We start from the raw sequence: 230,395 nt of genomic DNA, 5'->3' as shown, positions 1-230,395 counted from the left end.
AACTGTTACCATTCAGCTAATAATCTGCCTTCCTGACTTTGCAACCAAATTGGATAACCTCACATTTATCCACATTATATTGCATTTGCCAAGTACTTGCCCACTCAGCCAGCCTATCCAAGTCACTCTGTAGCCTCTTAGCATCCTCCTCACAGCACACACTGCCAATCAGCTTAGTGCCATCTGTTAATTTGGAGATATTGCGTTCAATTCCTTCATCTAAATCATTAACGTATATTGTAAACAGCTGAGGTCCCAGCACTGAGCCCTGTAGTATCGCACTCACCAATGCCTGTCACTCTGAAAAAGATCCATTTATTCCAACTCCCTGCTTCCTGTCCGCCAACCAGCTCTCTATACATTACCTTCTATACCATGAGCTTTAATTTTCCTTACTAATCTCTTATGGGAGACCTTGTCAAAAGCCTTTTAAAAGTCCAGGTACACAACATCTACTGATTCACAATTGTCTAGTCTACTGGTCACATCCTCAAAAAATTTCAGAAGATTTGTCAAGCATGATTTCCATTCAGTGAATCCATGCTGACTAGGGCCGATTCTGTCACTGCTTCCCAAATGCTCAGTTATTACTTTCTTAATGGTTGACTCCAGCATTTTGCTCACCAACGATGCCTGTCTAAGTGGCCTAGAATTCCCCATTCTCTCTCTCCCACCTTTTTTAAAGAGTGGGGTTACATTAGCTACCCTCCAATCCATTGGAACTCTTCCAGAGTCTACAGAATGCTGGAAAATGATCAGCAATGCATCCGCTATTTCTAGAGCCACTTCCTTAAGTACTCTGGGCTGCTGAGCATCAGGACCTGTGGACTAATAGGTTTTAATCCCATCAATTTCCCCAATACCATTGCCTGACTAACAAAGATTTCCTTCAGTTAATCCTTCATACTCGAGCCTCTGTTCTGTAGTATTTCCTGAAGATTATTTGTGTCCTCCTTAGTGAATGTGGATCCAAAGTATTTGTTCTGCTATTTCTTTGTTGTCCATTATGAAGTCACCCGATTCCAATGCAAGGGAATTACATTTGTCTTCACCAGTCTTTTTCTTTTCACATATCTATAGAAGCTTTTGCAGTCAGTTTTTATGTTTTCCGCAAACTTACTTTCATGTTCTATATTCCCTTTCCGAATTAAACCCTTTGACCTCCTCTGCTGAATCTTAAATTTCTCCCAGTCCTCAGGTTTGCTGCTTTTACTGGCCAATTTATATGCCTCCTCTTTGGCTTTAACACTGTTTCTGATTTTCCCCATTAGCCATGGTTGCACCACCTTGCCTGTTTTACTCTCAGACCAGACAGGGATGTATAATTGTTGAAGCTCATCAATGTGCTCTTTAAATGTCTGCCATTGCCTATCCACTGTCAACCCCTTAAAGTATCCTTGGCCAGTTTGTCCTAGCCAATGCATGCTTCGTACCATCAAAGTTACCTTGCTTTAAGTTCAGGACCTTAGTTTCAGATTTAATTGTATCACTCTCCATCTGAATAAAGAATTCTACCATATTATGGTCACTCTTCCCCAAAGGATCTCACACCACAATGTTGCTAATTAATTCTCTCACATTACACAATACCCAGTCTAGGATGCTCGCTCGTTGGTTCCTTGATATATTGGTGAAGAAAACCATCCCTCATACATTCCAGGAAATCCTACTCCATCATATTGCTACCAGTTTGGTTAGTCCAATCAATATGTAGATTGAAGTCACTCATAATAACTGCTGTACCCTTACTGTATGCATCTCCAATTTCTTGTTTGATCCAGTCCCCAACATAGCAACTACCCTTTGGTGTTCTGTATACAGCTCCCACTAACATCTTTTACGCTTTTGTGTTCCACAGTTCCACAGATTGCACATCGTCCAGGCTAATGTTCTCCCTTACTATTGTGTTAATCTCCTCCTGAACAAGCAACTCTACTCCATCTCCCTTTCCTTTCTGTCTGTCTTTCCTGAAAATTGAATAACCCCGGATGTTGATTTCCCATCCTTGGTCACCCTGGAGCCAGTCTCTATAATCCCAATTACATCATATGAATTAATAACAGCTTGTGCAGTTTATTACCTTTTCAGAATCATTGTGAATTGTGGCCCTTTTTGATTTTAGTCTATGGTTTATCTGCCTTCCACTTTCACTTTTCCCCTTAATCTCCTTTGATTCTGTCACCACTTTATTTCCCTCCGACTTCCTACAATAGTTGCCACCCCCCTGCTATATTAATATAAACCCTCCTCAACAGCACTAGCAGACACTCCCCCTAGGACATAGGTTCCAGTCCTGCCGACAGAGGTGCAGACTGTCCAGTTTGTCCTGGTCCCACTTCCCCCAGAACTAGTTCCAATATCCCAGGAATTTGAATCTCTCCCTCTTGCACCATCCTTCAAGCCACGTATTCATCTTAGCCATCCTGCCATTCCTACTCTGGCTAGCATGAGGCACTGGAGCAACCCCGAGATTACTACATCTGAGGTCCTGCTTTTTAGTTTAGCTCCTACCTCCCTGAATTCAGCTTGTAGGACTTCGTCCTGCTTTTTTTTTACCTATATCGTTGATCCCTAGATGCACACAACAGCTTGTTGTTCACCCTCCTCCTCCAAAATGTCCCGCAGCCACTCTGAGACATCCTTGACCCTTACACCAGGGAGGCAACACACCATCCTGGACTTGTGTTTGCAGCCACAGAAACACTAATCTATTCCCCTTTCAATTGAATCCCCTATCACTATAGCTCTGCCACTCTTTTTCCTGCCTTCCAGTGCAGTACAGCCAGGCACGGTGCCATGTGCCCCAACAGTATCCAAAACGGTTCACCTGTTTTGGAGGGAGATGACCGCAGGGGACCCCTGTACTACCCTCCTACTCCTCCTCTGTCTGTTGGTCACCCAATCCCTTTCATTTTCAGTAATTTTTATCTGCAGTGTGACCAACTTACTGAACGTGCTATCCATGATTACCTCAGTCTCGCAGATACTCCAGAGTGAACCCAGCCACCGCTCCAGAACTGTCAAGTGGTCAGACAGGAGCTGGACACAGCTCCTGCATCTGAAGGAGTTAGGGACGTCGAAATGGTCCCCAAATTCCAAAATTGCACCAGAGGAGCATGACATGGGTCAGGGATCTCCTGCCTTGACTTAACCCTTAAGTTAACAACAGTAGCAAAGCGAAGAGAAAATAAGAGAGAAGAGAAAACTACTCACCAGTCACTCATTTACCTGCTGCCTGTGACTTCACAGTTAAGCTTCACATTTACCCTTGTGTCTTCAGCAGCTGCAGTGATTTGCTCCTCCTCCAACTGAGTTGCTTTGCTGTCTCTCGCCCTCCTTACCAAAGCGTGGTATTCACTTAAGCCTACACGTAAACCTCCAGCAGCAGTTCCACTACAAGTGGAAGCAGCCCGTCTCAAAACAGCCATTCCAGAAATGCACGTATACAGTTGAATTTTACATTCCATTGGCTTTTTATCATATTGGTCGAGCTTCTTGAGTTTCTCAACACACTACTAAGACCTGTATCCATATTTTACCAAACTTGCACATTAACTACTAACCCTGCCCGTATGGAACACCACTGCATGTGCCCGCCACCTTCTTCAGATATTTGCTGAAAGATTAGCATCCCAGGTATCTTTAAAAGGCCACTGTGCAACTGGCCAAGCGTTGGCAGTTGGGCATTCTTTCTCATCAGGAAAACAACGGAGCAGCTGTCTCAAAGCATTGCAACTCACAGCACAATGTAGTCAACACTCTCTCTGACTTACAACTGCATTCGTTCACTAAGTCACTGTTTATTCAGCAGGTCATGCGGTTCACCAGTTTATCAGTATGTTAGTATTGATGGCCTTTAAGCTCAGGCTGGCCTGTAAGCTCAGGCAGAAGCACCAACAGTTAACAAGTATAGTACGGCACGGCACGGCAAGGCATGGATGCTGCAAGTGTGAAGGTATGCACTAAATGAGTGCATGAAAAGAGCAAATGATAGGCCAAAGTTATAGCCTGGTCTAGTCCCTGAGCTGAGTGCATGCCTTGTGTACATGCTATCTTAATAACAGCCTTTCAATGCTTGTTGACGGTGCACCCTTTAATGTAGCTCCCTGCTAATCAACTAGCCCGCTAGTGGGGACACCACCAGAATTGTGAGGGGTTGGCAAATATCAGATACCAGTGTTTATGGAACTCACATGCAGCTGGTGCCCATGTCTCGGTTCCTGAGAAGTTGCTTGATGATGAGTAGCCAGTGACAAGCTGAAGTCACCAGGAATCTGCTGTGCCTTCCATGTCAAAACTTTTGCCATTGAGTTTGCTCATGGCAGGTGGTAGGATGGAAAGTTGCATAAAATGACAGGAGATAAGTAATTAATAAGTTTGTTAGCAAGCAATAATCCCCATTGATTGGCAACTCACTCCCTATTGCAAATCTCACTTCAACACCCAGAATTTACATAAAAGATGCATCTAGTTGCTTAGAATGTCAAAGTAGGCCTTGTCTAATTTTTCAAACAATTCTGCCGTATTTCCTAGAGATCAGGTCCAAAACATTTTACAAAATATTTGTTACCCAGATCTTATTTAAATGAGATCAAGTATGTACACATTTTAAATAAAATGCAATTTACTTGGATGTCATGAATGCCTGAAGGAGTAGGTAAACAAGAACATATCCTCTATTTGTATCTGAGGCAAATTCCCTTCCAGACCCTTGCTTCCATAAACAGAAAAATATGAACATGGCAGCTGTGTCAAAATGATTTACTTTCAGCTAACAACCGGAGGGGAGTGTTCTTACTGTCAGATGAACTTCCACCCAAAAATGCATTGAAGTTTTAAAATGTAGTGGCCTCTGTCTAAGCAGAAAGCTGATTGTGAGTAGGTAGACACAAATTTGGTTATTGTTTTGACTGACATTGTCAGTTTCTATGGACGGCTGGTATTAAAGATAAGTTTCACAGCCCTTTTTGGTTTCCAATCTAATTACTGTAGCACAGTTAAAAGATAGAAGACACAAAATTCATCATTTTACTGTGCAAACTCTCAATGGATTATTTGGTTTGTAAGAATAATTGGAACGGATGTAAAAAAGAGATGATGGATGAAGTTGTAACCTCATCAATAAGCGTCCCACTTTTTTTTCTCTTCGGTGCAATTTCATCCTTTCTCTCCTCTCCACAAGTCTCAATGTTAGTTATGGTGCCATCAGCTACTCATTTGTTTTGAAGAGAAAATATAAGCCCAGGAGATACAGTGAGTAATATAATGTCATTTAAATGGATTAAGCATTCACATCCTAGCATGGTTCACAGCAATGTTTAAACAATAATGAGAATTCAATGTTGAAGTTTCAAATTTTTTCAGCATTCAATGGAAGAAAAACTCAATTTTTATCTATCCTTTCCTTATTCGCCTTCACTCATTCGTCATTATGCCTTTTCCTTCTTTAACTGGAAACCTCAACAAGTACAGGGCATCAACTTCATTGACACACACAGCTCTGTTTTGCATTTTCCTGCTCTTCTCTTTATAACCCCACTCCACCTAAAAATCTTTGGCTGAGATCTGACACCTGATGAAGGACCCTGTAATTCCAGAAATCTGTCTCATATTTAAGAGGTGTGACCATGTAAATAGTGTGATGCACTTTGCTGATCAGCCTTTCCGTCTTGGAGGATAGCATCTGCCTTTGCTGAGGCTCACTGTTTGATGAGATGATTGAGCTGGGATGTGTTAGAAATGTTTGGTGGATACGCAGGCAGACAATATTGCAGAGGTCCTGTTTCAGTGAACTGATCGGACAAAGAGCAGCAGATACAAATTTGAGTTTGAGCAAATGGCACTGGGGAGATGTGAGGAAGAACTTTTTAACCAATTGCTGGTAATCACCTGGAACTCACAGATTAGGACGGTGCTGGAAGCAGAGATGATCAATGATTTCAAAGTGAAATTAGCAAGGCCCAAAGGAAATCAACTTCGAGTCACAGAGCCATTCAGCACGGAAGCAGATCCTTCGGTCCAACTCATCTACGCTGATCCAATTCCCCAAACTAAACTAGTCCCACTTTCCTGCATTTGGCCCATAGTCTTCCAAGCCTTTCCCATTCATGTATCTGTCCAAATATCTTTTAAATGTTGTAACTGTACCAGCATTCACCACTTCCTCTCGCTGTTCATTCCATATATGCAGTACTCTCTGTGTAAAGATGTTGCCCTTTAGGCCCCCTTTTAAATGTTTCTCCTCTCACCTTTAAAATATGCCCCCTAGTTTTGATCTCCCCATTCTACCGAAAAGACCTTTGCTATTCACATTCTCTATGCCCTCATGATTTTATAAGACTCTATAATGTCATCCTTCAAACTCCTACACTTCAGTGAGAAAAGTTCCAACCTATCCAGCCTTTCCCAATAACTCAAATCCTCCAGCGCCCACAACATCCTAATAAATCTTTTCTGAGCCCTCTCCAAATTAATAACATCGTTCGTATAACAGAGCACCAGAACAGTACATCCAAAGATAGTCTCACCAATGTCCTGTACAACTTCAACATATCATCTCAATTCCTATACTCAATGGTCTGAACAATGAAGGCAAGTGTGCTAAATGCCTTCTTAACCACCCTGTCTCCTGTGACATAACTTTCAAAGAACTATGCACCTGAACCCCTACATCTCTCTGTTCAACAACACCACACAGGGACCTAACATTAACTATATAAGTCCTGCCCTTGTTTGCTTTACCAAAATGCAATACCTCACAATTATCCAAATTAAACATCATCTGCCACTCCTCAGTCTATTGGCCCAACTGGTCAAGATCCCTTTGTAATCTTAGATAACTTCTTTACTATTGACTATACAGCAAACTTACTAACCATGCCTCCTAAATTCTCATCCAAATCGTTCATATAAATGACAAGCAACAGTGGACACTGCATCACCGCTGGCTACAGGCCTCCTGTCCAAAAAGAACCCTCCACCATCACCTTCTGACTCTTATGTCAAGCCAATTTTGCATCAAATTAACAAGCGCTCTCTGAATGCCATGTGATCTAACTTAACTCATCAGTCTGCCTTGCAAAACTTTTTCAAAGGCCTTTCTGAAGTCCACGTAGGTGACGTCTACCACTCTGCCCGCATCTATCTTTTTGGTTATAATCTCAAAAAACTCAATCAATTTTATGAGATACTATTTCTCGTGCACAAAGCCACGCTGACTATCCCTAATCAGTCCCCACCTCTCCAAATACATATAAATCTTATCTCCCAGAATCCCCTCCAACAACTTAGCCATCACTGATGTCAGGCTCACTGGTCTATAGTTCCCAGGCTTCTACCTAGAGCCTTTCTTAAGTAAAGGTACAACATTACCACCTTCCAGTTCTCTGGCCCCTCACCTGTGGCTATAGATAATACAAGTATCTCTGCTATGAGCCCACAATTTCTTCCCTAACTTCTCACAGTGTCCTGGGATATGTTTGTAGATCAAGACAAGGAATAAACTGACTGATTGCTCTACTGGGAGCTAACAGGTACTCAATAGCCAAAAGGCCTCCCACTATACTGTAATGATTCTACTACCCTGTACATCTGGTTGTATTCATAAACCAAAGTATAAAGATGAACAGCAGTTCCTGGTTGATATGATTTTTCCATTCTGTGTTAATAGAATCATTAATATTTCAATTTCCAATCTGTTGGCGGCTAACCCTACACTGACTTAGAACATCAGAAAGCCCTGCTCGAACTTTAAAAATTACTGCATTTTAGTGCTTCCCCAATTATGACATTTTTCACTCGTGTGTTTTTCAGAAACTTTGTTGGTTACATTATGACTGGGTTTGAGAACTTGTTCTGAAGTTAATGTCAGATTCAATGAAGTAGATAAGGAGGTGAGACTTGAGATTTTTGTTTCTTACTTCAGTAACATTCCCTTCCCATTGCTGCTGCTGGTGGAGATCTGGGCACAACTGCTCAAGATCCTGTGCATGGTGTCCTGCTTCACTGTTGCCATGTGCTGATGGATGTTCTATTGCCCATTTCCCAGGTTGAAACCTGTAGAAGGTGACTGTTTGCTCAGTGATTGCTCGATCAGCATGCTTAATTGTTCTGTGCTGGTTAGAATGTTCATGTCCACATTAATAGCAGCAATTCTTTTTGCATTACTGATCTGGGAAAATGGTAAGAGTTGGAATGCCAGCGGGCATCAATTGGTGCTTCAGTTTACATTTGCATTAATTTTACCTAATCTGTATTAGATTTGGAATCAAAAGGACACAAATGCAGCAGTTCATTGGCTACCTGTTGTTCTAAGCTTGATGGACATTTGTAAGTAGCTGAGTAGGCTGTTATTTGTAAACACTTCTAACTCTGCACCAATCAGAATGTCTCTGAAATTCTGGGAAATAGCCCGTCTTAAAAAAGCTTGCAATGTGAGTTTCATGCTGGAGTAATTCTCCATATTCCCCTCATTTGGCTTGAGACACCAACTGGTGTATGTAATAACATCTCCTCTCTGCTCTTGAACCTCTGACAGCATTGCTCCCAGGACAAGGAAATTGTCCATTTTCAGTGTCACGGGGAGTTAGAAGCCTAGGTAGCCAAGGACATGGGATGAAACAAGCTTCTGTTTGAAGGTAGAGAAAGGAGTCTTCACGTGCTGGTGTCCAAATCCCTATGAAATTATACCATGTACACCCTTTCTTAAGCACTCCTTTATTATATTGTGAGTTACTCAGCAAGTGGTGGAGTGGGGCAACCAACTGCACAACATTCCATAGCAACATGCTAGACCTAGGAAACCATGCATTTTCTTCTCTTTTTAGATTGAGGCCACTCCCCTATCACTTGGATTTCTCATCATCAGTGATAATGCCTTCCTTGACATCAGGTCAAGATGGGAAGAGAAATTAAGGTTGAACAAGGAAGTATTTAAATGGAATGAATTCAGAGTTGGAAAGTTTCCCATGGCAGGTTGATGGAGAAAGTGAGGTCACATGGGGTCACATTTAGAGTACTGCAAACAGTTCTGGTCGCCACATTACCTAAAGGATGTGGATGCTTTGGAAGAGGGTGTAGATGAGGTTCACTAGGATGTTGCCTGCTATGGAGGGCAGTAGCTATGAAGAAAGGTTGAGTAGATTGGGATTATTTTCATTGGCAAAACAGAGATTGAGGGTGGAACCTAATTGAAGTCTATAAAATCATGAGGGGTACAGACAAGGTGGATAGCAAAAAGCTTCCCCCCGCCCAGAGTGGGGGACTCAATTACTAGGGGCCATGAGTTCAAGTGAGAGGAGGAAAGTTTATGGGAGGTGTGCATGGCAAGTTCTTTACACAGGCGGTGCGGGGTGCCTGGAATGTGTTGCCAGTGGAGGTGGTAAATGCAGACACGATACTGTCTTTTAAGATGTATCTGGACAGCGGCATGAATGGGAAGGGAGCAAAGGGATACAGACCCTTAGAAAATAGATGACAAGTATAGACAGAGTATCTCGATTGGCGCAGGCTTGGAAGACCAAAGGGCCTGTTCCTGTGCTGTAATTTTCCTTATTCTTTGTTCTTCTTTGATTTCAAATGATGGCCAAAGATTGACAAATAAACACATTCCACAATTTTTAAAAATACTTGCACCATAATTTTATTTTAACCACTACAGAAGAATTGTGACTTTCTTGCTCAACCACAAGGATCATTATATAAAGAAATGTGTTGTTTCCTTTTTACACAAGCTATGCTAATCATTCTCCCACAGAATAAAGCAGTCACTGATACTTACCATTCGAGTAAAACAGTCACTGGGCTCAAATCTTCAACTCTACTTTTTCTTCCATCGATGCTATCAGAGTTGAGAACTTCCAACAATTTGTGTCTTTGGTTCTGTCTGTTCTAGTGTTTACTTTAATTTGTTGAGACGGATCCAATATATTGTGATTTCAATCTCAAGCATGTAACCATTATACAATGAGCATTAATTTCATGACACATTTTACATTAAAGCCTGAAAACCTTACAACCAAGTTATTGCAAGGAAGGAGGGAGCATTTCTTCCTTTTTTTAAAAATAAGTTTCAATGACTATGTTGCTGTATTTTCTTTTAATGTGAAGATTTTATCTCTGGTCCTTGAATGATTAACAATATCTGCCATGATGTTCAAAAATGAATAAAATGCTTATTGCATAAATAACTTAATAATTATGATTAATATATTGTTGACAAGTAAAAGTATCATGATGAGAGGTGTATGATTTATATGTTCATTTTTGTTTTAAGAGTCTGGATTTTAAATTAGTGAGAAATAGGTTTGGTATATTTCAGTGCAGAGGTTTAATGATTAACTAGGCCAGTCTTTTTGGAACCATAATTTGAGACCATTATGTATCAGGCAGCTGATGGCTAAAGATTTGCTGAAATGTTAATAGAAGACTTCTAAAAAAATATTTTGGTGTTTTGAACAACCAAGAGAAGTGGGCATGTGTCATCAGAGACCTACGTTCATTGAATTTAAGAGGGGCATAGAGCATAGGAGATAGAAGAGTACAGCACAGGAAAGAACCTTCAGCCCACAATATTGTTCAAAACATGACACCAAAATAAACTAATCCCTTCTGCTTGCCCTTAAACCATATCTTTCCATTCCTTACATATCCATGTGCTTATCTGAAAGTCCCTTAAAGGCCCCTAACGTATGCCTCCAACACCACCCTTGGCAGTGCATTCCAGACTCTTACCATTCTGTGTAAACAAAAATGCCCCTCATATCTTCTTTGAGCTTGTCCCTCTCACCTTAAAATGCATGCCCCCTAGTATTAGACATTTCAACTCCAGGGAAAATATTCTGTCAACCCTATCCTGTGCATTTCATTTTATAGACATCTGTCAAGTCTCCACTCAGCCTCTGCTGCTCCAGAGAATACACCCCAAGTTTTTCTAGCCTCTTCTTATAGCTCAGACTCTCTATTCCAGGCAGCATCCCGGTAAATGTCTTCTGCATGCTCTCCAAAGCCTCCACATCTTTCTTGTAATGTGGTAACCAGAATTGAACACAACACTCGAAGTGTGGCCGAAGCAGTCTTATGAAGCTGTAATATGACATCCTGACCCTTGTTAACAAAGTGTGGGACTGGACGAACAGATTTTCCAGCATCTGCAGTTCCCATTATCTCTTATGCTGACCCTTGTACTCAATTCCCTGACCAATAAAAGCAAGCATGCCATATGCTTTCTTTACCACCCTATCTACTTGTGTGGCCACTTTCAGGGAGTTTTGGCCTAGAACCCCAAGATCCCTCTGTATATCAATGCTGTTCAGGGTCCTAAACTGTACACTTTTCCTTAACATTTGATTTCCAAAAGTGCAGCACCCAAAAATCCTACCTGGATTAAACTCTATCTGCTACATCGCTAAACATATCTGCAACAGATCCATATCCCACGGTATCCTTTTGCTTGTGAACATAAAATGGCTTTATGGCTTTGAATGTTACCAAGAAATTTCTGAGTAGAGGATTTTACAGTTAAGCATGTGAAACCTTTGATTAAGGCTAAACTAAGTGAACTTAGAAATAAATTGAAGGTAGAACTAAAGCAGGATCTCATAAGAAGACACAAAGAGTGATCATTTAGAAGTTAGAGCTAGAGGAAGGGAAACCTAAAATTAAGCGGTCATGGCCAGCATTAGGTAGAGAGCTAAAAATGAATGAGTGAGAGGAAAGATAGGGAGAGAAAAGAATGATATCAGTAGGAAGTAAAATAGAAAGCAAATGAAAAAGAAATACAAAAGGAAAATAGAAAGTGAAAAGAGAAAAATTAAGACTAATGGCAAAGGGAATGGAATGAAGAAAAACCTGAATTCCAAAGAGATAGGGAAATCAAGCAACATGAGAGTTACCCATCAAAAAGCTTAGAAGGAAAGAAGAGGTTAATACTGATGCCAATAAAGGATTTGATTTAATGAAGAATCTATGCTTAGTGCCTAAGTTTACTTTGGTTAGAGTCAAAAGATATTTTACCTCATTTGAAAAGGCTAGATAATGTGGTCAAAAGATGCTTGGGTTTTCTTGCTATTTTGACAATGACTACGACTGCAAGCAAATTGTCAGAAGGACAATATGTAAGTTTATGAAACTGTTAAAGAGGTAAGACTTAATGTGTTAGGAGCTTATGGCTAAAGCTTGTCAATTAAAATGTAAACCTACAAAAAAAATGAAATCAGACATTTGCAGAATTTGCAAAGGTAAAAGAAATGTTGTGCGATCAACTGTGTTTAGTTTCATCTATCTTCAAAGACTAAATCTGAATAAAAATTGAGAATGTAAGCATAATTATGATTATGGAAGAATTCAAAAATAGCATTCCTGCAAACCAAAGAACATATTTAGGTGAGCATCAAGTATCAAAGATCAGAGAAGCAGCAGATCTGACAGGTAACCATGATATTTCATATTGACAATTATAGATGGGGAGACAGTAATGAGAATTCAACTGAAATTGGGGGAATAAATGTGGAGGCGGCACTGGTTTTAGGGTACAAACAGAAGGATAACAATGTAATAAAAGAACAAAAATGTGCTCAAGAAAATAACACATTTTCCCCCTAATAAGACTGGATGTACCAAAGCTAATTACAGCGAGTTAAGTGAAAGACTGACTGCAGCAATAAGAATGTCCAAAGAATCTTCAGAAAAGGGACATTGGGAAAGGAAATAGGTGGTAAAACTACAGCAATAGTGCAAAATGAACATTTCTTTAGAATGCGCAAGAGAAAATGAAAATGAAAATTATTTTTTCAAATGTCAGCACAGAATCAATCTTTTGGAGGTTCTGAATATTTTAACTGAAAATGGGAAGTATTTCCTATGTATCAAATAAACAAGATAAACCAATAAAGATAATGACAGTCATTAGAGCAAGGGGGTTAACAAAGGAATAAATCCTAATTAGTGGTGTAAATGGAGGTTACAAACCAGTCTCATTGTGCAAAGTTGGATTAAAGATTGATTTATTAATTGGAGAAGTTATAGTTGAAGTAGTTCAACAAATTCCTAGAAGCAACTGAAATCTCACAGAAGAGTCTGGATTTTTTTCTTGACTAGATCTCAAGCCCATTTATCAGACAGTAAAAAGAGGAGTCTATGAAACAGGAAGGTGCCTTGGAAATTTAGTTACAGATACAATTATTGAAAACCTAAATTAAAGAAAAGGTGTAAGTTAAGAGTGAATCTGACATGATTAGCCCAACTTTAACTGAACTGCAATAAATGATTATTAATGGGGAGAACTTTCCTAGCCAGCCCATCAGAAAGCGAATCAGAACCATTACCTGAGTGTTATTATTTGAATGCCTAATGAGGGAATGGTGATCAACTCAAAAGTTTGTATTCTAAACTGGCAGCTTGTGGGTTTGTCTGTTTGTTTAAAGGTGTTTAAGAATGACTTAGGTCGTGATAAAATAGTATATGTCAGACAGCAGATGACTGAAGGCCTCCAGAAGTGTTAACATAAATTTTCAAGCTATCTGAAATAAATTATGATGCAAATTTGAGGCTTCGGGAAAAGGACAATGGACTGTTCAGCCTTCAAAAGGAGATAAGTTAGAGGTATTTATGATATAAGGTGGATTAAAAGATTAATCAAGCGACCATTTCAAGTTAAACCACAAACCAGGATATAGAAATTGGATACAAACTAGAAAAAGGAAATTTCAGGAATGATGTTTTGAAATGTTTCCTCCTACGAAGACTAATAAAGGAACAGACTTCTGTTAAGGTTTAAAAAAAAGGAAAAAAATTCTGGACTGTTTAAAGAAATGGTTAAAAATTGAAGGGGCAGATATACAGTTTCTGTAGAAAGAAGAGGTTGTTGCGTTGAGTGCTAATTCTTAATACATTTACCTTTGTAATTACAAAGATCTTTGTAGACCTATTTGGAAACTCCCAAAATTTACTTATGGTCAAATAATACTATAATATCGTCAATCAGATTTAATTCTACAGGATCAGCTATCAGATGACATACATTAAGAAATTTCTTTAACAAACACTTACATCCTCTTTTTCTGAAGTTATCAGATACACCTGTTAATCAAGCATACCACTTCAAGCGAAGATCTCTTTCCTGTTTGTGTGTCAAAATAGCTAGCAATGTCCTCTGCAACTGCAGTAAGACAAAGGTAAGTGTTTATAGAATTTCTCATAATTACAGGGAGGTGGAAAAGACTTTCATCACTGTTGAATAGACAGCCAACAGCAAAGATGTTTGTATTGATTGTTAATGACACTGGTTGATGATAGAATTTTTTTTAATAGAAGCCCCACTGTGGAAATAGGCCATTCTAACCAACAAGTCCACACCAACCCTCCAAAGTGCATCCCACCCAGACCCATCCCCCTATGCTATCCCTGTAACCCTGCATTTCCCACAGCTAATGTACCTAACCTACATATTCCTGGACACTGTGGGTAATTTAGTACGGCCAATCCACCCAACTTGCACATCTTTGGACTGTGGGAGGGAACTGGAGCACCCAGTGGAAATCCCTTGCAGACATCAGGAGAATGTGCAAACTCCACACGGACAGCTACCTAAGGCTGGAGCAAACCTGGGTCCCTGATGCTGAGAGGTAGCAATGCTAACCACTGAACCACCATCCCACCCCCGGCAACATATCAGATAAATTGTTATGTTTGTCCTAGAAACTTTCACCCTGTTAAGACCACTCCAGCAAATTTATGTGATCTGAGTGATACCTTTCATTGAAAAATACTTCATGCGACCTTGGATATTGTATCCTTCAATATAATTTCTAACACTACAAAATGCTAGTTGAAAGTACATTCCCAACAGAAAGTACATTTGAGCAAATCTGAAACAATTGCTTAAATGTAATTACCCAAATTAAAGTTTTGGTGTTCCTTTTTAACATGGAATTCACAGCATAGTTACAGTGCATTCAAACTGAACAATCTTAGCTTTTCTTTATGTTTCATACAGTATAGAACACTTTCCAGTAGTAGAAATGCTGTCAGTTCTGTTTGAACTGATTCCCCACACACACTGATCACTGTTTTGTACTGTTTTGCTGCAAAGTAATTGTATCCACCAACGAACAAGACAGATATCATTAAATAATAAGTACATTCAAGGGATCAACTGTGACAAGTGACAAATAACAGACAAGTTTCACCAGTGCTTGAACATATTCCTCTACAAAATATTGAGATGTTGTCCCATACTAGATGCAACAGTATTGAGCAGCAGAAGGGGTGAATAAAAGATCTGAACAGTATGGTCAGAAAATATTGGAAACACTTAGCAGGTAAGAAGTGAGTGGAGTGAAAACAATGAACATCCACAGCATTTTGCTTTCATCTGAACAATAATTACAAAGGGTACACATACAAAAATGACAAGTAACATCAAATAATGCTCTTCTGACATCGCACCACAGTTTGCAGACTTGGTACTAAGAAATAGAAGAATTGCATTTAAAGCTCAGCTATTATGACCTCAAGATGTTCGAAACAATTTTCCAACTTCCACAAACAGCAATGTGATATAGACTGCAGAATAAACATAGTCTGGTCACCAGGATTAACTAACTTGTTCTTCCAACGTGGAATGAGATCTTTTACGTTCTAATGGCAGACCAGGGCTCAGTATGTTTCATCCCAAAAGATGATACTTTTGACAGTGCAGTACTACCTCAATACCTGGCTGAAATGATGACTCAATGAGTTTAAACTTAAAACCTTCTTACCCAGAGACAAGCATGCTATTAATTCAGTCAAGTTAAATCTGGTATACATGATAAAATTTGAAAATTGCCACAACTGTTTTATAATATACACAGTTAAAGAGTTCAAAAGAGGATCTATAAAGGCTGCCAAGTGCAAAAATCATCAGCTCTAAATCAAGCTTTGAAATGTAAAGCTGCTGTAACGAAATGTTGAAACTAGAAATCTGTTAAAGAAACAGCATGTATTTTTGTTCTGGTTACACCTCCGTGAATCACATTGCTGAAGAGTGCTTAAGGGACTGGGTGATGCCGCTGTGGTCTGCAGATTATAGTAAAGCTCTGCTATTCAAATCTTTGTACAAAACATTATGTACACCATACTATCCACCATTTACTTACCTGCAACTTTGAGAAGGCAAGACTGGGAAAAAATAGTCAAAGAATGAAAATGAGCCTAAGGCACTATAAAGCAAACTGATACAGAAAGTGTGATCAGAGATAATGGGAACTGCAGATGCTGGAGAATCCAAGATAACCAAGTGTGAAGCTGGATGAACACAGCAGGCCAAGCAGCTTCTCAGGAGGACAAAAGCTGACATTTCGGGCCTAGACCCTTCATCAGAGAGCCGTCCATGACATACAGCAGTGTACTTCCTGGACTAGAAAGCATATACGTCATTTGCCATGTTGTTTTAAAAGCATGTATAACATCCAACTCCAATGAGTAAATCTCCTTCACAAGAAAGTGAAAAAAATCAGCACTTTTTAAGTGACAGTTATGAACATGAGCTTGATGTCACAAAACATTCTAGTCAAAAATAAGATGTTTGTTAGAACAAAAAAACACACAAACATACTTCATTTCTCTCATTACCATATATATCACCAAAGGTTTCACATTTACTATGAGGAAGAAAGCAAATCTGGAAGTACATTTATATTCGACATTCTTATGATAGCTATATTTCTCTAAAATTTGTAACAATTTATAAAATCACTGAATTCCTTATCTGTGGATTTAAGCTTATGCTTGAGATGCTATACAAGCATGAAGAATGTCAAGAACTGTGATGTTTATACACCTAAAGATCTTGATCACATCTATTAACTACAGTGTTTGCAAAGGGCACGGCTTACTAATTCAAACATCAGCCAGACTTGTTCAATAATAAAAGCACCAGCATTTTGTTAGAAAAGGGGTCTGCTTAGTTTGAAACAATTTCCATCAATATTACACTAAATTACTGCTGCCCTTAATGTTTTACATTTGTTAAGATGGTTGACAAATACTGCAAATTCACAACAATTAGTCAAATTGCACAGCAATGGTTGCAAAGACACCAGGTTGATTGGGTGCTGTGCTCCATGCATAGCTTTCATGTGGAAACAGTCCTACTTGAGAAGCTTTCATAATTTTCAAAAGTGCATCATTCGACAAAGTGGCTCCCCAGTTAATTGAATTCCAGTCTAAGTACAACTTTCTCTTTTATTTCCCCATAGAAAAAGTCTCATATGTTAACCCCATTCAACATTTACTGCAGTCTTCCAACCTCCAGGAGGTGGAGGATGTAGAGATGGAGGTAACTCATGAACTGCTTGATATCCTGGAGGTAGCCAGTAAACAACAGGTTCATCATCAACCTCTTTTTCCATTTCAGAACCACTGTAGAAAACATAAAAGGAATAAAATTCAATTACATACATACCATGAAATAAAAAAAACTGAAGAACGAACATCATTCATATTCTATCACAACATAAAATTAACACTAAATACAATGGAACAGGTTGCTGGATGGCTTATTTTTAGTCAAACATTATGTCTCCAATTTAAAATTTTCTAACACTGAAACTTGAATAGAACATTAAAATTCACACACAAAAAAAAACAAAAACAAAAACAGCTGGAGGAAGTAAGCAGGTTTGACAGAAAACAGAGTTAATGCTTCAAGTCCAGTGACCCTCTTTAGACATTTAAGGAAACAGATCATAATTTATTTTTGAAGAGTGCAAGTTCTCTCAAAAGCTAAGCAGAAATTGGATCATTGTACGCTTTTAAGCTCGGAGATCAGGCATGTCCCAATTTTGATCCCAGGGCTGAGGTAAATGAATTAATCAACTGGTGTAGAAACAGAATAATATAATTTCATGTTTCCCAAGTAGGAGTATTCAATTTAGTTATGGAACACTGACAATCTCTGCTGACCCAAAGCATTTACCAACCAAATCAAGTATTTTTGAAGTGCAGTCAAATATTAAGCACCATGGGTTAAATGTTGGTTAGACAGAGTCCAGGCATATACTCTTCTAATGGGATTTTATTTCAATATGAAAAAGAGAGAATTCTAGCCCCATGGCAGAGCCAATTATTCCTCACATCATATTCACCTCTTCCCTAGTTCCAGTTCACCTCAGGCATGTGTGCCAGAGTTTTTGACAGTAATAGTCAATGCTGTTATATGTAAGAAAAGCCTAAGTAATTTGTCAAAACAAGTCCCACAAATAGCAGCACTATATCGACTACATAATCCAGTTTTGATGATACTGTTCACCAGGACACCTGGGGAACCCTCCCATCCCTTCAAAAGTGTCCTTAGAATATTTCATGTTGGGCAGAGTGGGAAACAGTAGAGGATAGCTAATGGTGATTAAACTTAGAATGCTTATCCATCCAACCAACTAACTTTTAGCAGGAACCAAAGAGAAGCCTTTAAGGTTACTGCCCCAGGTGGCTTATTTAGCTGTTGGGGGGGCGTGGGACAGTGGCTTGTCAAAAAACATATCCTAATCTATTATTAATTAACAACAAATTGAGGGCCTCATCCTGCCTATGCAATTTTGACTCCAAGCAAGACAAAGAATTGCCTACTCAACTGGTAAACCAGTACAGGCCAGCTGTCTGTTTTTGTTAAAGGTGGCAGAGGAAGAAATTTGCAAGACCATGTTTAAAATAGACATGTGCCAGGGGACGTATGCCAAGAGACACAACTTCCAAGCACCTTTTCTCAATCACCAACCTGTACAAGCTAAACTATCTTTCATCCTGGGAGCCCAGAGGATCCACAAACAGCTACATCCTCTGCACTGGTGCTTCCAAGTTCTGAGGCTGCTTACCTCCGCTTGTTCTGGGACACCAATTCCAGCAGAAAGATAGCCAGCAGCTAATCAGCTACCTAACTGCAAGGAGATGCAGTGACCTTTCTTACCTCAGATGGTCATGTGTTTCCTTCTGGAAACCCTTCCGCTTGTGGACTTAATCTGAAAATGGGAAATTCCCAGTCTCGTAAACACATTAGAAATTCTCACTCTCAGGCACCTGGTTACCAACATTTGAATTTTTTGTGTATTCTAAAAATTTTCTGGAACCCTATATTTGCAGCGGATCCTCTCCCTTTCTCCTTGCATACTTGTAGAAGCTTTCATAATCTATTTTTAATTCCTTGCTATGTTAGTCTCATTTTATATTCTGTGTTTTAGCAATATTTTGGTTCTTAATTTCTCACAATCATCTTGGCAACTTGAAGAACCTCAAATTTAAGATCCTTCATTTCTTTAGTCAGTAACAATGGATCACTTTTCACAGACATTTCACTTAATAGAATGTACATAGAAATTATTTCTTTAAATACTTGCCATTGTTCATCTGTCATACCTTTTAATCCAATTCTTCATTTTACTATAGCAGTTGCCTTTATCATTGGCATTATTTACATTTAATGTTCTAATTTCAGGCTTAAACGTGTCACTCTCAAACAAACGTACAATTCTATCATATGATCTTCACTCTGCCCCAGAGATTCTTTACTACAAGACTATTAATTAATCTTGTCTCACTACAGAAAACAAAATCTAAAATTGCCTCTTTCCTAATTAGTTTCATGATGTATAGTTGCAGGATACTTCTTGAAACCATTCCATAAGTTTGTCCTCTAAACTACTTTTGTTGATTAATTTGCGCAAATCTGTATTGAGATTAAAGCTCCTTGTGATTATTTCAATATTTTGGCAACAAGCTGATGTTATTTTTTGATTAATTCAATAGTTAACAGTGTGATGATCAATATCGGATGATAAATGGCTTCCAACTTTCCCTTTTCTTTCAAAATATCCATCTAAACTAATGATATATCCTGCTCTTCAAGCCTTTCTCAGTCCTGTCAGTATTCTAGTTCACCTTATTTCAAGTTGCCAGTAGTGCAAGTACTGCACGGCTCACAGCAATAAAATTCACTAGTACATAGGAAAAATTCAAAACTCCTTGGAAATGGTTATGTACAGGGAGTACCATGAAGGCTACTCACATGGTTATTTCAAAAAGTCAACTGTCTTCTTGAGTGGTTGCAGTCCACGTGCCTAAGGTTGATCCACACATTGCCCTTAGGGAAGGATTCCAGGATTTTGACGTAGCAACACTAGGAAAATTGATATATTTCCAAGGCAGGATGGCAAGTGGCTTGGTGAAGAACTTGCAGGTGGTGGTGTTCCCATGTATCTACTGCCCTTGTCCTTCAAAATGAAAGTGTTGGTGGGTTTGAAAGGTGCTGTTTAAGGATGTTTGATGAACTTTAGTAGCTCTGTTCTGAATGGTGACCAACCTCTTCAATGTTATTAGAGCTGCACCCATCCAGGCAAGCGGGGAGTCATTCGAGTTACTCCCCATAGTATTCAGAGCTTCTGATCTACTCTTGTAGCCACTGTGTTTGTGTGCAGAGTCCAGTTGAGTTTCTGGTCAATGGTTACCCCCAGGATGTTGGTAGTGGAGGAATTCAGTTATGGTAAAACTTGAACGTTAAGGGGTGGTGGTTAAATTTTCTCTTATTTAGTCTTTAACACTTCCTTGTACTGGTGACAAGATATGTCAGCTGCAAACTGATTTAAACACTCGTTAATTTCTCTTCCAGGTGTTTGCTGGTCTTTTGTTATTTATATATTAAAAGCAATTAAGCTATCAACTATGTAACTTCCGCTGGGTTCATCAAAACAGTGGCATCACTTTTTCAAGAGACAAAATGAATATCTACTGGTTTTAAAACACAGTTCATCCAAATGTTTATGTCAAGACCATCCATAGGCTGCCAGTTTAAAAACTTCCCTTCCTATCAAAGCAATACACTAACAAGCATTAATACAGGGTGACACACAACTAGAATACGATGGTAATAAAATGTGAGGCTGGATGAACACAGCAGGCCAAGCAGCATCGTGTTATCTCTCTAACATATAGACGTGCAACTTCCCAGGTAAAGACTAAAAATATTCAATAAAAAAGTTCTAAAAATATTCACATACTATTGAGTGCTGTGAAATGACCATGGTGCATCATTTGCTTTGGTGAAGCATTCAGTAAGTGTCCACATTTTAAAATCCGAAATGCACTGAGCCAAACCCCACTCCCAGACACTTCACCAGTGTAGTAAGAAAAACACCACAAGGCGACATGATCAGCACCCCCAAGCCTCCTCCAGAAATAATTCTTATATCAGCATAAAACTAATGATAATATCTAGCTGCTTAGGTTTGATATTTTCAATTAAAATTCTAATGATTGTATATTAAGTATACTTGTCTTTAATACAGCTGACATGCCATGCAATTTCTTTTTTTACAACTAAGACCTAACCATGCTTAAACTTAAGCATAATGCATGGTGGTAAATTAATTTACTTTGAAACTGAATGCTGAAATAGATTTGTGTCTGTATTTCCCAACGCATCAAGATGTTTGAATTTAGCTGTCACTTAAAAGTAACAAGCGAAAGCAACTGGAGAAAATAAAGTAAAACTTCATAACTCAAAATTTGACAAATCAAACCAGGTCATTCCTATGGGCCAGACCAGAAAATAACAAAGGGAGAAGCTCGGTAGCTGTATGCTTCTCTTTGGTCTTGGCTGGAGGTAGCATGTGGCAGTTTGGCCTCAGGGAAACTGAAAGCTGCAAATAAATGTAACACAAACAAATCTCTGGTTTTACTTGGAAGGAAAAGTAACAGTCATATATGTTGCTTATGTCCTAAACAGAATTCAGGGGAATTTGCAAGATATTAAAGCAGAGTTGGCACAAAATCCAATTTCTTTTTTGGTTGCAGAGAGTAACAAGTAAAGACAGAGCGATAAACAATGAGGAGGGAGAAATGATGCAGCAATAAAAGGCAGAGTCAGACAACAATGCAGGAAGAACTGCCTTGTGAATCACAGCACAATTGGAGGCAAGAGTAAATCTACATGTAACCGTATCATGATTCTTGAATTTACCAAATATAAGCACTGCACATATGATAACATGCAGATGTTGTCTTTACACATTGCTCAGACCAATTGGTTGATTTGGTGGATGGAGTTTGGTGCCAACTAAGAACATGGAGTACAATCCTTACTGGCAACAGCAGGTGAGGCAGAGTGGAGAACATTAAAAAAAACAAGGTAAAGGGGAGCTCAATAACAAAGTGAGCACAATTCAAGGGGTGGGGTGACAAACAAGGAGTTGGTAAGGTGGAGAATGAATGAGACCGTAACATACAAGGCTTCCAACTATTCACTGTATTTATTAACTGATTAAGTGTCAAGATGGAAAAACATATCCAAATTTGCTGATGACACAATATTAGTTAATATAAGGAGCACAGATGGATGCATAGCAAGGCATGGATGCCATAAGTGAGTGGGCAAAATTATAATGTGTCAATTACAAGTCAAACATAAATCAGGTTTGGGTCAGCTGATGCTATTCTTGCCATTTGGGTTTAAAGATATTAGAAGGGATCTTGTGGTGCAGTGGTGGTATCAATATAGACAAATATCCGGTCATCCACTTTAAACTTAAACAGATAGAACATGACACTTTCTACATGGTGAAAAGATAGAAAACGTGGAGGCCCATGTGCACAAACATTAAGAAGGTAAAGAATAAGTATAGAGAAGATTCAAAAAGGCAAACAAATGCTATTTTAGATCTAGAAGGGAATACAAGGTGATACAAGTCATATTTCAGCAACACAAAGTTCTGGTTAGATCTCACCGGAAGAACTATGAACAGTTCTACACACCATATCTCAAGACAGACGTACTGGCATTAGAGAGCACACAGCATAGGTTCACCAGCAGTGTACTTGGATTGCACCCATAATTTGAGGAGAAATTGTACAAAATAGGGTTCTATTCCCTGGAACCAAGACTAAGGAGAGATTTTATCATTTTTTTAAGGTATTAAAAGGGGTAAAATACGGTAGGTATAGAGAAATTGTTTCTGCCAGTTGGGGAGTCTAAGACTTGACGTCATGGTCTGAAAATTGGAGTCAGACTTTTGAATGATAATAGCAAACACATTTCCACAAGGGTGGACAACATATTCCACACAGAAGCTGCCATTACTTTACTGCAAAAGCAATAACGACATTACGGTGAGTCAAGGTTGGGTCTCTTCCACAAACAGCAATTGATACTAAAATCAATTTAAATTTAAAAATCAGAGATTAAACTACATTGTTAACCAAAAGCTAAAGGAAAATGGGTAAAAACAAGTATGTACAGTTAAGTCACAGATCGACTATAACCTCATCGAATGGCAAAACTGGATCAAGGAGCTGAATGATTTATTCCCCTTCTCATGTTCCAAAACATACTGAAAAGTGATTTTCCTCAGTTAATCCAGTAAATGTTCCTATAAATTATAACGTGTCAATTACAAGTCAAACATAAGCCAGGTTTGGGTCAGCTGATGCTGTTCTTGCCATTTGGGTTCAAAGATATTAGAAGGGATCTTGTGGTGCAGTGGTAGTGTCCCTATCTAATTCCGTCTGTCTTGAGATATGGTGTGTAGAACTGTTCATAGTTCTTCCAGTGAGATCTAACCAGAACTTTGTGTTGCTGAAACATGACTTGCAGTGGTAGTGTCCCTATCTAATTCCACCTGCTCCAGAGACACAATGACATTTCTGAATAGGGTGATTAGAAAACATCAAAACGTATTAGATTTGAGTTCTGTGCTAGCATTCGAGTTCCGACTAATTGGTTGCCATGCTACTGGGCCATCAGAAATCTGGCATTTGACATGGAAGAAAACTGAAGTCCGATTAGCTGGTTTTCATAAATGCCATTGTTATTCAGGAATTAAGGATTTCTTCAACTTCCTAGCTAATATTCCTCCCTCACCCAGTAGAAAAGGTTCAATGGCCATTCCGTTTCATTCATATGTTAATGCCAGTTTGTTGCCTTAACTGACAACTGAAGAGAGTGCACTTCAAGAAAATTTAATGTGTGAAGTTCAATATGAAATTAAAAATGCATTCTTAAATAATGCAAACCAAAGGGGCACACACCATGTGACATTTCAATTTGTACATTTACAAATAAAAATACTTCAAATGAAGGTTATTTTTATCATATTAAAGACATACACATAAAGCTAAGCAAGCAAGATACCCAGGGAATTTGAAGTTTTATTCCCCCCAACATACAAAAGTCAATATCAATTGTGATAGATGGGTTCTGTGAAACTAGAAGCATTACATTCTTCTTGGATAAAAAGAAAAAGCCTCACTCATTTGCAGCATGGTTCCACAAAAATACTGACATGCATCTTAGGAATGCCCTTCACCGAGACAATTCACACACTGCATGTGGTCATCATGGCTGTGAAAAGGACAGGACTGAGTTTATAAAAAGAGCATATATTCTATCTGGCCTATAAATATATTTGGTTAAGGATGAAATAGAGAAAAAAAACCTCTCATTTTTCAGGGCTACAGGTTTTTGTTACTAAACACGTCAATTTCATAACCAAAATTGTTACAGGTACAAACTGTAAATAGCTTTTAAAGGAAGCTCTGTTTCCATAACTTTCCAATGTATAAGTGATAATACTTGTTATTCTTTTACTTTTCTGTGTTTATGTATTACGATTGAACTTGTAGAAAAGTATTCTGACGAGCAGATCATTTACTTATTGTAAACACAAACGCCCCATGCATTCTAAAGAAGTGTGAACAAAAATGAATCTTACAAGAATGTCGTAAAATAAAAATGTGTATAACTTGTGGAGTTGTTTAAAGATAATTTGGAGAACACTCTTTCACGGGGACAGGGTAGGAAAATTTGACATTCAATGTCTTACTCTCCACAGAGGCTGCGAAGTAATTTGCCGGAATGCCTTTCAAGGCTTTAAAATCCAATTACTAGCAAAAATTAATCAGAAGCTAATTGGTGCCGACAGGAATTTGTTCATAAGCAGTTGCTGTAAATCCTGAACACCAGGTTAGAACTAAACAGCAGCAGCTGGCTAGTGTTTTTGCCCCTTTGTAAACGTAAAATTACTTGCATATTGGCAATCACCTACCTGGTGAGCTCCAAATTATGGCTGATCTGTAAACATGCTTTTCAAGCCATTCAACCATATGGTATAACCATAAAACAACACTGACACAATAACTGAATTTCACTTGTAATAAATATAAATTACCTCATGTTTGAATGGCTTTCTTTCCTTTTTGCTCTTTTTGACAACCATTCATTAATATCGGGTGCAGGTCTGTTACCATGTTCTACTTTGTTCTCTTCTGTTAAAAAAAATTACAAATAAAATTTCCAGATACTAATGGGAAACTTTAAAAGTACATATTAAGAATTGCTAATGCACAGTTAGTGCACGAAAATGAACCATTTTCCTCATCCAATGCTTATTTTCAAAAATATAAACAATAATATTGTGCTGATGGGGCAACTAACTGGGTGGCATGAGAGAAATAAGCACAATGTAACATTTTTGTACCTTCACTCAAATATATGCTGACTTTTCTTTACTATATCATAGCTCAATGAACTCCATAAATTAGATTCTCGGATAAATTTTCAAAATACTTCCTTCTTTCTAACTTTACCGCTGCTACTTTATTTTTTGTAATTAGTTCAGAGTTTCTTAGCACCCCACTCATTCTTCACTACCCATGCCAAGTTAGTTAGAATGTAGATGTTGCTCCATTGATCTACAAAGTTTCCAAGACATTCCCAGTAATTCTATGTCACTATCAACATTTTAAGTAGACTGTATACATGGCATGTCCAATAATTGAAAAACAAGCTCTACACACACAACAATGCCATCTGCTGGAGAAATGTAGCTTTTCCTTTAACTCGTTGATTATAAGCCTATTTTCATAATGCAGACATTTCTGTTTTTAAAAAAAAGCTTCTTCTCTTTACTTGCTGTTCTTTAAAATGGTTCAGCTAACATTCCAGCTCATTTTGGAGGATAAGCAGCAACTGACAGCCCAAACTTTACTCTTCTCAATGAAGTCATCACACTTAGAATTTTAAAATAAAACCATGCTTGTTTAAAAATTTAACCTCAAAAAATGCGGCCAAAATAAGAGGCAACTGAATATAAAATGTGCTTACACAGCTGTGTAGGTCAAATTTCATACATGTTTTACAAGCTCACTATGAAATTGCGGAAAGGGTTTTTTGCTTCTCGGGTTGCCTGCCCACAATTCTGAGACCATTAAAGTGAACTGGTAGGAAATTATGGGCTGTGGCGCACAGGAATATATAGTGGGATGTTGACATGGGTTAAGTGCAGTCACAACTATTGAAATAAAAAAAAAACAAAAATCAACTGAAATGTTTGATTCACCTTCACAAAAAGCACACAGTGAGCCTTGCAAGTGTAAAAACACAATTCAGGTTAGATGAACAACACATAAATTGGGATGATACCATCGCCAATGGCATCCAACCATGTACTGTACAATTGTTAATTTTCAAGTTGGATATTGATATCTGTGGGGGGAAAAAAAGCCAAAAAACCAAAGTGGTGAAAAAAAAAAAAAATTTCAGATGAGTAAAACTTCATACAAGCTGAATTGCAGGGGTAAGTAACCTCAAACAGGAATTAAAATAAATGAACTGTTCCACCTTATTTGAATCACCCAGAGACATAAATTTTGTACTGAAAAATCATTCTAACTACACTCCAGGCAACAAACCAAACAAGTTTTCAGGTAGAGTGTTAGGGTTAGGGTTAATCAACCAAAATATCAGTTGTTACAGTAATAACCAATTTTGCTGTTCAGAGAAGGAAAGCAATAAAAACATCCAATTTTTCCTTAGACTCCATGGCATCATTAAAAGAAAAAGTGTTCTAATCAGATAAGACAGATAAATTACTCAAGTCAACGTGGATGAAATCAGATCAGTGGACTGTGGAACTGATATGGCAAAACTGATGCAGTGGTACTTAGTTAGCTGTTGATGAACAGCCCATCAATGCATATAAACAATCACCCTGTAATCCAAGGATTTCCTCCTCATATTTACTGCACCTTTTTTCTGTCATCTGTGAAGTTACTGATCAAACATCCTACATTCAAGTACAGACCATTAAGGAACACTACAAAATAGCCAGCGACCTAAGTGCCAAACCCTGCAGTATTCAACTAGTCACACATTCAGTCACAAAAAAAACACTTCCTCCACCAACAACTTTTGCCTCAGCCAATTTAAGATCCAATTTGTCAAACTGCCCTGGATCCCATGGGCTCTCAACTTCTTGACCAGTCTCCCATGTGAAACCTTGTCAAGAGCCTCAAAGTCCATGTAGACTACAACCGCTGCCGTACCTTCCATACATTCAGTCAACTCCTTGAAAAACCTGTCAAAGAAGATCTCTACCCTGACAAAGCTTTGCTAACTATCCTGGATTAATCCTTGCCTAGAGTATTGGCAAAGATCTGTAGCTCAGGTTGTGGATGTGGTTGTTGACTTGCTCACTGAGCTGGCTTATTTTTGTTCAGATGTTTCGTCACCATGCTAGGTGACATCATCAGCGGATCCTCCGATGAAACAATGTTATTCTAGTCCACTTGGAATTTATACTGTCTGGTCCATTATGGCAAGTACTATCATTTCCCGTTTTGATCTGTATGGGTGGAAATCATGCTTCAATCAACACATATATAGAATTGCACCCCTAAACCCATACAGATCAAAACCGAAAATGACAGCACTCACCATAACAGACCAGACAGTATAAATTCCAAGTGGAGTAGAATAACATTGTTTCAGCAAAGGCTCCACTGATGATGTCACCCAGCATGGTGATGAAACGTCTGAGAACAAGCCAGCTTCGGAACAAGTCAACAACTTTAATCTTTGCCTCTAAATGCAGATTAATTCTGTCCCGCAGGATTTTTTCCGATAGTTAGACTCACTGGTCTATTGTTCCCAGGTTAATCTTTACCATCCTTCTCAAATAACGAAAGAAAGAATGAATGACATTACAAATGCACAACATAAGCTGCCCTCCAGTCCTTTAGCACTTATCCTGGGTCCAGTAAGGATTTGAAAATTAATGGCAGGGCCCTTTCAATTTCCATCTTTGTCTTCCATGGAGCCTAAACTCTGGCCAAGATGCACAACAGCAAGCTCTAGGGATTTAACTTCGAAAAAAGGGAGGGGTGCAATGCTCACTCACTCGCGAGCCAGAGGTTTCATTTGATAAAAGCAAAGTACTGAGGATGCTGGAGGTTTGTAAGAACTGAAAGTACCGCACAAAGTCAGCAAGCATCTGTGGAGGGAAAGAGACAGAATTATGTTTAGAGTCCAATAGAAGTTTTTTTGGAATGAAAGAAGCCATCAGATTGGACTCAAAACATTGGTACTCTTAATGCTGTTGGCCTGCTGAATTGCTCAAACGCTTTCTGTTTAATTAAACAGAAATATTTCAAGTTAGTTTTACTCCCTCCATTGCTGTGAAAGGTATGGCTGCTCCACAAACTAATATTACTTCCTTTACTTCAGCAGATGACAGCAGCACTGAATCTCAGCTTTCTGGATATTCAAGTTAGGCAGTTTGTAAAGAATACCTCTCTTGTTTCTTGTTTCAACAAGTTCACTCACAGGATATGGGCGCCACTGGCTGACACAGCATTTATTGCTCATCCTTAGCTACTTTCTCGAAGTGCTGCAATCCGATTGGCATACATACACCCACAAAGCCATTCGGCAGGGGATTCCAGGATTTTGGATTAGTGACACTGAAAGGACACTAATGTATTCCCAAGTCTGTGTGGCAAGTGGGTTGAAGGAAGACTTGCAAGTGGTAGCTTTTCCATGTATCTGCCACCATTATACATTTAGATAGTAGTGGTCATGGGTTTGGGAGATGCTGTCTAAGCAGCCTTGATGAATTTCTCTAGTGCACCTTGTACATGGTGAACACTGCTGCTACTGAGCGTCAGTACTGGAAGGACTGAATGTTTCTATATTCAGAAACAATCTATTTGTTGCTCCTGAATTGCTTCCAAAACCTTGAATGTTGCTGGAACTGGCCTTATCTATGCAAGAAAAGAACATTCCATCATGATCTTGATGGCAGTCTTGTAGATGGTGGATAGGCTTTGGGGAAATCATAAGGTCTGTTATTTGCTGCAAGGTTCCCAGCCTCTGATTTCCTCTTGTAACCACGGTGCTTGTATGACTCATACAGTTCAGTTTCTGGTAAATGGTAACCCCCAACCCATAATGTTGATAACGGGGTATTCAGTGATGGTAATAGCACGGCATGTCAAGGGAAGGTGATTAGATTCTCTCTCCATGTGCCTCTCTCATAAATAGCAAAGAAATATGTACACAGTCTTAGAAGTATTGTAATTTAGACTAGGGAAATTAACTAAGAGGAAAGACAACCATGTTTTATTAGCTGTTAGGTATAATTTTATGACTGGCTTATACGCAGTGATCTGAAGATAAAATGTCAGTACATGTAGTTTCATAAACAAATGCTTTAATTCACATCTATTACATATCAGATTGACTTGTTTGTACCTTCCACACTTTGTCTCAGCTTCTGAACATCGTCATCGGTCATATGAGAGAATTTGCAATTTACACCAAAATCACACTGACCTACAGGGGAAAAAAAAAGTCATTAAATCATAACAGTAACAAAGGATGTATTCAAAACAAAAAGGTCAAATATAGTATTGATAATATGGTGTCGGAAAGCAACATTGGAGAGAAGCATGAACATGATTCTCAATTTGAGTCACATTCAAAAGGGCGGCGTCCGGTTGATAAATCAGGTGAGATCTTCAGTTGGCTACCCAAAGAATATACATGGAGTTCTGATTGCAGTCTCCTTTCCTCACAACTGAAGGCAGAATTTAAAGACATCGGAATGGAAAACAGCACTTTTCTGTTCTTGATGTTACAATCATGTGAACTTGCCTTTAATTTCAGAATTGTTCAATTCATTGTGGTTTGATACTTATAAGATGATATAATACACTTTTGGGGTTAGTTTTCAAACAACATACCTCAGACAGATGGATGGATGGAAAATAGACCTCTTCCTAAATCTCTGCAACTGACAGCTATTTTCTGCATCAAGAATTCCAGGAGGCTTTAATATCTCACTGCTCCCTGCACTGGGTCACTTCAGACAATTTTAAGTGCACCACAGTGGAAATAGAATGTCTTCACTTAATCCAACCCTTTCGTAAATCCAGAAAATTTACAGAGATCACCCACCATGTCAATTCCATCCAAAAATGCAACATACTGCCTAATCCCACGTTCCAGATCAGGTTCATCTAGGCTACAGAATTTCAAGTGCATATCAAAATTTTGTTTTAAAATGCACGGAGTCATTCTGATTCTCCCACTTTCAAAAGGCATTGAGTTTTAAACCACCTCACACTCTCAGTGAAAACTTTCTCCTCAACAAACACTTAATTCTTTTTCTAATTACCTTAAATCAGGACTTCCCAAAGTGGGCGTCAGGACACAACATAATAAACCCTGGTGAAAGCAGCTCCACAATGAGAAAAAGCCACTTGTATAACTTGTTCTTTAAAAAAGATACTGTCAAATTGACAATACCCTGACAAATGTACAAGGTCAGCTAAGATTAGAGACTCTCTATCGTCCTGCAACTACAGAGAGAAAAAGGGCTTCATGATCAACAGAACTTTTGCCTTTAAAACATAAGTATTACATAACTGCACATAATGGTGTTTAGGTATACATTGTGACTTGCATGGCAAGTTGAATCTGATTGAGGACTGATGAACTTACAGGGAAAGACAGTGCAAGTTAGTATAACAATCCAAAACACTAGTCTTACATGCTGGCAGCAAATTGAAACTTTATCTCATTCTGTAAAGGCTCTCAGTACCCAAAAACTCTCAAAAGTATCTGGCCATTACTTTCCTGATAAAAATAGATTACGCAGTTAGAGGCACAGAACAATTCAAGCACTTCTGACCCAATGCAGCTTGTAGGGAGAAGTAAAATTACAACCGGATAATAGGTTATGGAATGACAGTTTTAATTCAGCATATCAGATCATTCCCTTTACTAACTTAGGCTTACCAAGGACATCCCCCATTGTCATCTCTCTCCCCAAATTACTACTTCAGACAACCAAGTAGTGAACAATAGAACTACAGCCTAGTTTTTACATTTTTCACCAGTTCAGTCAAGGGACATTGGTTTTGCTAGCCAGTATAGCCAGGACAGCCCATCCCTGAAGACAGTGGAGGTAATGGTTGTGAACTACCTTCTTGAATCATTGCAGTCCTTTGGGTTTTATATATATCCCCAGTGCTTTGAATTAAAGGAGTTCCAGGATTTTGACCCGAGGAACAGGGATATAGTTCTAAGTCAGGATGGCACATGACTTGTAGACTTCCAGTGCCGATGTGGACAGGCATCTGCTGCCCTTGTCCTTTTAGATAGGAGGGGTTGAGAGTTTGGAAGTTACTGTCAGAGGTTCCTTAATGAGTTACTGCAGTGTATCTTATAGATGATACACACGGCTGATACGGCGTCTTAGTAATAGGGTGTGAATGCTGGAGGTGGTGGAAAGGGTGCCAATCAAAAGGCATGCTGTGTCCTGGATGGCATCAAACTTTAACTGTCACTGGAACTACACTATCCCAATAATTGGAAAATTGAACAGAGTTTGGGGAGTCACAAGGTGAGTTACTCACTGCAGAATTCCTAGTCTCTGACCCTCACTTGTAACCATACTACATATATGGCTGATCCAGTTCAGTTTCTGGTCAATGTTGATTACAGGAATTCAATGGTAATAACTGCGATGTAAATGTTTAGATTTTGCCTTGTTGGAGATGGCAACCACCACTTGCAAACTTAATATACTTCTACTTACAGAGATGCACACTACAGACGCACACCTCCAAAGTTAATCCACATTGTTTGCCTGATCCTATATTACCCACCTGTTCAAACATATCATGACACTTTGTAGGAGTAGAACTTAAACACAGAGCACTGTCTCAGAGGTAGGGACACTACCATGCTGCCACAAGACTATGTGTGTTTTTTTTTAAAGCACGTGGTTCCTCAAGACAGAAAAGGTACATTTGTACACACGGGACGTGAACCCATACCCAGGCCTTAATGAGCAACAACCACAGCTCGGAGCCTCCTGTGGTCAAAAAGAATCTGCTAACACTGACAGAGGCTCATGTGAATAATGGTTGCTTGGGTCCAGTACCAAAGGGAAATTGGTACTTCAGCAACTTATAAGAGAAGGAAAAAGTTACCACTGTTTTGTTTTCCCATAACTCAGCTGGAGATATTACGTTATAATCATTCACATTCTCTCAACTAATGAAAGCAGAGTCTTTTGGGAATAGGGAGCATTATGCTACTGAGTGCAACCTTCTGCTTTTAGACCTTCATCACTGGCAAGAGGGACAGAATATAATTATATTAGCATGAACGAGATTTAAACACAAGTCCCAGAATTGACATGCTTGACACGTTGTCCTGTTCAGTTCCTGTACTTCCTTCTTTGGACATTTCTGCACTTACCTGATTGTAGAAACTTTCTGCAAGGCTTTTTGGCAAGTTCTTCTGCCAGTATTGTGGCACTATCTGAAATCCAAAAATCAGATTATTTTGTACTTCAATTAAAAAAAACATGCCATTTGTATCACAGTTTTTCCAAAGAAACAAGTTCATTTCAGCTTACTTCATGATAGGTCAGCTCCCATAAGTGATCACAGCACACTAGGCAGAGGAGCAGAAATTCAGTGTTTCTGCTTATTATCGAGTGACCTTTACTGAAAACTAGGAATGAATTTGACTCTGAAGGCTCCATACTACCATAGTCAAGCAGCTGCGGAAACAAGATTCACCAGGAAACAAAACAAATTTGTCTGAAAGGGCAATCAGCATCTACGTGAACATACTGCAGTGAAGAATTAATACTTGCAATGGGAGAAAACAGGTTGATAAAATGACAGAGAACGATAATAAGTTTTCAGAACAACTGAGTTTTCTTTCAAATACTGCTTCTTCCGTTTTCAACCTTCCCCCCACAAATAGAGCATGAAGGTACAATTATACAGTCAGTCAGTGATCACCAAATAATACCTCATCGAAGTTAATGGACACAAATAAAAAGTTCTTAATTAGGGAAGAGATCAATCAACAAGCACTGTTCTTGTTTAATCACACAACTTAAAACAGGAACCATGTTAAGGACAAGAGCGTGGAAAACATTACAGCCATTTCAAAACAGAAAACCAATATAACCCTAAAGGGTTTTAATGTAATTAATCTTGATTCAGTTGTAGCTGCTGGAAAACAGAGTCATTACTAAGATTAAGTCATACTTCAAAAGAGACAGGTGAATCAGAGAGGTAGAACGAACAGTAATAGACAGATCATATTTAGATAAATTGGCTCTTTTTTAAAAATGGGAAACCTTAGCCATATTTGGAAATTAATATGAAACTGCAGGCTCCTTACTAGAATATTGGAACCAAGCAGATAATTAAACTCAATTCCAAGTTATAATTACAAAGAAAGGCTCAAGAAGCTGGCCATTACAGTGGATTAAAGGCTAACGGGGAATCAAAAAGATATTTTCAAAGTAAAAGATTTCAGATGTAGAGCGCGCGCAGTGGTAGTGGTGGTGAGGGGGGGGGGGGGGGGGGGTGAGTGAGGGCACGTGAGAGAGAGCAAGAGCGAGCGATCGTATAATGATATTGTCACAGTATTGATAATCCAGGGACCAAAGCTACAATACTGGAGATAAAGGTTGACATTCAAACATAGCAGCTGATAAATTTTACATCAAATTGATAAAAATCTGGAATTAAAAACTAGCCACCACAACTGAGACCATGAAGCTATCATCAATTGTCATTAAGGCCCAGCCTTATTTCACTGAAGAAATAAATATGCTACATTAGGAGTGAAGCAGAATGTGAACTTGTCATGACTTAAGCTGTATCTATCTGATCAGTTAGGAGGAGATAGTAGGAACTGTTGATGCTGCAGAATCTGAGATAACACGGCGTGAAGCCGGATGAACACAGCAGGCCAAGCAGCAGAGGAGCAGGAAAGGTGGCCAACTTTCCTGCTCCACCGCTCGATCAGATATGATGTTTGTTAGGGAAGGAGAAATCTGTCTTCCTTGCCTGAACTGGCCTACATTTGATTCCAGACCTAAAGTAATGTGGTTGGCTCAGAACTGTTCTATGTGGCTACTCAGTTCAAGGGTAATTAGGGTTTAGCAACAAATGCTGGGCTTGCCTATCATGCCAGCATGGATTAAAGAATTCTTTTTTAAAAGTGATTGTAGGTAAATACATAACTGGAGATGTTTGCTAACATTGACTTTCTGAATATAGTCACTAGGAAAACAAAGAATTGGACAAGTATTTGAGAATTAATGCAAAAGGATAAAAAGGAAAGAGGGTTACAAAAAGATTTTGCATGAAGTATCAGCTTGATGAGCCAAATGACCTCCTCCTCTATTGCAAGTCACATTTTTTTAAAAAAAAAACACGGACTTTGAATAGTGAATACCAATAGCTGGAGAACCTAATGTGCTTCTAGTAACCTACAGCATTGCAGCCAATTGTAGGACCCCAAACAGCCCACCTGATCTAGCTCCGACAAGGATCAACGATTCACTGAAAGTATTTCACATTACGTCACACGATATTGGTGCATCTCTGAAAATGTGAGCATTTTAATCTATCTTGACAGTAATGGAAGAGAATGTTTAATTTCAACTTTATATCTTCCAAACATTTTCTTCTCCAGGGAAATTAGCCCTTCTTACTTAGTTTGTGCTATGCAGTTCACATACTATGTACCTTGGTCAGAAGCAGAAATCACCTGAGTCTACCTCACAAAAAGGAATGTGCCTGGATGTTATCACATTGTTGCTCACAGAAGTGATCAGGGAAGGCAATGGCCAACTGACATTAAACATTGAATGAACTGCAGATGCTGTAAATCAGGAACAAAAACGGAAGTTGCTGGAAAAACTCAGCAGATCTGGGAGCACCTGCGAAGAAAAAAAAAATCAGAGTTAACATTTTGGGTCCGGTGACCCTTCTTGAGAAATGATGCTGCTGCCAGAACTGCTGAGCTTTTCTAGTAACTTCTGCTTTTGGCCAACTGATACTGTTAGGCTATAAATCCAGAAACTCCAAGTTCAAATCCTACCATGTCAGATGGTGGAATTTGAATTCAATAAAAATCTGGAATTAAAAATCAACAAATCTGATGATGGCCATTGTTGATTGTGAGCAAGATAGGACATTGCCAGAAAATCCTATAAAGGAAGAAAACTGCTATCTTTACCTAGTCTGGCCGACATGTGACGCCAGACCACAGCAATGTGGTAGACTCTTAAGTGCCGTCAATTAACAAGCCACTCAATTGTAACAACCATGAGAAAGTTTAAAAAAAAACAAAGAAATTAAACCAGACAGACCATGTAGCATTGACCTACACAACAGAAATGACAACGGCAAAAAAACAGCCTCGTCAGTCCTGTAAAGGCTAGTCCCAAAACTAGTACAGCTATCTCAGAGTAGTCAAGCAACACACTATCGTAGTCATGCTCACAGAATTATACCATCCCTAGATATACCTTGTCCCACCAGCAGGGCAGATCTAGAGGTGGGTGCACATTGGCATACAGTCAAGGCAGCATTACTCGGAGGTGCTCATAATTGACAGCTGATAGCAAGAAGTCTAATGGCACTAGGTCAAACATGGACAAAGATTACCACTGTCCTTCCACAACTAGTGAATCAGAGCTCCTCCAAGTTGAATAATGCTTACAGAAAACACTGAGGACAGCAAGGGCGCAGAATACTCTCTGGTGGGGGACTTCAATGTCCAGCACCAACAGTGGCTCAGCAGCAGCACTACTGATCAAGCTGGTCTGGTCCTAAAGGACATAGCTGCTAGATTGCAGATGTGACAGGTGGTGAGGGAACCAAGAAGGAAAATATACTGGACTTCATCCCCAGCAATCTCCTTGCTGCAGATGCAACTATCATATATTTGGTCAGTGTGACCAGTTTAGAGATGATACCTCACCTCCACATTGTGATGCACTATGTATGGTATTCTCAATCAGTCTGCTTATCAGCACAGACTTTGAACACTTCGAGAAACTGAAAGACACGGAGGCACCTTTTGGGCCACAGACAGAAGAATCAATCATTCTCCAACATAATCTGCACTTTCATGGCATGGCATATTCCCCACTCTACCAATAACATCAATCGGGGGTCAATCCTGATTAAATGAAGAGTACAGAAGGGCATGCCAGGAGCAACACCAGGCCAACCCAAAAATGAGGTGTCATTATGAAGAAGTACAAAAAAGGACCACTTGCATGCCAAACAGAGAAGCAGCATGTGATAGACAGAGCTAAACAATTCCACAATGAATGGCTAAGGATTAAGCTAGGCAGTCTTGCCACCTCAATTTGTCAATAGTGGTAAAGCAAGTTTCATCCTCAATCAAGGGGTAGCCCTGCACATTAGTGTAAAAGATAATGTTGAAGCATTTGCAGCATTTCTGACTGAAGGTTAAGTGGATATGTGAAACAACATGCCTCCTCCAGGAGGTCCTCAGCATCACAGATGCCATTTTGAATCACTCCCTAATATGCCAAGAAAGAGGTACTACAAAGGCCATGACAACTTTATGGCAACTGCACCAAAAGCATCCTCCAGAACCCCTGGCCAACTTGTTCCTGTACAGCTACAACACTGGTGTTTACCTGACAATGAGGGAAGTTACCAGATATGTTCTGTACACCAAAAGCAAAACAAATCTAACCCAGCCAATTACCTCCTCAGTCTACCCAAGTAATGGAAGGCATGAACAATGCCATCAAGCAGCACATGTTTAGCAATAACTCGGTCATTGATACCCAATCTGTATTCTGACAGGACCATTCTGCTCTTAACACCATTACAGCCTTGGTTCAAATTTGAACAAAAAGAGCTTACGTCCCGACCATCTTTAGCATTAACGCTACATTTCACTGAGTAATGCATCAAGGAACCTAATCAAAACTGGATTTAGGGAGAAATCTCTCAGCTAGTTTGGGTTTTACCTGGAACAAAGGAAAACATTTGTGGTTGTTCAAGATCACTTATCTCAGCTCCAGAAGATCTCTGCAGGAGTTCCTCAAGGTTATATCTTTGCTCATCCTGCAGCAGCTTCATCAATAATCTTTCCTCCACCATCGGATCAGAAGTGGAGATATTTGCCAATGACTGTGCAATGTTTAGCACTATTTGCAATGTCTTGGATACTAAAGCAGTCCATGTCCAACTGTAACAAGTCTTGGACTGAAACATGGCAAGTAAAATTCGCAACACACAGAAGTCAAGCAATGATTTGCAACAAGAGACGACTGAAGTATCATCCCTTGACATTCCATGGCATCGGCATCACCAAATCCTTCATCATTAACATTCTGGAATTTCAACCGGCCAGAACCTGAAGGGGACTCACATACAAATACAGTATAAAGCTGGCTGAACAGCAGGCCAAGCAGCATCAGAGGAGCGAGAAAACTGACGTTTCGGGTCGAGACACTTCCTCAGAAAAAAAACATCAAAATACAATGCCTACAACAGCATATAAGGCACACCATCCAGAACAAAGTAGTCTACTTGATCGGAGCTACATCCTCAAACATCCACTCCCCCCGATGCTTGACGTTCAGTTGCAGCAGTGCACATCAACTACATGAGGCATTGTAGAAATTCCCTCTAAGATTCACAGATAGCACCTTCCAAACTCTCAACCACTCCATCTGGAAGAACAGCAAGCAAACGTCACATGGAACACCACTAGCTACAAATTCCCCTCCAAGCCACTCACCAACCAGGGACGGACAATAAATGCTGGTCCAGCCAGTGATATCCATATACAGTGAAAGATTTTCTTAAAAAGATATTGTGGCGCAGACGAAAGCCATTCAGCCCATCAGGGTGCACCGGTGCCCAAATGAGCATAATAAAATAGCGCCATTCTCCTGTTTTTCCACACTACCACGGTGACTGCAATTCTATCGTTGTTAAACTGGTTGTAAAATAGTTTGGGAGACCTGAGATCATGCCATTTAAACGCAAATCTCAACTACTGGTGACAGAAGTAACTAAAAATAAGCTTGCAAACGTCTACCTTCACTTCCCACAATTTTCCCCGATGGAAAAATCACAATGTATTTGAATTCACGGGATTTAAGGGCAGTCTGGTTCGAATCATCCACCCACACTAATCAACCTAGCTGTTCCAGAACTTTCTACGGCCACCCCCCACCACGGTCAAAGGCAGGACTAATTTCTTCCACATTTACCTCGGAAACAATCGAACCAGAATTTCTTGGCTCTCTGGTGCTGAACTCCTTGTAAGTGTTTCTTTCTGTTGTGGAGATTGTCTTGAAACGATCTGCTGCAATAATCGCAGAAGTAGGTTTTCCCCATCGCCGAAAAGACAACGGACGATGGCGAATCTACTGCTGTTGGTGGTGGTGGTCACAATATCACTCCCCTTCCCAGACTGAGGGACCGGCGCTGGTGAATCCCGACCCGAAACGTCGACTTTCCTGCTGCACCGATGCTGCCTGGCCTGCCGTGTTCCTCCAGCTCCACACAGTGTTAAACTGTAACTCCAGCAGCGGCAGGTTACTGCTGCCTCCGATTGAATCCGCGGATGCCTTTACCCAAACGGCGCCGATTAACGCCCATGTGTTAATACGCGGATGATACCGTGAGATAATGGCAGGGCTTGTTTCGCGGCCTTTGTAACGGATACCGCGCGTGAGGGATCGGAGTGGGCGTTTCGGGGAGGGATTTATTTTCCCCACCCCGCCACCGTCATCGCGGAGGAAGGTTACGCGAGGAGTACAGTGGGGAAGATGGCGGCGTTGAGGCACCTTTATAATATGTTGTTCAAGAGGACGTCCACCTTCGCCCTCACCATCGTGGTGGGTGCTGTCTTCTTCGAGAGGGTGTTCGACCAAGCGGGAGACGCTCTGTTTGAACACCTCAATCAAGGGGTGAGTATTCGGGGGTGCGGAGGGCCTCAGGGAATGTGCCCAACATGAGGCCCATGGAGAGGGTTCACCTTCAGCTGTCCTGGAACCGACTTTCTTCTCCAGGGTCGGCTAACCGCACGTTTTTCTTCATGTAAGAAAAGGGACGAATTCAAGCATCACACTGCAGAAACTGGAGCTCCGCAGGACCCGTGTAGAGAAAACAAAGTTAACATTTCGAGGTGATAAAATGTGAGGCTGGATGAACACAGCAGGCCAAGCAGCATCTCAGGAGCACAAAAGCTGACGTTTCGGGCCTAGACCCTTCATCAGAGCATTTCGAGGTGTATCGGTTTTGGGCTGGCGTGGACAAAGTCGAATTCTCAGGCTTTCGGACCACTGTTCCTTCGCCAGGTGAAGCAGTTGGTGTCGTGTGACTTATGACTTTCTTTTTAAAGATTCACAAGATGTATGTGGGCCAGCGTTTATTTGCCGTCCGGAGTTACCCTTGAGTAGATGGTCGTGAGCTGTTTTCTTGAAACGCTGCAGTCCATGTGCTTCAGGTAGACCCATCATGCACTTTAGAAAGGGGATTTCAGGATTTTGTCTGAAGGAAGATAAATTTATTTCTAAGTCAGGATGATGAACTTGCAGGGTAACTTTCAGGTGTTTGCGGTCCTCTATAACTGTTGACTGAGTGGTTGCAGGTTTCAAAGCTGCTGTGGGAGAGAAGCGTGGTGAGTTACTGCGGTATATCTTGTGGATGTACGCGTTGATGCTATCGTGCATCAATAGTGAGGGGAGTGAATGTTGAAAGTTGTAGATCTTTTGCCAATGAAACAGGCTGATTTGTCCTGAATAGTAATGAGCTTTGTGGGGATGCATCTACCCAGGCAAGTGGGGAATATTCCATCACAATCTTGATGTACTTTCACATGGTCGTCAGGCATCGAAGACACTGGCTGTAAGTTACCCAATGCAGAATTCCAAGGACTTGACCTACCCTTGTAGCCACAGCATATTGGATGGCTGGTCCTTTTTCAGTTTCTTGTGAATAGTAACTGCAGTGTTTGGGGAATTAAACTGTGTAATATGATTGAATGCCAATGGTGGTGGAGGGTGTTTTGGATTATCTGTTGGCCCTTGTATGGTGTAAATATTTCTTGCTACTTATTAGCTCAAGTTTGAATGTTGTCCATGTCTCACTGCATTTGAACATGGAGTGCCTTAGTATCTGAGAAGACACCAGTAGTACTGAATGTTATGCAAAACCTGAATGAACGTCCCACTTGTGATGGTGGAAAGTTTGTGGGTGGAGCAACTGAAGATGGTTAGACCTGTGACTCCCTGAGAAACTTCTGCAGTCATGAAGCAGCTGACCTTCAGCCACAAACATCATCGTCATTTGTTGGGTATGATTCCAACCCATGGAGAGATTTCCACTAATTCTCAATTTCAGTTTTGCTAGGGTTTCTTGATGTTACACTAGGTCAAATACTACCTTGATTTCAAGAGCATCTTTAGTAAAGCACTTTTGCCCATGTTTGGACTAAGTGTAATGAAGTCAAGAGGTGAGTGTGCCTGGCAGACTATTGTTGAATGAATGCTGCTTGATAACACTGCCAACCACGCTTTCTGTCACTTTTTTGATAAAGAGTAAACTGCTGTGATTCTAATTGGTAGGGATAGTCCTGCTTTTTGTGGACCAGACATATCTGGACAAATTTCCACATTGCTGATGGAGTAACATGACTAAAATAGCTTGGCTGTGGGGTTTGGCTAGTTCTAGGACATTGTCTTTGTCTTTGGTACTGTTGCACGAATGTTGGTGGCTTTCATAGCCTTTGCAGTATCCACTTTCTGGATTGTTATGTAATTGAATCAATTTGACTGGAGGCTGGCTTCCATGAAATTTGAGCACCTCGGGAAGGTACTGAAATGGGTCATCCGTTCAGCACTTTTAATTAAAGATGCATGCAGTAACTTCAGCCTTGTCTTTTGCTGGGCTCCATCATTGTTGAGGATGGGGATATTTGTGCAGTTGTTTTTCACCAGTGGTGGCAATTGGGTCAACCAGGCCTGTGTTCACTGGCGTTTCAAAGAATAAGAGAGGATCTCATTGAAGCACGCCAACCTCTGACAGAGCTGGACAGACCAGGCTCGGGGATTATGTTTCCCCTGGTTGGATCAGGGGGGCAATTTCTTCCCTCGCGATGGTGCACGCGTGGAATTCTGTATCACACAAAGCTGTAGAGACTAAGTCACTGAATATATTAAGAAAGAAAGAAATATATTTTTAAGGTGTTAAGGATATGGGGAAGAACAGGAGTATGGTATTGAAATGAAGGATTGCCTATGATTGTGTTGAACAGAAGCTCGATGAACCAAATGGCCTACTACTCCTATTTTCTGTTTTTATTTTCCTAAAAATTAACACTCATACTGTTAGACTTCTTTCCTCAAACAAATTTGCACAGCTTGCTCACTTCTTCCATCTCGCCTCATGGAAAAAATAAAGTTTAAAACAGTGAGTGGCATTTTCATGTGGATCAGTAAAGAGCAATTCCTATTTGGTCAAATAATTTCTTGCAAACATTGAAAGTGAACTGAATCGCAAGTGCATCCGTTGAAGTCCCTGGTTTGCTACTTAGCCATTCTTTTAGAATGCTTCAGTCAGAGCGGCAAATGAACGGTCGCTGACCTGAAACATTAACTCTTTCTCCACAGGTATTGTCTGACTTGCTCGGTGTTTCCAGCAATTTCTGTTTTTGCACTTTTCCCACATCTGCAGTTTTGCTGTTGGCTCAGTGATTGAGTTATTTGGAATAGAGTAAATTTAGAGCTATCAGCCAAGGACATGTAATGGTAGTCTTGCCCAGTTTCGATGATCATCTCGTACCGCTTCAAAAAATCTCAAAAATAAGCAAACTAACGGATGAGAAGGTTCTGGCAAAATGAGATTTAGAAATCGTAAGAGAAGTAGCAAGGCATCAAACAATTATAGAGGTGTCATGTCAGTAAAGTCGAGCAGAATGGTGATCAATGGTCGGAATAAACTAGTACAAATGCCTGTAAACATTTTTGGTCCATTTGCCATCACACAGACATGGATACAAAATGATCAAGTGCGGAAAATAAATATTCCAGGGGCACAATATTTGATAAAGACAGAATATCAGAGGAGGAGGAGTGGCCTTGGTGAAGGATGACATAACTACATTAATAAGAACAGATATAGCCTCAAGATCATGACATAGAAGGGATATAGTTGGAAATTAGGAGTAAAGAGTTTGAAAACACTCATGGGGATAGTTACAGGCCCCCAGTAGTAGCTATATTGTTGATAAAGAATTTTTTAAAATTAATGGGCCTTCTAACTAAGGCAAAGTAATAATTGTGGCAAACAAATCAGCAAGGGTTGAATAGAATGAGTTTCTTGCAGTAAATATTATGGAATGGATGAGCAATGAAGTTATGTTGGATCTTATGTAATGAAACAGAATTAATAAATGGGAAATGGTGGTTGTAACACCATTGAATTCCACATTGAATTTGAAATGGATGCACTTAATTGTGTAAGAATCTTAAATTGAAACAAAGCCAGTTGCCTAGGGATGAAAGAAGAATTGGCTAAGATTAGGTGGTATAGTAAGTATGATAATAAACAGTGGGCAACTTCAAAGAAGCAATTCAAAATGTTCAACCAAAATTCTTTCCATTGGGCAAGAAAGACCTGACCATAGTTCAGGAAGTTAACAGTTGAAAGCATCTTAAAATACTGTGTTGCAAAGAAAATACAGTAAATCTGAGAGCTGGAGGTGTTTGAGAAGATGAGTAGACTAGTCAGAAGTACAAAGTTTTAAGAGCTTCTATTAAGTCTGTATAAAGGAAGGTATTGGCAAAAGTAAATATTGGTTTCTTAGCAGCTAAGGGAGATGACATAAAGGGTTAATCAGTCAATGGTTTGAACAAATATTTAGTGTTTTCCTGATAGATTAAATCTAAGTAGGCAAATCGAGTATAATATGGGAAAACGTGAAATTGTTCATGTTGGAATGGAGAACAAAAAATACTACTATTTAAGTAGAGAACAGTTGCAACACAAGTCTTGGGGTACTTGTGCACAAAACGCAGAAAGCTAGCACATGGGTGCAGCAGGTAATTGGGAAGGCTGATGTAATGTTGGCCTCAGTTTCAAGGGAATTGGCGTATGAGTAAGGAAGTCTTACTGCAACCGTCTAAGGTGCTGGTGAGACAACATCTGGAGTACTGTGCACAGTTTTGGTCTCCTTTTTAAGGATATTGTTTCATTGGAGGCAGTTCAGAGAAGGTTCACTGGGATGATTCCTGGTGTGGGGGGAGGGGAGTAGTTGTCTTTTTAAAGAAGCTAAACAGCTTGGGACTCTACCCACGGTGTTTGGAAGAAGGTGTTTTGACAGGTTAATTGTGGGAGGGTTAAGGACCATCGGGCATGGTCTCAAAATAAAGGGGCACCAATTAAAGACTGAGATGAGGAGGAATTTCTTCTGAGTGTCTTTGGAACTCTTTGATACGGAGTTCTTGTGTATTTTAAAGGCTCCTAAGATAGATTATTGATCATTAAGGGAAACAAAGGTTATGGGGAAAGACAGGAAATTGGATGTGAGGACTGTTGGATCAATGATGATCCTCTTGAATGATCGAGTAGGCTCGAGGGACCAAATGGCCTACTCCTGTTCCTATTTCTTACAGCCTTATAAAACGGAGCTAGTAGATGTAAAGCTGGCTTTCCAAATGGCATCAGTAATGTGCCACACAAAACATTATTAGGTGTCATAGTGCTCGTGGAATTGGGGGTGATATATTAACATTCCTAAGTGTTGATAGGTATGCACGTAATATATCACTTATGTGCAGCAAACATTTTTGGATGTGTTGAGTTAATTGCCTCTATCTAATTGCCTGGAGAAAGGGTGGTCAGAATTTGAATTACTGTCGATGGTTGTATGGTGCTCGCACATAGGTTTTCAGAATTATTGTAATCTAATCTGTAGACCAGATGTGTGCAATATTTTTTTCCCCCTCTTCCCACACAGTCTGTTTTTAAGTGTTTTATTTCTGTGCTTTACCCTTCCGGTTTGTTTTGTATATTGTACCTTTTGCCTATTAGAACATAGAACATAGAACAATACAGCGCAGAACAGGCCCTTTGGCCCTTGATGTGCCAACCTGTGAACTAATCTAAGCCCATCCCCCTACACTATCCCATCATTATCCATATGCTTATCCAACGACTGTTTAAATGCCCCTAAGTTAACTACATTGGCAGGCAGGGTGATCGAGTGTGACCTTTTCACACAGGGTGGCTTATATGTAGAATGAACTGCCAGAGGAAGTGGTAGTTACAATATTTCAAAGATGTGTGGACAGGTACATGAATAGGAACGGTTTCGAGGGATCTAAGGCAAGTGAAGCTAGTTTAGTTTGGGAAAACTTGGCCAGCATAGACGACTTGACTCTGACTCATGGGATGTGGGTGTTGCTAGTTAGGCCTGCATTGATTACTTGACGGTGGTGGTGAGTTGTCACCTTTTTTAACTGCTACAGTCCATTTAGTATATGGAGACCCACAATGCTTTGAGGGAGGGAATTTCAGAATCTTTCCCTAGCTTTCCTGAAGATGAGCTACTGCAGTGCCCAACTAGTGAGCACTGCTATCTCAGGGACCAAGGCTTGATCAGTCTTGGTTGACTGTCTGTGTGAAGTTTGCTTGTTCTCCCTATGACCACTTGGATTTCTGCTGGGAACTCTGGTTTCATCCCATGGTCCAAAGATGTGCAGGTTAGGTGGTCATGCTAAAGAAAAATTGCCCTGTAGGGCTCCGCTTGATGCAGTCTAGGTGGATTAGCCATAGTAAAATCAGGTTTACCAGGATAAAGTGGATCTCAATGGGCTGAATGGCCTGTAGTGATTCCGTCTTCAAGAGGGTGGGGTGTGCGCACTGTTCCTGCTCTTTTTGCTGATTTCTGTATTCTTGCCCAGTGTAGCAATATATCTCAAACAGAACATTATTCTGGTGCACTGAATTAACATTGCATTGAGCAAGTACCTAATCTGGTTTAAACTGAGGCTCAATGGGCCTGTTTTGCCTCAAGAGCAGAGTTCTGATAATCTGACTAATACTACTTGCGCTCAATTTAAGGCTACAAAAAGCATTACTCATTTATATTGTGGAATCTTACATTTTGCAAAGTGGCTAACCTGCCTGCTTGTCATGTTATTCATTACACTCCAATGTCAATACATTTCGAAAGCAGCTATTTTTCATAATAAATTTTGTCTGAACCTTCTAAAGTCACTGGAGTAACTTTTTTCCTAAAGCAGCCTTCTGTTAATGCACTGATTAATACGTTGCTGCTGTCTCTCAATGAATGTAAAGTGGCTGGATTCAAGCGGTGTACATCATTAAAGCAAACAACACATACTGCCATTGGTATATCAATGTACTAAGCCACTGTGTTGCAGTTTTGCTATCTGTGACATTAGCTGTTGACTGGGGAAGTTGTGCCTGCCTATCTCTCTTGAAGGTGTTGTGATATTGCTAGACAAATGACCAAGCTGCCTAATCAACCTTTCAATTGATTTTGCTGAATTTGAATAGGGAGAAAAAACCAAAACATTTGCTTGGCCTCAACTGGCACATTATGCAGTTTTGGGCACAACTTCAGAAAATGTGAAAGTATGACTGTGTAGTAGAGATTCATGTGAATGATTCCTGGAATGAGAAACTTCTGTCTCTGAGTTTTACTCAGAGGCGGCTACGGTATTGAAAAGATTGAAGGGTCTGGATATTGATAGACTTCCTAATTAGAAGACAGATCCGGAACAAGAGAGCATTGATTTATAGATAATTGGCAAATGAAAAAAATCACTTTATACAACAAGTGGATGAAGATCTGGAAGGCAGTGTCTGAAAGTGGTGGACACAAATTCAGTTGAGGCATTCAAGAAAATAAACAAACTAGATCCTCAGGGTCGTGTAGAGAGGAAGGAAATGTGCAGTTACAAAAAAGTGAGGAGGAAATGGCAATAGATTGGCTGTTTAATGGAACTGATATAGACAAGGGGAAACTGGCCTCCTCCTGTGCTGTAACAGTTGTGATTTGAATGTACTTGCCAATGTTGCACCTGATTCATGTTTCGAAACTTGTGGTCAAATGAACATTTTAATCATGAAACAATGAAGTGAAGGGGATTTAGTAACATAATATTTTCTCTTTTTAGAAACTTTGGAAACACATCAAGCACAATTATGAAAAGAAAGAGGAAGAATAATTAGAAGTCAGTACTGCAAGGTGTTCTCCAACTGGCATGTTGCTACTATTGAATGGCCCAAAACCACTATACCATCCACCAGGACCATTAACTTTCAGATTGACTTGAAATAGTCAGAAAAATGGATTGATACCGTAATGGAACAAGTGCTGGGCCCACTTGTTGAAAATTACAAAAACGTGTATCTAATGAATTCAACAATCTATCTATCTGCCATTAATCATTTTTCCATCCTGATCACAATAAATACTTTAAGAATGAGGATTTTTTCATTTCAATGTACTATCTAGTTGAAGTTAATTGTCCTTTTTTATCTAGCATTTCAGTTTTAATATTTTTCCCCTGGGATTAGATTAATGTAATATTGTTAGAAACTTGATTTATTAAGGAGGTTATGGAGATTAAAAAAAATCACTAACCTCCCTACTAGACTGAGATATGTGGGTCAACAGATCTCAATTTCAATTGTCCTCCTTGTTTACTCTTTTACTAGGCTTTGTTCCTCACTAATTCCTGAGTTTGAATGTTCAACTATTGATTTTAGCTTCTCAAGCATTCCCACAGTTGCAGCTATCACTGTGGTTTAAAGTATTGGTAAAGATCAGTAGTTCAGGTTGTGGATGAGGTTGTTGACTTGCAAACCCAGCTGGCTTGTTTTTGTTTTGAAACTGTTGCTTAAGTCTCCATAGCTGGAAGTTCCTGCTTTTGTATCTCTTTCCCATTCGGCATTTGGCCTAATATCTTGTTCACTGTCAAATTTTGCTTAATATGTTTAGGCATTTTACTAAGATTAAAAATTGATTTTTAAAGGGAATTGTATTAAATCAAACCCCAGAAAAAACCCAATACTAAAATGCTAGATTTAAAAACTGGACAGGCTGAAAATTTGCATTGAAGATTGTTGCACATATTTATAAATTCATGTTACAGCAAACATACAAATTTAAAATACATGAAAGTAAATGCTGCTGTCTTCAACAATCAAATCATGGGAGGATGTGGTATAGAGCAGTTATTTGTCAGCCAAAACAGCTTAATACAAAGCAAAGGGGGATTTTTTTTAAAAAATCAGGGTCAACCTTGGGCTTCTTCACTAAGCATGTTATATACTCAATGCCTCTGTTCTCTAGCCACAATTTGGAGGAGTTCATTAACTTCTCTCACTGAGGTAGATTGACAAAGCTTAAGTTTTAAATCCTTCAGTTTTCAGACTCACCTTTGTCAGCTTTGTGTGAATACCTCTGACCAGATTACTATGTTCCTGTCCAATATACAGCAATGTTCTTCCAATAATGCATTGAGTGAAACAAAGGCATCTCTTTTCCTAGGGATCGTCTGAAACTGGACTAGATAATTCAGTTCACAATTGTGAATTATGATGATTGATTTTGGTTTGATTAATTGCCTGAGACTGAAATAGATCCTGTTGAACTGTGTTGTAGTTGACCACAATTAAAGGTAGAAGAGCCACATGGTACACCTCAAATGTAAGGCACAGGTTAATGTGCAATTGTGCAGTTATGCCAAGTGAAAATGCTTCAAGTAATATAGCTTTCAATTGTTGGCATAATTTTGCATTAACCTGTGCCATAAAACCACAGCAAAGTTTTACAAAACTAAACTGTTTTGAACTTTGTATGCACAAAGCCTACCTCAACTGGTTCTGAACAGTTGGAGCATTTTTTTTCCTCCAAGTATCAAGTTAGTCATGTTAATTCTTTCAACTAAAGGCTATTGACAGGTTTAGGAGAGATCATTTAGGATAATAGTTAATCACTAGAAGATCACACAACATTGTCTAAAACATATACACAAGTTGCTCTATTGGTACCATCTTAAGAGGGGTAATTATTATAAAAGGGGCAGTTTCAAAGAATGAATCAGGAGAGACAAGGAAGTGATGTCATTGTGACTTTAAAAAAAATTGATTAGGAAGTGAGCATTCACTGTTCAACCAATTTGAGATTGATCGTCATGCTTATGCTTTAACAAACAAGTCAGTGTTCAAACAAAAAGTTACTAGAAAAGAGACAGAGGATAGAGGCTAGGTAGAGTTAATAAATGGTATTTCTTAGTGGTTTGATGCATAATACAGAACTGAAGACAGAAGGGTAACTATAGCCAACAGAAGAGAAAAAGTGACGTGTCAGTATGCCAGAATGTGAGATGATATCCTGAAATGAATCAACTGGAATATCATTTCTTTTGTACTTGGTTTTATAAAGACTTACTGTGCACAACTTTGAAAATACACTGATCTTGTGCTGCACCAATTATCACCTTGTGTATAAACTAATTTTAATTGCTGTGCTAGTGGTAGCCATATCCCAAGCTGTGAAGGCCATAGCACTTTACTCCTTTAAAATGCTTCTCAAACCCTTTTTTTTAAAACCATATTTTGGTCATTTGCCCTAATACCTGTTTATGTAACTGTCAAACTTTACTTGTGCTAGTGAAGCATCTTGGGCTGTTTTACTATCTTAAATTTGTTACCTGATACACATACTAATGTGAGCAAGGTCCAGTTTCTTTTCAACAAACTATTCCTATAACTAATCACCATTGTTTTCCTTCATCATACATCTATTTTGATAAGTGTTTATTTCATAGTTTCTGTATCTCATTCTTTTCTTGTACCCCCTGCAGTATTCTGAATTGGAGAATGTTCCATTAAAGATATGGCAACTGTTTGCTACCATTTCAAGCAGAAGTGGATATATAGAATTGCAATCTGAATAAAAAGCTGATAGAAGCCATTTAAGGCTCAATAGAGGCTTAACCAAGGCCCTCGATTTTCAGGAAATTTAGAGATGGGCAGTAAATATCAGCTTTGCCACCGCTGTAACTGAGAAAGAAAAACTACCACACACGCTGACCAAGGGCTGTCTTTATTTTAAAATTCCTTGTGAACATTTGTCATATTTTAAATTGTACTCTAATAAACTGGTTTTAATAAAAAGAGGGTAGATTATGTAAATATTCCATACTAAAAAAAGGAATCAAGATTGTGCAAAACAAGCAATGTTGCACTACATAACTCAGTGTTTCTGATGCTGCTGTGGCCTCAATGGTAAAGAGTTAAAAATGATGAATTGTGCACATTATCTACAGTCTGCATGCTTGAAGCCATCCTCAAAATTGAGGATAAATCTATTTCAACCCACATTTAAATGATTATAAGTCAGACCGCAATTGTGCTCTGCCATGCATCTCGGGAGAGCAAATCTACATCAATATTTTCTCAAATGAATCATGAAGTAAAGGGTTTACCATGTTTTGAGCAGTCCAGGTCAAATGGGCAAACTCAACACCAGTGAAAGATTCAAGAGCAGGATGTACAGAAACACTTTTGGGACTGTGAAGGTTACAGTAACACCACAAGAAAAATAGTATTCAAAAATTGTCTTTTCTCATTAAAAAATAAAATTTCAATCAATGCAGTTGATAGATTTTTACAGTAGTTTAGCAATAATGTTCAGGGTATTAAATGTATTGCAGATTATGAATTACAGGCAAATTTGAGCACAACTAAATACGCAGAGGCACTGCTGTATTCAGCAACTCTATTTGAGTTAACAGTAAATAAACAAAAGATGACTACTCCAGTCACTCCAAAGCTGATATTCTAACTGTATCACTATATTTCAGTTGTTTTGACTTGTCATTCAAACAAGCCAATAGAAGGTAAATTGGCCAACTGACATGACAAATAATGTGGCAAAATATTTCAAAGATTGAACACCTTCTCTTGAGGAGAAAAATGGAAATACCTTACTGTACATCACATTTGGCTATAATTGCCTGAGAGAAGAAATTGTGGAAAGTTAGGAGCCCAATTTACTAGCTAGAAATGGCCACTGGAGGCAAATAAGTTTGTGATGGAGGCAAAAATGTTTGAAAAATAATTAAAATGGAATCATTCCTTTGTTCCTCTTCCTATCTGCAAGTGATCGCCGATTATGATTAGCTCGAAGGGATTTATTGGCCTCTTTCTTTCTTCTCTCTATTAGTGTTTCTTTCGATTGCCCTTGGCCTCTTACATTCCCCACAGCAGCACTAGAGTCATGCTTGAACCTGTAAAAGTAATATATAAATATATATTTAGAAGCAGTTAATTGAACAAGTTAGACAATTCCTTTTGCTTCTACTAGAGAAATCAACTATAAATGGTCACAACTGGATAATCATGGGAAGGAGGGACAAAAAAATCTAGGTAAGGCAGTGCAGGAATCAGCTGGATTTCTAATGTGCAGTTCTGTACAAATTTATAAACGCTTGTCAATCTAGACTTCCCACCTACAATGTGAATGCAAATAAGACATCTAATAATCCCGAGGGAGATGCAACTATTTCTTTTACAGCAGACTTTTGATAGATGTATATCCCAAAGCAATATCACAAGCTGGATTTTTTTGGTTAAGCTACATGTTACTTTTATAAACATAGTTGCAGGATTTTAATCATTAAAAAGTTAAATGGTCTAGCATTTTTGCATAACTTTGACAGCTGGAAATCGATGTGTCCAATACAAAAGAAGATTGAAATGCAATTCAGTGCCTGCAGGAACTTAGAGCCAATAATGGAAGCCATTATTTATACTGGTCCCCTGGACAATACTTAGTTTGTTACCTTCTTTGAAACTCAGATACTCACTTGTAAAATGGGCTTAGAAACAACCAAGGATAGTTAAAGATACAGTAATCAAAAACCCAGACAGATAAATGAGTTTACAACATCTAGAGACTTTTGTGAACACACTTCTGTTTCAAAATGTTTATAAGATTATTCTTACACCTCGATTCTTACCCTCTTCTGGCATTGAAGGTAGCACGTCTTGCCTCTGCTCTTTCCCTCAGCAATGCTGGGTCCTGTACAAACAGATCCCTCTTTGGAACTTCCTCCTAGAAATCAGAACATCATTACATTTTTCTCTATTTTCCACATTGCAAGAATCTTATTTATATGAACAGAAACAGATCATTGGTTAGCGAGTTTTGAGAAGATTTGTAGCTCAGGTTGAGGTTTTGGATGAGAGTTTGCTTGCTGAGCTGGAAGGTTAGTTTTCAGACGTTTCGTCACCATTCTAGGTAACATCATCAGTGAGCCTCGGACGAAGCGCTGGTGTTATGTCCCGCTTTCTATGTATCTGGTTAGGTTTCCTTGGGTTGGTGATGTCAATTCCGATTCTTTTTCTCAGGGGATGGTAGATTGGTTCCAAATCAATGTGTTTGTTGATGGAGTTCCGGTTGGAATGCCATGCTGCTAGGAATTCTTGTGCGTGTCTCTATTTGGCTTGTCTTAGGATGGATGTGTTGTCCCAATCAAAGTGGTGTCCTTCCTCATCTGTATGTAAGGATACGAGTGATAGTGGCTAGTTTTGTCGTTTTGTGGCTAGTTGATGTTCATGTATCCTGGTGGCTAGCTTTCTGCCAGTTTGTCCAATGTAGTGTTTGTCACAGTTCTTGCAAGGTATTTTGTAGATGACGTTTGTTTTGTTTGTTGTCTGTATAGGGTCTTTTTGACAACAAACAAAACAAACGTCATCTACAAAATACCTTGCAAGAACTGTGACAAACACTACATTGGACAAACTGGCAGAAAGCTAGCCACCAGGAATCATGAACATCAACTAGCCACAAAATGACATGACCCACTATCACTCATATCCTTACATACACATGAGGAAGGACAACACTTTGATTGGGACAACACATCCATCCTAGGACAAGCCAAACAGAGACACACATGAGAATTCCTAGAAGCATGGCATTCCAACCGGAACTCCATCAACAAACACATTGGCTCCAAATCAATCTACCATCCCCTGAGAAAAAGAACCGGAAATGACATCACCAACCCAAGGAAACCTAACCAGATAAATAGAAAGCGGGACATAACACCAGCGCTTCGTCGGAGGCACACTGATGAGGTTACCTAGAATGGGGACGAAATGTCTGAAAACTAACCTTCCACCTCAGCGAGCAAACTCACATCCAGATCTTTGGTTGCTTGCTAGATGACTTTCATAAGCATCATTAGTTTTCAGACATGCTTCATATAGATTAAAATTGAAAATGATAGTTGTCTGATCAATCTGAAGTTACATTCGTCATCAGCACAATGCACACACACAGTCAAATATGCTCATGATTTACGACAGAAGTTTTAAAAATTCAAACCCTGTTTTATAAGTATTTTGGCAGGATACCACAATAAAAAGTTACTGGTCCAATATACAAGTCCCCTACTCCATTAATAAGTATGGGATGGTAATAACAATGACTTATACTAGCAAAAGTGCTAAAGATATTGGGAGATTTTTTAAAAACTTAGAAATAGTAACAGAATATCAGTCACATTTTCCTCTCCACAGATGTTTCCTTCAAAAAAAAGTAAATGGACCCTCCTGAGTGAACTACTAATTTAACAACTTGATAATGAATGATTAAAAATAAATGTAAAAATAGTCAAAAGTTCAAACATCCTTCAAGTATTTTTCACAGAATGGGAGAGATTTAAATTGCATCATATTTTAGCTAAATCAACAAAATTGAAGCATAGATAAATCTTCGCATCAACATGATTGTAAATAAAAAAGTGACTACTTTTGAATAAAAGTAACCCCAGAATTGTGTAATAAGGAACTTTTCTTTTTAATTTGTTGCACAAGAGGAACAAGCTAAATTATAAGAAATTATTTTCAAACATATTTTAAATGAATGTTCAGATTTTCAAAACATGAAAGTAGGTATTGCAAACATGTAATTAGCAATTGGAGTAATGAATGAAATTTATAAAACTCTATGACAGGCTTCCCAAATCACCCATTGAATAGCTTATAGGAACGAAGGAATGATTGTTTCAGGTTGAGAAACAACCATTTCAAATTCATTATCAGTTGAAAGTCTGACCTGTAGCAATCTGAAACGGAATGTCAAAAGCACTGAATAAATTCATTGGATTTTAAAAGGAAATCGCACCTAGAACCACCCTTTAGCAAAACATAAAACATGTTTCTGAAACAAATTGCTGCTATTACTTGCATGTATTGGCTTCCAAAAACAAGCCAATTCCCAATGATTAAGATTACTAATTTGGATTACCTTTGGTGCTTCCTCTTCAGATTCATCATAATTTTCCTCCTCATCATCTTTTTGTCTCAGGATTCGAGGGATTGTAAATGGTCTTGGAAAAACAAAGTGAAATATGGCATGTCTGTAGCTGATACGTTTATTTGTGAAATTAGCATATTGGCAATTATCCTTAATGCACTTGGCCAGTTTTTAAAATCCTGTCTAGAAGATGAAAAAAACAACCAGCCATATTAATCTCAGAAGAGCGTGCCTAAGACCATAATATATAGGAACAGAAGTAGACCATTCAGTCCATTGAGTCTGCCCCACCATTTAATTTACAGATGACCCAGTCTCAATAGACCTCTCTAGTGAAGAATGCCACAGATTTACTACCCTCCTCATCTCTACCTTCAAAAGGATGATACCTTATTCTGACATTATGCCCTCTGGTCCTAGACTCTCCAACATGGCAAACAATTTTTCCTCATCTATCCTGTCAAGTATGTTTCAACAAGGTTGCCCCTCATTCTTCTACATTCCAATGAGTACAGGCCAAACTGTATTGCATAAAAAAAACACACGATGGACGATCGATAGATAAATAAATAAATACCTCTACTTATGACCTAGTCCTTCCATACCTGTTATCAGCCTAATGAACCTTCCCTACACTGACTCCAATGTTAGTAGATTCTTGTATTCCATTTCTGCAAACTTGGCAATAATACATTTGCTCATCTCATCTAAGTTGTCTATATCTATTGTAAATAATTAATCCCTATGGCATGTTACCAATTACAGGTTGCCATCTTGAAATGTCAAACCTGCTACAACACCCAACCCAACTCTAATTGTTAGTTAGCCAATCATCTATCCATGCTCAAATATAAATTCCAATATCATGGGCTCTTATTTTATCAAGTAGCCCAACTTTTGTACTTTATCAAATATCTTCTGAAAATCCAATTGTATTATATCCACAGTTTTCCCTTTAACCACCTTACTTGTTACTTCCTCAAAATAAATCTAATAAATTCCACAACTTCAGGTGACAATATTAACTCTGCATTAATTTCCTTATTCTGGAAATATGTAACCAGGAAAATTATAAGAAGGAGGAAATATAAATGCAATATTTGACTTTTTAAATACAACTTGATTCAATCAAAACAGCTTAAAAAGGAAAAAAATCATGTGACATAATACTAACTATGTTCTACAACTCTGCTACAAATTCACTTTCGACTGCTTAAACTTGCACAAACGATATCTGTACGAAAATAGAACCTCCCATGGTCTCACAATATCAAACTTTACACTCGTTATAAATTTCTCAGTTTATACTTGAGACATCACACCTTTCAACAGTTAAACTATCATAGGAACTCAAAACTCCTCAATCTGGCCACACAAGTCTACTATGATCTCTATTAATTCCAAAACAATTAATATTTGCTGATCAAGATTGATGGCTTTTGCTGGAACTGTGTCATATAATTCTAATAAAATTATCAAAATGTCCAAATTTGTTTGTTTGTTGCTGAAAAAGTTTGCATTCACATCTGCTCTCAAAATCAAAGTAATTAGCCCACCCAAATCTATGGTTACTACTCAATTTTCTTCCCAATACTCTTCATCCATGTTCTCCACAATAATTTGTTTCATAGACAAACATATATTTTACCACAAGTACAACACACCTAGGCTATCAAATCACAAGGCAAATACTAAACTCTTATATCACTGGGTAATGCACTGGTGACGACATATAATGTACCCTTGATTTTAAATGGCAGAAAACTGGCACACCTTATAAGTCAGGCTGAAATATTACTATTCAAACATTGTAAGTAGTGAAATTATCTGGAGGAAAAATAAGTCCAATTAAAGAGTTTTATAGCACAGGTACCAACTGACTGCTCACGTAGATGCCAGCTCACAAAATACTACTCCGTGCCATTCTCCTGCCCATTTCCCCATAATCTTTTCCACATCCACAAGCTTTCATTCTCTCCAGCACAGCATAGCAGCAGTGTGTACCATCAATAGGATGCACTACAGAAATATGCCAAGTTTCTTTAGACAACATCTTCCAAACCCACGACTAAAATGGCCTAGATGAACAAACACCACTTTGCAGGTTTCCTTCCAAGCCAGTCATCGTGATTTGGAGCTATACTGTCATTGGGTCAAATCCCGTCCTACAGCATTGTGGGTCCACCTAAACCAAATGGACTGCCACAGTTCAAAGAAGGTAGCTCACCTGCATCTTCTCAAAGCCAACTAGGGGTTGGCCAATAAATGCTGGTTCAGCCAGTGATGCTCATACCCATGAATGAATTGAACAAAAGCCCATGCAGCCCAGGCAACATTCTGGTAAATCTTCTCTGCACCCCCTACAAAGCCATCACATCCTTCTCATAATGTGACAACCAGAACTGTACACAGCACTCCAGTTGTTCTAACAATACCCCACCCTTATATTCTATGTCTTGGTTCATAAAAACAAGTATCCCATATGCCTTTTTAACCCCCTCATCTATCTGCACTGCTATCTTCAAGAATCCGAAGATATACATACCAAACCTCCAATCTTCAGTATTTTGCACGGATCCTAACATTTATAATATAATCCCTTGCTATGTTAGTCCTTTGTAAGTGCATTTCCTTATACTTTTCCAGGTTGAATTCCATTTGCCATTGTTCTACCCACCTGAGCACTCCTTGGGCATCCTCCTGCAGTTTATAGTTATCCCCCTCACTATTTACCACACAAGTAATATTTATGGCATCTGCGAACCTTTATTTGCATCCCCAACATTTAAGTCCAAATGATTTCGGCATAAAACAAAGACCTAGGGGCCCACTACCAATCCCTGCAGAATTCCACTAGAAACAGACTCCAGTCACAGAAACATGTCTGTACCATCACTTCCGCTCCCTGCCTCTCAGCAAATTTTTGACCCAACGTGCCACTTTGCTTAGCTCCCCATAGGGTCTTATTGTCTTGACCTATCTGCCATGACAAACCCAATCAAATGCCTTGCCAAAGTCCATGTCAGTAACAGTGAAATCATTGCCATCATCAGCACTTCTAGTTACCACCTCAAAAAATTTGGTCAAATTTGTCAAACACAACCTTCCCTTAACAAATCCATACCGATTATCCCCAATTAATTAATTTCTCTTCAACTGCAGATATGTTCTGTCCATCAGAATTTTTTTGAATAACATCTTCACCACCAAAGTTAGACTGACTGGCCTGTAATTTCCTGTCCATTCTTTCCACCATTTTTAAAATAATATGACAGTTAGCAGATCTCCAGCTCTCTTGCACCTCACCAGAAAGGATTAGAAAATTATATCTATGGCTCCTAATGACCCCTCCCTTAACTCTCTCAAGAAGTTGGAAACTCTTTATTTGGGCCTGGCGATTTATCCACAGCTGCCAAAACCCACTAGCACCTTCTCTTTTACTATGTTAATTTCTTGTAATATTTCACAGACCTCCATCCTTATGTCCAGACCCGCACCACCCATTCTCATTGTAAAGACCGACACAAAGTTTTTGTTAAGGATCGTTTCCATGTCTTCTCAATCCACACATACATTGCCTCTCTGGTCCCCATCTTTCTCCATAGTTTTTTCCTGACTCTCTATATATCTTTAAAAATCCTTTGTCTTTAAGATTTTTCAGTGTTTTGACCAAGAGACAAATAAACATGGAATGGTAGAATTGCACGAGAAGGGCACCATGCCAACCTAGATTTTGTAACCGTGTAAACATTTCCAAGTATAATCTTTGAAAAAAGATCATAACAGTATGTTCTGTTAGGCGTGTTTTACTTATATTTTTACCTATATGAAAAATCTGTGCTAAAATTAATGGCTATCATTCCAGTTTCTGCATTTTGTAATAATTTATTCAATTCTGCTCATCCATTCATCCTACCTTCTACTGATTAGTTCATCATCTAAATCCACATCGTTTGCTCCTACTTGGTTGCCATCATAAGTATCATCATATTCATCATCATAGTCGCCTGCATAAAACTGGACTCCGTCTTCTACTGGTGCTTCCTCGGCTACTACACTGTAGGCATTATATCTTTCCTTCTGTTGTGCAATGTGTGTTTTATCATCAAGCAGCGTTGTTCCCTCTTTCCCTTTTCTGCAAAATAGAACACAAATATCATCCAGCACTATTTTCTCAAAGATTAGCGAGTGTACTTTGGGTTTATTTCATAAATTCAGATTATTCAGTGGCCAGAGTATACACTATTCACATAGTACTGTAATTGACACAAAGCACAATGCCATATAGGAGCAGCCAGTCTGCCTATTGGCCTTTGTCAGCTTTCAAAGAAAAGCTATTTAAATTAGTCCCATTCCCTTGATTTTTCCCCATTGCTTTGCACAATATTCGCCTTGAATAAGTTGTCGAGTTCCATTGAAGTTATTATTGAATCTGGCAACACATTAACATAATAATATTCCACTGGAAAATAAAACTCCCCCCCCCCCATCTCCCTTCTAGTGCTTTTGCCAAATACCTTGGGTCTGTGCACTATGGTAACAAAGCATTCTGTCATTTGAAGCGGTTTCTCATTAATTTATCAAACCAATTTGAACACGTCTATCAAATTACTCTAAGTTAAGGAGATCAATTTTACCTTTTGCCTCTCCATATAACCAGAATGTTGAACCCTGGCACCATTCCAGTAAATCTCTTCTGCACCTCCCCCAAGGCCTTGGCAGCCTTCCTAAAGCATGGTGTCTGAAATTGGACACAATACTCTTTCTGGGGTCTAACAATTGATATTTAAAGGAATATAGCAACTGCTGTTGAATTTTACATTTTTTGCATGAAGCCTAGAATCTGTCATGTTTTTCATTAGTTTTCTCAAGTCGAACTATTACCTTCAAAAACTTGAGTACATATTCCTTAGTTTCTATTTCATCAACAGTGGAGGTTATCCTGCAGGATTCTTCTCAACCTCTCCCCTTGCCTGAGGCATTGTAATCCTCAGGTTGAAGCACCACCAGTTGTCTCTTATGGTTTGATAAGACTATGTCAACCTTACATTTAAGTTTTCCTGCACCCATAGAAATTGTGAGATTCAGTCTACATTACTTTTACTCATTCCTTCTAAAAGGAATGAAGGACTTTGCACTCTTCTGTATTAAATTGTATCTGCCATGAGTCATCCCAATGCACCAATCCAAGTCAGATACAACGTTCCCCACTGTTTCCAATTGTTGCAAGTTTCATGTCAAGTGCAAACTCAGAAATTATGCTCAGTATTCTCTAATTCAGGCTATCATTTACACCGCAAAAACAGCAATAGTCCCAATACCAGTGCTGGTGATTTTTTTTTGGGGGGAATCATCTTTGTACAATATCCTTGGAAGCAACTGTTCACCATCACTTCCTGCCCCTTAGTCAGTTTTGCATCCTCAATATTACTGCTCCTGTAATACTTTGAAAACTTCAATTTTGCTATCAAATCTGTTATGAGAGATTTTAAGAAACGCCTTTTGAAATTCCTATACAATCAATTACACTACCTTCGTCAGCCTCTTTCTTCAAAAGGACTCAATCAAAACAGTTAAATATCCTATTTGCTTTCAATGAAACCATTCTGGCTGCCATCTGTGAACCCCTATTTTCCAAATGACAATTAATTTTGGGCTGGATGATCGTCTCAAAGTTTCTGCACCAATGTTAGTCTAATTGACCTATAAGAGTCACATTTACACCTCTTCTCTTTTTTAAAACTAGGGACATATAATTGACAACCATGCAGTCCTCTGGCATTACTACATATCTCAAGAAAATTGAAAGGCTGTGGCTATAACATTTGCCATCTCCAATTATGATGTAGGCTATCCAGAGCAGGAAATTTTTCTAGAACAGAAAGCAAGAATAAAATTCGAAGCCCAATAAAAGAATCAGAATTGGCCCTTTGCTACTTGCAATGAACTTGAATGCATGTCGATTTGAATGCAAACTCCCTGGCAATATTAAGGATCCTAAATCAAATCAGTTTGTGCAGCTTCAATATAGTTGATAGTGAGTGATTATGAGTTAACACCACAAAGCAGAAAAATTTCAAGTACAGCTACTGTAGGATGTTGAAATTACCATGTTCAAAACATGATAAATTATTTTTTGAAGATAGGATCAAAGAATATGACTAAGACAGAGTGAATGGTGGCTATTCAAGTTAAGTGCCAAACACAGACAGACATTCAGAATGTTACGTAATGTGTTTCCTATTAGAAGGAAAATAAAAACATGGCACAGCAATAAATGGTACAGGACAATATCATGAAATCTCAGTTTTCAAAATGTGACTCAGACCTATTTTCTCCTTCTTCGGGCTGATTCTTTAGGTTTTATGCTACTGATAATAACCACCCTGGGGAGATTTTACCTTGTGATCATTCAACCAGTATAAATTTAAGACAGACAGCATTGAAAGGCTATTTGACATGGTACATTTTTACTTCGTTATTGTGTTAATCATTTTACATTAAGCCTGATCCTTCCTGTTTTCATCCAACATCTACACATCCATTTTCCAGCAGAGGTCAGTAGAATACTTATAAAGCAGGAGCTTCGACTAACACCGCCCTAAAGATATTAAAGCAAATGACAACTGCTGCCCTAATTGAGATCAATTCATTTGACTTGGAACAGGAACGAAATATAGAAGTCAACGGTCAGAAGAGTTTACTACTTGTCCTGGTAATGCCACTTGAGCAGAGGATCCGAGTGATACAACACACAGTATTGAGGGGACATGCAAACATTCACACACAAGCTGCAAAATTTTAAAAAACTCTACAAGAATATAAAACACAGATTAAAAATAGAAATTTTTTACAAATCCATTCTAAGATTAACAAAAGTTTATTCAATTAAGACAATATTTTGATCTTTTTAATTGCACATAAAGTGTGTATTGATCTCAAATATTTCAGAATTGAAGATACTGGTAAATCTTGTACCTATTAGCTGCCTCAATCTGGCCAGCCATAAATGTGTGTGCACAGTTTCATCAGTTGAGTAATTACAGATATAAATACACTCCTCTCAAGAAGCTGAACAGCTGTTGAAACATTAATAAACAATATCTCGCTAATTTCTAGTCTATATTCCAATATAGAACATAAATCCCTACACATCACCAAAAATTTTTAACTTGTGCTCAAGAATCTTAAAATACACCCAGTAACGATAGCCTAGGAAGCTTAAAATTAAGCCATAAAAGAGTTACAAGGTTTGATTTTTAGGCTGAATCACTTAGATTTGTTCGTCTCAGTAGCAGATTATCATTATTTTTAAGTTGACTACAGTTATGGCATGCAGAGAAGAGGAAGTTCTCCAATAACCATGTTCCTCTTCTCAGGTTCCCAATAGTGATGCCCAGTGCCATGTCAGGTAGTTATTTAGTCCACTGCAGTCCAGACCCGATTGTTCCATTAGGAAGCAGGTACAGAAGCACTCAAGAGAAATTAACAATGCAAGATGTGTCACTGTGTTATGTAGTTTACCCCTGATGTTTCAGAGGTTATGCTATTTAATCTTGTGTGTCCATTTTTGGCTTACTTTAAGTTTAGAAATAATCAAAGGATTGCAATATAAAAGATTTGCATCTCATCTAGCCATGGAAGTACACGGAATTCTGAATCAACCATTATATATAAAAATAAATGACTTTTTTGGGGGGAGTGTGTGCAGGTGATTTGGTTAAACGCAAAGCCACTTTAAATTGTTTGCGCAGTCATGACAAATTAAAGCAGCCAATACTCATTTGGTCTGTGCTGGAACTTTCAGGTTGTTCTACAGCTGTGAAGCTAAGACGACCGATTAGGATTTAATCCACAATTCCATAATAATCTCAACTTTTAATTCAATAAAGTAGCAAACTCACTTCTTGCCTTTCCAGATTTTGGACATGTCCACAGAATTTTTGCTGAAAACATCAAACTCATCATGGTCAAATACATTTTGTCGTGTTGACAGAATTGATTCTTCTTCTTTTTTCACCTGCCTAATAAAAACAAAGTACACTAAAGTTTGGCACTGCCATATAGAACACTACAACTACAATTTGTATTTAGAAGGCTATTAAATTCCACAAGGCATCCTTTAAAAACGTAGTGCTAGCATATTTAGCAATTAAATCCGATATTCACTTTATGAGAATAAAGACTTTAGCAAAATTACTAAACATCAAATGTTTGATAGTGGAAACCATTCAGGATAAAAATGAAAAAAAACTAAATTTTAGAAATACAAGGACATGGTAAATTGTACAATCAATCTGGAATGAAAAGGTGTTCAAATGCCTCTATACGATATTGTGTCAAAGTGCAAAAAACCCAACAGCTTAAATCCTGGATAACAAAGTGTGGAGCTGGATGAACGCAGAAGGCCAAGCAGCATCCTAGGAGCACAAAAGCTGACATTTCAGGCCCAGACCCTTCATTAGAAAATCCTGTGGTCAGTGTGTTTTGATATATATGTTGTACCCTTCATTAAAATACAAGCCAACTGCAAGGGTAACTGTTAAGTGCAAGTGCCTCATAAACAAGTTTAATGAGCTTCTCCGCATTAATTAAAAAATAGAAGTTATCTTGGAAAACATTTGCATTCAAAGAATTTCAGCCTTCAATTCAAAAAGTATTGTGAGTACATAGACTTGTTTACTTCCATTTACAAGCAGATCTGATGACATTTCAGCCATCCTGTAAACCTGAAAACAACTTAAAGAGTTGGGATGCAGAGGATGGAAACAGAGGAGATACAACTTACACTAGGACCTGTAGTCTGTTTTCAGTGGACACACTGAAACGGGAGCCCCAGTTTAAATGTTATAGCAAAGTGATCCTGGCAAAATTTCATTAAAATATTTAATGTTAAAAAGGCTTCATCTCTCATGTGTGCTGCTTACAGTGAAACACAAGAACTGTTATCTTTAAACAAAAACAGATGACAGATATACATCAAACTCGAGAAGTACTGGTTGTGGTGACTGAATAAGTCAAATTACGTTGATTACTCAAGACCATGTAACAAAAACAAAGTTGTGTGAAACTAGTAAATGGAAGGCCTTTATTTATTGACACATACACATGAATATTCTGAATGTATTTAAATTTTTATCCATTACCATTTTGGAACCATGAATGTAAACAATCGTGTGTCTCTTTCTCAGTTTGGACATATTAATGTAAAAAAATAAACAGATCATAGCTTTCACTCAATTCTCATTTAATTCTTATGTCCAGCTGATATTTAAATACTTTTCACAAACTGAAATTGTCTATAGACTAACGGTAACGTTTTCAGCATAGATTGGATGCCATTGAAACAACTCGGTCACAACTATTTTTCAAATATATAAGAACTGCGGCTGGAGATATAAAACAAAAACAGTAACTGCCAGTGAAATTCAGGTCAGACAGCATCTGTGGGAAGAAAGCAGAGTTAACATTTCAATTCTAGTCATCAGACTCAAAATATTAACTCTGGTTCTCCCCCCACAGATGTTGGCAGACCTGCTGAGTTTCACCAGCAATTTCTATTTTTGTTTCGCAGCTATTTCTCACACTGATGCAAACCAAAAAAATGCTCAATATAACCTTAACCAATGTTTATGAAAACTTGTGCTGGAGCTTTGCATGAAATAATTTTAAAAAATAGAATGCTGAAAGAGTGTAACAAGTCCAACACAATAAGTACAATCTGAAAAGTTGTACATACCTCCTTCAGTAAATATATCAGGCCCTTGGTCTATGGCTTCCTAACTTGAGTGGTGAATTGTTATTAATTTACATTTATCCAACCGAAAAAAGTATGACAGCTGAAGTACAATGTGAAGTAAATTCAACAACTAACATTGCACATTATTTGCAAAACATCCAATAAAATTATAAAAGGACCCTATGGATAAGGGGGTGGCATTTAAACACAATTGTGCTGGCCGCATACAGCATAGATTTATATTCTGATGTACCATATTAGAGACGTCAAGTCAGAAAATGTAAATAATTAAAACAATAAACTTCATTCTTGTGAATTTGATAATTCAGGGTTCTAAAACAGAATCTAGATTCAGGTAGATAACTGCAACAAAGACAATTAAACATTATGTTGAACGCACTCAGACACCAGCTCAGACATTATGACCAAAGAATCTGGTTCCAGCTGAGAAATCAACCATGGGCAATAGTTCAGTATAGTTTCAGCTTGATAATTTGCAGTTAAGTGTAAACAAACAGGGAATTTGCAAACAAAATTTCAATTTAAAGGTATGCATCTTGATTTCTTACCTCTGAAGAGTTCTGTCTAATTTGCGAAGTGAAGGTGCTATTTTATCTTCAAGGATATCATTAATTACTTTTTCTGCATTGTAATTATATTCTTCCAGACATTCAAGAATGAAGCCTTCCCCAAGGTGTGATAGAATGTCCTTCACTTGAAAAATTAGAGACTCCAGTTCAACTCCTGTTATTTTGGCAGCTGTTGCACCTGCACACTATTTACAAAATCAGGAATAAATATATCTTCCGAATTTCAGGAAATAGTTTTAAAATAAAGGCTACTTTTTCATACTTTAATTGAATCTACAGTGACAGATATATTAATCCACCCCAAATTTAATTTCAAACTTAATTAAACTTCAAAGGTTACAAAACATATAAAAAGAATACAATATTAATAAAATTTCAGTCTGCATGCACTTCACATCATTTTTTCCTACGTTATAAATTCTCCAATACCCAGAGTTATAATTCAAAACAGCTGTGTAAACTGTTATGATGTCATTACATTCTCCTGTCTGTGGAAGCATTAGGCAATCAAAAACAAAATCAGGAACAACAGAGAAAAAGAATAAAAACAAAATTCTGGAGAAACACTTCATGTCTGACAGCATCTGAGGAGACAGAAATAGAGTTTACAGTCAAGTCCAATATGACTCTTCTTTGGAACAGTCAGAATTTTTCAAATGAGTAAGGCTTGTAAACTTTCAAATAATATTTTGTACTCTAATTTCAGAATTGTTCTCAAGTTTTGTTTTTGGTCAGTTCCTGAATTCAATTAATTTCAGAAGAGTATTTGTCTAAATATTTTCTTCAGTTTTAAGTCTTTTCCTAAGTGCCCGTGAAATGAAGTGGGTTCCTAGGCCTTTTTGGAAGGCAGTTAAAAGTCTAATCACATCACTGTGGGTCTGGAGGCACAGGTACACCACACCAATGGCAGACTTCCTTCAGGGAATTCAGTGAACCAGACAGACGTTTTACAACAATTTATGACAGTTGTTAATTTATCTTGTACTTTAAGCCAATAAAACTACCTGCACATTTAGATAGTGGTCTGGAGTACCTTGGGCTTTGTATATTTGCACAAAAATAAATCACTAGGATGGTGTGTTTCTTTTCTCTAAAAGAGGCTCTTCCACTCCTGATGTACTGTAGCACTCCTTTATTTACAACTGTACACTGCGCATTACTAAATGCATACCTCTATTTGGCCACTCTTTATATGCTCATTCTGGTCTGATGTCTTCTCTTCTACTTGTGCCTCATTCAGTTCATCAGTTATATCATCTTATTTACATATTTCTCATTATATCATTGTTGGCAATAGCTGCCCATTCCTGAGCCTAGATTTAAAGATTTAATTAACTGAATTTAAATTTCACCAGCTGACATGGTGGGATTTAAATGTGTATTCCCAGAGAATTAGTCTGGATCTCTGGATTGTCAGTCTATCGATAATATCAGCATCTCCCCTTCTCAACAACAGACGAAGACATAGGAAAAATAAAGTATGCACATACAATGAGCAAAATTCAGAATTGCTTGACCCAGACATTTTGACGAACTATTGCTTTCACTCATTGCATGTACTGCTTCAGCTGAAAATCTGGTTCTCACCAATCAAAATGTGTCGTAAACAGGTCAGAATAAACCTGCCAGGTAAATCTTTTTCTTTCCACTATGTTTACTTTCTTTTCTGAACCAATCCATGCATTCACTACCCATCTTAAAAGACATAGGGTGTACCAATTTGAATGAATCTGATCCAGCACTGTAATCTGTTCAAAACACACAGAAAGAACATATTCGCACAATATGGTAACTGTGACTCTCTCCAATTTAAGTGGCATTACTTAGAACAAAACTTTAAACTTCCTCCTGAAGAACTGGTTAACCAAGACAATTTGGTTGTTTTGAAACCAAGTTTCATGCATTCGAAGAGCTCCAGCGCAGAATCATAGAATTGTGACAACTATTATTTGCCAACTATCCCTTCCCTGAAACAGGGCCACACAGATGTCAATTTATCCTTGTTGGTAACCAAGACCAGTTTGAACTTGTTATCTTCCAAGTCTGTAAAACTCGACCTATTGTTGGATAAATTTACAATCCCATCCTATTTAGTACTTACATGATCATCATTTTCATATTCTGGCTGTTTAAGCTCTTGCTCCGTTTCACCATTTACAGCTGAAATTTCGTTGCTACAAGAGGCATGTTGAATGAGAGCATTTCCAGTGGCAAAGGTAGGTTTGTTCCTACCACTAGCTTCCCATGCACTGTCAACAGCTTTGGTGATATAAGATGTTCTAGTTTCATCACTAAAGTTTAAGTTAAGATAAACACAAAACAAAACTGGTGTACAATGATGCGCATCTTATACTGAACCAAAGAAATAACAACTGAAATATGTAAAGAATCAGTGCAGTCACATAATAGACTAAATGGTATCCTTCTCACTATAACAATTCTGTGATTTAGAATTCCAAATGGTTAACAAAAGATTTTCATTGAGAAATAACTGTTTTGTTCCATACAATTTTTAAATCAATCTTTACTCCTAAAAATTGCCCAAACTATTTTCTAATTTGTTGTTAATGCTCATCACATTTTTAAATTCATTTTAGTTTAACAGGATTAAGTTTTCCATGTTAAAACTTCTTATGCCAATTCAATATTAGTTGTTTACAAGACTGTGGTTGAAATAATTTCAAATGCAACACTCTCCAATAATAAATAAGTGCCACAAGTCTTTTAGAGCAGTGATATCACTTTGCTCTCCATTCCCAATACACACAGTGCTAACAAATACCACAGAAACTGTCATAACATTTCCTTGCTATCTTCTAATGCAAGGGAATTGTAGCATTTTTCAGGTGATCATGGTCACATCATTAGACAGGCTTGAGAACAGAGGGACTCTAATGATTGCACTTCTTAATATAGAAGTTTAGGACATAGCAAAAAAAATCTACAAAACAAAGGTGCACAAGTTGGTTGAGTTTTGTTTGGGATAAATATTATCCTAACAAAAATGGTGGTTGTTCAACGTAGCTCCAACGTCCAAGTCGTTGGGCTTGTCTTTCACTAGGTTTCTCTTCCCTTAAAATATTAGCTTGTGAGCTTGTGTACGTAACAAAGGAGATGTTGGTTTGAGGTCTAGGGCTTATATGCTTTGAACATGTCGGCACCATTGTACTTTTCTAATACCTGTACTCAACATTTTCCTCAAAAAGTAGTAATATGGTTTTTAAAGCATATAAAAATAATAATTCACCAAACTGCACAACACCTGCATTTAGTCACCACTGCCATGTAATTTCTATGATGGCATCCAAGTGGAAAACATGTTTATCCAATCATAGAAAAAAATCAAAACATTACTGAAAAAATTCATCACCCCACCAAAATTAATTTGTAAACTTACATTTATGGATTAAATTATCTAAATATTTTAAAAGGACCCCAAAGAATGTGCTTTCGTGCCACATTTATAACAAAATCATAAAGTGTTCTACTATCTTCCTCCGATCCTAACCAAGGCCCAAAATTCCAATTTTAGCTATCATGAACTCCCAAACCAAACAGTGAAGGATACAGTGCAGGAAATGCCTGTTGTAGAAGGCTGATATCATCTGCCACTGGAAATTGCTCATCATAGTCCATCAGAAACCTATGTAGAGAATAATGAGATTTCATAAAGAAAACATTTTTTGAAGTGAGGTTTAATAATACTGGTTTTGTGCACAACCACAGCATTTATCATTTTAAAACATAAATAATTGACCTGAATCATTCATAATGCTTATACCCAAAATTGTATTTTGAGATAGGAGATATGAGTGGCAAGTGAAGAGGACAACTTTCATGAACAATTCTGAAAATAATTTTTTTTTTTAGGGGCTAAGAATGCTTCCTCTTCAATTTGTTGAAGTAATTTGGATCATATGTTGGGTTAAACATGCAAACTATGTTGATAAGCTGCAAAAATTTACTTTTTGCCTTGTAGTTTCTCTTCCAGATTTATACAACTGCCTCCTGCAGTTGCAGACTCAACACAATGAACAAAAAAAAAATGAGGGATGCACTTCATCATCATAGCAATCATTGCAGTTCAGTCACTGATCAGCAGAGGGTAGAAGATTACAGCACTGAATTATATTCAACCTCGGACCAGGATCAGTTCTCCCCATTTCTGCGCGGGTTTCCTCCCACCATCAAAAGATTTGCAAGGTAGGTGGATCAACCACGCAAAATTTTCCCAAAGTGTCCAGGGATGTGTAGGTTAGGTGCATTAGCAATGGAAAATATAGGGCAGGGGGAGGGATGCTCTTTCCATTGTTGGCATGAACTTGATGGCCGAATGGCCTATTTCCACACTAAGTGTTCTGTGATAAACTAGCTAAAAATTGCAATGTGTTTAAGTTTTTGTTCTTGAAATAGGTCGTATAGGATGTCAATATAAAATGTGGTCCTGATATTAATCCTTATAGGCCATTGACAAAAGGAAAATGACTGGTGACAAAACTGATAGCTACTAAGGAGTTATTTATCGAGTTGAGTATTAGGAAATTCTGTCCTCTGAGATCGTGCCAGTTTAGATAAATTGACCAGAAGTGAATCATTAGTGTTTCAGAATCACCGAGTACCATTGAAATTTCCTTCAGATACAGTAATATTGTGTAAATGTCATTTTTTGAACACAGATTTTCTCAGTCTATTTGTTCCAGTAACTCATACATATTTTTCTCATACATTAGGTATCAGAAAGGTGTAGCTATAAAGGAAAGATGATAAACAGTTAACAACCACACAAGACAACTTGTAGAAAATCACATCTTCCCCATTAGCCAATGCATTAACATTAACATAACATTAATAAAACAACAAAATATATTTTGTTAATTTATTCAGCTCATACAACAAAGTTAATTGGATCTCTCCGCTCTTAGCCTCTTCCTTTTCCCAGTGTCACTTCAAGACTGACTTTAACAACTTCCCCCCCCCCAAACCCACCACCGCCAAACCCCCCCGCCCCCGGCAATTTTTTCATCAAAAGCTGCTCATCAGAAACAACAACATCTCCTCACTACGGATATATCTTACCTGCTGAGTGGTTCCAAAATTTCCATGTTCATTTCACATTTCCAGTAACTTATTATCAACAGCACCAATTTTTCAACCTTTGCATTTGAACGTCTAAACTGAGTTTTAACAACAATTTCTTCCTCACATACATTATTCACTTCCATCTATGTAACATTATGCATTTTTGCCCCTACCTCAGCTCTTTCACTGCCAAGGCCCTAATCACATGTTTGTCAGAATAATTCTGAAAGTGACAGTCTCCTCACTGGATCCATTTTTCCTGTCTACAAAGCTCTGTTCATCTAAAACTCCATTGTCTTGGTCAGTCACTAATCTACATCAAGTCTTGTTGACCCATTATCACTCTGCTCGTTGATCTTTACTTGTTCCTAATTTGCCAACAACTTTTATTTTACATTTTCATCCTAGGATTCAGAATACTGTGACCTCGCTCCTTTCTACGTCCGTAACTGTCACTGGCCCTGAAACTCACCAATAGCTGTGTCCCTTAAACTCTGGTCCCATTTGCAACCCCCACCTAGCTAACTATTGATGCAGTACTTTTAGTCATCTAGGTTCAAAGCTCTGCAATTTTCTCTGTAAACTTTTCCATCTCTCTATCCTAGATTAAAATATCATTTCAGACCTGCCATCTTGAAATTACACTATATTGGCAAAAGTATGTAAATAAAGAGTTGTGGTTACTGTTCTAAATACAGGGCACATGTTGGATGCAACATATTAAAACTCTGTTGATGATATTCTCTAAGCTTTCTAGGCCTTGACTGTGCACTTACCGCTTCTGGTGTAGCAGAGCTGTAAAGATCTGAAGGAAATCTTCTATGAAAGGCAGAATATGTTCAGATCTATATTACAGAAAATAGTGAAAAGGTCTAACTAAGAAATATTTTCATGACAAATTATGTCTTTAAAGCAATTACCTATAAATGAATTGTCTTATACAAAGCTGAATTGTTTGATTCATATATAATACTAGATAAATTTAATCTTGAGAGATTAAGACATTTGACAAAATCTAGGGTTGTATTCCTTGGAATTTAGAAGGCAGAAGTGTGATTTCATCATTATTTAAGACAGTATGGCAGGACAGTGAGTGGAAAGTGGACTGGGGACAGTTTAACAAATACAAGCAGGCCTTTCAAGTTTTAAGTTAAGAAACACTTAAATACACAAAAGGCTGAAAGTCATCTACAGCACTCTTCCAAACACAGTTGAACCCTGAACAATTGTTCATTTCAAACCAGAGACTTGATAATATTTGTTGTTTAAAACAACTGAGGTACATGAGTTAAGGCAAGTATAATGGTCACAGATCATTCTGAATGGTGAACAGGTTCAAAGGGCTAAGTCATTGATCCCTGTACGTTTGCATCAATGTCTTATTACAGACTAAAATAACTGCATAGATCATAAAACACATTACAATAACTGCATAGATCATAAAACACACTACAATTAATTTAAATCGAAGTACTTAAAATGCTTAATGTACACATGGTCCCTGGTTGCCTGTAAAATGCTTCAAGATCAAAAGCTCAATTCACATACAAGGATTATTGGCGTTCATTACTTGACTTATGCCTGATGGGAACATCTGCTGAAATTCTTTCGGAATGTGATGCTTGAATATTCAGCTGTACATATAGATGCTAACAAAAGGTTTGCACTTCAAATACACCTTCAAGATATACCCCACACTTCCTCTAGAATTAACAGTGTTGTAACAAAGGAATTATAGCCCAGTGATAGCACTTTGCCCAAGTCATCATGTTGTGGATTGTATTAATAATGGTTGTGGATTGAAGTCCCATTCCAGCAACATGAGCACGAAATCTAGGCTGACACCCCAACAGGGTACTAAAAGTCAACCCCCGCAATTAGGTTTAAAAGATCTATTTTCACTATTTAAAGAAGCAGCAAGGAAATCACAAGTTCTCTGGCCAATGTATGTCGTTAAACAACATCTTTAAAACAGCTGATCAGTTACATAATTGATAATAAGGTGTACAGCTGGATGAACACAGCAGGCCAAGCAGCATCAGAGGAGCAGGAAGGCTGACGTTTCGGGCCTAGACCCTTTTCTGAAGGATCTAGGCCTGAAACATCAGCCTTCCTGCTCCTCTGATGCTGCTTGGCCTGCTGTGTTCATCCAGCTCTACAACTTGTTATCTCAGATTCTCCAGCATCTGCAGTTCCTCCTATCTCTGAATCAGTTATATCATTGTTTGTTTTGTGTGTTTCCTACATTCACACAATGACAGCATTTAGAAGTTGTTTGCTGTAAAGATCTAATGCCTTGCAATTGTAAAAGATCCACAGAAGTGAAACTTCCAACGACGTCTGATGCTGTCAACTTGTGATGGTTTCCTTGCGTTTTCTTTACATAGTACAAATAGATCTTTTGTGCCGACCATCGGGATAGACTTTGTTAGTATTATAGCTGTCAGCCTAGATATTGTTCTCATGTGTCTAGAATGGGACTTCAATCCACAGCCTTCTGACTCAGGCAAAAATGCTACCACCTGAGCTATAACTCCTGGACTACCAACAGAGTTAATTGTAGAGGAAATAGGAGGTTGGTCTTGAAGATTAATTTGAAGTGCAAACCTCTTGTTAGCATCTATATAACTGGACATTTAAGGATTACATTCCTAAACAAGACAGCTAATGTTACCATCAGGCATGAGTTCAGACCATAACGTCTCAGTGCACCGAAAACCAAGGTGCTGATACCTTGAATTGAAGTCTGGAATAATAAAGGGGTTCAAAAACAAAGATCACCATGGTAATTGGGGTGTTCCAAAGGTTGGGGCACACAGGTGCAGATCTTAAGTGCTATAGGGAACAACACTTGATCAGCAAAGTCACTTAATCTGATTTCATTTTTGCATTGTATAGGCACATGTACCTTGATCAATACAGAACATTTAATTCTAGGATAAGCACACAAATGGATATAAACTAAAGTGGAGGTACTCAGGACAATGGTGCGCAATGCTAGGATCCTTGATTTGAGCACTCTTTGGATGAAAATATGTTCTAAATGCTTCTTTGCACAAAAGATGGCAAAGGAGGTGCCAGAGGAATGCAGGAATCATGGGTTCTTGAAGAGTGAACATGAACACTCTGGAAAGAATGGTCCCTCTGAAAAACTGGGGGCAGAGAAGAAATGTTGTTAACAGATTATTGAGACCTTATTTTACCCAACAAAAATAGCACAAGGTGATTTCGCAAATGCAAAGAGAGGGCAGAGGATGAGGACAAAGGGTTCTCTTGAAGTGGAGAGTTGACTGCAGATGTACTGATAAATGGGGTGAACATGGTAAGGATCTCAGCATTTCCTGCAGAAGAGAACCACAGATATTGATCAAATAAATTCAGAAGCTCTGGTATAAACATTGGGAATGAGCAAATTAGAAACACAAAGAATATTCTATGCAAGAAACAAACGTTGGTGGTTAAGAAAAGTAGCACTCTGCAGAAAGATTACTTATTTTAAAAAAATAATTTGGAGAAAAGTCCAGAATGGGAAAGGGAGAATCAGACAGCAATTACATAAAAGTTGTCGCGGTGTCTAAATCAAAAGCATATTGACATTTTCAAATGGAAGTGATTTAGGCAGGATCAATGTCACAAATGTCAGGGGAGTTCTCAAAATGGAGGAAAGTAGAATCATTCTTTTTATGGAAAAAACTATTCTAGAATACATGAACAGCTCAAATTTATATATTGGGCAGTTCTGTTCGTGTATTGAGAGAAGGGGGGAAAAAATTATGCTGCGAGGGTTGCTGATTTATGATCTGATGTTTCATAACAGGGTTGTCATGCACAAAGAAGAATTGCTGCTCCCTAAGCTCTGCATCAGATAGACAGAGATCCTTCCATTATATGGTCATAGAACAAATTTGACAGCAGGGTTTCATGAATACCTTGGGATGAAGAAAAGAGAGAACAGAACGGGGAGTTTGAAGTTAAGCTGCAGGTATGCATGTGGGCAGAAAGGCATTTGGCAAAGGAAAAATCATTCAGGGTTAGAAGAGCAATGGTCATAGTGAAAATCTGGCAAGAATTGAAAGTTGAGAGAGTAGGGATCAGAAGTAAAGTAAAGTACAGGAAGGTTGACTCATAATTGCTCCTTGAAAGTAAGATAAAAGCTATGTTGAAAAGTACAGTGAGACAACATTACGTTTACAAAGTAAGAGACAAAGAACATTGGAAAAGCTCAGATGGTCACATGTTGTGTGGAAACAGTGCAGTTAATATTCAGGTCAATCGTCTCAAATAAGAACAGTTCTGATGAAAGGTTGTTGATCTGAAACGTTAACTGTCTCTCTCTCTCTCTCTCTGTGTAGATACTGCATAATCTTTTCAGAATCCTCTATCTTTATTTCGGATTTCCGGCATTTGCAATATTTTGATTTTCAATGAAATTTTTAAGTAGTGCCTTGGGATCCACTGAAGTGCTTCATAACAAGGGCAAGAGTTACACACCATATATTGTGAAAATGAAACAAAGCCAAATTACACAATCCATGGAGTTTTGATTAACTTTGGTAGGAAGCCAGGTCCCAACTCCTAATCTACACTTTTGTACCAGTGCAAATTAATTACAAATTTCTGAACTACTGGAATGAAATTTTAACTGAAACATACTCAATGATATCTTTATAAATGCTCCGTGAACTTCTGATTTAAAAATGTGACTACTCAATGCAGATATATTTAATCAGCATCAATGCATTTACAAAAATAGATTTGATTGAATTAGTATCCAGCTGCAGAAACTAAAGCTTTCTGCATTCAAATAATGGTCTACTTCATTCCCTCAACTGTATTTGGGAAACAATGGATATTTGTTCAACTATATTCAAACCAGGAAATTAAGATACCCAATACACTATTTTATCTCAAAAAAGTTAGCATACTTGAGAGAAAACTGTATGCCCAAGATTCTGAACTATGAAAGACCTATGTGGGATACACATTCAAATTTAACTGTTTAACACTGTAGCTTTGTCACCATTGTAAATGAGTGGAAAAGTATTCTGTGACATTTTCCAACAGTCTCAGAGAAGTGCATCCAAATTTAAATCTGCCATTGAGGGCACCAATACAAATACAAACCTAGGACATATGTCCCGATTAGAAGGACCTCAGGAAGGACATACTAGCCCTGGAGCGTGTCCAGCGGAGATTCACACGGATGATCCCTGGAATGGTAGGTTTAACGTACGATGAACGGCTAAGGATCCTGGGATTGTACTCATTAGAGTTTAGAAGGTTGAGGGGAGATCTAATAGAAACTTAGAAGATAATGTATGGTTTAGAAGGGGTGGATGCTAGCAAGTTGTTTCCGTTAGGCAGGGAGACTAGGACCCATGGGCACAGCCTTAAAATTAGAGGGGGTAAATTCAAAACTGAAATGAGACGACATTTCTTCAGCCAGAGAGTGGCGGGCTTGTGGAATTTATTGCCACGGAGTGCAGCGGGGGCCGGGACGTTGGATGCCTTCAAGCAGAGATCAACAAATTCTCGACCTCAGAAGGAATCAAGGACTATGGGGAGAGTGCAGGGAAATGGAATTGAAATGCCCATCAGCCATGATTTAAATGGCGGTGTGGACTTGATGGGCCGCATGGTCTTTCTTACATTCCTATGTCTTATGGTCTTATGGATTGTTGCCAATCCTATTTTGCCACGGAAAACAAATACCCAATTTCCTGGCAACACTATAGTCATAGATTTCAACAATAGGAAAAAGTACAAAAGAGCCAATAGGCAAGCCTGCCAAGAAGTAATATCATGTGAAGACACACCACATCCATTTGATACCAACCATTATAATTCTATTTTACACATTAGTGTAAATACTTTATAGGAAAGGTGACAGTAAGCAGTTGTCTCAGCCCTTTTGAAATAAAAATTGGTTCGGGGGTCTTTATCCTTACAGATGTTGGAATACATATCCCATTCAAATGCCATTTTATCATTGTTTCAAGTCTCTTCTCAAAGACAGTCTGGTCTATAGATTTTATGAATGATAGATAAAATAGAAGAAGTTTTTTTCAAATATTTAAAATACTTGATAAATCTCATAATTCATCAATTGCTCTGCACATTGTGGTAAAATCCAAACTGACGCTGTTCCACAGCAGCTGATTGGCATTAAAATACCAGTTAAATGAGTCACTGATTTCAATAACATCTTTCAGGGTGGCTTTCAGGTTCACCAGAGTTTATTTTCTTCAGAGAAACCATAAGGCTCTGCAAGCTTATACTGTGGTCAGAATAAAATTCTATTTAATTTGCTTCAGAGAGGAGACTCCAAAGCTATTCACTAAATTCTAATCCCATTCTCAAAAGATCTCTTCAGCTCCATTTCATTCGCACTAACAATAGCTTAAGTATTTAGTGTGAAGAAGTTGATATGTAATTCTGACATAAATTCACTTTGAACAAACTGGAGTTAAACACAGATTAGCTTAATTGTAATTATTTTATGCCAATGCCTGCTGACAGCCATCTAACTCCATATACATGCCAAGCCAGAAATGTGCGCACAATTCGAGAAATGGCAATCATGGAGAATCCCAATGATGCCACACGCAAAGGAATTGCACACGCATCGAAAAGAATCACTACTGAAACTGAATTTTGAGGGCTGGGGCTAGGGGGCAGGTCAGTACAGGGACAGAAAGCAGACAAAGAAAGAGATGGGGGGGAAAAAGGCACCACTTCCAAATAAATGAAGGCATGCACAAATTTGAGCGGTGCATAGTGACCATGTATGTAGTGTCACCCAGACACTGCTTTTTCTTATAAAAGGTCAAAGGGAGAGGGGTAAACACTTGAACCATGAATGACCCATTGCTGGACATTTAGGTACAACAGAATAGCAGAGCAGCTTGCAAATACTTATGCATAAAGCAAAGCAGACATACTAGCATTTAGTAAATTCCACTTTAAACAAAGCCATAAAGCCACAATCTTAAAATAAAATGTGCACAATTCAAGCCTGAGTTCGCTTGCTATAATATCTACAGTGAATAAGTCAATGTAGTTTTCCACAAAATACACAAATTCAGAGTTACCACTTCCTTACCCATTTTCTAGTATAGGCTGAAGGCAAATGTAGTTAATGATGCAATGAAAAGTTTCAATCATTTTTTTCCTCGAGTGAGAAAGCCTCTTCCACAAGTCTTCCTGTAAACTGAACAGAAAGATGCATTCACAACATTAATAGCTTCAGTGTAGTTGGGGGAGACAAAGTCAGGCGGATTGTAATGCCATCTGACTATCTAATCATGCACCTGGTTTTGCTTTACACAATAACATTTCTACTCCTCTTTGAATTTTTATTGATCAGTACTTTTCCAACAGTCTGAAAAGTCTAAATATTTCAAAAGTTGTGACAGAAACTGGGAAGTAGACTGGGTCAACATACTAGACATTTGTTTTAAGGATCCAGGTTGGAATTCACTTATATAAATTTCCCTTTTTACCACAGTTCCAACTGTCTTCAAATGCAATAACTGCCAAAGGAATGAGCAATCTGCTCAACAGATGCAGTCCTCGGTTAGGCTCCACTTAGGGATATTTACCAAACCCACTAGGATTTCCCTGACAACGTAACAGCCCTCGGTCAAGTCAGAAGGCCAGCAGCAACTTCAGAACCAAGATCATGGCAGCAAGCCAGAAGGCCATTGGTGCCTCCTCTTAATTGGCCCAATGAATAAGTCACAACAACAAGGCACAATTAGGACCAAAATGTTCCTCCAAACCTGGTTTTGATTTTAAATGTTCAAAAGAAAATTGTGCAGCACTGTGGCCCAGTAGTTAACACTGTTGCCTCACAATGCCAGGAACCGGGGCTTGATTCCAGCCTTGCATAACTGTTTGCGTGAAATTTGCACGTTCATCCCGTGTCTGGGTTTCCTCCAATGGTTGAAAGATGTGCAGGTTAGCTGAGATAATGGGAACTGCAGATGCTGGAGAATCCAAGATAACAAAGTGTGAAGCTGGATGAACACAGCAGGCCAAACAGCATCTCAGGAGCACAAAAGCTGACGTTTTGGGCCTAGCTCTGATGAAGGGTCTAGGCCCGAAACGTCAGCTTTCGTGCTCCTGAGATGCTGCTTGGCCTGCTGTGTTCATCCAGCTTCACATTTATTATGCAGGTTAGCTGAATTGGCCATAGTGTCAAGGGTTGTGCAGGCTAGGTGGATCAGCTATGGTAAATGTGGAGTTCATAAAATTCCTACAATGTGGAAACAGGCCCTTCATCCCAACAAGTCCACACTGACACTCCAAGCATTCCCAGAACCGTTCCTATAACCCACCTAATCTACACATCCCTGAACACAACAGGCAATTTAGCATGACCAATCCACCTCCCATGCATACCTTTGGACTGTCAGAGGAAACTGGAGCACCCAGAGGAAACCCATGCAGCTACAGGGAGAATGTGCAATCTCCACACAGACAGCTGCCAGAGGTTGGGATCGAACCCGGGTCCCTGGTGATGTGCGGCAACAGTGCTAACCATTGAGCCACCGTGCTGTCCCTATGGGATTGGGGTGGGGGCATGCTCTTCGTAGGGTCAATGCAGACTCCATGTGCCAAATGGCATCATCAGTGTCCTCATGCACACCATTCTGCCTCAGCACTGCCCACTTGGCTCGATACCGCTGTCAGCTGGCCAATGCTGCAGACCTTCTTACTGTGCCTTCTACCTCCCAAATCCACCTTCACTGCTTGATTGAATGGAAAACATTGAGACTGCCAACTGGGCACTTGCCTCACAAAAGTTGCATTGACGGCTACCTTGATGGCAAACCTCAAGATCCGCATTTGGTCCAAGCTGTGGGTTGCTGGCGTACACAGGAAAATTCAGTGCATGAAATGCCCCATCAGATGCTTTAGGGGGAAATGGAATTTTTTTAAAGTTAGGAACTTGACAAAAATTAAAATGGCCCAGATGAAAATCACAAATAGGAATAAATGAATAGTTATTTTAGAGTCTGCTGGTGTGAGCAGAACAGAGTTTTTCTGTTGCCAAACTCTGCAGTTCTAAGTTAGTTTTTCCATGGAGCTCCACAAAGAATTGAGAACTGGTCAACACGAAATTCTTCTTCTGAAGTGGTCAAGCAGAATTGATCAATGAGTTTGGATACATTAAAATCAGTTTTAAAAAAAAGTGAAGCCTTCATGAAATATATTTTACCTAGTTTCATCAAATCGTCTGTTTTTGATTGCAGTTTCTAGTTCAGGGACAATTACTTCATAAAATGAGGCTAACCTGTAAGAAATAAAGAGAAACAGTTTTCATGGAGAAGAATCAGTATAACTTAATCCAATATATCTACCTTTGCCAATCTTACTCATTTTTAACATAAAACTTCTTTTCTAAATCATTTTGGCTCATGTGTGCTTGTTAAAATATTCTGTAGCTGCATAAAAACTAAACAAATTAAAGTACTGACAACAACCAATCGCACAGTACGTTGATGTAATATGCCAAGATAATTGGAGTTACCAAAAGAGCCTTCTCGGACAGGTTTTTTTTTGTCAAACAACCTCTTAAAAAAAAAGGGAGAACCATCATCATCATGAATAACCATCAGCAGCACTATCAAACAGCCAAATGAGTTGACCCACACTGTTATGCAGTCAGAAGCTTTTGCTTCAAGAATGATACAAACAGAATAATGAAAAATAATCAGTTTGAAAGAGGTGGAAAAGTTCAGGAGCATTGAATAATGAAAGAGAAAATTTTATAATTTAGAACAGAGAGAGCCAAGATTAAATGAAATATTGGTTGAATCAAAAGCCCAGGAATGACATGTTTAATAATGTGCTTTCATACCTATGAATAAAGTCATGCTTTTGTATTGTCCTGCTAGCTTCAGGAAAGATATCCAAGAATGCAAAAAGTGCAGTACAGGTATCACATAGATATAGCAAAATATCCTTAAATTCCTGCAAAAACAAAAACTTTGTATTTATAGGTAGTGTAATGGCAAGCTAACATACACAAAATACAAAGAAAGGTAAGAATATTCGCAAGTTTGAATAAGTCGCAAGTTTCCAAATAGAAAACAGTTTTCTAAGCAAGAACATGCTTGTGTAGGACATTATATTTCTGTCCCCACAACTATTATCATCACATAAAACAGTGAGTACAGAAAGTTTGCTGCTTAATCTAGAAAATCTAAAAATCAAACAAACACAGTGCTTAACACAAAAGAATGCCACCAATTATTAAACTAAGTACTAATCATTTACAGGTATCAGTAGTCAGGTCAACATTTATGGCAGAAAGATAATGATACGTCGAAGATAGATCAGTACAGTAAGAGAATAGGCTCTTCTGTCAACCACAATGCCATTCTAAACTCGTCCTATCTGCGTGCCCATGGCTATATCCCAATATATGACAGTCATCAAGAAATCCAACATGGAATTCAGAAGAAACATCTTCACCCAAAGTGTGTTAACATGCTGAAAGAACCAGGAACAACAAATGTATTCACCAAAATAAATGTTATTTATTAGTTAATTTACTGACTAAGTAACTGGAATTAACTCACTTCTTTCATATTGACATTAAAAAGCTATTTAACATGAACCCATCATGTTTGTGGAAGATATACATCACTGCATAACAAAACTACACTCACAACAAAGTGATTCTTCCATACATACAGTAGTAAGTCTGTCGATAAAATGAATCAAGACACTGTTAATTAGAATGTATATAACAAGAAATGTGTTAAAAACTTAAGATAAAGTAAAAAGTACTGACTTATGCGGTGTCAACAAAACAGAAGAGTAAAGTGTTTGATTGTTTTAACTATCAACCAGCTAAAAAATTGTTCATTAAACAAGGAATTTGACGAGTTATGCTTTCTGTTGTAAATTAATAAAAAGCTTACAAAAATGTAATAGATGCTGTATGTCATAATGCTTGACATGAATATAATTAATCAGAGTCTTTGGTAAGAAAATACTGTTTTCTCTTTTCCCAAGGTAAAGTTCATTGATTTTTATTTTGTATTGTCAATAAAATGCACAATGTCTTAATCTAAGCATCACCTGTAGAGGCATATCCAGGAGTGAAACTTTGATGCTCAAACCAATCTTCTGTGGCCAATGTGAATGATTTTCCAACCTTAAGTTACACTTGTCACAAATACTACTAAATACCTTGAAGATAAGGTGAGAAATGGATTAAAACTTTAAATTCAACAGTATTATTCAGCTGATTTAAAACATACAAAACTGTTATATTCACACAAACTTTGCTAAATGATCTGCCCTTCAAGGATCTCAGTTTTGAGGAGTGGTCTGCTATTTTTGCGCTCAAAATGTTCCAAAGTAAAAGTACAGCATAGGTCACTTTAAAGCAAAGTTCATGCCACACTGCCCCAACTAACTACCTAAACCTAAACCTCGGAATACCTGCTCATGGAATCAGTGTAACCTTTTACCCTTCCTCTAGTGGTTGCTAATATTGGACCATATAAATCTTCCACGACCGACCATATTTCTTGAGACATAATGACTGAACAGTCCTATTACAAGGCTCACAGAATCACTTGTCAGGGTACACCTTAGCTGATAAAACATCTTCTAGATGGGTAGTTACATGTCTTGCAAGTTTCATTAATTGTTAATAAACAGGAATTGTTTAACACTGCAATCTGTACCTAGTAAAATATCTCACTTCATTAAACAAATGATCTCTATTATTAGCAGGGAGGTGCAGCCTTCAAATCGGGATTAGATTCAAACACAATATTCTCAAGGGACAAGTACAGAGTGCTCTTTGGGTCATCCAGCATTCTTTTTGTAGCCATTGTTTGCTTTGTGCTCGTTTCAATCTTTATTAGAAAAATGAAAGATATCCCTCAGGTATCTTGCAGGTGCAAATATTTGCAGCTATTTTCCTCCAGTTGCGTTGCCTTTGTTACAAACCTTCCAATGATATATACTACACATAGCAAAATAAACAAACATATAAATACACAAATCAGGGGTGGTGCAGTGGATGTGTCCCTATCTCTGAACCAAGAGGCACCAGTTCAAGTGCCACCTGCCCCTGAGGTGTGTAATAACAACTCTGAACAGGTTGATTCGAAAAATATCTAATGCACAAATCAGTTTGTTACCTGGAGAATTGTAGGCACCGTTTCATTCAGATCATTAAAGTAATTTTGTTGTTGATTAAAAATGTTTCCTATGTATTAGAAGAAACACAATTAAATGTTCAAAGGAAACTTTCTGAAAATCATTTTTAATCCAATCTTTTAAAAATTGTTTTCATACTAACCGATCATCTTCTTAAGGAGAGCAGCATTTCCTTTTCCAAATATTACACACAAATCAAAGATCTTTGGGATGTCAAAGAGAAAACCATCATAGATTATTTCTCCAAAAGCTTCAGGAGTAATAAAGTGTTCCTGTTAAAAGAGTAACACAAACAAAAATCTTTACAAAATGGAAAAATTTGCTACGGTACATACGTAATAGGGTTAGAGTTCCTTAAAATTTCATCAATTGGCTATGAGTGGCTAATATGAGGGCCAAATCTTCAAATAACTTGCCTTGTTTCATTTCAAATGGTAAAATATACTTTATATCAAGAATACTTCAAAAAAATAGTTTGCATTTGGGTTTTGAAGGAGATTTGCGGTTTGTGGCCTCTCTCTAAAGAGGGTACATAAAGGCATTTCCAGTCCAGATCTTTGCTTACGCTTTTTCCATGGCATCCCACTAGACAAGCATCTTCACTTCAAATCTGAATGATTTCACTTACAAAAAAAAAAATCAGTCAACGATGCAAGAGTACATTTAATTTGAGATAAAGTATGGAGCTAGAGAAACACAGCAAGCCAGGCAGCATCTAAGGAACAGTAAAGCTCACGTTTCAGGCTGGGACACTTCTTCAGAAATGGGGAGGGGGAAGGGAGCTTAGAAATAAATAGAGAATGGGGGGCTGGGACTGGGGAAGGTAGGTAAGATGGTGATAGGCGAGTGCATGTAGGCAGTGGTTGGGATTGGTCAGTGAGATGGGAGGGATGGTTAGGTGGGAGAGGTGGACAGGTTGTGTCAGGTCAAGGATGCAGGGATGAGAGGGAGGGTTGGTTGGTCATGGGATGAGGCTGAGGTGGGGAGATTTTGAAACTAGTGAATTCCATGATTAAGCCATTGGGCTGTAGACTCCTGAGGCGGAATATGAGTGCTACTCCTTCTCCAGTTTGCAGGTGGCGCTATTGTGGTACTGGAGGAGGTCTAGGATGGACATGTCACCCATGGAGTGAGATGGGGAGTTGAAATGTTTCATGAACAGAAGGTGTCATCATTTGTCACATACAGAGCGCAGACGTTCTACGAAACGGTCTGAGTCCCTCCTAGATCTCACCAATGTGGAGGAGACCACATCGGGTGCAGTGGATGCAGTAGACCAAGTTGACAGATGTGCAGGTGAACCCAAGTCTGATGTCGAAGGTTTGTTTTTTTGCTTTGATTGGAGGTGAGGTGGAAGGTGTAGGGGCAGGGTAGCATTTCCTGCGGCTTCAGGGAAAGGGGCCAGAACTGGTGGGGGATGTTGAGCAGACGATGGAGTCACAGAGAGAGCAGTCCCTACGAAAAGCAGGTAAGAGCAGGGACGGAAATATCTCTTCAGTTATGGGGTCAGATTGTAGGTGGTGGAAGTGGGGCAGAATGATATGATGGACGCAGAGGCTGGTGGGGTGATGATGTGAGGACAAAGGGGATTCTGTCTTTATTTTTGATTTTGTTTGGGGGAGGCGCTGTGACAGCAGAAGTGTGGGAGATGTAAGAGATGCGTTTGAGGGCAATTTCAATGACCAGAGTTTTTGGGGGTGGGGGGGAGGGGTGCGGGTATGGTCCTTGAAATAAGAAATACCTTTAACTTAAGATAGGTACACAAAGCTATCACAGAAGCAGCAGTTGAGGTTTTAATACAACTTAAATCCACACATGCTCCCCACAACAGCTGCTCTCCTTGCACCTCTAGATTTCCAGCTCCTTACAAAGAACTAAGTAGCTCACTGTCCAATGTCAAAAGTAAATGAGCAATGCTGTTTTACTGTTTCTAAAGCACTTTGGTTATTTAGGTTCTGTGGCCCACTAAGTTAATGAATTCGTGATTTAACTGCAAAAGATGACTGAACCACAAGTAAGTGGAACTGATGCTTGGCCATTAATTGGCTCTGCATGTCAATTGAGCAACTGGAAATATTGGTGATTTAATAATGGTGTTCGTTAATACATGCTAACTGCCACAAGTGATTTGATGCTGGGAAAAGCCATTCATCGGTGTGATATCACTTCCGGATATAAAACATTAAAAAAAAAGAAAAAATATAAACAGAACTGATCAGGGCTAGTGTCCTGACCTCAAGTCAGGAGGCCCGGGTTCAATTCCCACCTGCTCCAGGTTGCTTCGGAAAAAAAAATAGATCAAGCTCAGAAAAATATAAAATCAAGAACTAATCAGGGCTCTTGTGGCATAGTGGTAATGTCCCCTTGACTAGATCAGTTGGGTTCAAGTTTCACTTGGTCCAAAGATATATCACAGGTTGACTAAAAATACCTAAACAAAAATCATCAATTGCCTGGATCTAGCTGCAACCATGGGAAACTCTGATGAAAAGCTGATGAGTATTTTCCTCAAGATAGGTAACACAGTGAGATTGACAAATCCACAAAGTTAACACTTTAGAGATAATTTTTACAGTGTTATTGTACTGCATTGAAGTTGTGCTACATTGCATTTTTCCTATATAACTGAATTAATAAGACACAGACCATCTCAAATTAATTGGACTGCCCTGAATTCTGGTTAACCAATAAACTATGAAAGTACGAAACGTGCAGAAGTTCATTTTTAATTGTGAATTCTTTTGCACAGAGTCAAAAACCTTAGGAACTAGTTGCTAGCATGTTTAGAGCACTCAAAAAGAGGTACATGGCTTTTTTTGTAAAGTGAGATCTCCTAGGGAACTTGTTAATTGCCTTTTTTGCTTCAACTTGCTTCTTTGAGGATAATTTAAGTTTTTACTTTTTTTCCCCCCTCTCCCACAAGAAATAATATGACTGTAGTACAGCTAGTGTTTAAATATTACACCATGCCAGTATAGGTTAGAGTCCATTTATGAGTTAGTCTTTTCTTTGTTGTATATTCATATACAGGGTATTCATAAATTTGCAAATGGAAAGTTAACATGAGAATATTCTGGTATTAAATATGACGGCAGAAGACTAAACAATGTAGTCAGATAATAAGAAACTAAACCAAAGGCTTTTTAAAGGTTTTCAATTACACAGATATAACAAAGGGTGATATATGGTTGTACAATTATTTGAAAGCATTTTAGAGCTGTATATACATAACCTGTACATCTTGAGCTTTGTGTGCATCACTAGTTAGTTTCAGAATTCACACAAATATTTTATTTAATTATCTAAGGCAACTGATTTTAGTGATTAATCATTCCAGAAATTCTTTGCCAAAAGCAGATAGCAAAAATAATTTTAGAAAGCATACAAATGCTAAAATTTGTTCAAAATCATTTCAAAGTACTAATATTAAACATCCTAAAGAATTTAATGAAGCACTCCATTAAATTCTAATCTCCTGCCACATTTTAAAATGGATGTAAAATGCTTCATACATAAATAAGCAGCTAAAGTTGTCAAAAATATGCTTAGGTTTGGAAGATAATCTTTCAAAGATTCCACTTAGTTTTTATAATTTTGTTTAAGCGTACCTGTGTACAACAGATTTCTGTTTAATTCCCTGTAGTTCCAATTCCATTTGGAATTTAGATTTAGTTTTGCTAGTTCTTCCACGCATTCAAGTGAACATAATTTGAAATACCATGCTCCGAAATATCAAATGAAATATACAGCTGCAATTCATCTCAACATCTAACTTTCTTGACCTGGAACTAGATGCCTACAACTTAACATCTAAGAAATAAAACGGAAAACAAGTGGGTAAATAGGCTATATTATGATGGCTCAAATCGCATAATAGTCAGTCTACAATTAACCAGAGCATTGGACTGTTATTCCAAGAGCTCTTGTAGCACAGGGATAGTGTCCATGCATCTGAAACAAAAGGCCTGGATTCAAGTTCCATCTGCTCCAGGGCTGTGTGACAACACACTAAAAACACACATTAGAAAAAAAATTCTGAATTCTTATATTCAATCACCTCCCTGTGGTATTGTTGCTGATTTTTCTTAAGACTTTACCCAAACAGACCAGAATACCCATTTATATTCAGTTGTGGTAATAAGGCCGAACTCAAACTTCCACTTAAAAAAATTACAAGAAAACAAAGATACTGGAGAAAATTCATAATACATTACTTTGGATTCCTTGTGGGTGGACATCCTCAGAAAGATCATAAAAACGCTGCGATGAAGATGTTTTTGCACCTCTTGTACAGCTGGGTTTGGGTTCATAAATTCATCATATTGACGAGGTGTGTAATGCAAGAAAGAGTCCAAACATTTCTGCATAGTTTCATCAAAAATAGCCTTAAAAAAAAGTGAAGAAAGGAATGTGAATTCTAATACACAAACAACTTTGCACTTCTTGTTAACCTGTATACGTTACAAATCCCCATGTCCACATTTGCAATAGAACTGGTGTTATGATCCCAGCTGATAGCACTACTAGGCAAATCAGATCCCAGTTATGAAATCGATCCAAGATAATTTTTTTAAATTGTAGAAAACACAGCAGTCAAGCAGTAAAACATATTAGACTAAAGATAAAAACTGAAAATAGTAGTAGAAGACAGGTGTAGAAGACAGTCAGAAAATCTTAAAATCCACAGCAAAACAGAGTTTTCAAATTATTTCCCAAAACTATTTAGAGATTCAAGTCAAAATAAATTACCTCGTTTTACCAAATTTTTAAGTACTATGTGACTGATTCTCCCAGTTTCTTTCCTTTAAATTCTGGGTGACTTCTTAGTTTATTACTCAAACCTGAGAGCTCAAACTTTATCTGTTTCTAATAAGCCACAGATTTCTAATCAATTTTTAAAGTTGTACAAAACCTTTCCCCTGAACTGCCTTAAAAACACTCGGTCTCTGGTTTTCCTAAACTAAGATCAATCTTGATTGTTCTAACTTGAACTGGCATCCAATATTTACCAACCAGTTGCAAATCGCTGTACGAATAATCAACCATTACCTCAACCATTTGCTTTCTGAGCAAGGTCACTGTTTCACAACAACTCTCACTTTTACCTTAAAGGAAACCTCTGTAGAAATGAGCTAGATTCATCCTCCTTTACGATAAAACTGAACCTTCCAAAAATTATATTAACTTACATTTTTTATCTTACTGGCTATATAAATTTACCCTGTTGATATTATGCTAGTTTCAACATGGACCAGGCTATATATATTTCATCTCACTGGCTATATAAATATTTACCATATTGATATTAAGCTGTTTTCCAGTGCATCAATTGAAGTACCAGCCTGTAATGTCAAGCTTATATGAGCAGCTTCAATTTTAAAATAAATATTGATTTTAACTGCCCACCGTTTTACATTGAAAAAGATTACAATATACCATTCTGAATAAACATAGTTAAGTCTCATTCGAACAGTTTAGAGTTGTAGAAAGTTCAGAACAAGTATATGAGGATTTTCTAGCTGGCTACACTACAGTGAACTGCTCGAATACAAAACATCAAGAAATTGAGATATTAATTTGTAAATATTCATAGATCCACAAATGGTTCTCAAATTGCTAAAAGATTTCAATCCATTACATCTGAAGAAGTTATTTGGTTTTTTGACTAAAATTAGTGAAATCCTGAAGTCAGTGATGCTTTGTGGGAACAGCTTTCCCTAAACTCCATGGTTTAAAATGTTACATAATATTGTGCATAAAGTGAAAATAAAAACAATCATATTCTAACTCAATTATTTAACAAAACCAAATAACCTTACTGTAAAATGAACTGACTGCTATCCGCATAAGAATCATTTTATGAACATGTCAAAATTCTCTATCAAACTGGACAACGCCACTTTGCAGAACACCTCCGCTCGGTTCGCAAAAACAACTGCACTTCCCAGTCGCAAACCATTTCAACTCCCCCTCCCATTCTTCAGACGACATGCCCATCATGGGCCTCCTGCAGTGCCACAATGATGCCACCCGAAGGTTGCAAGAACAGCAACTTATATTCCATTTGGGAACCCTGCAGCCCAATGGTATCAAGGTGGACTTCACAAGCTTCAAAATCTCCCCTTCCACCACTGCGTCCCAAAACCAGCCCAGTTCTTCCCCTCCCCCCACTGCATCCCAAAACCAGCCCAGCCTGTCTCCGCTTCCCTAACCTGTTCTTCCTCTCACCCATCCCTTCCTCCCACCTCAAGCCGCACCTCCATTTCCTACCTACCACCTCATCCCGCCTCCTTGACCTGTTCGTCTTCCCTGGACTGACCTATCCCCTCCCCACCTCCTCACCTGTACTCTCCTCTCTACCTATCTTGTTTTCTCTCCATCTTCAGTCCACCTCCCCCTCTCTCCCTATTTATTCCAGTTCCCTCTCCGATGAAGGGTCTAAGCCCGAAATGTCAGCTTTTGTGCTCCTGAGATGCTGCTTGGCCTGCCGTGTTCATCCAGCTCCACACTTTGTTAACTTCATCATGGACATGTTTTTTCAAAGACATCAAAATTATCTTGCTTGTTGAGCCCAATATATATCCTGTTTGTACATCTAGATGAAAAGCAAAGTCATGGTTATTCAGCAATGTACTGGCCATCACTGGCCTTGCTGTGTGAACAGAAGCATGTACTTAAAGCCAATATATAACATAATACTTGCAAAAATACATAAACTGATATACTTGGCCCAGAAAGCAGAATTCATTACCTGGGACCAAAATTTATCATGAGGAAGGGCTAGTAACCAATCCAGATCATTAGCAATGAAATTTGCACGCTCCAGAAATTCTTCCACCAGAGCTGGTGTGCCATCCTGAGGTGGAGGTTTGTATAACACAAAGTGGCGATCTTCTTTCCTGCTTGGGTGCTATTTAAAACAAAACAACAAACATTGATTATTGGTACTGAACATGATTTTTATGTGTCAAAATTAAAATTATGAATATATAGATTATATTAAATGCACTTCCCTGCAGACCTCTATTTAAAATTATATTACAGTAATAAACAAATTCTGAAACACTCTCCACAGTTGCTACATTCCGATTACTGCTCTTGAACAAGCTCCCAAAGGGTAAGTATTGGATAGCTCAATATCACATCACCACTCCACCAACTATCCGCTGTCAGAAACCATACTTGTTCTGCATCCTGGTGTGTACTCCAATTTTTAAAAACTGCATTAATCAAGAAAAGTTTAAGTCATGGGTGACGACAAGAAGAAAACAAATGTCACTTGCAAACTGATGATCAACTTTTTTTAATTTACTAAAGCTGTCCACACTAAGAACAACATTATTGATAGTGCTGTTATTACTTGAACATAGGATAAATTACATAAATTAAATGAAGTGACGACATTTAGGAAGAACAGATAAGAAGGAAAAAGGAGGTGGAACTGCGCTGATAAGGGATTACATTAGTATGGGAGGATCTCAGTTTAGAAGAACAGTGTGTGGAATCTTTTGGGTGCAAATAAAGAGCAATAAGGGACTGCAGACATTGGTTAGAAAGTTATTTACAGGCCACCAAACAGTAGTTGTATTGTGGGGCATGCTATTAATCAGATAAGAGAAACATGCAGAATTGTGCTGCAGAGTTATTATGGGTGACTTTAATCTGCATATATCTGATTAAATCAAATTGAGCACCAAAATTGTGGAGGATGAGTTTCCACAGCGTGTTAGATATGATTTCCTGAAGCAACATGTTAAGAAACAAACCAAAGGATATGTTATTTTAACTTTGTATTATATAATTTTAAGGGATCATTTATAAACTTGTCGTGAGCCTTGGGCAGCGTTGTCAAAAGGAGAGACATAGGAGTTCAAGTACACAGTTGTTTGAAAGTTGCATCACAGATAGGCAGGGTGGTTAAGAAGCCTTCTAGCATGCTAGCCTTCATTACTCAAACCAGTTTGGGACATCATGTTGAGGTTGTGCAGGACATTGGTGAGGCCACTTTAGGAGTACTGTGTACAATTCTAGTCACCTTGCTGTAGGACAGTTATTATTAAATTGCAGAGGATTCAGGTAAGATTTACAAGGATGGTGCCAGAAGTTGAGTATTTGTGTTCTAAGGATAGGCTAAGACATTTTCCCACTGGACCCTAGGAGGTTGACGGGAGACCTGATGGGGTTTATGAAATCCCGGGGTGGGGGGGCACAGATAAGGTGAATTAGCAAATGTCTTTTCCCTTGGGCGGTGGAGTTCAAAACTAGGGGCATACTTTTAAAGCATGAAGAGAAAGTTTTGAAAGGGACTTGAGCGGCGACTTTTTCACACAGAGGGTGCTTCATGAGTGGAATGAACTGTTAGAGGAAGTGGTCGATACAGGTACAGTTAAAAAACATTTGGATAGGTACATGAATAGGAAAGATTTAGAGGGAGATGAACCAAGTGCAGCAAGTGGGACTAGTTTAGTTGGGAAACTTGGTTGCCATGTATGAGTTGGACCCAAGTTTCCATGCTGTATTACTCTATGTGTGATCCCGACGTGGCCTCTTCTACATCAGGGAAACAAAGTGGAGGCTTGGAGACCACTTTGTGGAGCACCAACGCTCAGTTCGCAACAAATGACTGCACCTCCCATTCGCAAAGCACTTCAACTCCCAAACCCACTCCTTGGACAAAATGTCCATCTGGGGCCTTCTCCAGTGCCACAATGATGCCACCCAAAGGTTACAGGAATTCACTTGGGAACCTGCTGCCCAATGGTATCAATGTGGACTTCACAAGCTTCAAAATCTCCCCAACCCCAACTGCATCCCAAAACCAACCCAGCTCATCCCCGCCTCACTAAACTGCCCATCCTTTCTCCCAACTCCACCCCCAACTCCTACCTACCAGCCTCGAACCCCGCCTCCTTGGCCTATCTGTCTTCCCTGGACTGACCAACCCCCACTCACACTCAATTTTACCGACTCCATCTCCGCCTCCTTGACCTGTCCGTCTCCTCTCCACCTATCTGCTCCTTTATCAATCTTACATCTGTCTCCCACTCTCTCACCATTTATTTCAGAATTGCTTTGCCGTACCCCATTTCTGAAAAAGGATCCAGACCCAAAATGACAACTTTCCTGCTCCTCCGATGCTGCTCGGCCTGCTGGATTCATCCAGCTCTATACCTTTTATCTCATTATGTCTAGTGATGGACTTCTTGACACTTAGCACAACTGCATCCATCTATTGCATATTCCATCACACAGTCTTGAACAAGGTAAATGGCAGTGCCACTTTGTTATAGTTATACTGGAAAGGTGACTGGTCCACTCAAGTTCCTCCTTCACAGTGACAACCAAATACAACCTTTCTATCACTTCGGTTGAAGTCAGTTTTCACAACATAGTGGGAGGGTCACACTCCTGACTGTTCAATCAAGCTTTTCACTGAAATCTGGTTTACCATTGTGAAATTCACCCAGATAGTAACTAACAGTTTACTAACCAAATATTGACATATGGAACCCTACCATTTCAACGATGTTAGCAGATCTATCTGATCAGTTATTTGGTGATTGTTAAGTTTGTATTTACTTCGTGATATTGGAGAGAAAGTGCTCACTAGCCAGGTTTCTGTTAGCCAATTCACATTTCAAAATCTGTTCAAAATTGAAAAGGATTACATTTAATCTGGAACAGTGTTGTATGTAGATTCTCAGAAGATGGAAAAATATGAACAGTTCCCCATTTCTTATCATTCACTGTGTACTTTAAAAGCATTGTTCTTAAATACCAGTATTGAGATTTAATTGAAAATATAATATTTAGAGTTTCATTTATGAACAATAGTTTTTTTGAAGATTTTATATAGTAGAATGAGATTCAATGATCCAATTATACAATTTTATAAAGGTAAAAATTGACTTTGCAATATAGTATATTTAACTCTGAATTAGGCAAAAATATTGGTCACATACATTTTTCCTCCACACCATCTGGCAAACAATTCTGCAAACTGCATTTAGGTTAGGTTAAAACACAAGAACACAATAATACTTTGAAGCATGCAAAACCAAATTCAAAGTTTGTGTCTCTATGTTTGCCTCATCATGCATAAACTGATCTATCCAGACGCATTAGCAACAAGAAGCCAATTTATCACAGATTAAATGGAAATGTCTTCATGTTTTGTCCTATTACTTGCTTGAAATGAATTGGCCAAAGCGATTACATTTGAGTTCAACACTTCTCTACAGAATTTACCTCATAATAGGCCAACTTGGTTTGAAATTATTTAATTTCATCTGCCTGTTCGACTCTATGGAGAAATTGCTCTTGCTTCCCTCCTTACCCAATTAGATGATCACTGTTCACCATTATCCTTGTCTCCACCTTCCCACCAATTCCAATTACCAGCATTCTCTGAATCAACACTACATGTCACTCCCAACAATCACGTGTTCCTTCAGTGGATTGGATGCAGCTACATATTCAGGAGAAGTTTTCCTTTTCCTGTCCACAAAATTCAGCTCAGTTAAAATCCTAGAGCAGCAGCAGTAAGGGAGAGATTGAGAAATAGATTAAAGTTACTTTTGACGGTAACAACATTTCCTGTATCCAACTGGCTTGAATAGCATTGCCCACATCCAATGTGGAATTACAGAATGGTATTTAAGAACTAGGTTTATGATTTCATTTGAGAAACAATGGCCTTTTGTTTCAGTGAGCAAGAGGAAAATTCAAGATAAAGTCATTAAAAGCAGATCATCTGGGTGTCTGAGATAATGTTACTTTCAAATACTCTTGCAGTACCTTTTTTCTCTCTACAACCTTTAAATGTAAACTGCAGAAACAAAGTATGCCTGTCTTGCTAAATTCCACAGATTAGTAAATGAAGGGTTTCTTCAGTATGAGGGGAATACCAAACTAACTGCAGATTGAGAATCTTACACTGTGTATAAACAAAACCGTGTAAATTCAGATTAACAATGAAATTTACTGTCGCACAGTTGTTATATAAGCATATCATGGAAAGTTTGATTCTGAGCCAGAAAGATATACAGTTGTAACATGTCAACATGCATCACAAAATATTTGGTTGCTGTTGAATGAGATTTGTCAGTTCTCACGTGGCCAATGGCACATTCTAGCAGAGCAGAATCAGATGGGAGATAAACCATAGCCAAATATATGTGATTATATTTATCACACCACAAGATATACTGACAGATAACCCACAAAAGTGACTAAGTCATGTGGGCTATGTCTACCAAAGTGACACAATGCCTCGCAATCAGCAGTTAAGAGTGAAATGATGCCACTCGCCATTGTGGTCAAGAGCCATACCACAAAGATCAAACAAGTTCAATGGCTTTTTAATTTCATTATGACACCATATACAGGGGATGACTGGCAACGAACAACAGTGACATCATCAAGTAAACTAGCAGCCAATCACATTGAAGAATGGTAACAGTTATAATCCAGAAAGTTATGAACGTTTTAATACTATAGAAAGCAGAATAATGATTGAGGCATTTACATTAGATTACGATAGAATCTGAATTATGTTTTCTTTAATATTTAAAACAAAATCCATAAAATTACAAAAAAATTGAGCTGACATTCCATAAATATAAAATTAGGTTTCTGGAATTAATAAAACTACTTAGCAATAATTATAAAGTTAGCCAACTGTTAAAAATCCAGGCTGTCATAGAATCTTACAGCATGGAAACAGACCTTTAGCCCAACTAGTCCACACTGATATGTTCCAAAACCAAACTAGTCCCACTTTCCTGATTTTGACTCCTATCCCTCCAAACCTTTCTTTTCATGCACTTATTCAAATGTCTTAAATGTCGTAACTGCACCTGCATCCAACACCTCCCTTAGCAGTTCATCCCACAAACAAACCAACTGCTGTGTAAAACATTGCCCCTCATGTCTTTTAAAATCTGTTTTCACCTTAAAAGTAGTTGTTTCGAACTCCCTCGTCCTAGGGTAAAGACCCTTGCTACTCACCTTATCTACACCCCTCATGATTTTATAAATCTCTACGAGGTCACCCCTCAACCTCCGATGCTGGAGTGAGAAAAGTCCCGGCCTATCCACATAACTCAAAACCTTTCATTTCTAGGAATCCTCCAGGTAAACATTTTCTGAACGTTCTCCAATTTAATAACAACCTTCCTACAGAAGGGTAACCAGAACGGTACAGTGTTCAAGAAGAGGTCTTACCAACATCCTGCAAAATCTCAACATGATGTCACAACTTCTACAAAGCATTTAATAAAGACTTTTAGAGCAAGGACAATCACGTAGGAAGCTTAAATCTAGACTGAAGCGGTGATTTTTGAATTGATTTCCATTTGCAAGGATTGTAACAGTAACATCATGGAAGAATGGAGAATTGTTGAGGGTAACTTCTGTGTTTGAGCATGCATGTTCACTTTCAAAGAGTAACAATAACTGAGGATTACAGTTTTGCGAACATTGCATTATAAAACCAACGAGACAGATTTTATCTCCTAGATGGTTATGACTTTTTGATTTCTACCTAAGTAAATTATGGCTTTTTTTTGCGTTGATTTTTATCAGTGACCCAGGCAAAAATTGAAAACTCATGCAATGCAAAGGTGGTTTTGAGCCAGGAATTTTAATTTAGAACTTTTGTTTGTATTCATGTTGAAAAAAGTCTCAAATGCATCTGTGAATTCACATTTCTACAGTATTTCACACACAAATGATAATATCTCATCAGAATTCTCCTGGAAGAAAATGAGTACAGAGATAAATTGGGGCTTTCTTAAGATGCGAAGTTGCTCGACAATGTAACAGTAATATGATATTACTTCTAAGCTCTGTAAAATGTAAAAAACTGCAGGTGCTGGAGATTTAAAATAAAGAAATTGCTGCAAAAACCAAGCAGCTCTAACAGCAGAGGACAGAAAATAAAGTTAACAATTCAAGACCAGTGACATTCTTCAGAACTGTTCTTCAGTTCAATTCTGGAGGAGGGTCACTGGACTTGTAGTGGACAATGAGAAGGGTCACTGGACTTGAGCTAGAATTTATAAAGTAATTTCAAAAGATCGAAAGCCAACCAAGAGAACACTTGGGTGGTTTCAAAAGACTTGGGCAATTGTTTCAGCAGCAGATGGACAAAGCTAACGAGGAGCAAAACAGAGATGGCAGATACGGTTTTTCACATATGGGCAGAGGATATGATGCTTTGAGGTTCATGAAAGCAAGTGTGTTTTGGGATCACATTAACATGCACCATTTGATTAAATAAAGACCACCAAGGTTAGATCACTTGAGAGTAAATTTAAAACTAATGCAGTTACCAATGACCTAAGTGTTAGAAAGAAGATTTAAGTATACAACTCACCAATGCTGGCAAGTGTTGGGTTTTCCCAGTCCTTTTATCCAATACAGGAATCTGTATTTGATCTAAAGGCAGTGTTTGTGGCATAATTGTTTCCTGTAACGTTGGCACTAAATAAAACAAGAACTATATCAATTTGAAATGCATTAAATAAAACGTTTAAATGTTTGTTTTTCTAAACTATATATGCAAATTTGATAAAATAGCCACTTTGAATGCCCACGAGTTGCTCAAACATGAGATCATAACAAAGTTACTGTCAACTGTACAGATATTTTCTAATAAACCTATTCAGAGATGGTATTACACACCTCTGCAGCAAGTGGGCCTTGAACCCAGAATTCTTGGTCCAGAAGTAGGAACACCATCACTGCACCCCACAATCAACCAATGATGATTATTATGTTCTAAATAAACCTGTTCAAATGATACAAGTCCACCACTGTTATAGATGGTGCTTTGGTTAAGGAATAGGGTTTACTGTTGCAATCATTATTGTTTCTGAATGTAAGCTATTTTAAAATCATGAGGATCAATACCTGAACTTGAGCTATGTAGAATTAAGTCAAACTTTGTTTTAAAGATTACTTTACCAACAAATTATAATGGAAAAAAAAGTAAAAATATGCTAATTCAGTCTGTGGATACATAAAATTCAATACGATCACACGCAAATGAAGCATTCTACCAGAAAAAATAATTTTCATCATGTGGCTACCAATAATTTTAAGTTCGTATACATAAGGTTGCAGATACTTGGCGGTGACAGTTGTGGTAACTGGGTAATTCTGTATTCAAAGAGTGTTACATTGCATTGCAGATACCAGATTTCATATATGAGATGATCAGTCAGGGTGGTACCTGGCTTTTCTTTCATTCGTGGGATATGGACATTGCTAGCTAAGCAAGGTGACTGGTGCATCTGCAGCCCTTGCCCTTCTAGGTGGCAGAGGATGTGGGTTTGGAAAGTGTTGCTAAAGGAGGCTTAATGAATTACTGCAGTTCATCTTGCACATAGTACATACTGCTGCCACTATGCATTAGAGATGAAACTCAGTGGGCTAGTTATCCTAGAATAGAACAGAAATTTCATAGAATCCCTACATAATGGAAACAGGCTATTCAGCCCAGAGTTCACACCAACCCTCCAGAGAGCATCCCATCCAGATCCATTCCCTACCCTATCCCAGTAACCTTGTATTCCCTATGACTATTCCACCTAACCTTCACATCCCTGGACACTATGCGCAATTTACAACATCCAATCCACCGAACCTCCACATCTTTGGACTTTGGCAGGATAGAGAAGGACCAAAAGGAAACCCACACAGACATGTGGAGAATGTCTCTGTGGAGTTTTCACAGTCTCTAAAGGGTGGAAATGAACAAGGGTTCCTGGTGCTGTGAGGCAGCAGTGCTAACCACCAAGCCACCATGCTGCCCGAATAATGCTAAGCTTTAAGTGTTGTTTGAGCTGCACCCATCCAAGCAAATCTTCAGCGTCATTGATTTAAAGGCTATGCAGTATCCTTCAACCGTTTCTTGATATTGCAGGGTTGAATCAAACTGGCTGAATACTAGCCGATATTCAGGGAAACCTCTTTTACTCTTTTTGATAAACTATCAAAAGGAGGAACTTCACCCCAAGAATTAATTACCCTCTGGCTTAACTCCAATGGCTGTTCTTGGATAGTGAAATAAAAATCAGCTGTATATTGCAAGAATGATGCATTAACAGCAACCACTTAATAACATCTGTAAAAAGTATCAGGAAACATCACACACACCATTCCAGATAGAGACAAGATCATGATCTTTTCAGCAATGTATAATAGATGTGATACTACCACACTAAAGGCAATTTGTTTCCCACCTGGATAATAAAAACGAGCTCAAATGACTAGTAACCTCTCTGAAGAAGGGTCTAGGCCCGAAACCTCAGCTTTTGTGCTCCTGAGATGCTGCTTGGCCTGCTGTGTTCATCCAGCCTCACATTTGTTATCAAATGACTAGTATTGATTTAGATTTATTTTCCAACCTCTAAGGGAAATTGTCAGCAATATGATTAATTTCACTTCTCTGAAACTTGGACTATATCTGGACAAGGAACCTTGAACCTTGCAAATTCACAGAAAATAACAGTTGTTACAGCTGTCTCATATATACATGCAGCAAAACAGCAATATGCCAATGAGTTAAAAGCAAAGGGCATATTTTGACTCTAGAACAATTTGGCTAATCCTTCAAGGATGCTTATTGCTCGATTTTTGCTTGAATGAATTCAGTCAAAGGTGACTGAAAGGATATTACATTTAATGCACAATGCTGATGATTTCCACCATTTTTATTACGACAGTAGGCTTGCCTCTTTAAAAAAAAACTTAAGCTCAAGTAGGTAAGTTATTAAAATTCAGTGCACTTTCAGAATGCTGAAAAATATACACTACATATTTTGGAAACTTAAAATCAATATTATTAATTGAGCATTAAAACAGAAATTGCAATTCCTCCATAACGTTACACGCTATTATAAAATAATTGCATACTCATTAAGGCAAGTTATGTCGGTATTAAAGAATTGAACATCTCCCATGTTTTTCAACAAGTGCCGGCACCCAGCAATCATTACATTGGATATAGGATTAGTTTCACGCAGAGCAGAATTTCCTCCACTCTAAGTTGCCAAACGTACGTGAAGCAATTTAAATTGTCCAACAATATTTTAACTGGAAAGGTACAATATGATTTACGTAATTTGCTTAAAATTAGGAATCGAGGATCTACCTAAAGACGCGCTACATACTAATATAGTGTATCTATTTCACACAACTTTACCGCTGCTTCACAGCGCCAGGCAGACTGCGTTTTTAACTCAAGGTCCCAATGGACAAGGGTACATGTACATTTCCATTCCTTTGCTCTGCACAAACCAGATATGAACGCAGAAAAGTAATTTCATAAAAAATAACAAAAAAAAGCCATACCAGATATTCACAGAGCAAAACCTTGGAACAACTTCACTCCAAATTGAAAGCGAGAATCCAGGCAATCCCACTGTATCGCTTCTGAGCCGCTTCCCAAAAGTACTTCCGGTTCGGAGGGCGTTTCTCCGGTGTTGACGTGGCGACGGGTTCACAAAAGCGCAAGACATGTCCGGTGCGCATGTGCCAGCATGCCGGGTCGCTCGGTTAAAGGTGAATTTTGAAACAAATCGCAGCTGTTGCCGCGACTAGCCATACGGGGTGCTGGCACCACAGGCGGAGTGCTTGTGCGCATGTTCAATGACGGCCGCGGTCCGGCCGGCTGGCGTATGACGTCGTGTTTTCAGCCGACGTTCCCCACTCCTCCCGCCGCCATGTTCTGATCGGGCATATTATGTCTGTGGCGAGGAATAATAACAAACCATAATGCTCATTTTTCGATGAAAAAAAAAATCAGCTTTGGTTATCTGCTGTTTTGTGATTCCGGAGGGAGAATCTCCAGTGTGTTTATTTAAAAATTTTGTTTCTATCTGGAAGTGGTGGAGAGTGGAAGCTGGCGACTGTTCTGGCACTCAGGTTAGTTTACAAGTTGTTTGCTTTCAGGGTGTCCGCCCTCCATCTTGACAGCGTTCAGGGAAATGCACCGAATATCGTCTGGGGGTCGGCTTTCCCCTTTCCTAGTCGAGCGTCAGTCTAATTTCTGTGGTGGTTTTGTCCTTTTGAAAAATCGCCCACGTCTAATACTCAGCAATGTATGATAACTAGGAGACCGCTTTTAAATTAAATACAGCAGCCTCCTCTTATTGAATGAGATGTCTTGCGCTCACTTTAATGGTGATTAGTTGCGCGGGGGTTAAGTGCAGCTCAGCTGATGTAGTTGCTATTCGCTACTGTCCAACGTGGCTGGGTTTGTTTTGTTTTATTTCATCGGTACACTTATAATGACAGATTTGGGCAAGTGTTCGCTTTCGTTCTCTGCCTATTCGAAATCTTAATTATCAAATGCACTATCCATTTCTCCTTTTACAACGTGTGAATGGGTAAATTGGCTTTTTTTTACCCTGTTCATTCTGCAGTTGACGTTTTTTTGGGAGTGGATTTATGTTTGTATTCACATGGCTGATTTATCCAGATACATACTGATACCGTGATATTTAAGTATCCGCTTTTGTTTGTTTAACTGTTGATTTTTGTTTTTATGAAGTTGATCCACAGGATACAGTTACAGAGCATAATATTTTGATGTCCGCTTTGTCATTACTATAATTTAGATCAAACTGGAAAAAGAGCCATGCGCAATTTGCACGACTATATCATTATTAAGGAATCATGTTTCTCAACTACTTGTTAATGTTAAACCGATAGAGTTATCATACTATATATAATGCTTACAAATCCACCAAAAGCCAGTGTATTCTTTTAAAACAAAACATTCATGTCATGTTTTACAAACCAAACGAACTGACCATACAGGTTCTTTCAAGTTTCTTTCTGTCACTAACTTGACATACTGCTGTACAACAAAATTCATTAGCTGTAAAGGCAGTGGTAAGGGAATAATATTGGAAGTGAGCAATATTCAGAAGTAAAGCTAAAAATGGACAAAAATACTATGTATAAAAAAGGTACCATGCTCTCAATTTTGGAAGCTAATCAAATGTGGTTTATATCATGTGAAATCTCAAGTGCATTGACTTGTTTATTATGGATATTGTCATATGTCAAATGAAATGGCAATGACAATCTATGCCTCTAATTTTCATGTAAAATTTTAATTTGATAAAAGTTTCAAAATTTTAGTGTATCTATTGAAAAATCAGTATTTTCAGTAATTATAATATTCTATTAGTTAGAAGTTACCTCAATGCCTTTAGATCAACTGGAACTTTAATTGCAGATGTAAAGATAAAGAGTTGATCCTGTATGTTAATTACAAAATGGCAAACAAACATTGAAGAAGAATATTTTTGCTATATAGAAGTACTGAGCAGGCTTGGTCAAATTGCATGTTTTGGATCCGTTTGGTACAGGAATAATTTATTTCTTAAATCCTGTGCACACATTGTATAATCATTACTTTTGGTAAAAAAAAGGTGTAGAGCAAGTGTTATTACAGTTTTAGGTCGACATCACAAACCTTCCATCTGGGTAGAAAGCGAATTCGTAAAGGGGGTGTGGTCACACTATTACCAACCTACTAATCCAGAGGCATTAAGTGATCAGAGTCAAGTTGAGTTCACACCACAGAAAATTTTAGATTTGGTTAATTAAATCTGGAATTTTAAATTAGGTTAGTGCCAATCTGTGAAACAGTTGTGTTCTATCTGTTTCATGAATGGCCTTTGATAGAAGGAAATCTGCCATATTTATAACGTCTGACATGAAACCTGGAAATAGAGAGCAATTTGGTTAACATTTAACTGCTCTGAAATTGTTTAGGTAGCTACATAACTGTATTTTTTTTAAGCTGGAACAGCACCCTCTTCAAAGGCAATGTAGGAATGAATTGTTGGAGCCATGTGCATTGTGAACATAGTTATAGTTAACAAAAACACTTTGGGCATATTGTGAAACCAGAAGGATCAATAATGTAAGCACCATATTGAAGATGTTGTAACCAACGAGCTTTGCCTTTGTGGTTTATGTTTGCCAATTCTCTCTCATGTTGTTGCATGCCTGTAACTTGCACTTATCTATCTTATTCTCTTTGAAAAGCTATATTTGGGAAGTTAGGTTCATGTTTCTTACCAAATTGTTTACCTCTTTGGGTTGCCATCTCAACAGGTTGAAAATTTGACTATTGACTCAGTTATTCAGAAGGCATAAGGAAACTGAAGTTTCACAACAAAATATGGCAAAATGCAATAAATGCTGTAAACTTTGAGGCTTTTTAATGTTTAGTTTTAATGTGGATATTTGATTTCCTTGAATGGCTTTTACCCTCACCAAAATCCAACTTCTGGCATCTTGTATTACACAGTCAGCTTTAAGTGAATTGTATCCAACATGTTAACCTGTCCAAAATCTATTTAGTTGTCATTAGTTTCCTTCCACCCAAGTTATTCTGGACAGTCATTAAATAATTGATATTTATTTCAAACTTTTATTTGTGGAAGTTTTTAAAATGATTTACTTTCAGATTTGGTGCATGGATCTAATCAGACAGTGTTAAACTTGTCAGGTGGAGAGACATTTAGTGCATACCAAAATACAGTCATTGACCATGTGGGGACCTCAACAGTACTTATTTTCCTGAAAAAGCAATTTTATTTGCTCAATTAGATAAATGATATGCATTTGAGTTTTGTAGCTTTGTCTTTTTATTCCCTGCCAGTGCTCAACCCCGCTCTTCCCAAAGAACCCCCCCCCACCCAAGATATTAGCTCATTTGCTTATACAGTTTGAAGAACATTGGTTGATTTTTATTTGCTTGTGAAGAATGAGCTGAGCAACATCCTCAGTGTCTTGGCGCTGAGTCTGAACCTATCCAAAATACTTGTGTACGTGTGTATTTTCAACATGAGTCACTTACAGGTGATTTAATTTGGCATTATGCCAAATTTGCTGATCCCAATAGGCAGCCATATGATGACAAATTGTCTCAGCAGAAGCAGGAATTGTGGTTGACTTTGTACACTCCAGATCAAGGCTGCTGAGACAATTTGTCATCATATGGCTGCCTGTTAGGATCAGCAAATTTGGCATAATGCCAAATTAAATCCAGAACACCACCCCCCCCCCCCCCCCCCACATCTGTATTGTTGATGTAATAACTACGTTGAATACCTGAGCCATCACGAGCAAGCCATTAAACGTTATTTCCCTGCACTGGTTCCGGACCCAAAAAAGATTTGCAGTTGTAAAAGAAAAATTTGTATTGGTTCCTTCCAGGGCCCCAACCTGTAATCTTCAAAGAAGCCCAGCTAGTGCATACCACACTCTCTTCATCCCACTGTTGGCAACTGCATTCAAGTCATAGCCTCTCAAATTGTAGGATATTGGTAACAAGACTTGGGATAGCATGCACTGAGGCTTCTGTCCACTCAATGAACTACACTCATATCTTCCTCCAACATTTCATTCTAATTACATGGAGCCTCAAACCTTAAAATACAGTCACATGGAGAGGGAAGGTTTGGGAAAGACTGGTCAGGCCCCATACTCAATTTCTAGTGATAAACAACGTCCTCTTTCTACCTTGCCCTCGATCAAATTTTTACTTGCCTATCTTAATATCTTGGCATTTTCAGTGTTTGTTTTTACGACATTGAATATGCTATGTAAGCGCATTGTGGCAGTAATCGCAGTTTAAATACCCATACTTATGCATATGTACAGTTTCTTTATATATGCGTGGTAAAATGGTGCACTTTACAGTTTAAATACCTTGAGGGCAGCTTCTGCTCTGCCGACAAATCCAGATCTTCCGAGTGAAAACCTTCAATGTGATTGGGCATTGTGATAACACATAGCTGTCATTCTTTAGCAGTTTGATACAGTCAGTCACCACAATGTAATCTTCTATCGTCAGTTGCCGAGATCCATGGAATTTCACATATGGTTCTACTCCTTATTGCCAGCACATAGGTAACACATCCAAGCAATAGTGTTTCTCTCTTCACCCCCCCCCCCACCCCCACCCCCACAAATAACCCATTGAGCTAGCCCTCTACAAGATTGTATTCTGTTTTTCACTCTTACGTTGCCACTGATGGCAGGAATGTAGACATTGTTAACGAACAATGATTCATATGCATACTGTTGTACTTGTTTCAAATTCTGCATTGCTTACTTCAACCCCACTTGTACATTTTGACATCAAGAATAATCACTTTCTTAAAATTTAAATAACAGGAAATCCAAATGCATTGCTTCTGGATCTCAAAATCCACAGCCCTTATTTCTTGCCACTTTCTCTCTTGCCAGTCTAAGTTAGATCATATAAATCTTTGATCTTACATTTGACTTGCACCTAAACTTGAAGTCTCACTTGCCTTCCAACCCTAAAACTTATCCTCTTATTTCTGTGCCGTTTCTTCATTCCATTGCCACTGTGATTTATCCAGGCTTTGCACATGCAGACCTATGAGCTCCCAGTTCAAACTGAGTTGACCATATCTTGCACAATATTAAGCCCTGATTGGCTATCTCACCCATTTATAATTGACCTAATTTGGACCTTGGTTCACCAGCTCAAATCCTTATTCTCATTGTTAGTTGTCCTCATCCCAGGATTATGTCAGCCACTTCCTGCATCTTTTGGTCTTGTGAAGCTGCCTTTTTCATATTTGTCCCTTTTTATCCACCTTTGGAGTTTTGTCATTTTCATCTTTTATAACCTTGGTCCGCTTGGTTTCCCCAATGTAGAGGAGGCACAACACATACAGCGGATGCAGTATACCACATTGGCAGACGTGCAGGTGAATGTTTGCTTGATGTGGAACGTCTTCTTGGGGCCTGGGATGGGGGTGAGGGAGGAGGTTTGGGGGCAAGTGTAGCACTTCCTGTAGTTTCAGGGGAAAGTGGTGGGGGTTGGAGGCGAGTGTGGAGCAGACAAGGGAGTCACAGAGAGAGTGGTCCCTCTGGAAAGCAGCTGTACCCGTTGTGTCCTCAACATTGGAGAAACCAAGCGGAGACTTGGGAACCGCTTTGCGGAACACCTATGCTCGGTTCGCAATAAACAATTGCACCTCCCAGTCACGTACCATTTCAACTCCCCCTCCCATTCCTTAGACAACCTGGCCATCCTGGGCCTCCTGATGCGCCACAACGATGCCACCTAAAGATTGCAGGAACAGCAACTCATATTCCGCTTGGGAACCCTGCAGCCCAATGGTGTCAATGTGGATTTCACAAGCTTCAAAATCTCCCCTTCCCCCTATTGTATCCCAAAACCAGCCCAGCTCGTCCCCGCCTCCCTAACTGGTTCATCCTCTCACCTATCCCCTCCTCCCACTTCAAGCCGCATCCCCATCTCCTACCTACTGACCTCATCCTGCCCCCTTGACCTGTCCGTCCTCCCTGGACTGACCTATCATCTCCCCACCTACACTCACCTCTACTGGCTCCATACCTGCCCATTTAACTTGACTGTCTCCTCTCCACCTATCTTCTCCTCTATCCATCTTCAGTCCGCCTCCCCCTCCCCCCTTTTCTGAAGAAGGCCTGAAATGTCAGCTTTTGTGCTCCTCAGATGCTGCTTGGCCTGCTGTGTTCATCCAGCTTCACACTTTATTATCTTGGATTCTCCAGCATCTGCAGTTCCCATTATCTCTGTCACCTTTTCACATTGTTCACTTTATACTGGGAGGAGGAGGAACTCGACGAAAGTACCTCAGGCTTTTTTAAAATGCAAATTGTTGGCCTGTGTTAGCTAATGGTACTCTGCTGCTGTGGTGGCAAGAACATATAGCCTGGAAAAGCTGAGCAGGTCTGGCAGCATCTGTGAAGAAGAAAAAAAATTATCAGAGTTAACGTTTCAGGAATGAGTTGTGAGGAAGAGTCACCAGACCTGAAACATTAACTTTGATTTCTATTTTTCCTAACCGATGCTGCCAGACCTGCTTTTCCAGCAGCTTCTGTTTTTGGCCCGGATTTCTTTCAGTTGGTCCTTATGTCCTCAGTTCTTTGTTTTTACACTGTGTTCCCTCTTTGCCCAAGGTGCTGAGGCTGAAGGAAATGTACTGAGTTCTTGCTTCCAGTCTTACTATATATTGCTCAAATGCTTTGTGTACCCTTTGGCTGAGAACATAATCAGTCTGTGATTCTTTGGTTAATTAGATTGCTGGGACTCATTGTTAGGAGTTACATAATAAAAACTAATCATCACCATAGCATGACCCATTAAGAATTTTGGCTTCAGGATTAGTGAGTGTGAAATTAAATAAGAACACTAATCAATCTGAAAAAGAACAAAGTTGTCATTTGAGTATGTTTTGTTAGATATTTGGAATGAACTCATCCTGAATAGCTAAAGAGCTGTGTGAGAAAAAGGCTGTCAATTAATAACTTCATTATTTTCCAATCTGCAGTGTTCAGGGGAGTGTCACAGGCAATAGAATAGAGGCTATTGTGTAGATACGTAGAGGAAGAATAGCTTGCCTATTCTTCTTTAATTTTATGTTGGCCACAATTGGTGTGACATAACTTTGTCAATTCAAGGCTAAGTGAAATAAATTTGATTCATCCCAATGGGATGAGAATCCACACCAATCCCATCATTTGACATTATTTTGGCTTGAGAGACTGCCTAATGTTTTTGTGATAGCTAGAAGATTTATACTGTTTCACAGAAAGTTGTCTTTTGCATTTGGCATGAAAGTACATTTTGATAGCAAAGTTTTTTTTAAAGAAGGGACTATACTTTGTTGCATGCGTTTAATTTTGACTCTACCAAATGGTAAAACACTTGTCAACATTTCGAAACAAATTCCTGTTAGTCTTGAAATATACCATTGCAGCTCTTTTTGTTGCATTTTAAACATTGTATGTAGTAAGTTTAACGGATAAATATTCATTCCCCTGAGATCCTTTTAAAAATGAATAAAAGTACCAACTGAGCATCTCTTCAGGGATCTGACTAGTTCAGTTTATTCAGAAACCAAGTCAGCATCCTTGGTCAGGCATGAATGCTCATGCAAAGCAAGCATTCATTAATAAAGCATTTATTTCCTTTTTGGCTATGTCACAGGATAGAGTACTTGATCCTGACACTGAACGTTGGTGCCAGCTAGAGATGGGGTTTCCTTGCCTGCATCCATATAAGCCTTTCAGTTGTCTTGGCTGTAGGAGTATTGTGATGGCCAAAACCAAAGAGGCAAGGTCGTCTTTTTCTCCCCCTCTCCTTTTTGTTGCTAATAATAATAAACTTTTAATACTCACTTCCAAGAAATTAGAGCAGCAATAGGCCATTCAACTGCTCAAGGCTGCCCTGCTGATTTGCCTCAGACCGCAGCTCCTCATAACCCTCAATACCTGTATCTCTGATAATCAGTACATGTCTTTTAGAAATTTCAAAACAGCCATGTGATTTTATTTTCTCAGAATGCAGTATACGTTTGTTTGGTTACCTATGTTGCCCAGGAGTAGTGATGATATATGCTTATTTTGAACGGCTATTGTCTTGCGAGTGTGCCCTCGGCATCAACAGTTATGTAGATAAATAGCTCACATTGATCCAGTGATAAATGGAAATAAATACCTATGTCTGGGTACTACGTTTTGAAGATAATGAGGCTTCCATATTGTCATTGCTCTTTTGCTTAGATTGTAGATGCTTGAGTGTTCATGATATACCTTAGATTTAGCCTTCATGAATTGCTGCAGTACTTTCATGTGATCCCATTTTAATGCTTGAAAGTTAATGTGACTCCAAGTCACAAAATATAACAAAGCCTATTAATATTTAATGTTAGGCTTCATCTATTATAGATCAATGTGTGTGTGCATGATATGAAAATCTGTAATTCTAAAAGTACTTATGAACAAGAAAAAGAATTATGTACTCGCAGTCCAAAATTTTATCTGAGCTTCTACAGCTCATGGACTCTGGCCAGGAAGCAGTGCTTACAACTGACAGCATTCCTGATGCACTATCACACAAAGACTCGTCAAAGAGCATGTTAACAGTATGATTTTGATAGTAAGAGTCAGAAACTTTACCATTTAATCTTAAGAAATTAAAGTAACATTCACGGTCCAAGAGACTATTCAGTGGATTTTGTTATGCAAAGCAGCCATCAAGTGATTTAAGTTACTCACAAGAACATGCCTGAATTTGGAGTTATGTTGTTCCCAATAACCAGACTGAAGTCCCCTTCCCTACCAGTATAAATCAGCTCCTCTCCTCATACACTACTAAGCACAATATCCCAGCCTAACACTTTCTTGTAGGCAGCCACTCTGGATAATTTGCTTCCACTCTAGTGGAGTTCTTTTTAAAAATGGCTGAAAGCCCATGCACAATTTGAAAACTCTGCCACATCTAGTAAGGTTTGATCACCCCATGAAGTCACTTCATATACTGGGTACCTTTCTGAATCTACCTTATCTCTTTTGGTCAGAAAAGTTCCAGAACATACTCAAGTCAATGGGGCTGTTCAGTGTCTTCAAGAATACTTTAAGTATATCCCTGAAGTGTTTTCATGTCTCCTGCTGTGACCAAGTTTCACACAACTTTTGTTTGGGAATCTTGTCAGGCTGCCAAATGACAAGTCCTGCCCAAGGAACTTGGTTGATGACTAGTACCTTAAGATGCTGCTGCCAGATTGAGGATCTCACCAAGAGGGAGAACCTTCTGCATTTCCCTTGGAGCTGCATACCATAGATTGACCAAGTCTCCAAAACCCAATAAGATGTGAACCTTGCCCACAATGTTACTATTTTAGTTTCAGTTTCTGTCCCATGTGTGCATGCACAATAGTCAGCCACTCCCTTTCCCTAGCCACCACTCCTTGGATTTCCCCACACTTCAGACATGTCAGTTAGTTTGCTTGCAGGTCTCCATCTATGAATTTAACATTCCCAGCTCTGCTGGGGACTTGCTATGGAATATTTTCTGGGATTTAAAGGCATTCTGGTTTCAATTGATGCTTTGTTATTTGGTGATATTCTTCCAAAATGGCCCAGAGAGCATTTGGGCTAAGATGCCTCCTCACACCAGTTGCCATTCCTGCCTTAAGAGGAGGGGGAAAAACTTGCAACGGGGTGGAATTGTGATGCTTACTTTGGGCATTGTTAGGTAAGAGAATTGATCTTCCACCAACTGATGGTGTAAGCAGAGACCATTGCAATGTTTATGAATGAAATGAATAATCAATCTGAAGCAGTAGACCACAGGAGCATGCAGAGCAGTAGGATTAATTTTGGATTACTCTGGAAGGGTTATCACAGCTGTGATGTGTTAAATTGCCTTTCCTGCCATGAAAAGTTGTATAATAGGGCTTGTGTGGTGCATTTGTAGTGATAGCCCTGCCTCGGAGGTAGGGCACCTGGGTTCAGGTCCCACCTGGTCTAGATGTACATCAAACATCTTTGGACTGGTTAATTAGAAAGTCTTGAAGAATATTGCCTCCCTGTCAAGAATTTGAAAGAAATAAGTCCTTTCCCTGCTGCTAGGTTAGAAGTGTCATTCCTAGGCCTTGGCAACAGCTGTGACTGCATCACTACATCAGTGTTTTTAATTCAAAAGGGTTCTTTGTCCAAATATTAGTAACCAATGGATCCAGCACTTACTTCATGTCTGCAGGATCATAATTCATTGAACACTTTATAGCATAGTGGCCTTACCTGAGTAAAACGGACTCAAGTCTTACATACCCAGGAGGTGTCTTAATATACATTGTTAAAATACAGGTTTAAAAAAAGTAGTGCAAGTTATTTAATTGCCAGATTTTGTAAACTGTCAAGTTAGACAGACAAAAAAAATCTTGTTCATACACACTACAATTGTAAAATCTGTTATATTCAAAAACCACTGAGAAAATGCAAGTATAATTGTGGTTCTGAATGCAGGTTGTGCAGCGTGGAAATCCCAAAGTTGATGAGTTTACACATCAGCATGGAGCTGGGGAGGGTTGTCGAGCAAGTGACCTGGGCATCAAGTTTAATGGGGGAAGTAAGTTTGCAAGGCAGCTTTTTGTTGATCCATCGTAAGTGATCCATAAGTATGGGAGACAACTTGTACAAAAGTCCTCCTCTGCAGTTTTATGGTCCGCCTTCACCCTACCCACTTTAATTTCTATGCTAGTATGTATAGAAATGTGATCAATTACTGAGTTAACTTTTTTTAAAAAAAACAGAAGGCACTTCTGTACCATCAAGCAACTTCTGAAGTAAAGAAACATGCTTTAGGATGACATTATAATAAACTGTCTCATCCAGCTGTATTGTTTAAGACCTAAATTGGTTTAGTGTTGATTTGTATATTAAGACAAAAATTGGAGCTTGATTGATACATGCCAAGTGACTGGCATAAACTATTCAAATGAATCAGAAGAATTAGAATTTTGTTTGCATCATTTCAAGAAAGCAGCCAGTGAATACAGTATTTTTTGAAAAATTTCACCTACATTTGATTTCATCATTGGGAGTGTGATTAGGTTTCTTAGACATCTTTTATTGACTCTTGTTTCAAGAGAAGATTGAGCAGGAGAAACAAGGTTGCAAGTCAGCTTTTAAAATCAGTCCACATGTAAAACACATTTCAGGGTGGATTGGATTTGATTTTAGCTGAACACTAGCTTGGATCTTATGTCTGAGGTAGGGATGTGGCTGTTGCACTACAGAACCTAAAGTTGTTGGTACATTCCTTATTTTCATTTGTATTTTCTTGGACATGGTTACTAAGTTTTTTTTTAAAATAGCTAGGACAAGCAAGTAATCAAGTAATTCCAATCATTAGTAGAACAGAGTCCATTTACGCCAAGTCCATGCCCACCAAGCAATCCAATTGATGAAAATCTCACTTGGTCCATAGTCCTGTAGTTTTATCCCCTTAAAAAGCTTGTTCATTTGTTCCTGAAATATTTGAAAGAGAGCTGTCAATTTAGCGACTCTACCAGACTAGACTACTTGGAATGCCATGCAGTAGTCAGAGCTAAGTGATCCCATAACCAATATCAGATCAAAGCTCTGCAGTCCTGTCGTATCTTGAGTGGTGGTGGGCAATTAAATAACTCACTGGAGGTGGCTCCACAAATCTCCATCCTCAGTGATGGAAGAGTCCAACACAAGTTGCAAAAGACTGCGCTGAAGCATTTGCAGCCAGAAGTACTGAGTGGATGATCCATCTCAGCCTCTTCCAGTGGTCCCCAGCATTACTGACAGCCTTCAGCCAATTACATTCACTCCAGATAATCAAGAAACAGTTGAAGGCACTAGATACTATAGAGACTATGGGTCCTGACAGTATTCCAGCAATAGTACCGAAGACTTTTGCTACAGATCTCGTCATTCCAGTAGACAGGCTCTTCCAGTATAACACTGGCATCTACCTGACAATTAGCAAAGTTGCCTAGGTATATCCTGTACACAAAGCAGGACAAATCCAGCTTGAAGACTTACCACCCCATCAGTCTACTCTGAAGAGAAGGAAGGCATTGTCAGTGCTATCAAGCAACACCTGATCAGTGATGCCCAGTTTGGGTTCCTACAGGGCCGCTCAGATCCAGACCATGTTACAGCCTTAGCTCAAAAAAGGTGGACAAGAGCCGAATGCAATGAGAGGTGAATATGGCAGTCAAATATGGCCTATATGTCAAGGGCTAACTAGCAGAAAGGAGTCCTAGCGATGCTGGAATCAGTTTGCATCAGGGGCAAACTCTACTGGTTGGAGTGGTATCTGCCACAAAAAAGATAGCAGTGGTAGTTGGAAATCAGTTGTCCTCAGCTTCAGAAGTTTCTGGGAGTTCATCAGGGTAGTGTCCTAGGCCCAAACATCTTCAGCTGTTGTGAGCTCCCCTCATTTAAAAAGAGAGAAGTGGGGATATTAGTCAATGAGACCGATCAGTGGTCAGCACCATTTTGAGACTTCAGATACTGACCATGTTCAAATGCATGATTTGAATACTACCTAGGTTTGGACTGACAAGTGGCATGTAACATTCAAACCACAACTGCCAGGCAATACCATCTTCGACAAGATGGAATTTAATCACTGTCCCTTCATATTTAGTGTGACCACTGAATCATCTCTAACCTCCTGGGGGTTATCATTGACCAGAACACAACTGGACTTGCCTCAAACAATGTCTACAATGACCCTTCTTTAGACCCGAAATGTCAGCTTTCCTGCTCCTCTGACGCTGTTTGGCCAGCTGTGTTCATCCAGCTCTACACCTTGTTGTTATTGGAATTATTGTTGTTCCTTCACTGTCACAGGGTTGAAGTCCTGGAATGCCACCCTAAGGGCATTGTGGGTTAACCCACAGCATGTTGACTGCACTGGTTCAAGGCAGCCCACCACCATCAAGGGCAACTCAGGACAGGCAATAATATGCTGGCCTGCCAAAGATGTCCATATCCCACAAGTGGTTAAGAAAATGTATCTTCATCTTACATCCTCTGGGGCAGACATTGAGGTGGTCACCATGCACTGCAATTAGAAAAACAAGCTTCTCCATTCCTGGCAATTCTTGAAGTTCTTAAATCTGTGCACCGCATCCCCTCTGCCTCCTCCCATCCTTTTTATACAACTTCAGAAGTTTAAAAAACAAACGTTTAGAGGCTGGTAATTTAGGCCCCTTAAGTTATAAGGTCATTGGGAAGGAAAACAATGAAGCAGTCTTTCCAGCTAACCACCTTCCAAGATTGTTTTATTAAACTATGGTAAATCATTTCAGTACCTTTTTAAGAAGGTCAATCTTTTTAAAAAGATCAGTACACAGAACTGGTTTAGTTGGCACCTAATCAAAATTGTACAATTTCAGAATTTCCTTGCTTTTTAAGCGATGGCCTCCTGGAGGCCAAAAAATAACGCCAGGCTTTACTAACCACCACCATCCTGCCACTTTCAAAGACAGATGCATATACACCCTAGCACCACCCATTCCTGCATAATTAAGTTTACATTGACAAGGTCAAGAAAGGCAACTTTAGCATTAACAAGGGTGTTAAATTTCATCTGTTGTTACTTGTCTATCCATTCTGCCAGCCCTTCTGATAACCAAGATCTGACTGAACTAAAATGTTTCCAGTTCTCTGCCTCTCTCTCCCTAAGAGACTTACACTAGCCATTTTTAGTCCTTTGGGACCCTCTCTGACACCAATGATTCCTGAAGATCACTTGTCTCCTCAGCTATCTCCTTCAGAGCTTTGGGATATTATCCAGTCTGGGTAATTTATCCTACCTCAGACCTTTTTAGCTTCCCTAGAACCATCTCCAGTGAAGGCCCCTGTACTTAATCCAGCACTGACTAAGTTCCAGCTTGCTACTAGTGTCTTCCGCTAAAGTGACCACAAAAAGTATCAATTTACTTCTGCCATTAAGATGTCTCAGTTGTCTTGCCCCATACCCTGTTGTATATCTAAAATATAGAACTTTCAGATTACTAGCTCACCTCCCTGTGCTAGTTATTAAAGGCTTCCCACTAATCATCTTTGTAGGTTTTTTGCTGCCAGTGACTTCCCTTACAAGTATTGTTACCTTGACTCTCCTTTTATTTCCTTGCACAGAATTTCTGCTGTTTCCCCTAAATTATCTCTAGAAACATCTGCAATTACTCTCCAGTAACATCTGCCAGACTCCCCTTCCAAACAACTCTGCCTCACTCCTCTCAACTTTTTGCAATTACCTTTACTCTATAATAGAATCTCTACAGTGCACGGAAGCAGGCAGTTTGGCTCATTGAGCCAACACCAACCCTCTAAAGACCCTCTCCACAGTAAGCCTGGAACACTTCATTTCCCATTGCTAACCCACATTGCCATCATATACTGTGCAATTAGAATGCCCAGTCCACCTAGGCTGCGCATATTTGGACTGTGGGAAGTGACTGGAGCACTCAGAGGAATCCCACCCAGACACCAGGAAGTATGTGCAAACTCCACAGACAATTTGAGCATAGACTAAGCTGGGTCCTGGCACTGAGGCAACAGTGTTAGCCACAGAGCCACTGTGCTACTCCTGGCAGTCTAGAGGTTAGGATTCAGCACTGTACAATATTGTTACATCAGATTCCAGCTTAACATTCACCCTCCAGTTTGAATGGAATCAGTATGTTCACTGTACCTTAGAGGTTCCTTCCCGTTAAGCTTACTCATCAAGTCTGCCTCATTGTAGATCACCAAATCTAGAATTCTTTTCCTTCGCAGGCTCTACCACAAGCTGCTCCAACAAAAAAAAAATCTCACTCCACTAGTCCCTTTTCATGGGATCCATTACCAACCTGATTTTCAGTCCACCTGCGTATCAAAGTCGCTCATGATTATTACCAGTGTCTTCCTTAATGTTGCTAGAAAAACAGAGGGTTGGCAGCATTGTGGATAAAAAGCTTTAATGTAGAATCCCGAACTACTACTGGTTTCCAGCATCCACCATTCTTAATGACTTTCTTAAGTGTTATTTATCTCCAGAAAGATTTCTTCCTAGTGTCCTGAATGTTGCTCGGATGCCTGTATCGAACTCCCATTAGGGCAGCTTGTTCATGTGCAGTTCCTCTGCGCTGTCCACACAGATTCTACGCCTGCTCACTCACTTTGCTATAAAAGTGAAGGGAGTTCCATTTCTTATGATTGGAAGTGTCTTGCCCTTTGTAGCCATCCTTTTGGTAGGGCAGATCCTTGGATATTAGTTCCCAACCTTGATCCCCTTGCAGCCGTTTTCTCTAATGCCCATAACATCATATCCACCAATTTTTAAAATTAGTGCTGCAAATTCATTTAGTTGTCCCCTCCCCTCCCCAACAACCATTCACCATCTTAAAAAGGGAATAGGTCTCTGGAGATCAGGCATAAATCTGTACCTCCAATTATAGAAGCTGCTACTACTACTTTTGAATGGCCTCCTGACCAGTGCAGTGGGAAATTTACCTACTACCTTCCCTTCCCTTATCCACACAAGGATGTTGGACAAGGTCAAGAGCCAAAGGCTCACCATTCCTAAATTCATCTATCTGCCCACTTGCTGTCATACCCTCCTGGAACACAGCATCCATTTAATTCTTTTCTACTTTAAAATTCACTCTCAGGAGGTAGCATCTCTAGCTGAGTCAGCATTTGTTGCTCAGAGGGAAATTAAGAGTCCACCATATTGCTAATGGTTTGAGAGTCATATGTAGGCCAGACCAAGTGAGGATGGTTGTTTCCTTCCCTAAGGAAAAAGGATTAATAAGCCAAATTTTTTTTCCCCAACAGTTAAACTGGTTCATTAGTAGACTCTTAATTCCAGGTGTTTGTCAAGTTCAAGTTCACCCTCTGCCATTGTGAAATTGAACGCAGGTCTTCAGGATATCACTTGGGTCTCTGGATTAACAGTACGTGCAATAATATCACTAGCCCAACACCTCCCTAATTTTGTGGGTATTAAAGCAGTTCTGTACACAGTCTTTTCATCTCAAAAAAATTAGAATTCGCCATTCCCTGCAGTTGCAAAAGCCAAAGCCATTTGCTGCTTATGCAGAATCCTATTTATTTTCTTGGATGCCTTAATGCACTTGAGCAGACCCTCATTAAGCCTTGGGAGAATGACCATTGATTGTGCTTGTTGTGCCGTAATTGCCAGAGCTCCAACACAAGCTCAAATAATTTTGAGCCAACATTCCTCAAGTAATCAACAAGAAGTGTTGTCACCACAAGCCATAATGGGGTTAACCAGTTCCCACATCAGGTGGGATGTCACTTAACTCCAGATCTTTGGAAATAGCGACCACAATTCTGAGAGTTTTACAATACTCATGGACAAGGATAGAAGTGGTCCTAAAGGAAGAGTACTAAACTGGGGGAAGTCTGACTCTACCAAGATTCGGCAGCATCTGAGGAATGTAGATCGGGAGAAACTGTTTGAAGGTAATTAAGATATGTGGGAGGCTTTTAAGGAGAGGTTGATTAGCGTGCAGGAGAGACATGTTCCTGTGAAAATGAGGAATAGAAATGGCGAGATTAAGGAACCATAGATGACAGGTGAAATTGAGAGACTAGCCAAGAGGAAAAAGGAAGCATACATGAGGTCTAGGCTACTGAAGACAGACAAAGCTTTGCAAGAATAATCGGGAATGTAGAGCGAATCTGCAACAAGGGATTAAGAGGGCTAAGAGATGACATGAGATATTGCTGGCAAACATGGTTAAGGAAAATCCAAAGCCTTTTATTCATACATAAAGAGCAAGAGGGTAACTAGAGAAAGGATTGGCCCACTTAAGGACAAAGAAGGAAAGTTATGTGCTGATTCAGAGAAAATGGGTGACATTCTTAACGAGTACTTCACACCGGTATTCACCGAGGAGAGGGACATGATGGATGTTGAGGTTAGGGATAGATGTTTGCTTACTGTAGGTCAAGTTGACATAAGGAAGGAGGAAGTGATAGGTATCCTAAAAGACATTAAGGTGGATAAGTCTCCAGGTCCGGATGGGATCTATCCCAGGTTACTGACGGGGGGAGGGGGGGGTGGGGAGAGAGAGAGAGAGAGAGAGAGAGAGAAAATAGCCGGGGTCTTAACAGATATCTTTGCAGCGTCCTTAGACACGGGTGAGGTCCCAGAGGACTGGAGACTTGCTAATGTTGTCCCCTTGTTTAAGAAGGGCAGCAAGGATAATCCAGGTAATTATCGACCGGTGAGCCTGATGTCAGTGGTAGCGAAGCTACTGGAGAAGATACTGAGGGATAGGATCTATTCCCATTTGGAAGAAAATGGGCTTATAGGCAACATGGTTTTGTACAGGGAAGGTCATGTCTTACCAACTTAATAGAATTATTTGAGGACGTGACAAAGTTGATTGAGGGAAAGGTTGTAGATGTCATATACATGGACTTCAGTAAGGCGTTTGAATAGGTTCCCCATGGCAGGCTGATGGAGAAGGTGAAGTCACATGGGGCCCAGGGTGTGCTAGCTAGATGGATAAAAAAAACTGGCTAGGTAACAGGAGACAGAGGGTAGTAGTAGAAGGGAGTTTCTCAAATTGGAGACCTGTGACCTGTGGTGTTCCACAGGGATCTGTGCTGGGACCACTGTTGTTTGTGATATATGTAAATGATCTGGATGAAGGTGTAGGTGGTCTGATCAGCAAGTTTGCTGATGACACTAAGATTGGTGGAGTAGCTGATAGTGAAGGGGACTGTCAGAGAACACAGCAGAATATAGATAGACTGGAGAGTTGGGCAGATAAATGGCAGATGGAGTTCAATCCGGGCAAATGCAAGGTGATGTATTTTGGAAGATCAAATTCAAGGGCAAACTATACAGTAAATGGAAAGGTCTGAGGGAAAATTGATGAACAGAGAGATCTGGGTGTTCAGGTTCATTGTTCCCTGAAGGTGACAGTGCAGGTCAATAGGGTGGTCAAAAAGGCATATGGTATGCTTTCCTTCATTGGACAGGGTATTGAGTACAAGAGTTGGCAGGTGACGTAGCAATTGTATAGGACTTTGGTTCGGCCACATTTGGAGTATTGTGTGCAGTTCTGGTTGCCACATTAACAAAAGGACGTGGATGCTTTGGAGTGGGTGCAGAGGAGGTTCACCAGGATGTTGCCTGGTATGGAGGGTGCTCGCAATGAAGAGAGGTTGAGTAGATTAGGATTATTTTCATTAGAAAGACGGAGATTGAGGGGGTGGCCCTGATTGAGGTGTACAAAATCGTGAGGGGTCTAGACCCCCCCCCCCCAGTGGGGGGACTCTGACGAGTGGTCATGAGTTCAAAGTGAGAGGAGGAAAGTTCTTTACACAGAGGGTGGTGGGTGCCTGGAACGCGTTGCCAGCGGAGGTGGTAAACACAGACACATTAGCGTCTTTTAAGATATATTTGGACAGGTACACGGATAGGCAGGGAGCAAATGGATACAGACTATTAGAAAATAGATGACAGGTTAGACAGAAGATCTTGATCGGCACAGGCTTGGGGGGGGGCTGAAGGTCCTGTTCCTGTGCTGTAGGTTTCTTTGTTCTTTAAAGTTTGTTTTTCAATTCGAATTTTTCAATTCCCAACAGGTCTTTGCACCAAAAAAAAAGGCATTTCTAATTTATCATTAGTCTGAAAGCAACATAAAATTGGTATTCTAATTAGCAGTTACTTACCAATTAGTGAAATAACAGCTATTTCTGTCACTTTTCCCCCTCAGTAGGAGTCATCTCCCCCAACAATCTCTCTCACAACACATCCAATTAGATGTGAAGGCCTTGAGCCTCAGTGTCAGTTTTTCTTGACTGCTCCATTTATGTCTTTCCCTACTGGCTCCTCTTACACCTCAAATCCTTTAAGACATTACTTAGATATTAACAAGCAGAAAAGGAGATATTATGTTTTTTCTTAAACCTGACTTTAGTTGCACTCTAATGTAACAAAGGAGTGCTTCTTTTATGGCAACTAATTCAACAGCATCTGGAACTGGTTATCTAATTAACTAGCTTTCAGCTGACAACCTGCAAATTCTTGTTTTAAAGCTGCAATTAAACTGCACCAATCAAAAGAGTAACTTTTAGCTAATTGCTAAATTAAAGAATAAGTTGGACTTTAGATTGAAATTAGTTCTTTAATTAATCCTTAAAACTTATCCCTTGAGTCTCCCTATTTCATTAAACTTCAATTACACTCAAATGCAACAATGTAGCACTCTGTTGGAGGGTCATAACTGCCTTTACTTTGAAGTTTCTTGTTCAGTTTCACTTCAGAAAAAGGTTCTGTTTTCTGTTTTTTCTAAATTTAGGGTCTCTTCGTGAGACCCCTAAGCTGCAAAAGCAATTCATCTTTTTTGTTAGCGTTCTTCAAACCCCTTTTTCACATCCTTTTGTTCATGACCTTTTCCTTTGTTTTTTTTGGGCTACATGTAACCTTGCCCCCAGCCCTAAACTTTTTGGTGACTTGATAAATTAACGGCAAAATTGTGGTCTGAATGAACCACCTTACAGATGGTTCATTCATATTACAATAATAGACTCCGATCACTAGGCATCCGTTTTTTTATTGTCTTCTACCTTTGTTGCAACTGCACTGATTTATTCATCTGAAGGGTTTTAAAGACCTCATTTAAACACTTGTATACAAAATTTTAAACATCCCTGTGTCATACTCCAGTGCAAAAATGAAACAAAATCTATGTTCTCCCCAAACATGTGCAATATAGAGATATAAATCAAGTTTTGTAGCCAATATTTCCAAATAACTATGGAATTAATAACCCAGAGGTCATACTCACATGAAAGCCAACCTTGATCGTGTGCACAAAATTTGAACCCGCAGCCATTTATTTGAAAAGCAAGAATATTATTATGCACCGAAGTAGAAAACAGCCTTTGGCTGAGTGTGAAATTTTGACATTCCAATGTGCACAATACTCGAGAAACTTGCCACTGCTGAAAGTGTTTAGCAAACATCATCTTTCATCACTCTGTTCCTACCACCATAAAGAAACAAAATATTTTGACATACGTGTCACTAACTTGAGTTTTTGGAAGAAATGACAGAGGACTGATGAAGGCAGAGCAGTGGATGTTGTCTTCAGTAAGGCATTCAGCAAAGTTCCACATGGGGTAAACTGATTAAGAAGGTTAGGTCATTTGGAATCTGGTTAGAGCTCGCCATTTGGACACAAAATTGGCTTGAAGGTAAAAGACAGAGGGCGGTGGTCGAGGGTTGTTTTTCAGCCTGGAGGCCCAAGGATCGATAATGGGTCCACTGCATTTATATAAATTATTTAGATGTGAATATAGGAGGATTGATTAATAAGTTTGCAGGTGACATCAAAATTATTGGTTTGGTGTACAGTGAAGAAGATTATCTCAGGGTATGATGGGACCTTCATTCCTTGGGCTGACTTGTGGCAGGTAGAGTTTATTTAGATAAGTGTGAGGTGGTGCATTTTGGTATGGCAAATCAGGGCAAGATGCCTACACTTAATGGTAGAGCCCTGGGGAGTGTTGCTGAACAGAGAGACCCTGGAGTGCAGGTTCATAATTCATTGAAGGTGGAGTCGCAGGTAGACAAGGTATTGAAGAAATCACTTGGTCTGCTTCCATTTATTGGCCAGTGCATTGAGTATAGGAGTTGGCAAGTCAAGTTGTGGGTGTACAGGACATTGGTTAGGCCACTTTTGGAATACCATGTTCAATTCTGCTCCCCCTGCTATAGGAATGATATTGTGAAACATGAAAGGGTGTAGAAAACATTTGCAAGGATGTTGGCAACAATAGAGGGTTTAAGCTATAGGGAGAAGCTGAATAGGCTGGGGCTATTTTCCCTGGACCATCGGAGGTTAAGGGGTGACATTATAGAGGCTTATGAAATCATGAGGGGCATGGATCACCAAGGTCCTTTTCCCAGCATAGGGGAGTCCAAAACATAAGGGCAGAGGTTTCAGGCCCAAGGGGAAAGATTTAAAAGTGACCTTGTAAGGCATCTTTTTAGCATTGTGTGTGTGTGTGTGTGTGTGTGTGTTTAAAAGGCATCTGGATGGGTACATGAATAGGAAGGTTTTAAGGGGATATGGACCAAATGATGGCAAATGGGACTAGATTACTTTCGGCTATCCGGTTGGTATGTACCAGTTTGGTCCAAAGGGTCTATTTCGATAATGTACAACTCTGAATCTATGTGAAGCCTAACACTTTATAGAAAAAAAGGATAATGGTGCACATTTCAAAATGTATTTATACAAGTGCCAAAACTGAGTTTTAAGGGCAATATGTTTCAAACACTGAGATTGCTAGAAGTCCAGGTAACATAACGATCATCGGTTGAGAGTGAAATCCACAGATTCAACAGGGGTTGACATTTGATTACCTACAATTTGCAATTTTTAGTATTACAGAATTGAACTTTGTTTTGATCAGTGACATGTCACTTCACAGTTTATTTTGTGGTTTCAGTTTTTTAATTTTATAAATAAATCTCAAATCTTTTAATTCTTTTGATGTATCTCATCTTCATTTCCCTTCTATTGTAAACAGCAAGATGATAGATATACAATTAAACGTTTGTGCAGTGTGGTATACTCACTGTATGGTTGCAGTGCCTGCATTTTAGGTTTCCAGAGTTATGTTTCTTCTTTGTGTTTTGAGGTCTGCCTTTAAACCAGCAAATATTTGAATTGGTTTCTCACTTGACTATGCTAGTGTTGGTTTGAAGTTTTTGTAACAACCCTAACAGATATTTACCACTGTCAAGGTTATAAATTAGCTACAGAGGATGAATAAATTATAGCCATAAAAACATATTTTTAAAAAATAAATTTAGATGCATGTGAAGTACTGTATTCTGAAAAGTCAAATCAGAATCGGAATTATGCCCTTAGTGGTAAGGTCCTGGGGAGTGTTGCTGAACAAAGAGACCTTGGAGTACAGGTTCATAGTTCCTTGAAAGTAGAATATCCAGTAGACAGGATAGTAAAGAAGGCATTTGCAATGCTTGCCTTGATTGCTGAGAGCATTGAGTATAGGAGTTGGGAGGTCATGTTGTGGCTGAACAGGACATTGGTTAGGCAACTGTTGGAATACTGCATATAATTCTGGTCTCGCTGTTATAGGAAAGAGATTTTGAAACTTGAAAGGGTTCAGAAAAGATTTACAAGGATGTTGCCAGAGTTGGAAGGTTTGAGCTATAGGGAAAAGCTAAATACGCTGGGGCTATTTTCCCTGGAGCATCAGAACCTGAGGGGTGATCTTATAGAAGTGTATTAAATCATAAGGGGCACGAATAGGGTAAATAGACAAGATATTTTCCCTACAGTAGGGGAGTTCAAAACCAGAGGGCGTAGGTTTTACATTTAAGAATTATCAAAAATAGATTTAAGAATTATAATCCTTTTGAGGTCTTATGGCCGTCAAAATAAATCACTTTTTTTAGGGGCAAATCGCTAGTAAAGAATGGAAAGGTAGAAGTCCACCCTGCCTCTGAAAGTGTGCACTTTTTGTTGTGATACAGTTTTGTTCTGAAATGTTAATTTGCCTGAAAAACATGTAAAATGAAAGGTAAACTCAAATTTTAATGAATTCTTCAATTTCCTCCCCATAGGTTGACATTTCTTCATCTCTTTCCATACTGAGGTTAAAATTTGGTGTGTGACGCATTAATTTTCTAATGATGGATTCAAAACTAGTTTCAGCAATATATGGTGAAACTGATAAGTAAATACATTATATGTTATGAGATACAAATGGAATGTCAGATTTTTGCAATATAGAGTGTTAATCTTTAATGCACTCAAGTGTTTTACCATGGAAAAGTAAAAGTGAGAGCAAAATGAACTCAGTTTATAAAACAACATATTGGTTAGAAAATGTTTTGAGTGCTTCAGAAATAACCCATTTTGTTTGTGCGGTAGTCATTTTGCGCACAGTAGCTAACCCGCTAAACAGTCGTTGATACTTATTTTAGGTAGGAATGTTGATTAGGAGATTAGGAAATCCTCTTCCTCCTTCAGATAATTGAATGTTCAAGATATCATGACACTCTGGATTGACTGATGAATTGGATTTAGTATGCCATCCAGCAATGCATCACCTGTGGCCTATTAGCTACAGTAAAATTAGATTGGAACTTGAGCCCACACTCTGACTTTAAGGTAAGGTTTTACCAGCTGAATCAAGTTCAGTCATGTGAAGAAAATTCTGGATTTCTTTCTAAAAGCTGGAATTATGGAATGTGATTCCCCAAGTAATGATAGAATTCCCGTTATCCAAGAAAAGAATTTTACTCACTCCAATTTGGAAAAACAAATATCCCTGTTAATAATTTTATTTGTTTAGGGTCTTTATCTATTTTACACAACTGTTTTTGGGCATGGAAAAGGAATAGCTGAAGCAGATATGCTTTGAGTAGATAAGATATTTTGGCACAAAATGCCTTATCAAGTTGAAAATGTTTAATGTTTCAATTTTGTAAATATGCTGCAGGAAGCAGCTAGGTCATGCTGGTAGTTATGAAATTGCGTCCTAAGCATCAGAAGAAAACTCTTAAGTACTTTGATAAACTTTAAAACAATTTGAGAATCTCAGTAAATTTGGACAGTGGGAGGAGGGATTTTTTTTAAAAATTCCAAGGTTTATGAAGTGTTCAGGCAATACTGCAGTACAACATTGGCATCTACAAGCAAAAACTGCATGCAATATTTAAATTAGAAAGAGAAGATGTATTTTTGTGCTTTGATACTGTATTTTGTGGCAGCACAAATAGATTAAGATTTAGGGACAAGCCAAATCTTTGGTCCTCAAAGGAATGGCAGAACATACAAAAGAATATAAAAGACAGATGTACTATCCAGTACAGTTTTGGGTATTCTGTTAAGGCCATAAATGGAAACTTTGCCTTACAGATTCATTGGTTAATTACCTCGGATGAGGATTGAAGCAGTTCTGAAGTTAGGACACTTTTGTCTTTGTGTAACATTTCAAATGTTATTTAAGTACACTTTCTATTCAGAAAAATCGCTTTTTAAAAGATAAAATTTCATCCTTTTGAGTTGAAGTTTAGTAAATGGGTGGATATGTGGGCCCTATTTGCAGCAGAAACATTTTAGATGCAGAACACAATTGGCAATTTTTGTTCAAAGTTAAAATAAAAATAAACTTATACTTTTGTAAAGAATAAATTTTTTAGACTAAACTTTTAACCAAAAAAGGCCAACTTTACGCAAGTAATCAGTTTGAGCAACTGAAGTCTTGCTATCCCAAAGTTGAGGTGTGGAGGCTGTTGCCACCAACTCTGCCTGTAAAAGGAATGAACTGCACACCAGTGAGGTGGTGACCTTGACATCATGTGTTGACATGCACAGATAAAAGAACCTAAACAGCCATCTTCGATGAAAGCAAAATACTACAAATGCTGAAAATCTGAAAAAAAACAGTGCTGGTCTGCAGCGCCTGTGGAGACAGAAGCAGAGCTAATGTTTCAAGTCCTATAACTCTTCTTCAGAACTCACTATCTTCAGTGGTGTGCTACTCTGATTCCAACGAAAACCATGTTTGTACAAAGGCAAGTTTTACAAGTTTATCAAGTGGATAATAAGTACAAAAAGGTTGGGAATTCTTGGTTAAAAGTCAGGGATTGTCTTTTACAAGATCTACCATTAATCCAGTACATGTGGTATGTTCACTTTGACTCAATTTTTTAGCCATTGTTGGAGGACCTAAAATTTTGGAGCACGGTAACAACAAATCAGTCTCTGGTGGTTCCTAATGTTGCCTATTGGATCAATAGTGCTCATGTGGAAATAAGTATTTTCGATCCTGACCGCAGGAGAGGGGATAAGAATCAAGAAAAAAGGCACATTTGTCCAAATATTCTTGCATTTTCAGTAGTTTAAATCTGTTTGCTGTCATTCTTGGCTGAAAAAGGGACAGGACTGTCAGCTGAATGTCTCAGGATTTAGATGTTTCAGGTGTGATAGAAGGAGTTGTAAAACGGGTGAGTGATTTGCGTTACTAGTAAAGGAGTATCCCACAGTTGTACTGAGTGAGATACCTCAGACCACCTCTGCACTGAGGCAATATGGGTAGAATTCAGGGAAAGTAGCAGTGAAATCACAATACAGAGGGTATACTACGAACCTTCCAACAGCCAGCAGGGATAGAGGAGAGAGTTTGTAGACAGATTCTGGAAAGATATGAGAACAGCAGGGTTGTTCTGGTGGGTGATTTTTAAATTCCTGTGTATTGACTGGGACTCACTTTGTGCTCAGGAATTGGATGGGACAGAATTTGTAAGGACCATTCAGGAGGCTTTCTCAACGCAGTATACGTTCAGTCCAATCAGGAAAAGGGTTATACTGGACATGGTTTTGGAAGTGAGCCTGGCCAGGGAAGTGAAGTTTCAGCGGGGGAGCATTTCAGGAGTAGTGACCATAATACTGAGAGTTTTATAGGGATGGGGATACCAGCAGTCGTTGAGTAAAGGTGTTAAATTGGGGGAAGGCAAACTACAGCAATATTAGGCAGGAACTGGAGAGCTTTGATTGGAGGCAGCTGTTTGAGGGTAAATCCACATCAGACATGTGTGAGTATTTCAGATGGGGCAACCTGGTAGAAGTTTATAATATTGTGAATAGAGTGGAAAGTATGAGGGTTTTTCTCAGGTTACTTACTAGGGGACTGAGGTTCAAGGTATGGGCAGGGGTTTGTGGGGCAAAGGCAAGGCAAGCTTTTCACACAAAGGGCAGGGAGTACATGGAACACGTTGCCAGAGGATTTGATGGAAGCCAACACAATAGCAGCATTCAAGAAGCACCTGGACGAATACATGAATAAGAAGGGAACAGAGGGATATGGATCCTGTAAGTGAAGACAGTGTTAAATGGAAGGGCAAAATGTGTTGCCGCAGACTTGGAGGCTGAAGGGCCTGTTCCTGTTCTGTATTGTTCTTTGTTCCTTTGTAAACATTTCTGAAGGAGAATTAAATAAGAGGGCTGCAACTTGGACAATTGAGTTGCATGCAACAAAATTGGAAAAACTATTCAAGTTACTAAAGATTGGAACGACACCTGGTTATTAGATGTAAAATCAGTTCTCGTACTTGCACACCACGAATATCGTTGGCTGCTCATTCACAATGGTGTTCCAAGGTTACGTAAAGTGCTCTAGTGGATCTAATATCTTACAGAATGATTTGCAGCTTTACGCTTATACTTTTTTTTGTAACTTGGACCCCATATAACGCTAAATTTTATGGTAAGTTTGAAAGCAAGTTTTGTTTAGCTTTATTCAATGATGTAAAAGTCTGTACTGTAAAATGCACGATAACACGGTGTGAAGCTGGATGAATGCAGCAGGCAGAGCAGGAAAGCTTGACATTTCGGATCGGGACCCTTCTTCAGAAATGGGGGAGGGGAAGGGGATTCTGAAATAAATAGGGAGACGGGGGAGGCAAATAGAAGATGGATAAAGGAGAAGATAGGCTGAGAGGAGACAGACAGTTCAAAGAGGTGGGGTTAGAGCCAGTGAAGGTGAATGGACTTGGGGGGGTGGGGAGTGGGGATAGGTCAGTCCCTGGAGGACGGACAGGCCGGGGGGGGGCGGGATGAGGTTAGTGGATAGGGGATGGGGGTGGGGCTTGAGGTGGGGACTAGCTGGGCTGGTTTTGGCACGTGGTCAGGGAGGGGAGATTTTGAAGCTTGTGAAATCCACATTGATACCCTTGGGCTGCAGAGTTGCCAAGCGAAATATGAGATGCTGACCCTGCATCTTTCGAGTGGCATCGTTGTGGCAATGCAGGAGGCCCAGGACGGACATGTCATCCGAGGAGTTGGGGGGGGGGGGGGGGGCTGGGATTGAAATGGTTCGCGACTGGGACGTGTAGTTGTTTGTTGCGAACAAAGCGTAGGTGTTCTGCAAAGCTGTCCCCAAGCCTCAGTTCAGTTTCCCCGACGTAGAAGAGGGAACAGCGGATACAGTATATAACAAGATGTGCAGGTGAACATCTGTTTGATGTGAAGAGTCTTCCTCGGCCCTGGGATCGGTGTGAGGGGGTAGGTAAAGGGGCAGGTGGAGCATTTGCTTCAGTTGCAGGGAAAGGTACCGGGGTGGGGGGGTTTGAAGGGTTGTGTGGAGCAGACAAGGGAGTCATGGAGAGAGTGGTCCCTCTGGAAAGCACATAAGGGTGGGGAGGGAAAACTGTCTTTGGTGATAGGATCGGATTGCAGATGGCGGAAATGTCGGAGGATGATACGTTGGATTTGAAGGTTGGTCAGGTGGTACATGAGGACAAGGGGGATTCTGTCTTGGTTATTATTGTGAAAAGGGGGTGAGAGGGATGAGTTGCGGGAGACACGGTCAAGGGCATTTTTGATCACTGTGGAGGGGAAGTTGCGGTTTTTGAAAAAAGAGGACATCTAGGATGTTCAGGAGTGGAATGTCTCAGGAGCAGATGCGGCGGAGGCAAAGGAATTGTGAATAGGGGATGGTATTTTTAAAGGAAGGTGGATGAGAGGAGGAATATTCCAGGTAGTTGTGGGAGTCGGTAGGTTTAAAATGGATATTGATTTCCAGGTGGATGCCAGAGATGGAGACACAGAGCTCCAGGAAGGAGAGAGAGGAGTCAGAGATGGTCCAGGTAAACTTAAGGTTGGGGAGGAAGGTGTTAGTGAAGTGGATGAACTGTTTGAGCTGCTCTTGGGAACACGAGGCGGCACCGAAACAGTCATCAATGTAACGGAGGAAGAGATGGGGGATAGGGCCAGTGTAGCTTTGGAAGAGGGATTGTTCCACTTATGCTACAAAGAGGCAGGCATAGATTGTTCCCATGCGGGTACCCATGGCCACCCCCTTTGTCTGTAGAAAGTGGGAGTAATTAAAGGAGAAGTTGTTGAGGGTGAGGACGAGTTCGGACAAGCGGATAAGTGTGTCACTGGAGGGGGACTGGTCGGGTTTGCAGGACAAGAAGAAGCAGAGCTTTTAGGCCATCTGCATGGGGAATACAGGTGTATAGGGACTGGAGGTCCAGAGTGAAAATGAGGTGTTGGGAACCAGGGAATTGGAAGTTCTGGAGGAGGTGGAGAGCATGGGTGGTGTCACAGACGTAGCTAAGGAGTTCCTGGACCAAGGGGGAGAAAATGGAATCCAGATAGGTAGAGATGAGTTCAGTGGGTCAGGAGCAGGCTGTAAAATGCAGTTCACTTTTTCAGTGTAGTTGCGACACAGTGATTTGAAACGTACATTTTTGAGCATTTAGTCAAGAAAACAGTATAATGACTAATAGCCCCTGAGCCTGCATTTTCTGGTACAAGTCCCTCTGATCCTCATCTCTAACCTCCTCTAGTTCTAAAGCCCTCTAAAAGTTCTACATTGGTCTAACTCTAGCCTTTTGTGTAGTTTCCATTTTCATGCCTGTTTCACCTCTCCACTTATCTCTGCCCTTTGAAAGTCATTTAAACCGTACCTTCTTAACCAAGATTTTGGTTTTCCTGTGCTTGGATTTCCTCCTTTGGCTTGGTATAAGTTGATGTCTAAGTGTTGCTTTGAAGTGTTTTGGGAAATTTGCTACAGTTAGTTGCATTTATATGGAAAATTAATATATCAAGTCATTGTGTCCCTTCTCTGAAAGGGAAGGAAAGAAGTATCAAGAAGGAAGTTCAAATTCACTCGAAGGTGATGGTACCAATTTGCTGACCTTTTGTAGCCTTTTCTGAAAGAACCCATAATTACACTAATAAGTGTTTTAACATGCTCTATTTGAAATGTACTGTAATGCAGATTAGTTGGGAATCCCATGTTAGGATGTTCTCAACCTGATCAAGTAGAAAATTGCATTAAAGAATTCTCCCAGACACCAAACAGAAAGTGAAAAACACTAGCAAGAAAATAATTTCTGCAATTTTTTGGAACATGGTTGGGTGTGCATGGAAGAGATATAACCCTAAATATCATGAGAAAATTGATTAGAGTTTCAAAAAAAGAATTTTTAATGATTAATCCTAATGGAGACATCATTCCACATTTTTTTTCAAACCCAGATTGGTTGATCAGCAGTATTAATCACTTTGATCATCATTAAAAATGACTTCATTCTGTCTTCTCAGGCCAGCTTACATCACCTCCCTTCCAGTTACTTTGCAGACCCATCCCTCTAACTATAGACATCTGCACAGCACTACCACCTGTTCATCCATCACTGGTGTTAATCCTCATCCTATACAATGTCATAGACTCCCTCATAATCACTCTCAACAAATGCTGTCACTCCATTGGGCCATCACAACATTTCTGTTGCTCATTGATCTCTTAAAGCAGAAGAGAACACCAAACATGAAGCAGAAAGACAGAAACTTGTGAACCCACAGCCATCTCTCAAATTGTGTTCAAACTCAGTGCATCTTTCGAATGTCAGTGACTCAAACAATGGGATATTTGGTGATGTAGCACTCATTCCAGCAGTTAACGGTGTCATTTCTCACATTCCTAAGCACCTATATTTTATTCAGTCATCCTTGTCTTTGACACAAAAACAGAAGTTGCTGGAAAAACTCAGCAGGTCTAGCAACGTCTGTGAAGAAAACATCAGTTAACATCTTGGGTCTGGTGACCCTTCCTCAGAACTTGTCTCTGAGCAGCTATTTGGTAACTGTGCCTCCAGCTGGAAAGGTGGACTACTGTAGACTGAAACTAACATGACAGCTGTCCAGGAATCTTGTATCTGCCTGGACAAGGCTACGCACTTTAGAGTGGATGCCCTTGCATTTTCAGAACATGCCTGTGTGATCATTGAGTACCTTAATTGTTGCATATACAGTCAATAGAATCTTCCACCTCTGAGAAGACAGCAAGTACAGCACATCTGATTATTTGGCTCATTCCATTTGATCTAATTGGAGGTAAGATTAACATAAAAGGCAAGTAAGCTCTCAGTCTCTTGTCGAATACATTTCAGGACTGCTCATAGCTAAACCTTTCCAGTATCTTCCAGCAGGATCCAGAGGCAACAAATATTGAATGTCATAGTGATTTTGACCTGCACTGATTACAAATATCTACCACCACTACCATCTATCTTATTCATGGAATGTGGACCTCACTGAGCAGGCCTGCATTTGTATCTCATTTGTAACTCTCTGCATGCCGTTTTCTTGTATATAATGGAGCAGCTATCTAGGCTGTTCCGGAGAGCTGTTGAATCAGTTGTATTGCTGTGGATCCAGAGCTGCATATAGGTCAGACCAAATATTTCCTTCCCTAAATAGAATTTGTGAACCAGATGGTTTTCAGAGGTTTTGAGATCACTTTCACTAAAGCTGTCTTTTTATTCCGGATTATCATTTATCTAATTGATATGCACAGGAGTTAAGTTCTTACCTGTGAATCATAATTCCACATCTGTAAATTATTAGTCCAGTAACAATAACCATTTGTTAACATATTCTGTTAAGACGTGTGAAAGCTAATCATCTTATAGAATCTGTGAGCTGGGTAAAGCGTCCTGCAAGGTGCATCTCTTTTAATCGCTACCTCCTCCTGTCGAGCAACCAGCCTGTGCTCCATGAGCTGGCCATCTCGTCCTTTCTGTTGCCTGTATTAAGCCTGTAGGTGTGGCATGTGTGCTAATCAGATAGATGGCACCTCCAAAAGTATTTCAAACACGTCCAAAGTAACCTCACTGAATTATTGTGAAGAAATACTTGGGTACAAACAAGGTTATAGAGACAGCTATCAGTACTGACTATTTATTAGAATATTTTCATTGTGGTTTCAGCCTTTTTCATAGACTCTCTAAAGTCTGGAAGCAGGCCATTCCCCCTTCACTGACTCTCCAAAGAGGATCCCACCCAGACTGATTTCACCCCCCTCCCCCCACCCTATCCCTGTAACCCTGCATTTCTCATGGATAACCCACCTTACTTAGACATCCCTAGACACTATGGACAATTTATCATGGTCAATCCACCTAACCTGTATATCTTCGAACCATGGGAGGAAATGGGATCATCCAGAGGAAACTTGGTCAGACACTGGGAGAATGCGCAAACATCACACAGACAGTCACCCGAAGCTGGAATCAAAGCCAGGTCCCTGGTGCTGTGTCGCAGAGTGCTAACCACAGTTGCCATTGCTGTTATGTATTTTCGCTGCTCTTACTGTTATGTCCCAGGGCATCTGTGACCCAGAATTAAAGTTCAGCTTTTTAAAATTAATCTGTTTGTACAAATGGAACTCTAATTCAGATCTTCTGACCCAGAGGTATCACCACCACTCCACCTCAAGACCATTAAAGTTGTAAAACTCGTGCCAGTATTGCACCAATTGAGAGATGACAAATGTGAAGTAGTTTTATGCACCTTTCCCAAGGGACTGCTCGGAAACAGATTTAACGTGCTGCTGTGAAGCCTGAAAGTTGATGGATCGGAACCAGCTTTGTAATGTGTTCGTTTGCTGGCTAACTAAACACACTTACTCTTCTAAATTAATAAAATGTGAGGCTGGATGAACACAGCAGGCCCAGCAGCATCTCAGGAGCACAAAAGCTTTTGTGCTCCTGAGATGCTGCTGGGCCTGCTGTGTTCATCCAGCCTCACATTTTATTATCTTGGATTCTCCAGCATCTGCAGTTCCCATTATCACTGATACTCTTCTAAATTGTTCACAGGTAATTAATGGATTTCAAAGGAGAAACATTTCAACAAGTTGCTCTTAATGCCAAAGATAGAACAGCTTAAATTCCAGTGATTGAAGCTGAATTCCTGAGAATTGGTTTAAGAGCAAAAACTGATAACAATGATGAATGAATTCTTGAGTTAGACACCAGGTCACCAGAGGCCAGATTTTGCAGACCACTCTGAATGCCGTTATATCTAAATTGTTTTAAAGTAGTCTGAACCCATGAGCACTTCCATCTGGAAGGACAAGTTCAGCAGACATATGGGAACACCTCACCTTTCAAGTTCCCCTCCAAGCCAATCATCCTGGCTTGGAAGTATATCGCCATTCCTTCATTGTCACTAGGTTAAAATCCTGGAATTCCTCCCTAATGGCATTGTGGGTCAACCCACAGCAGGAGGACTGCAGCGGTTCAAGAAGGCAACTCACCACCACCTTCTCAAGGGCAGCTAGGGATGGGCAAGAAATGCTGGCCAGCCAGCAGCACCCACATCCCATAAATGAATGAAAAAGACGTCACTTTTTCTGCCCATTCCTTCATAATGATAAAAGCCCCAAAATTGGAGCGCTTTTAAGGAAGGCTGGTTTTTAAATTGTGCTTGCCGCCACTGCAACTGCCTCACTGATCAGGCAGTCACAGTCCCTACGTTATCACTTTCTGCATCAAAGATTAGGGCTATCTGTAATTTTGAGCAGTTCAAAGCTATCTTAACAGCTGCAGAAGCAATAAAGTGTTTTTTTTCAAATATTTGCCTGGTTGCAAATGTTTCTGTAGATTCTATGGAACCAAAAAGACAGCAGACCACACAGCTGAGTGGCAGGTGGAGTTGCAAACACAATGAGCTCAGGGCACTACTCGTGCAGTTTTGCAGTGTCAGCTCTGATACAGTTGCTAACTTCTCTCTTTCTGAATTCAAATCCCACTCCAGGGCTTAAGCACATAAATTAAGGTTGATGATTGAAAGCAGTAGTGAGAGAGTAGTATGTCAGAGGTGTCATCTTTCAGATGGGATGTTATAACTGAAGCCTTGTTTACTTTAGTTGGATGGTAGAGATCCAAAATCCTCCTTTTATTCTGAAGAGCAGGGAAGTGCTAGTCAAAACTAATCTCTTGATTAACATCACCATAAACAGATTATCTGGTGTTTTGCGTGGAGTTTACTGTGTCTGTATTAGCTACTGAATTCTCCACGTCAAGGGCAACAATACTGCAAAATGTGCTTTTTTAGTTATAAAGTGCTCAGAGACAGCAGATCATCATAAAAAGTCCTATAAAAATGCATGTCTTGGTTTCTTGTGGAGTTGGAAATATCGATGATAGCAGCTACTTATGAACAGGAAAGAAGATAATTTTAAGGTAATTTTATATCCAGCAGTATTGACTGAAATGGAATATTTCAAAATGAATATTTGCAAATCAAATCATGTATTACATAAGGAAGCATATGATATTGTATACTGTGGTTTGTTTTTAAAAATCTAATTTGATCCAAACTGCGCTTCATTAATTAACTAGAATTCCAAATTATCACTGCAGCTTATCAGAATTGCATTGTTTTGAATATTAGCTAATCTGACACTTTGCTGTCTACAGCCAAATATTTGCATTGCTTTATCACTGTTCCCACCAGCTGACTGTCGAAAGTATGCAGTCCAATTCATGTTTGGATCAAAATGGATTGTTGTAAGTCAGACGAACATTTGAGTAGTCATTTTATGTTAAGGCAAGCAAATCAAATCTTAACCATGTATGGCATGATCATTTTTAAGCTGCTTATGCTTAACTGCAATTTTATTAACTAAAAGTTAGAACTGTTACATCCAACTGAAACTTTAACAGGTCAGAAACCAGCAATCGAAGTGTAAAATTGTGGATTTATCTTTCGTCCTGACTACTGAAAGCAGTTACAGATGCCCTATTCAAAGTTGTGGTTACCTTCCTGAGTTTGACAACTTTTAAGTTAAATGACTTGAAGTCAGCATTGATTCATGTTAAACCAGACATTAGGTTCTGCAGGACCTTCCATACCAAGAACAAAATGAAAAATGTTTTACGTGAACCCTTTGAGTAGAAATATATACTTTAAATGGCAAAATTCCTTATATTCATAAATGAAATAATTATTAAAATAAATACATCTTTCCTTTTTATCTTTTTAACTTTAATGTTCTACTTTAGAGCCTCCTTTTAGTGGTCTCTCTGAGCGTGAAATCCACGGTGATGCTGCCTGTGGTAATCTCCAGATCTCGCTGAGGTCATTATTTGTTCCTGGTAGTATTGTGGCTGCTGCCTAGTAGCAGCATCATATGATTTGCAGCACCTTTTTTTTCCTCAACCCTCTGCCACCCCTCGAGGTTTGCTTGAGCCATCACTAAGTGGGCTTGCTCGTTGTGTCTGGCTTTGGGACCTTAGCATGCCTTCCTGTCTTGCTGGTCGTGGCTAGACTCACTAGCCAATCCTGTCCTCTTCCTCTGAATTGGTAATGGGATCTGTAGGACTCCTGCAGTACGTTGTGTTTCACAACCAGCAGGCCGACACGAGAGAGCTGCTGTGTTTCTGTCTGACTTTAGCGGGTGGAGGGTGATGGCTACTTAGTCAAATGGAGTTTGGTAGCTTCCCTGCGTAGATCCACAGTCTGTGTTTTAGAGTGTGTTGTGAAAACCCCATGGTCAGTGGGAAACACCCTGCATTTGCCCTCTATTATCCTGTTAGAATTTCCTCGTCTTTTTATGAGGACCCCCTTATTTACCTAACCAACCCAGACTCTCTTCATACATCAGTCCTACCAAGCCAGAAATCAGTCCAGTAAACCTTTGTTGTACTCCATCCATAGTCAGAGCACCTCAGACAGAGATCAAAACCGCACACAATACACAAGGTGTTGTTTCATCAAGATCCTGTACAATTGCAGAAAGACAGTGTTGCTGCTGTACTCTAATCCTCTTTATGAAGGCCACTATACCGTTTAACTTCACTACCTGTTGCACCTTCCCTTCCCCCAGTCAGATAATGTGCCTCCTTGTTTTTGCTGCCAAAGTGGATAACCTCACATTTATCTAATTTGTACATCATCTGCCATGCATTTGTCCACTCACCTGAACCTTCCCATATCAGATTGAAATATTTTTGCATATTTCTCACAGTTCATCCGCCTACTCAGGTTATAGTCATCTGCAAGCTTGGTGATAGTACATTTAGTTCCCCAATATTCATTTAATGTATATTTTGAATAGGTGAGGTACAAGCACTGATCCCCATGGTAATTCACTGGTCTCTGACTGCCATTCAGAAATTAACTTGTTTATTCCTGTTTTGATTCCTATCTGCTGGCTAATTGCCTGTGTCCATGTGCCACCCCTAATGCACTTTAGTCTTACATGCTAATCTCTTTTTGGGACTTAAGCGAATGCCTTCTGAAAGTCCAAGTGAACCACATCCACTGGTTCCCCTGATCAACTCTATTAGTTGCAACTTTGAAAAATTCCCATGGACTTGTCAAGCATGATTTCCTTTTTGTAAATCTAAGCTAAATCTGTCCAATCCTGTCACTGTTTTAGAAGTGTTTTGCTGTTAAATCTTCTATAATGGACTCTATTAATTTTTCTATTACTGATGTCAGGCTAACCAGTCTATAATGCCCTGTTTTTTTTGTGTGCCCTCCTTTTAAATAGTGAGGTTACAGTGGCTACCTACCAACCTAGGAACTGTTACAGAGTCTAAAGAATCTTGAGGGATGACTACACATGCATGCAGTAGTTCTTCTTTTAGTCCTAGGGTTACAGCACAAATGTATCAGCCTCACCATCTAAGTCTTGTTACCTCAGTCTCAATTTTTGAAATTCTTTCATAGAGCTCCAGGTCCAAGTCACGTAAAGTTGCCCATCTAACTAAGCTTTGATAACACCCATCAAATATTTTTGTTTGGCTTAGCATGAAATTTTTTGATCTATCAAGTACCTTGGAATACTTCTGTATAAGGCACATTTTATAAGCGGTACTTGCACTCGCATCTGAGAATGTTGATTGAAGTTGAGGAAGGAATAACAGTGTGTTGCCTAATAATTTTCCAAGTTTCTATACAAATGAAAATTGTAACACAGTACCAGAAAGTAGCAAACTGCCATTGTCCCTCTTCAAAAAAATGAAGTTGTGCTAAGTAAGGATATTATAAAATGATTAATTTTTAGTTGGTACAGCAGAAACTTTTGTGATGAAATTACTAAGGAAGTAGAAAGGTGTGAACTAATCAAGTACTTGTTCGACTTTTCATTTTCTCCACTATTGAAAAAAATGAATAAAATTCAGTGAACTTGATTTATGTTGAATTTCTACAAACATCTGACAAATTTGCTACAATTGCCTTTAATATGGTATTTTACAAATTACAGACCACGTGTAACTATTATATACTTAAGTGGTTGGGAGACTAAAGCAAAAGGTGTCGAGACCTTTACTGCTATCAGAAAGATCTACGGTTGGAGTTTTCCATAAGAGTTCACATTAGAATGCTATTAATGATCCTGATTTGATCATTGAAGAAGTGGTATCAAAATTTGCTATCGATATCAAATTGTGTGTTATGTTTCAGTACTGATAAGTTTTGCACGTGTATACATATTTTTAATCAATCTGCTCGGATATTTTGTGACATGTTTTGGAGCAGGTGGAACATGAATCTGGATATCCTGGCTCGAAGGTAGGGACACTACCACTTTACCACAATAGCTATCCAACAACATACATACTGAATCAATTTAAATATGTTCTGCAAGTATCTTCTTAACATTGATATAAGCACAATAATCTCAGTTTAAAAAAATGTTGAAGGTACAATTTGAATTTGTTGTTTTCTTTCAGATTTATACTGTGAGGAATACATCAATCCAACTGTATCTACGTTTTCAGTGAGCGAATTTTGCAATTAACTATTTTCAACATTTAACTAATTGGATGTGCTGAGAATTTGACAGTTGAGTGAAGCTATAATGTAGTTTGAGTTGTAATTTTCACACTGTTTTGTGAAAATGGTTCAAGAATCAAAAACGAAGAGTTTCAAAGTGTACTTGCAAAACCAGAGAATAATTCATTGAGAATCACTTCCTCAGTTCTGTTTCTCGACTGTTTCTTTTCAGCATTTCAATTAGCTTTATGTTAGTGGGCAAATAGGGCTGTCAGTCATGTGCCTGAGGAATGAATTTGATATGATCGAGGGCCGGCTTATAATACATACTATATTTAATAGGTAGGTACCCTTAAGAATGCCTTCAGTTATTAAAAAAGCTATGAACAGCCTTTAGGTTTGGACTGATAAGTGGTAGGTAAGATTGTGCTCTGAAAGTACCAAGCTAGGACTGTCTCCAAAAAGACAATATCTAGTCATCTCTCCATGACGTTTAGTGAAGACCTGTTCAAAAGGGATGGGTTTCACCTGAACTGGAAAGGAGCCAATATCCTGGTGGGGAGATTTGCTAATTCTATTTCAGGAGCCTGTAAACAATTAGAGAGGAGAGGTGGGGGACTTTTGAGTAGCAGTGAAAATAGTAAAACAGATGAAGATGGTTCTGGATCAGAAAAGAGCAAGATAATTAGAAACAACAGACGACAGCAAGTCAGATAAGACAGACTAAAGTAATCGATGAATTAAACTGCATTTATTTCAATGCAGGGGGCCTTAAAAGTAAGGCTGACGAACTCGGGGCATGCATCGGAATGTGGGACTAGAACATTATAGCTATTACAGAAGCTTGGCTGAGGGAAGGACAGGACTGGCAGCTTGTTCAAGGTTTTAGATGCTATAGGAAGACTAGAAAGGGAGGCAAGAGAGGAAGGTGGTCACATTTTTGATTAAGGAAAACATTACAATTGTATTAGAGAGGATATTTCTGAAGGATTGTCCAGTGAAGATTTATGGTTTAAAATAGAAATATGAAAGGGATGATCATCTTGATGGGATTGTACTATAGGACCCCAGAGTCAGGGGGAAATTGAGGAGCAAATGTGTAGAGAGATTTCGTATGTACGTATGAATAATAGGGCTGGACTAGGATTGCCGTGGTGTTAAAGGTTTGGATGGTGAGGAATTTGTTAAATGTGTTCACAAAAGTTTTCTTCACCGATATGTAAATGTACCTACTAGAGGAGGAGTAAAAGTTGACGCTCGCTTGGGAATTAAGGCAGGGCAAGTGAATGTTAGTCGGAAATACTTTGGGACTAGTGATCATAATTCTGTTCATTTTAAAATGGTTATGGAAAGGGCTAAGCTTACCATAAAAGTTGAAGTTCTTAATTAGAGTAAAGCAGATTTCAATGGTTTTGAGTCAAGAACATTCAAAAGTTGATTGGAGTAGACCGTTCACAGGTAAAGGAACAACTGACAAGAGGGTGGCATTCGAAAATGTAATAACCAGAGTTCAGAGGCATTATGTTCCTGCTTGAATGAAGAGTAAGGCTGGTAAGATTAGGGAACAATGGATGAATAAAAATATTGAGGCTCTAGTCAAAATAATAAAGAATCATATTAGATTTAGATAACCAGAATCAAATGAGTCTGCTGAGGAGTATAAGGAATGTAGGGGCATTCTTCAGAGGGAAATCGGAATGCAAAGAGGGGATATGAGAAACCCTTGGACGGTAAGGTTAAGGATAATTGACAGAGATTCAACAAGTATGTTAAGAGCAAGTAGAAAGAAAGTAGGGCCCCTTAAAAATCATTGTCTTTGTGTTGAACCTCAGGAGAGGTTTTTGTGACAGTTTTTACTGTGGAGAAAGAAATGGAGGTTAGAGAACTCGACAAAATAAGTATTGATGTTTTGAAAACATTTCACGTTACAGAAGGGGAAGTGCTGAAGTCGTAGAAAACATATATGTGTATAAATCTCTGGAACTTGATCAAGCGTACCCTAGGAAGTGTGGGAAGTTAGGGAGGAAATAGCGGGGTCCCTTGCCCGTAGCCCTTAGAGGTGCCATTGGCCTGGAAGGTGGCTAATGTTGTGCCTTTATTTAAGAAAGGTTGTAAGGAGAAGCCTGGGAGCTGTAGACCTGTGACCTGTAAGTCCCACGTCAATAGAACATAGGACATAGAACAGTACAGCACAGAACAGGCCCTTCAGCCCACAATGTTGTGCCGACCATTGATCCTCATGTATGCACCCTCAAATTTCTGTGACCATATACATGTCCAGCAGTCTCTTAAATGACCCCAATGACCTTGCTTCCACAACTGCTGCTGGCAACGCATTCCATGCTCTCACAACTCTCTGCGTAAAGAACCTGCCTCTGACATCCCCTCTATACTTTCCACCAACCAGCTTAAAACTATGACCCCTCGTGCTAGCCAAATAGTGGGTAAGTTGTTGGATGTGATCCTGAAAGAGAGGATTTGCACGTTTTTGGAGAGAGAAGGAATGAGTAGGGATAGACAGTATGGTTTTGTACAAGGGAAATCATAGTCCCACAAACTTGATTGAGTTTTTTGAGGAAGTAACCAAAAAGTTGATGACAGCAGAGTGGTAGACATTGTTTACTTGGACTTTAGTAAAGCCTTCGATAGTTTTCTGCTTGGTAGACTAATTAGTAAAGTTAGATCACATGGGATTCAGGGTGAGCTTGCCACTTGGCTACAAAGCTGGCTTTGTAGTAGGAGACAGGGGATGGTGGTGGAGGGTTTGTTTTTCAGACTGGAGACCTGTGACCAGCAGTGTTTCATAGGGATTGGTACTGGGTCCACTTTTGTTTGTCATTTACGTAAATGATTTGTTATTACAAGAGGCCTGGTTAGTCAGTTTGTAGATGACACCAAAGTTGTTGGTTTGGTGAACAGTGAAGCAGGTTTTCTAAGATAACAAAAAGATCTCAATCAGTTCGAGGAGTGGCAGGTGGAGTTTATTTTGGATAAATGCCAAGCTACTGTATTTTGGTAAAACAAACGGGCCGGACTTATCCAATTAATGGTAGAGCCCTAGGTAGTGTTGTAGAACAGATGGACCTATGGATTCAGGAACATAATTCTTTGAAAGTTATGTCACAGGGAAACAGGGTGGCTAAAGAAGTCATTTAGCATGATTGCCTTCGCTGATGAGATCTTTGAGTAAAGGAGTTGGGATGTCATGTTGAGGTTGTACAAGATATTGGTGAGTGAAGTTCTGTTCACCCTGTTATGGAAGGATATTATTAAACTGGGGAGAGTTCTGAAAAGATTTACCAGGATCTTGCAGAGAATCAAGGGTTTGAGTTATAAAAATAGGCTGGGACATTTTTCACTGGAGCATAGAGCTTGAGGGGTGACCGGAATAGAGGCTTGAGAGTCATAGTTAAGGTGAATAGCAGACGTTGTTTCCCTAACATGCTAGAGTTCAAAATGGGGTGCCGTAGTGGCTCAGTGGTTAGCACTGCCACCTCACAGCACCAGGAACCTGGGTTCAGTTCCACCCTTGGGCAACTGTCTGTGGAGTTTGCATGTTTTGCCCGTGTCTGCATGGGTTTTCTCTCACAGCCCAAAGATGTGCTGGCTAGGTGGATTGGCCATGCTAAATTGCCCATAGTGTTCAGGGATGTGTAGATTAGACAGGTTATAAGGGGATGGGTTGGGGTGGGAGGCTCTGAGGATCACTGTGAACTTGTTTGACTGAAGGGCCTGTTTCCAGACTGTTGGAATTCTTTGATCTATGAATTCTATATTTTAATGGTGAGAGGAGAAAGATTTTAAAAGGATATGAGGAGCAACTTTTTTATACAGAGTGGTTTCTGTGTGGAATGAACTGCCAGAGGAGGTGATTGGTATGGGTTCAATTACAGCATTTAAAAGACATTTGGATAAATATATGAATAGGAAGGGTTTGGATGGATGTCGGCCAAATTCAGGCAGGTGGAACTAGTGTAATTTGAGAACACGGTTGGTATGGACTAGTTGGACCAAAGTGTCCATTTCTATGCTTTATGACTCTACCATCATTGATAATCCCTAGGGTGAGGTGGTTTCATTGAGAAATCCAGCTGCACTGTCTATGTAAATATTACTTCTACATGAGCAGACCAGAAGCTGGGATTCTCCAGCAAATATCTCATTTCCAGACTCTGAAAAGTCAGTTCACCAATTGGCAAGCACATTTTAGTGGTTTGGAGTACTTCAGGCATGAGTGAGGACGACTGTTTTGAAGCTCAGTACCATCCAAACCACAGTGGCCTGTGTATTTGTCGTCCCATTCATCATCTTAAGCATTCCTTCTCCCTACCATTGGTGGCAGCAGTGTATACCATATACTAGATGACAAAACCAATTCATCAAGTCTTCCCTTAACAGGGCTGACAAATTTTCAACCATCATGATGAAAGAAGGCCATGGGCAGACTGGAAGAGCAACACATGTAAGTTCCCCTCCCAAGCCCCACACCATCTTAATTGGAACTATATTATTGCTCTTTCACTGTCACTTGGTCACATTCCTGAAACTCAGTTCCTTATACCTTTCTGTGAGTTGTACCTTAAAAACAACGTTGTGGACTGCAGTCATTGAAGAAGTGGCTCACCACCTTCTCTGGAACAATTAAGAGTGGGCTTAGACATTGTTTTGTTACTTACCCACAGATATTGCTGAACATGAGCATTTCCTAAATTTCAGATGTTCAGCACTGCAGTGTCTGTCTTTTGTGTTTTATTTTCTCTGATTTACCTCTAAGACGCAGTTATGTTGACAAGGTCAGTCTGATGGTCACAACTATTTGTTGTGCAAGGATCACAAAGAGTCTTCTTTGCCCCCTACATTTCTTTTCATCTGCACATATTGTGGAGTTGGTCGAGGAGGTAGGAATCTCACCCACTAATGATGGGAAAATAGGAATACATAACCTAATCAGATAGTGAGAGATTTGAGAGTGAAATTTGCAGAATTGTTGTTGCTGTTATCCTTTTAAAGTTGTAGATCTTGTTTGAGATTGTCGTTTTAGTAGTTTGGTCCATTGCAACTTGCAGATAGCATATACTGCAATGCTTCAGTGGTCAAGAGGGTGGATATTAAGCCCACTAACCCATGGGTTGGTCAAAGAAATTGCTGTTTCATAGTGTCACTGCAGCTGTGCTGACCAAATTGATCAATACTAATTCATCTCTCGGTTGATTTGAAACTTTTTAGTTTTGAAAGATGTTTAGAAGAATAAGGTGGCGTCAGTTTGAAGCATAAAATTCTTCAGGAGTATGACAAGTTAGATGCTAAGATGTTTTCTTTGGAACAAGGTGATCTCTTGAGTTTGCAGTCTCCAAATAATGACTTAGCAGTTTAGGGCTAAGATAAAGAAGAATTTTGTCGTACTATTGTGAATTTTTGGATTTCTTTACACCATAGAGTTACCTTTGAATTAATTTAAAACACGGGTTTTTTTGAGTACTGGGGAAAATGGAGAGTGTGTGGCCAGTAGAAGATCAGCTAGGTTATTGAATAGTTGAACACTCTGCTTTTCCTACTATCTTTAACGTTTTCCATTTTGCTTTGAATGAGTGCCTCAATTAAAAGAAATTTGATTTTAAATAAATCTTTGAGTTGAAATTGGAAGGCTTATGTAGTTGGCTCCAGTTTTTGTACTTAGGAGGTGATACTCTGCATGTGGTCTCTTGCAGCCTTGCTATAGTTATGTCATATCTGGTCAGTGGTGACATCTCATTTTGTTTGATGAATTTTGGAGGATGGTGACATTGAAGGACAGGTGACTCGGCTTTTTTGTCCATTTATAATGGTAATTATCTACACTTGCAACCGTGGATCTCTGCTGTAGGTTCGTATAGCTGCTTTAATATTGAACAATGTTACTGAACTCAGCATTCATCTGTTCATGGGTTTCTCTCTTTACCTTATTGAAGGAAGGTCATTAACGCAATTGGAGCTGGCTGTGCAGGAGATGCTTTTTTTGACAAACTCCTGTAGTGGTCATCTGAGACTGGTCTCCAATATTTGTTACTTACTTTGAAACCGGTGTGACACCAGTCACTTTGCTTTACTTTTGATCGCACTAACTTCATTTTTCTAGGACTGCTCGGTGCCTTGCTGGTAAAGTGTCACTCTTGTTTTTGAAGATATTTGACCTTGCCCCTCTTTTCTGATGTTCTGCTGTTAGATATGTGTCCAGATCAAATTGAGGCTCAATGTTCTTAGCAGAGCAATTTTTTTTTAAACCAGATTGAAAGTTGATTAACAGATTCTTGATGTGAAGATCTAGCAACATATGTGGAGAGAGGAACAGTTAATGTTTTATTTAACACATGCCTTGACTGCAGCCATAAACTCTGTAACTCTCTCCACAGATGCAGCCAGACTTGCTGAATATCTCAGAATTTCAGCGTCTGCAATATTTTGCTTTTATGTTGGTGCAAAGCTATTGCTGACTTTTGTTACTTTACTAATAAATGGACTGAGGCTGAACAAACAGTAATTAGACGATGTACTCAGTACTCTTAGATGGGACATGCTCGGAAATCTTATATAATGTTGGGTGTCATATCTGCTGAACCCACTGATCCCGCTGATCTTAGAGAAGGTCTGTCCTAAATGTTTCAACTTTTACCTCCATTGGACTTGCTTTAGAAGTTGCTCCATTATTTCTGCTTCCCTAGCTTAATTTTCCTTTCACTATCTCATGCCTTCATAATCATTTCTACCCTTCAAAGTAATTAAGTTGTATATAGAATATTTGAAATTGGTAAAATAATTTTATAAGTTCAGTTCTATCTTTTTCTAAATCAGATATATATTAGGGTGCTACTGTAAACCTAGTTGGGACTTTGCTGAACTGCCTCAGAACCATTGAAATAGCTGATTTGTTGCAGCTGTCTTTTTTTTAAAAAGTGAAGCTGCGAAGCAATCAGAACATCAGCTTGACCATTCTAAAGCTCTTTGACATCTTAAACTCAGATTGTCCCTGACTTGTATCGCAGTCCACACTCCTGGCCTGAGAACAAGATACCAACAGGACAAAATGTATTTTTTGTGGAATCCTTTGTACCCTCTCCCCATTCTAGCTTTGTATCCCAGACCCCATTACAATCCAATCTCCATTCTCAGGCCCACTGCATTTGTTCTCAAACAATCCCAGGCTTTTTCATTTGCAGAAAGTGAAGTAATGCATATACTGAAAATGTTTTAGGCAATGAAATGACTCCAAGAAGGCCAATATCCCATCACTAAGTCACCCTTTGTTTACACATGCATAGTACATGACACTGACCAACTAGCTCACAGCCAGCTCCTGGAGTGAAAAGAACCCCTGGCCCTTCTGTTTATATCTGTCACCCAGGTCTCCATGTTTGGACCAGCTTAACCTGGTCAGGGAACTCATTCTGTGAGGTCCACCTGGTTGACCTCATTCCAATCACTGCAAGCTATAGGATGAAACTTCATCCCACATCAAATCCATTACTATACCCTGAACTTTTAAACATGGGATGATTAAAATTTAGTGTAAAATGTGTCTGATGCACATAGATACCTGTAACTTACAGCAAGAAAGAAGGCAAATAGAAGAATCAACAGACAGAAATTTTTAAAAATTGCGAAAGGAGAATTTCCAAGGCAAAATGCAAGATAACAAAAAAAACAGTAAAAGAGGAACTGGTGCAGTGGATTAATAGAATCAGAGGATTGACAAACCACGGGCAATAACTAAAAGATTTATCTTTAGCTGCCTTGTATGTTGTAACTGGAGAGTAATTAATTTGTTACTGTGTCCTACCTGCCTCTGATTTCCATGATTATGATACAAGTGTATTATGTGCGCATCACCAAAATTTGGCTTTTATTTCATTAATCAGATTAATGAGATCAGATTACCAGTCGTCTTTCTCTGTGTGATGCTGATATAGGGATGACTTGAACAATGGCTGCAATTGGTTTGTGAACCCAAGTCACTATTCCATGAACAGATGATGACAGAAAAAGTAAATTGAGGTAAGTGCATGAATAAAACTTGCTTCAGAACTAGTGGCAATTAATGTTTGACTTTCAAATGTGTAAATCTTTTTGACTAGGATATTAGGACTACATGGGAATAAAAACTGAAGCGACTAAAAAGAATGCATTTGTCAAAAAAATCAAGAAGGATGAACTTGTATTTAGTTTATTTTAAATTGTAACTTACATCTTGTCAGACATTACACTTGTGCAAGTTGACTGTTATGCAGTACTAATTTGTTTCTGCTTTTATTTTTCTGTGAATTTTCAGATTTGATCTCCAGTGAGACAGAAGTGATACTGAAGAATAATACATCACATCGAACTGTAGAATTGACATGGTAAGATTTTTATAATGCAATAGTTTATACCCTGTAAATTCTTCCTGCATTCCTCTTTGTCCTTTAGGGGCTTTATATTTCATGAATAGTTCCTTAAGTTTTAATGATGATGCTCATCTCTGCCACACTGCTATATGACACCATTGTTTGTGACCCTGCATTTTCACAAAGCTGTTTTAACATTTTGGGGTTTGCTTTGGCATTTTTCTTTTAACAAGATTGAAATCAGTAACTTTGATTTTTAAATAAGCCAACCATACTTTCCATACAGGTTGGTCCCTTATAACACGATAGTTGCGTTCTTGCGTGACCTCGTTCTTTGGAAAATCATGTTTTAGGGAAATTACTATAGAAATTGCTATGCCTGTATGGCAGAAAGTTTGCATTATTCAAACAGCGTTCCCTGTTCATCAGTCACATTACAGGCAATTCACATTAATGAAACACGTGTTATAGCAAAACTTATCTGTATTGCTCTGGCTTTGAGTATTGCAGAAACAAGACATTTTGTCAAAGCTTTTCATCTTGTACTCATCCAGACAATTCACATGAATATCAATAAAGGGGAAAATGAACATTTATACAGTTTGAGAGGAAAGTGCAGATTGGCTGACAAGTGGACTCTGGGTAGATGTATTTGCCCTGGAGAACCTAGTAGTTGCTACCTATATGAGTGCAGCTCTGATGACGCTGAAGAAGCTTGACGCCATCCAAGACAAAACAGCCCACTGATTGGTATAATATTCACAAACATCCACTGGCTGCAATGACTGTGTACTTAGTAGCAGCAAGATGCACGGCAAAAAATAACCAATTCACCTACGCTCCTTATTCAGCACCTACCAAACCACAATCACGTCCATCTAGAAAGATAACAGCAGTAGATACATGGGAACAGCAGAACTCGCATTCCCTTCCAAGTCACTCACTATCCTGACTTGGGAATATATTGCTATCCCATCAGCACTGATGGGTCAAAATCCTGGGATTCCCTCCACCTTCTCAAAGGCAACAAAGGATGCATAATAAATGCTGGCCTATTTGGCAATGCCCACATACCTTAAATTATTTTCATTAAGAAATTAATGATTGACTGTTAACTGCCAAGCCTGGTTTAGATTACAGACTAGGCAAGCTGAAACTTCTTCATTGATCAGGGCATTTTCTAAGTAATGAATCAAGGAATGAGTGTCATCTGTTTTATTGAGTTGAAATAGGTGCACACGTTCATTTTGTCTGCAAAGAACATAGCCCTGTGTGTCGAATCAGTTTAGCTTCTAATGCACCTGTACACTGCACCTTGAGCTCAATTGATAATCCTTAAATTGGTTGTCCTTGTAAAGCTTGATACACTTAAGATCACCTAGCAAATGTTGTCTGATTGTAGAATGACATCAAATTTTGAATAATGTCGTGAACACACGATCGGTACCTTTCTGGTTGTGGCAACCAAGGAGATAAGCTGTTTGATATGATCCACTGGTCTTTGAGATGTATAAACTACAAACCTGACATCATTACTGCACTGAAACTCAGATACAGCGTTGCTTATTTTGTGTGTTAAGCAGACCATCTGCTTGATGGCAGTCCTGTTATTGGCAAATACAACTTGTGTTGCAATGTGCTCGGTGAGTTACCATTCCTGTCCATATGTAGAATATTGTTAATTATGAATGGTGAACAATACATGGCAGGAACCTAGCCCATAAAGGAGAATGCTAACGCTGTATTAAATACAGCAACTAAATCTGCTTTGACTGTAGGGAATCGCATCGGTTAATATTTTGCTAGAATTGGGCATAAATTCTTAGTACTTTGCATTTTTATCAATAAAATAACGATCATGGCAATTAAATGAAACAATTAAATAGCTAACAAACTACTCGTATAGCATAATGTAGCTTAAGGCTCTATAGTATAATTGCCACCTGGAATAATATGGAGTTAGGGTTATCAGACAAAAGGGTGCATAAGCATTAGAGAAGGTGTAGAGGAGGAGAAGAATTAATTTCACTGCTAACAATTCAGTTGGAGGAATGTTTTATTCTTTAAAAAATACCTCAAACTCTGCAGTCTACACAGTTGAGGAAATCTTCATGAACTACAATAAAATGTTGATCTGCTTAAATAAGGTATGTTCATAATATTTTAATGAGAGGATGTTTGGTCAGATCGCCAATATCTATACTGTAAAATAAATTTGAATTGCATTCATCATTTTACAGGTTAACTTGAATTACTTGCCAGAGAATTTATTGCAGAAACATAATTTAGGCATGTTCAAAGCTCTGATGGAATGGACTGAAAGAGTTAGCATATTAGAAGGCCAGCCTTGAGTCAGCCTTAAGTTTTTTTTTTGTGTTTTCAGCACTGTTGCCACACTGTTCCAATAGAGTTCCACTTTCAGTTTCCTCTGGTACAAGAGCAGTTGGCAAAAAAGGGAAAAAAAATCATATGGTGGCATTTGCTTGTTGCAGTGTCATTGAAATTATAAGACACTTTGATTTTTCTGAGTTATGTTAATCATGGATAGCTATTTTATGAATATTTTCATTCCAGAAGGTGTTCAGTTTTCTTTTCCTAGGAAGTAAACATATGTTACTTTTGTGACATAGATTCATTTTTGTATTGTATTCATATTCTGCAGTTCCTCTTGTTTATGTAAGGACATTAACTATCATTCTCATTTACTTGTAAAATTCTTAAGAGTACATGCTCTCTTCTTGTTTAACCAAGAAATGTTAATTTAGTTTTCAGGATCAGGAAATTATTTATGTAGGCCCAAATGTTATGCTTCTCTCTTGAGAAATAGCATTATCAATAGGGATTAATTACAACTTAGAAGATACACATTTAAGAGAAAATTATTTCTGAGTTGCACAGTCAAGAGATGGAGACCCAGCAAGTGCTCATTCATTATTTATCAAGCCATTAGACACCACAAGGTTGATTTACCCTAGTAAATTTAGATAATCGGTGACATAAGCAAAACTCCTTCTTTCAACTACCTTAAATCTCCAAGATTACCACCTCCACTCCAGTTCATATTTTCCTGTCATAAGCATCCACAAGTCAGGGTCAGACTTCATTTCTGTAAAGTTAGACTTCAGCTCTGTAAAGTTTGAGGCAAATTCAATCACCCTCCATGAATTTCTACACCCCACTCACCCTCCATGAATTTCTACACCCCTCATTTCCTCATCCTTACCCAACCACTCTATCTCTTTCCTTCAGGGATCCAATATTATGGTAATCTGCTTTCTAGTTTGTTCACCAGGTTTGTATGTAGAATATCTGATCTAATATCAACGATAGTAAATTTGCAGATGACACCACAATTGATATTGCAGTGGCCAGTGAAAGCTTTATCCCTCAACTTGGAAATGTCCAGCAGACAAGAAATTAAAAAACCTGCTTTTGATGCCTTCATATCAGCATCCCAGTAGCAATTCAAGGTCACTGCCTAGTGCAGTCAAGTTTAGCAAAAGGAAAATCTCACTTGAATCTCATTTTGTATAATTGCAGATGTTCCTATCATCTGGTGACTGAGTAAAAGTGAAAGGAAGGAAATTCCTTCCAATTTTTTTTTGGTTAGATCTCTAGTTGAAGGAGGTCAAACTAATTTGAGAAGATTTAGAGGGTGTGATCTAGATATTCATATCATTTATGGAAGTGTCCAGTTCAACCCTTAGCTGCATCACCCAAGAGCTCTTGTATACTAATGATAACCAGTGCTTTATCGACATCACCACCATTCTTGGTTCTTCCATTGTTGCTAAATTACCAGATTGCATATTCAGCATCCAGTATTAAATGAGCAGACATTCCTCCAATTAGATATTGGTAAGATTAAAGCCATTGTCTACACCTCTGCTCCAAACATTCCCTAACTACTGACTCTATCCCTCACCCTGGCATCCTAATCCCTGCCTGAATTAAAGCAGAATGTTTGTAAATCGGTGTCGTATTTGACCCCAGGGTGAACTTCCATCTATTTTTTCATGTGATCACCAGGGCCATCTGTTTCGACTTTTGAACAATCACTTGCAGCCCTGCATCAGGTCATCTGCTGCTAAAAGCTTCATTTGTAAATGAAAACGAAGTGCTGAAGAAACTCAGCAAGCTTGGCTGCATCTGTGCAGAAATAAGTAGTTAACATTTCAAGACCAGTTTTGAGTTCTTTAGAATACCAAAAACTTTGTTATGCCTTCGTTTACCCCAAGATTTCATGGTTCCAATATATTGCTGGCAACCACATTCCACCTTCTATAAACCTGAAGTCAAAATTCTGTCTCCAATATCCTTGATGCCATCATGCTAAACTAACACCCGTGTGCCTACTGTCCTACTTTGGCACCATGTTAAGCAGTGCCTTGATTTTAAAATATATTTTCCAAACCATGGATTTATTCTTTTCTATTTCTGCAATCTCCTTGCATCTCCAAACCCTTCCACACATTTATGCTCCTCTCTTTCTGGAACTCTCAAGTTTAATTGCTCCACAGTTGATCACCATGCCTTTATCTGCCTGTACCCAAAGCTTTAAAATTCCTTCCCTAAACATTCCTCCTCTGCATCTATCTCTTTTAATCAAACTTTTGGCCATTGTCCACAATCATGTCTTTGTGGGTCAGTAACAGTTTTGTTTTACAGCACTCCTGTGAAGTTCCTTGGGGAGTCTTACTATGTTAAAGGTGATATATTGCAATATATGATGGGAAACCTTCTATCTATGTTGAATAGATTTTCATTTTAAGTTAAGCCACATAGTAAGTGCGATTAGCTAACTAAATGCCAGCTCCAGTGGCCTTTTTTAACATCAGTGGTAAATAATTTCACAAAGCGTTTAAAGGTTTGTGAAAGAGTAAAGCATCATTTTTTTAGCTTAGATTAACATATAGTTTTGTAACAAAATGCCAGTTCTCCTCTGCTCCTATTTCTGCTTTACAATCCAGATTTAGCTAGTTGATTAACACATCTCAGTCTTTATTTGAAGAAAAATACTTTGTGCAGTTGAATTTGTTCTAAGCTTATTCATAGTGATAGAGTATCTTAATTGCAACTCTAGTAAGAGGCCAGACAGGATAGAATAAGTAGTTCAGATAACTTTAGGCATGATTCATCTGTATTCACCTTGTGTAAAAACAAATTTTCTTTCCTAAAACAAAGAAAATTTAGTTTTAATGATATGCAGATTCAGGCCCTTTTCTTGGATACAAAGCATTTTAGTGAACCATTACACACACATCCTTCAAGTTCTAAGAAGTTAAATAGCCTTTAAATATATAGAGATTGCCTAATGAGGCTGCCACTGTCGCATTCACTGGTCACTGACATTTTCCACAGAGTGAGGTGCCTATCTAAAAATTGAAGGCCCTACGGCATTTTGGCCTATTACTTGTGTCATTTAGTGTGTTTAGACTCGCCCTTCTGAGACAGCTGATGTTGTATTGATTTTATTTTTAAAAACTTGCCTGAAAAAGAATCAGAGAATAGAGCATGAATGAGTTTGTACTTGCTTTCACCTGAAGATGAGCTTCTAGTTCTGCTTAGCAGGAAGAATATTTGGTGAAAGAAGGCAGTTTACGAGAAGGGGAGCACTCCAGTAGCACCTACCAACCAGAAAGAATTTGGAAAAAGCTAATGATTGGCTAGTCTGCACTTGGTGTCATAAATGATGTTGGTACTCTTTTTAGTCAACTAGTTATACATTATCACGTCTTTGTTAATATCATTCGAATGACAATTTCAGTCATGTTAAGCAGAAAGTAATAAAATAATGTTGTAGTTTCATCATTTTAGAAATCTGTTGTTTGGAAAAATTAATTGTCCAAACATTGTTTTGAGTAGACTGATCTGTTCCTTACCGTACATTATTTTAATACGTTATAATGGAAATGGAAACATGAAAGTCTGTATTACTGTTTTGTAATGTTTTATCATTGTTTTGAGTTTCAAACCAATATGTATAATATATACGCCCACATTTTGCTTTTAATTGGTTATTCTAACATCATTCTATAATCTAGAAAATTCTGAAATCCAGAAAGGACCTAATCCTAAGAATTATGGATTGGCGATGCTTCAGTGTATCATTACAGTAATGCAGCAGCTAAAATATCAATTTAGTATTTTGAGGCAAAGCATCTTGGGAAACAGTCATTGTGAAAATTGACATGCATCATAAACAACAGATTGCCAGAAGTAAAAACAGAAGGTAGTGGAGAAACTCAGCAGGCCTGGTAGCATCTATCAAGAGATGGGAGTGTTAACATGAATAGAGTCAGACTGAACTTGAAATGTTAACACTCTCTTCCTCTCTCTCTCTCTCCACAGATACTGCTGGATATAAATTTCGCCAGCACTTGTTTGAATTTCAGATTTTCAGCGTCTGCAGTATTTTGCTTTTAAGAGTTTGCCTGAATGTGTACACCCTTAATCTTGTGTTCCGAAAAACCTGGTGTCACGAGGATGTATCTGTTTGAATAATGAATAAAGCTGTACACAATAGGTCATCTTTATATCTCTAAGGCTGAAGGAGGGGCCATTATAAATTGACAGGGTAAACATGCATCTGCCTTCTTTGACTAAAAAGGAAATTCTTTCTCCTTTCAGGATGAAGAAGGACAACATAGTTTGGAGTGTATCCAAGCCAATCAGATCTTTCCTAGAAAACAGCTAATTAGAGAAGAAGAAAACCTCCAGGTATAGAAGAAAAATGCGGATTTAATTGGAAGTACTGTAGACTTTCAGCCAGTTTTCCATTTACAAATGAGGTATTCTGATACTTTCCATGGTAAGTGATGCTCTGCTTCAATAACGTCCATTTATCAGCATCAAATGTTCAAATCATGTGCTCCAAAATGACATGAAGATCAATACTTCTCCAATTCTAGACTGATCTTTGTCTGGTGCTTGATCTCCTCTTGATACTGATAAGAAGCTTTGCATTTGCACAGCACCATTCATTAGGGTTAGGACCTCCAAGATGTCCCTAATTAAGTGCTTCTGAATTGCAGTTGCTGTTGGAATGTGGCAACCAAATTGCGAAAGCAAGATCCCACAAAACAGCAGCATTATGATGACAAAGTTTTGTGGTACTTGTTGAGGGATGAAAATTAGAGAAGACTGTACTGAGAACTACCCAAATGATTGTCAAAACATTGCAATGGGACCTTTTACACCCCAGATGGGATCTTCATTTTAACTTTTCTTTTGAAAAGTACAACACTGTTTCAATGCTGTACTGTAGCATTGGCCTTGATTATGTGTTCAAGTATCAAGTGGAATTTGATCCACAATCTTCTGTGAGTGCTCCCAGTTAACCACGGCTGACAAAACAAGACCAACCGGCTAGAGTTTTTAACAGGATCTCCTCATAGAACAAGGATCTCCTCATACTAACTTCCCTTCCATGCACACACATACATGCATCAAGAATGCTGCTTTTGTTACACCGAATTCCTGAAGTCTGAGTACTCGTGAAATCTTTTGAAGGTTAGCATTTTATCAAGATTTTAGGATCATTGTCTGTCAGAAGTTCAAGGGCTCGACACAACAAAAGCAAGTTACTTTTACATTCCCATCTGCTCTGCACCAGTGTGCCAGCCGTGTGTTTGATGGCTGAGCCAAGATTATGGCACTGAATTTCTAGACAAGTAGATGCAGTATTAGTTTGTAGAATTTTGTTTATTCATAGCTAATGCTGAATAATAACTGATTCCCTATTACCTTGCATTGTAGGTTCCTTTTCCTGAGCTTCATGGGGAAAGTACAGAATACATAGGACGTGCTGAGGATGCAGTTATTGCTTTGTCTAACTACAGATTGCACATCAAATTTAAGGAAACAGTTGTTAACGTAAGTATTCAAAGAATTTTTAAATAATTAGATGGATTTGAATTTTTGTATCTTGTAATGAACTTGTTTTGTCTGCTGGAAAATAAGTGCAAATAATAAACCAGTTGAGGTTTTCACAGGAATAGCTATATTCTAAAGGGTATACATGCCTGAGAGCATGCTGGAATATGGTGAATCTGTCACTTTTGTAGTGATCAAGATACAAATGCATGCTAAGTTTTGATTCTTCTTAACTATAAGAATATGTAATCTTTTGGAGTAGTATGATACATCTTAGTCCAAGAGGAAAATGGGATGTGTTTGAAGAATTACTTTGAATTCTCACAGGCTCACAATTAAAAGCTGCATCCAATTTCCAATCCGCAGTGTATTTTCCAAAATCTTTGATCGTGCCATCTACCTCTTTTTTTGCTTTTTCCATTTTACTTTATATTTTTTTCCTCCTGCTCTCCTCTCTCTCCATCCCACAATTTGTTTTGTGGTCTTCTTTTGTGTACTTTTCCATGCAGGCCCTTCTTGCAACTTCCTGTGTTCTTCTGTAACGCATCACCCTGCACTTGCCACAAGGACAGTCTTCATCTTCAGGCCTCCCTACAACCACCATACCTGTGCACTCTTCTCCCAGTTCTCCTAAGCTTGTTCTCCTCCTCAATCTGTCTTCTCACCGCACACTTATTCTTGTGCTTTCTCTTTACTTATCCTCTGCCTTATGACTTAACCCTGTGCCCCAGAATATAACATGAGGATTTTTCCTCCTCAGTGTCTCCGCGCACCCCCCCCCCCCCCAACCCACCAACCGCCACCACCACCACAATGTGAGGCATGGCGTCTACCAGGTTAAACCACAACCAGTGGTCAATCTTTCTAATGAGAAAGCAGCACTGGGGCTCTGGTGATTCTTCCTTTACCATTTTACCTCTACATTGATTCTTCCTGCCCAAAATTTCAGTAATAAGAAACGACTCTGGTACACAGTAAGCTTTCAGGCAAGCTGGAGCCCGCAACATCGAAGTTTTAAGTGTGCCAATTTAATCAGTGCTGTATTGTTATAGGAACAGTATCATCAAGACCTGGGTGGTTGGGTGAGCCAGGGGAGCAACATAATTTACTAACCCATCTGGAGCATAAAGAGAAAATCTGTTTCCTGGAGGATATCATTAATTTTAGAAGCTCTGTTGAAAAGTCAGATAATTGTGCCTGCAAGTTTTTGAAAGGTGAATGATTGATTTTGTTTAAAAGTGATTGCCTGTACACAGTGAGTTAATGGGAGAGACCAGTTAAGAAGTGCTCCACAGCCTGGGTAAAATTGAGAAGTAGCCGAATTTAGCCGTCGGGTTGCACATTTTTGATTTACAGAATGCTATAACTATTTTATCTCAGTTGCATGTTTTTATTAATATGTGGAGAACTCCGTCGAGGATTATGACTTTTGAAGATTTTTATCTTGTCATGTAACTGAAAAAATGTTTGCATTGAAGACATAATGTATTGGATTTAATTCAAGCAGAGGCTAGCTAGGCATTGGTTTTTTTAAATGAAAATGCATAATGAAAGTATTTGAACTTTCTGAATTCTGCTTTAAATCTCCTTGCTCTATTAGCAATAGCTTTACTGTTTTTGTTTTGGTTTCCGGTGTAGAATATTTATCAAAATACCTGTTGTGAAATGACAGTAAGTATGCGTTTTTAAGTAATCCTAACATTGATGAAAATGTTGAAACATAATGCTGACTGTGCATTTTGGAATTACAGATCTTTACGCATGGTTGAGTTACATTGAGATTTTAAGCTAATGGTGCACAGTGATAATAAAATTTTCTGAAGTAGTATTGTCACTGGACCTTTTTAGTGGTAGTTTTGTACTCTAAGAAATGTCAGATGCAAGCAACAAGCTTTAATGGTTAACGATACTTAGTAATTTTTACTTTTTAATGGCCAGCATCATTATTTCCTCTTCCTGTAGCACAACTCTGTTTTTTGCAGAAAACGCTCTGAGTTTGGGATAACAGGATCCATACTTGCACTGCTGCAAAAACAAAACATTTCAAATGGCATAGTATTAAATATTACTGCTCATTATTGTCCTTCAACTGGAATCCGAACAACACTCCTGAAGGATTGTAACATTTTAGCGTATACCAGTGATAATCTTGATAATACAGTTAAGGCAAGATTATGCTACAAACTAATACCTGCTTCAACTTCAAAAGTAATGTTTCTTTCTAACTAAATTGATTTATGCCAGTAGTTATATCATAATTGAGTGGTTGTAATTGAAAATGTCTTAAACTTGTGCCAAAATTATCATGCACTTCATACTTGGTAAAACAGTATGAAATGTTTCCTTACCAGCTACATTAAGCTGGAGAGCTGGGCAGTCTAAATCATGCAATCAATTGCAAGTCTTTTTGTAATTCCTTGTCTCAACACCTTTTGAGTAACGTGTTCAGTAGGTCTACTTTGCTTTTGTATGGGCTTTTGATTATAAGTGAGTACGTATTGTTATCTGGTCGGAGAATCAAGGAGTTTTGGTATGTAAACAAGCCTTTATGTTCTTAGTGATACTGTAATGCAAAGAATAAAAAGCTATTACTCCTTTCTTCGCTATTTCATGAACTCCATACATTTTTGAAAACTCAGTTTCTCTCTTTAAACTGGTAAAGCATACTGGAAAACTGTAACATGGGAATCCCAAATTGTGTGAGATCTTTTCCATGTGGCTCAAGAACTCCATTTTTGCTACAGATTTGTAACACTACAGTGATCTTTGTTAACGCAGCACAATTGTAAGGGACAATCCTGATCTTGTCCTCACTTAGTTAATGTGTGTACTTGCCATGTTAAACAAGCAATATTAAACCAAGGCCCTGCCCCACACACTGGCGGACGTAGATGATTGCATGACGCTTGTGGATACTTTCAGTGGTTGTGAATAACATTTATCCTTTGATCAATAACACCAGATTATTATCAGCTAGTTTGTCTTGTTGTTTGAGGAAATTTGCTGTGCAGATTAGCCACTTTTTAGTTACCCACATTACAACTGTCTCCTGCCCATAAGTAGATAATTGGTTGTGGAGGACTTTCAGATACCTTCAGTTGGTGAAAGGAGTTATACAAGACAAATTTCTTTTGATTTTTTTTTCTTCCATTGTTTTCAGCGATTTGCAGGACCTGCTGAGATCCTGGATACTGTCAGAATAATCTGTTACTGCAGTGGACAAAATTCTGCAATAGCTTTGTAGCAGTTTGCAGTTAACTATGTACACGGCCACTCTATATTCCTGTGTGGTTCATCCTGCCAAAGTGCCTTCAAAGGGGAAAGTCTGTCAGAGAAAATGAACATACTGCTATTAGCCAAACAGCCAAGCTATATTGAGTCAGGAAAATTAATTTGCTAGTGTTTGAAATAGGTTATTGAGCAGCCAACCTGTAACTAAAAAGAGGTCATTATGGTATGGTAGGGCTGCTTTGCTTTTATGTTGTCTTTTGGGGAGACACCAACTTGGCTAAATCCACAGAAGATACTTTTTTGGGTGCATGATCCCTGAAAGCATCAGTCTATTTTCTACTGTTTAACTATATGCACTTGGTTACTCAGTCCGAATGATCTCACACAGTAGGCTACGATATGATCAAAAGATGTAATGCAGATTAAGGTGAATTTACTCAATACTTGGTGTTACAGAAACTGCATTGAAAAATGATAAGATTGCAATTATATTGTCCTTAGCCAAAATGTGAATTCTTCTAAAGTAACGGTCAAAATAACAACTCTGTCTTCTTTCGAATGATAGTGATGGGTGAGACCTGCTTGAATTGGTAATTACTTCTGTAACAGTGCAAAAGTACTTTGGTTCAAGCATTTAGCGGATGCTAAGTTTGCCAGTTCTGGTTAGGATATGAACTGGTGTGCTTTAAATGGGATTGACATTCAAGATGCTCTACTTTATCTTTGAAACAGGCTTAATTGACAACTTGATGCTTGGAGGTGGTTTTGTCGTTAATATATGTACAAGATATTGACTAGTCCATCCATACTGCCAAATAAATCAAGAAATGCTCGCATATTAAGCGTTGCATTATGAGTAAGTTCATTAAAGAAGTAAGAAAGGATGATCAGAGCTTGAAAGGCCTTGTTTTAATTTCCGAAAGCGGCTCATTATAACAGAGCTAAGTATTCACAGCAATTGTATATGTTGATTTAACATTGTCTTTCGAGTGCTTACAATATTTTTAAATATTTGTTTGAGCCTGAAATAGATGGCCTTACAGCATGGAGCTTTTCTATGTATTACGGATAACGTGAATTTAAAGACAGCCTGATACTATTTTCAGAATAACATTACTGTAGATAAAACCCTTGTATTTTCAATGTTGCATCCCATTCACTAAATGTTGTTGCATTTTAGTCCACAAGAGCCACATCCTGATTAGGGAAGCCAACCTTTTAGCAAAACATATCCTGAAGAAATAAAGATGTTTGGTTGAGACAAGAGTCTGTAAATTATACACAAAGTCAATGAAACTGAAATCTGGTTCTATTGTCCTTTTAGACATTCCTATTTGGAAAAGCATTTTGAATCACTGCTGCCAGACTTGCTGAGCTTTTCCAGCAACTTCTCTTTTTGTTCATGTATGTGTTCTTGTTTTTTTCAAAATTATTTTGTCAGAGTTGTTCAGGAGTTGTTTAGAACTTGTGCACAAACTATGGTATGCTTGCAATTTGAATGCAAACTAAATTAACAGTAGTATTACTTGGAATGTTCCAAAGAGTGAACAGTTTAATTCTTTACATATAGATTACCAGTACAGCAGCAATTTTTCAATTTGCATCCATGATCCTTTATCAATTATCGTTTCTTTTGGCTTAGTTATTTAAGTACTACATTGTATATGATCAGATGAGGGTAGTGAAGAAGGCACTTGCTGCACTTCCCTTTATTGGTTAGTGCATTGACTATAGGAATTGGAGTGTCATGTTGTGGCTGTACATGACATTGATTTGGCCACTTTTGGAATACTGCATTCAATTCCAGTCTCCCTGCTGTAGGAAGGATGTTGTGAAACTCGAAAGGGTGCAGAAAAGATTAACAAGGATGTTGCCAGGGTTAGAAGGTTCGAGCTGTCAAGAGAGGCCAAATAGGCTGGGACTATTTTGCCTGGAACATCGGGGATTGAAGTTTATAAAAAACGAAGGGCATCAGGCGAAAAGCCAAGGCCTTTTTTTTCCCCGAGGAGGGTAGAGCCCAAAACTAGAGGTCATAGGTTCAAGGTGAGAGGGGAAAGATTTAAAAGGGATCTAAGGGGCTGTTTTTTCACACATAGGATCGTGGGTGTATAGAATGAGCTGCCAGAGAAAGTGATGAAGACTAGTACAGTTACAACATTTAAATGGCATCTGGATGGGTATATGAATAGGAAAGGTTTAGAGGGGTATGTGCCAAATGCTGGCAACAGATTAATTTAGGAGATCGGGTCAGCATGAGGGTAGGTTTCCATGCTGTAAAACTATATGACACTCTGACTGTATGACTCTCTAAGATTTTTAGTTGGTTTTGCAATATTTTTACATGCCTAATTGTAGTTGTTATGTAAATGCACAAGTAGTTAGTTTACAAAATAAAACCCGAAAGAACTGCAGATGCTGTAAATCAGGAACAAAAACAGAAGTTGCTGGAAAAGCTCAGCAGGTCTGGCAGCATCTGTGAAGAAAAAAATCAGAGTTAATGTTCGGGTCTGGTGACCCAAACTTAGTTTACAATTATTATATATTATTTCTTATCAACATTTCCATAGTTTTAAAGAAATTCAGACACCCTGTTTGGAAAATCTTAAATTGCAAACTTAAAATGTAAAATACTAATACCATAAATTGTAGTTCCAGTTACTTAATGGAAGTTGGTAGTGGTGTTGTGTGGAAATAACAATATATCTTACATTTTAATCATGTTAAACTATTTATTAAAACTAATGTGAGCATGCATGTTAATCTTTATTTCTGTACAAAAATGGTTGATTTTGTAATGTTTTTTCCACCATCAGATTAGCAGTGCTTTATGTTTGAGTTTGTGTTCATGATCCTTAGCCAATCATAATTTTTTTTCAGCTTACTTATTCAAGTTCTGCATCTTAAAGTATGATTGTACATGATCAGTTCTCCAATATCATCATAATTTTAATTTCCATGGCTTAATTTCTCTGTATTTTGTAACAATCTGTTGTAAGTGTCTACAATTGAAATACCAAAAAAACGTTCAAAAACACTAAATCATTTCTGGAATTTCTAAAATCTAATGCAGTGGTCTCCAACTCAGAACCTGATCGACAGGTTGGATGTAGAGTCTGATAGTCTGTCCCATCTTCCACTTTTCCCTCGCTATGCATGTCTCTGACAGTTGATACACCGCCTGCCTGTATTCCTCACTGTGTGAGCAACGATATTCATGCTGTGCATGAAAGATACTGAATTTGGGAAGCCACACAGTTAGTGATGTGCATGCTGTTTAGCAGACTTTGCCAGTTTGTTTACTCAGGTTTGTTTGGTCCAGGTGGACTATCAGTGGACTGTAGAGTAAGTGTTTGCATTGCCACCACAAAAATGAATAGGAAACAAATTTTTCAACAACTGAATGCACGAAGCCAGTACGTCACAGTATGGACTCTGCTAGAGCAGTTCAGCTAGTACCACTCTTCTGCCTGTTCTCTGTCGATGTACAGCTTTTATTTCTTCAGTTGCTTATCTACTGGGACTGTGCAGGATGAAGAAAAATTACAGGAGTGTTGCTGTGTTTCATATTCAATTTTTGAACAATGTAAGCTGACTAGAAGCTGAAGAAATACATCAAGACCACAAAAGTAATCTCCTGTGCCTCTGCGTTTGAAAGCAGCCAGCAATCCTCTGAATGTTCCAGAAGTATGGATCCAGAGTCTACATGCAGCATAACCTGTGGCAGAGTGACGTGACAAACTACAAGATGATGTAATAATAATTGAACTTGGACAAACTTGAAAGAAACCAACCAGTGGTAGTAGAAATTGCCGATGCTGGAGTCTGAGATAACAGGGTGTGCCTACTGTGTTCATGCAACTCCATACCTTATCTTAGAAAGAAACCAAAATGTACAACTTCCACACAGAATGAGAAAATTAATTTTTGTGTTTAAAAACAATGCATTTCCCTAGTGTTACCAAATGTTATCATTATAAAAAGAGGAAATTGGAACCACACCGTATCGCACAGTAAATTCAAGAATAATTTTCCCTTCAGGCTTCAGACAAAGAAATTTGTTGAGCTGGTGGCAGTTTTGAAAGTTCAATGATAAACTCATGTTTCTTGTCATTTGGCAAAACAAATTCTTTCAAAGAGGGCAAAATACTTAAAGAAGCAGTGACTCGAGTCACTGACTTTTCATTCAAAGAAGAAATAAACATTCAGAGAATCAATACAAAAGATGTTATTAGTGCTTCCACATTTGCAAGGTGAGTGGAATCTTTCTCCAAAGACTGTTTTCAGCAACTACAACTGGACCCGAAGGACTATGAATGCTGCTTCTCATTTACTGAATCCATCGCCATGTCTGCATTTTTGAGTGTATGGCTTTTAAGCACGTAACTAACAAGGATCTTCTCACCCACGGGTTCATTATAGAGAACAAGGTTGAGGATATCTACAATGAATTCAAATGATATGTGTTTGAGAAAAATGTTCCAATCAAGAAACTGGTTCCCATCACAACTGATGTTGTGTTAGCAGCCATGCTTGATGTAAATGTGTGGTTGGCTGCATTTTGGATAAGTGATCCCGACTTTCCACTGTTTTGTCAATTACTGATGTATCATTCACCAGCAAGCATTAATGAGTACAGCTATGGACTTTTCTCATGCAATAAAAGTTTTTGTTAAAGGCAATTCAAACAAAAGTCTTTCAGCACCTTTTGAGTCCTTATTTTTGCTGGCTCAGTGCCTACTGGACTAGTTCTTCATGCTGATCTAAGGTAGGTAAGTCAAGGGAAGGTTTGGCAAAAAGTTTAGGTTTAATGCCCAAAATCATCATTTTTCTTAAGTAATAGAATGGTCAAATAATTCATGGCTGTTCAGCTTCAACTTCCTTATGGTCATAATGTCAATACTGAATGAACTGGACACATGAACTGTAGGGATAGGACAGATATGATCAGTGCTGTGAATACACTTAAATTGAAACTGGATCTGTGGTCCACTTCTAAGAAACAGAATAAAATGCTGCAAAACTTATTGAGTTCAGAGAACATGCTTCGAAAAATATCAAAGGTAAGGAGAAATGGATCTGCCCAGGAAACGTCTGTGCTGAGCTGAGGGAAATTAGCAGAAGAAATCAACAGCCCATTTCAGGAATTAGATATGACAGAACAAATAATCATGTTTAGTCTCAAATTTATTCCTTCAAGTAGAAATTTGTGTGCTTGCTCCTAAATTCAATCTTGTGCTCTATGACACTAAACTTCATTTCTTTAGAGGCAAAGAGCAACAAATCTCGAGAACCTGACAAGCTGAGTTCTAGAGTTTTGAATAAAATAGTTATGAAGAAAATGGATGCACTGATTTTGATCTTCCAAAATTCCTTAGATTCTAGAGCACTTGCCAGGGATTGAAAGGTGGCAAACCTAGCCCACCTGTTCAAGAAAGTAGGAGAAATAAAATGGGAAGATATAACCTAGTTAGCAAGGTAAAAAGTATTGTATGTATTGTTAGGGACATGGTGAGAGCCCTTAGAAACTCAAAACAATTAAGCAGCATCAACGTAGATTTATGAAAAGGAAATTATAATCGACAAATCGACAGTTTTATTTTGGAGCGTACCGAGTAAAATTGGTAAGGAGATCTAGGTGAATATTATCTGTTTTAGATTTTCAAATGTTTGATAAACTGCTGCATAAATTACAAGATTACGCAAGATTAGGACTCATGGGATTGGAGGTAAATTTATTAGCATTGCATGAGGATTGAGAAAACAGAATAAATAGAACCATGTTTGAGTGTTTTGATGGCATCATCAGGTTGGCAGGCTATAATATGTAGGATGTTGTAGAGGTCATTACATAGACCAAGCCTATCATACTCAGTCCCTAGTCACCAGTGCAAATTACAATGTATTACAAGTTAGCTGTTAATACATTAGGTGCAAAAACAAGTAAGGAGGATGCAAAAAGACTGCAGAGCCATGCAAACTGGTTGGGTGAGTGGGCAAGGACATAGGTATTTTAGCTTCACACTTCAGCATATGTGATAATCAGCTTAATAGAAAAAATAGTGAAGCAAAATGCTGTGACTGGTGAGAAACTGGGAAATGTTTGCATATAGATCGTTCTAACTGGCTGGCCTTGTACACAAATCTCAAAGATAATGTATTGACACAGCAAGTAATTAGCAAAGCAAATGGAATGTTAGCTTCCGTTACAGAGACTGAAGTATAACTGTTAAGTCTTAATGCAATTGTACAGGTAGTCTCTCGAATCCAGCTATCCAAAAATTGGTGATATTCCAAACAAGATATTTTTAAGCTGCCGTACACAAATTTCAGCTATAAGATGAGCAAAGTAACTTGCCGGCTTATTGAGCTAGGTTCCGCATTAGCACATGGCATACAGACTAGTTAACTGTTTTCTCTTGCTCCATATAGTATGAGTGATCCTTGACCAAATGGTCTTGGTTCTTAGGTTGCTGGTTTTGAGATACAGCGCCAGTGCAGGGTATTTGTGAGGCTGCATAAGAGTTGTATAAATCTACAGCACAAAAAAGGCCCTTTGACCCATCAAGCCTGCATCAGACAAACACAACTACCTAACTATTTTGATCCCACTTTCCAGCACTTAACCAATAGTGTTATATACCTTCGCAAATGTACATCTAGGTCCTTATTAAACATTGAGGATTTCTGCCACGAGCACCCTTCCAGTAGTGAGTTCCAGATTCCTACCATCCCCTGGGTTTAAAAAAAAATTCTTCACTTAACCTTCTGCCTCTTGCCTTAAAGCCATGCCCAGGTGATTGATTGCTCCACAGAGGGGTTAATTTTCTTCCTGGCTACCCTGTTTGTGCCCTCATAATTTTATGCATCTCGATGATTCTTCAGCACCCACCAGACTCCCCTGCTCTAAGGAAAATAACCCCAGTCTATCCAATCTCTCTTATTAACTGAAAATTTCTAGTCTAGGCAACATCCTAGTAAATCTCCTCTGCCCCATCTCTAATGTATTCCCATTCCTCCTATAATGTGGATTCTAGAACTGCACACAATACTCTGTGGCCTAACCAATATTTTGTTCAGTTCTAGTGTTACCTCTCTGCTCTTAAATTCTATATTTCAGCAAATAAATACAACAATTCCACTTTCTTAACCACTTAATGCTTTCTTAACCACTGTCAACCTGTCCATTTACCATAAGGGACTGGTGAACACTCGCACCAAGATCCTTCTGATCCTCTGTGTTCTTTGCAGGGTTCTATCATTCATCATGTATTCCTTGACTTTGTCTATCCTGCCCAAGTTCAACGCTTCACATTTATCCAGATTGAATTCCATTTGTTGCTGATTGACCACTCTGCTGTTATCCTCGATATGGAGTAGTATTTGCAGTTTTTATCTCCTTAACTGAGGAAGAAAAATCTTTCCCTAAAGGTAATACAACAAAGGTTCACTTGACTTGTCCCCTTAAGAGGGGAGACTGATTAGACTAGAAATTTGGAAGAAAACAGAGTACTTAATTGAAATGTACCAGGCTTTTGAGCCACTTGCTGAGGTAGATGCTAAGAAAATGTTCTCCCTAGTTAGGAAAATAGGGCAATAGAATGCAGTCACAGAATAAGCAATCACCCTTTTAGAATTGAGGTGAAGAGAAATGTTTTCATTGTGAATCTTGAATTTTCTACTCCTAGAGGGTAGAATTGGTCAGTGAGTTTGTCATGTTTAGACTCTGATAAATTATTAGATGTGAACAAATTAAATTTTTTTGAGGTGAAGAATTAACTGTGATCCTGTGTTGCAAGCATGCTCAGCAGAGTCCAATAGCCTTACTCCAAATCCTGTTTAATTTGCTGCTGGATTCTATTTCTTTTCTTGAGTCTATATTTATTCACTTCTTCTTTCTTTAAAGATTGTGTGCCTTTACTGCTCCTGTGTTCAAGTACTCCATTCTTCCACAACATTTTCTTTTAAATTACCCAATATCACTGTTCACTTAACAGTTTAAAGTTGATTATCCTGCACCCTCAGTTAGCTTGTGTTTTCTAACACATTGATTCAATAATTGTTTTATATCTCAAGACGGATTGAGATGTATCCCAGGCTTCAGTCAAAGGCTAGGGAGGAGTTTTGCAGGGCATGACACTTAATTTTCAAATCCTCTCTGGTCACAAGTGCAGTTCCAGAGGACTGGGAACAGCTTGTATGGTGCCATTATTTAAGAAGAATGATCAAGGCAAATCAGGAAACTAATGGCCAATGGATCTAACGTTTGTGGTAGGGACACTGTTGGAAAAGATTCTGAGCAACAGAATTAATCCCCACTTGGAGAGTATTCATCAAGGATAATCAGTGTGGTTTTGTCAGTGCTGTGATCATATCTGACACATCTGATTTTTTTTGGAGGTGAGAAGGTGGTTGAGGACCATTGTGATAAATTTTGAGGGCCTTCAGGGGTTTTAATTTTATTGTGTTGCAAATATTAAGGCTGATTTGTTTCACTGTCCATCTCCACAACGTGAACTGAGGATTTGTTGTGTTGTATGTTGTTCAAATTTTGCAGTTAAATAATCTTCAGATAAGGCAGAAATCTGAAACATTTACGAAGAGCAATTGGCTTGATTTGTACCTTGGTCTGTTAAATGATGTGAAAGGTATGAAACATTTTGCACCTGAACAAATTACAGCACAGTCATTAGAAGATGAATACATGAAGGACTGTTCCCAAACACACAGTTAACCCTAGCTTCAAATTTTAAAAACGCTGAAGTAAAAGCTTACATAATCGAAGCAGGTCTGTGTTCTTTGAACATTTCACTCCAGTTGTAATTATTCAGTTAAAGGTTTATAATGTCGAAGTTGGCCATTTAGTCCATCAGGTTCAAGCCAACTTCTAATCCTGGGATGGTTGGACTGGTGTCTGAGTGCTTGAATCAGTTAGGATTGCATTTGTTAAGCAACAAAATTGCTCAGTGGTTAACACTGCTGCCTCAAAGCACCAGGGATCTGGATTTATTTAAAGCCTTTGGTGACTCACCGTGTAGGGTTCGCAGATTCTTTCCATGTCTGCGTAGGTTTCTTCTGGGCATTCCAGTTACCTCCTGCAGTCCAGAGATTTGCAGGTTAGGTGGATTGGCTATGCTTGAGGGGCTATGTCCTCTTTCTGCACTGTGTAGGGATTCTATGAGTTCAGAAGAGTAAAGTGGGATCTCATAGAAACCTGTAGGTTTCTAACAACAGGACTGGAGAAGATAGGTGCAAAAAGATTGTTCCAGGTGGCAGGGAGTCAGAACCAGTCTAAGGATTTAGTCAATTTAGGATTGAGATAAGGAGAAATTTCTTCATCCAGAGGATGGTGAACCTGTGGAATTCACTACCACAGAAAGCAGGCAAGGCCAAGACATTGTATGATTTCAAGAAGGAGGTGGTTGTAGCACCTGGTGGGGGTAGGTGCTAAAGGAATCAGTCATAATGAGAGGGGAAAGATTAAAAAGGACTTGGGTAACTTTTCACACAGAGGGTGGTACATGTATTGTATAAGCTGCCAGAGGAAGTGGTGGAAGCACATATTTAAAAGGCATCTGGATGGGTATATGAATAGGAAAGGTTTAGAGGGATATGGACCAAATGGGACTAGGTCAGAGTTGGATGTCTGGTTGACGTCGACACATTGGACTGAAGGGTCTGTTTCCATGATATGGAAGAAAAGCAACAATGGGCTATTGAATTTGATGATCAGCCATGATCATAATGAATGGCAGAGCAGGCTCAAAGGGCCAAGTGGCCTACTTGTTTCTATATTTACAAAACTGTTCAATTCAGTCTCATACTCCAGTTTTGTCCTCCTAGTTCTGCAAATTAGTTTCCTTCAAATACACCATCAAATCAGTGAAGAGACCACCCTTGCGGCCTATAAAGTCTATACTGCAGAATAACTGCACTAACTCTACACTAGTACGCTTGCTAGAATTTGACCCGTAGCCTTAAATGTTATGACATTTTAAGTGCTTATCCAAGTAAGGTTGTGAGGGTACCTGCCTCAACTACCCTCCCAGGCAGCACATTCCAGACCCACACCAGCCTCTGGATGAAAAACATTTTCCTCACTCCCTTCTAAATCTTCAGTCTTTGACTTTAAAATAGTGCTCTCTTGTTATTGACCCTTCAACTAAGGGGAGGGAGCTGCTTTCTATCCACTCTCTCATAGTCTTGTATACCTCTGTCAGCTGCCCCTTGACCTTCTCTGTTCCAAAAAAACACAAACCAAGTTTATTTCGAGATAATGGGGACTGCAGATGCTGGAGATTCCAAGATAATAAAATGTGAGGCTGGATGAACACAGCAGGCCAAGCAACATCTCAGGAGCACAAAAGCTGACGTTTCGGGCCTAGACCCTTCATCAGAGATCATCATCTCTGATGAAGGGTCTAGGCCCGAAACGTCAGCTTTTGTGCTCCTGAGATGCTGCTTGGCCTGCTGTGTTCATCCAGCCTCACATTTTATTATCCAAGTTTATTTCGCCTTTCTTCACGGCTAAAGGGCTATCCCAGGCAACATCCAAGTGAATCATCCTCTCCTTCGTGTGCTGACCAAACTACAAACAGTACTCTAAACTGTGGCCCTACCAAAGTTCTTTACAACTCCAATTTAACTAACGTATGTGCTTTTCTAATCTGCCTCAACTGAGAATGGCAAGTGTCCTGTATACATAACATATTAGCCTGCCACCTTCAGGGACAAACAGCCAAAGATCCATCTATTCCTCTGAGTTTCCTAGTATCCTGCAATTTATTGATTACTCTCCTGTCATGTTTCTTCTTCCAAAGTGCATCACCTCACTTTATTAGGGTTAAATTCCATCTGCCACTGATCTGCCCATCTAACCAATCAGTTTATCCTCTTGAAACCTAAGACCACTTTCCTCACTATCAACCTCATAAGCAATCTTTAGGTTATCCGCAAACTTATCTATCATCTCACCCTCCTGTTTCCACCTATTCATTTGTATGTGGTTCACAAATAATAAGAGACCCAACAGTGATTCCTGAAATATGCCTCTGAAAACCAACATCCAGTCATATAAAGAGCTTTCTACCACCACCCTCTGTCTCCAATTACAAATCCACTGTTGGATCTATCTTGCCAAGTCATTTGGATTTCATGTGTATCTACCACCTTTGTCAGTCTTCCATGTGGGACACTGTTAAAGGCCTTGTTGGAATCAAAATGAACTACATCAACTGTACTACTTTCATCTACGCATTTGGTCATCCCCTCAAAAAAATTCAATCACACTTATTAGGGATGATCTCTTTCTAAAAGCCATATTAACTATCCCTGATTAAACCTGGTCTCTCTCTAATGGAGATTAATTCTGTCCTTCAGAATTTTCCCCAGTAGTTTCCCTAGCACTGACATGCGACACATTGGTCTGTAATTCCTTGGTTTTCCACTACCACCCTTCTTGAAAAGTAGAACCACATTGGCTGTCCTCCAGTCCTCTGCCATCTCCCCTGTCACCAGAGAGGATTTAAAAATGTGGGTTAGGACACCACTGATTTTAACCCTTTGTCTCCCATGGCAGCTTGGGTGAGGCCTGAGCACCTCTCGTCTTTTTAGCCCAGCAAAACTTCAAATACCAACTCTTCCCCTACATTAATCTGCTCAAGGACTTCTGTAGGAGCATTTTTTTCCCAGGGGCAAAGACTCGGGAGGCAGCAGGATTCAGACAAGTGGAAGATATTTATTCAAGCAGAAACTAGTTTACACAGTGAGAGGGCCAAAGGGTCTTCCCCAGATCTGGCTTTGGAAGATAGATCAATGAAACACCTCTGCTTTTACAAAGAAATACAGCATTTTTATACATTTTTGTTAGAATAATTAAACACAACATATTCAGTCTCCTTCCCCTTAATCCAAACGCCCAATCCCGTGGGATACCTAATCAATGATGGGCACTTCTGTGGACAGTCCCAGGTTCCCATTATCTTACTGTGTTGGTTAGACATTGTAATCTCTAGGCCTTGGGATCTTTCTATGCATCCTGTTCGTGCACATTCCAAGGCTTTAATGGTTATACTCCTTCAGGTCTTTCTCAAACTTGTTTATCTTTAAGGACAGCTAGAATTCTATTGCCCATTGTATTTTGTTGCTGTCTTTTATCACATTTGGTTACTCCTTTTTGTTTTCCCACTGTCCCAATTACATAATGTAAAAATAGTAGGTTTTAACAATTGCTATAAGGTTAACTTCTGTTAAAAAGTTAATTATATGTGTAACGTTACACGACTACTTCTACTGTCAGTATTTTGTAATTTAAGGGTCTCTTAAGGCTGGTTAACCTTCACATCTCAGCTTCTATGATTTTTTTAAGGCTTGTATTATATTCTGGTTATGTATTGAAACAACCTCTGTGATTATAACATTATTAGCTAGAAACTGTTTAATATTGCAGGTAGCTTCAAAGAGGCAACTATTTCCTACAAAATAGCTTTAGCTGTTATCCTCACAACTGCTTAAGGACACAATCTAGCAGCTGATGTTATTCATTTACTGGGGAAATCATCCTTTCATCAATAAGACTAGAATTGGTCATTTATCTGTCCTAAGGCATCCTTTTATCAGAATTGTCTCGGATCAGAACCTACAGCGTTCTTTTACTGACCTTCTAGCAGTTCTGTTCAAACATACTGTTGTATCTCACTGTATGAGCAGGCTGCTTAGTTTTGCTTAGCTTCTGTCTGCTGTCTTGAAAATAGGCATGGGCTGCTTAGTGTGGTCAGCTACAGTTTACCCCTACAACACCTTCCCGATATCTGTATCCATACCCGTCTCCTCCTCCTCCTCCTCCTCCTCCTCCTCCTCCTCCTCCTCCTCCTCTCCTAAGTGAAGACATGTCCAATTTGATGAAGGTTCTGGTGGAAATAAGTAACTAAAACTTAGGAAGGTGACTGATGTAATAGGAAGTTTTGCTACATTCAGTCTTTTTAGTGACAGCTATGCAGTATTTTGCAGGTAGTGAATTGTTTTTATTCTCTCATGCGATGTGGGTATTCCTAGCTGCGTCAGTAGTTATTGCCCATTCCTGCTTACTCTCAAGAACTTGGTGAGCTACCTTTTTGATCCACTGCAGTCTATGCATCGGGTAAACCCAGGGAGGGAATTCCAGGATTTTGATCCAGTGACAGAGAAGGAGCAGCGATATATTTCCAAGCCAGGATGGCGAATGGCTTGGAGGGGAAATCGTAGGTGGTGGTGTTCCCGTGTATCTGCTGGATAGAAGTGGCCACGGGTTCAAGAAGGTACAGTCTCCAGATCTTTGTCAAATTTCTGCAGTGCATCTTGAATAAATTTTGTTTAATCCTCTTTGAGTAGTAATATATTGTGATACACCACAATGGCCGCCTTGTTTTCTCTCTCAATACAGTCTTAAGCTAAAACATTTCCCTATAAAGTGGAAATGTCAAAAATAGTAACTTAAATCATTCTCACTAATGATTGGTGAGACTGTTGTTGGCAAATTACCACGGAAAGTCACATCTTTTCCAAGTGTGAAGTGAAAGTGAGTTTTCTTCCCTCGATGAGATTTTACACAACAGTTATATGTATGCTTAGCTATAGATGACTCGACCAGCCGAAAGTGTGCATTGGTGTTTGATGCTTCTTAGCTACTGCAGAATTTGTAAACTAATCATTCTGCAAGTTGTTTACGAGGATTTTAAAGCTCATGCTGCATGCAGGTTAATTCAATAAATACAGACTATCATGGAATAAAATATAAAGTGGAATTCTGGCATCCAGTAGATTACCATGCAGCTCCTTTACTGCGTCGTCTTCATTCTTATCTTTCATTTAGATGAAACTATTCCATCAAGATAACACCTAAGCTACAGAATAGGTTCCTGCCTGTTTCCATCTAGCCTTCAGAAATAATGGGAACTGCAGATGCTGGAGAATCCCAGCAAAGTGTGAAGCTGGATGAACACAGCAGGCCAAGCAGCATCTCTCTGATGAAGGGTCTAGGCCCGAAACGTCAGCTTTTGTGCTCCTGCGATGCTGCTTGGCCTGCTGTGTTCATCCAGCTTTACACTCAGTTATCCATCTAGCCTTCGCTGGTTTGTTGTCTTCCCTGACACGTTGAATAACTTATCATTTTACCTCCACTCACTTCTTCCAAACGAATGTTGTCTTTTTTCTGTCCATGACCTCATGAGGTCATCATTGTGCCTACTTTTTTGTGGGATATGAGGAACATTCCTTGGACCGGAACTACCATGAGTGGAGGAATCTCCTCTGCGCCTCTTTTTCCAGTATATTGACTGTACCTGTGCCATCTTCGGCTCTCACCCTGAACTGGGAAATTTTGTCAATTTTGCTTCCAATTTCACATTTTTCATTTTCATTTAGACCATTTCCTGTTCTTCCCTTACCTGCTTTGAGTTTCTGATAGGCTATCAATGAATATTCATTATAAATCTACTGCTGCCCACAGCTACTGTTTTTCAGTGTTTCCTCTTAACTTCCTATAAGGACCATTCCATTCCCCTAGCTTCTCCATGTCTGTTACATCTATTCTGATGTAATTTTTCATGTCACTGCTTCCAATATGTGTTTCTTTTTCCTCAACCAAGTTGTCTGATTCATTTCCTGCACTTCTGTCACAACTTTCCTGCCTTTGGTACAAAGATATGGTTCTCCTGGACTTCAGCTTCCAATAACTCATCTGTATTCAGCGGATCATCTTTGTCCACTTCTGACATAATTACACCATGAAAGATATCTTCTCCCTCCCTTTCATCAGCAGAGAAACTGTTCCCCTGTTCCACTTTTCAGTCAAATCTGACAAAGCCAGAAGTCACATGACACCAGACTATAGGTCAACAGGGTTGTTTTGTTTTCCGTTCATATGTGGGGCATGAGCATTGCTGGCTTGCCAGCATTTCTTGCCCATCCCTAGTTGTCCTTAAGAAGGTAGTAGTGAGCTTCCTTCTAGAACTGCTGCAGCCCACCAGTTGTAAGTTGACCCACAAAGGTATGAGGGAATGATTTTCAGGATTTTGACCCAATGACAATGAAGGAATGGTGATAGATTTGCAAGTCACAATAGTGAGTGGCTTGGAGCGGAACTTGCAGATGATGGTGTTCCCATGAGTCTGCTGCCCTTTATCCTTCTAGATGGAAGTGGTTGTGGGGTTGGAACACGCTGTCTGAGAACCTTTGGTGAATTTCTGCAGTCAATTTTGTAGGTAGTAGCAGAAGTGTATACTGAGCATTGGTGGAGGGAGTGGGTGCTTGTGGATGTAGTGCCAATCAAGTGAGCTGCTTTGACCTGGATGGTGTCAAGTTTCTTGTGTTCTTGGGGCTGCACTCATCCAGGCAAGTGGGGGGTACTCTATCACACTCCTGACCTGTGCCTTGTAGATGATGGACAGTCAGAAGGCGAGTTTCTCACCGCAATATTAGTAGCTTCTGACCTGCTGTTGAAGCCACTATATTTATGTGGTGAGTCCAGTTGAGTTTCTGGTCAATGAGAACCCCCAGGATGTTGATAGTGGGGGATTCAGTGATGGCAAAACAATTGAATTTCAAGGTGTGGTGGTTAGATTGTCTGTTGTTGGGGATGGACGTAAGCTGGCATTTATGCGGCACAAATGTCACTTGCCAATTGTCAGCCCAAGCCTGGATATTGTCCAGATCTGGTTGCATTTGAACGCGGACTACTTCAGTATCTGAAGAGTCACGAATGGTGCTGAACATTGTGCAGTCAATGACAAACATCCCCACATCTGGCCTTATGATGGAGGGAAGGTCATTGATGAAGCAGCTGAAGATTGTTGGGCCAAGGACACTATGCTGAGGAACTCCTGCAGAGATGCTCTGGAGCTGAGATGATTGACCTCCAATAACCACGACCATCTTCCTATGAGTCAAATATGACTCCAACTACTGGAGAGTTTGCCTCCTGATAACCATTGATTCCAGTTCTGCTAGGGCACCTTGATGCTGCACTCAATCGAATGTAGCCTTGACGTGAAGGGCTGTCATTCTCACCTCACCTCTGGAATTCAGCTGTTTTATCCATGTTTGAACCAAGGCTGCAATAAATTTAGGAGCTGATTGGCCCTGGTGGAACCCGAACTGGGCATCACTGAGCAGATTATTTTTGAGTAGGTGCAGCTTGGTAGCACTATTGATGACACCTTCCTTCACTTTACAGTTGACCAAGAGTAGACTGATGGGGTGGTAATTGGCCAGGTTGGATTTATCCTGCTTTTCATGTACAGGACATACTTATAGCAATTTTCCACATTGCCAGGTAGATACCAGTGTTGTAACTGCACCGAACAGCTTGGCTAGAGGAGCGGCAGGTACTGGAGAACAAGTCTTGAGTACTATTGCTGGAATGTTGTCAGGGTCCGTAGCCTTTGTAGTATCCAGTGTCTCCAACCATTTCTTGATATCACGTGGAGTGAATCAAATTGACGAAGACTGGTATCTATAATGCTGGGAACCACTGGATGAGGCTCAGATGGATCATCCAGTCTTCTGGCTCAAGGTTGCTACAAATGCTTCAGCCTCATCTTTTGCACTGACGTGCTGCGCTCTTCCCCCATTGAGGATGGGGATATTTGTGGAGCTGCCGCCTCAAGTGAGTTGTTTAATTGTCCACCACATTCACAACAGGACTGCAGAGCTTAGATCTGATCTGTTGGTTGTGGGATCACTTAGCATTGTCTATCACTCGCTGCTTTCACTGTTTGGTGTGCAAGTAATCCTGTTTGGTGGCTTCACTAGATTGATACCTCATTTTCCGGTACGCGTGGTGCTGCTCCTGGCATGCCCTGCTGCACTCTCCATCGAACCGGGGTTGATCCCCTGGCTTGATGGTAGTGGTTGAGTGGGGATTATGTCAGGCCATGAGGTTACAGATTGTGCTGGAGTACAATTCTGTTGCTGGTGATAGCCCACAGCACCACAGGGATGCCCAGTCTTGAACTTGCTAGATCTGTGTGAAGCCTGTCCCATTTAGCACAGTGATAGTGTCACACAGCATGATGGAAGTTATTCTCAGTGTGAAGGTAGGACTTCGCCTCCACAAGAAATGTCATGGACAGATGTAACCGCAGCTGGCATATTGGTAAAGATGAAGTCAGGTATGTTTTTTTTCCCCTCTTGTTCGTTTCCTCACCACTTGCCACAGACCCAGTCTAGCAACTATGTTTTTTAGGAGCTGACCAGTCCGATCTGTCATACTGCTGTCCAGCCACTCTTGGTGGTCGTTCAACAGGTTTATTTGGAGTTTAATCAATAAACCCGTTGGACTATAACCTGATGTTGTGTGATTTCTGACTTTGTCCACCCCAGCCCAACACCTGCCATTCCACATCATGGTGTTCAAATCTGACATCACATCCCCTTCCCCATCTCCCCTTTTCCATGAAAATGCAGGAAGTGCAGCATCTGTCTTTACCTCTTCCCTGAAAAGCACCAAAGTTCTAAATCTTCCTTTGGGATAAGTTGTAATGTTTGTTTACTTATTAAATTTAATGCAGTGTGTTTACTGCTTGCCATGCATAGGGGAGTCAAACACAGATTAGATGACCATTTTGCAGAACACTGCTGTTCAATCATCAAGAAGGCCTTGAGTTTCCATAGGCCTCCCTTCCCCCTTTTTTTATCCTGCTGACGTCTCTATCCTCTACCTATGTAGTGTTCCAATGAAATTTCACTCACACCTGAGAAATTTGATTTGCCTTGAGCATCTGCTCAGTATGATGTTTGCAGAATCTGAGGCAAGATATTTTGAACATGAGGGTGGAGAACATATGCAACTTAATCTGTTTTAAATGCATTTCTGAACATCATTGTTATAAACCACTTTTATATTAATCTGACGTTTGATTCTAAATGTAATGCCTGACTCATGAACCTACGATATTAGTGACGGTACATTGGTGCCTGTTTTTAGCGTTACTGGAACTCTTGGGAAGGAGCAGTGAAATGTTCCATTGCAGTGATAAGCAAGAGGACATGTTTCAGCATGTTTTTTTTTGAAAAGTGTCAACACTAAACAATTGGTACTGAGGCAAATGGAATCCGGTTCTCACCGGCACCAAAATTAGATTTAGTTTCAGTCTAATGGGCCTTGAAGTTGGATTCATAGTATATGTACAGAATAGTTGTGCTGAAACCATTGCAACTGACACTACTATTATTGTGTAATTGCATCCTTGGAAATGTAATGCTTTTGTATCAAAGTGGTGGTTTAGTATTTAATGGGTAAGGAACTCAATGGAAGAATTCAGTAAGAAGATTAAACCGTTCTGAAGAACCATGCTGTGCTCAATGTTAATTCTGTTTCCCACTCTACAGATACTTCCATATCTGTTGAGATTCTCCAGCAGTTTGGTTTTCGTCTCCAATTTAGTTGCAAAACATGACCTCTCTAACATTTGTTGCATGGGAGGGTTGAGAATACAATCAGGGAATTCAAGGAGATGTTAGTAGTTGGAGTTACTTTCACCCCCAAGTTGATCCTGAGTAGTGTGTGGCAGCTCATCACCATCTTCTCTAGGGCAGGTAGGGATGGGGTTTAATCATTACCCCAGCCAGCGACACCTATATCCCATAAAAGGATGACCAAAAAATAAAAATAATTTAGTTAATACGACATTTGCTCTACTGAGTACCATTTTCATTTGCTTCTTGATGCTTCTCCACTTATTAGACAAAATTAGCTTTCTCCTTATTTAAATGTGGCCTGTTGTAGCACCTGAAATGATCTTGGGACATTTTACCCATACTAGTCAATTTGTTGAGGTGTTGCTCATGGTTTGTGAAAGGAAATGGCTGTTACAGTGACAAATCTGAAACAACTGTAAATAATGGGTCCTCTGCAACTTTATTTTATACCACTATTGTTAACCGTCATGCCAAGAGTAACACGTGTCACTATTACAGCAGTGCACATTAATTTTCAGTAGGCTGGGGAATGACTAGCCCTTTGTTTAATTTTGTACATGATGAATTGACAAATACAACCTCTTCCAGTTAGATTCTATCAAATTGCATATCAGTCAGACTTTTTGTATGGAGAGTTTGGACAGGATTAACATTTACCATTGAGTGCTCATCTTGCCATGGGATATTTCAGCACTGTTCTCTACCATCTGAGCCCAGATGTGCTGATGCATGTTAATGCTTTTCCCCTTGGTGCTTTCTGCTACTTCTGTGCACGTATGTTACAAATACTAATCCAGTCCATCTTTGTTATTGCACGAGGGATCATGACAAAAGGCAGCCTCAGAAAGCAGAGAATACTTAGACCAAACAAAACCAAGAATCTGTTTTGTGGAGTCATATATTCCATTCTTAGATGCCCTATTATAAATATAAAAGTTCTTACTTGTAGTGTAATTTCCATTTCAGCTGTGAATTTAGGAATTGATTTCTGATTGATCATTTCCTGTGTAAGCACAGACGCTGTTTTTGTGACAGAAGTAACATTGATAGCTAAAAGAATCCAAACCAGAATTTGAGGCCTGAACATGAAAAAAATGTGCCTCTTTAAAGCTTCATATTAAAAATTTTATATGAAGATCAATATAGTGAAATTCTTCAGGCACCTTTAAAAACTGTAAGTCTTTACAATTACCACCATTTTGCAGATAGAAAACAACAGTTTATTAATCATCTGGCTGATGTGTGTATAATTCAGGATTTTCTTTTGAGTTGTCCATTACCAGCGGATCTACTGGAACAGACAGTTTGCCTATCTGCAGCAGGTTACCTCTTAAAGGATAATAAAATGTGAGGCTGGATGAACACAGCAGGCCAAGCAGCATCTCAGGAGCACAAAAGCTGACGTTTCGGGCCTAGACCCTTCATCAGAGAGGGGGATGGGGAGAGGGAACTGGAATAAATAGGGAGAGAGGGGGAGGCGGACCGAAGATGGAGAGTAAAGAAGATAGGTGGAGAGAGTGTAGGTGGGGAGGTAGGGAGGGGATAGGTCAGTCCAGGGAAGACGGACAGGTCAAGGAGGTGGGATGAGGTTAGTAGGTAGCTGGGGGTGCGGCTTGGGGTGGGAGGAAGGGATGGGTGAGAGGAAGAACCGGTTAGGGAGGCAGAGACAGGTTGGACTGGTTTTGGGATGCAGTGGGTGGGGGGGAAGAGCTGGGCTGGTTGTGTGGTGCAGTGGGGGGAGGGGATGAACTGGGCTGGTTTAGGGATGCAGTGGGGGAAGGGGAGATGTCCATTTCAAGCCCACCGACTCCCACAGCTACCTAGAATACACCTCCTCCCACCCACCCTCCTGCAAAAATTCCATCCCCTATTCCCAATTCCTCCGCCTCCGCCGCATCTGCTCCCACGATAAGACATTCCACTCCCGCACATCCCAGATGTCCAAGTTCTTTAAGGACCGCAACTTTCCCCCCACGGTGATCGAGAACGCCCTTGACCGTGTCTCCCACATTTCCCGCGACACATCCCTCACACCCCGCCCCCGCCACAACCGCCCCAAGAGGATCCCCCTCGTTCTCACACACCACCCTACCAACCTCCGGATACAACGCATTATCCTCCAACACTTCTGCCATTTACAATCCGACCCCACCACCCAAGACATTTTTCCATCCCCTCCCCTGTCTGCTTTCCGGAGAGACCACTCTCTCCGTGACTCCCTTGTTCGCTCCACACTACCCTCCAACCCCACCACACCCGGCACCTTCCCCTGCAACCGCAGGAAATGCTACACTTGTCCCCACACCTCCTCCCTCACCCCCATCCCAGGCCCCAAGATGACATTCCACATTAAGCAGACGTTCACCTGCACATCTGCCAATGTGGTATACTGCATCCACTGTACCCGGTGTGGCTTCCTCTACATTGGGGAAACCAAGCGGAGGCTTGGGGACCGCTTTGCAGAACACCTCCGCTCGGTTCGCAACAAACAACTGCACCTCCCAGTCGCAAACCATTTCCACTCCCCCTCCCATTCTCTTGATGACATGTCCATCATGGGCCTCCTGCACTGCCACAATGATGCCACCCGAAGGTTGCAGGAACAGCAACTCATATTCCGCCTGGGAACCCTGCAGCCATATGGTATCAATGTGGACTTCACCAGTTTCAAAATCTCCCCTTCCCCCACTGCATCCCTAAACCAGCCCAGTTCATCCCCTCCCCCCACTGCACCACACAACCAGCCCAGCTCTTCCCCACCCCCCCCACCCACTGCATCCCAAAACCAGTCCAACCTGTCTCTGCCTCCCTAACCGGTTCTTCCTCTCACCCATCCCTTCCTCCCACCCCAAGCCGCACCCCCAGCCACCTACTAACCTCATCCCACCTCCTTGACCTGTCCGTCTTCCCTGGACTGACCTATCCCCTCCCTACCTCCCCACCTACACTCTCTCCACCTATCTTCTTTACTCTCCATCTTCGGTCCGCCTCCCCCTCTCTCCCTATTTATTCCAGTTCCCTCCCCCCATCCCCCTCTCTGATGAAGGGTCTAGGCCCGAAACGTCAGCTTTTGTGCTCCTGAGATGCTGCTTGGCCTGCTGTGTTCATCCAGCCTCACATTTTATTATCTTGGAATCTCCAGCATCTGCAGTTCCCATTATCTCTGATACCTCTTAAAGGATTTGTGTTAACTTAGAATATTGTTACATAACTTTTTTTGAAATGTGATGCTTTTGGCAGGTGCCTTTGCAGCTGATTGAAAGTATTGAATGCCGTGAGATGTTCCAGCTTCATTTAACTTGTAAAGACTGCAAAATTATCAGGTACGTAATTTTAGATTATAGATGTTTCCAGTTGTTTTTAGACTTTTAAAATGCTAGCTGCCTTTTAGATTAAACTTTTTTTCTTTTTAGTTAATGCCGCAGTAATGGAAAAAATAGGCATTGACAGTTATTTGTGGTTACTCACTGACACATTTTGAAAGTTTCTATCTATACAATATGCAAACTAATCTCACAGATGATGGGATAATTGGACCTAAATTAGTTGTTAAAATGAGAATACCATGAGTGTTTAATTGACATAATATGACTGGATAAATCAATGCACATGTCAGTTAAGTTGGCAGGACTGGTGGAAAGAGCAGATAATGAAACATACAAGGGATGTTGTGCTAAATCTGTGCAAGATATTAGGCCTATCCTGGAATATTATTTATAATTCTGGCTGCCATACTTTTTAAAAGGATGCAAGGATGTAGAAAGAGTGCAGAAGAGATTTACAGGAAATGTTCCAGGGATGAGAAACTTCAGTTATGCAGCTAAATCGGAGAAGTTGGGATAGTTTCCATTGGAGAGGAGAAGTCTAAGAGGAGATTTGTTTGAAGTTTTCAAATTCCTGAGAGGCCTGGACAGAGTAGATGTGAGAAACTGTTCCCACTTGTAAAAGGTATAAAAACAGATTTAAGGTGATTTGCAAAGGAAACAAATGCAATGTTAGAGAAAAATATTCACACACTGAGATGTTCAAGCCTGCAATATACTACCTGTGAGAGAGGTGAAGGCTGGCTCAATTTGAGGCATTCAAGAGGGCATTAAATGATTATTTAAATGGAAATACGAGGTTGCGGAGAAATTGATAAAATAGCATTAAATCAGTACAGAGATAATGGACCGATTGGGCGTTCTCTGTGCCAAAACAATTCTGTCATTCTGTGACTGTAACTGAAATACTTACTAAATTGAACAAATTTTTTTAAATCTTGCAATGATATCTTTTGATCTGTTCCTTCTCCCTGATAAATGACATACACAATTAAACAGTATGCTAGCACGCAGTTATTCTGTGCCATGCCTTTGCTGATTTGACAGCATAATGGTTTGAATTTGTCGTATGGGAATTAACTAGTGTGAACCTGTATTCTGTTATTAAATTAGGGATAAATGGGTACATTGTGCTGATGGCCAGTTTTTTTTAGTGTAATTGTCTGAGTGTTTCGGAAGTTTGCTGAACCTGCTTTATAAGTGTCTGATTTAAGTGTAGATTTTCAGCAGAATCAACTATTCAGCCTAATCCATAATAACTTAAGTCTAGATGGAGAGTTTCTTTGTTATGAAGAGATATACTGGAGAGATTAATGACCAGGAAGCATAGACTTGAGGTAAGGGTCAGGAGATCTAGAGGCGATGTGGGGAAAAACCTTTCCACCAGAGCTTGGTAGAAATTTAGAACTCTGTAACGGTCGTAGAGGCAGAAACCCTCATAACATTTAAAAAGTATTTTAGATATGCCCTTGTGATGCCAAGGCATACAAGGCAATGGGCCGATTGCTGAAAAATAAAGTTAGAATAGTTAGGTGGTGGTTTGAGACGGGCATGGACGTGATGGGCCAAAAGACCTTTTCCTGTGCTGCAGATTTCTATGACTCTGTCAATATGCACTTACTTTTAGCAAAAGCAGCCATCATTTTGTGGAACAGTAATATAATTTTGGCATCAACTTGTCCCATTGTAATTTATTTGCATTCCATTGTAATGAATTTGCCCATCTAAATTTATTGGACTATAATCTACTTATTTTTGAATTGTGATGCTATACCTCTAATTTTCTTTTGAACACATTGTTCGTGTAGTTGCTGCAGAGAAACTTAAACAGAGGTTAACTGTCTCTTCCAAATTTTGTATAAAACACAAGAATATATGCCTTTACTCCAGTAAGGTTATGAGCTTAATCAGATTATCTCCTGGTCCTTAGCCTCATGATCTTAGCACTGTACATGATCTTAGATCCTGGTTTTCAGCGCAATGGCAGACTAATTTGTATTGGGTAAATGTAGTAATCTAAAATAGTTACTCTATGAAGGAATCAGGAGGATTTACAAAATATATTTTATCCTTCATATAATTCAATTTAGATTTTTAAAAATGTATGAAGCTCATGTGAACACTTTTGCATCAGGCAATGTGTTATGTAGCCAATCAACAGTTTGAATGTAATTACTGTTGTAGTGTAGAGAAATGTGGCACATTGCACAAGCAAGGTTCCACGAACAGCAGTGAGATTTATTAGCAGGTACGTCTCTTTTTTAATACTTGATTACAAAGTCATAGAATCATCACAGTCCAACTCATCCATGCTCACCAAGGTTACCAAACTAAACTAGTCCCACTTGCCTGTGGTTGGCCCCTATCCGTCTAAACCTTTCCTATTCATGTACCTATCCAAATGTCTTTTTTAAATGCTGTAATTATACCAACATCAACCATGTCCTCTGGCAGTTCATTCCACACACAAACCACAATTGACCAGAACGTCAAGAAAGCTGTGACCTTTCACTTAGGTTGATGTTAAGGGATCTCTTATGCTGAACAATGAATCATACTGACCACATTTTTCAACAATTTATCTTAACTGTATTGGAGGTACATTTTCCTTTAGTTTAGCTCTCCCTCACAGTTTTACTGAGTTGTTGACTTAGCTTATCTGTTCAAATGCCTGGAATGAGTCTTAATCCTTCTGTTTCAAAGGTCAGTGTGATTTGATCGAGTGAAAGCTGAACTGACATTAGGTCTACTGACATTGTCCTTTTAACGAGCATATCCAGCAACGTGAAATGTTAAAAAAATGGGTGGCTACACAAAAATAAACATTAAATTTAATTTGTAACTTTTTTTTAAACAGTTGCTGTAAAAGTTTTAACCTATTTCATTCACGTTTTTTTAAAACAAAAAATAAATAGGTGTCAGTTTTCTACTTTTGAACAATGTCAAGAATGGGTAAAACGTATGAACAATGTGATACGACCACCTGCAAGGATAGAAGACCTTTTTGCCTTTGCTTATCATGCTTGGTGTATGGATGTATATGCTAGTGAGAAAGAGCAACATGGAAACTTGTGCCGACCAGGTATTATCCAGTTAATGTTAATATCTTCATATAGCTTAATACAAAGTTGCTTTCCTCACGGCACAGCTTCCTTCAGGAAGGAAGTGGTGTTACAGTAAACAGTTACAATTGTCGAGAACCACATTTCTGAATTTGGCAGAGAGGAACTGCAGTTACCGCTTGATATATTAAATGTGAACAACATTCATATTCATTTACCTCGGGGTCAACCTGCAAACCTTCTCTGTTTTGGAACTCAAAATCATGATTGTTCAAGACATACCATCGTTTCAGAAGTAAATTGGCCATATAGTCATTCAAGTTCAAGCTTCATCACTGAGTTACTATTAATTTGACTGGCTCTCACTGGGTTTGTGGCAGAGGCAAGTTAACATGCCAACAAGGATACTATCAAATTGAAAGAAAAAAAATGTAATGTGGCAATAATTTAGTGGTAAACTTGAGGGTAACTATATTGGGAATGTTTTAAAAACCAACAAAAGATGACCAAATAAAAAAATTACAGGGAGAAAATAAACTGACCACAAGCCAGCAAATAATATAAAAAGAGGAAGAGCTTCTTACGTACATGAAAAGGAACAGCCCTAAATGAACATAGGCTTCTTAGAGAATGAGTATGAGAAATAACAATAGGGAACCAGAAAATGACAGAGGGGTTTAATAAATACTTTTCTACTCTGAAGACAGATGCAAACACCTAATGCTATTCTAAAAATACCAAATATTCGAGAGGCTGAAGTGGCATAGGGTGTGGAGGAATAAATACAGTAAGTATCACTAGGGAAAAAGCACTCAAAATTAATGAAGCAGAAGGTCATTAAGTTCCCAGGACATCATGGATTGCATCCTACTTTAAAGGAAATAGCTACAGAGACAGTGGATGCATTGGCAGTAATCTTCCAAGAAGCCTCATATTGTGGAGGATTGGAAAAGCGCTAATGTAGTGCTCTTTACAAAAAGGGAGGGGCACAAAAAGCAAATACCTCTAGACCAATTAGCTTAACATCTGTCATTGGCAGTAGTGACAATGACAGATTCTACGGAGGGATAGTGACAGGTTAAGTGACTGAGCAAAAACTTGTCAGATGGTATGTAATGTAGGAAAATGTACTTTAGCAAGACGAATACACGACCTGAATATTATTTAAATGAAGAAAGACTGCAGGAAACTACTGCTCAGAGAGATTTAGCAGTCCTCGTTCACAAATTGTTTGGGACATAATCGGGCATGCAAATGGAATGTTGTCCTTTATCTCAAAGAGAATGGAATACAAAAATATGAAAGTCTTGTTAAAATTATACAAGGCACTGGTCAGGACGCACGTAGAATACTATGAACAGTTTTGGTCCCTTTATCTAAGGAAAGATGCAATAGCATTGGAGAGAAGTCCAGGGAAGGTTTGTTAAGTTGATCCTGAATATGGAGGGATTTTCTGTGAAGAATTTGAAGAGACTGGGCCTGCACTCATTGGAGTTTAGAAAATGAGAGGTGACTTTATTGAACTATGTAAGTTTCTTAGGCTGCTTCATAGGACTGAGGCCGTTCCCCTTTTGGGAGAATCTAGGACCAGAGGGCATATGCTCAGAATAATGGGTTGCCCAGTTAGAGCTGAGATAAGGAAGAATTTCAAGTAGTGAGGGAGATGAGGTTTATGGGGATAAGACTTGAAATTAGAGTTAAGGATTGTGAGATCAGCAATGCTGTCATTTAAATTGCTGAGCAGACTCAGTGAGCTGAATGGCGCACTTCTGCTCCTTCGTTTTATAGTCTTGTGGGTGCTGAAGTTGATCTCAATGCTCCTAGGCTAGAGAAGGGAAGATCAACAAAAGTCCCTGCATTTGATCCCTGTCCAGTGATCCTTGCTACACAGATTTCATAATTTGACTGTGATACCCAATAAGCAAATAAGCTTCATCACCACTGTCAAAGCATTTACTTGCAGCATAGCCATTTGAGTGAAGTAACACTGAAGTAACTGAAGCATCTGAAACTGTATTGCACCCTAAGCCAAATAAATAAATTGGAGAAAGTTGTAAGTTTTATTTTTCAACCTAATTGTCATAGCTAAACTTGCAATCATAACTATATATTCTTCACAATATAAATTCATTAAATAATTTATGCTAAAGTCCTGTGATTCAGATGTTTTGTGTAATTTGGAAAGTTACTGATGACATGTAAAGCCAGAGAAGGAGAAGCCATTTGAATTGTTGATTTCTGTGGTCTCACCGTTGTTCTTTAGGTGAGCATGTTGTTTCACGATTTAAAAATGAGGTCGAACGAATGTGCTTTGATATGCAAAATGCATGGAGAATTACCAATATCAATGACAAATACAAGTAAGAAATATTATATTGTTACTTTTGTAATTGTTTCTTATTGCTGAATCTTTAATCTTCTAGCCTTTAGTGCTAACTAATTTGGTTCAATTATTTGGTCCCGTTACAGCAAGTTATTAAAAATATGAATGGGTTTTCCATTGTTGTTCTGTCAGAATGGCTTTCTCAGCAAAGTTATTCGGTGTTGGCTTTTCTTGTGCAGCATCAGAACATTTTGTTAAAGTACATTTGGGTTCCAAAATTACCATCTAGTTTAAATAACGGTGAATCCTTTATTAATTTAACCACTTCCCTGAAAAGATACAAAAATGTGATCTGTTTAATAAATACTAGAATAATAAATGTTACGGGGGAGGTAGATAGTTATTGAAGTAGCAAAACGTAACTTTTTGCCAAAATGCATTTTTCCAATGTTTTTGTTAAAAAGGATAACCGGAGCCTTTTTCACTAATATTTGAATATCTGCAATTAAGTAGGTTGATGTTCATTCATATTGTATTCAAAACATTCTCATCTGTTCCAAGTCCAAAATTAGAGCATCTGTTTCATGAGTTGATGGAAGCTAAACTACAAAAATTAATGCTTACTTTCTTGAACTTTTTGTATGGTTAAAATATTAAAAATATGGATTAAGCATTAATATTTGTATATTTGAATGAGTGTCAAATATGTTACATTCTATTACTAAACTGTGAGTAGCTTTTTAAGTGTCTGCAATTGCCAGAATCATATTTAGCTAGTCAAGTCCATGTAGTGTTTTTGTACATCATACCAGCAAGTTCCATTCCCATGCTGATAGCCCTATGGCCTGGAAAATTAATTTTTTGCAATCCCCTGTCCAGTTTCCTTTGCGAATTCTTCATGAACTTTACTTCCATGTTCCTCACAAGCAGCAAGTTTGTGAGCTAAAATATGTTTTGGTTGTAATCTAAGGTGTTATGTATGTGATGCTTATTTCTTTTCATGTTTTCTTTTTTGACATTCTTTGCCACTGCTTTTAAAATGGAATGTCTTGAAATGCAGATTGTGTGCCAGTTACCCACAACAATTACTTGTACCAGCTTGGTTAACCGATAAAGAGCTCGAGAGTGTTGGAAATTTCAGATCATGGAAGAGGATTCCAAGTGTTGTTTACAGGTGTGAATAATTAATTTTTAAAGATCTAACAAAATGAGTTTAGTATTGTGTGAGTATAATCTAAGTGTGTATTGAACATGAAATCAGTCATTTTTTTGCAGGGAAAGTAAATCTATGGTAAAACAAAGTAATGAAAAATGACTTTCTATGAAAAACTATCCACCTTTTCACTTAAAATGGCAAATTGTCATCCCAGTAATTCAAACCTCCTCCAAATGTAAATTATTTCTACCAGACTGCATGCTTTTAAAAATCAACTTATCACACTTGTACAGTTCCTAGTATCTGTTGTGTAAGTGCTTTCTGTTATTCATTAGCTAGAACTTCTTATAAAAGCATAAGAACTAGGAGCAGGACTGGGCAATTCAGCTTCTTGAGCCTGTTCTGCTATTTGAGACAATAATGACTCATCTCACCTTGGCTCAACTCCACTTTTTCCTGCTTGCTCTCCATAACAATTCAACCCTTTGTTAGTTAAAAATCTATTTGTCTCCTCAATTTATTCAATTTCTCAGCGTCCACTGCACTGTGGGGTAGTGAATTCCACAAAATTACGGTGTTTTGAGAGAAGTAATTTCCCTTCATCTCTGTTTTTATTCTGTTACCCATTATCCTAAAACTATGACCTCTCATTCTAGATTGACCCACAAAACAAAACATTTTTTCTACATCTGCTTTGACAGTCCCCTTCAGAATGTAGCATTGTGACCCCAGCGTATTGCACTACTAGAAATGTCAAATCCCTGAATGAAACTTGTTAGATCACACTTCTTTAAATTTTGAAGTTGGTTATCATGGTGGTTAGTCTTTAAAACGTACTCACATGAGGCTGCAAATATTCTTCAATAGTAAAACATAAAGTTTACTACACAAGAAACAAAAAGTTTTATTTAGAACACAGTTATCAGGATCTTAACACAAATAGCAAAATCAAGGTTCAAAAACAGAGTTTACGTTTCGGGTCCAGTGACCCTTCCTCGGAACAGTTCTGAAGGAAGGGTCACTGGGTCCAAAATGTTAACTCTGTTTTTTCCTTCGCAGATGCTGCCAGACCTGCTGGGATTTTCCAGCAACTTTGTTCTTGTTCCTAATTTACAGCATCTCCACTTCTTTCGGTTTTTAAAATCAAGGTTCAACTTATTTCCCCAAGCTTATCTTTTTACAAATACTCAATTTTAGAGAAATATCACTCCTATCTCAACTTGTTAATTAAGTATTTAACTGTTTCTTCCTAGTTTCTTTTGCTTGGATGCTGAGTCAGTTATACATTCCTTTCTGTGTCTGCTGGTCTGAATCTTTGCTAACAATGTTGATGGTCTAAACCTCATCACTTCAGATAGCTCGAACAGTTGTATATGCTGCCACAATCTAGGCCGTCATCAGAATTATTAAAAATTGCTTCTGCCAGAAATATTGGTTCCCCTGAACTAAAACCTTGATTGTCCTGCTAGAAGGAACCTGTTTCCCTTTCTGATCTGAACTCCTGATTGTTTTGAACTGAAGTCAAGGCTAATCTAATTGTCTTTAGTCTGTCATAAATCCAGCAGAATAAACATTCCACCCATTAACATGGAGCAAAAACAAAGTTGCTAGAACAGGTCAGCAGGTCTGTCAGCATCTGTGAAGGAGAAAACAGAGTTAACATTTCGGGTCCAGTGACCCTCCCTCAGAACTCGGTTTGAGGGTTCCTGATTTACAGTATCCACAGTTCTTTTGGTTTCCACCCATTAACGTCTCCGGTGTCCGCCCAGGCATTTGACTGAAACCATGTGACTTCTTGGAAATGACATATTAACATTTTTCTTTAATCATTCGTGGGACATGGGTAGCAACAGCATTTATTGCCTGTCTTTAATTGCTCCTGTGAAAGTGGTGATGAAGCGCTGTAGTCCATGTACCATAATTTGACCCACAACGCTGTTAGGGAATTCCAGGCTTTTGACCCAGAGCTACTGAAGGAATGGCGATATATTTCCCAGTCAGGGTGGTGAGTGACTTGGAGGGGAACTTGGAAGTGATGGTGTTTCCATGTATCTGCTGCCCTTCTTCTGGATGGAAACGGTTGTGGGTTTGGAGGGTGTTGTCTAAGAATCTTGGTTGAATTTCAGCAGTGCATTTTATAGATAGTCACAGTTCTAAATTATTTTCTTGCCTTTAAAAAAAATAAATTACCTTCATAGAACTAATCAAAAGCCAACTGCCTGCCTCTATTTTATCAACTCCCAAGGCTTAGTACATATTATACACATTTTTATCACATTTGTCTAATATAGTAAATGATTTATTCTGGATTTTTTTTGAGAATTGTAATTCATGAGCCATTTGCAGGTAGCTATAAGGTATTTTTTATTGTTATTTATGGTTCCTTAGTTTTCAAAACCAAATTTAATGATTATTCACTTGTTTGTTAAGGTTTGCAATTTATTCGCTACCCATTTTTCTTAATGGCCCAATTCATCTGAATAATTTTGGGCTCTTGCATTGTTGACTGCTTTTAGCATCTTCTGGGCCAATGATATTTGGCAACAAGTCCACAGTACCCATCTTTGAGAAATTTCTTGTCCAATCTTTAGAAGTGTTCTCAAATCTCTCTTCACTGTTTTCTTATTTGGGAGTCTAGAATTAAGTGACACCATTTTGAAAAATAGGAGTCTCCTATTTCAGATTGAAATGAGTAGCATTTATGCATGTCTGTGGAATTCGGTTGTGCAGTAAACAGTGAAAGCTAGATTATTGAATATATTCGTAGCTGTGTTAGATATTTGATAAGGGAGATTGGGGTTATGAGCACAGGATGTAAAGTGGAGTTGAGACCACAATCCGATTTGGTGATAATCTACATTAAGTAGCGGAGCAACTTGAGTGGCCAGATGGTTTACTCCTTCAAAATTCTTGCTCTTGTTCCTCTCACCGCTGCCATCTTAGCTACCTCAAGTTCAGCTCCTTCCATACAGCTGTTTCTCTCCCAGCTAAAATTGAGGGAAAGTATGCTCTCAATTTGGATTACTGTATGAAAGCAAATATATAATCTGAAACCAGGAAGACAACAGATGAGGTGCGGTCAAGGAAAAGTAAAATGAGTTGCAAGCTTTGCAGGCACTTTAACTTGGCACTGTTTGTACCTATATACATATGCTGAATCTTAAACGTTGTTTCCACACTGTTTTTGGCATACTCTTGCCTGTGTTTTTTACTTAAAGATATAGTTTGCAGGAGAGGTTAGTGCAGTTAAAACAAAAAACAAATATTGCAAGCACATTTGCTTTTATCTCTTGTCTGGCTTTTATTTCTTGACAGCATGTGCTGTTCTGCTTTTTGTTTATATGATACTAATTTGTTTGCAAACTAGAGGTACACTGCAAGCTCATTGTGCAAAACTTATAAATAATGTTTCACTTTTACAAAGAATTTATCAGTTTTTAAACAATTTTTTTGACAAGAATGTTCATTTATATACCAGAGATGTTTCTAGATATTTTAAACATTTCATACTTTCACACATGAATTATTTTTCTGATATATATTAGCAATTCATATAGCCAAAAATGGCAAAACATTTGCACACAATAAAATCTCACAATAATAAATCCAGAGTGGTGTTGAAGTTTTTCTTTCTTCACAATTTCTTTTCCTTCATAAGTGTTGTTATGACTATCAGCAATAAGTTTCTACCAATGGCACCCTTGAGTCTGCGACACACAGATATGAGGATAGATCTGTTGTAATGCATATTCAGCATCTCAATCTTGATGTCTGCACATAGCAGAGGCACCAAGAAATGTAAATGAAAATAACACATTTGAGCCCACTGTGCGTATCCCAGTTTATTTTTCAATGATTAATTATACCTCTGCGTGTCTTTCTTAAAAGGGATTTCATATTTGCATAGGTCTTTTCATGTCTGGTTAACCTACCATGTTGTGTTAAGCATACATGGATTTGTACAGCACGGAAACGGGCCTTTGGCCTAACTCATCCATGCGAACCACTCCTAATCTGACCCAGTGTCATTTGCCAGTGTCTAGTCCATATCCCTTTTTAAACCCTCCCTATCCTGCATCTTGATCTTGGGACTGTTCCACTGCTTTTACTTCTTTGCAACATTCTCTCCTCTTCCCCCGCTTCCGCCACACCCCTCCCCCACCCCCACCAACCACCTTCCATGAAGAAATACGAACACATTGCTTTCCCTAATGTGCACTGTGATTTAGACTCATGTAAACCAGATCAAGGCTGTCCAATCCATTATCCCTAAAATGGTCAAACTCCTACATCCAGTTACTCCAAAAATGATCTCATAAATCATGATAACAAATATAAATTAATGTACTTGATATGTATTTTCTTGCTTCTTTCTCAGGCACCAAGGCAACGGTGCAGTGATTGCACGTTGTAGTCAGCCAGAAGTCAGTTGGTGGGGTTGGAGAAATTCAGATGATGAGCACCTGATAAAGTCTGTTGCAAAAGCTTGTGCCATGGACAGGAGTTCCACCAAACACATTAATGGCAACTGTATACGAGACTATCCTAATGGTAGTGACCTGTCTGATGGGGAATTTGGTAAGAGATGTAGTGGTTTTTGCATGTTGTCACGCAGTTTTACTATAAATTAGGTATTTTTAGTCCTTGTCGTATTCTTCTAGTATTCTAATGTAGTCCTTTTGTTTATTCTTGATATCACCGTTGCAAATTAAGCTCAATTGTTTCTTCATTGTAGATTCTTCAATGACTAATTCGGCGGGAGTAGAAAATTTATGCAGTCCACCACACAAACTTTTGATTTTGGATGCTAGGTCATATGCAGCAGCTGTGGCTAACAGAGCAAAGGGCGGTGGGTGTGAATGTCCTGGTGAGTATCAGCAAGGAAATGTAAATAGTGCTGAATAGACCATTTGAAATTGTAGCTTGAATTTGAAGTTTTACAGAAGTGGCAAACCAGCATTTTGGAGGCTAATAGCAGATTTTTGGATCTAGCAATTGTTGGTTAATACCAGAAATTAACAGTTGAATGATCTCTATCTCTTTACAGTATCGACTTGATAACTGTCAATACTTTTGAGCTGTTTCTTCATGTATTTATGGTTTTAAAAAAATCCTGTTTCAAAGATTGCATTATGTAATTTAAAGCAGTCACTTTTTCACTACTAGATCCTGAGTTTCAATTGTTCAAATGAAAAATAGTTTGCATACGACACTGGGTTGTCTTGTCTTAACTCCTATTGAGTATGCACATAAATATAGATAACTTAGGCTTAATTTTTTTAAATCAATCCACAAGATTACTGAATTCCTGATCACCTAGACATGAGAGACGTTTAAGTGTTGGACACAGTGCAAAAAAAAACTCGTTTATCTTAAGAGGGCTGAGCTGTGAGGAAACAAGACATAAATTTTCGTTTTCACCTCAATAGAAAGTACGTGAAAAAGGTTGGATATCATATAGACAGCCAGTGATGATGTAAATACCAATAATCTTAAAAGATTTCTGAACATACATGAATGGTTGAAACAATCATATGACAAGATTTCAAGTTTTGAGAACTTTATTGTGATAAACTAAAGCAACAGTGACAAAACACCTTCAGACATTAACTTGTAGACTGAGCTACAGAAAGGATTCCTACTTGACCTGTATAGCATCCCAAAATTCCACTCCCCCCCCCCCCCCCCCCAACCCAGTCATAGTTATACTTTACTGTATCCCTTGTGTGAACAGTTCATTCTCCAGGAGCCCAAAACGTTTAAAGAAAGGTTATTCTCAGATAGCTTCTGCTGTCTGAACAGATTCTTCTAACTAAAATTCTTCTAGAATTGGTGAATCTTCCAGTTTTGTTTAAATTGCCACAAACCTCGTCTCTCCAATCCAAATCCAACTCCCATGTGTATCCTGCTTGATGAACGTTGCTGTCTGCTTTCTGTCAAAACCTTCCAGACTGTCCAGGAAAATCTACACCCAATGCTGCAGTGACTTCCTATAAACTCTTACCCTCTGAAAGCCTGTCTCCATGACATAGTGAATCACATTTGACATCCATCCAGGTTGAAATGCAAATTAGGTATCCACAACCTCATTCCATCATAGTCTTAAATAGTTGCTTTATAGTTTAACCATTACTAACCTTACATTCCTAACAACTGCCTGTGTCTTGGAGATGGAGACAATCCATCATTATCCTAGTTGGATTGTTAGTCATTGTTTACATGTATGAATTTAGAATCAGAAAAGTTTACAGGACAGAAAGAGGTCATTCCACCCAGTGTCTGCACTTAATCCTGAGAGAACGATCTGGCTAGTTCCATTCTCCAGCCCCCTAAATTCATCACTTTCAATTATATATCTAGCTTCCTTGAAACGTCCTGGGCAATCCAGCTCAACTGCTATCCCAGGCAGCCATTCCAAATCCTAACAACTCTGAGTAAAGAAGTTTCTTCTCATTCCTGGCTCTGTTGCTGACTGACAATCTTGAATTGTGACCTTAGTTACTGACATATCAGTGGAAACAGAATATTCTTCTTTACCCTGCCATAAGTGTTCATAATTTTGAACACCTCAGTAAGGTCGCTTCTAATGTTCTCTGCTGCAAGGAGAATAAGATCAGTGTTTCTAATCTTTTCTTATTTTTAAAATCTCTCATTCCTGGTGTCATTCTAGTAAATCTGCTTTGCACTCTGTCTACAGCTTTAACATCCTTCCTTTATAAGTTGCCCGAACTGAATACAACACTCCAAATGTGGTCTGACTAATGATTTTCAGAGATGTAGCAACACTTCCTTGTTTTTATGTATCACACCTTAGAGTCATACAGCATAGAAAAAGGCTCTTTAGCCTACTCTGTCCACACTGACCAAAGAACACCAAACTACATCTATCCCACCCACCACCTGCATTTGTCCATATCACTGGCATTTTAGGTATTCCACTACCTTCCCAGGCAGCATGTTCCATATTTTCATCAGCCTCTGAGTGAAAAAATTATCTTGCAGTTCCCTCACTGTACCCCAACTTGGCTGCCTTTAATAACTAAGCTACCTGGGCTTCTTGGTACAATTCACAGAAGGTCACAAAGTGACAAAGCAAACTAGCCCCTGGAATCATGTGAAGAACGTTTAAATAATTAATTAAGAATGGATAGAGTCAGATAAGCCTGTAATGATTATCTTGTGAGCTTGTTATCACAGAAACATGTATAGGAATGGGGGAGGAAAAAAAAATCACCATGTACTACTGAGTGAGCATTTCTTATGGTGCGAAAGAGCAGAAACTTCAGCTTTACATCCAACCTAGCTGTCCCTAATGTGAGAGTATATTTTCTAACACTGGGGAGAAAGAGTTTTAAAACATTTTCTGTTCACAGCTGTTGTCCATGCCATTTCTCAGATCAGCGTAAATGTACTTGTGTACTAAGGAAGAGCTTTTAGAAGTTTTGTGTAGGGAATTAAGCATACCACATGTAAGGAAAACATTTGGAGTCTCTAAGGCTCAGCAAATATATTTGTTGTGCTTGACTTTGCACTACTATTTGGTTCTGATTGTATTTGACAAAACATGATTTTTCACACCTTCGCTATATTGAGACAAAATAGTGGACTAGTGAAGGCAGAGACAGAAAACTTTGACCTATGTTTAAGAAATAAATCAAATTAGGTGGGAATATTCATTGAGATTATTCTTCATTACATGTTCACATTATTTAGCTTTTTTAATAGTATTTTGCATTTTCCAAATGCAAATTCTCTTGCAGAATATTACCCTAACTGTGAAGTAGTATTTATGGGTATGGCAAACATTCACTCCATTCGAAAGAGTTTTCAGTCATTGAGATTTCTTTGTACACAGATGCCAGATCCTGCCAAGTAAGTGTTTTTTTTCCACTCAAAAGATTTAGCATTTTTATACTCTTGAATTATACGGGAAGTGCATAGAAGCGTTTGTTAGACGACCAATGTTATAACTACAGTTTCTCAAAAACAAAAGTATCAGTATTTTGTACTCAATAAGAGGTTGAAATCTAATGTCAACTAATTGAATGTTTTAATTGTTCGATGCAAAGGGACACACAATCTCTAAAATATTTTCCTGATCGGTTGATTTTTGATCAGCAGTTGGTTATCAGCATTAGAAAGTACGAAATGGCTTCAGCATCTATCCATGCTTTTAAAAGCAGCGCTACTCGTAATTAATGCAGTTGATCGTGATCAGCGGCCTGTTCTAGTGCACTGTTCTGATGGCTGGGACCGAACACCACAAATTGTGGCTCTATCAAAATTACTCCTGGATCCTTACTACAGAACAATAGAGGTGTGTGTGTGTGTGTATCTATTAACTTTTCCGCACAATAAGTTCCAATAAAATTTACGAGAGCAATTTTACTGAGCACTGCCAGTTAAAAAAGGTAAAGTTTGAAGATATTTAGGATGATATTGCAAAAAAAGTTTATTTCCAAAAGCTGTGTTTAATAACTAACTTGAAAATATTTAGCAAAATAATTTGCTTGTATATTGAGTAAAAATCTCCTGGAAGAACAATTTTGGAGATGATTTAGTAAAATAAATGGTTATACTATGCATTTTATTATTATTGGTGATAAAATGCATTTTCAGCCTCAAAAATATTAACTTTTACCACTGAAAATACTACATTTAATAGTTGCAAATAAAAATCAAGGTAGCACATACTTTCTTTATGCTTGATTTCAAAACATTGAAGCCTTGTTGAAACTCTTAAATAATAGTGATGTACTACTTTGGATATGTTCTCAATAAAATCTGTATGGTATAATTTTCTGCTTTAAAAGAAATGAAATTGCATTTAAATTCCAATGGAAGCAAGCTATACATTGAGTGGAATAAATGCCTTTATCCAGATTTGTTCAAACATGAATAAAGATGTTAAAAATGTTTAACAATATTTTTCACTTGATGAACTTGTATCATCACCAGGTGAGTAACTTGTTTGATGGCCGTGTTATTAAATATGTATCCAAAAGCATCAAAAAATGCATTATCTGTAGTTTTAGTTAATCCTCCAAAATGAGGGGTCATGTTCTAAAATCAGAGCAACTAGTGAATTTTGAGTCTTGACAAAAACCCATGGATAATACTGCCTTTTTAAAGATGCACATGCGCACGAATTCTAACACCAACAGTTTATTTATTTTTCAGGGTTTTCAGGTACTGGTGGAAACTGAGTGGCTGGATTTTGGTCATAAATTTGCTGATCGCTGCGGCCATGGTGAAAACTCAGATGATCTCAATGAACGCTGTCCTGTGTTCCTTCAATGGCTTGATTGTGTCCATCAGTTACAGAGACAGTTTCCTTGTTCTTTTGAGTTTAATGAAGCATTCCTTGTAAGTAGATTTTTTTTCTGGTGGTCCTTTTGCCAAAATTGAACATAAATCATTAATTTATTCCTATCTGTTTATTCTAGGCTAAATTGGTGCAGCATACATATTCTTGCCTTTTTGGAACATTCCTGTGCAACAGTGCAAAGGAGCGTGAAGAGAAACACACTCAGGAAAGAACCTGCTCAGTTTGGTCCCTCCTGAGGCCTGCTAACAAATCCTTTAAAAATCTCCTGTACACCTCTCAATCTGAAACTGTACGTTTGCTTACATCAGTTTCTGTAAGATTATTGTGGTACATGAACAAACATTTTATTCTTTGTGCTTTAACTATATTGAGAAACTATAATTCAATATAAATGATCTGTCATTGGATTATAAAGGTTGTATGTGTTTTTATCTGGTAAAGGATGGTAGCATATAATTCTGTAGTAAGATTATTGGACAGTTGGATTCCATATCTACTTCATGGTTGTTAGATAAACATCTACATTAGCAAATTGAGTGTCAAAAATTGAAATTGATGCTGTATGTTTTAAAATGTTTTCAGAGTTTTGAGATTTGAAATTTTAATCACCACTTTTTTAATGCACCTTTTGGGGGTGTGTCATCTTTTAATTTTGTTTATCAGATTTACATTAAGGGATCATTTACAAATAATGGGAATAGAAATGAGGAATAGGTAGAGATCTACTTATGAAGGATGTAAGCAGCAGCAAGTTGAATTTCTGGTGAGGAAAAAATAAAAAAACTAGCAAAATTTCAACATTGTTCTTTGTAAAATAAGGATTATGCTAGTTGTAAGTTCTTACATTCAATTCCATTTTAATTTGCAAAATATTTGGAATCCCTTGAGCGGTTTTCTAGTTTAGTCATATTGTATAGAATCTGAGAGCATTATCTTTGCATTGTTCGGTGCTTGAAAATGGCAGTTGAGAACTAGAAGTATCATTGATTTGGAATGTAAACTCTTCCCCACAGATGCTGACTGACCTTCTGAGTATTTCTAGCATTTCCAGTTTTTGTTTGGATTTCCAACATCTGCAGTATGTTGCTTTTGTGTTACCATTTTCGATCCTGCGATTAAATTTATTGACCTTTCAATAAGGCCCTGATTACAGCCATTTTTCTTATTACTTATTTTTAATCAATATTTGCTCACTTTTTCTTGACAATAAACCATACAGTTTTGTACAGTTTTAATTAGATTTTGTTTGTTTAATTGAAGCATTATAAGAAGAAACGGTTTCAAAGAACAGCATCTCTATATTGCATATCCCAACCAAAACACTTAATTGTTTAAAACAGGTACTACATCCAGTGTGCCATGTAAGGAATTTAATGCTTTGGAGTGCAGTGTACATCCCCAATTCATCTCCTTCAATGCCTACTGATGATCATTGTGCACCTTATCCAGTTCCAAGGTCCATCCCTGAGGAGCAACCATTGGGAAGGTAAATTTTAAGCTGAGAATCTGCTCATGTGAAATAAGATCATTGCAAATTATGTTAAGAACAAGCAGGGAATTTCGTTTGCCTCACAGCCAATTGGGCAATGATTTAATTACTAACGTACTGACCTATATATATGAATCATGTATATGGCCTTGGTTTGCATATACTTAGCACCACAATTAAATTTGCAAGAACATTTTTTTAAAAAAAGGAGCAGGATAAGATCATGTGGGCAGTTGAGCAAGTTCTGCCATTCAGTATGATCAGGACAAATTTTGGGTTCCAACTCCATTTTCCTACCCAATCCCTGTAACCCTCAGTTCCCTGAAATCAAGATTCTGTCTGTTTAGGCCTGAAATATATTCAGTGATGGCACACTGGCAACCCTTGAAGTAATTTCTCCTCAGTTCTGGATGATTGGTTTCATATTCTGAAATGGCGCTCCCTTGCTCGAGATTCCCCAGCCAGAGAAAATATTTCACTGTGTGCCCTTTAAAATCCCTTCATAATCTTGAATGTTTCAATGCAATAACTTATTTTGTCTAAGCCTTTTGTTTCCTCTGTACTAAACTTCAGTCCTTTGCTGTCTGTCTTCGAAAATGTTTCATACTAATATGTATGTTCAGAGAAACTCTTAAATTTGTTTAAAAAAAGTCATTTTAAAGTATGGAAAAGGATAGACTTGATCTAAAAGTTAATGTTCTAAATTGGAGTAAGGCCAATTTTGACAGTGTTAGGCAAGAATTTTCAAAAGTTGGTTTGGAGAGGCTTTTCACATGTGAAGGGACAGGTGGAAAGTGGGAGGCCTTTAAAAATGAAATAACAAGAGTTCAGAAACAATATCATCTTGTCAGTGTGCAGGACAAGGCTGGTAGGTGTAGGGAATGCTGGATGACTCAAGAAATTGAGGCTCTGGTCAAGAATAAGGAGATACATGCCCGGTATAGATAGCTGGAATTGAGGAAACGCTTAGAGGATGTAAGGGCAGTAGGGGTATGGTTAAGAGGGAAATCAGAAGGACATAAAGGGGACATGAGATATCTTTAGCAAAGGTTTAAGGAGAATCCAAAGGGATTCTACAAATACGTTAACGGCAAAAGAGTAACTGGAGAGACAATGGGGCCATTTAAAGTTCAACAAGACTGTCTATGTGTGGAACTACGGGAGATACTAAGTGAGTATTTCACATCCAGTATTTACTGTGGAGAAGGATGTGGAAGCTAGACAACTTGTGGAAATAAACAGTGATATCTTGAAAAATGTCCATCTTACAAAAGAGGAGCTGTTGGATGTCTTAAAACGCATAAAGGTGGATAAATCCGTGGGACTTGATCAGATGGATCCCAGACCTTTGTGGAAAGCTAGGGAAAAGATTGCTAGGCCCCTTGCTGTGATGTGCTGGAAGACTAGAGGCTGGCTAATGTGCCATAATTTAACAAAGATGGTAAGGAAAACCCAGAGAACTGTAGACTGGTGGCCCTGACGTCAGAGGTGGGTAGATTGTTGGAGGGGACAGGATGTACATACATTTAGAAAGGCAAGGGCTGATTAGAGAAAGTCGACATGGCTTTTTGGATGGGAAATCGTGTCTCACTAACTTGATTGAGTTTTTTTGAAGAAGACAGCAGTAGACTTTGTCTATATGAACTTCAGCAAGGTGTTCGACAAAGTTCCGCATGCTAGACTGGTTAGCACACGGAATCTGGGGGGAGCTAGCCAATTCGATATAAAATTAGTTTGAAGATAGGGGACGGTGGTCACGGGGGTTGTTTTCGGACTAGAGGCCTGTGACCAGTGGTGCGCCACAAGGACCAGTGCTTGGTCGACTGCTTTTCTTCTTTTATAAACGATCTGGATGTGAACATAGGAGGAATGGTTAGTAAGTTTGCAGATGACACCAAAATTACTTGTTTAGACAATGAAGATGATTCCTTCAGAGTACGAAGGGGCCTTGATCAGATAGGCCGATGGACCAAGAAGTGGCAATTAGATAAATGCGAGGTTTTACATTTTGGTAAGATAATTGAGGGCAGGACTTATACAGTTAGTGGTCAGGCCCTGGGGAGTGTTGCTGAACAAATGGAACTAGTGGGCCAGGTCCATAGTTCCTTTGAAAATAGAATCGTAGGTAGACAGGATGGTGGAGAAGACATTTGACATGCTAACCTTCATTGGTCAGCACATTGAGTATTGTAGTTGGGATGTCTTGAGGCTGTACAGGACATTGGTGAGGCCACTTTTGGGACACTGTGTTTAATTCAGGTCTTCCTCCTCAAGGAAGAATGTTGTTAAACTTGAAAGGATTCAGAAAAGATTTACAAGGATGTTGCCATGATTGGAGGGTTTGAGCTACAGGGAGAGGCTGAATATGGTGGGACTTTCTTCCCCGGAGGGTTGGAGACTAAGGGGTGACGTTATAGAGGTTTATAAAATCCTGAGGAGCATGGAAAGAGTGAATAGCAAAGTCTTTTTCCCAGGATATGGAAAACTGAGGGCATAGGTTTAAAGTGAGAGGAGAAAGATTTAAAAGGAACCTGAGGATAACTTGTTCACGCAGAGGATGATGTGTATATGGAATGAGCTGCCAGAGGAAGTGGTGAAGGCAGGTACAATTACAATATTTAAAAGGAATATGAATATGAATAGGAAGGGTTTGGTTGGATATGGGCCAAATGCTGACACATAGGACTCAATCAGTTTGGGATATCTGGTTGAATGGATGAGTTGGACCGAAGGACCTGTTTCCATGCTGTATAACTCTTTGATTCTGTAATTGTCTTGATATTCAGGCCCATATTACTGGAGCCAAAAGTGATCATGTAATCTTTGTCAACTGTCATTAAAAACCCTTCTGGTTCAATAATGTCCTTTTTTAGGGAAGGAAATGTGCCATCCTTGCCTGGTCTACATGTGATTCCAGACCCACAGCAATGTGGCTGACTCTTAACTGTCATCTAGTTCTGAAGGCCATTACAATCAGTTTAAGGGCAACTATGAATGGTCAACAAATGCTGACCTTGCCAGGAGCACCAATATCCTTACAAAACTGAAATAGATGCGTTTTTTGATATTTAGTAGTAATGTGTACTTAAAATATTTTGATCTATTCTATAAATGTACAGCTCCTCAAACTCTGCCTTTCAATTAGATCACAGCTAATTAGATTGTAACTGCATCTATACATAACCCTAAATATCTTAGCTTGGCAGAAAATATGAATCTTAATTTTGTCATATTTCATTGACTTAGTCTCAACAGGACTTTGGGGACAAAGTTCCATATTTCAACTACTTTGCGTGAGGAGCAGCATTCTGACATTGTCCACTTAATTGCTTATCTCTAAGTTTATGATTATGTTCTCCTGGACTTCATCCAGCAAAGAAAATAATTCCTTTCTGTCTACTCTATCACTTTATTTAACTGTGAACACTCCTTAATCCTCTTTCTATTCAAAAGAATACATGCCCAGTCTATACAAATTGTCTTCATAATTTCAATGCTTTTAATTTGTTATAATTGTTACATCCATGTTACGGCTGTAAAATTAATACAGCCTTCTTAAAGTGTCATGCCCAGAACTGAACATAATACTCCAGGGTAAGATTTAACCAGATCTCTGTAATCTGTAAAAATTCTGATATAACTTCCACTCCTCTGTATTCTGGTCTTCTTGAAATAAGGACCAATGTTTCATTACCCTCTTTGATTACTAATTTTACCACTCCAGCTGTAAGTGATTTCTCTCCATGGTCCTGCTCTTCTACAGATCCTAGAATATTACAATTTTAGAAAATACTCTGATTTTTATGTGAAAAGTGGACGACATCAGACATTCCTACGTTGAACTCCAATTGCTGCAGTTTTGACCTCTCACTTAATCTGACGCATGTCCCTTTGCAACTTTAACTAAGTTAATGTTGAAACTGCTTGAATCTGGATGCCAAACTAGATCAAGCTTTTCTTTCTTAGTTTTCATTTGAGCATTTAGCTTAAAACCAGGTAAAATAATGAGGTTGACAGCAGGATGGCATAAGGAACTAGCTTCTGGAAACTGAAAGAAGCCAGCAAGTTTGCACTTCGTTTAAAGAAAAGCTTTGCTTGAAATACAGCACGGATAATGAAGATTTTTTGTCATCCTGTTTAACTTTGAAGATATTAATTTTAATGAATTTGGAAATTACAGTGATTGTGTGATAGATCACAGCATTAAATTGTTCAACTCCAGTTTATTGCAGATGTTTTTTTAAAGACTTTTTTTCAGACTGATTATGTCCTTCAACAGACATAAAACTATTTAGTGCATAGTTGAAATATTTGCTGATTTTTTCTGAGTATGAACACATGGCCCATTTTGTATTCCCATGTGCAAACGAAGTGGTTTGTTTTATCAATTGAATATTTTTAAAAGGCTGACTCAGTTGATGCATCAAACAACCTATCTAATAGTATTAATGAGGTGATCAAGAAGTAGTTCTTCTATAGCATATTTAGAAACTCTCATACTAAATTACTTAGCAACTATTTGAATAAAGCTACACGACACTTACTTGGGCTTTATTCCCACAGGGATCAGTTGATTATTACCACAAGGGATCACATGCCTCTCTCTCTTAGACAAAGACAAGTAGTTTTATAGCTTGAAGGGGACCTTTCCACACAACCTTCGGCAAGGCAAGGAAGTTTCCATGGATGACCACAGCCATTAGAAGGGTCCTGTGCTATTTGCATTATTTTGCTCCATTGTCTAGCTATCTGGTTCAAGGCAAAGAAGTAGGTTTCCATGGACTACTACAGGCATTAGAGGGACCTGCCCTGTTGCATTATTTTGTTCTGCTCTCTATCTGTCTGGCCATCTGAGTTAACCAACCCCGTGACTCTTTATTGACTGCTTTCCTTCTTGACTATTTTTAGCTATTTCATTTTGGAATCACAGTTGTAGATGAAGAAACCAGAATTGATCCTAATATATTAAACAGTTAATTGATAAATCTATTTCTGTTACCAAAGGTTACCAAAGACTAGATCATTTGACAACTTGACAACAGTTTGCGATAATCCTGGGCCTACAGCAAATAGACGCTCCAGTGATCCAAGTCTAAATGAGAAATGGCAGGAACATCGCAAGTCATTGGAACTTAACAGTGTTGGAATAGGGGGATTGATGGATGGGAATGGACTAGATGATTCCTTCAACAGTGAAGCACTGGAATTGGGAAAGCTAGGAAAGAATCCTTTGGGAGCTGAACTTTCTGTAGCTGCTGGTGTTGGGGAAGGTCAAATGGAGAATATTTTACAAGAAGCCTCTAAAGAAGATAGTGGGTTGGAGGAACAGTCGAAGGATGCACCAGTAACAGAATTAAAACAAGTCGTAAATGTTTTAAGTAGCGAAAGTGAGCTTGACAGTGGCCTGACTAATCAATTGGTAACTTTTGTCACAGAATCTTCGGAAACATTAGCAATGAATGAAATGGAAAGTACTGAGCCTAATTCTGGGCTTGTTACAAATTCGGAAGAAGGGACCCAGGATGGGTTCTTAGAGCCCACAACTCAGATTCCAATGTTACAAGGTATAGATGCTGGTTTCAGAAAGGTTACTACTGAAAATTCTTCAAGTTATCCAAAATCGTTTACTGAAGCCAAGGATTTGATTAGTCCAAGCATTGAACCAGAAAATCAATATACTGCATCTCAATCTTGCTTACCCCACTTAATCACTCCAGACAAACTCGAGGAGAAGATACCTACTTTGGAGAGTTCTACTGAAACTTTAACAGGAGATGGAGCAAATCAGGAAGCACCTCAAATCCACTCTGGTGCTAAACTTTATTTGAATACCAGAGCAAATAGTACCATGGTACCTGCTGTAAACACTGAAAATAGTTTTTCTCAATTTGTACCTGAAAACCAGGATATGATATTGAAACCAAGATTCGCAACTGATCTGCATAGGACTTCAGATAAAAGCGTTCAAAGTTCACAGCCTCCTGCTTGTGCCTTGTCATTAAGTGAATGTAAAGATGGATTTGTTCCTAATGGAGAAGTCAATAGTGAAAATACAGTTGTGGAAAAAGCAACAGACTTTGGAAGTGGTACTCAAAGAAATACCACAGCTAATGGACTCTATATAAATGGAGACGAGTTGAGAGGGAAAATGGTGTTAAGTAGACAAGTTTCTGCAGCTAGTTGCAGTTCTTTGCAGTTTCCATCTGGTCATTTTAGAAACCCCCATTCCAAGTGGTCACATTACTGCTCTGGAAAACAGCAGCCAGTAGCAAGCCCAGATCAACCTACACGAAGCCATTTGGATGATGATGGGCTGGCCACCCACAATGATATTATTCAACAACGACTTCGTCAGATAGAGGCAGGGCATCAACAAGAGGTAGAAACTTTAAAAAAACAGGTGCAAGAACTGTGGAGCAGGCTGGAGTGCCAGCATTTTAGCAATTCATCCCTACGTTTTAATGGAGAGTTTAGTGATGAAGTGGTAAGTCTATGAATTTTTTTTCTTGCATTATGAATGTTGACTGTACAGTGTTCTTGTGCACAACCTAACTAATTTTAACTAAATTTAAATTTTTGAATCAAAGTTATCAAGTTAAATCAAAAATAATTTTGGTGATATGTTAGCAACTATTCTACCTCGAACATTTATTCCGAATATGACATAACATGCTAAGTAGGACCTCTGCCTCCTGCTGAATTAGAACTCGATATCTTTTCCTTGTGACAGTTCATTGATTGAATAGCCACATAACCCCTACTACCTGTCAGTATCACCAGCTCCCCTTAAATTATTTTTAGTCATATATTTTATATCAAAATATTTTAGTCAGCCTGCCGGGACAGATGTGTTATGGTACACTTCTAGGTAGGTGGGTCTTAAACCAGAGGTAGGGACAAACCCTTGCTATCCCGGTACTGGATATTGTTGCCGTTTAAACACGCTGGTTGTACCATACAGTCTCTATTGATAAGCTCGTTGCTTTTACTTGTTCAGAGTAATTTATTGCTCCAGCAGTCGATATCATCTTAAATCTTTTAAAATTAATTTTGCTTTAAACTGTATGTTCGTTTTTGGCCACAGCAGTTTCAGGAATTGGTTTCTTTCCATTTAGCCCTGCACATTTCCTCAAACATTCCTAAAGGATTATTCTTTAGTTCAGACAATTTCTATCTAAATGTTTACTTTACAGTGTTGTTCTTAGTCGCAGAAGCTGATTTTATGTCTATGTACTTAACACACAACTGCATCTAAATATTCAACCATTATTCAAGCTAAATATTTTGCTTTCTCTACCTTGCTGCTTGTTGACATCCAGTCCGTGATGTACCATTATTATCTCTAACTAAACCCTCATTTTCTCTGCCAAAATGCCACTAAAGTTCTTGACACTGAGTTCATCCTTCAGTGACTGCCTCTCCAGCCTCTGAAGTCACCCAAATCCACTCCTACACCAACATATGCGCTACTGAACTTTGACTTTTTTATTTCTAGACTGGACTAATCTAACTCTATCCTGGACAGCTTTGCTTCCTCCTAAATTTGAGCTTCTTGAGTACTCTCCTATTTATATCCTGCACCAAGCCCTGCTTGTAGTTCAAATCTCACACTGTAAGGTCATTCCCATCTCCTAGTTCCTGATTTCCACTCACCCCACCCACCCAAAAAAAACCTCTTTGGAATTCTTCACTCTTCTATAAACCTTAAATTCTCCATTCCTCCTCCTGGCCTTTTCTGTACCCCAGTTCCTTCCACCAACCTCTAGTAGTATTTCCTTTAGGAAATTCCTAAACCCTTTACCTTATGTATAAAACCTGAAAATGCTGAAATATTTTCATTTCCTTAAACATTCTAGCTTCCTAACATCTAGAGTTTTTACTCTTTTATCACTCCTGCAATTCTGGGTTTCGTGCGTCTATCTGCCTGCATTTCTTTTAAAACACAACAAAGACTGTCTAATTGAGCAAACTCTTGTTCACTTAGTCTAATGTCTTGTACTCGGCTTTGCGCCATCTGATCAAGCTTCAGTAGTTGCTTGTTGTGTATTTTGTTTGTATCTATTAATGCAAGTTGTGAGACTGTATTGACATGAGATTGATATAATAGGTGATGATTCCATTGGAGCAACAGGAAAAGGATCATTCAATGTACATACTGTAGTGAAAATTTGTAGTCTGAATATTTTTTGTCTTTTTAAAACATGCAACCCTTAACATTGTGAACATCCTAATTTTAACACCAGAATTTAAAGCAAATCAGCTTTCCCACTGTGTAACTGAACAAAACTGTTGGCAAGTGCTACCCAGTAAATATTTAACCATTATTCAAGCTAAATATTTTTACTTGTTTATTTCATGCTTGAGATTCATTGGATTTTAAAGTATTTGGCTACAATATCCTACATTCTTTAAAGTACAGGATCAAGAATTTCATCCGTAATTTAAAAATCTTTGTTCTGAGTTTAACTTAGTAAACAACAACAAATTGACTTAAAATGCCTACCATTCTCACTGAAACCTGGAGGGTTCATCCAAGTCCAGAATATTGAAATCTGCCTCTCCAAATGAAATTATTTCATCTTATGAGAATTTCATCATTAAACAGACTACGGGGAAAGTGTTATGATGGTGTTTATTTTCTTGCTCCTACCTATTTTCATTTATTTATTGTTCATTCCATTGGAATAAATGAAAACTGTAAATCAATAAAGAAAGTCAAATGTTACAGTATATGTTGTGCTTAAATGTCTGTAGCGTTCCTTAATTGGTTAGATGCACTTCTTTATAATTATCATTTTGAGTTTGGGTAGTAAATACAATTGTATTTTAACATCTGTAATTTTAATTATTTTGTACAATATTTTTATTATCTATGTGGGTACTGAATAATTTGTGGATAGTCAGAAGATTGTTCTGAATGAAAGGAATAATTTGGTATAAAATTTGTCTTAGTTTTCAGAATGAATGTTTAGTTATATTGCTCACATTTGTAAATGGTCCATGGCATATAAGTAGTTGTGCTCGAATGTACTAGAATTAAATAATGTAAATATTATGCAATTACCAGCTTAGTAACTAGTTCAGTAAGAGCTATTATTGATGATGGCTAATTAAAGAGCCTGCTTTAGTTTCCTTGCTGCTCATGCGTTTCTCATGAATCGAGTGAAATGTTTGACATCTCATTCTGTCTTCAAAAAAAAGACAATCAGTTGAATAACATGTCTCAGCAAACTTCTGAAATACCCTTGATTAGGAAACAAATTGGCTTTGAATTGGTCCAATCCAAGGAAATGACTCCTGTGTCAAGAGTGGATGATCAGAGACCTAAAGATTCAAAAGCAGGTAAATTCAGTATTTGAGGAGGTAGGTGGATGGCAGTATTGAAAATCCTTATTAGGAGTTCTACAAGTGAGTACAAATGTAGGTTTGGAAAGTGAGTCAACTGGTGGAGTGTTGATGGATAAGGAAAACTTTAGAAACTTACATTTGCGTTTTTGCTTTATAGGATTTGTATTAGGGTTGGTTTAAGCATTAGTCAAACAAACTCTAATAAAGCAGCACAAAAACACTGAATACCCTCTTCCATGCATTTGTTATGTCAACACTTAACTATTCTAATGTTCTTCTGACAGACCTTCCACTTGACCCTGTCAATTTCAGATTTTGTAAACTCTACTGTTCACACATTAACCGCTCCAAGTTCTGTTAATCCAGCATCCATGCTTTCACCAAGTTACATTGACTCCTGGTCCAGCAATGCATCACATTTAAAATTCTCCTTCTGTCGTTCAAATCCCCTCATAATCTGTTAGTTCGCTAACTCAGTAAACAATCTGTTGCCACGCCATTAATGGCATGCCTTCACCTTCCAAGGTTTGAAATTTGCTTCCTAACCCTCTATTTCTGTCTTCCATCCTCCCTTACTTTGCAAATTTTGTTAACCTGTTCCAATATCTCTGCAGTTTGATGTCAGGTTTTGCCTGATAAGTAATGTGAACTGTCTTAGGGTGTTTAGGTGTGTTATGAATTCTGTTTAAGTAAAAATTATTACATTTAAACTATCAGTGCAAAGGGTTCAGTTAGCTCAGTTGGCTGGATGGATAGTTTGCACCGCGGATTTCAGCACAGTTCAATTCCCACACTAGGTGGTTACCATGAAGGACTCTCCTTAACCCCTCACCTCGCCTGTGGTGTGGTGACCCAGGTTAAACCACCACCAGTCTTTGATCTCGAATGAGCAGCTTCATGGTCAGGTAGTGCTATGATTAAAGGAATAATGTAATACAACAGTAAAATATTGCAGCTTTTGGAAATCTAACAGAAAAACGGTGCTGCAACATGAAAAGGAAACTTCATTGATACTGTCTGGTGTCCAGATTTCATTCCTTTTCATTTCATTTTGAGTATGGAATTTAATAAGCAAGTGTATTTAAATATATATTTTTAAAACTTATATATTTCTTATAAATGCATAGTCACTTGATACATTTGACATAAGTACGTTACATTTGCTCGGTATGCATGGCATCATCCAACAGCTAAGTGCTTAAAAAGCTCTATTGAGCCCACTGTTTACATTTTTGTATTGTGCCTTTATCTTTTACAAGATGCATAGGGATGCTTTTTTAGACAATAGAATCTTTGGGAACAGATTCGCTATATCAACATGGCTTCTATTTTTATAGTCCATTCCAAATTGGGTTTGATTAGTATTCACACTTGGACATCTACCAGTCTCTACTTAATTGACATTTGACTCGTTCTTATTTTCTGTTTGAACCATCTGATTCCTGGATCAGCTGTTTGTACCATATTCTTTTGGAGTGTCTAACAATGATGACTCTTTTCATCCCGTATCTATGTGCCAAATTGTGTGTGTATAAATCTTGGAAAGGATGATGATCGTCTTCCACTATGATACTGTTAATGGTGGAATGGTTCTTTGGTGCTCTCTGTCTATGCTGACTTGGACATCAAGAAGTCAAAGTTTTCATGAGAGAAGAAGATACAGATTTAAACTTAAAAGGCATGTGCATGTAAAAGGAAGCTTTCTTTTTTATATAAAAAAATTATAAATACAGAGCTACCAGTACCTCGAGGTGATCATAGATATTAATATACATGGTAGAAATCTTACTGTTTTCTAATCAACTTAGCCTTCAACAGGAGACATCAGCTTGAGAAAGGAAGTGGAGAAATTTAGAAATTGTTGGAATCTCTTTATTATGGCATGCTACCACATTTAATTTTCTTAAGTGATCTTTATCATATGTAATTTTATGGACTGATGCCATTTTGAGGCTATGACACACTTAAGCATTCCATGAAAAACTGATTAATTAGCTGTAGCACTATCATATATTCTACAATTTTGGAAATTTTTTTTAGGTGCTCCTAGGAAGCAGATACAACAAAGGGCCTGTTCATGGGCTGTTTGACTGAAACATACAGTTCTATGACATTTATAATCCAGTAGAATAACATCTTATAAACTTTTGTATTTTCGAAACAATGTATAGATCTGAGATTTATTTTGGAACCAATTAGCATGAAACACTTATGATGATCATTACTTAATATTCACAAGTAATGTATTTTTTCGATTGAGTGTTTTTCACTCAGAGGGAAAATTTTAAATAACAATCATTGAAGCAGTATTTCACATTCTTTGCCTGAAATGTCAATACTGAGAAGATAGCTTTGATAGGTTGCCATGGTGTACTAATATATTTTGTGTATTATGTACATTTTTATGATATACAACACTGGGACTACTTGGGAGATTTTTTTGTGCTGCACTGATTTAGTGGTATTATAATTACTAGCGATGATGGAATTTGAGATTGTTTTACCTATTGATTGTTTGTTTAAGAATATTTTAATACCCGATTTGTTATCACTGTTTCAAAAAAAAGAGCCTGGAGACTCATTGAATATCGTATCCAGTAGTGCAGATTTGGGTAACCTCATCCAACAATATAAGAATGCTGTTAGTGTTTTGATCTGTAGAAAGAAAATGAGCCCCCAAGATTCCTAGTCCTTACTGTTATGGTGGGATCCCTTGTGGAAATTGCAACTGTGTATAGACGTCAGATAAGCATTGCTGTGATGGCTTTTCAGCCAATTAGTCTGTTGTTGCTGCTCAGCCAACTTTTATTATAAACAAAGTAGTTGGTAGTTGAATACTGTATAGGTCACTACATTCTGAAGGGAATACTAGAAATGGAAATCATGTTGAATCCTGTATGAAATTAATTCATTCTCAATTCTATGTGTTAAGACACACAATAATACAAGCAACTGTTGGAACAGGTTGCCATTTAAGGCAGTATCAGAGGAGCAGGAAAGTTGACATTTTGGGTCAGGGCCCTTCTTCAAAAATGCGGAGGGGGGTGGGAGCTGGGAAATAAATAAAGAGACATGGGGTAGGGCTAGAGAAGATAGGTGGGATGGTGATAGTTGAGTGCAGATAGGGAGTGGTGGGGATTGGCCGGTGCGATAGGTGAGGTAGATAGGTGGGAGAGAAGTTGGACAGGTTGTGCCAGGCCAAGGAGGTAGTATGAGAGGGAGGGTCAGACATGGGATGAGGCCAGGGTTGGGGAGATTTTAAAACTGGTGAATTCCACGTTTAGGCCATCGGGCTGTAGACTCCTGATGCAAAAGATAAGCTACTGCTCCTCCAGTTTGCGAGTGGTGTCCTTGCAACACTGGAGGAGGCCCAGGATAGATATGTCACCCAGGGAGTGGGAGGTATTGTTAAAATGGTTGGTGACCGGAAGGAGTTGTCATTTGTCATGTACAGAGCACTGATGCTCTAAAAACGGTCTCCGAGTCTACATTTTGTCTCTCTGATGTTGAGGAGGCTATATCGGAAGCAGCGGATATAGCAGACCAAGTTGACGGATGTGCAGGTGAACCCTTCTCTGATATGGAAGGTTTCTTTTGTGCCTTGAATGGAGGTGAGGGAGATGGTGTAGGGGCAGGTGTAGCACTTCCTATGTTGCGGGGTTAGTTAGGAGTGTGAAGCGGATGAGGGATTCACAGAGAGAGTGGTCCCTATGAAAGGCAGATAGGAGTGGGGAGGGAAATACTAGTTTGGTTGTGGGGTCAAATTGTAGATGGCGGAAGTGGCAGAGGATGATACGTTGAATGCGGAGGTTGGTGGGGTGCTGTGTGAGGACAAGGGGGATTCTGTCCTTTTTTTTGCGGGGAGGGGATGCGAGGGCAAAAGTGCAGGAACCGCAAGAGTTGCGGTTAAGGGCATTTTCGATCACCAGAGGGGGAAGTTACAGTCCTTGAAAAAGGACTGTAACTTTTGAAATGTGATGGGGTGGAACGCCCCATCTTGGGAGCAGACGCAACAGAGGAATTAGGAGTAGGGGTTTGCATTTTTGCAGGAGGGTGGGTAGTCACAATGACACCATCCGCAAACTTGAGGAGCAACACCTCATGTTCCGCTTCAGGTGCCTACAGCCCCATGGCCTCAGCACAGGATTCACCCCCAGCCTCATCCCACGCCCAACCCTCCCTCTCATCTTCGCCTCCTTATCCTGACACAACCTATCTTCCCTCCCATCTATCTAGTCCACCCATCCCACTGACCAATTCCCACCGCTCCCTACCTGCACTCACCTATCACCATCCCACCTGCTTTCCCCAGCCCCATCCCTTCTCTGTCTTTATTTCAGAGCTCCCCCCCCCCCCCCCCCCCCACTCTGACAGATGGTCCTGATCTGGAACGTCAACTTTCCTGCTCCTCTGCTGCCTGGCCTGCTGTGTTCCTCCAGCTCCACATTTGTTGTCTCTGGCTCCCGCATCTGCAGTTCCTGCCATCTCTCAGCCAGTTAAGTCAATGTGGTTTTCAATGCCTTATGACTCGGCATCTAATTAACAAACTGTACAAATTACTACATAAGACTCTTAGTTTGTGGTACAGTTTTTTCTTGGAATAAGATGCTTTATCATGGTTTGAAGTTTACACACTATCTGTTTGTTTAAATTTCTGATGGTCTGCTGATCGAAACAAAGTGACAAAGTCTGACTAACATTCTGAACTAAGACTTTTTTAAAATGAGCAGAAAGCTTTTTGCTTGCTTACAGGATGGGAAAAGAACAGGGAGATTGAATTCAACTGTGAAGCGCATCAGCCTATCATTATCAACAGAAAATAACATAAACTTTGTCTGATAAACCTTTAACACATTTTACTTAAATGAAACTCTGAATGTGTAGATTTGTTAGCACCTATAGGATGTATGATCTCCAAAGGAAAACGGAATGTGTGATTTGCACTTGATGCACCAGGTGGCCTAGTTTTGTGACTCATTTAACAGTTTTTAATAAATGCTGTTCTAAAGGAATTTACAACTATTAATGAATGTTTGATTATGAAGACTATTACTGTTTTATATCATGTTATAAGCAATGTTATTAGTAAGAATATTCTGCACTTTTGAGATTGAAAATCTAAGTTCTATTAATATTCATATAAAATGCTTACTTTGTCTGAGGATTGTGATTCCACTAATGTTTTAGAAAATTATTTCCCACTTACAATGCAGGTCTATGTACTTTATGCTGCTGGGTTGTAAGTACTTTGGTAGATATGGATTGTACTTTACCATTATTGTTTGTGTTCTGTAATTAGACCTCTATCCCAGATTCTGAGAGCAATATGGATCAGAATTGTTTATCCCGCTGCAGCACAGAAATATTCTCTGAGACTAGTTGGGAGCAAGTGGAAAAACAGGACACAGAGGTGAGAAATGCAGCTTCAATAGGGAATGGAAACTATCCAAAATGAGAGAGTACACATCAAGAGCTTCTGTACTTTAAGAAAGTATTTGACGAAGAAAATGTAAGCAGTGCCACTCTTTACTAGATTTAGAACAAATGCAATTCTTGAACACATGAAAGTTAGACATAAGTGAAGCACAAAACAAATGGAGAAAATTTCAATGCAATTTCTCAGGATGATGTTTTGTAGGTAGTATCTACTTCAAAACTTTCTACTTTAAAACAAAACACTATTCATTAACGGGTTTGAGAACTGTTACAAAGGACAAGAATAGACTGCATGAGAAAATGAGTGGTCAAGAAATTGATGAAGCATTGAAATAATGAAAAGGGCCAGGTACACCTTGATGCAACAGAAGTATACTAAATTTCACCTTAAGAAACCATGCAACGAAGACAACACAGGATACAGAAGTCCGAATTTTAAGACGATTCTGAAGTTAATTGGTTTTCAAATTTTACAATGAATGTCAGTTGTGCCAATTAATTCTTGATATATTCACAAAGCTAGATGATGCCATGACATAGAACATGGAACAGTACAATGCAGTAACAGGCCCTTAAGTGGCTGAGAGTTTGGATAGGTACCTGAAGTAAAACTCATACTCATTCTCTGCATTGACATTTGAGGTGTCACGCATTCTGGTAAAAAGATGTCAGTGTATTTAAGCTTCATCCAGTTGATTTCTACTAGGAACATAACAACAGTAGGTCTTTAGCTTGGGAATTATTATCATGATTTCAGAGTATCTTGCTATTCCTGTTAACCTACTGCTCTATTAATTGAAAGTACTCCTTCCTATTGGCAAAGCTGGATACTCGAATGAAAATCATGATCGGTTGTCCCTTAGAATTATCATAAAGCTTTTTTGTACATTCATTTTTCATTTGAAATTAAATAGTGGAATATTCACTGTGTGTTGGTGTAACTCACTGATCCCAATTGGATCATTTCAAAATGAGAATAACGTACACTAGCTAATATCTGTTTGCTTACCGTTTTAAATGTGATGAAAGAAAAGCTGTTGAAAAAATTGAAAATAGCTATTTAGAAGAAAGGCTCGCTGTTTAAAAGTTAATGAGACGCTTCTGCCTTCCCCTTGCATCTAGGTACAAGGGATCAATCATACGTAGTGAATAGAGGAAAACTGGGGAGACAGTATTGTGCACTCGAAGACTTGGTCACTAACTATACTAACTTTCTGTTGGCCTCTGTGCACTTTCTTCAGCTCATATTAATATCATCCATCCTAGTATCTGAACATATAACACGATGTCAGTTTGTACTTAGTTGCATTCTTGTAATATACTTTGGGACAGTTTCCTAAGTAAAATACACATACGTTAATGAAGGTTGTTGTATGCTGATTTTAAGTGTATGGTCCTTGCCTGATTTTCATTTCATTCCTAGATGATCCGATTTGCCAGTATGCAAGGTCAAAAATGTTTGGCCCAGTAACTTACTCAACACAGCCCTTTGCTGTAAATTATAAATTATAAATCACTGTGTTGTGAATTCTGGTAGTGTTTTTCTGAAGAATTTAGGTGGAGTAGCAGCTTCTGAGAACAATCTGTTGCGATGTCATTGCTCTCTGTTGGAATTTTAACTCAAAACTTATGGGTAACCTTTTTAGTTGTTTTCTTCCCTCTTGATGGTATTGCATGTTCTTCCAGAATCTCTTCATTTTGTTATTAAAAATATCTGGCTGTTTTATATGTGTGCGCTTCACTCTTTCTGTATGAACATTTACTTTTAATTGATTTCAAGAGAAAGTTGTTTCGGATAAACATTCTGGTTTCCTAGTAGAAAACTAATACATCAGAACCGTCCACAGTTCAACTTAGATGGTTAATTATTTGTCTATGACCTAAGTAGGGACAAGCAATATTTAAAAGTTCAGTTTTTCCACAACAAAGCATTTAAATTCATTACAAAGGGTAGGGATTTATATTACTTAGAAGACTAAAATGCACTTAAATAAACCATCGAAACTTGGGGTGGTATCTTTTTCAAAAAGTGCTTTTTCTTGATTTCCCAATGTCTGTTTCTAGGTGACTCGATGGTACCCTGATCATTTGGCTCCACAGTGCTATGGCTGTGAAAGTCGATTTTGGTTGGCTAGCAGAAAGCACCACTGCAGGTACTATACACAAAATATTGCATGGATGTGGCTAAATGTGCTCCTTTTGCCTACTCTTGTTTTTCATATGATGTGCCAATTATCTTAGACTGTTGCATAAACATGGATACAATTAAATTTGGGAAAAGGGTGACAACCACGTTTACTTATTTCATGGAAAAATCTAAAAAAAATCCTTGCATTAGACAGATATGACTCAATGCCGTACCAGCTACCAAAGATTCTTAAACTATGATATTTATAAACAGTATACGGATCAAGGAATAGATTCATGCAATGATCTTTACAATATTGGACTTTGTTTTTGTCTATAATTTATAATATTGCTTTAATTTTAATTCAGACTGAAAACTTAACATTTAAAATGTATACTTCAGTTGTTTACCACTGATGTAATGTTCTATACCAAGTGGTTTGAAATTTTTTACACTGTAAAAAATTGGTTTATAATTTTATATATATATATGTGAGACTGTGTTGGTCCTTCAATCTGTTCATACTCAGCAATTCATTCTTACCATCTACAAATGGATTTCCACAAAATTATTTTACTCGTAAAAATAATACACAAAAATCTCTTTTGCAGTACTTTTTCTCAACTGAATACAATTTTCTGACCGTGATCCTGTATATCAAAGGAATTTAGAAGACCTGAACAATGCACAACTGCTGGGGATGTACAAAATGGCCCACACAGTGTTGAGGTTTTGGATGCCAATTCTCTATCATCATTTTTTTTTAAGCAAGTGATTAATTAACAGGAATGTGGTCACATCTTACTTTTTAGTTTTTCCTTACTCGACTACTACGCTGTCACCCTAGACTGAACCAGTCACTTTCACCAGTCCTCCTCTAGTTGAGCATTGGAGATCATTATTATAACTAATACATTTCAGTTTTAAAAGCCAGTGCTTTATGCAATAACATGGTCTATGACCTAGCTAGCATGACATAGAAAGAAAACAGGATATGAACTTGAAGGCATTGTGAATAAGAACCTTTCCCAACAGTGAACCAGCACATTATCAGGAAACATAGTTTCTGAATGCGAAATGTTGCAATGTTGCATGCTGGTGCAAAGAACATTAAGCCACATTAGGGAATGGATAGAAATAACTTATAATTCCGTAAACTACATAGTGTGGAGCTGTAGGAACACAGCAGGCCAAGCAGCATCAGAGGAGCAGGAAAGCTGACGTTTTGGTTCGGGACCCTTCTTTACAAATGGGGAGGGGGAGAGAGCTGGGAAATAAATGGAGAGGGGCAGGCTGGTGCTGAAAAAGGTAGATGGGATGGTGATAGATGAGTGTAGATAGGGAGTAGTGGGGATTGGTCAGTGGGATGGGTGGGGCAGATAGTTGGGAGAGAACGTGGACAGGTTGTGTCAGGTCAAGGAGGTGGGGATGAGAGGGAGGGTTAGACATGGGATGAGGCTGGGGGTGAGGAAACTTTAATTCTGGTGAATTCCATGTTTAGGCCATCGGGCTGTAGTGTCCTGAGACAGAATATGAGGTGTTGCTCCTCCAGTTTGCGGGTGGTGTCATTGTGACACTGAAGGAAGCCCCTGGAGGGGGAGTTAAAATGATTGCCGACCGGAAGATGTTGTCAGTTGTCATGTACAGAGCACTGATGCTCTAAAATTGGTCTCCGAGTCTACATTTTGTCTCACCGCTATAGAGGAGGCCATGTCGGAAGCAGCAGATACAGCAGACCAAGTTGACGGATGTGCAGGTGAACCCTTCTCTGAAATGGAAGGTTTCTTTTGTGCCTTGAATGGAGGTGAGGGAGATGGTGTAGGGTGGTGTCATTGTGACACTGGAGGAGGCCCCGGGAGGGAGAGTTAAAAAGATTGCCAACTGGAAGATGTTGTCAGTTGTAGTGTACAGAGTGTAGATGCTGTACAGAACAGTCTCCAAGACTGGGAGACTATTTTGTAGAACATCTGTGCCCTGTACACGACAACTGACAATGCCTTCCAGGCATCAACAATTTTAATTCCCTTTCACACTCCCTAGGTGACATGCCCATCCCAGGCCTCCTCCAGTGTTACCGTGACACCACCTGCAAACTCCTCATCCCCCCCTCCCCATTTCTGAAGAAGGGTCCTAACCCAAAACATTAACTTTCCTGTTCATCAGATGCTGCCAGACCTGCTGTGTTTCTCCAGCTCCACACTGTGTTATCTCTGACTCCCGCATCTGCAGCTCTTGCTAACTCTTACAGTTGCATAGCATCTTTCAGAATGCCCAAAGTTCTTCATAGCTAGAGAATTACTTTTGCAGTGTGATCACTTCTAATGTGGAAAATGCAACAGCTAACTTACACAAAGAAAAGTCTCATAATCAATAATGTGAAAATCTTAGATAACAAGGTGTAGAGCTGGATGAACACAGCAGGCTAAGCAGCACCAGAAGAGCAGGAAAGCTGATGTTTCAGGCCTGAAGGGTCCTGACCTGAAACTTTAACTTGCCTGCTCCTATGCTGCTTGGCCTGCAGTGTTCATCCAGCTCTACACCTTGTTATCTCAGATTCTCCAGCATCTGCAGTTCCAACTATCTATGAAAGTCTTAGTTCTGATTGGGTAGGAAGAACTCCTCTGATTTTCTCTCAAAGGATAGATCATGAAAGGGTAAATACAAAAGAACATTTTAAAATGCATCTTAAAAGAGGAGGGAGGCATTGTGGAAGGAAGAGAATTCCAGAGCTTAGAACTCAGATAACAAAGCAGGGAAACTTGGTCACAGAAGATGTTAAAATTGGAAGACTTTTTGGTTAGTTATTTGGCTAGAAGATCAGGGAATGGATGAAGCAATGGGGGGATTTGAAAGCACGATGAGAGAGTGTTTTTGTGTTTTCCTCAATGTGCCAGTGCTATCTATTACCAAGTCAGTATGCTATGAGGCAGCTGTGCAACCTTATACACATTTCTTATTTTCCCTTCTGTAAATGTTCAAAAATTTTTACATTTCAAAGCAGGAAGGGTGAGATTTGAACCTTCTTGTGTACTTGCTCATCTCATCCTGTTGGTGCACCAGTAGACTGATTCCCCATGACTGGGATGTTTTGAAGAAATTTCAGAGGTTCTCGCTCTCCGTTTTCCACCAGCCAGCGTTTAATCTTTTTGAAGTTGAAGCTATTCAGGTTGGAAATGAAGAAGCATACAATGAATTGCATTGACATTGTAGATGTAAATTACAGTGCAGATTTCAGCAGAGAGCTATGTTCTCCACAGCAATAGCAATACACCCCATCCAGCCCAGGTGCAATGATGTAAGTTGGATGTCTTCACATTACAGAACCTATTGCATCTGAATATCTTGTGTACTATTTATGAATAAAACATATTGACACATTGTCTTTAACCATTAGTTTGCCAGCACTTCAATGAATTCTAGTCTTGTAAAAATGTAGTTTTAAACTGAAGCCATTCAGTCAAAATTCTTGACGCAAGTCCATTAATAAAAATACCATGCATCACTTTACTGTGTATGTGTTTCCAAATGCTGAGAAAAATCTCTGATTTCATTTCAAATGTTTACATTCTTCCTTTCCCTCTTTTTAACTTGTAGCTATTTGTATATGTAGTTTTGTTCAGCAATATTTTTTAAACACTTATTTCTATGACTCCAAGGTCTCGTCCGTTTTGAAAGTAAGAATATCTTTGGAAAAAATGGCCCGTCTTCTAAAACAGGCTTAAAAACATATTTCGGGCAACTTAAGTGCCAGCTTTAAGGATAATATAACCAAGTCACCAACTCAAACAGTTCGTTCTTTTGATTTGACAAAGACCGGTCTAGAAGTTAATTCATCTACAAAGCTGCCTGTGAAATGAGAGGTCATCTGTGACGAAGTAATGGTCACCACTGTTTACACCTGAAGATACAATATTTTAGGGTGCGTTCACTCACCCTGTCTGAAAAAATAATTTTGTTTTGGAATTTTACTTAAATCTTGGAGAATTTCAAATATTGCAATCGGTTTATTTTAATAGCATTTCTTGTGTATTAATCAAACATTGTTCAAGCACAATACCGAACTGGACATGCAAACAAAGTTCCATTTTTAAAATTGACTACCTTGTTCACACTTTCATCTGTGTTCTCTTTCTTTGCAACATATTATATGAGCCAGAATTTCCTCCAATTAAATCTCAAAAATCCAGAACATTTAAATTGAGCCCATGCCAGAGCACCTGTAGTTTGCTATTGTATCGATTTTCTTTTCCTGCCTACTCGGGCTGCACTAAATTTCCATGAGTTCAGTGTCTTGCATGATGCAGGGCTCAGTTTCGAACCCCATATCTTCTTCAGCACTAAGACTACTTGCTTCTATTTCTGCAACATTTACAATAACATCCTCTTCCTCAGTCAGATCTCAACCAAAATATTTGTTCCTGCTTTTATCATTGTCATTGCACACCACCTCTGTGACACCTTCTTATCCTCTAAAGCTTCACTATCCATCCAAATTATCCAAAACTCCAACTGCCAAATCTTGGATCATATTTCCAGTTCGCTTCCACTTTTCTCAATGTATAGTGGCTCCAGTTCGTAATTTACCATCAACTTGATCCCCTTCCTCCAAAAGCAGAACTAATGGGAAGCTCCTTCCATAGTTCTATTCATCTTATCTCTGAATTCTGTTGCCTGTATGGTCTATTGTCACCTTTGTTAACCTAATTCTGACTTCCTGTAATTTATTTCCCCTACCTTGTTAGATTAACTTCCATCTGACTCAAGCCTATTCTGTCAAACTCCCCTGCATTTCCTTTTGCCCTGCCCATAAACCCCTTTTCAAAGCCTAGACTTTAGCCATGTCTTTGCCACTCCATCCCTACACCTCTGCACAATGTCCAAGTGTTTCTCTGTAAAGAATCTTGACGTCATTTTAAATAAGTGTTTACAAGTTAACAAGTGTTAAACAAGTAATGTTAAATGAAAGGAATTTTTTAAGTATTGCTTCTGTTTTGAGAATTAGTACTCAATAGACTTCGCTTCCTTTATTAAGATTAATACCATTGATAAAATAACTTGCATATTTCTAAAATGCTTCTATCATTGTAAAGTAGCAGCGTATTGTTTTTCATTTGTTTGTATCCCCTCGCTGTTACCCTGCTGATTTGCACCTTTTCCTTAGTTTCCCTCTGAGCTGTTTTTTCCATCTTGCAGGGACAGGGAGCCTGTTGATGACACATGGTGAGCATTTTCAACAGTCTTCTCTGTCTCTTGTTTGTCTTCATTTCCTGGTGATGTTGACTTAGCATTTATTTGTGTATTAATCATTAAACTTTCTCTCCCAATTTGAGACTATGCTTAATTGGATTAAAAAAGACCTATACCCAAATGGCATTTTCAAGTCATGTTAAAATTACAAAACATGCTGAACAGAAAACAAATTGACTTCTGTATTTATCACCCCTTCTTATTACACACATTTAATTATGATAAATGAATGAAGCCGTTTCAGTATTTTTCAAGTTTACAGCACAGTATGTTTTGAATCAGCTTGATAACGAAAGTTATATCAATAGGGTGGACTCCTGCATGGCATTGTAATTATTAAAATTTGGCTTGTCCACACATAATACGGATGTTTTTTGTTTTTTTACTACTTAATTTTCACACAGTTTTCCAGAATGTTGAAGTTTAGTTGTTCTGGATATTAGCAGAAAGTACATCTTTTATCCTCTTTAATTTCACAACCTATTTTAGAATTTTGGATGTTTTTCTTTCAGCTTTTCATTAAAACAATGCTGATTAATGTTGACACTCTGCATGTTAACCCGCTGAATAAAACTTCTGGTTTTGTTGTTGGTTGCAGTAGTGTAATTTTGCAATTTCAGTTTATGAAGTAATCAACTGATGAAATCTCACTTAAACTGTTGTAGTGTGAGAAATTTGTTTTACAAACTGATACATTCATTGGATATGAGTGTTTAACCCCCCAATATCTTATATGATTAAACCTTGCAACACACTTAAAGTAAACTATTTTTGTGCTTCTTATGTAAAACTGGTGTTAGTGGCTTATCTAATCTAAAGGCTGTGCAAAGTGTATTAAATTTAAATTGAAAATTTATTCAGAATCGAATGATTAGAACATCGCTTTTAAATTATTTCATGTTTTTCTTTGACCCAGTAAACTGAAAGAAACTTTGGAAATGTTTCTTTCATTTTAGTTGATTGTTGGAAAGGATCTCTGCATTGAAAGCTCAAAGCTTTTACTTGCAATACAGCTGCCTGTTTAAGTTACAAGAGGCTACTTTATGTTGAGCTCTTTTATCCACTGATTATTTGATACTCCTTAAAGGCATATGTTCATATTCCACAGTAATTCTGTTTCCAAGGCCCACGAACTGGATAACATTTTAGACTTTACCAGTAATGAGTCAAGTCAGAGCTTGTAGTGAAAGTCAGTGAGAAAGGAAAGTGGTGAGGATGACGTTGAATCTGCAAAGGGATATCGACAAGTTTTTATGCTCAGTTTCTTTGAAATAAAAGCCATCTTTCCATTTCCCTTATTAACTGAGGAACTTGTATGCTAGATTTTTGTAATTTATTCACAAGGACTTCCAAATCCTGCTGTACTGTAGCTGTTCATTTCAAAAAAAATTCGCTCCTCTGTTCTTTCTGCCAAAGTGCATAACCTCACATTTTCCTACATCAAATCCCAGCTGCCAAGTTTTTGTCCCCTTAGCTTATCTATGTCAACCTTAAATTCTTTGTGTCATCCTCACCACTTGCCTTTCTGTGTATATTGGCTTTTTTTTTAAACTTTCAATTCCCTCATCCAAGCTATTAATGTAGATTGCAAGTAATTGTGGCCCCAGCACTGATCCCTGTGGCACTGTACAAGTTGGCATCCTGAAAATGCCCTTTGAATTCTGTCTTCTATTAGTTAGCTAATCTTCTAACCGTGCTATAATAACAGCAAAATATTGCAGGTACTGAAATTCTGAAAAAAATAACTAAGTGCTGGAGCAACTTGGCAGGTTTGGCAGCACTTGTGAAGACAGAAACTGTGTTAATTGTTTTGAGTCCAGTAAAGGGAATATGTGGTGAGGCAAGTGGAGTAGATTGAGAGGGTATCCAAAGCAGCAGAGAAAGGGAGTGATAATTGTGGTAGTGGAGAGATAGGGGTGTAAAATGGATGTAAATAAAGGTGCAAAAAGATAAACTGCAAACTATCAACAAGCCACAAACCAGACAAGACAAGGGGAGTGTGTGCAATGCAAGTAAAATGGAAGCTGGAGGTCATGCTCTGAAGCTGTGGAACTTGATCTTGAATCCAAGAAACTGTAAAGTGCTCAGATGGAAAATAAAGTGGTATTCATCTGTGGTGTTCCTCCAGCTTGCGTTGAGCTTCCCTGGAATACTGTAGCAGGCCCAGGATGGATTGCTTCAATATCTGAGGAGCTGAACGTTGTGCAGTCATCAGTGAATATACCGTCTTCTCTGTGATAGAGGAACAGCCAATGGTCTTTTCCATGCATGCTCTAAGGAAATATCTTGAAAGCATTCTGTTTACTCCTCATTGAAGCTACTGTTGTTGGTCTGATTTTTCTCATTTATATGTAGATTAAAATCACCCACAATCATTGCTATCCCTTGATCATAAGAACACAATTTTTCTTCATCTATATCTTTCCTATGACATGATTGCTGTTTGCGAGGCCTATAAATCACTCTAGCAAGTGATCCCCTACTTGCCTTCATCTTCACCTATATTGATTCTGCATCTTGATCTCCTGAACCAAGGTCATCTCTAACTATTTTACCAAACCATCATCGATTATGATGCTTTGCCTCTTCACTTCGTATTCTTGACTGCCATATAGATACCCTTTAGTACTCAGAACTCCATCTTGTCAAGGTACAATCAAATCTTTGTAATACCTATCAGATTATATTTATTCACACCAGTGTGTTGCCAGTTCACTCTGTCATGAATGCTACAAACATTCAAATAAAGAGCCCTTAGTTTTTGTTATCCTTTGTTTTGTAATATCTGTTCTTGACTACTGTAATATTCTTTGGTGTTTTTATTTTGTTTCTGTCCTTCCCGGTCAGTTTCACTGACCTTTGTTTTCCAAATTAGGAGTTTGCTATCTTGTCTCAACTCTATTGTTTGATTTATTATTCAAGCCTGATCCTTCCTCTTCCGCCGCCACCCTTCCCACACACAATTTAATTTAAAGCCCTCTCTATTTCCTTGACTATGCAAGAACACCAGTCCCAGGACAGTTCAGGTGTAGACTATCTAAACAGTACAGATCCCACATTTCACAGTTGCTGATGGCCCACATTGCCTCATGGATGCCCATTTTTGATGGCCTATCCTGTTGGTAGGATGGACCATAACCAAGAATGATCATGTCTGGGAAATTATCTATCTGTAGGGTATGATTCTGGAAGAATGATTGTAAGACTGTTGCTTGACTAATCTGTAGGACAAATCTCTCAATTCTGACATCAGTCCCTAGATGTTACTAAGGAGTACTTAAAAGGAGAGTAGACCGTGCTGGGTTTGACGTTAATTTTTAGTGTCCACGACAATGCCATTTGTTCAGTATGGTTTCATGCCTTTTTGTACTTTGAAAGTGATTTGATACAATTTTGTTTTGGTACAATTGAGAGGCTTGCTAAACAATTTCAGAGGGCATTTAACAGGAACTGGAGTCACATGTAGGTCAGACCAAGTAAAGACATCCTAAAGGACATGTGAACCTTTTTTTTTAAACAACAATTGACAAGCTTTTAATAATTTCTTATCAACCTGTTCAGAGATGTTATTACACACTTCTGGAGCATGTGGGACTTGAACCTGGGTTTCCTTATACCACAGTGCCACACAAACCCTCAGTGAGCTTTTAATGTATTTTCTAATCTATGTGTTTAATAATATTTAAACACTCTGGAACAGATGGGACTTGAATTTGGTCCTCATAGTTCAGAAGTAGGGCCATTGACACTACACCACAAGAGCTAACAAAGTGGAGCTGGATGAACACAGCAGGCCAAGCAACATCTTAGGAGCACAAAAGCTGACATTTCTGGCCTAGACCCTTCGTCAGAAATCTCTTTGACAAGTTTTTAATGCTAGATTTATTGATTGACTTTTGAATGTTGTCATCTGCTGTTTTGAGATTCAAATCCTTATCCCAGAGCATTTTCTTGGTTCAAAAACAGATGTTGCTGGAAGAGCTGAGCAGGTCTGGCAGCATCTGTGAAGAAGAAAAATCAGAGTTAATGTTTCAGGTCCAGTGACCTTTCCTCAAAATTAGGGTCACTGGACCCAAAACATTAACTCTGTTTTCTTCTTCACAAATGCTGCCAGACCTGCTCAGCTCTTCCAGCAACTTCTGTATTTGTTCCTGATTTACAGCATCTGCAGTTCCTTTGATTTTTATTATCTTGGTTCTGTGAATTACTAGTCCAATGACATTGCTGCTACCTCTCCTGTTGATTATAGCAGTTAAACAATTATATTTTCATTATGCTCAGAAGACAAATAAGTAAATACTGAGCTTTTAGTATTTTACTGGAAGGTTGAAAGAGAGGATCACTATTATATTCATGAATCCATTTCCCTTTATTAGTTTTCTGTCAGTGTAAGTGTTTGGTAACTGTGAAGCTTCTGCATGCAAAATCACTAATTGTTCAAAAGCTGAACATTGTCCCTGGAGTTGAACTTGATTAATATTTATCCATGAAGAACCCCATGTTTTTTACAAATTGAATATTGAAAGATGAAACAAGATCTCAATTAAAAGCAAAGTAATGATCTGCTTATTTGTTCCTTCAAAGGAATTGTGGGAATGTGTTTTGCTCAAGTTGTTGCAACCAGAAGATCCCAGTACCGAGTCAGCAGCTTTTTGAGCCTAGTCGTGTCTGTAAATCCTGCTACAGCAGCCTTCAGCCAAATGGGTCCACGCTGGATATAGAACTGGACAAACCCATTGCAGCTACTTCAAACTAAAGGCAATGCCTTTCCTCCCACAAACACGCACATTTATGGAACGATATACAAGAAGCCAAGCACTTTGGTTACAGTGCACTTGAATGTGGACTGAATGCACAGTATTGCTTGGAAGTTGTAACAGGATGTGGTGGATGGAGATACATTTGGATAAAATAATTTAAAGCTGTTTGAAACTTTATTTTATGGTGGCTTGTGGCGATTGGGATAGAGTGGGCAGTGCAGTATATTACTGTATTAACCAAAGGCCTTAGACTTGCGGAAGTGGTAAGCAAATTTTTATTGAGCAGTCGCATCAGCACACTGCTCCCTCTACAGGTTTAATTGATTATACAAAATCTTAAAATAGATCAGTGTTAATTATGTTCCTTTTATTTACAAAAGAAATTCGATATTTTGGCATGTACAGAAAGTATTATAAATGCCCTATAGTTACAGCAAAATAAATTTACAGTGAACTGATGGGCACTGAAGGAATTAGATATTTTCAGTTTTGTTTACACAATGTATTGTAAGCTCAAACATTTTTGTCTATTTGGAACAAGATTTCTTTTGAGTTTAGTGAATTAACCTTTTTCTGCTCTGATTCTGAAATGCGAATGAAGGTTAGTGGAGGTCAAGAAACAAGAAGTTCTAGATAGGTGCCATTGGTTACGGTATGATACGGGTTTCTGGGATTGTGTTTTAAATGCATATTTTGACATTTGTTGTTTCATTATTTCCATGCAAGCACTTTTTCTTTTATTTTTCTCTTTGTATATGAAGAAGACAAAATGCTATTGCTTGCTTTGTAGCACTCTTTCCTAAAAGATATTAAGTGCTCCTTGGCCCACCATGAATAGAGATGTTATTTTTCCAATTTTCTTTTAAAAAGCGGGAATTGCTGTAGGCAATTTTCAAATATGTAAAGAAAATTACAAATTTAGCATTTGTATGAAGCTTATGCTAACTGTTATCAATTTTGTTACTTTGTTATTAATGAGCAGTGTTTAATACATATATATAAAAGTAAAATTGTGGGCCAGTGGATATACAGGTTTTAAAAAAAACACCAAGTGCTTTTTCCCCTATTTGATTCAGAAAATTAACTCCACAGTTGGATCATTTAAGAATGATGAGCTGTAAGGTAATCATTTAGTGCATTTTATGCAAATTTCTTTCTTGTTCCCCTCTTTGTTCTACCATTAGAATTATAACAAAAATCATTGCAGCACAATTTGGTTTTCAAAGTATCTTTGTATCAGCCATGTTCTCCCTAGTACCAAGAGGCATGAAAGGTCCATTTTCGGAACATAACAACAACTGATCCTTATAACAAACAGGAAATAATAGTTCTAATTGCTACTGCAAATTGCAGCTTGGTACTTTACCAGTGCTGTGCTTTTGATTTATTCTGGAATCATTTGTGTATTATTTTTAAGTGACTAAAAATTCCATATTTTAAGTCAGAGCACAGAAGAGCTTTCTTTATACTATGACTAATCCCACAGAATTCACATTAAAAACTGTTTCAGTGATAACAAGAGAGACTGCACTTTATCAGTACATTAGTTGCTTTGTTAATATAATGTCATCTTTACTTACAGCCTTTATTTTTTCCATGTTGGACTTGAAATTAGGAATCCACCTCATCCTGGTGCTCAATTTCACACAATTGAATGTGTTGAATACACAAAGTAACATCATCTGGGTTTAGAACTAAAGATAAAATGCTGCTAAACTTACTTTGAACAGTCTGGTCTGATCTGTTTTTCCTTTGTCTTCTCATCCTGTCTAAGTGACTGTTATCCTTCAGTGGTAATGGTAGATAATTCTGATTGTACACTCAAGTGGAATTTGTAAAGTAGCACTTAAAGTCAGACTTTAATTGCTTTAAGAAATGATGCCACAAAGCTGGGTGTGGAAAATGTAGTGCTTACCTGTTTGTAAGCTTTCATGGCATATACTCTTCTGTAGCCTCAGAATGATTTATTTAAATAAATTTGTCATTTTCATATATGGTGTTTTATCTCAAATTTGAAGAGTCTGTTTTCTTATTTAATGCTTTATATTGGCTTGTAGAGGTATATTGTTGGCGTTTTAAATGCTGCAATGATTTACCGTCTACTATAGATTAAATATTTTAACGAGACATTTGATAATCAATACATCCGTTTGCTTCTTAAACTTTTATGATTTTATTGGCTACAGGAATGATACAAACAAGATAATTTATTAGAAATACTACAAATGCTAATGTGCACACTATTCCCTGTTGAAAATAGCATGACCGGAAAAGATCACTCTTGCAGAATAATATGCCTGAGCAGCTTAAGGTGATTGTTTTGAACATTTAAATAGCTAGAAAATTTCTTGAAGTTGCAAGTTTCAACCACATTGCTAATTATTTTGCAAATTGTTTGAATGAAAGTTTTAATGATGTTTCTTCAATCTTTTTGAAGATTTTCTTCTTTCCACTATGTACAGAGATTTTGCCCTTCTAATTTCCACTTTCCCTTCATGTTCATAGACAGTGTGTGGCTGAGAGAATGGGCAATTTGCAACCACTTGGATTTCAAAATAACTCAGTCAAAATTCACACACAAAAGCCCTCAAAATATTATCCACAATAATTGGTGTATTTGGTCCACGTGCCAACTATTGCCCACCTTGTCCTCAGAATCTTTATTTTCACAAGGCCATCAGAATTGGATTATAAGTACTTGCACTTAATGGCTGCATGACAGTGTGACCGCTAGTACTGCTGCTTTGGTCTCCCGTTGCACTGCTTGATGCGCATCAAGCATGAATTTTAATTAATTAATTTATCATCAGTCTTAATGTAGGATTTCTTCCTTAGGATGATTCTGTTGCAGAGGAATAAGCATAATGTGAACTTCAGCCTAACCTTTTTCTATTTGAATACAGCAAATTTCACTACCTTTTTTGTCGATGTATACTCTGAGAGATTTCATAAAGCTTGTGCTGGTTGCAGTGCTCCTCAATACCACTGTGTCTGTCAAGGACAGAGCCGTGCTTGTCAGTTTGGAAAAAAGAGCTGGGGAAAGCAGGGTAATAATGCCCTCATAGGGCCATGTCGATTTCAAGACGACATGGCTGACCTTCCTCAACAATTATTTTAAAAAATGCCTAAGTTTAGCAGCTTTTGCTGTGAGAAGAACAGCTAATGGTATCATGTTGAAATGAATCTTTTGGGACATCATGACGGGAGTTCCTCCGGGTAGCATCCTTTCAGCTGCTTCATCAATGACTTTCCCACCATTGTCAGGTCAGAAGTCTGAATGTTCGCTGATGATTGCAACATGTTCAGCACCATTCACCAGTCCTCAAACACTGAAGCAACCTGTGCCCATATTCAGCAAGACCTGGACAACATCATGATAAGGGGCAAATAATATTCACACCACACAAGGGACAGGCAATGATCAAGTCCAACAATGCAGAATCCAGCCATCGGCCCTTGATATGTAATTACATTTCTATTACTGAATCTTCTACCACCAACATCCTGGGGATTGCCAAAGACCAGAAACTGATTAGGCGAGCTCTACAAAAACTGTAGCTGCAAAGTAGATCAGAGGCTAGGAGTTTTGTGACAAGTAACTCGTCACCTGTGACTTCACTTACTTGGATGGGCTCCAGTAACACTCAAGCTCAGTGCTGCTCTGGACAGTGCAACCTACTTGATTGGCACTCCAAACACAACCTTCAATGTTCACTCCCTTCGACTGCACCTTCCAAACCCATGATCACTCGACTAGAAGGTCAAGGACAGCAAGTGCATGAGAACATCACCAGCACATTCCCCTTGTAGCCACACACCATCCTGAGTTGGAAATATATCACCATTCCTTCGGTGTCACTAGATCAACCCTAACCCTATCGCTAGATCAAGACTGTGGGACTCCCTCCCTATGCACTGGGTGCATGTCTACACCAACTAAACTGCAGTGGTTCAAGAAGGCCCCTCATCACCCATTTCTCCAGGGCAATTATAGATAGGCCATAAATGCTGGCCAGGCTAAAAACACCCATATTCCATGAATAGACAGGGGAATAAAATGATCTTTCAGGTGAATTACATGATATAACTGTTTAATTTACATCTAGGGTTTGGTCAGCTTTGTGATATGCTGTGTCTGTACAAAGAACATAAGCTTCATTTTGAGCAAACAAACTCTACCTGGGTGGCTTTCTCAAACAATTGACTTGTAAATGCTGATGCATGGCATTGGGTTTTGTATTCAAAATAGACATGAAGCTGACCAAAATAAACAATGTAGAACTTATTTTTCAAGGCAGTCATGACAAGCTCACTGAGAAGTTATTGGTTGCTTTGAAATAAGCTAATTTTAATTCAGTTAGAAAAGTACAGCGTCAGTCTTGTAGATGGATGCTGACTATAAGATTCAAATCTGTAATGCAGTGTTCAGAACTGTGCACAAATTTCCAGCCATGGCCTAACCAGTGCTTTACATATTCCTAGCATTTCATCCCTGTTTTTGTGTTCTGTAGAAATCTTCCACACTCAGCCTTTCTAAATGACAATTTATCCTCTCTTTCATAATCAATTCAAACAGTTCACCCATCAATGAGTCAGACTTACAGGCTTATTATTTGACCTATTCCTCAAACCTTTCTGACTTCACCTGTAACTAGTGAGGACTGGAAAATGATTCACAGCGCATCAGTTATTTCCTTCCTCACTCACTTCTAACAGCCTGGCTTACAATCTGTCCAGCCTTGATTTATCCACCTTCAAAGATGTTAGTCCTTTCAGTATTTCAACCAATATAATGTGACAATATCTAATATCTCACACTCTTAATTAGAATGCGTGTATCATCCCTCTCCTTTGCCCATTCTCAAGATTTTTTTTATTCATTTGTGGGACATGGACATTTCTGGTCGGGCCAGCATTTATCACCCACCCCTAGTTTCCCTTGAGCTGCCTTCTTGAACTGCTGCAGTTCATGTGCTGTTGATAGACCCATTATGCCCTTAGAGACAGAATTCCAGGATTTTGAAGGAATGTGACAGTGACAGTGAAGGAATGGTGACATATTTCCAGGTCAGGATGGTGAGTAGTTTGAAGGGGAGCTTGTAGGTGGTGGTGCTGCCATTTATCTGCAGCACTTATCCTTCTAGATTGAAGTGGTGTAGGTTTTGAAAGTGTTGTCTGAGGATCTTTGAATACCTGTGGTGCCTCCTGTAGATAGTACACATCGCTGCTACTGAGCATCAGTGGTGCAGTGAGTGTGTGTGTGTGTGGATGTGGTGCCTTATCAAGTGAGCTGCTTTGTCCTGAATGGTGTCAAACTTCAAGTGTTGTTGGAGGCAAGTGGGAGCATTCCGTCACACTCCTGATTTGCACCTTGTAGATGATAGACAGGCTTTGGGGAATCAAGTGGTGAGTTATTCACCTCAGTACTCCTAGCCTCCGGCCTGCTCTTGTAACCGCTGTTTAGGTGGCAATTCTGGTTGGGTTTCAGATCAATGGTAACCCAAGGATGTTGACAGCAGCGGATTCAGTGGTGGTAACACCATTGACTGTAAAGGGGTGGTGGTTAAACTGTCTCTAATTGGAGAAGGTCATTACCTGGCATTTGTATGCTGCAAATGTTGCCTACCAGTTGTCAGCCCAAGCCTGAATATTGTTGCATTTCAACATCAGCATCAGCTTCTGAGGAGTCATGAATGGTGCTAAACATTGTGCAATCATTGGCTAACGTTCCTGCCTCTGACTTTATGATATAGGGCAAGGTCATTGAAGAAGCAGCTGAAGATGTTTGAGCCTAGGACACTCCCCTGAGGAGCTCCTGCAGAGATGTCCTGGAGCTGAGATGACTGATCTCTGACAACAATCATCTTCCTATGTGCCAGATATGACGCAAAAATTCTATCCCCTATTCCCAATTCCTCCGCCTCCGTCGCATCTGCTCCCATGATGAGGCATTCCACTCCCGCACATCCCAGATGTCGAACTTCTTCAAGGACCGCAACTTTCCCCCCACGGTGGTCGAGAACGCCCTTGACCACGTCTCCCGCATTTCCTGCAACACATCCCTCACACCTCGCCCCCGCCCCCGCCACAACTGCCCAAAGACGATCCCCCTCGTTCTCACACACCACCCCACCATCCTCCAGATACAACGCATCATCCTCCGACACTTCTGCCATCTACAATCCGACCCCACCACCCAAGACATTTTTCCATCCCCACCCTTGTCTGCTTTCCGGAGAGACCACTCTCTCCGTGACTCCCTTGTTTGCTCCACACTGCCCTCCAACCCCACCACACCCGGCACCTTCCCCTGCAACCACAGGAAATGCTACACTTGCCCCCACACCTCCTCCCTCACCCCTATCCCTGGCCCCAAGATGACTTTCCGTATTAAGCAGAGGTTCACCTGCACATCTGCCAACTGCATCCATTGTACCCGGTGTGGCTACCTCTACATTGGGGAAACCAAGCGGAGGCTTGGGGACCGCTTTGCAGAACACCTCCGCTCAGTTCTCAATAAACAACTGCACCTCCCAGTCGCGAACGATTTCCACTCCCCCTCCCATTCTTTAGATGACATGTCCATCATGGGCCTCCTGCAGTGCCACAATGATGCCACCCGAAGGTTGCAGGAACAGCAACTCATATTCCGCTTGGGAACCCTGCAGCCCAATGGTATCAATGTGGACTTCACCAGCTTCAAAATCTCCCCTTCCCCCACTGCATCCCAAAACCAGCCCAGCTCTTCCCCTCCACCCACTGCATCCCAAAACCAGTCCAACCTGTCTCTGCTTCCCTAACCTGTTCTTCTTCTCACCCATCCCTTCTTCCCACCCCAAGCCACACCTCCATCTCCTACCTACTAACCTCATCCCACCTCCTTGACCTGTCCGTCTTCCCTGGACTGACCTATCCCCTCCCTACCTCCCCACCTATACTCTCCTCTCCACCTAACTTCTTTTCTCTCCATCTTCGGTCCGCCTCCCCCTCTCTCCCTATTTATTCTAGAACCCTCACCCCATCCCTCTCTCTGATGAAGGGTCTAGGCCCGAAATGTCAGCTTTTGTGCTCCTGAGATGCTGCTGGGTCTGCTGTGTTCATCCAGCCTCACATTTTATTATCTTGGATTCTCCAGTATCTGCAGTTCCCATTATCAATGACTCAAAAGGGGGAAGAGTTTGCCCTTGATACCCACTGACTCCAGTTTTTCTCTGGCTCCTTGATTCCACATCAGTCAAATGTGGTCTGTATGTCAATGGCTGTTACTCTCACCTCACTTCTGGTATTCAGCTTTTGTCCAGATTTGAACAAAGTTTGTAGTGAGATCAGGAGCTGAGTGACCCAGGTGGAACTCAAACTGGGGGTCACTGAACAGGTTATTGCTGAGTAGATACTGCTTGATAGCACTGTTGGTGACAACTTCAATCACTTTACTGACAATCAGTAGACTGATGGGGTGGTAAATGGTTGGGTTGGATTTGTCCTGCTATTTCTGTACAGGACATTCCTGAGCAGTTTTCCAAATTGTCAGGTAAATGTCAATGGTGTGACAGCACTGGAAGAGCTTGGCAAGAGGAGCATCAAGTTTTCAGTACTATTGTCAAAATGTTGTCAGGGCTCACCGTCTTCGCAGTATCCAGTGCTTGCAAACATTTCTTGATATCAGATGGAGCAAATTGACTTGGCTGAAGATTGGTATCTCCAATGTTCTGGACCATTGGAGGAGTCCAAGATGTATTTTGCAGTTGGCACTTCTGGTTAAAGATTGCTGCAAATGCTTCTGCCTTATCTTTTGCAATGATGAGTTGGGCCTTTCCATTATTGAGGATAGGGATATCTGTGGAACCTGCTCCTCCAGTGAGTTGTTTAAGTTGTTCATCACCATCATGACTGGATGTAGCAGAACTGCAGAGCTTAAATCTGATCTGTTGGTTGTGGGATGGCTCAGCTCTGTGTCTATCGCTTGCTGCTAATACTGTTTGATGCGCAAGTAGAAACAAGATGGGCAGCAGAGTAAGATGCTCCAGTTGGAGCTCCTCTGCTCACCAGGTCCTTTTCCTTTTTCCCTTCCTCTCTTCCTCTCTCCCTCTCCCTTTGCAGTATTTCACCCCTCACCACTTTCAACCTATAACTATTTTTGACTTTAACTATTTAACTGTAACCTGAAGAAAGGAGTCACCTCTCGTGACCAGGCAGGAGCTGAGCGTGCAGGCTATGACTTGCAGCGGCAGCGGAGCATGCGAGGGTTGGAGTGATGTTGGCCAATTAGACGTGGGTCAGAATAAGTCCTGGAGGGACCAAGTCCCTGGAGTGAAGGAGGGACCACATCCCAGAGCAGCAGAGAAGCCGGGTCCCTGGAGCAATGGTGAAGCCACATCCATGGGACATCATTGTGCCCAGTCCCGGAGCAACGGGCAGCCAAGAGAGCTCTTCGGCGAGGGACGTCTTGGATGGGCTCTGGAGCAGAGGCAGTTGCTGAGCCGGCCTGTGAGACCTGGAGCAGGCCTCTCGTTTTCCACATGAAGTAGGCCCTGACAGCAGCATGACACGGACTGGTGTAGCCAGGACTTGGACACTCTCATTGGCGTAGTGTGGGCTGGAAAGCCCGGAGCAGGCCTCTGGCCATGGTACAGCAGTGAAGAAGGAAAGTTGGACTCTCTAAGTTTTTTTTATTTTATTGTGTGAATGTACAAGTGACAATGCACACTTTTCACTGCATTTTATTTTGAACATACATGACAATAAAGGATATTCAATATACCTTTTCGGTGGCTTCACCAGCTTGACAGCTTAGTTTTCGGAATGCCTGGTGCTACTCCTGACATGCCGTCCTACACTCTCCATTGAACCAGCTTTCATCCCCTGGCTAAATGGTAATGGTTGAGCGGGAGATATGCCAGGCCATAAGGTGGCAGATTGTACTCAAGTACAATTCTGCTGTTGATGGTCCACAGTGCCTCATAGATACTGAGTCTCGTTGCTACATCTTTTTGAAACCTGTCCAATTTAGCACAATGATAATGCCGCACGACACACTGGAAGTTATTCTCAGTGTGAAGACTAGATTTTATCTCCACAAAGACTGTGGTGGTCATTCTTACTAATACTGTCATGGACAGATTTATCTGCAGCCAGCACATTGGTAAGGTTGAGGCTTAGTATGTTTTTCCCTCTTGGATGTCTCACCTTTGCTACAGACCAGTCTAGTAACTATGTCCTTTAGGATGCGACCCAATCAGTAGTGCTGCCGCTGAGTCACTCTTGGTGGTGGACATTGAAAACCCCACCTGGAGTACATTTTGGGCTCTTTTTACCTTCTGTGCTTCCACCAGGTGTTCAACATGGAGGAGTACTGATTCATCAGCTGAGGGAGCACGGTACGTGATAACCAGAAGCAAGTTTCCTTACCCATGTTTCACCTGATGCTGTAAGACTTCATGGGGTCTGGAGTCTATGTTGAGGACTCCCAAGACAACTTCCTCCCAGCTACTTAACGTACTATTAAAATATGTTTCGCTTTCCCTTGAATTTACCTGCCAATGTTTTTCTACATCCGCTTGCTTTCTTGATTTTTCTTTTTTGCTTCATTGTACTTTCTGTACTCCTAGACATTCCACAGTATGAAGTTATTTTGTGACTTCTAAAGCAGAAAAAGAAGCTTATGACTTACCCTGTATGTTTCTGGAAAACGAGGAATGCTAGATTAGGGAATACTACCTTTTTTTGGTGGGGTCACATCTACACTACGTCTGTAGAACTTCACTTTTGAATGCCTCCCACAATACTTGTCACTGATTTTTTTTCCCCCTTCCAATAACTGGATCCAGTCATTTTCATCAGATCACTTCAATTTTGTAAAGTTTTCTTCCCCAATTTAGAACTTATACTCCTGTTCTGCCATGTCATTTACAATAACAATATATGTGGCTATTATAGTCACTATCTCCAAAATGCTAGATTCTGCAACTTCATCCAGTTTCCTATTAGCATGTTGATCAGCCATGATTGTAACCATTTGCCTTAGCTGTCTCAAGGGCTCAAATGGCACAATCCTGCTCCAATCTTCTTTGTTTCTGTATTTTTTTCATTCATGGGATGAGGGTGTCACAGGCAGGGCCAGCATTTATTGCCTAGAGGGCAGTTCACAGTCAACCATGTTGCTGTGGGCCGGAAGTCATTTAGTCTAAACCAGGTAACCTTTGGCGTTTCCTTCCATAAAGGACATTAGTGAACCAGATAGATTTTTTTTTAACATCAACCGTGGATTCATGATCAATTTTTATGCAAGGCTAAATCTACGGATGCACCCTCTTTAATTGGGCTGCTTATGCACGAAAAACATTCGCCAAAATGCAGCTCAAGAATCTTGTGCTCTGTGATTTTCACACTCTTTATATCCCAGTTAATGTAGGGTAGATGAAACCTCCAGCTATTTTTCCCTTGTTTATTGCATGCAGAATTTTGCTGGTCTATCTCCCACTATTTGGGGATCTATAAATACACTCCTATCTGTTTAGATGTCTTATTTATTTCACTGTGAGCTCAACCCATGTGGCCTTACTTGATGATTCATTCGGAATACCATGCTTTTGCCATTTACATTCTCTCACTGTAATTCTGTCTTCGAGCTTCCTTTCCTAGGGGGACAAAGCATTGATGGGATACTTATTTCACCTTGTACAGTTGATAGGGCAGACAACTGCAAGTAGTTGAGGGAGCAGTAGAAAGAACAGTACCAATGTCAACTACATGAAGCAAAATAACACTTGTTTCCAACTTTTTGTCTATGCCTTGCTTTTTAAG

General features: G+C 39.0%; 4 protein-coding genes across 27 annotated transcripts; 2 read left to right on the top strand and 2 right to left on the bottom strand.

Annotated features, from left to right (window-relative positions):
* Positions 1 to 15,119: 15,119 nt before the first annotated feature.
* zmat5 (zinc finger, matrin-type 5) lies at positions 15,120 to 39,089 on the bottom strand. 2 transcript variants are annotated; one of them, XM_048556109.2, is made up of 5 exons: positions 38,394 to 38,896; positions 32,570 to 32,632; positions 29,552 to 29,632; positions 25,191 to 25,287; positions 15,120 to 17,400 (listed from the first exon to the last, which is right to left on the bottom strand). In XM_048556109.2, exons 1-5 carry the CDS (start codon positions 38,518 to 38,520, stop codon positions 17,253 to 17,255), a joined length of 516 nt encoding a protein of 171 aa, XP_048412066.1. In that variant the 5' UTR covers positions 38,521 to 38,896; the 3' UTR covers positions 15,120 to 17,252. The 2 variants fall into 2 exon arrangements, with proteins under 2 accessions (XP_048412066.1, XP_059511059.1); XM_059655076.1 differs by lacking the exon at positions 15,120 to 17,400 and adding an exon at positions 24,247 to 24,364 and having other exon boundaries at positions 38,394 to 39,089.
* On the top strand, positions 38,852 to 46,647 carry LOC125464080 (cytochrome b-c1 complex subunit 9). The gene is made up of 2 exons (XM_048556110.2): positions 38,852 to 39,095; positions 46,335 to 46,647. The coding sequence occupies exons 1-2, from the start codon at positions 38,955 to 38,957 to the stop codon at positions 46,383 to 46,385; spliced, it is 192 nt and encodes a 63-aa protein (XP_048412067.1). The 5' UTR covers positions 38,852 to 38,954; the 3' UTR covers positions 46,386 to 46,647.
* Positions 46,648 to 49,258: 2,611 nt separating this feature from the next.
* ascc2 (activating signal cointegrator 1 complex subunit 2) lies at positions 49,259 to 97,567 on the bottom strand. 3 transcript variants are annotated; one of them, XM_048556107.2, is made up of 19 exons: positions 97,454 to 97,567; positions 94,473 to 94,579; positions 87,846 to 88,004; positions 85,309 to 85,479; positions 81,237 to 81,366; positions 81,076 to 81,143; positions 80,000 to 80,110; positions 78,771 to 78,883; positions 78,129 to 78,203; positions 76,008 to 76,115; positions 69,682 to 69,750; positions 67,395 to 67,469; positions 65,928 to 66,117; positions 63,806 to 64,011; positions 61,402 to 61,521; positions 57,414 to 57,632; positions 53,489 to 53,570; positions 51,192 to 51,286; positions 49,259 to 50,459 (listed from the first exon to the last, which is right to left on the bottom strand). In XM_048556107.2, the coding sequence occupies exons 2-19, from the start codon at positions 94,554 to 94,556 to the stop codon at positions 50,291 to 50,293; spliced, it is 2,244 nt and encodes a 747-aa protein (XP_048412064.2). In that variant the 5' UTR covers positions 94,557 to 94,579; positions 97,454 to 97,567; the 3' UTR covers positions 49,259 to 50,290. The 3 variants fall into 3 exon arrangements, with proteins under 3 accessions (XP_048412064.2, XP_048412065.2, XP_059511058.1); XM_048556108.2 differs by lacking the exon at positions 94,473 to 94,579 and having other exon boundaries at positions 97,454 to 97,553; XM_059655075.1 differs by lacking the exons at positions 81,076 to 81,143; positions 85,309 to 85,479; positions 87,846 to 88,004; positions 94,473 to 94,579; positions 97,454 to 97,567 and having other exon boundaries at positions 81,237 to 81,342.
* Positions 97,568 to 97,795: 228 nt separating this feature from the next.
* mtmr3 (myotubularin related protein 3) lies at positions 97,796 to 221,603 on the top strand. Of its 21 annotated transcripts, XM_059655072.1 has the most exons (24): positions 97,796 to 98,026; positions 133,840 to 133,872; positions 134,034 to 134,080; positions 139,785 to 139,900; positions 141,969 to 142,104; positions 142,379 to 142,448; positions 149,064 to 149,153; positions 150,192 to 150,308; positions 175,233 to 175,315; positions 178,231 to 178,397; positions 180,641 to 180,737; positions 181,761 to 181,874; positions 186,235 to 186,434; positions 186,592 to 186,723; positions 189,617 to 189,728; positions 189,975 to 190,173; positions 191,037 to 191,222; positions 191,303 to 191,473; positions 192,525 to 192,670; positions 197,678 to 199,157; positions 207,321 to 207,431; positions 209,522 to 209,610; positions 214,779 to 214,805; positions 219,417 to 221,603. In XM_059655072.1, the coding sequence occupies exons 6-24, from the start codon at positions 142,446 to 142,448 to the stop codon at positions 219,586 to 219,588; spliced, it is 3,696 nt and encodes a 1,231-aa protein (XP_059511055.1). In that variant the 5' UTR covers positions 97,796 to 98,026; positions 133,840 to 133,872; positions 134,034 to 134,080; positions 139,785 to 139,900; positions 141,969 to 142,104; positions 142,379 to 142,445; the 3' UTR covers positions 219,589 to 221,603. The 21 variants fall into 21 exon arrangements, 17 of the variants coding, with proteins under 17 accessions (XP_059511055.1, XP_059511054.1, XP_048412308.1 ...); XM_059655071.1 differs by lacking the exon at positions 133,840 to 133,872; XM_048556351.2 differs by lacking the exon at positions 139,785 to 139,900 and having other exon boundaries at positions 142,020 to 142,104.
* Positions 221,604 to 230,395: the final 8,792 nt, after the last annotated feature.

This window comes from Stegostoma tigrinum, chromosome 26 (genome assembly GCF_030684315.1).
Source record: "Stegostoma tigrinum isolate sSteTig4 chromosome 26, sSteTig4.hap1, whole genome shotgun sequence".
NCBI lineage: Eukaryota > Metazoa > Chordata > Chondrichthyes > Orectolobiformes > Stegostomatidae > Stegostoma > Stegostoma tigrinum.
The sequence above is the reverse complement of the archived record's forward strand: the minus strand, read 5'-3'. Positions and strand labels throughout refer to the sequence as shown.

Excerpts from the sequence above, each read along its gene's own strand:
- zmat5 (XM_048556109.2), bottom strand. The coding sequence starts at position 38,520 with ATGGGGAAAACCTACTTCTGCGATTATTGCAGCAGATCGTTTCAAGAC. Across the intron at positions 29,633-32,569 it reads CAGAAAGTTTCTACAATCAG|GTCAGTGTGATTTTGGTGTA; the intron begins GTAAGTGCAGAA and ends TTTCCCCTGTAG. Across the intron at positions 17,401-25,190 it reads GAAAGCCATTCAAACATGAG|TGGTTCTGAAATGGAAAAAG; the intron begins GTAATTTATATT and ends TGTTTTCTACAG.
- ascc2 (XM_048556107.2), bottom strand. The coding sequence starts at position 94,556 with ATGCCACAAACACTGCCTTTAGATCAAATACAGATTCCTGTATTGGAT. Across the intron at positions 88,005-94,472 it reads CCCAACACTTGCCAGCATTG|CACCCAAGCAGGAAAGAAGA; the intron begins GTGAGTTGTATA and ends TGTTTTAAATAG. Across the intron at positions 78,884-79,999 it reads TCCTGGATATGCCTCTACAG|GAATTTAAGGATATTTTGCT; the intron begins GTGATGCTTAGA and ends TTGTTTTTGCAG.
- LOC125464080 (XM_048556110.2), top strand. The coding sequence starts at position 38,955 with ATGGCGGCGTTGAGGCACCTTTATAATATGTTGTTCAAGAGGACGTCC. Across the intron at positions 39,096-46,334 it reads TTGAACACCTCAATCAAGGG|AAACTTTGGAAACACATCAA; the intron begins GTGAGTATTCGG and ends TTCTCTTTTTAG.
- mtmr3 (XM_048556354.2), top strand. Across the intron at positions 186,435-186,591 it reads CCTGTCTGATGGGGAATTTG|ATTCTTCAATGACTAATTCG; the intron begins GTAAGAGATGTA and ends TCTTCATTGTAG. Across the intron at positions 191,474-192,524 it reads ACACCTCTCAATCTGAAACT|GTACTACATCCAGTGTGCCA; the intron begins GTACGTTTGCTT and ends TGTTTAAAACAG.